The following is a 230,129-nucleotide window of genomic DNA, read 5'->3' as shown; positions in this document are numbered from 1 at the left end:
ACTCCAGATAAATGTAGGGTTCATTTGAAGGATTTGAAGACCTTGTTCCTTTCTTTTGTTAATTGCTCTCCAAGGCCTTGAACACATGTTTATGTGCCACAATTGGAGTGTGTATGTGGCATCAGCAGAAATCCAGGCACACTATAACCTGCCCCACTATCATGAGATGGTCATTGTCCACATAACATACCTAATCCTTCTTTCAACACAATTTTCTCTGACCTTAGGGTGCACATAGATTGGTCCTTTGCCAGAAACCTGTCCTATTGCCTTTTGCTAACAAGTTTCCAATTGCCCATGTATCCGCAGTCCAACACATTCTTTCTGTTTCTGACTCATGCATGTAGGGCCTCCAGTTACACATTTCATAGCACACTCACTGCCTGGGTGTTACAGGGCCCATTTCCCTACATTTGTGTCCTTTGTTCCTTTTTTTCTTGTGTTACAAGCTCCATGAAAACAGAATTGCTTTCCCCCATGCCTGATGGACTAGAGACTGTCCCACAGGCATTTGTTGCTCTTTTGATGATTGTATCATGGATAGGGAGGTCTTGGTGGGTTGAATGAGAATGGTCCCCATAGGCCCAGTTAGTAGAACTGCTTGGGAGGAATTAGGAGGTGCTGGCTTATTGGAGAAGGTGTGTCACTGGGGATGGGCTGTGGAGTTTTAAAAGCCCATGCCAGGCCCAGTGTGTCTCTCTGCCTGCAGTTTGTGGATCAGATGTGAGCTCTCAGCTACTGTGACAGCACCATGCCTGCCTGCTTGCCACCATGCTCCTCATCATGACGGCCATGGACAAACACTCTGAAACTGTAAGCAAGCTCTAATTAAATACTTTCCGCTATAAGTTACCTTGTTTCCTCATAGCATTAGAACAGGAACTACGACAGGGGTGATTCCTTCAAGCCATTGATAAGAGAATAGGTAGATACAGATAGAAGCAGAAAATAATTCCACAAAAATGCATTGTCATCTACTCTGCTCATATTGTTTTGTTTCAAATATTCATGTTTTGAGCAGTTTTTCTGTCCAGCTCAAAAGACCCATGAGCAGCCCTAACTTTATGAGGGGCTTTCCATGACAGGGACACGAAGCGATGCTTCAAAATAAATTCTTTTTATAAAATTAAACACAAAGCCGGTTGGTGGTGGTGCATGACTTTAATCCCAGCACATGGTAGGCAGAGCCAGGTGGATCTCTATGAGTTCGAGACCAGCCTGGTCTACAGAGCAAGATCCAGAACAGGCACCAAAACTACACAGAGAAACCCTGTCTCAAAAAAAAAAAAAAAATTAAACACAGAGTAACTTGAAATATCTTTTGGCAACATCTGTCTGTGTGTGTATCTGTGTGTGTTTATTCATTATGTGGGTAGGGTATATGAATGCCATGGGATGGATGGATGTGACAGTCAGAGGACACCCTCCTTATCTGTCCTCATCGTCCACCTTGGTTGAGCCAGAGTTTCTTGTTCAAGCATACATAAACAGGTTAGCTGGACTGCAAGGTTCTAAGGATTCTCTTGCCTCTGCATCTCATCTCACTGTAGTGACCCAAGGATTACAGGTGGGACCACACCCCTGCAGCTGGCCTTATGCAGGTTTGGGGTACCCAGACCCCAGTCACCATGCTGTGTAGCAAGTACTTTACTCCCTGGATCATCTCCCAACTGTCCTGGCAGGTTTGATACCATCCTCCAAAAATCTATTTAATTATACCCTGATCATATATAGTTAAAGCCATCTTCTGCTCTGGAACTATTACACGACTTAAAAGAAATGGTGGCCTAAGAATACATGGTACGTTATTCCCCACTGTTCAAAGCTGTACGCTTCCCTGAAGTTGAGAAATGCATACAAATGCATTATACACCTAGAGAGTTCTCATAAACCATCCTAAATAAGAGAGCGACACAGTAACAGGCACTGAGATACGTTTTATTTCCTTTGAAAATCAGAAACATCTTGGGATCTGGACTTCAGATATGGTAGAGTGATACTGAGTTTCCATAATTTCCACCAGAAACCAGCATCTAGCACAGGGCTTGGTCCATGGACGTTGTCGAATAAATGTTTATTTAATAAAACAACAAAAATAACCGTAACCAAAAATTAAAACAAATGTTGTTATAATATACAAACTTTATTTTTAATCCAAAAACATAACTTTCTTTTAAAAAAAAAAAAGCTTAGAAACCAAATTTTAGCCTTTGTTTAATAAAATGAGGCTTTCCCTGGGCAGAAAATCCGGTTATCCAGCACAGTTCTTACAGCGCTGAAGACCATTCTCGTTACAAGCTGTACACTTCAGGGCTTTGAAAGCATCCGTAAAGCAATTTCGAAACACTGACATCTTGCTTCCATGGCACACGGAGCATGGAAGGAAGCCAAAGCCTCCACAGGAAGGACATTCGTGTGGATGCTGTACTCTCTATATAGGGCGGTGAGAAACAGGAGAGAACAGAATATATGTTAGTGAAAGCAATTCAGTCAGTATTGTGAGATGCTGTAAAACAACATTAGTATGAGATCATTGTGGCTGTGCACTTGACAATATCAGCCATTAATATCCATGGGACCTAGGAGAAGGAGAAGTGCAGAATTCTTTTACTGCCTTCCTTGATGGCCATCTACAACACAGGCTTGGTTTATAAAGTCTAGTAAATTTTAGGCTAAGTGTGTTGGATGGCACATACTTTCAAGAGTTTTGTCATATGAAAACATTTTGCCAACTAAACATAACAAAAGATTATTGTTTTCATGAGAAGAAAATACTTCTAGCTTTCTCTTTTGAATCTCTTAACACTTTTCTGTCTTCTAGAATAATACATCCAATAAAGAATTTGAAAAATCAGAAAACTATGAGCCAAAGTTTAAAGGATCCACTATCAACCAAAGAGCCATCATTACATTGCCAAATTGAATAATTCTTTAATCATTGCAAACACTTTCATTACATGCTATTTCTTCCCTCTACCCTACCCCTCCACATAGAGACATTGTCTCCAAGAGAGACACAATGCAAGCATCATTATCCTAATTTGATACTTTAAAAAAACAGACACAGATATCTTGAGACATTTACGCACATCATAAACCTTTCTTAATAGCTGTCAGCCTCTCTACCTTTAGCAAAAATAAAGCATCTCAAATATAGAATAAATACAACCAGTTTCTGTGTGGAAGACAGTATTTAATAAAACATTCACACTCATTCCAATGTGCTTCTTTGCCCATGTAAGCTTTCTCAGAATCCATTGCTGGAACTCACCATGCCCCAGGTGATTAGAAGCCATCACAGAATGAACACAAACAAAATTGATGCTAAGTTCCTGACTTGCAATACAGGAATTGGCAGCAATGTTTGAAAGCCTGGCTTTGTGCAAGGTTAGAAAATGTAGGCAGCACACACACACACACACACACACACACACACCTGCAAAATGACAAACTCAGACAAATGTATTTGACCCACACAGATACATACAGTTTTGCAATGGAGAGTCAAAATTACACATTAAAAACTCAGTTGAAAAAAAGAAACCTGAACTAGCTGAATCTACTCTTCAATTCCCTACTATATACAACTAAGAATCTAAAAAACAAATAAGTAAATGTAATTTTATCCTCATAAGTAATTTCAGAATGTAATTGGGAAAGTAAGCATCAGAATATAATCAACTGCATGTATACATCCTCAGATCTCTTTTCATGTATATATTTTCTCTAAGACCCACTTACTGCTACCCTTTAATTTAGCTGTTATAGTAAGACACAAAACATATGTAATGTTTCTTTTTTTTTTTTCATTTTTAACAGCACAGAATTATTTTGATGGAAAGTAGGTGTTGCCAGTCTCAATGACACAAATTGGAAACTGGAAATGCTATAAAGATTGAAGAGATTCAAAGATCTCCCAAACAGATAGATGGAATGAAAGTGGTAATTGGATGATTTTGTAATTGTTCTGTGCAAGAATTGATCCCTATAAAGAAGGTTGGACTTGATTTTCTTTTTGTAATGTTAAAATGTCTTTGTAAAGACATTTCAGAAGAAAAGAATATTCTTTAAAAGATAAATATAAGGAAATTCTCAAATAATGACATCATTGAATTTCAGAAATATAATGATCATGTCAATACATGCTTGACATCACTATAATTGTGAAAGGATACATTCAAAACTATCAAGTTGGTCTTGTTAGCACACACTTGTAAACCCAGAACTTCAGAAGTAGCAGGAAGATAAAAAGTTTAAGATAATCTTTGTCTGTATAGTGAGTTTGAGGCAAACTTAGGAGATGCTAGATAGATGACACAAAGGTAGATAGATAGATAGATAGATAGATAGATAGATGATAGATGGATAGCATGTCTTATATAAGAATTACAGCAACTGGACAAAATAGATATTAATCCAACCTATAGCTTAGATAAAGAGAGCAACAGCAGCATCTGGAATCCAGGACTCTATTACTGCTGGGTTGTAAGTAGTTTTAGCTTCATAGTAGAACAAGATGGCCACATATTGCAACTAAAAATAAATAATATTCAGTTAAATTTGAATTTCAAATAGATCACAGAAAAAAATTATATAAACATATATATTTCCCTGAAAATAAACTACAAAACATTCATAGTTTACGTGACATTAAAATGTAAGTGGGAATCAAGCTTCTTTGGCAGACTAACAGGGCAGGTGCTGTCAAGCAGCAGGAGGAATGTTTGGAAAGCAGCTGTTTATCAACCAATGTAAATTATTTGGTAGTTTTTAAAAATGTGCCTCAGCATTTCAGCAACAAATATAAAAAAACATTAGGTAGACTTTATCTGAAACCAACTCCCACTGTGTCCTGGGACACTTGTGAATGATGAAATATTAAAATAGCATATGGTTTTCCCAAAGAATGTATTTATGATGACAAAGATGAGCAAAGCCGAAATAAAGCATGCACCTCATCTCATTCTCTCCTGTCACTCACTCACCCTGAACATCGGGCTGTCAGTACATAGACCTCAAAACTGCAATGCAACAGTATTAGAATTTATTTTACATCACTGATCTGAAATAGAGCCTACAAAATTACTTTTGATGAATCAAAACATCAAACGTTAGTTAAATCCACTAGTACCAGAAGTCTACTCTAACTTCATAATGTATCTGAACATCACAACCAATGAGTTTTCTAAGAGAAAATTAACATATCAACACTGAAACCTACATTCTCATGTTGACAGGGTCACTGGTATATCACTGGCAATCAAGGCCATCCTAAAAGCCTGTCTTCAGAATCCTTGAATTGTAAGATGAGATCTTTGATTACTCAGTTATTGACAGGATTCAGTGAACTAATCCACGTAGGACAAAGAGAAGGCTGGCTGTCAAACAGTGAGATTAGATGTTGTAAGCCATTATTTTATTAATAAACCACTACCTTAAGTCATATGCACCAGCTGCTGTCTCCAGATAAATTGTTCATAGGCACATGACTCAACCTTATCCTATTATGCTGAGTTATTTGATTTAAATGAATCAGTATTAGTTTTCTGGTCTAAGAGCTTGCCCCTGTAAGTAAATATGCCTTTAATTCATTTGTTAATTTTGATGGTTATGGCATAATGGTGAAACTATTCTTTTTTTTTTTTTTTGGGGGGGGGGGTTTTCGAGACAGGGTTTCTCTGTGTAGCTTTGCGCCTTTCCTGGAGCTCACTTGGTAGCCCAGGCTGGCCTCGAACTCACAGAGATCCGCCTGGCTCTGCCTCCCGAGTGCTGGGATTAAAGGCGTGCGCCACCAACGCCCGGCTTTGGTGAAACTATTCTAAGACCGCTTCTATTCTCATTTTTTAAAATAGCTATTTCAATGACAAATGAGAGGCAAGACATGGCTTTTGTGTCATGTAAATCTGGTCCACTTGGCCTGTTGCTCGTGTGCAGGGACACAGACAGTCTCCATCAATACATCCCAGCCACTCAGCTTGCCAGAGAAATGTTCACTTGAACAGTAGACATGGTAGCTAGCATTCTTGAACCAGAAAATGTAAAATTGTTTGCTTATTTCCTTCTCTTGGCCCCATACAGCCCCTAAGCCTTGTTCCTCACCTTCACTTAGGATAACTGCTAAGCCTTGAACTTGGACTGTGAAGACCAAGAGAAGCTGTATGACTAGCATGTGGTACCCAGTAATACAAATCAGAACTGAATAACCTGTCTAATGTCTTACTATAGAATAAACAGTTGTCCATCTTCTAGAATGTTCCATGAGAAACAGACCATAGTGTTAGAACAGCTTATTCCCTGCACCTAATACACTAGATAAATTTCTCAACCAGTCTTGTGTCTTGTCATGATAAAGTCATATGTCCCACTTACCTATATGTCATTTGAATTGAGAGTCACAGGAGCATAGCTTTATGATTAATATCCTGGCTTTAGAGTCGGGCTGATCAGATTCAGGAATGAAACATTTTCTGTAACATCTTGAGCAAGTGATTTAGTCTCTTTCTGTACCAATCCCTTAATGGCATCATGGGAATAATAATATAACCTATTTCAATCACTCAGTATATATAAAACACCAAGCATATTACTTGCTACACAATCAGGATTTAAATGTTTCCAGCCCTGTGAATATTTAACTCCTACCAAAGCTAACCAGAGTACTGGATGTTCATATTTGAACCTTGCATCCTCATCCATTTTGGTTGATCATCTAATGCTTCTCTAGGACCTGTCTCTTTATCTAAGTTGACTTCTGTTAAACCCTAGTTCCCTCATAGGCAGGATTTCCTAGATGACTACAATTCTCTACCAGTTTTACCCTTCAGACAAGAAGTCCAACCAAACTGTAGCACCTTACAATGTCTATAACAGTAGAAGCCAGTAGCACACCACCCTTTTCAAAACTAGAAATAATCTTACTATTTGCATTTTAATTGTACTGATTGTAAAATTGAGATAAACTTTAAAAAAGATAAAAATGTTTTTCCAAAGCCCTGTAAGCTGAAAGAGAAAGAGCGTTTACATTAATCTAGTAGGTAGATATTAAGTGACAGAGTAAAAGAATCATGGATAAAAGGGGATAAATGTTCAGAGCATCTAAGTCAGTTATACATCTGTACAAAGGAAACTAAGGAGATTCATTCATCCTATAAGATTCTAAAAGATGATACTAAAGTATGGAATTGAAATACTTGTCTTAGTTGGGTTTTCTATTGCAGTGAAAAAACATCATGTCCAAAAAGCAAGTTGCAGGGAAAGGGTTTATTTTGCTTAAACTTTGGCGTTGCTGTTCATCATTAAGACAGGGACTCAAGCAGGGCAGGAACATGGAGGCAGAAGCTGATGCAGAGACTATGGCAAGATGTTGCTTACTGGCATGCTCACCATGGCTTGCACAGCCTACTTTCTTATAGAACCCAGGACCACCAGCCCAGAGACGGCACCATACACAATGGGCTGGATCCTCCCCCATTGATTACTAATTAAGAAAACACCCTACAGCTGTATCTTATGCAGGTATTTGCTCAACTGAGGCTCCTTTGTCTCTGATGACTCTAGCTTGTGTCAAGTTGACATAAAACCAACTAATAAAATGCTATCTACATAAGGCTATTTATATTTAAATATTTGTCAAAAATTATATAAAATTTAAAAATCCATTTCCTTGGGAGATATAAGCAAGAGAATCAGGAGCTCAAGGTCATCCTCAGCTATGTAGTGAGTTGGAAGCCAGCCTGAGCTAAACAAGACCCTATCTCAAACAAAAGGAAAAATCAGTTCCTCAGTCATACAGCCTTATGTTACATGATCAATAGCCACAGGCAGGTAGTGGCAACTGTCTTGGACATTTAAGGCAGAAATTGGTTCCATTGTGGATACAAGAGCTACTAGAAAAGGCTGTCTTGGAGAGGTATGCAGCTGCTAAACTAAATGCCTTCAATGGTCACATATCAATAGAAAATCAAATCAGGTGTATTCTATGATACGATTTGCATAATATTAAAATGTATTCAGAAAACTACATAATAGTTAAATAATATACACTATGCAATTTTTATGGGTTAAATAAAAGATACACATTAACCTAAATTAATGACTTTATGGAATTGAAGTGGGCTATAGGAGCAAAAAGAAAGAAAGAAATCTACCTATGCAAATATTTTTATCTGAATGGAATTTTAGACAGGCAAGTGCATACTCTCATTTGATGCCTTAAGATATCAGGACTCCAAGGAGTGAAGCTACATGTCCAAAGTCATATGACCATCAGGGGAGCTGGACTGCCAGTTAAAATTCTCAAATTTTCAAACCATAATACTTCAGAAATTACAAATTGTGTATGCTAAGGAAAATTAGGAAATCAGATCTTACCATATTTTCTTCCTACATCCCCAGAACACTCCCTGTTCAGAAGCACTTTCTCTATCTGCCACCTTTATTGGACCACTGTGTATAAATGTAATGCAACTGTTATTATTATGACAGAAAATTAGCTCAGAACTTTTGTGAGTTACTGCTGTATGCAAGCAAATCTTTGAGCAGACATGGTTGTCCCCCAAAGGACGGTGCTCGGAAACCATAACTACTCAAAAAAAAAATATCAAATGAGAGAACACATCTTGTTTTCCTTCTGAGAAAGACTAAATATCAATTTTAAAAAAAACTGTTAAAATCAAGGAGTGTATAGCTCATTTGGGATGTAAATCAAATACCCCAAAGAAAATGATAAAAGGAATCCTTTGGCAACCATACAATATGAAGAGTCATGGAAATAAGAAGGCAGGAAAGACTAGAGAGTTATTTTTTTTTTTTTTTAGATTTATTTATTTATCATGTATACAGTGTTCTGTCTGCATATGTCCCTGCAGGCCAGAAGAGGGCACCAGATCTCATTACAGGTGGTTGTGAGCCACCATGTGGTTGCTGGGAATTGAACTCAGGACCTCTGGGAGAGCAGTCGGTGCTCTTAACCACTGAGCCATCTCTCCAGCCCTAGAGAGTTATTTTTAAAACTAGTTTTATAGATAGAGACTACAGACCTTCCAGGTAGTGGAATGAAATGAGGAACTGGAACAATAGCAATCTCGGTAGACAGAACTCACATAAGTGAGTGGTTCTAAGGGAGCGGAGAGGCCACAGAGCTCTTACTTTTGACTGATATAGAGGTAGGTGTGGGAGAGAATCAAAATTACAGTAGAACAAGAAGGGACAGTAGAGGCATGTGGATGCTGGCCTGCCTTGTTCACCTGGGAAAGCTCTGGGTAATTATGAATATATAATTTTCACTCTTAAGACCATTTACATCTGGATGATAAACCATATGGTCTCCCTATGTGCAGGAAGAAACAGGCTGATACAATCATTTACCAGGAAAATGCTGAAAGTTTCCTGATTGCACAGTAATTTGATACACTATATATTTGAATAATTGTGTCTCTCATGCTATAATTGTAAAAGGTAGGAACAAAAATTAAAAAGTGTGTCTTACAGAAATCATTTTCCCTTTACCTTCATCAATGATGAATAAGTCCATGGGAATAAGTGTGTTTTAAGACAATTGTCCAGCTTAATACTTCATCAACACCTCTATTATAGAGAATTAGTCTCAGACAAAGCCAACTAAAAAGTTCAGTTAATAGGATGAGGTTGTTAGAAGCAGATATTAGATCACCCTAGATAGAGCAAATGCAATGGCAGGTGGTACCCAATTAAAACTGTCCCACACACACCATTATGTATTTGTATGAACGTGGCATAAAAATTCAACTAGGAAACCAATTACAACCAGAATGTGCTTAACATTTTGATTACTAAAAATAAGTTGTCCGAAGCACAATTACCTCAATTTTGGTTAAGAGGTCTTGCAGTTCTCCTGATTCGTTCATTGACAAAATCTTCTCAGCACCCTATAAATCAGAGGGGTAGGGACAAAAGAAAATGGGTTGCGTTAGTATTTGAAAAGCCAAAGTCATAGCCAGGAAAGGTTAACTCACGAAATAATGAACACAGCCTTCCCCCTCAGCTCCAAGCACACTTAGGACCCAAGGCCAAAAGGTTTTGCTGGCATGTACCCACTCCTGTGTCAAGGGCCGGTGTGGGCACGCTCTGGGAAGTACTAGCTGTCACATCAGGTCCCGACCGGCATGCATACAGCACGCCCATGGACCTAGCGCCAGGCCTTCTCCCTGGGAAAAGGAGCTTTGAGCCAATCCACAGCCTGGATTGCCTCTGCCCTCTCCTAGTCTTCCTGGACATGGCCCTCCTTACAGTCATGCATGTACCGATGACAGCTAAGAAAATCACCGTCACTAAACCAGCGCCGTTGTCAGAGAGCAATCACCACCTCCTTTGACACAGTAGACTCCACTAGTAGTCAAAATTGACCCTTAGTAAAATTAAATAACAATCGCAAGGTCTCCTAGAGAGAAAGCATAAAAGCAGTCAGAACACAGGCACGGAAACTGCTCCAGAGCTGACGTTACTGCAAAAGTAAGAATAGGAGCCATGTAGGCACTTTCCCGCACGTTTGTCGTGGCTCTTGGAACTATCCCAGCTGTCTCTCTTTTCTATTTTTCTTAGCACTCTCCTATTCCACTTCTCAAAGCACAGGGAGGGGAGGAGCAAAGTTTGGGTAATTGTTACTAATAAAAGCCTGAGCCCACCTCTACCGTGCTCACATTGGCTCTGCACTGCTTAGAATAGGAGTCTAATCCACCTGGTCTTAACGACCAGGTCAGGGAGGAAGAGTAAACCACATTTTTATATTCCTATTTATGGTAAGCATGGCAGATACTCTTGTAAAAAAATAATAAGATCTTAGCTCCTTCCCATGGGAATCAAAGCGTACTTTCTGTGAATACATATAAAAGAATGATCAATTTGCACAATGAAAAAATTAACGCCAAAAGAATGATATGTTGGGAAATCGCAGCATGGGCTACAGATCTGCTTGCTAAGGCTGCAGAATGCCTTCTTGGGTTAGGGGCATTTGGTCATTTGATGACTTGTTCAGGTCAGGAAGAATGTGTGACTTATCTAAGGAGAGGCAGGTTAGTTCCCTGTGTTGCCTAGGAACCGCTCTCCCTTGTTTCATTTTAGTTTAGTCTACCTTCTAACACATATCAACATCAGAAACGTCAAGTCACTATATTAAAATCCACTACAGATGAATGCACAGGGAGACAGAAAATGCACGGAGCCTAGGAGGTAGATGATATTCATTTATTTGTTGATGGTTTCACCAGGCACACAGGCAGACGTGACAGTCAACATGACATGGATGACAGAAGCCCATCGCCAAAACATTAAAGGCAGAAACTTGGAAAGAGCCGGTAATATTTTAGTTTTGTAGCTTTCCATTTCTTTTCCTGAGTTAACCAGGCTAAAATGGGAAAATCCTCCGGGGAATCTGGCACAAGAGCTAAGGCAGCGAGGAGAATATACACCTCATTTTTCTCAAATGAAAGAAAACGCACCCCAATGACGGCAAACAAAATGAATGCCCCATAAAAAGCTATGGCCAGTCGGCTTCCCAGCTCTTTTCTAAGCAATGCATTTTTACCTCCATCCGTTGTTGCTCTGAGAATGGATCTAGTTCATTGCCTTTAAATGCATGGAATGTTCTTTTCATTGACCAAATAATTTCCAGAACATAGATTCTATCTCACAGAAGATGGCCAAGCTTTGCTGATATCAAGGTCTGTGCAAAAAAAGGCATGATCTCGATCGGCAAGATAACTGGATGTCTAGTGGACAGGTGATGTACCAAGTGCTCAAGATTTTTTTTTTTCAAGACAGGGTTTCTCTGTGTAGCTTTGGAGCCTGTCCTGGAACTCACTCTGTAGCCCAGGCTGGCCTCAAACTCACAGAGATCCGCCTGGCTCTACCTCCCGAGTGCTGGAATTAGAGGCGTGTGCCACCACCGCCTGTCTTTTGAATGGTTTCCCAGTTTCAGGGAGTAGACAGCTGAATACCTGCGGCCCTCCATCACCTGCTGCAGCCCAAGGGTCTCCACAATTCCTTACTCAGCTGGTGTTCAGATCTGTGCCGGGAAGTCAGATTTCTAGTCTGTATACCACAGGCTGAGCCACAATAGTAACCACATTCTCCGGCTCCCTACTGGGCTCCACATCTCTGGCTTTGACCCCTGTAAAGTGCAAGATCTTGGAGTTGGGGTGGCCAAGAGCAGTCTAGGATCCCTCTGTCTGATCCAAAGAGCAGCAGCCAGAATGAAGAACTCAATCTAACTGGGTCATTTCCTTCCGTGCTGAGGTTCAGAGCCCTTATGATGGAGGACTCTCACTGCTCCGTTCTTCACTGCCTTTGAGTATTCCAAAGGTCTCATCCACTCCTTTTTTTCAGTCAAACTATTAACTGGCTTACCAAAGATACCCATGTGTCCACAACAGAGAGTGTACCACCTTAAACACTGATGCTCTTGATAAATAACATTTTTCTGGTTTGTATTTGGCTATAAGAATAACAGGGTTTGATGCTTTCCATATATAACTCTGCCATTTAATCATAAGCTACCAGAAATTAACCATACAGTTTGCTGTGGATATTGCTCTATATAAATAAAACACTGATGGCCAGTGACCAGGCAGGAAGTAGGTTGCCAGGCAGGAAGTAGGTGGGACAAGGAGAGAGGAGAATTCGGGGAAGCGGAAGGCTGAGGAGAGAGACACTGCAGCCACTGCCAGGACAAGCAACATGTAAAGAAAGACTCTGGTAAGCCACCAGCCACGTGGCAAGGTATAGATTTATAAAAATGGGTTAATTTAAGATAAAAGAACAGTTAGCAAGAAGCCTGCCACGGCCATACAGTTTATAAGTAATATAAGCGTCTGAGTGATTATTTTATAAGTGGATTGTGGGACTGCGGGGCTTGGGGAACCTGGAGAGAAGCCCTCCAGCAACAACAGTTATGTGATCCAGTTTACCAAAACGTCCAGAATAACTTTATCAGTAATTGTTCTATATTTTTCATTGATTTGGAATCATTTTTTCTTAAAATAAATATAATTCTGGAAAGGATGATAACAGGATAGTAGTCGTGGTCATTGCTGCAGAGTAATCAGAATTATCACAAACTTCAAAAGAAAAGGAACTAAAGATTGAAGAGAAGCAAGAGTATGCACTGAGACAGAGGAAGAGAGAGGGAGGGAAGAAGAAGGAAAAAAGAGAGACAGACAGACAGACAGAGAGAGAGACTGCTGTTTCCTTCGGCACTAAAGGCTTGCTGACCACTGAGAAAACAATACCCAAAACTCTGAGTCTGAGAACTGTGAGAGGTGGGTGTGGTTAGGATTTGATGTTCACTGAATTCCCAGGAAGGTCAAGTGAGTGAATGGCACTTTGCACTGCAAAGACCCCACATCCGCCGTGAGCATGCCAGAGAAACTGAAGAGAACTACTTTAGATTTGTTCATTTTCAGTGTCGTGTTTTATCCAGTTATTACCCTGCACTGTGTGGGCCAGGATAGGTTCTGTCTCACAAATATTAATGAATATATACACATATTCATTGTATAACACATAAATGCCTATATTGTTTGGGTTTTGTTCATATTTACGTATTTATACCACTTCATCTTACTAAGAACACAACTTAAGTAACAGATCTATATCACAGCATAATAATAATAAAAAAAACATTGAATAAGATTTCAAGAAAAAAAATACATGCCCAAATGACAGCTATGATTAAGGCTTGCAATGGACCCTCAATTAGATCCTCAGGAGAAACAAAGTCCGTCTTAGCACGGGAGTCTAGACACCAACCCGAAGAAGAGGTGAAATGACTCGTACAAGTAATATCCTTGCTTTTTACTGACCATAAAGAATTTTTGCTTTTAGTACATGCTATTAGAGAAATTGCTCTTGAAACCAACCAGTAAAACTTTTAGCCTCCTGCTAGCTTTAAAGAGGATTCTTTTATTTCTCACTTAATTGACTCCCTGCCACGTAGTCTCCGTTTTGTTGCATATTCCACACAGCTCCTTAAACAGCCTTCCCATGACTGGCATAAAGCCCATACCCTTGGCATGGCCCACAATGGCAGCACTGTTGCTTGACCAATCCTCCCAGGGCTGTCTCTCCCTACTTCAAGCTCCTGAATATTTCCCCTCCTCCCTTCCTTGAATTTTACACACAAGATACATCCATTGCCTCAACTTCCTTCTGTCCTTCTCCTCACTCACCACTAGGAAAACTGCAGTAAGTTCTTCAAACCCCATTAAAATGCTAAGTCTAAATAAAGCATCCTTGAGATGCCTAGGAAAATCAGTCATCCTCAGACCACACTTGTTGCACCGCACAGCGAGCTGTGACAATATCCTTAGGTACACAATGTTCTATGTACCGTCAACAACTCATGAATATTTACTGTATTATTTATCTTCAAAACTGTGCAGTAAGCACAGCATTTCATTTTAAGCAGATCTTTCTTATAATCAACACTATCTCAACAAAGGTAAGCAACTCAGGAAAATGCCCATGGTATATTGTGAGATGCAAGAGCTCATGCTAATGTGGCTTCTTGGAAGAATGTCATCTGAACAGAAAAACAAGTGGATGAACGCAGTGGAGCCACTCCCAGGTCACTCTCTGGAGAGGACCGGGAGGCCAGGACTCAGAGATCCTGCCTGGTAAGTAATCCTTCTGCTGTGTAATCAGGAGAGCAGATGGCACGTTTGGCACTGAAAAAGCCCAGCTAGAACCAAGTGCCATGCCTGCCAAAGGATGTGCTCAATTAGTGTCTGTTGCTGTGATTGCCGTGCCCACCGGAAATGGGAGTTCACATCCACTCTGCTTGGAAAGGGGCCACATGATCCTTGCTGATGAAGTGAGTATTTCCTCTAGGACTCAGCTCTGGATCTTCTCCAGTGTGTGCCAAGCTCCACAGCATCTCTGGAGTTCTGCATTAAACACTCAGACCTGGAAACTGTACAAAACAGGTGTAGCAATATCCCACCAGTGTCAAAAAAACATAGCAAAGGCTCCTGTGGGTATTCTAATAATAAAACAAACAAACAAACAAAACCATGGTTTTCCTATGTCCCAGCAGGAACACTTAGCAGCAGAATTAACTAAAATAATTGACTTATTGAGCAATTATGTAACACAGACCCCTGGGAGGGTGGTCAGAAAATTGCTGCCAAAGACAATGTCTTTAGTTTTAGTCAATTAGTGTTGATCCACTCTTTTCAGTGCAGTTGAAAAGTACAGTTTTCCAGGGAGGCCAATCCTGACTTTTCAAAGCAAAATTACACCATCAAAATGTCGGATCATGGGAGTAGTTATTTCCTCCTTCTCTGAAAGCCACCTTTCCTCAAGTTAAATGAACTTGATGCTATTGTAAGTCAGTTTTTTTTTTCAAGTGAAAATATTGATGATTAAGTTAGCAAAAGCCTGAAGATTGTTCTCCATAATAGATTCAAGATTTTTGCTTGTTGCTTGCCCAAATTCTCTTTGCATAAACTGATTTTTTTAATGCAGTAGTTAAGATCACTCAGGTACCACAGATTTAAATTCTAATGCCTCCACTTACAAGTTAACTTCCACAGTTAACTGATGTGCTCTAAGATTCAATGCACTCATCAATAAAATAAGTACAATAATGACAACGAAGTTGCAGGGACACCATGAGATGATAGATAAGAGTATAGAATTGTACATCATACTTGATTGGGAATTCAAAGACTGGCCATCAAGTGCCACTCACGGAAGTAAATTCCTTAAGAATTAATGTCAAGCACACAAAGGTCAGTCCACAAACAAATAATGAAAGATTTGTAGAGGCCAGAAAGTGTTTTCCATTAACTTAGATGATGTTACTATAAGTTGAAATATAACATAATGTATTTTTTAAGGGGAAAACTGGTTAAGCTTAATATGTGTTTATTCCTCATGATAGATACTGAAAAGAAAGACCTAAGTTTGTGGTTTATTCAAAGCAAAAGTGATGGGACGGGAAAGATTGTTCCATGGTTAAAAGTCCCTTTCAGAGAACTTAGCTCTCAGAACCCCTAACGTTGATCACAATCACCTCTAACTCTAGTTTCAGGGGAGCTAACACCTTCTTCTGGCTTCCACAGACTTCTGGAAGCAAATGGTACACATATACCCACATAGACACACACACACCAATCAATAAATCTTTAGTAAAAAAAAAAAGTGACATGAATTTTTTGAGGATTCTTTGCCAGGCTGTGAAAGTTTTCAGCTCAGTTGTAAGATGACCAAAGTGTTGCTCATTATGGGAGATTTATCGAGCTTTTAGTTAGGGTTCCCTGAAGAGTCAAAAACAAATAAAAACCTAAGAATAATTAGTTAACAACATTGCTGAAAACTGAAAATTGAGTTGATTGCTTTTCTGGAACAGTATGGATGTTTAATCAGTCAGCAGAAAAAATATTTGAGGAAGATTCACATTGCGACAGTAATTGAGAAATATAATTAGATGATCAAAATGTCAATTAAAATTCCATTCATTGGAAGGAATTCCAACTTGAATGGGCTCTCTTCCCATGTGAGAACTGAGGATATTTGAACATGGATTGGTTACTGAAGACAGAGCACTGCAGAGCTTACATTCAACAGACTTCTTGCATTATTCATATTACTCACAGTAAAATGATCAAAGCCCCGAACAACAAACACACCATACCCAGCTGCCACCACAGAGGACTTTCTCGTGGTGCATTTAATGGCCCAAAATAAAATAGTATCACATTTTAAAGGTTTTGCAACAGTAAAGAAGCATAGATCGTCTAATGAGAGTTCTTTTTAAATTCACGATGAAAACACAACCTAGCCTCTAAGATCCTAGCAGGCAACTAATGGCATGCACACACACACAAAAAAAAGATATTATTAAAAAACTTTCAGTAGAGGTCCACAGTTCAGAAATGTAGACTTGGGTGATGCACAAAACACCTGTCAGTGTTGGAAAATGGTTATCCAAAGCTGGGGAGCTCACTGAGAAGCTATGCTGCTGTCCACCCTGTAAGAGAAGGAACTTCAAGGAACAAGCTACGAATAGTTCAGTAGCTGTCCAAACATCATCACTGCATGGAAGAAATATTTGAATCAACCATCTCAACTGGCTAGCTTTATATCAACTTGGAACAAGTTAATAGTCATTTGAGAGGAGGGAGCCTCAATTGAAAAAGTGCCTCCATATGATCTAGCTGTAGGTAAGCCTATGGGGCATTTTCTTAATTAGTGATCAATGGCACGGGGCCCAGCCCATGATGGGTTGATGCCAACCCTAAGACTGGTAATCCTGGGTTCTATAAGAAAGCAGGCTGAGCAAGCCATGAGGAACAAGCCAGTAAGCAGCACTCCTCTATGGCCTCTGCATCAACTGACTCCAGGTTCCTGCCCTACATGATTTCCTGTTCTAACTTTCTTCGGCGATGGACCATGATATGGAAGTGTAAGCTAAATAAACCCTTTCCTTCCCAAACTGCTTTCAGCATGATGTTTCATCACAGCAACACTAATCTCACTAGGACAAAAACTGGTACCGGGATCATGGAGTATTACGATGATAGACCAGACCACGTGTTTTGGGAAGGATTGTGGAAGGACTTTGGATCTTTGGGCTGGAAAACCCACTGAATGTTCCAACCTTGGTGAACTAACTGCTCTGTGGGAGGATGAAAGACAAGAATGTTCAGAGAAATGCAGAGGATGGAGGCCTGGCTTGTAAAGTTCCAGAGGGAAGTTTGAGAATCACATAAAGAGTCTTTCAGGGCCATTCACTATTTTGGGATGGGAATCTGTACTTTTGGTTAGCTGAGGCTGAAGAATCATCTTGTGATTGGCAAGAAATGAGAACCACTGAAGTAAAACCCTTGCTTTACTGAGACAATTGATGCTGTGTGGAAGGAGCTAAGGAATTAGCAGTGATTAAAAAGAGACCAGCATCAGGGCTGGAGAAATGACTCAGAGGTTAAGAGTACTGACTGCTCTTCCAGAGGTCCTGAGTTCAATTCCCAGCAACCACATGGTGGCTCACAACCATCTGTAATGAGATCTAGTGCCCTCTTCTGGTCTGCAGTCATACATGCAAGCAGAATGCTATATACATAATAAATAAGTAAATCTTTAAGAGAGAGAGAGAGAGAGAGAGAGAGAGAGAGAGAGAGAGAGAGAGAGAGAGAGAGAGAGCATCATCATTAAGGTGAAATTTATTTTCTGGGAAATGTTTCCTCAAGGTCAGATTACAGATGCTGTTTCAGAGGTGGCCAAGGTTGTACCCTTTGCCAGTTGCCTAACTTGATTATATGTAAGAGTCACTCAGGTGGTACTAATTTTGAAAGCATGAAGGGGGTGATGGAAAGCAGTTGAGGCTTGTCACCATGAAAAGAGCCCAGCTATTACTGAAAGTGTAGCCCAGTTCTAGCAGAGAGCCCAGCATTTTGGAGATGCCAGTACCATGAGATGACCAAGGACAGCAGGAAGTATGAAGTAGAGGCAGATGGAGCCTAGTAGACAAACTGTGTGTGCTTCATAGAGCAGATCCAGCGAAGTGACCCAAGCCCTTTGGAAGAGCCCAGAATATCATAAATGAATCCCAGATAGTAAACATTGAGTTATTTACACTGTTAGAATTTGGTTTTGCTTTAAACTGGTGGTAAATGTGCCCTAGTTCTTCCTCTTGAAGTAAAAAAGTATTCAATTTAATTTTGATTTTACAGGAGTACACATTAAGTTTTTTTTTTTTTGGTTTTTCGAGACAGGGTTTCTCTGTGTAGCTTTGCGCCTTTCCTGGAACTCACTTGGTAGCCCAGGCTGGCCTCGAACTCACAGAGATCCCCCTGCCTCTCCCTCCCGAGTGCTGGGATTAAAGGCATGCGCCACCACCGCCTGGCTAAAAAGTTCAATTTCTTTAAAATTCAAAATCTCTTTTAAAAGTTCAAACTTGCCGGGCGTTGGTGGCGCACGCCTTTAATCCCAGCACTCGGGAGGCAGAGCCAGGCGGATCGCTGTGAGTTCAAGGCCAGCCTGGGCTACCAAGTGAGCTCCAGGAAAGGTGCAAAGCTACACAGAGAAACCCTGTCTCGAAAAAAAATTGAACTTTTAATGTGTTTGAATTTGTAAAGACTGTGGGTCTTTCAAAGTTATTTATGTTTTATATTGTGATAGTAACAGTAACATGCCATCTTGGGGGTAAATAAGAAAGGAAAGATTTTACTTAAGAGGGGTGTGCTTGTGTGTCAAGTTGACAAGGGGTCAGTTGTGTTAGCTAGTTTTATGTCAACTTGACACAAGCTATGGTCATCTGAGAGGCAAGAGCTTCAACTGAGAAAAGGCCTCTTTAAGATCCGGCTATAGGCAAACCTGTAGGGTATTTTATCAAATAGTGCTTGAATTGGGAAGACCCGGCCACTTGTGGGTGGGTGAGGTCACCCCTGGGCTGATGGTCATGGGTTCTATAAGACAGCAGGCTGACCAAGCCATGAGGAGCAAGCCAGTGAGCAGCACCCCTCCATGGCTTCTGCATCAGCATCCTGCCTTGTTTGAGTTCTTACCCTCACTGCATTTGATAATGAACTGTTAATATGGAATTGTGAGTGAAATAAACCCTATCCTCCCCCAAGTTGTTTTTGGTCACGGTGTTTCATCACAGCAACAGTAGCCCAAACGAAGACCTCGACCCGCTATCTTGCCTCGTCAGACATCCTTCCCCTTCTACCTGAGCCTAGCACAAAGTCCTCAAAAACAGAAAGCAACAAGCAAAAGTAGCAATAAATCAAATGAATTCATTCTTTGGAGTCCACTCCTGAGTGGGTTTGTTTATTCCATATTTTAAAATAGAGGGAATACCTATGTGAGAATCTCCCCGTAGTCCTGAAATGGAGAAAGGGAGGTGAGATGTGTTGGGAACACTCTAACACTGAAATTGCAGTTGTAGCCTCAGCCACACAGTGAATCCTGTTTCCTCTGATAATTAGCTTTGTCAACTTGGACAAATGACTTAATTCCTTAAAACTTGAATTTTCAATTGGAAAAAAAATGTTTCCAGTGTATAGAGGTTTGAGAAACAAGTGAGGCAATGTATGATAAGTGCTTAGCATGCTGCCTGCCCCACATAGATACTTTGTAACAAAAATACTTTTTTATTGTTTTCATAAGCTTAGTATTTATGAACTATCTGCTGAGTCTAAATCCAAAATGATTTCTGAAATTTTACATAAACTTGCTTTTATTTATCAATAGTAAGGATCTACTCAAGAATCTCATCTTACAGGTGCTAGGCACATACTCTGCCACTGAACTATGTACACAATCCACTTTTCATTTAATTTTCAAACTCTAAGACAGAGTCTCACTGATAGTGCAAAGCAATCCTTGCACTACAAGCCCCCTGATTTAGCCTATCCAAATAATTACAAGCATATAACATCAGGCTCAGCTGACTTCCTACTTTTTAAATTAACTGTAGCGATCTTTTCTCCATCCCAATCCCCCCCCCCCGCCCCATTGTCCATCCTTCCTTTAGGTGAGAACATCTCCTGAAAGCCACTGGAAATGGTGTCCAATGAAGGACTAAGTTTCCCAGCCTCTGGGATGTTTGAGTGTATCCACTTCCCTGGAGTAAGTCCTTGACATTGAAACATGGGCAGAAGTAATGCATGCCATGTCTAGGCCATTCTCTTCAAGACAGTCTCCTCATCCTTTTCTTCCTATTCTTAAAGTCCAACAATCTAAAATTGTGTTAATATGATAGAGTTAAAACATCTTTAACTATAAAGGTGGGCTCCTCCAAAGGGAGTTACAACAAAAGAACCACTCATAGGTAGAGAAATCTGTATCCATGGGAGCCCCACCCAGCACTGCAGGCTTATTAGAGAGACAAATCAATCTCTCACGTGGGCCAAAGTTTCTGACTCATAATGATAGATACATAGCAATATAAATAGATAATAAGACAAATACATATGAGTACATAGATACATTTATATGAAGAGAGGAAAGCAGTGTAGCTTGGATGCTTGCCCCACACACAAAATAATTCATCCATTGAAATCTCAATGCCAGTGTTTTTGCTTTAGGAGGTAGAATCTTTGGGAGATGATTAGGTCATGAGGGCACAGGCTTAATGAATAATACCATTAGTGTCCCTTTAAAAGAGAACCCAAAAAGCAGCCTTGCCTTGTACACCATGCTAAGTTGGGGGAGCAAAAGATTATGACCTAAGAGAATGTCTTTCAGCAGACAACGTATTTGTGCCTTGATTTGGACCTCTCAGCCTCCAGCCTACAGATCTACAGGGAATACATTTGTGTTGTTTGTAAGCTACCAAGCATTCACTTGGACTAAGACAAGTGTCTATATGTGTGCATATATGACTCCTTCTGTATAAGTGGAAATAAAGGAGTAGTCAAGATAGAGACAGAGATGTTCAGAGAGAACAGAATCTGGCACAAACTCCTGGATACCACCAAAATGTAATAATTTATTTTAACTTCAGAGTTAAGAAATAAAATGTGATAATAGTAATAACCTTTACAGAAAGGTGTGTGTGTGTGTGTGTGTGTGTGTGTGTGTGTGTGTGTGTGTGTGTTTCTGTTCATCCCTCCAAGAACTCTACCTGCCAGATGGTATTTTGTTTGAAAATAAAGAAGTTATAATCCACAGAGGATGGAAGCACCCAGCCCCTAGTAGCAAATCCTGGCAATCCTTTGCCATCTCCCTCTGTTTTGGCCTCCACAGTCTCCAAAGAAGGGGAGTTTGGGATTATCTCTAAAGCACAGAACTCTGTGATCTGGCTCCCTAGGATTTCCTGTGTCTGGATGGTTTGAATAGTGCCAGGAGGATTTCTTAAGGGTGGGACAGAAGGGAGATTGATCAGCGCCACAGGAGCCGACAGACCCTCAGAAAAAAAAAACCCTTGATGTTCTCCAAGCACCATTTATTTAGTCTCCATTGCATCCTGCAAGAGTCTTTCAAAATCTTAGGTCCTAAAACTACTGAAACTGGGATATAAAGATACCGTGAAAAATCAAGAGTTACAAAAGCATGTATTCAAGATGACCGAGCTACCAGGCAGCAAGGCCAGAGCTGAACTATAGGTGTGCCTTGCAGCAAGCTCAGACCTGTGTTCATTTGGGTTCACGTTTTCATTTGCAGATGTGTTTAAAATAATGTCTACCTTTGAGTATATGAGAAGAACGTACTATATTAGCACATATCAAGGCATAGTTTAATAAATAATATCTATTACTGTTGAATATTAGTGCTGTCATTTTTACTTTTACTGTAGCCACACACTAAGATAGTACAATATTATAAATTATATATACTATGATGTCTGGCAATAGAAAACAGGCATTAGATTCTGTTATTTCTTGGGCCTTACTAATTTTTCACATTCTGTTTAAGTCACCAGTAATGGGTGGGAATATAAGCTACTTATTAAATAGCATAGTTATGTCTGTATCAGATCCATCCAGAGGGGAAATATGAAGTTCCTTTGTTTAGAAGATGAACTAGCTAAAAAGGCACTCATCTCATTAGATGGGTTCTTACCCATCTAATTACCACTGACCTTAGAACCCATTTCATAACTTAAAGCATATCTAGAGGTAAAAATCAATATTATCAAACCACAACAATAGATAAAATTCGAGAAGAAGGGGAAAATATATTGGTGATAGTAAGGATTAAATTAAAAAGAAAAACCTGGAGAAAAGATATCAGTGATATAAAGTGTTATGACCAAAACCATAGAAGAGTAGGAACATGAAGATAAAGAGAGCCCTAGAAACATTTTCAAATGAAAAGAAAGTGAATAAAATATTTAAAAATATAAAAATAACCAGTAAGATATTATGAGGCAGGTAAATAAAAGCCAAAAGATTTTATGATAATATATAAATCAGGGAAGTGATCTGAGCTCCAGAAGTGAACACTCACGTTGTCTAAACTGTGACTGTACCGTCAGATACTCAGGTGTTCACATCAGCATCCCAGGGGGGCACCCAGCCTCCTTTCACCGCTCTGCACTCAACCCATCACTAAGTCTGTTGATTGGCATGCAATGGGTGTTTCTCATGAATCCAAGGAACAGATGCAGAATGGTTGGCCTCCCTGCCTTCCACTAGGCCTGACATCTCACCCCATGTCTTACCTGTCATTGTTAGGGTAGCCCTGAAGAACAAGGCAGGAATCTGTAGGCTGGCATCTTGACAATTCTGTTACAGACTCCCCTCCTACAGTAGCACCGTTTTATTCAACACCATAAGGTTGAACAATATGGAATTGTCACAGATGATTGAACATCAATAATTGTAACAGTTAACATTTAATAATTCTGAATTAGACAACCAGAAAGCAATCATATAACTAAAACGAAAGGCTACACTTCAAATACTGAGACATACCCAATCAATGTTTCGAAGGCCAACACAACCTCTGCGTATATTTAGAAATTAAAGATCCTGGAAAAGACCCTGAAAATTAAAATCTCATTCAATATAGACCACACATTTCAGTAGCTACTTTTTCTGTGTGTCTGGAATTATTTTGTTTGTTTGTTTCTGGGATTATAGCCTATATCCATAGTGATTTGCGGTAGAAAAAAGCATAACACTGGTACATCTAATTCAGCATCCACAGCATTCAACTAAAAGTGCAAGGCAGATAACGCAAGTGCCTGGAAATTATAAGCAAGCTATTTGAAAGTTGCCAGTAAAATATGTATACCATTAAGGAGAACACCCCCCCCCTCAAGCCCACCGAATACCTCTCTGTCAATATTGACCAAATCCAGGACTTGAGCATGCTAGATAACCATGCTGCCACTGAGGTATGCCTTCAGACCTTTTGTTTTTAAGACAGGGTCTTAATATGCAATGCAACCTGGCTTCAAGTTCAAGATGTTTCTGTGTCAGCCTGCAGAGCACCTGGGATTATAGGCATGGGCTACCATGCCTGGTAAGGATTTGCATTTTTAAGAGCACAGACAAAAAAAAAGAAAAAAAGAAAGAAAGAAAAGAAAAGAAAAAGACAATTACTAGTTTTAAATACTTTACATTATTACCAACTATTAGGATATAAAGAAATGAAAGTTAGTAGTTAGACATTACAATAGAAATTGTAGTCATATTAGATATGTTTTAAAAATTGAGCAGATGTATTTTAGACAGGTCATCTTCAAACCCTTCAGAGATCTACAGAATATGGCATTTAAAATGTTTTAATAACTTAGAAATTTTTCTTTTTTGAGACATGTCGGCTCCTGGCAGTACCAATCTACTTCAGAGAAAATATGGGCATTGAAGAAACTGCATATGGAGTTAATTTTCATTGTGGCAAAAGTTAGCCACTGGACAACAAAGTATCCTCGTATCAACAGGACAAAATGGACAGACAGAACACGAAACAAAGGACTACCGATTCCTGCCAAAACAAGTGTGGTTATGGCTTTATCAAAAGGCATCTTCTGAGGCCAGGACAATATGGCACCATCCCTGAAGTCGCCTTCACAATCTGGAAAAGGTACAGTACCCTTTTCTTAGAAGGCAGCTGAACAGGCAGTGGGCCGATGGCTTCTGTTGTGCAATGGAACAGCAACTGAAAGCTCACGCCTCTCAATAGTAGACTGGCATTTAATAGAGGGATGTGGAGAAGGGCATGCTTAGATGAAGCCATATATACACAGCCAAGAAGAATGGACAGCTGAATTCAAAAACCATCAACAATTTCCAGAAATTAAAATCCTGAATCATGACATGACACTAGTGGAACTCAGGTGTTTCTGGTACATGGACTGCTCTCACCCAATGTGAGGTTGAACTGTTGACCTTGTGTACAACCTACTTCACAAATGAGTCTGTCAGATACCATAAGCCTATAGGCTGAAGATGATGCCCCAACACTGTGGAGAAACCTCAGGTGACTGTCCAGGCAGCTGGCTGTTTCTGTCAACTCACAAAATTTTTGGAAGTTGCTTTTGTGCACTTCCTGTTTTTATTTTTGTTAGCTAATATTATTTCCTTCTTGGGTCTCTGAGGGAGTTGAAGATTAGTTAGTTATAGTTGAAGATTAATTAGGATAGAAAGTGAATTAGATACATTTTGGACTTACTAAAATAGGATAGATAAGGGAATTATTTTCTCTGATTTGTCAAATACAAATGGACTAGACATCGTTTAGGTATTTGTTACTTGTATATATTGTATATAGTTATTGTACTTTTGTATATAGTTTTTCTTTTGTTAGTTATAACCTTTTGCCTTTTTTCCTTCTATTAAAATAGAAAAGGGGAAATGTGGTGATATTTTATTTGTACTGAAATGTTATTTTAATTTTATGTTAATAAATAAAGTTGCCCTGGGGTCAGAGCTATTAGAGCCATAGTAAGAGCGTGGTGGTTAGAAGAGCTAGGTAGATTTCTGTGTGTTCAGGGATACAGCCAGTATTGGAGACATACGCCTTTAAGACCTGGAGGGCGGTACTTACAGGCAGTGATGAGGCAGTCATGTGGTTGGGTTTACAACCAATGAGAAGGCAGAACAGAAAGATTATTTAAACAGGGACACAGGAAGTACCTCCCTCTCTCGGGGAAGCTAGGAGCACTGCAGGAGGTAAGATTTTATCTCTGAGCTCTGACCTCTCGGCTTTCTTTTTTACATTGGCTCTGTGTTTCTTATTTTAATAATACGATTGGTTACATCTACATCTGGGATTATAGGCATGGGCTACCATGCCTGGTAAGGATTTGCATTTTTAAGAGCACAGACAAAAACAGTTATCCTTCAAGAAAATAGCACATAATTCAGGCATCACCATGTAAAGTTTTGTCATTGATACCCAAATTCAGCATTTTAAGCTGGATCCTTTACAACAGTAAAACATCTCAAATTACAGCCAGTTTTGCTGGGTGACTAGGCACATGCTGTAGTCCCAGCACTCAAGACATGGAGGCAGGAAGATCATCCTGAGTGACATCGCAAGTTCAAGTCCAGTCTGGGATACATTAGACTCTGTCTCAAGAAAAGAAATCTCACACACACACACACACACACACACACACACACACACACAGAGTGTATTGAGGAAGAAAGAAACTTACAAGCTTTGTAAAGTTTATGATCATACTCTATGCTGTTACTATTCACTGAGATGTGCTAAACTTTACCCCCAATTACATTAAAGAAGGAGGAGGAGGAGGAGGAGAAGGAGAAGAAGGGGTAGGGGAAGGGGTAGAGGTAGAGGAAGAGGTAAAGGAAGGGGAAGGGGAAGAAGAAGGGAACAAAGAGAGCCATATTTAAAAAGAAAGAAAGTAGAAATTTATTGTGGGTACTCTTTACTGCAGGTACAGTTAACTGGCCTCCAGAGAAAGGCAATGTGGCTGCGGTAGAAAGGCATCCAGTTGCCTTTGAGGAGGGAGGAGTTGAAGCAAAGGATGAAATTGCATACAGTCCATGTATATGGCACAAAAAGTTATGACTTGGGAATAGAGCTCTTACTGGCTCTCTATGTGCTTTGGTACTAGTACAATCACAGTAAGCATGCATTAATGCCTGTGTATATGTGTGTGGTTGTATGTAAGTATGTGTATATGTCTGTGCATGTCTCTGTGCAGGGATGTGAAACGGTACACTAAAGAAACAAATGAATGCAAGGGTAAAGAAACCTGCAGAAAAATACGTCCTTGATCAAGCCATGGTTCTTGCAAGTTGTCTTTGATTGCAAGTCTCTCCTCTAACTCTCTTCAGCTGTCCCCCACCCCCCTGATCTTGAATCAAATCTATGCAATCATACATACCACAAAGGCAATCATGCACAGAGAACAGCAGCATAAAGATGAAATATACCCAAGGTACGAGCAATCATAAGAATGCAAAGCCCTCTACCCTCAGCCCCCTTCCCTCTCAGGAATCCATGAGGATCTTGAGGACTTCGAGCTAAGGATGACGCCTTTCATCTCTACTCACCAGGAACTACTTGGCATCTGGATTGTTCCTCCCTTAAGTCATTTGTTTCTATGTTCTGTTGATTCAAAATATTTTATGACAACTTAGAGAGGTCTAATATAGACAAATCAATAGGATAAACTATATTTCCTGGCAAGAAACCTAAATATGTTAATTTTCATCAACTTTATATTTTTATAAGTCAGCTCTCAAAATTTAACTTGTAAAATACAAAATTCTAACCAATAACTATAACCAAGAATCAAAACATTAAAAACACATCTTCTGTTTAAACTTAGATTTCAAAGACTTTTTTTTTTTTTGTTGTTTTTTTTTTTTTTGTTTTGTTTTGTTTTTCGAGACGGGGTTTCTTTGCGTAGCTTTGCGCCTTTCCTGGAGCTCACTTGGTAGCCCAGGCTGGCCTCGAACTCACAGAGATCCGCCCGGCTCTGCCTCCCGAGTGCTGGGATTAAAGGCGTGCGCCACCACCGCCCGGCTCAAAGACATTTTTTTAAACAAGACCTTCTGAATTAGGAAGAACTCAGAACCCAGGAAACATTGAGAACACAGATGTTTCTCTCTCAGGAAAAGCCTCACAAGTGAAAGTCTAAGCACACCAGTCCAGAGATAAATCCTGAGCCTTTACAGTCAGATCAATAATGACTTTAATCATTTTCCCCTTTGCGTCTTCATTTTGTTCTTTTTCCATTTTCGAGTGTGTGTGTGTGTGTGTGTGTGTGTGTGTGTGTGTGCACATGCATGTATGTCTATGCATGCTTGCATGTGTGTGGCACAAGTCTGTGTACATGCATGTGAAGGCCTGAGTGTAATGTCAGTAATCTTCTTCAATTGTTCGTCCACCCCATTCATTAAAGCACGGTCTCTCAGTCAAACCCAGAGCTCACCAGCATAATTAATCTTGCTGCCAGCTTGCTCTAGAGATCCCCTTCTGAGACTGCATCTACAGGCAGGTTGCCATGCCGACCCAGCATTTATGTGGTGTTCTAGTTTCGTCCTGTTACTATGACAAATGTGACTTCATCTTGAAGGTCCATCATTGAATGAACTCGGAGCAACAGTTCAGTCAGGAACTGGAAGGCAGGCCTGCATGCTATTCCATACAGCGTTACCTCTGACAAAGGAATTCACAACAAAAGAGGTACACCAGAAGCCATGGAAAATGCTGCTTACTAACTGGTACTCAGGTCAGGTCATATGCAACTAGCTTTTTATATAGTTCAGGATAACCTGCCTAGGGATGGTGCTGCCCACAGTGGGCTGGATCCTCTTATAACAGTTAGCAACCAAGGCATTCCCCACAGATATGCCAACCAACCAAACTGAATTAGGCAATTCTTGAACTGAGGCTATCCTTTCAGATGACTCTGGGCTATATCAAGTTGACAGCTAATCACTAAGCAGTACAGGTGAATTCTAGGAATCTAAACTCTGATTGTCAATCTTGTACATCAGGCACTTAACCACTGAGAAATCTTGCCAACCCTCTCGTTTTCCTTTGCAAATCTTGGCCATTTTGATGACTTTGTATCATTGAAATATTTTAACTTGACATTCATCAATATGTTTGTGATAATGGTCTTTAAGAATCATAATTTCCATATCTGCCTTTTTCAGACACACTTAAGTAGTCTTCATGCTCCACTGAGTTACATGTCCATAAAGCACATTGTTATGCAAATAAAAATGTAAAGACTGACAGAGTGGAAGTTCCAGAACAAGTTTACTTCTATGTTAAGAACAGAATCTCCTCACAGATGGAAAGGCCATGAGGAAATGAGCGAGACATTTGCTAGCTTAATGTTGCTATCAGATTTTTTTGTTTTGTTTTGGCTTTTGCTTTTTTTTTTAGCAAAACACACCAAGTGAAAAAAAAGTTATGTAATATAATATTAATTTAAGATGTATTATATTTGTTTATGCTGTGGAACATTTGTTTTAATGATGCAAAGATGTGATGCATTCTTTTATGTTGCATTTTTTTAACTCTGGGAAGCTGTGTTACTTTGTCTAAAACATCTGATTGGTCTAATAAAGAGATGAATGGTCAATAGTGAGGAAAATAGAAAGAATAGGTGGGGCTGGCAGGGAGAGGGGATAAATAGAAGGGAAAATGTGGGAAGAAAAGGATCTAGGAGCAAGAGAAGGAGGAGGACTCCAGGGGCCAGCCACACAGCCACACAGTCAGCCACAGAGTAAGAGTAAAAGTAAGAATTAAGGAAAAGGCCCAGAGGAAAAAGGTAGATGGGATAATTTAAGGAAAGCTGGCAAGAAATAAGCCAAGCTAAGGCCAGGTATTTTTAAGTAAGAAGAAGATTTTGTGTGTGTGTGTGTGTGTGTGTGTGTGTGTGTGTGTGTGTGTGTGTGTGTGTGTGATTTACTTGGAAGCAGGGTGGCAGGCCCAAAAAAAAAGAGCCATAAGAGCTAAAAGAGTAAAAGAAAAAAACCAACAATAAAAAGAAGCACAGGTTGCCGGGCGGTGGTGGCGCACGCCTTTAATCCCAGCACTCGGGAGGCAGAGCCAGGCGGATCTCTGTGAGTTCGAGGCCAGCCTGGGCTACCAAGTGAGCTCCAGGAAAGGCGCAAAGCTAAGCAGAGAAACCCTGTCTCGAAAAACCAAAAAAAAAAAAAAAAAGAAGCACAGGTGAGCAGCTCTGGGGCTATGACTGACTATAGACTCTGGTTAAGAAGATCTTATTCACAATGTTGTTCCTCCACTTGCCATCCAGACTGTTGAGTAGGTTCTTTGAGCCTTCAAATCAAATGTTAAGTCTTCTCTACTTATAAGATCCAAAAAGCAAACCAAAATACCCTTCCATCAAAATTTAACCCCAGGCAGTGGTGGTGCAAACCTTTAATCCCAGCACCCAGGAGGCAGAGGCAGGGGGATCTCTGTGAGTTCGAACCCAGCCTGGGTGAGGGCAGAGTGAATTCCAGGAAAGGTGCAAAGCTACAGAGAGAAACCCTATCTCAGGGGAAAAAAAGAAAGGAAGGAAGGAAGGGAGGGAGGGAGGGAGGGAGGGAGGGAGGGAGGAAGGAAGGAAGGAAGGAAGGAAGGAAGGAAGGAAGGAAGGAAGGAAGGAAGGAAGGAAGGAAGGAAGGAAGGAAGGAAAGAAAGAAAAGAAATTTACCCTGGGGTCCAATGAGATTATTGGACTTACTTAAAGAATTACGAATAAGGAATTATGGCCAAGAGTGTTGGTGATCCCGATGCAGCTTCACGAGGAAATCTTCACCCAGCATGAATGATGGTTTCCCCACCCATAACACTGGATCCCCTTCTGCCACCCTTCCTCAGACTATATACTCCATTCCCTCCCAAGACTGCTGTCCATGTGCCTTGGGCCATAATTGCATATAGATGGCTGGGAAAAGGGACCAGAAACTCACAGAAGGGTCCGTGGACCCATCCTTTGAAGTTTCTCATAGGGGAGAAAGACAGAGAATAAATATAATTCAAGTCTATTACAAGACATTCCATAAAAGGCACTAGACCTATGGGCAGTCATTTCTTTTTCACATAGAATGTTTGTACATACATATCACTTAAAATATAAATGGCATACAAGAAAGTTTGACCCAAAGAATGTCAAAGTGGCTACTAGCTACACACAATAAGAGGGTGAGCTAATACAGCTGGAATTAAGGAAAAGAAAGAAGTAAACGACATTCGGGAAGATGTAAAGTACTTAGTCTTTAAGAGATTGTGACCAAAGGTTTTACTATTACGGTGAGGCAGAGATGCAAGCCTATATATCCACATTGTAATCTACTGACATTTCCTTAATGCACTGACTTAAAATCTGTGGTATTTATTGACGATTATACTTTCATACAAGCAGTATATTATTTTGGCAACTTCCGTAATTGCAATTTTGAGCATATATCACAGAGTCATCTTCATAACATCATAATTAAGGATGCTAGCTCTCTACAATAAATCTACACTCAGTATTTCTGAGCTTGCTATATAAATTCACAAGGAAGTGACTACTTCACTACAATTTGGGGGACAAAAAAATAAAACTTGGTCACAAAAAAAAATCTATAGGCTTACTGGAATTACGCAGTGCATCTTCCAAATCACAGAATATTTATATGTCAAGATTTCTTCCCACACATTAAAAACACAAGTTAGAAAATACAGGATGATTTATTCTCCAAGCAACTTTAGGTCAAAGTTAAAGATGACTTATTAGGGTCATAAAATCACACTGGATGTTGGAATTTATGGCTTTGCTTTGTTCTCTGTCATTTTGTAACCAAAGCTCTTTCTACCCTGCCATAATGTATACTTTTAATCAGACAGGATTAGCCACAGCAGAGCAGACCACAAGTCACAAGGACAGAGGGCTATAACTCTATTTATGTTGGAGATGGGTTTCTGTGGCACTACATCTAGAACAGGATTTATTCACCAAATTAAATTTCCACTTCGCTTACTTAGTAGTTTTTCTTCTAAGAAAGTCATTTTGACCCCTAAATTTTATCCTTAAAAACATAATTTAAAATGTGTGATTTTCCTGCATGCTTCTAATGTAACAAACAGTAGGCTAACAAAAAAATGTGTGCTTCTAATTTATAAAAAAAAAAATATATATATCTTTGAGTGGATTGGGAGGTGAGAACAGAGGAGGAGATAGGGGAGGGGATGAAAGAAGGGTGGGCATGGGAAGTGGGGGGACTGTAGCTGGGGTATAAAATAAATAAAATAAAATTGAACATTCAAAAGAAAATTATCTTTGATAAAGTAGTATGATGAAGAAATCTAAAGGGCTGAGCATTTTTTATATCTGAGGTGTCCTCTCAGAAGCCTGCGGTAACAGTTTAAGTCTTGTCTGTGTCAGTACCGAGTACCAAGTTTGGTTTGAAGCACCTCGGAGTCCTCAGAGTCAATCACACCTTGTCATTATCTAGCTGTAAAATTCTTGATCTTACAATCCCAGGAACAACTCTTCTAATTCTTCAAAGATGATGCTGTTTAGTTGATTAAACTATCCAGGCATGTGACATGTGGTCCTTTCCTTAGAAGGGTAAAATGCTCATCAAACATTTGAAATGTCACTGCCTGATTTACTAAAATTCGTTTTACTAATGCGGTGACTAGCATACACATACTATGAATTCTCCAACGCACTCTGGATTTAACAAGACTCACATCACCTGTGGCTTTTCCTCAATCCTACCACTCAGCTGTCGGCCCCTTTGCATGGGTTTGTAAGTTTTCCCGAGCAGCTATGGGAACTTAGCGCCTCCTAGTGGCCCGTGGTAAATAGTGCAGATAACTATTTCCAGTGAAGTCTAAAACAATAGGAAAACATTACAGGGCACACTGCGTCTTTCCTCTCTAAACAGAAGAGTTATCCTCACGAGGAGAACTTTAAATGGATCATCTCTGCACTTGAAAAGCATATATGTAAAATGTGTTTAAAATTATAACAACGGTATCTTGTGTAAATTGTCCAAAGCAGAGACTCTGAAATAGATCGTTGAACACACTTCGTGTACATACGTTGTATTGTTCTGAGAACACAGTCCCACAGCAGCAATAGTTCACATCCAGCATATGTGATGGCAAACCTCTCTGTGAAGCAAACCTCTCTGCTGGAAATACTCATGCCTAACAACAAGGAAATATTTTCGGCTGTATCATCGTGATGAGACATTTGATGTTATTAAAGTACTTCCTTTTTGCTTTGTGTGAAGAAAACTGATGCTGAGGAGAAGGAAGGACAAAAATAGTCTTTCTATGTATATGCCACAGATGTCCATAGAGTTCACACGAGGAGGTGATGATGAGTGGCAGACTGAGAAATCACTTGGACGGCACAAAGGCAAGGGAAGACTTCTGCACAAAAAAGCAAGAACAACGGCAAGAACAGCACTGAGGAACCATGAACCATGACCCAAGAGGCTTGCTGTGATGCCCTCACAGGCCATCTCCTTGGATGACTCCTTAAACTGCAAAGAAGCAGAGATAAGGTGTGTGTGTGTGTGTGTGTGTGTGTGTGTGTGTGTGTGTGTGTGTGTAGTAGATACAAACATATATATGCCTAGCAAAAAAAAATAAATAAAATATATGAAAACCTGAATAACACACTGTAAAATATAATGGCACCAACAGTACAGGAGAGAGAGGTTGAAAGAAAGAAATCAAGGTGGACAATTTCTAAGGAATGACATCCAACATTGACATTTTGCCTCCACATGTACACATTACTATAGCATTAATATATCTGTAAGCACAGGCACACACGTGAGCACACACGTGCGCGCACACACACACACACACACACGCGAGTGCACATACACGTACTCATTCACTCACAGATGAAATGATAACGATAAAGATAAAATTTTTGTTTAAGACAGTAAATTTAAGTGGTTAAACTCCCTTGCTGAAACATAAATGCTTACAAACTGTGTCAGTAATATGAAATACAAGATTGTTTTTGTTCATAAGCCAGACTATTGAATCCCAGCTATAAGGAAAGTAATACAAGACTAACTAAACAGAACCTGTAAGTTAAATGTATTAATGTGAAGCAAGGACAAGTTCAAGCCAAAAGCCATTGATTAACTAAAGCTGACTATATTATAGTGGTAAAATATTATATTACAGTCACAGAACATTCAAGAAAAAGGACAAGGGACTAACAGCAAACACATCAGCACACATTAAAACATTTGAATCTCAACTGATAAAATCACACCACTGCGCTTGATAAAGACATATCGTGAAAGCAAGAACGAAGTATGTGAGTGATGCAGCTATAAGATCTAACTGAAAGCAAGATGTGGTGGTGCGTGTCTGTCCTCCCAACACTCAGGAGGAGCAGCAGGAGGATCGGAAGTTCAAGGCTACTCTTGGCTATGTAGCAAGGATGAGGCCAGCCTGGGCTACATGAACATGTCTTAAGAAAAAAGTAAAATAAAGGCACAACTTGAAAACTGTGTGGTATTTATGTTCATACATGTACATACAAATGTAAAAAAGAAAAGTATTCTTTTCAAAAGACTATGAAACTCCTATGAAAACCTTACCATAGTTTAGACTGCAAAGAAAATACCAGTAAATTCCAAATAATAAGCACCCAGTGGGTCATATTGTCTGACCACAATGCAATAAAATTATAAATAATAACTATAAAACAAAACCCATTCACTTTCTTGGAAATTAATAAGTTCTCTGAGAAACTTTTATGTAAAGGGGCAAAAAAATATTAAAATTTCTATCAACCCTAATTATAATGAAAATTAAGATGTGACAGATCAAATTCATTTGTATCATGAAAGTTATTTTTAGGAGATAATTTCACATCAATGAGTTTTCATATCTTTGACAAAAAAAGAACTAATAATTCAAGAAACTGCACAGTGAACATCAGAAGTATCCTAGCAAGACAAAAGGCAGAAAATAACAAAGGCTGGAATAGAATCAATTAATTACAAAGCCAAAACTTACCTTAGAACTAGTCTGTACTGGGCTCCCCTGAAAGCTATTTAAGTTTTCAAACAATTATTTCCTTCGATTACTAACTCAAAGCTGTGTACATACCAAAGCACTTAGGAATCATTAATACAAATATGGAGAAGCATGGTATATCTATACCTGGTGTCAGAATTTCTTTTAGAAAGTGTCCTATACATTGCAAGAAAAAAAATAGTGTAAGTGCTTGCAGGTGGGAGATAAGTGTTTTAAGAAAATTAGGAATTAGAGGGATGGTCTAAGACAGCTGTTCTCAACCTGTGGGTGCATCCCCTTTGGGTGTCACATGCTAGGTCTCCTGCATCTCAGATATTTACATTGCGATTCATAACAGCAGCAAAATGACAGTTATGAAGTAGCAATAAAATAATTTTATGGTTGGGGGTCACCCCAACATGAGACACTGTATTAAAGGGTCACAGCATTAGGAAGTTTGAGAACCGCTGCTCTAAGAACAGAGGAAGCACTTACTTGTTCGCATGGAGGGAAAAGGTAGAAAGATCAAAAAGAGGTCAGCAAGACGACTCAGCTGGTAAAGCCACTTGCTGCCAAGCCCAAGAATCTGAGTTCAATCCATGGTGGCAACCCAATGGTGGAAGGAATGAACCAACTCTAGCCAATTGTCCTCTGACCCTTATACACCCGTATCAACATGTTTCACCACACACACTGAATAGATCCATCTATCAATCAATGTCTACTGTGGTGATAAAAACTTTAAGAGATGGAAACTAGTAGAAGGTCATGGGGGCTTCCTGAGCACATTGATGCTGCCTCGTGGGAGTGGATCTGGTCTGTTAGATTAGTTCCCCAAGAATTGGGTTATTATAAAAAGAGAGAGCCCACCCTCTCCCAAAGCTCTTGCTTTTTAATGTTGACATGTAACCCTTCCCCATGTGTCTCTGACACACCCATGTCTCCACCAGACATCTCTTCGCCAGAGCTGAGCTGGCTGATGTGTGCTCTTGAACTTCCAGAACTGTAAGCTGAATAGACTTCTTTTCTTCATGAGGTTCCCAGCATTAAGCATGTCATACATATGGAGTGGGACAGATTATATTTGAAGACAGAGCTCGCTCTCTCTCTCTCTCTCTCTCTCTCTCTCTCTCTCTCTCTCTCTCTCTCTCTCTCTCTCGGTATGTGTTATGCACATATGTATGTGGGTGCATAAGCCTACGCATGCGGAAGCCAGAGGAAGACATTAGGAGAAAGTGTCTCTCACCAAACCTGGAGCTGAGCTGGCAGCCAGTAAGTCCCAGTGACCCTCCTGTTTCTACTGCTCTCCTTCCCAGCATGGTCTGTAACCCCACACAGTGTTATGGGGCATGTGAGCACTCCTGAATTTTATGTGGGAACTCAGCTTAAATCCTCTCACCCACCCAGTCATCTCTCCAGCTGCTGAAGACAGGATTTGTAAGGAGATAACTGGGCTAAATTGGTTCATAACTTGGAAATTAACTCAATAACATTAGTGTCTTTGTAAGAGGAGAGAAAGACACAGGAAAATCACATAAGATACCACAAGAAGGCAGCCATCTGTAAGCCAAGCACAGAGGCCCTGGGAGATACCAACTTGATGAAGTCTTGACCTGGGACTTTGACTCCCCAGATCTATGGTTAAAGCCACTCAGCCTGTGGCATTGTGTTCTGATGTCCCTAGGTCACTAAATCATATAAGGAGGGTGAAGTTGGTCATGCAGAGACCAGTAACAGTGTTACCCTGATTATTCTAGAATAATCCAGGCAAAATATTTTTTAAATAAATATCTTTAAAAATTATAAAGTCACTTTTGAAATGTGTTATAACACAGACACTTTAAGATCCTTCCAAGGCTATTCACTGCTGGTGGGAACTAAGGGCATATATGTCCTGGTGTTATTTTCTAACAGAGTCCGGAGCTATTTCACACAAACAAGGCCTACCAGCTTCATGTAACAGAGATAGCTCATAATTGTCCCTGTTGTAGACGTGAACACTGAACAAAGAGTAATGCGGTCACGTGGCTGAAGCCATCCCTCTGGAAAGCTCCCTCTGTCTGCAGAGAAATGGGTTAAGAAAGAGTGACTGGATTTCTACTCTGTTAGTCACTTGTCCATAGCTCTGACCAAGTTCTTGACAAAGGAAACCTCAGAGAAGGAAGTTTTCTTTTGGTACCCAGTTTCAGACAGTTTCAGTCCATCGTAACAAGGATGAACAATGGTAGAAGTGGGTCAGCCACGGAGTGTGAGAACGGTACTGCAGCTGTTCATGTGACAGCACACAGACCTGTCAGCCAATGAGGGTGGGAACAACGGTACTGCAACTGTTCACGTGACAGACCAGCCCTCCAAATATCATCCTGTGGGAGAGGCTCCAGATTCCAGTCTAATGTGCCCAGAGGACTTTCCTACAACTCTCTCATTCATTGCTCCCTCCTCTGGTCATAACTCGATCATATTCTGATAAACATTAAGTTGCATGTTGACATTACACTGATCTTTTTAATCTCGCTGCAGACTTCTGGTAAGTGAAAACCACACACCTTATGTGACTTCCAAATTCTCCTAAGGGCCCATTCAGTGTGATAGGGTTTCATGTACATATTAGTTAGTTACTTCACAAAACATCAAGTTATTCAATGGCGAAGAGAAGTGTAACTAACTGGACATCTTATTCTGTGTTTATAGTAAGGTAATAATTTTAATGGAACAAGCTGTAGTATATTTTTAAGTTACCTTGAATGACTATGGTGAAGAACTGCTGTTAAACCTGAGTCTTAGTGTCCCTAGAATGACTGAATGTGGCAATCTTCGGGACAGACCTTATTTCCATTTTTATTGCCCCCCTTGTCTAAGACAGTGGTTCTCAACCTATGGGTTGCAACACCTTTGGGTGTTGAATAACCCTTTCACAGGGGTCACCTAAGACCATCAGTACATCAGATATTTACATTATGATTCATAATAGCAGTAAAATAATAGTTATGGAGTAGCAATGAAGATAATTTTATGGTTGGGGGGTCACCCGAGCATAAGGAACTGTACCAAAGGGTTGCAGCATTAGGAAGGCTGACAACCACTGGTCCAGGAAATGACTAGGATTCTGTGTTGTTCTGCATCAGTGCCTTCAGTCAGTCAGAGAAAAGAATTGATTTATTTCTTATTTTGACTCGTAAAAAGTCATAGAATGTAGGTCTTGTCCTATGTGACCCAGTGACAGAGCTCAATAGACAGTGGGAGACTTCTCAGAGACTATCTTGCTACTTAGAGGACTCCACCTCCCCCAGGTTCTCGGGTGCCTGCCTCACCCACTCTCTGGAATCACTTAAAGGAAAACTTGAGGACTGTCATTCAAGCCCGGCTCTTTTCAAGCTCTAGAGCCCAGCACACTCCAATGATGGTGAGATATATCAGGATCCCAATGATGGGGGAGAAAGGGACTCTGATGCCTTTGGTCTTTTGATTTCACAGCCCCAGTGGAAGGTTAGATACAATAGTGAGTGATTATCATCATCTGCGCTGTGTCAGGAAAACCCAACAAAAAATTTTTTTAAACTTCAATACTGATGTGTTCCTAGAGATTTGTGTTGTTCAGAAGTCCTTCAGAAAAAAATTCACAAAATTGCTTGGAATTTTCGATCTTAGGTTTCATCACATAGCTCTAAGTGGAAGTACACTTCCTTCGAGGGAATTAAGGATCATTACTAACCAGGCACAGTGACCATTATTCTCTCCTGAAACCTTGTGATTAGGGAAACCAGTGGTGTAGAACCAGGAACACATCCCCATCCACTCATTGCAATCTTATATATGTCCCCAAGCACAGCTCAAAGTCTACCTCCTTCTTGGAATTTTCCTTAATGTTCCTAGTTAAAGTATGTTTCCCTCCTTCTCTCTCAATAGCATATCCCTATTGTGAATTGAGCCCTTACAACAGACAGTCCAGCATGGAGAGAGGCAGCATGCGTTGATCATCCCCGGCACCACACACCTCTTTCGTTTTCAGCTTGGATGGGAAGAACTGTGTGTTTGAGTCATCGGACTCTCTGTCACATTTCACAGTGCCACGTACACAAAGAGTGCTCGTGACTTGCTCAGCAGCTGGACAGCTTGTTCACTCAAGGTTTTCAAGGTGACTGATTTTAAGGTACAGAGAAAAACGAAAATGTTCTACTGAATTCAGATGCCACTCCACACAGAAGGCTAGTGCTATGGCCCAAGTACCATAGAAACTCAAATGACGTAAGATTGCCAGAAAGAGGTCCGGACATTTGGTTTAGTGTTTCTCCAAGTTACTCCACTGAACCTTTTTGTTTATTTTAAGTCTTTCGAGGGGATACATATGTAGCACACAATAAAGTGTATAGAATGGAAGATGCCATTTGCATTTGGAAGAGAGTTTGAAATCCCTCTCACTTCCATCCGAGCCCCCAAAGGAAAGGAGGGAGGAGCTATTAGGGCACCGTAGAGATTAATTTGAAAAGCAAAAGTCCTCATCCAGCCTTCCTAATGCCTCAGATGGGCAATATGAATCAGAGAGAAGAGCTGAAATCAAAACAAAGGGATCCACTCACTGGCCCCTGGAGACCATGAATACCAGCCCCTGTTAGTTTCCTAGTCAAATCCAAAGAGGAAGCCCACAAGGAGCCTGTGGACCACTCACTTCTATGCTTGCTGTTGGCCAGATGGCATGCTCCATTTTCCTCATTACAGCCCATCTTCTCATCTGACACCATCAGGATGAAACATATGGCTGGGTCTTTAGCTTAATTTTTTTGTTGTTTTGTTTTTGGAGGGAGAGGTATCTTGGGCTGAGCTCAATCAAACTGGGAGCCCCAGGTGTGATTATAAACAAAACAAAACCATAACACAGAGCGAGCTGATCCTACCTGGGCAGACGGAAGCCTGCAACTGGACCCAGGGGCTGTAGTTTGTTAATCCCCTGGGTAAGGTGCTCACTCAATTGTAATCATATATGATAGAATATCCCAGTAACAAACTGTCTGTTTACAGAAAATGAGTGCTAAAAGCCAGACACTCTCAGAGACAACACACACACACACACACACACACACACACACACACACACACACACACCTCCAGTTTGTCAGTCAAAAGATAAGTGAGCAGGATAAAAGTTTAACCCAGAATTAAGCCCAGGGTTACAAAATAGTTACCATTTTTTTAAAGATTTTGAGTCATTAGTTAAAATTGTTTTCCTAGTCTGATTCTTTTCTGAAAAGAAATGTAGATTTGAAAGTTGAATTGTACTTCATATATTTGAAGATATTTATTTTTATTCACATCTAAAGAAAGATGTATTACAAATGATCTATCCGATTTCTGTTTTCTTATATATTTAATATAGTTCTTATGTGAGAGAGCCCTCTGGTGGCCGAGAGACACTAAATCTTGGCTCATTGGAGCTTCTAACCAACCAATCAACACTTTTTTTTTTTCTGGCATATTTTGGATGCAACTTTAAATCTAAGAAAACACTGATAACATGAGAGTTAACATTTCCTGTCCAATAATATTGAGAATAATTAATAACTAATATCTAAAGTAAGAAGCACATGGTATGGTTCCTTTGGAGCTCTAGTACATGGTGTGACCTGTGCCCTCATTAATTTGCAGCCCAGTTTCAAAGAGGCACAACTGTATCAGATTTTTATTGTGGACAAGTCCAGCACACCAGCCTGAGACTTTCACAATGGGCCACCAGGCACTTCACCAGCCATGCAGAGAATCACAGCAGTGAGAGAGAACAAAGTCCTGTGCTAATGTGACAATGTGTTTCTGTGTGTAAAATGATTAAAAATTAGAACATACACTGAAGAGACACTGTGGAGGATGCTGTTCCTTGTTGTGTAATTTAGACAACAGTGTCTGCCTGTCTCAAAACTACTTCCTCCAATTGACAGTATATGTCAGGAGAAAATAACTGCATTGTGCCTTAACAGGTTTCAAAGATCTTACTCTCTGACTTTTCAAAACATTGAGTTGACTGCAGCAGCATGGGAGATAAACTACCATCAGAACTTTGGCATTGGCTACAGAGATACCTCAGTTGGTAAAGTGTTTGCTGTAGGTCATGGTTTGAATGGCTCCCAAAGGTTCAGATATTTGAAATCCTAGTCACCATGGAGTAGAACTGTATGATAGGATTGAAAGAATTTGGAGGTGTGGCCTTGTTAGAGGAAGTGTATCACTGGGGGTGGGCTTTTAGGTTTCTAAAGCCTGTTGCTCTCAGCTACTTCTCCAGCACCATGCCTGCCATGCCTGTGGCCTTGCATGCTCCCTGCCATGATGATAATGAACTAGGCCTCTGGAATTGTAAGCAAGCCCCCCAATTAAATGCTTTCTCTTGCAAGAATTGCCACAGTCATGGTGTCTCTTCACAGCAACAGAGGGGGTGACTAAGACACCATGCAAGCATGAGAAGTTGAGTTTGGTCCTCAGAACCCACGTTCTGACGGGGTGGACTTGGAAACACCAGCATTGAGAAGCACAAGCAAATACCTGGAGCTCACTGGCCAGCCAGCCTGGCTGTGTTTCCAGACAGTGAGAGACTCTCTGTCACGAAAAACAAGGTGGGCAGCAGTCCTGAAGAACAGACACCACAGGTTGCCCTCAGTCTTCCACACACATCTGCAAACATGTGCACTTGCACACCAATGAATACACACAAGAGAGACACTGAAAACAGGGGAAAGGAAATGTTTGCATTTCTTCTATAAGAATAAGACCAGAGAGAAAGGGTAACAAGCAGAAAAAAAAATGTAGGGCTAGAAGGGAAGATTTGGCCAAGGCTACAGCAGGATGCTGCTGGTAACATTATAGAACTGAAAAAAAATTAAAAAAAAAAGTGGTAAGTTGACTGTGTGGTTGTGAAAATTTGAGAAAATGTAGTACTTCAATTTACATTCACAAAGCTGGGTTTTCTGTAGCAAACACAAACACCATTCATGGGCATATGAGGGTTAGGGCATTTTTAATAGCTTTGCTCAAACAAAAGTACCTAGTCCCTCAATCTGAAAATCCAGGACAACAGTGGGCATATTTGAGCAAAATTCAGGCAAAAGCCTGGAATTAATAGAGCAAAGTCCTAATTTGTTGCAGGCATGACCGCACATGGGCACATTATTTATTGTGTGCTCTGAGACAGCATAATATAGGCACAGACAGTCCTCCCAAAAGGAGGTACAGTCCGTTTCCATTTGCAGTCTGGACTTGATTATAGGTTCTATTCAAGCCAGTGACATAAAAGCCCACGTGACATGAAGAGGGCTCAGAGGTCTTTGCTCACTGGGGCTGGCCCCTTTCTCTGCTGGAAAAGCCCTTGCAGTATTTGGCACACATGAGCTGGTTACTGGAGAAGCTTGTGAAGGAAATCTCGAGATCTGCCACAAAATCTGAAAACAGAACTGCCGTATGACCCAGCTCTACCACTCGTGGGCATGTACCCAGGGGACTCTGCATGCCACTAGCACGCTCAGGTTTGTGCTGCTCTGTTCACAATAGCAAAGAAATGGACTCACTCTCAATGTCCATCAACAGATCACTGGATCGTGGAAATGACGTACATGTATTCAATGGAACTCAGCCATAAAGGAAAACAAAATCAGGAAATTTTCAAGAACATGGAAAGAACTAAAAACATTTCAAGAGGTAACCCAATCTCAGAAAGACAAATACTGTTTATCTTCTCACTCATGTGAATCCTAGCCTCAAACTGGTAAAGACATGTGTTCAAGTAGGAATAAATAATACATAATAAATGTAATAAGAGTAAAGAGGCCATCAGTTTGAGAGGGAGTGAAGAGGGAATAGAGGAAGTTAGAAGGGAACAAGGAAGAGGAGAAGTGATGGAATTATATCTTAATTTAAAAACTTTTAAGGAATGGAACATTTGGGTGCTTTGCTCTTCTCCGTTAAGTCTTTAATCTTTACTAATAACTAGAATGTATATGATTTTAAAGTTTCTTTTTCCAATAGTACTATACTTATCATGGATGGAGCTTGCTGGACCAGCCCCTGTTCTGGAAAATTCAGCCTGTGAATAGTGAGGAGAGTGGGAAGGCCTAGGATCCCTTGCACATTACTGTACATACACTTCACACTTAGTCTACCCTGAACTCCAAACAAAATTCTGTGTTCATTATAAACTAACTTTAGACCACTGTAACTCATTTTTTCTTTTATAAAAGTATTTTTAAACTTGTTAACTCCTTTGTAAATACAACTTAAGACATAAACAAATTGCACAGCTCTACCAGAATAATTTCTTTATAATCTTATTTGCTGCATTTCAAGAGTAATCCTTAGAAATGTCTAGAACTGTTCCTGAAGTCTCTATTCCTAGGCTGAAAAGCTATGCTCAATAGTAAATGCCTTCATTCTTAAATGGGGCAATGCCATACTTTAAGTAAATACAGAGTTAGAGCTGTGAGATGTCACCATCAACTACTTAAAGAGGACTCTGTAGATCAATGGCTGTTTGCTATGATGCCATTTATGATCGTTTTTGTTTGTAGCCTCATTGCAATGTGAACTTTGTAGGTTTCCACTGTAGATTTGAGGGTTGATCCAAACAAATCATGATTTTTAGCTCATTTCTTAGTGGAATGACTAAGGTATTAGAACATAACGTTTTTGTGGGGGGGGGACTATGTTCTAATGCCAAAACACCAGAAGAATTGCCGAGACCAGTTCTAAGCTGAATATACCCCCACTGCCCCAACCCTAGAAAGCATCCCCGGGCACTGAAAATTTATTTACTAAAGTAATTTTTTTCTCAAGTGTTTCTTTGCTTCCATATTCAGTTTTTAGTTTTGTTGGAGTTGGGAACCATAGGAAAAAATATTCTTGTTGATTCTTCCATTCCTGCTTGTTGAGCTCACTGGCTTCTCTCAGAAGAACACAATGAATTCAGTCAGTATCACCCACCTCAGTTTTGATAATGATGGTAAATCAGCAAAGAAGCTACCAAACACTGCCCTGCTGTGGTGACATATTATGCCCCCCAATATAGTGTGCACTTTAATAAACTTATCTGAGGTCAGAAGACAGAACAGCCACTAGATAGACATAGAGGCCAGAAAATGGTGGCACACACACCTTTAATCCTAGCATTCTGGAGAGAGAGATCAGATCTCTGTGAGTTCAAAGCCACACTGGAAACAGACAGACATGGTGACACACGCCTTTAATCCCAGAAAGTGATGGCAGGAAGCAAAAAGGTACATAAGGTGTGAGGACCAGGAACTAGAGCCTGGCTAAGCTTTCAGGCTTTTAGCAGCAGTTCAGCTGAGATTCACTCCAGATGAGGACTCAGAGGCTTCCAGTTTGAGGAAACAGGATCGGCTATGAAGTTGGCAAGGTGAGGTTAGCTGTGGCCTGTTCTGTCTCTCTGATCTTCCAGCGTTCACCCCAATACCTGGCTCCAGGTTTGTTTTTATTAATAAGATCTTCTAAGATTCCTGCTATACCCTGCTCTCCCTGCCCCGTCTCCTTGTCTGAGGTCTGTCTCCATCTACCCTGCCTCTGTTTCTGCCTCTCTCTTCCTCTGGCTGTTCTATTTCTCTCTCTTTAAAGAAAGTTGTGCTGTATAGATGATCCCCATACCCCGATCACTCTCACTCACGTAATTTATGGCTTTCCTGTGACTGTTTAAAACACCATAGATGATAGGGAAAGTCACCACCAGCAGCAGCCAAATTTTCCTCCCTAAAAACAATGTTTCATAATCTGCCAAAACCCAGCAGAGGGCATCCTTCCATTTCAGATCCGTGGATCGTGCAGAGGGAACTCATCAGAGCGGCACGCAGTTCCACGGATGGTTCTGCATCTAGATCCAAACAAGGGCTGGCTGGGGTTGGAGGAGAATTGTTATACACGTTATTCAGGACCCAGCCATTTTGAATTGTAGGATTAGAAATCACTCTCCCTTTCTGAGAAGGAAGACGAAGGTGCTTCTGTTTCCTGACTCCCTCCAGGTGCACAGCAGTCATTTCAAATGACAGAAGCAGCAGAGTGACTCCCGCAGCCTCTCTCTCCTCAGTGCTGAGTGTGCACATAAAGAGGTCAGAGGGAAGACACTGTTGAGAAAGAGCCAGGACCATGACCTCATTTGTAACAATTGCCTCTATCCCTCCAGCTGAAAGACAAATGGCAGGCCAGGTATCAGGGCCTGGGACATTGCCTCAGAAGCATACAGAAATCGCTATGGATTCTGGGTGGCAACAGAAGGGGACAGGAAAAGCATATGAGTGGGGCCAACTTTCTACCTGAGAATGCTGGCTGCTGTGAAATGTTAGTTACAGATACATTACATAATTTTATGCTATGGAGCATTTGTTTAGTGATGCAAAGATGTGTTGCATTCTTTTATGTTGCATTTGTTTAACTCCACGAAGCTGTGTTATTTTGCCTGTCTAAAATACCTGATTGGTCTAATCATGTATTTATGGATACATGATTAGGATAATTTTGTTAAGAAAAGCTGGCTAGAAACAAGCCAAGCTAAGGTTGGGCATCATAAGTAAGAAAAAGTCTCCATTTATCTCGATTTATTTATTTGGGAGCTGAGTGGCAGGCCCCCAAAGTGCAAAGAGAAAAAAGAAAAGAAAGAAAACTACACTGGCAGTTGTCCATTTAATTTTAATCATACAGTTTCACTGAAATTGAACTTACACGGTGTGGTGGTTGGAACAAAAATGACTCCCATAGGCACATAGGGAATGGCACTATTAGGAGGTTTGGCCTGTGGGAGTAGTATGGTGATATTTTATTTGTACTGAAATGTGATTTTATTTGTATGTTAATAAATAAAATTGCCTGGGGGTCAGAGCTAATAGCAAGCCATAGCAAAGCAGGGCATTGGTGGCGCACGCCTTTAATCCCAGCTCTTGGGAGGCAGAGCTAGGCAGATCTCTGTGTGTTCAAGATACAGCCAGCATGGAGACACATGCTTTTAATCTCAATACCAACCATAGAAGACCTGGAGGTCTGTACAGACAGGCAGTGATGAAGCAGTCATGTGGTTGGGTTTACACCCAATGAGAAGGCAGAATAGAAAGTCTTTATAAAGACAAACATATAGGAAGTAGTTCTCTTGGCTGAAGAAGACAGCTGCAGAGTGAAGGGTAAGACTCTTAGCTCTGACCTCTTGGGCTTTCATCTTTGCATTGGCTCTGTGTTTCTTATTGAATAAGACAGCTACTTCTACAGAGATGATCTTGTTGGAGGAAATGCATCAGTGGAGGTGGAGGTTTCAGAACCTCAACACAGGCCCAGGGGCTCACTGTCTCTTCCTGATGCCTGTGGATCCAGAGGGAGAACTCCCAGCTACCTCTTCAGCACCATGCCTGCCTGAACACTCACATGTTTCCCGCCATGATAATAATGAACTAAACCTCTGAACTATAAGCCAGCCCCAATTAAATGCTTTCCTTCATAAGAATTGCCATAGTCATGGCAACTCTACACAGCAATGGAACCCTAACTAAGATACATAGTAAAAAAATATTTTACATTATCAGAATGCCTCCCTAGTTAAAAGGCAAATGTCTCCATCTATCTTTTGTGGCCTGCTTGTTTTTTGTTGTTGTGTTTTAAGATGGGGTTTTATAAATCCCAGACTCACCTCAAACTCACCGTGTAACTGAGTGCCTTGAACTTCTGAATCCTCCTGCTTCACCTCCTAAGAATACATGCTAGAATTACAGGCGCATGTCACTACACCCCGATTATGCAGTATTGGGGTTAACCCAGGGGATCTGTGCATACTAGGAAAGCACTCTACCAACTGAGCTACATGCTCGGCAACAGTCTACAATCCTCCTAAGTTACATTCCCCTGGTGCGTGAAAATATCATATCCCTTGTTCATCCAGGAAGTCAGGGAGAGAAGAAATGAATGAGAAGAAGCTGCATAGCCATGTCATGTACCCAGTCAATCTAAGATCATTGGAACAGCTACATCATGCCAAGCCCTATTCTAAGTGCCAACACTACATAGTAAAGACCCTTTCCTCAAAGGGATCTTTCACAAAGCAAGGGGTTGGAATGTCAGGCAGAGATAACCTAGACTGCCATCCATTACACCTTGGTTAGCTATGTTACTTGGAGCAAAGGCTTTTATTCCTTTGGGAAAGAAGAAATTCTTAGTATTTCTTGAACAAACTACACTGTTCCTCCCATCAAATTCTTACAAGCAGCCTATGAGGTCAGCCTTATTATCATTCTAGTGTCACACAATGAGTATCAGAGCAGGAATTTAAAACAATGCTGCCTGGAGTCCATCATTTGCTTCATATCCAATGACCATGGGGAGGGCTGAGAGTTGAGTATCCTGAGTCAGACATATGCCTCACAGAAGGCTGAGAAGGCAATGTAAGATATCACTATCACTGTCCTTGTTTTTAACGCTGCTGTCAAAGCCACTGTTTTCTGAGACCTAAGAGTATATGCTGAAACACACTGGATAAGAGGATCAATACTTCAAGTCAAAATTTCTTTATTTCAAAAGGCAGTGCTTTTCCAGTTCTGACTAAAATAAAATTGCATGTCACCATGGCTATGTAATCATGGATTCTTGGCATTTACCTTTCCCTTAGATAACAGGCTATTGTATTTTAAAAGTGGCACCTGCAGCCTTGGCCGGTTTGAGTCAAGGTGCCCCATGACGAATGAGGGAGACATGCCATGCAGACACGGTGGGCAGCAACCAAGGGGGCAGGGTGGAAAGTCACTCATACCATGTGATAGCTCTCACGTGGAGAGTTTTATCATTAAAGGGGGAAGAGATCAAGGGGGGTAGAGAGAGAGAGGAAAAGAGAGAAAAAAAGAGAGGGAGAGAGAGAAAGCAGAGATGCATGCAATTGTGTGGCAACACACAGAGAGAGAGAGAGAGAGAGAGAGAGAGAGAGAGAGAGAGAGAGAGAGAGAGAGAGAGAAGAAGGAGGAGGAGGAGGAGGAGGAGGAGGAGGAGGAGGAGGGGTTCTTTCTTTTTTCTTTCTTTTTTTATTGAGAAAATTTTTTCATTCATTTTACACACCAATCAAAGATCCCCCTTTTCCCTCCTCCTACCCCCCAGCCTCCCCCTCTCAACCTATCCCCCTCTACCCCCCCCCAAGAAGGCAAGGCCTCCCATGAGGAGGTGCATTTAGTAGAGGCAGGTCCAAGCCCTTCCCCCTGCCTCAAGGCTGTACAAGGTGTCCCATCATAGGTAGTGGGCTCCCAAAAGCCCCTTATGCACCAGGGATAAATTCTGATTCTACTACCAGAGGGCTCCCCAAGCAGCTCAAGCTACACAACTGTCTCCCCAAAACCTGTGTTAGGTAAGTTGCCAGGAATCCCCAAGGGTTTTTTCTTAAAGGGGACTTTACATAGGATGACCTTGTTGGGGCAGGTCTGAACGCTAATATAGGCTGTCTCTAGTAACAATGGCTGTAGTCTCTATAATAGACTTAAGTTCCCTGAAACCAAGCAGGAATCCCTCTCAATATGGATTTTTCTCTATCCCTCAAAGTTAAAAGTTAAGCTCAGATGCTGAGCATGACCAAGATCCAAGTATCCTTCTAAGGTTTGAAGCCTTTGATCTCTGATAAGGGATCATCTGGTCGGCAGGGATCATCTGGTTGCAACACCACTCGGTGGATGGTATCCCCCTAGGCTCTCGGTTCTCATCCTCTGAAGAGCCTCGTCCTGGGGTGTTTTCCCTAAGTGTGTTCATAGATCAAAGGGAGTTAACAACACTAGCAGTGTTAATCAAAGGGCAAGAAGGAGGCACATCTGTTGTTCTTCTGTAAGCAGGGTTCTCTCTGCATATCTGCAAGCCTGAATCTGTGTCACGCTGCCATATTACCAAACTCAAAAGCGATATTAAACAACACGCAGATAAAATTCTGGCTCCAGACCTCATTAGAGGGCCGTCCTTTTTGCTTCATTAGGTAAGAAACTGAGTATTTGATTCTAGAGAGTTAAGAAAGTTTACAAATGTTCCACTTATAAATGTTCTATTTTTCTTGTTTACACTAAAAATGTAGTTTTATCTTTGGTCAGTTTTTAGACGTCAGAGTTAACTGAGCACTTCAGGGAAAGTATTGCTATTCAACAAAGCAATTTCACGCTGATTTCATCTCACTCCGCTTCTGAGGGATGATGAGTGACATAGCCCCACATTGTTTGGAATAGAAATAAAACTCCAAGCCCTCTGGTCTGAGCTCCTCCAAATAACAAATGTCTGGGTGGACATGTCGCAAGTCATCTTTTCGTACGGTTTCTGGGTAGGACGTGTGACAAAGGCAGTTTTCCTCTGCGGTATACTTACCCCAAGATAATGGCCGTCAATGAACACCACAGGGAGGGAAGGCACTTCGGAGACCCGCCTGCATCGCTCATCCAACTCTTTCCCGTAGTCACTGTTCAGAGCGATGTTCTTCTCTTCGAATTTTACCCGATGGTTTTGGAAGATCTTTCTAACCAGTTCACATCTCTCGAAGGTTGTTCTCACCACGCGAAGGCAGGTTGTATAAATCACCACCCGGTCAAATTCCAGGTCGGCTGACGGCTGCTGGAAGGGAAGCAAGGCGGTGTAAATAGACTTGCTTTGACTCTCTTAGATCTTACACTGTGTGCCCAGTTTGAATTAACAGCGTTGGGTAATACATTTGCCTTATACATTAAAGACACTCACAAAAGTTCAATGAACAATTTGTAAATTCAGAGTCACAGGTTTTTGTTGTTGTTATTGTTTTATGCTTTGGGTTTTGTTTTTTTTTCTTCTTTTTTTTCCCCAGAGGGTTGTTTTTTTCAAGACAGGGTCTCTTCATGTCTGGAACTCGCTCTGTAGAACAGGCTGGCCTGGCATTCACAGAGATCCACCTGCCTCTGCCTCCTGAGTGCTAAGATTAAAGGCATGCACCACCACCATCACCACCACCACCTGGCAAGAGTCACGTATTCATTAGTAAGAGAATGGATGAAGCTGGAAGTTTTTTGTCATATGCAGAATCTAGACTTATTATGTATGTGTGTTTATTTATTATATATAAAGAGCAAAGGAAATGATAGACAGGGAAGATGGAATATATGTGACATAAAGCCATAAAGGACTATTTAGGTGGAAAGGAGACAGAGGACGGTGTATGACCAGGATAAATACAAATAAAGTATAATCCTGCTGATTAGATGGCTCATCAGGGCTTACGACCATCCCCCATGGCCTAAGCTCCATCTCAGGGACCAGGGACCCACATGGTATGGAAAACCACAAATTGTCTTCTAACCTCCATATTTAAAAAGAAGTGTGAAATGTGCATGTGTGCGTGTGGGTGTGGATGTGGGTGTGTAAATGAAACAGCACATGAAGTGACATATTTTGTGTGGTAACTTTAAAATAACTAGTAAACCAGTAAATAAATAAATAAATTGAATTTAAAAAAACCTGAGACATATTGCAATTTAGAATTTAGCAAGAAATAACACAATTTTTAAGTGATGTGTGTTGGCTAGTTGTCCTTTCATAATAGCAAGTCAAGTGAGTTTACTATTGATGACAAGACACAAGGGGTACCCTGTGGTAAACTAATGAACAGCCGAATTTTCATTATGGACATATTGTTCAATGTCTGCCTCTGTCTCTTCAATCCACAAGGGAGAAAGCTGAGTGTTTGATAATGAGATACCACTACAAATAGCAGAGGTTAGCATTTAACCAGTTGGAAATTCTTAGCCTTTAGAGCCACAGTATCCTGTGAGTAAAAAACCCTGAACCGCAGGATGATTCCCAAAGCTGAAACAGCACAGCATTTGTGGACGTGCTTTATGAGTGACAGGCTTCCAATGTGCAGCAGAAAGGCCCTATCACAAGGAGTAAGGATTGAGTGGGGCAGGGTAGGAGTATACAGAAGACAGCACAAATGGGAACTGAGAATAGAATAAGTATTGGGACACACAGGGATTGAGGCAAGCAATACCCCAAGACAGGGTGACAATTGCTTCATCTAAGAATCTTTTTTTATGCTTTCTGATAAATCGGGTGCCTGAAGCCACTTGCCTGAGAACCCTGCCCCAGCAGTGAGAGAGTGAACCAACATGAGCTCTTGTCTTTCTTACATTGTGACAATTGTGGGAACCCACAAGGACTCCAGTTTTGCAGCTCAATTTCCAGCCTGACTCAAGGTCAAAGAGTCCAAGCTTGTCTTTACTCTTTAAGGCTGGATAATAGGATGTTTGGCCAAAGGCGTGGCTATTTGATGTCTTATTTTTTTTTTTTTAATGTCTTACTCTTCAAGGCTCAATAGCAGGATGTTTTGCCGAAGGCATGGTTGCCAGGTGTCTTGAGAATTAAGAAGGTGTTTGCACTTGTTTGTACCTTGAACTATGGTGTCCTTGAGGGGGGGGTTGCCCCCACCCTGCTTTGGGTATAAAAAGGCTCTGAGAAATAAACTCGGGACTACTGTGGTATTGACTCAGAGCCCTCCCAAAGCTATCCAGTGTCTCTCTCTTTCTTTTTATGCCTATGTCTATTTTTTCCTATCTGTTATTTCTCAATCCTTGCTCTCCGATTCAGGACTGTTTGACAGGTCAGGTGGGACCCGACAGACAATGGAATAAAACTTCTGAAACCATGACCTGAAATAAATGTTTGCTCTCATTAAGTTGATTATTGTAAACATTTTACCATACTGATATGTAAAAACAACTAACACAATAGGGCTAGGGTTGTTTAAAACAATAACACAACTCTTAAAACTCCCATGAAGCCAAAAATTAAACTAGAACCCATTCCAGAACAACTAAATGCTAAAACCAGTCACCCAGACCTTCACTACTTTGTATTTAAAAAGTCAGATAAATCTTCTAAGGTACAAATGGAAAAATAGTGAAGAAATACAAAGTCATAAGGATATCAATACAATGGATTCCCCTCATAGGAAGAGAGGACTTTTCCCTGATGACAAATTTCTATAAAGATATAGGAATGACCTATTAAATGCAGTTATTGTTCCCCTCGTGTGCATGACAGTGGGACCATCCACTGGAGTATGGGAAACATATGGTGGCCACATCCTCAAAAAAAGAATGATTCTTCTGAAATTGGGAATAGCTCACATTGGGGGAAATATGTGGGAACTTGGAAGAGGCATGATCATTTTTTTCATTGTGTATACATATGAAGTTATCAAAGATTAAAAAAATAAAAATATAGGGCTGACTTATTTCTCCAACAGAGTATAGCAATTGAGCTAAAAACCCAGAAGCCTGGGAGGAACAGAAGATTTTTCACAACTGTAAAGGCAGGAGGGAAAAAAAGACAGTAAGAATATACAGGGAGAGTGACATCTAAAAGATTAAATGGTTCAGGAAGTTGTTGAGTTGTAGGCATGTGACCCTGGTGTTGTAAAACTAACTGTCTTGTACATAAGCTTAAAAGTCTGAATTTAGGAGATTATCTGACTTGTAAGTGGTTTTACCTAACTAAGACATCTTTGAAAGAACCTTATATGGACCAATGCATCTGAAAGCTGAATATGGCTTATGTTCAATTTCTGTGACTATAGCAAATGCCAGAGGAAATGAACTTATCGAGAGAAAGGGTTTTTTTTTTCTTTTTAAAAAATTATTATTTATTTTTATCTTATTTATATTCTTTTTAGCTTTCCTTTAGGAAGAAACTACAAGAGTGAAGGATGGATACAGAGGAACTGAGAGATGAGTGAGATTGCGGTGCATGATATGAAATTCCCAAAGAATCAATAAAAGTCAACAATTAGATTAAAATTTTTAAAAAGCGACATGGAGGTAAAAGAGCCACTGTTTGCAGTACAGCCTTTGGAGGATGACCAAATCTCTCCTTCCTCTGATCATGGAAGGATCATTTCGTTTCTTCCTTTAGAAGTAGGCTCCTTTGTCTCTCCTCATTCTTTTTGTTTTATGTTTGTTGTTTGTTGTTTGTTTGTTTGTTTGTTTTTTGAGACAGGGTTTCTCTGTGTAGCCCAGACTGTCCTGGAACTCACTCTGTAGACCAGGTTGGCTGGAACTCACAGAGATCTGCCTGCATCTGCCTCCCAAATACTGGAATCAAAGGCATGTGCCACCATGCCTGGCTCTCCCTTTATTCTTATCTGATCACTTTGGCTAGTAGTTCTAGCATTTTATTAAGTAGAGATGGCAAGAACAGACAATTTCACCATGTACAAGACCTTACTGAGAGAAAAAAACACTTGGGTTTTGTTTTGTTTTGTTTTGTTTTGTTTTGTTTTGTTTTGTTTTCATTGACTGCATTGTTAGCTATGAATTTCTCAGGAATAGCCTTGGCTAGATATTGCCTTCTTACTATGTTTTTTTTAGAAGGTTTGTCATGAAAGGGTGCTGAACTGGATGATTATTAGATTGGAAAGGATATGTTGTAACCACCTGCTCCTCCCAACAAAGAACTTGGGCTTATAGCCTTTTAAAGTAACTGTTTGTCTTCCTTTTAGTCTCTAGAACAACTGATCCGCTGAACAGGGTGCTAGGCAAAAGGTCTGCATCATACATGCAATCAGTACAAGTCCTTAGCAATATGGAACTTACAGTCTAAAACAATAAAAGACCACAAGTATACATAAGTAAATAATGGCATTACAACTTGCTAGGTACTGTAATGTAAATACACAAGAAGCTAGGAGAATATTGTACAGAGTACCTTCTCTACTTGCTGTAGAGGTCCATTTCTGACATTTGTGTTGAGAGTAAGAGGATACGGATAGGTAAAAATCCAGGGGAAAATACTACATGCAAGTGCAAAGATGGGATGAACAGGGATGCTTAGAACACCTCAAATGCCCTTTCTTAAAGCATAAAGAAGGGGAAATTAAAGATTGTTAAACTCTTCTAGATATGTTTGAAGGGTTCATATCACCTTGCATTTTATGGCCATTTTAAATCTTAAGAGCCTTTAACCTAAGAGAAATATGATATTCATAAAGGAAGTTACAAGTTTCACTGAATCATATTTTTACATTTCAAAACCATGAATGGAGCAGGGCCAGTGACACCATTGCACAAGAGGAGTGCCGCACAGATTTAGCCAGCGCTGATGGAAGCATAATCTAGATAAATGCTTTGCCCAGAGTAGTGTTGTCCACACTCTGAATAATTATAGTCAGTCTCACTGCCAACTCCTTAAGTCTAAGAACAGAGATGAATGAACATGGGCTAGTCTAGAGTCAGGGACTATGGTTACATATTAGAGTAGGGTGTTGGGTCTAGCTTAGAAATACACCTGCCTAGGGGTAGGAATATTTGGGGTGAGTTTTGAAGATACTTTCCAGTTTTATAATATGAATTCTAAATGATAATTTCTTTGACCAAAAAAAATTGTCTATATTTGATTCATTTTCCTATCCCTCAACAGATTTGTCAAAGCATCTGGCCTGGAATCTAAAAATAGCTTCTCAGTGGCACACTATCCCTTCTCTCCCTCCCAGAGGGTTACCATGGGAATATCATGAAGATAGAAGGGATGGAAGTCTCTGGGACAGCAGAGATAAGCTGCTGTTGTGCAGCCTGCAGATTCCCAGGGAGACCCAGAGAGTAACAAAGCCAAATCACCCTTCCAATGTCTGAGAACTCCCCAGCTCCCCACTCAGCACCACTGTACCCCAGAACCTCTATTGTGTCCTTTTTCTCTTTATACCAAAGTTGCTACTAACTCACATTCTGTTGTTAGACAGACTCCATTGCCCATGAGGTAGACTATAACTTAAAATCTTTGCCTCCTTACCAAGTTATATCCCACCATTAGTAGTAAGTTACATCACACCAGGGACATTTTCAGGTGTGTGTGTGTGTGTGTGTGTGTGTGTGTGTGTGTGTGTGTGTGTTGCCATTCATCTTTTTAAAGGATTCCTTTGAGATAAGTAATGTATGCTCTCTTTTGTCTTCCTCCTGAGAGCAAGCAGGCAAAGAGATTGGCTCTGTGTTATACAGCATGTCAGAAGGCGACCTGGGACCAGACCCAGATTTCTTGATGACATGACAACAAGCCAGTCTGGAGATTTTAATCAGCAGATGGGTAGCAGAGCAGAGCTGTAGCACAGACTTAATCTGCCTGGTGTCTGCTTCCCCTCTCTATGAGACCCTGCAAACTCTTGTAGTCCAATGTGTGTTAGGAAATGCATCTTAACATCATCGTGTTAAGTGGGTAAGTTCACCCCCACCCTGATTCTCATTCTCATCGGGTGACAGGACTTGAAAGCCCACTGTCCATCTGCACCAGGTTCCCGTGTCCGCCAAGACCCTCGATCTGCTTCCCGTGTAACCATTCCCCCTACACGGGTCCAAAGAGATGATGACTTTCTACCCTGCATTCATTCCCCTTGCTGCACAAATTGTTACGTGATTGATGGTGAAGGTGTAGAGCTCTGAAGTTCCTGTGCATCACTGTTGTAAGTGATGAGGATAATGACCCAGATTGAACAGATGAGGAAGTCTAGGCTTGTTAATAAGCTTAAGGAGCCCAGGTAACCAACTCAGAGGAAAAGGAGCAAAGTCAGATCTGAGTGTGTCCCTGTCTTAGTCAGGGTTTCTATTGCTGTGAAGAGACACCATGACCACGACAACTCTTATAAAGGAAAACATTTCATTGGGGGCTCCCTTACAGTTCAGAGGTTCATCCATTATCATCAGGACAAGGCGCATGGCAGCATGCAGGCAGACATGGTGCTGCATACCTCTTGATCAGAAGGCAACAAGAAATGGTCTGAGTGTCACACTGAGGGAATCTTGAGCAAAAGAGATCTCAGAGCCCACAGTGACACACTTCCTCCAACAAGGCCACACCTCCTAATGGTACCACTCTCTTTGGGGGCCATTTTCTTCCAAACCACGACAGCTCCCTTTCCAGAGGATGATGCTATATGAGCCTGCAAATAATAAATGACCAAAGAGAGACAGTGTTCTAGAACTGAATGGCAAGTTATACCAGGCTGTGACTGTCCCAAGGACAATCCTGGAAACACCTGCTTCTCCCTCCATTTTCAATCCTTGGTTAAATGTCACCACCCACAGGCAGACATTCTTCATTACATCATGGGCAAAAGCTGCTCTGCCCTCTTACCTAATCTTACACACTTCAATGGCAGGCTTTTACACTGATATGCAATGATTACAAACCAAACCTCCTACTGAGGCCAACTGTTACCTATATTTGTTTTAGGCACATGGAAACAGTCAACATATCAGATGTCACAAAATCCTTCTCTAAGCTCAGCGCGGTGCTTTGTGACAAGCAGGAACAAGCAAGCACATTCTACAGGTGAATATTCTTAGAAACGGAGCCTTCTGTTTTGTTAATTTTCCAAGACTGTACAATAAAAATGTCAATGAATTCCCAAGAAATTGTCTGTTTGTTCAGATCAATTGCTGAACCAGCCTCGACAGTAAATGAGAAGTCAATACAATCCTACACACCAAAAATAAAATGACTATTCAAAGAAAGCCCTCCTGAAACAGGGCTGCTCTTGTAGCACTCTGACTTTGTGTGAATGAAGAATGAAAGTTGGTGTGGGTGGGGCGGGCATTGGAGGTCTACCATTCAACAGTAAGCCAGCCCAAGGTTTCAGGAGAAAACCTGTACTTTAACATTTTCAAAAGAAAAAAAAGAATAGGGCAGCAGGAATGACTTGTTTCCTGACCCAGAGGTAACTGAAGCTTGACCCAGCCACCCCATTAGCCAGTGCTTGTCTCCTCATACCACATTCCATTTTATTCGTCTGCATCTAGACAATTGCACTTGCTGGCGTTGCTCACAACACACTTTAGATTTGTGTTCACATGTGATGTCAAGGTGATCCCATGCACACTATCACATCTGAGAAAACCCAGACCTACACAGTTGCATTATTTGAAACAAACAGGTTGGTTTGCTTTTGAGGCAAGGCCTCACTCTGCAGTTCCTCCTGCTTCAGACTCTCACATGCTGGCTATGGGTGTGGTGATAGATTGTGTACCTAACAGATTTGCCTGAAGATCAGAGAACAGAACACAGATTAACACAGATTAAACACAAAGGTCAGGCAGTGGTGGCACACACCTTTAATCCTAGCACTCAGGAGGCACAGATCCATCTGGATTTCTGTGAGTTCAAAGCCGCCCTAGACTACATGAGATTGACTCAGTCTAGAAGAGAAACAGAGCCAGGCAGTGGTGGCACACGCCTTTAATCCCAGTACTTGGGAGTCACACGCCTTTAATCCCAGCGCTAGGAAAGTTGAGACAGGAAATGATTCGGGTGGGCAGAGAAAGGTATATAAGGCACGAGGGGATGGGAACTAAAGTCTTTCGGCTGAGGAAAGCTTTTCAGGCTGAAGAGTCCTAGAGATGAGAGGTGGCTTGTTCCTTTGTCTCTCTGATCTTTCAGCATTTACCCCAATATCAGGCTCCAGATTTTTTATTAAAAGACCATTTAACATTCGAGCTGCATATGGGCATGAGCCAGCATGCCTTGTTTCAGAAACAAGTGCTGTGCACTGGGATGAAACCCACCTCCACTATGGCTTGGGCATTTAGCTATGATCATAGTGTCATTGTCCAAGGGATACCCAGAAACCTGATAGATCAAGTTCTGTTCCTGGGTTTGTATATCAGGATGTTTCTAGAGGAGATGTGCATTTGAATTTTAAAATGTAATCAGAATAAAACAATGTAGTCAGACACCACGAAGTCTGGGGAGGTCCTGAGCAGGCCAGAAAGATAGAGCAAGGCAGGACACATGCTCTCTACCCCGCTACTTGACACCCACCCTCCCCTTCCCTTGTGGTTTTTGTTCTCAGGATTAGGGACTTGACTCTCAGGTTTTCAACTGTATTGAGGTTTTCCTGGATCCCCAATTTGCAAACATCAGATAATAAGACTTTATAACCTCCATAATCCCAAGGCTAACACCATATGAAAATCCCTTGCTAGACATAAATACCTTTCTGTACAGATAGGTAATGGCTGGGTCTTACTTAGGTTTCTATTGCTGTGATAAAATACCATGAGTAAAAAGCAATTTGGGGAAGAAAGGTTTTACTTCATCTTGTAGCTTGTATTCCGTCATAGAGATGAAGACAGGGCAGGAGCTTGAGGCACGAACAACTGATGCAGAGGCCATGCAAGAGTGCGGCCCACTGGCTTGCTCCTTGTGGCTTGCTCAGCATGTTTTCTAGTGGAGGCATTTTCTAAGCTGACGTTTCCACTTCCCAAAAGACTCTAGCTTGTGTCAAATTGACACAACAGTAGCAAGCATGAACAGATGTACTCTTTCTTGGTCCTGTTTCTCTAGAGAACTCTAATGGAGCAACCACATGAACTCAGAAGACAGTTGACTTTTCTAGGACTAGGGTTTCTCTTTCATAATCTGGGAGTCATAATAATCTAGCCATAAGGGAATTGTAATGCCCAATGTAGAATGTACCTACACATACATTGTTAATTATATAATATTATGAGTGTGCCAGTGTCAGTATTGCTCAATCCTATGACCAGGGAAGAGACTACTACCTGAATCTGCAATCTCTCCTGGAAACAATGTCCCAACAAAAGCCTCTCATCTTTTATGAATAAGCTTCCCTCTGTCAGGGTATTTGCAAACACTATTGATTGGTGGTTAATATTTTCTCATCTCCACAGATAAAACCTGCATCAAGGAGAATGCCAAGAGAATGATGTTCAATAGCATCCAGTGCCCAAACAATAGCCAGTCAGTAAATCAGTCAGGGGCATCCTGCTAACAGAGAAAAGTTTTCAAGTCTATTGTTTGGAAATATGCCATTTTCAAATCCAGGAGAAAACACTGAACAATGACATCAGAATAGGTGACTAGAAAGTGGCATGCTAACCATCTAACCATCTTCATAACTAAACCTTCATCTTACTTGACAAGACCCTGGTACTTTTACTGAAAATCAAAGGAGTCCTGTTTTTCCACCTCCCCCCAAATAATCAATGATCAATGATGATGTCTTCAACTTTCCCAATCGAAGAAAATTATTGAATAATCAGGTAAATGTAACCAAATCCCTTCAGTGGATTTGGATGTGAAGAGTCTAGGGGCTGGAATGCCTGTACCCCAATTTCAGCTCATGCTTTTATAAATTCCAGTGTGGTGAAGGGAAGTGATCACAGCCTCCATGGAATTCCCAGAATAGACCGAGAATGGAAAACAACAAAGCCAGTGAAAATTCGCAAGTTCAGAAAACTGAACCTAGCCTCAGGCAAATTCTTTGTCCCTGGCTCCTTAGCCTTCTGTATTGAACACTTCTGTCCTTTGGACTGAGTGACGAAAATGGGCCCAACTCATTCTAGGATTTGAATATTGCACATGAAATAAGTAATTACTGAAGAATGGTATGGAAAATTAGATGTGTAAGAAGTGTGTGTTTTAGGAGCTGGCTGTAAGACAAGAACTCTTAATATCTTAAGTTCACAAGAGAAAGCACTGAGTTACAGAGAAGTAGTGTGTCCTGCCTAAAGCCAGACAGCTAGAAAAATAACGAAGCTGGCATTTAATCCAAATAACAGAACTCATGACTTTATATAAGCTTATTAACTGTTTATTGGCTGTGACTATTTTTTATATCCCATTTTATTTGGTAAAGGGTAAGAGATTAGAGGGACCAATACAGGATTTATGAATCATAAACTTTCATGGATAGAAATTTTAAATAGAATGTTCATTCATTTCATTGTTGCAAATAACTACAAGCTTAATGTCCTAGAAAAACAAACATTGCTTTACAAGGCTGGTGTCAAAAGTCTCCCATGAACAAACATCAAGGTGTCAGCAGTGCCACACATCCTTCAGAGCCTTGCCCTGGTCCTTGAGGGGACCCTATTCCCTGAATCGCGCTCCCTTCCCCCATCGTCAAAGCATGTGACCCCAAGCTGTGTTTCCTCTTTGGTTCTGAACCTCCCACTTCCCTTTCATAACCACCTTGTGATTAGAATAGGCTTGTCCAATAATCTAGGCCACTTTTCTTATTTTAAGATCCCTAGTTTCAGTATATCTTGGAAATATTTTGACTGAGAGGTAAGAAGTCATGGTTTCTGGTGATTGCGAGACAGATAACTTTTGGAAGAAGGTAGATAACTATCATCCAGCTCCCTTCCACAAGCAGATAGAAAAATTTATAGATGATAGATACAGATAAAAGATGATAGAGAGATGATAGATAGGTAGGTAGATAGATGATAGATAGACACATAGATAGGTAGATAGAAAGATAGATGGATGGATAGATAGATAGATAGATAGATAGATAGATAGATAGATAGATAGATAGATAGATAGATAGACAGATAAATAGACACGTAGACATTAATTTTAAAGACCTAGTCACACAATGTCAAAGCCAAAAAAAGAAATCTGAAGTTAATCCGGTTCAGCTCAAGCAAATGTACATCAGTGTCAAGAACATTCAAACCCATGGTTGCTGACCTAGGCCACCTTCCTTGTTAAACATGCATCTACATATTTTAAAACTACAACCTGAGTGCAAGTATGGTAGGTAAGCACGAAACCTCTTGTTCTTCTAAATCTAAAACCTTCGTAAATTCATCCATGAGTAAGACTCTTTTCCAAGCTGCTACTTAAAAAACCAGAAGGACACAGACACAAAGCAAGTGCCCTAAAGAGACGAGATGGCTTGTTCTTGTCATTCGGGCGTGACTCACCCCTTCTGCACTCTTTTCTGTCTCTTGACTTGCTTGCGATAGGCTTTGCTCCTAATTGTCAGAAAAGCCTGGGACCTTGCTATCGAAGTCAGATACAGAGCGTGACTGGGTGTGGGAGATCCTTTTCATGGCAAAGGAGAACACAAGTGAAAATGTCTGCATTAGGCCAGAAGTTGAGACTACCTCAGTACTGCATAAGGATTCCAGATAACAGTGTAGCTCAGCTTCAAAAGGAACAAACCAATAACCATAAGACTTCAAAAGTAGAAAAATGTTGCCTTTCCATCTCCTCCAAAATTTCCCTAAATTAAATGACATCCATAAAAACACCTAAGCTGTGGGGCACATGAAGGCTATGGGAGCGTTAGGCAGACCAATGCACAAATCATTAAAGGTCTTTCTTCCCACATATATGCTCTAGTATTCAGAATGATTGACAGAACTGTAAGAGAAGTTAGTGTTCATTACTGTAGCTTCAAATGAGAAAGGAACACAGGTGTTTTTTAAACAAGAATGATCATATCACAGTGTCATTATCAGAAGGATGAAAACAATTATTTCCAGAAATTCCCTGCATAAGATTCTGCCTAGTTTTTTAGTAGAAGCCCATATAAAAGCTGATAATAGATGCCAGAGAGTTAGCCATGAAAGGGGGGATCTAACTAAATTACTAAATAAACCAGTTAAGTCTCATTAAGTGGTAGATTTCATTGTGAACAATTTAACCAACAATCCATTCAACATGAATGGGATAAAAAACATGGCCATTGAATGAATCCTATATTCCAAGAATATCAACTGAATGTATTTCTTGTTACCAGTTTCACAATGCACTATATAATAGTTTTATTATTCCTTTTCATTGACAAGGAAAATGCAATACTAGGATACAGCTAGTTTTCTCATGGTCACAAAATCAACAAACTTTTCTCATTGGTATATAGACTGTCTGTCTTTAATAGTATTCTCTGGCGTGTCTATCTGTTCCTTCTCCATGTTTGGAATAATTATTCTTTTTTTTTTTCTTAGCATCCTGGCTTCAGTGAGCTCTTGAATATACCCACTGGCTGCCTTCTCTCTCTCTCTCTCTCTCTCTCTCTCTCTCTCTCTCTCTCTCTCTCTCTCTCTCTCTCTCTTAGCCTGGTACAGAATTTCATCAGCTAACTAAAGGTGGGAGAACCTCAAATGTATAATATCAGCTCATGGTTTTCTCCTGCAAAGATCTGAAGTCCAGCTATAACATCTTCATCTGGAAATACTCTCAGGAGATTGAGTTCAGACTGTCCAAAGCTAGCAGCTCTTTGTCACTAAACCCATGCAGGTAAATGCTTGCCACAGGGTGATCATCCAGAGTTGCTTGCTGTAAATCCTATATCTAATGTGGTAGCTTGAAATGAAAATGGCCCTCATAGGCTCATAGGGAGTGGCACTATTAGGAGGTGTGGTCTTATTGGAGTACTTGTGGCCTTGTTGACAGAAGCATGTCACTCCAAGTGGGCTTTGAGGTTTCAGAAGCTCAACCTAGGCCCAGTGGCTCATTCTTCCTTCCTGCTGCCTGTGGATCCAGATGTAGAACTTGCAGTTCCTTCTCTAGCACCACATCTACCTGCATGCCTCCATGCTTCCTGTCATGATGATAATGGACTAAGGCTCTGAACTGTAAGCCACTCAATTAAATGTTTTCCTTTATAAGAGTTGCTGTGGGCATGGTTCCTTCTTACTTCCTCACAGCAAAGTGCCCAACTAAGACATCTGGTAATCAATATGTCCTATCAGTTCTACATTATATTTTATCTTTTTCTCCCCTGATTTGATAACATAACTCAGGCACCTGGTTTTCTCACCTGCATTGCAAAAACCTCTTAACTGGACTCCCTACTCCCAGATAATCCCTTTCTAATCCATTCTCTGTGGTGGTAATCTAATTGTACTGAATTATTATTTTGATTGTATGTTAATAAATAAAGTTGTCCAGGGGTCAGAGCTAGTAGAGCCATAGCAAGAGTGTGGCGGTGGTGGCACACGCCTTTAATCCCATAGATATCTGTGTGTTCAGGGTCAGAGCTATTAGAGCCATAGCAAGAGTGTGGCGGTGGTGGCACACGCCTTTAATCCCATAAGATCTCTGTGTGTTCAGGGATACAGTCAGCATTGGAGACATATGCCTTTAAGACCTAGGGGGCTGTACATTCAGACAGTGACGAGGCAGTCATGTGTTTGGGTTTACAACCAATGAGAAGGCAGAACAACATACTATAAAAAAACGAACCGACAGGAAGTAGGTCTCTTTTGGCGAAGCTGGGACAGCAGGAGGAAGGGTGAGATTTTAGCTCTGAGCTCTGACTTCTCGGCTCTCTCTTTTACATTGTTTCTGTGTTTCTTATTTAATAAGACGGTTGGTTACATCTACATCTGGCGCCCAACGTGACAAGAATCCATTAAAAACTGCTTGGCTTGGCGGCAGGTCCGCTTTCCCGCAAGGGCGGCAGGTGGCCTGCAGCGGCAGCGGCGGCGGCAGCGGCACGCGGCGGCCGGCGGCAATCGGATTCTTAGTCCGAGCAGCGGCTTCTTAGCCTGGGTCTAGTTCTGCTTGACCTCAGGCTGGACTATCGGTGAGCTGCTTGCTTAAATCCTGCTTGCTTAAAGCCGGTGCTACAAACAACTCAGACCTGCCCTGCCGAACAGGGCCCTGCCTGTAAAGCCAACGCACGTGGTCAGAGCTTAAGGAAGTCAGACCCAAGCCTTGACTCGGCACAAGAGGGAACACGTGGCTGCATTTAAACTTTAGCCAGCTACGCTTTCTTGTTCTCTCTCTCTCTCTCTCTCTCTCTCTCTCTCTCTCTCTCTCTTTCTCTTTGGATTTACACCTGGGACACTAGGTGGCTGCTTTGAAAATCCCCTCGAATTTCTACTGTTCTACGCAGATTTGGTAAGTCATAATATATCAGATATTTTAAAGGAAACTATCTAAAAGAGAATTTTTTTCCACATTAAAAAACAAATGGGTTTTATGTGTACATTGGAAGAAAATTGGTTTTTGTTCGAAATTTTAGGCAGTCTGGCAATGGAACAACTATATAATATTAGTATTGGTGGAATTATGCACCTTATCACTATAATAATCCACATTTTAATATTTAAAAAGATAGTCAATTTAAGTGCCAGGATAACAGCTTTAGAAGAACTTGTTAAACCTGTAAAAATTCAGACAGAAGAAATTAACAGTGAAGTTGTTTCAATTCGGGATCATAAGGTTGCAGAAAGAAAGCCTGTTTTTACACAGTCACCCTTAATTTATCCTGTAACCGTACAGCAGATGCCTGATCAAATGGCTACACAAAATACTTGGGCTCCAATTGAAATGTTGGATTTAAAAAGGTTTAAGGAGGCAATAGTATCTTATGGCATGCATTCCCCATATGTAAAGCAAATGTTAAACACTTGGTCAACATATAATAGGATAGTACCACAGGACTGGCGGGACCTTGCACAAGGTGTTCTGGAACCCAGCCAGAGACTTCAATTTCTGACTTGGTTTAAGGAGGAGGCTAAAAACATAGAAAAACAATGGAGGGATAAAGGAATACAAGTTTGCCAGGATCAGCTTATGGGCGAAGGCCAATATGCTTCAGCACAAACACAATGTTTATATGATGTCCAAACCCTAATTTTATGTCGAACGGCAGCCTTGAATGCATGGGACAGAGTTGAGGAACCAGGAAAAAAATCTGAGTCATTTACAAAGGTGATGCGAGGCCCAAAAGAGTCTTTTACAGATTTTTTACAAAGACTGCCTTCAGCAGTAAAGAGAATGGTCTCGGATTCAGAAGCTAGTAAGGCAATAATTGAATCTTTGGCCTTTGAGAATGCGAATGCAGCATGCAAAAGAATAATCAGGCCATTAAGGGCAAGATCTGCACCTATGGAAGATTGGATTAGAGAAACAATTAATGTTGAAGCTGATGAGCATGATGATACATGGGTAGGAGAAGTAATTTCAAAAGGTTTGAGGAGTGTTAGATGTTTTGGATGTGGAAAGCAAGGACATTTGAAAAGGGACTGTAGACAGGTCATTCCCAGAAACAATGTTTCTTCAAGGAACAATGGCAACAGAATGCCCCTTCCTTCTGGAGTATGCAGAAGGTGTGGTAAGGGAAAACACTGGACCAACGAATGTAGATCAACAAAGGACAGACAGGGTAATCCTTTGCCTCAGTCTTCGGGAAACTCCCAGAGGGGCCTCAGGCAGGCCCCCAGTGCAAATCCAGTTCAAACCTTTCCTGCAGCCATAGAGGAAATGCCTGCACTGGAGAGCGATTAAATAACCAAATGCCTATTGGAATAAATCATGCTGGTCAGGATGATGAAACAGAGAGAATAGAAAATTCAGGAGAAAACATAAAGAAAATTTTTTGGCAAACTTCTATTAATGAACAAAGACCAAAATTAACAATAAAAATAAATGGTGTTTTGTTGTCTGGTCTGGTAGACACAGGTGCGGACGTTACCATAATTGCACCAGAATTTTGGCATCCAGCTTGGCCTCTTCAGGAGGTAAACGTTCAACTGTTAGGAATTGGGACATAATCTCAGGTGAAACAGAGTGTAAGATGGCTCGAATGTATAGGTCCAGAAGGACAGAGAGGAAAATTAAAACCATATGTGGCTAACATAACTATGAACCTGTGGGGTCGAGACTTGTTGCAACAATGGAATACTCAGATTAACATCCCTCCAATCTCAGAAACAAATCATAAACTAGCACATGTTACTGAGAGAAATATTAGAAGATATTGTTCTAATGAGTGGTCACCAGCCATCCATATTATACAAGAACAGGGCACAATAACTGATGATCTTCCAAAGACACCAACAGCTCTACCATTAAAATGGTTAACAGACAAGCCTGTATGGGTCCAGCAATGGCCTTTAACAACAGAGAAACTCCAGGCTTTAGAAGAGCTGGTAGAAGAACAGTTAAATGCTCAGCATATTGAAGAATCAACCAGCCCTTGGAATTCTCCTGTATTTGTTATTAAAAAGAAATCTGGTAAATGGAGAATGGTAACAGACCTTAGGGCAATTAACAAAGTAATTCAGCCAATGGGCTCTCTACAATCTGGGATGCCTTTGCCTACTCTGTTACCAAAAGGATGGCCTCTCATAGTTATTGATTTAAAAGACTGTTTCTTTTCAATACCCTTACAAGAAAAAGACAGAGAAAGATTTGCTTTTACAGTGCCTACTTATAATAATTCTCAACCGGTTAAAAGATTTCAATGGAGGGTCCTCCCACAGGGAATGTTGAATAGCCCAACTCTGTGCCAATATTTTGTATAGCAACCATTGGAAGTGATACGTAAAAAATTTCCTAAATCTATAATTTATCATTATATGGATGATATTTTACTAGCTGACTCAAATGCAGATACTTTAGAAATAATATTTGAAGAAGTAAAGAAAATTTTGCCTCGCTGGGGATTACAAATTGCTCCTGAAAAGATACAAAGAGGAGATTCTATTAATTATTTAGGATATAAAATAGAGCTACAAAAAATTAGACCCCAAAAGGTGCAAATTCGGAGAGATAGACTACAGACTCTTAATGACTTTCAAAGATTATTTGGAGATATTTCTCATCTACGAACTATTGTTGGGGTAAAAAATGATGAACTGACTAATTTGTTCAAAACCTTAGAAGGTGACAAGGACTTAAATAGTCCTAGAGAATTATCACCTGAAGCTGAGAAAGAATTAGCCTTGGTAGAAAAGAAAGTGCATGAAGGACACGTGGATCGTATTGATCCAAAGCTGGATTGCATTTTGGTTATTTTACCTTCTAGGCGTTCTCCTACTGGAATATTAATGCAGAGGGAAGATATTATATTGGAATGGATATTTTTACCAAATAAACCAAATAAAAAATTAAAAACTTATGTGGAAAAAATCTCTGACTTGATTTACAAAGGAAAACTGAGACTTCGTCAATTAGCAGGCATAGACCCAGCAGAAATTGTCATACCATTAACTAAGGAGGACATTGAAAAATTATGGACAGAAAGTGAACCTTGGCAAAGAGCTTGCAGTAATTTTTTGGGAGAAATTAACAGCAAATATCCCAAAAGCAATAGAATTGATCTTATAAAGAGAGCTGATTGGATCTTGCCTCGAATTGTACGGCAAAAACCCATATCTGGAGTTCGTACATTTTATACAGATGCCAACAAAGAAGGAAAGGCAGGTTACAAATCAGAAAATTTAAGTAAAGTGGTTCAAAGTCCGTATAATTCAGTTCAAAAATCAGAATTGTATGCTATTCTGTTGGTATTAATGGATTTTTCAGAACCTCTCAACATAGTAACTGACTCTCAGTATGCTGAAAGAGTGGTGTTACATATTGAGACTGCAGAATTTATCCCTGATGCTTCAGAATTAACTTCACTATTTATTCAATTACAAGATACAATCAGGAAAAGGAATCATCCTTTATATGTAACTCACATTCGATCCCATACTGGTCTGCCAGGCCCTCTAGCACAAGGCAATGATGAGATTGATAAATTATTGATAGGAAATGTGCTGGAGGCCTCAGAATTTCATAAAAAACATCACATCAATAGTAAAGGTTTAAAAAAGGATTTTTCCATAACCTGGCAACAAGCCAAAGAAATAGTAAAGAAATGTTCTACTTGTTCCTTCTACAATCAGATGCCATTACCAGCAGGATGTAACCCAAAGGGTACTCAGAGAAATGAGATCTGGCAGATGGACGTGTTTCACTTTGCAGAATTTAGAAAATTGAAATATGTACACCACACTATCAATACTTATTCAGGATTTCAATGGGCAACTGCTTTGAGTTCTGAAAAAGCTGATTCTGTAATCACTCATTTGCTAGAAGTTATAGCCATCATGGGTATACCTGCACAAATCAAAACTGACAATGCTCCATCATATGTCTCTGTTAAAATGAAACAGTTTTTTGCTTATTACAAAATAAAGCATATTACAGGCATACCACATAATCCTACAGGTCAAGCAGTTATAGAAAGATCAAACAGAACTCTAAAGGATATGCTAAATAAACAGAAATGGGTAACAAAAACCCCCAGAAATAGACTGCATAATGCTCTTCTAACTTTGAATTTTCTGAATGCCAATGAGAAAGGAACAACAGCTGCAGAGAGACATTGGATAATAGAAAAAACTACAGAATTAAATCAGCCTATATACTTTAAGGATGTGCTGACCTCAGAATGGAAACCAGGGTATGTATTACATTGGGGACGAGGTTTTGCTTTTGTTTCTACAGGAGAAGATAAGCTGTGGGTACCATCAAAATTGATAAAGGTTCGATTTGAACAAGAGAGACCTCTTAATTAGAGGAGGTGATAGTTCATCAACCAGCATGAACATCCAATTTAAACTAACTTGTATCAATAACACATGCGTTTTCATTTAATCAGATAATAACTTGTCAAAAGGAAACATCCCCAAAATTAGTCTTGGGGAAAGGTTTTTGTTTTTGTCTTGTAGGAGAATGAAGGTTAAGGAATCTGAAGAACACTGGACAAATGGGACACCTGAAGAAAAGGGACAAATCATCTATCCCAAGAAACAGAATGAAACGGTGTATGGGTATATATTATCTAAAAAAAATTTATGTCTTCCTAAATGTTTGTTTCTGCTTTTCTCTAAAGATTTAACACTATTGGTTTTCTAATAGTCCCAGTTCAATTAAAATTTAAAGCTGACTTTGGAGTTGGAGGATGGCTCTCTCCTTCTTTAAACTCAAGCATGTTGCTAAAAGGAAAATGCAAACTCCCTGTATCATGCCAGAATAAGAGCCATCTTCTGCTATGGTACAGGACAAAAGCAAAATTAATTAAGGGACTATTCTATTACTAATCTCAACTCTTTGATTCTATTCTGATTCTTTAAACTTTTCTCAAAGTATAAATTTTATATCAAAATTTACAAGATTAATATATATATACATTTTAAACTTTGTTAAGATATGTATGGTCACATAGAGTACTAACTAATTCTAGAAAAAAGGCTAGCTGCACATATATGTTTTTGTGTTCGAGTCTCTTATCAGTTTTCTGCAGGAAATCATGGCCAGGCCTAACATCAACTGAAGTCTCCAGAAAGAAGATGGGGCCCCACAACAACAACAATTCCATGTGGACAATAATAATATCATTAAGCTGACAAACATCATCCATAGATCAGCTTTGAACTACAAGGTGCTCAGAGCAAATTTGAGATGACTAGCTGAGATGATCCAGTCTCAAAGACTACTTGAATAAGGACTTGAGATAAACCCTGAACTTTGGCATTATACACAGACTGGATAATGAAGGATATAGTTACCTCTCCTAGAATTTGACAATTAACCTAAAATTTTTCTTTCAGGATAAAGAAAACTTCGCCCATACCCAGCAGGAAGCAATTTTAAGAATACGACGCCCACATTCCCAAAGAGGTGGTGTGGGGCGGGTGGTTTTTTGGTCCTTTTAATGGGTTTTGGGTCTGGGATAATTTTCAGTATTTAGAGGGGTTGGTTACAAGTTATTGTCAAGGGTTAGGAAAAAGGCTAAGCAAAGGAGATTAGATTTAAGGTTCTTGTTTAAAAAAAAAAGAGAAAGAAAGAAAAGAAAAAGACAATTACTAGTTTTAAATACTTTACATTGGATTGAATTGTTTTATATTGTACACAAATTTGAAACTGATATTGTTAGAAAATGCTATATGTATATTTCTAATTGTATTTATTCCATCCATTTAATAATGTAATGCAAATTTCTGATCCTTGAATGTTATTATTATCAACTATTAGGATATAAAGAAATGAAAGCTAGTAGTTAGACATTATCATAGAACTTGTAGTCATATTAGATATGTTTTAAAAATTGAGCAGAGATGTTTTAGACAAGTCATCTTCAAACCCTTCAGAGATCTACAGAATATGGCATTTAAAATGTTTTAATAACTTAGAAAATTTTTCTTTTTTGAGACATGTCGGCTCCTGGCAGTACCAATCTACTTTAGAGAAAATATGGGCATTGAAGAAACTGCATATGGAGTCAACTTTCATTCTGGCAAAAGTTAGCCACTGGACAACAAAGTATCCTCGAATCAACAGGACAAAATGGACAGACAGATCACGAAACAAGGGACTACTGATTCTTGCCAAAACAAGTGTGGTTATGGCTTTATCAAAAGGCATCTTCTGAGGCCAGGACAATATGGCCCCATCCCTGAAGTGGCCTTCGCATCTGGAAAAGGTACAGTGCCCTTTTCTTCGAAGGCAGCTTAACAGGCAGAGGGCCGATGGATTCTGTTGTACAATGGAACAGCAGCTGAAAGCTCATGCCTCTCAAAAGTAGACTGGCATTTAATAGAGGGATGTGGAGAAGAAGGGGATGCTGAGATGAAGCCATATATACACAGCCAAGAAGAATGGACAGCTGAATTAAAAAACTGTCAAAAATTTCTAGAATTTAAAATCCTGAATCATGACAGGACACTAGTGGAATTCAGGTGTTTCTGGTACGTGGACTGCTCTCACCCAGTGTGAGGTTGAACTGTTGACCTTGTGTACATCCTACTTCACAAATGAGTCTGTCAGATACACTAAGCCTATAGGCTGACGATGATGCCCCAACACTGCGGAGAAACCTCAGGTGACTGCCCAGGCAGCTGGCTGTTTCTGTCAACTCACAAATTTTTTGGAAGTTGCTTGCATGCACTTCCTGTTTTTTATTTTTGTTAGCTAATATTATTTCCTTCTTGGGTCTCTGAGGGAGTTGAAGATTAATTAGTTATGGTTGAAGATTAGTTAGTTATAGTTGAAAATTAATTAGGATAGAAAGTACATTAGATACATCTTGGAATTACCAAAATAGGATAGATAATGGAATTATTTTCTCTGATTTGTCAAATACCTGTTTAGGTATTTATTACTTGTATATATTGTATATAGTTATTGTACTTTTGTATATAGTTTTTCTTTTGTTAGTTATAACCTTTTGCTTTCTTTTTCTTTTTATTAAAATAGAAAAGGGGAAATGTGGTGGTAATCTAATTGTACTGAATTATTATTTTGATTGTATGTTAATAAATAAAGTTGTCCAGGGGTCAGAGCTAGTAGAGCCATAGCAAGAGTGTGGCGGTGGTGGCACACGCCTTTAATCCCATAGATATCTGTGTGTTCAGGGTCAGAGCTATTAGAGCCATAGCAAGAGTGTGGCGGTGGTGGCACACGCCTTTAATCCCATAAGATCTCTGTGTGTTCAGGGATATAGTCAGCATTGGAGACATATGCCTTTAAGACCTAGGGGGCTGTACATTCAGACAGTGACGAGGCAGTCATGTGTTTGGGTTTACAACCAATGAGAAGGCAGAACAACATACTATAAAAAAACGAACCGACAGGAAGTAGGTCTCTTTTGGCGAAGCTGGGACAGCAGGAGGAAGGGTGAGATTTTAGCTCTGAGCTCTGACTTCTCGGCTCTCTCTTTTACATTGTTTCTGTGTTTCTTATTTAATAAGACGGTTGGTTACATCTACAATTCTCCACAATTCTTTTACAAGTGTCATTTTCTTTAATTTTGTAAAGATTTTGTGTGTGTGTGTGTGTGTGTGTGTGTGTGTGTGTGTGTGTGTGTGTACGCTACATATGAGCAAATTCTGTGGAGGCCAGCAAATGGGTATGAGCTCCCCTAGAGAAAGAATTACAGGCAGTTATGAGCCACCCAAACATCAGTGCTGGGAACCCAACTCCAGCCCTCTAGAAGAACAAGAAGTGCTCTTAAACACTGAGCTCTCTCTTCAGCCCCACAAGTTTTTTGCTAGTTTGTTTTTGTTTTTGTTTTTTTTTTTTTTTTGGTTTTTCGAGACAGGGTTTCTCTGTGTAGCTTTGCGCCTTTCCTGGAGCTCACTTGGTAGCCCAGGCTGGCCTCGAACTCACAGAGATCTGCCTGGCTCTGCCTCCCGAGTGCTGGGATTAAAGGCGTGCGCCACCACCGCCCAGCTTGTTTTTGTTTTTTAAGACAAAGATGAGCATGTAATGCCTTGGCATAAAAGAATTGCTTCCTTTAGCTTTGAGAATGATATTCAAACACTTACTCATAAGACTTCTTTATTCTGGGTCCTCCTTTTTCCTTCCTCTGGGTTCTTATAACTCTCTTTCACACATTCATTATTTATTTGATAAATATTTATGCAGTTACATGATCTAATATTTATCAGTTCTATATGCAAAATTCCCCAGACCAACAAAACTACTGTCATTCTCCAAAGTGTGCCAAATCCGTTAGTGGCTTGACTTCCCCTGGGCAGCTCCGAAGGCTGGAACACACTTGCCTCCATTGCTCACTTGACATCTTGTCCTCACAGTGAACAAGTTCAGGTCAAGTAGCACCAGTTCCAAGACTCCCCCAGCCTTCCATTCAATGGGATGTGATCCAGTCATCTCCTACATTCCCAGCACTTCTTCTGTATACTATGGCCTTCCTAGAAAAGAGGTCCATGCTATTTAGTTTTACATCCCCTAGACTTAATGAAATGTCTGGCACATGATCACAGAAACTGCAATGTTCTGCATGTTACTGTCCCTCAAAATTCACATGTTAAAGCCTGGTCTTTTGTAATTGGGTTTGGGGTCTTAGGAGACAATGGGATTAGGATTTTCATAAAAGAGGAGGGACAGGAAGCTGGTTTGTACCCATTAACAATTTCATCTCTATGTGATTTGTTCTGTCATTTTTAATATAGCAGTTTTATTAATTATTTGAGAATTCCATACATTTGTACAATGTACTTTGGTCAAATGCATCCTTTAGTCTTCCAAATAAACCCAAATTCCAAAATCATCCAAGATCCAACCCTACCCTCCTCATCCCTTCCCAACTTCACATCCTTTATTTTTTTTTAATAACCCATCAACTTCAGCTTGTGCTACCTATATAGGAACAGGTGTGAGGCCATCCACTGGATGGTTGACCTACCAGGGATGATGCTCCTAAAGAAAACTGACTTTTCCTTCCCCCAGCAGCCTCATTTGTTCCTCACCCAGAGGCTTAGGAATTCCTCCCCATCCCTGATGTAAAGTTTTCTGGCTTTATCTTGTGTACATCTTACAAAGGCAACCACAGATACTATGATTGCATAAGTGCAACCATATTTTTAGGTCTAGAAGTCATTGTTAGGCATGTGGTACTCTCTGACCTCTGGCTCTTTCAATCTTTCTGTCCCTTCTTCCACAGTGGTCTGTGAGCCTTGCAGAGGGCTGTGATTCAGATGTCTCAATTATGGCTAAGCACTCTACTAACATTTGTTAGCTGTATTTTGACCAGTTGTGAGTTTTTACATTAGCTACCATCCACTGAGGGGGAAAGCTTTTCTAATGAGGTTTGAGAGTTACACTAATTCATGGACAGAGAGATAGAAATTTAGAGAGTGGTTTAATATGATATCCATTTAGCAGAATAACAGTATTAAGTTCACCACTGACATTTATGAGTTCCTGAGATATGGGACCACAGTCACATTTACAGTCCAGGCTTATATTTCCTCCTATGAACCAGGTCTTAAATCCAATCAGAAAGTTGGTTACCCCCATGACATTCCTTCCGGTATTGCACTCATGGTATGTCTTGCCAGGATGACCTTTATTGTAACTCACAGGGTTTCCCACTGAGTAATACTGCTGATGACTACTCCCACATACCAGCAGCTTGCATAACACCTACAGAACTGTGAAATCTAGCTAGCAGAGTGGGAGCTTCCCAGTCAGTACCAGTTTGATTTACCTGCGTCCTGTGACCAAACTGTATGGAATAATGGGGAAGGAGGTATAAATAGAACATTATGAGGGAATACAGCAGAATACAGAGGAGGGTAAGTGATAACTAAGACTAAAAATATTTGAAAAAAAAAGCCACATGGAAACTTACTATTTTATAACTTTCATATATTATAAATATTATATGTTTTGTTATATATATATATATGTGTTGGAATATATATATTTGGAGTTCTACTACACAAAAGATAATGCTCCCCACAGAAGCCATAGGTTGCCAAATAAATAACCTAGTGCTAAGTATAGGATACCTTCCCTTGAATTGTTGGTCAGGTATGTCATAGAAACCCCCAAGACAACACAGGCTATTGCCACTGCTCTTAGTTGCCCACCTTGGTGGTAAGATCCTAATGCTGCTATGTCATCTTTATTTGGGTTTCTTTTTATTATTTTTAGTGTTTCTATAATAAGAAATTTGTGTTTGTCCATTTAGATCACTGTATTTAATGTATTATAGTCTGAGTGGCTTTACAAACAGCATGTATTTGCTTTTTCAAAGCTCTAACTGCTGGAAAGTCCAAGATCAGTCGCCCATAGACCCTGTGTCTAGTGAAGGCCCAGGCTTCAGAGACAGTATCTTCTCCCTGTGTCCTAACAAGGCTCTGGGGGCAGAAGAGCTATCCCCACCGCCTCTACAGAGAAAGACACTCACTAATCCCACCCCGAAAGTGAAGCAGAGTGAACCCAGCTCCTTCCAAGGGCCCCACCTCTTACTACCACCATTCTGAGGGTTTAGTTCCAACCAATGAAATTTGAGGAGACACCAAGTTCAGATAACAGAGCTGGGGCAATAGCTCAGGCAGTGAAGTACAGAGCCTAGCCTAGCTGATGAGGCCCAGACGAGTGGGTCTGAAGAAAAGCAGGGGGAGCTGCAGTAAGGAATGACAGATGAAGTTGTTTTCTAGCATCCCTGTCACATGTGCCAGGGCATGTGTACCTGCACACGCATGTGCACTCACACATACATGAAGGTGCATGTGCACGTGCACATGCACACACACACACGCACACGCACGCACACACACACGCACACACACATTCACATGCACACACACACACACAGGTTCAGATCTCATAACTAACCAAGACACTGATACGATACCCAAAATTCTACCAGAGTGAATAAATCTTATATATTGGTTTTGTTCTTCATAACTAAAACAAAAAACAAACAAACAAAACCTAAAACAACTCTTCAGTAACTGCAGTTTTTAAGGGAAAGATAGCCACAGCAGTTTCCACATCCTAGGGACATCAATGTGTCTCTACACTCACATGTCACAAGGCCTTGGATACAATGAGTGCAGACTTCAGGACTATTAGTTTAATGGACTCTCTCTTAACTTCTGATACTCATGATATCAAAAACTCTGAATTTAGCCAGGCAGTGGTGGCGCATGCCTTTAATTCCAGCACTCAGGAGGAGGCAGAGCCAGGCGGATCTCTGTGAGTTCAAGGCCAGCCTGGGCAACGGAGTGAGTTCCAGGAAAGGTGCAAAGCTACACAGAGAAATCCTGTCTAAAAAAACAGACAACCAAAAAAGAAATAATTCTGAATTTAGAGGTAGAAAGCCCCAATGTGAATCCTACTTTTAGTTTTCTCCAGTAATATGACCATAACCAGTTGATTCCACATTTACAAAGTAAGTAAATTCTGCCTACATGTCCACCTCATCCGCCACCTACGAGGATTAAATACAGTGGCGTCACTTTGTGCAAAGGTACCCAAGTGGTCATTGCCATCACTGGCACTTCTTTGTAGCTTGCTGCTTCAATCTTTGATACTTTTCCCATGACCCCTCTCACAAATGGTTCATAAATTAATTATCTGATACCATCACCTTTCTCCTCCTGATTCCCAAGCTAATCATTCTTCTCCTTTCTTTAAGTCCATTTGCAGTCTAATGGATGTTTATCTTTTAAAATTTTAAATTATCTTGATAGAACCTCAAACTTAGCAACTCTGAAACCAAGCTTTTACAAAATTCCATATTCCCTATGATCTTCCTTGTCTTACTTTGGACTGTTTATCTTCTATTCAGTCAGACTCCCATCCGGTCTACTGTGGAACCTAACTCACATCCACAACCACTGGAATATGAATTATGAATGTTCTTTCCTGCTCCTGTGCCTTCCCCTTGTCACCACATGCAGCTCTCAGCTCTCATAGCTCCTATGGCCTCTTGACTATAGTACTGTGTTGCATTTGCCTTGTCTAATTCAAGTTCTTCCCAGGACATTATCTCCTTCCTACCAATATCAGTATAATTTTCAAAAATCCCTTCTAAAAAATTCAAATATGTCACATGTGTCTATGTATTATATATTATTATATTATATATATGTATACATTGTATACATATGTCACATGTGTGTACATATAAGTGGAAGTGAAGTTTTTCCTAACTCATCAATACATTTGTTATAATTTTGCTTTTATCAATACCTTATTAGTGAAAACATATTAGTGACCCCTATTCCCTGCCACGTAAAATCCAAACTTCTCAGCTTGGCTCATAAACTTCTTATAACCTTCCTCAAACTTCTTAATTTTCTCTTACCTTTATCACTCCAGATATGCTCTTACCAGAAAAGTAAAATAATAATAAAAGGGTTTTTGGCCTTACCACTATGGACACTATGAACCAGATAATAATTTGGGGGAGTCCGGGGACTGTCTTGTACATGGTTAGGTGTTCAGCGCATCACTGGCTACATAATACAAGCCAATAGCAATACCCTTCTGGTGAAAGACAGAATGGCTCCAGATGCTGGAAAATGCCTTCCAGAAGCAGATCTCCAGCAGTTGAGAACCACTGACCTGAAGCAATGTGTGGAAATATGGGTGTTGAAAGAATATATTGGGAAGGAATGTGTGGACATGCCATACCTGTAACGAGGCTCTTGCTCTTGTTCTCCACAAATGTTTTTCTTCTTTCACTTTTCCATGGCTTGGGCCATGTTGTTCCCCAAGTCATCACATGGGTGCTTACCAAGCTAAGTGTCCCAGACCTGCAGTGGAGATTCTCACTCAGCAGCTTTAGAACCAAGCCCAGGGCCCTTTCTCTATCTCAAATCCTTCCTGCAACAGTGTGTCTTTTTGAAGTTTGGAAATGAAACCCAAACTTGAAGTCAAAACACCAGAATTCCTTTCTGAAGACCAGAATAACTGATTGATAGTGGGGAACTGAACCTCCAAGACTTCATTTCCAACACATTTTTTTTTTATTTCTCTATATAACTCTCCTTTTGAGTATAAGAACAGTAGCCATTTATGAAGCAACTCTGAACATCATAAATCACTGTGCAAGTAATTTCCTGTGTTATCACAATTCTGTGATGTGGTTTCAGTTTTTGAAAAGATGTAAAAGTTGAGAGTAAAAGGCATAAAATAATTTCCCTGAATCATATCGCTAACATGGAAAAAGAGAACTGAACTTAGGTACCTTTATCCCCCAACCTAATAATGGAATGCTATACACACCCTTGTCCAATCTCAGCCTTTCTGTTAAAAACACTGTAGCTTCTTGCTTCCAAAGACCATCTCACAACTTCCCCTTCAATCTCTGTTGGTCTTATATGGTTTGATTATTATACAATGCTGGGGCTCATATCCAGGGCCTTATGCATGCTAGGCAGGTACTCCACCCCTAAGATACATAGCCAGCTGCTATGCCCTTTATTAATGCATTTATTAATGTACTGAGCAGATTGTGCTGAGTCAATTTGTCCATGTATTTTGAGTTTTTGTTATTATTACTATTTATTACATATGATTTCACTCCTAAAATAAAGCTGAGAATGGAGGGAAGAGTGGTTAAATATCCCTCTAAAACTCCTGTAAGATGCAAGATGCATTCCTGTAGCTTCTGAAAAGCGTGGTCCATGGATCACAGACAGCATCAGCAGTCCTGGAGTGTCTGTCCCAGGCTCCATTAGCACTGGATCTGATGCAGTACTTCCACCTCAGTAAGAGGTGTTTCAAACGCTGAGTGCAGACTGCTAGTAATGAATTCTGAAGTTTCTTAGTTGTTCTCGAAATATAGCTGAACTTTAAAACAGCACATTCTGTTGTTACCCCACTGAAAATAGATAAACATTCTATGGGAAATTTGCCTAATTTTATGACTGTCAGGGAATGAGACTTGTCACATTTCCCCCTCACTTTCTCCTCTTTTCTGAAGGAGACTTCCTAACTCAAACCTCCCACAGAGGTGACTGTGAGTCAGGTTCAGGTACTCGCACTCTCCTTTCTTGATTTTGTAATTTAAAAAAAAATGTGAAGCGACATAACATGAGACCTCACACCAAAAATACAATTCACTTCACAACATTAATATTATTGGAACTAGACCTCAGAATGCTCAACATTTCCAGCTGAATGTGAACAATGTTGTATCAAGTTTACCAGATATAGGATACTAAAATCATCTTCTTTTGCTGCTGGCTATAACTGATGAGTGATTTCATTGTTGTTAGCACACCAGCTACCAGAATAGCTCTCTGTGAAGTGCTGGAGTCCCACACAAGTAACGTTAGCTTTCCTCCCTCTTCGGAAGGCAGAAGGAGGGCAAGCTGAGAATGGAAGCCTCTTTTGAAGACTGAGAAAGTGTGTTCACAGATCACTCTTGGCAGTGGGCACATGGCAAATTCCTCAGACAAAGGCCTCACTCGCTTGAAAGTTCCTAGGCTGAGCCCACCCCAATCTAAAAGAAAAATGAGGAGGGTGATGAGTGTGTTATCACCTACCTTTCAAATGGTGCTTTAGTTTTGTTGTGGTTTGGGCTTTCAATAGTGAAGATACTTTTATCCTTGCTAAATTTTCCATCCTCTCCCCCCTGTTGTGTATGTTGATATGACAGGTTGATTTTAAGCCCTTCACCCACTGTCACTAAAGAGAAATTTGGCTGAAGCAACCCCAGGAAGCCACACTCTCTCATGTGGGGACAGTGTTGGGCTGGGAATCAGAAGTGCCCGGTACCAGTTTGGTGGCATCTTGGGGGATTTTGTGTAGGCCATCATTCGCCTTGATACTAAAGAAGAGCATGTTAAGTCATGGGGTCACAAATTCAAAGGTATTCCTGGAGCCCAGCAGGTAAATCAAATTGGAATCAAGTGAGTTTACTAAAGACCAGTGGACACTCTGAGGGACTAGATTTATCTGTGCCCTCAAAAGATATTTGGTCTCTGAACGTCAGATTCGGTCTTCAGACTAGCTATGATTACAATATGTGATAGTTTTTCACATGTCTTCCAGCTTTAACAATACACAGTATTAGCTTCATTATCACCAAAGCAAATAATAGCAATTGTTACAGAATAATGTTGAAACTTATTTAGTGCTTCCTATATGCCAGGCTCTTATTTACAGACTATGCTTACAGGGACTCACTGTGGTCCTCACAACAGCCCAGGAAGGTAGGATCATTGTAAAAAAAAAAAAATCCTCTTTTCAATAAGAAAAAGCTGAGGCACCGAGAATGAGGACCTTTCCAGAGAGAAGCCACTGACATTTTTTATATGTGTAACAATTACCATTCTCCACAAAACAGAGTAGACCAAGGAATAAATCTCACAACTGGCTATTCATATTACCACCTTTAATAAAGATATTTAATGAAGGGTAAAAGTAATCTTCAAGAGTTAATCCTCCCCCCATACCATGTAGGACCTGGAAATTGAACTTAGTTCATCAGGCTCAGAAACAAGTACCTCTACACATTGTCTAGAATCACCCCATTGTTCTACAGAACATCCAAACGTATTCCTTTCGTTTGACTGTATTTTGGCTACTCATTCATTATCCAACTTCCCTCTTCTCTACAGCTTACTGCCTTCTACCAACCCCGTACTCTCTTCCTGCAGGATGCAACTTTTTCTCATTTGCAAATAAAGACAAGATTAAGATGGGGTAGAATCATAAATAGTTATATTTTTTTCATCGCTCTGTTCATCAAACCCTCTCCTTCCTTACATTAGGAAGACACGACAGAGCAATTGCTCTAACTGGTCCTTCTCCTTCTCACAGAGTGAGAAGGTAGTCTGTGGAGAAATACATCCTCTCAGCAAACCTTGGGAGCTGGATTCCCAGCTGTATGATATCATGGGCACTTAATTCCAGTTATATTTAACCTTGGCTGTGGTTGCAATTTACTACAAAAAAGAAGAAATCTTCTTTCATCAAACAACACACAACCACCAGCACATGTGGCTCATGTTCTTCTGAGACCTTCCGTACTCTGGTGCCTGATCTAGATGCCATTTTAAAATTCATAACTCACTGAATCTCCATCCTGCTCTGAGGATACTGACAGTGCAGAACAATCCTTCCTCCTGTGATGATTCTCAATGATGACGATCAATGAACTGTCCCAGGCTTTACAAGCCAGAGAGACATTTTTTTAATCCATATTGAAAATTGCCTTGTGAATTCTGATATGCCTTTTAATATTCCCAGTTTTTGCAAATGACACTGAGTAAGAAGGATGTTGATCGCCTCTCTTCCATCTTAGGGGCTAATTTTTCAAGAAGAGTGCAGAGTTAAAGGAATGAGCTAGTACCCCAGGAACTAGCTAAGTTCCAAAATGGCTCCTGACCCAGAGGCCGCACTCTGACAGCCCGGCAGAATAGCCGGATAGGATGGTATCATCTGGCATGGTAACAACTCAAGGACTTCCTGGCCATTGTTTTCACCATTGGGCATTTGACAGGATGCCGACCTGGGACTGTTTCTGTCCAAGGTTTTGTTGTGACCTAAAGGAGGGAATAAGTGAACAGATGCCAAATGACCCCTTATCCCAAAGGCTGTCCTGAGAAGTGAGCAATGAGTGTGGTGTGCATGAAGCTTCAATAAGAGCACCATCCAGGAGCTTGTTAGAAATGCAGACCCTTAGTCCAGGCTTCTAACCAGACCTTGCACGTCAGCAGCATCTCCAAGGTGTTCCAATGCTAAGGACATGCTAAGGAATGAAGCTACATCTTCACTAACTTCTCTTATCTAAACTGGATAAAAAGGTGGAAGCCTGAAAAGGAGGAACACAATGGTTTCCTTAGAATGTGCTGTTGGAGGGCACAGTATCTTTCTGTTCTTTACCTAGCTGGAGTCAGAAAGGGAGCTTGAAAAGAAACACTCAGAATTTGGCTGACCTCTTTCTCTTTTAATTGATTAAAAAGTCAGCAGGCAAGAGGCTGGCTAAGTGGCCATGGCTGTGTAATAAAGCTGTGGTGGTAGAAAGAAATCTGCACTCAAATCAATTCCGAGGGTTAATGTGTTTTTCTTTGTAGATTAAATGTGAGCCCGGAAACAGGGAGCATCCTGGAGCTGTGTGAATCCTGCCCAAGAGAGACACCACAATGAAGATACATTCAGAGATAGTATATAAGGAACCAGATAGCAACGGCCAAAGGAAGAATCAGTGCAGACCCCTCGGGTATTAACATTAGCAAAAGGATGGCAATTGAGATTATGGTCCAAGGACATGGAATTTCATTTGGCACAGGAATAAGTTCAAGTTATTTATTTTACAACATAGTAACTATAATTAATAACCATGTTTAAAGCACATACTTCAGTCCTAGGACATGAAAAAAATCAAACTGGTTCAGACATGGAAGCTTCCTCCATCATGGATAGCTTTTATTAAGCTTGAAGATGCTATGGAAATGAGAAAATTAATCAATAATTATACTCGGCTGTGAACCCTGTGAACTACAAAAATTAATGACCTGGTAAGTCATGTCCCCTGGTGCAATCGTGGCATGAACATCACGGGAGTCACCAGCCACTTTCTGCCTGGATTTAAGTCTCACTCCACAAGATGAAATCCATACCTGACACAATTATCAAGCTAAGATTTAAGAACTAGAGAGCCGGGCGGTGGTGGCGCACGTCGCCGGGCGGTGGTGGCGCACGCCTTTAATCCCAGCACTCGGGAGGCAGAGCCAGGCGGATCTCTGTGAGTTCGAGGCCAGCCTGGGCTACCAAGTGAGTCCCAGGAAAGCCGCAAAGCTACACAGAGAAACCCTGTCTCGAAAAACCAAAAAAAAAAAAAAAAAAAAAAAAAAAAAGAACTAGAGAGGTCACAGGTCCTAGGGTAGAACCTACTATTATCATACTGCAAAATGGACATAATATTAAACCAATCCATAATGACTTATCATACCCATAGAATAATACCCACCTTTCAACCTTCACGAAAAAAAAGCTATAAACGCTTTTTTGAAGTAGATGGTAATTAACACAGAGATCCATAACTGCCCAAGGTACAGAGAATAAGAGATTGAAAAAATGCTTAGCTGTAAAGGGAAACTATATACCATACACCTTCTCTCAAAGCTCAGGAATAGCTGTAGAAGAGGAGGCAGAAATGTATAAGAGCCAGCTAGAGGCAGCGGATAGCTACAAGGGAACATTGTCTCCTAGACACAGCAGGTCAGCTGCACATATGAACACACAGTGGTTAGTACAGTATTTATAAGCCTGTGCAATCCCAAGCCAGATCAAACCTCAGCATGGAAAGGGAAGTTGGACACAGAATCCCACCCCTACCCACGGAGCTATTGGCATTTCTTAGCTTCTGAGAGCAGGAGAGACATTTTGGTCTAAGAGTATAGCCCCAGGTCAACCACTCTGCAATGAAAGGCCACACATCAAAAGTCTGTCTAAGTGCTTTAGGAGGAGACTCAGCTATGATGCATGCTGCCTGAAAGTCATCCAGTGGTTCATGGGGAATCACCCATACATTAGAGAGAGAGCGGAGAAAACAGTGGAGATGTTTTTTAGCTTACATTATGACATATGCAGCTCATTTCATGAGTTCGTTTTCCATTAAAGAGAAGGGACCAGAGAGGCTCTTATTCTGACTAGTGCTGAACTGCTGTCCCCAAACCTTAGCTCTGCCTGGAACAGAGCATGAAATTCACAGAATGGGGCTCTCCTGCTGTCCCCTCGGCCTGTCAGATATCCAAGATCACTGTAAAAGAAGCAATCTACACAGAGACCCATTTTCTTAAAACATTGTTGGCAAAGTCATGATTGTGTTAAAGTCTCCATCTGCATCCTGAAAGGTGGTAGGATTATTACAGGTCCTCTTTTGTCAGTGATGTTCCAAAGTCACTTTGCTGTTACAGATTCTCAAGTGTTCAAGGTACTGGGAGACAATGAGGTGATGAACCTCTCAATCCAGCTAAACAACTTGACACCATCTCTGTCAAAGAAACTTGCATTGTTTTCAATGAAAAATAAGATAAGAGCATCAGGATTCAAAAACCATTCTTGGGGGGAAATTCAAAAAGTGTTTATCTTTCAATAGGCTAGAGTAACAGGGCAATATTAATATTTCACATGTTCCATGGCACACTCAAATATACCACTTGTTACTAAGACTGGTAGCTGCTCATTCTAGATCTTCTGCTTGACTTAATTCACTTCTTTCATCTTTAAGTGGATTTACTGGCTTCACCAACCTCTGATGACTCTGGTAGCTAAAGAAAAGAATGGAAGAAATTCATGTTCCTCTGGGCACAGGCCATGCTAGGTCTTTCTATTTTTATTAAATTTTAAAAGGGCATAGAGAGGAATATTAGATCAATTGTCCACTTATATTTTAAATTTATTGTACATCTATTATATTCCAAGAACTACCCATTCTGGTGTTACAGAAGCAAACAAACCAGACAAAGCAAACTAAAAACAAAAAAAAAAAATCTTTTTCTCATAAGAAGGTAGCCGTCTAATAGATATTTGGAGTATGTTACCCAGCTTGTTCAATAATAACAATGAAAAAACAACATCCATTGAGCAATTTCAAGTAGGAAGAATCATAGGGAAAGAAATGTCTTCTCTTCCGGAAACTAGAAATGCTCATGTAAAACAACTGATCTCTTGGCGGTATTTACAGATGCTGTTAGTGAGTCACAGTGCTATGAACTTCTTCAAGTCCATGCTTCTACACTGTAGTCCTGCCTCATCAGCCTTCCAGAAGTATCCACCTCCACTTCCAAGTCTGGCTTTAGGGGTAAAGCTGGTCATGAGGTTGACTTAATCTGCTGCTTCAGTACCAAGCCTGCCTCTTGGTATTTAGATCCTACCAAAACAAGTTTTCTCTCCATCTCACTCCAGATTTCCAATTAAGTCTCCAGCAAAGAAAAGGGGGAGGGGTGGGTACAAGTCCAAGTGATTCTGTCTCATCTGTTAGTGTGAAGAAGGAGATGGACAGCAAGTTTTTATCTATACAGATTTGGAAACTTTTTTTAAAAAAATGTTAGTTATACCCAAGAATGTCATTTTGAAATGATCATTAAGGAAAATGCTAAAAAAAATACATTTTAATCATAATCAAATGGTTGGAAAAAACAAGTCTGTTGAAATCAGTGAAATTTAATTATCTGTAATAATTTATCCTTAGATGAACCACTAATTCAAGGTCCTGATGTAGTCTATAAAATGCCTCCCTTTTAATTTGCTTCTATGGTTGAATAACTCTAAAGTTTTTGTAGTACTGTGTAAAATGAGAGTGGAACTTATTTTATTTTCAGATATCTGGTTTTCATATTCTGGTCCATTAGCAACATGCCCTCACTAACCCCCTCTAAAATTCCACCCTAACATCTCCTTTTCATCTAATTGCTTTTCCCTTGCAGAACACATGATGTTGGTCCTAGTTAATGGGGTGTTCAACTAAAACATATGATCTATGTACCTTGTCACTTGTACAAAATGTGAAATGTCTCTTAAATGTATTCAGACACGTTATGCTTTTGGAAATATCTCACAAGCTCTTTTTTTTTTACTTTGTAGGGAAGGTCAGAGAAAATGCATTCATTGCCACATATAAAAGAAATACTAAAAGCTTTGAATAAATTATAGAAAATAGCTAAAAGTTTCTGTTAATGAGAGTATTTTGCTTACAGAGCAATAGTACAATTTAGGGAATTCAATAAAGCTGCAGATGGCTTGGAAATGACATCAAATAATACAGGACAATAAATTAGGGTCCCTCTCAAGAGTCAAATCCTCTCCCTTCATTAGAGAAGTCTGCTGTTTATGGCTTGTTTTACTTTATCTCATCCAGGTAATTAGTGACAACACTAGCATTACAAGTAATTCTACAGCTTTCAGAGGGTAGTTTATTATGAAGTAGCTTATCTTTTAATATAGGTAGAGAAAACTCAAGGCCATCACCCATAATGATTTCATGCTCACTTTTTAGTACTCTGAAATGTTCTCTTAATGAGTGGGGCATGGACTTCAGTGGTATCCAGGGCATGACACTGGTAAGTGAATAGTGTCTACCACATATGTCTATAAAGAAGGGGAGAGAAAAGAAGAGAGACAGAAAGTCATGAGAGGAGAGAAGGGAAAGAGAAAGGAAAAAACAAGGGAGAAGAAGGGGAAAGGCAGACAGGACAGCAACACTGTACACATAAACTCACAGGGGCTGTATTTTCAGGCACAAGAACCTTGCAAGATCAAGCCAGCCAAAGTCCCAGCATGGACGCCGGAGGGAGTCAGGAAGTTCCACCCTTGTCTGAAGAGCTATTGGCAATCGGTGGCTAGTGGGAGTGTCATTTTTCTTCAGGGATTTGTGCCCTGAGGGGCTACCCATGCTTCAGAAGATTGCCCCACACCTACACACATACAGGCAGCACTAAGTAGACTGAGTGGGTTTGGGGGGTGGGGGAGAATGTGATCTTAGGAAGAAAAGTGGGGGGTAGGGAACAGAAGAAAGACTGGAGAGATGGGAGTGGGAGTGGTTTGATCTAAACACATTATATCTGTGAAATTCTCAAAACAGAAAAAGAAATGAAGAGAAAGAGAACAAGGATGGACCCACCCTGGTTCTCCTATAGTCGTGACTTTCTCCATCTGGGCAAAGAAAGGCATTTGCCTGTATAAAACCTGCCCCTTGGAAGAGGTGGGGATGGGGGGTGGGTTGAGGGGGAGAGGCTGGGGGAGCTGGAAGAGGGGGGAATCTGTGGTTGGTATGTAAAGTGAAAAGAAAATTTCTTAATAATAAAAAAGAAAAACTTAAAAAAATAAATAATAAAATCTGCACCCTCTTTTAGCTCACATTCTGACTGCGTGCGCAATGTTCCAGAATTCTCCTTCCCTGCCAATCCTGCTTCCACAGCCTACAGAGACTCCTTTCTTGAGTCTGTCCTCCGCAGGAGCACAACTTTTCATCTAAGAGTTTGCCGTCTGGAGCCCATAAGAAGAGGTGAAATAAAGCTTGAACATTCTGCTGGGGTGGTTACACACAGGAGTCAGAAGCATCTGATCCTGGGAGACGGACACAAGACAGGAAAGGTAAGGACACTAGACCTTGGGCTCAGAATGGAGAATGAGGTAGGGGAAGGGACTACTCATCTTATGTCGTCATATTAGCAGACAAAATTCCAAGCACCTGAGGAACTAGAGAACCCAAGCTGGCTTTACAGGTCAGTAAATCATATCAATGCCAAGATAAAGGCAAAGAGCACACTGGATTGAACAGTTTGTTGCCTCAATAAATTATTCTTTAATGTATTTAGATATAAATCTATGACTTCATTTTTTTCCTTCCTCTCTACACTCAACAGATGTCAGGAATGGACACAAGAGAGGCATCTGTGGCAGTCAAGCAGAGCTGGCCAAGAAGTAAGGGGAAAACATTAACACTTTCCTTCCATCTTCTTTCCAGCAACCCAAGCATAGGAACCCAGGAAAAGGAGGGAGTGAGAGGCAGGAAGCCAGTGTGCTTCAGAGGCAGGCCACCACACATTTGTCTCAGTCTGCCTAGCCTTTCATAGAGAAGCAAATCAACGTTTCAATAGGAGAAAAGTGTGGAGTCATGGTGGTATTTGTTTGAAATCTTAATGAAATAATAGAAACACCATTAGATAAAATGTGTAGAAAGGCAGAGGTTTGAGAAAGTCAAACTCAAGAAACAGAGCAGTGTACCAGAGGCAGATGTTGAGGAAGGAGTCAAGTGGGAAGAGTGTTGGTCAAAGGATACAAAACTTCAAAAAAAATGTAGGCATAAATTTGAGATATTATAACCCTTAGTGACTACAATTAACATTCATATACCTGAAAATATAAAATACATTAAAATTGTTGAGACTTGATTTTAAGTATTTTAGCACTCACAAAAAATGGTCAGTACATGAGGTGATATACTCGTCACTGGTTTTATTTAGACACTCCATAATATACATTAATAGACATATATATGTATATACATACACACATGTACCAAAACATAAGGTTCCATACTTGAGAAACATAACCATAAATATATACATATTACCAATCAAAATGAAATTTTTAAGCATTTGAAAAATAAAGTCATTTATTTGTGTTTCACCAAATCACAGTATTCAGTAAGCGGTTTAGAGGTAAACTCTGTGTGTGTGTGTGTGTGTGTGTGTGTGTGTGTGTGTGTGTGTGTGTGTACACACGTGTGGCGTGTGTAGTGCCCCCTATATATGAGTGCCAAATTCTTGGTAGACAATTCCTTATAGCATTTTCTGCAATGAAATTTTCAGTTACCAGAAACCTGATACAATCCTGGATCTGCAAATTTGAAAACCCTAAGAGAGAGAAAAAAAAAAAGAAGTCTAAAATGAGGGTACAAATGGATTCTTTATAAGAAACTCACTGGCATTCATTTTCTGGAATAGAGGTTAGAAAGGAAATTAGTGCCGATCTGAATGACACATAACCCTACTTCAAAGTAGACTGGGAACGATTTATCAGTCTCTACTTGCTGAAAAGATCAAAGGAGGGGGAGGAAGCCAGGGGGAAGAATTATCAGAGGCAATGATTAGAGATAATAAGGGTCCAACCAGGACTAAGGAGATGGCTTAGGGTAAGATGTAAGAGAAGAGTAAAACTCATGAGTTCCCAAAAAAAAAATTTTCATGAAATTCTATCAAATAATGAATATATACATATATATATATATAATGTATAAATTATTGTAAAACTAAATTAGAAGGGAGAGGGACAGAGAGAGTGAAAATCTCAACCCTGTGGGATTTCTCTAGTTTGATGGGAGAGGAGGACCCCAGCTTGTGCCACATGGAAGTGGATCTACAGTAGTCTGTACTCCCTGTTAAGTGGCTGTCTGCCAGCCCCATGTGATGTTTCTAAGCTCTGTCTTCTCTGTCATGTTTACCACACATTAGACTGCCATCTGCTATTTTCATGTGACACCTTGTCTCAACATACACATCATAATTCCACACTTGGCTCTGTATATCATTCTTCCCTATGTGTGCTGGGCGTGATGGCAGTGGCAGTAAATCAATGCTCACATTACATCATCATGAGCCGTGAAACAAAAGCCTTCCTGGGTGAATGACTAACCATGTCACCAGAAGTATTAGGAACCCTCTTTGCTGAGCTGACTGTGTGGTCCAGACTGGCTGCCTTTGCGCCATGCTCACCTCTTGCCCCTCCCCCCTCAGCTTGCAAATTGCTGACTTCAGGGAACGAAGGCAGTGTGGGAGTTCCTTCATTGCTGCGCCTGTTGCCTTACAATAAACTCTCAACCAGTGATGCTGAGGAAGCAGATCATGGGGAAATCCTGCTAATTTATGACCAGCGGTGTCAACACCCTACCCTCTCACCACACAGCAGCAAGACCTTTGCCTACTCTCTCAGAGGACCCAGAGCTGCTACCATATGGCACAAAGGCCAAGGTCCTTTGTAAAGGGCAAAGCCCCACAGGCATACTGAAAGCATAGATGATAACTATGCAAATGCCACATCTCCTATCATTCACAGCATTTTGACTTCCAAGTTATCCAACCGACTTTCAAGTTATGTAGTATAAATGGACATGAGCAATTATAAAAATCAACCTCTACTAATGTGCAGTTTCAGTCTCTAGATACATAATAAAGCATGAGTTCTAAGAACTGACTTCTTTTCCCAAGCTTGTGGTATATTCTTGGATATGGCCATGTACCTGCTGACCCAAAAAAGACACTGTATTCTAAGAGATGTGATGGCCTCTGTGCCATCCAAAGGCAGCCTTTTCACATCATGAGCTCTCCACTCAAGGCCGTGTTCTAAAGGGCACCAATCTTTCTGTGTCTAGAACCACAATGTCCCTTTTCTTAACAGGAAAATAATTAAATTTCATAGCACACCATAAAAGGATGAGCAGAAACAAGCTGAATGCTTTTTAAACACCATATCTGAGAAGCTGTACCATACCCTCAAACTCAAGTGCCCATGGGAGATAAGCAAGCACTTTGATGTTTCTACATGAGCTAGGTTCAGGAAACAACAGGGACAGGGGCGAAATCCTGGGACCCTCGGACTTGCAGCTTGGGAAATGATAAAGAGTAAAAGTGGGCCGGCCTCAACCCAGCTCCAGCTGGTACCAAATGAGGACATTCTGGCAGCCTTATTTTGTCATGTCCCATTTTTTTCAAGAGATGAGACTAGTCCAGATTCTACGTAAGCTCTTTTGACTTAAAAATATTGGGTGTAGATGAATTTCTAAACAGTCTTATTAAATAAGAAACACAGAGTCAAATACAGAGTTAAAAGCCCAAGGGATCAGAGCACTAGCGAAGAGCCAAGACTACCTTTAGCTTACCACTCGGTGCCATCACTTCCCCTGAGAGATCTCAGCTGAGAAGCTGGTGAGGTGAGGTTAGCTGTGGCCTGTTCTGTTTCTCTGACTTTTCAGCATTCACCCCAATATCTGGTTCCTGAGTTTTTTTTTTTAATTAATAAGAAGACCATTTAGAGATTCGTGCTACAATTGGGAACTATATAAGTTGTTTTTAGCCCAAATATTTTCAAATGGCTGTTGGAGGTTATTAAAATGGCATCTTAATGAGCTCTCAAGTTGAGCCTAAAATAGATTCATCCTAGTATGTAGTGTGTGTAGAGGGCGGCAGGAAGAACGATCTTCTAGGACTTTCGTCGCATGAGCGAAATGGAACACCTGCTGAGAAGGAACTGGTGTGCCCACATGAAAAGGTTGAAAATGAGAATTATCGCAAAAATAATAAGAAACAGCAGGAGTCAGGACAAACACCTTAGTGTAATTTTTCCTGTCAATGTGAAACACAAATAGCTTTAGCACAGGTGGCATGGCTGTTCTCAGGGCAATGTCTGACCATCAAAAGTAGTGATTTAGCATGGGTAAGTCTTTGCCACAGTGAGAGAAGGAAGTGAAGTTAGGACAGAGAGGAGAAAATGGTCATGAAGCCCAATGCTACAGACTGAACGTCCCCTAAAGACTTCATTGTTCGAAGCACAATAATGAAGCAGTATTGAGAGATGTCACAAGGGCTCTCTGCTCACAAATGAACTAATGCCACAGGGGAGAATGGCTTTCAGAAATGTTTATTCCTTTAACATCTTCTGCCATGTAAGGAAGGATGTTCCTCCCCTGTGACAGATGCAGAATTCAAGGTACCATCTTGAAAGTGGAAGTTCACAAACTGCCAACCTTGGACCTCTCTGTTTCCAGAATTGTAAGTGATAATCATCCTCCACTCTTTTTTTTTTTTTTTCTGAGACAGGGTTTCTCTGTGTAGCTTTGCACCTTTCCTGGAACTCGCTTTGGAGACCAGGCTGGCCTCGAACTCACAGAGATCCACCTGCCTCTGCCTCCCGAGTGCTGGGATTAAAGGCGTGCGCCACCACTGCCCGGTTCATCCTCCACTCTTTATAAACTTCCAAGTCTTATATTTTGTTATAGTAGATTAAAATGGGCAAAGTTACCTATGGAGACAGTTTATACTCTCAGGCATTGCTTCTCAAGGTTTTATTTCTGTAAAGACCTTGCCTGAGCATCTTGTCACAAATATACTCTGACATAATAGGTCTGAGTGATGCCAGGAGATCCACATTCGTAACACCTCTCGGGTGGTGCTGATGCTGTTCCCCTCAGCTGATTGGCTAAGAAGGTAGGCCCTGTATTTTCCCAGGAATGTTAGTGCTTTGAAGCTAAAAGTAAAATGATTAGAACTAGAATTGATGTGTAGTTTGATAGAAAGCAAAGCTTACGCTCTACATAAAGACAATCATAGTCTTTGCCCTTCAGAGTTAGAATGGCAAGGACAATGGCCACCAGGTAAGTCTTGGAGAAATGTTGTGTACATATAATGATGGATCCAAAGCAACCTACGTGCAGATGTCGATATGGGCTGGCTGTCCTAGACTCTGAAAATGCCCACTCTCCAACTAAGTTCAATTTTAGGTCCTAGAATAAAGAATAACTAAACATTAGTGTGACTATTTTGTGTCTTTTGTTCTTTTCAATTGTCCAAATATTTTCTTGTTTCCCTACTGCAGAATTTGGCTTGGGCCTAGTAAAACCCAGATGATCTTACTCTACCCAGAAATAGCAAAGTCATTTTTTTAATATTTTAACTCCATTTATTGTGTGTGCATGTGTGTGTACACATTGGTCAAAGGACAACCTGTGGGAGTCAGTCCCTGGGATCTAAGGGACTTGGTGGCAGTCACTTTTCCTCACTGAGTGCTTGATCCAAAGTCTCTTTGCTTCTAAGGAAGTTTTTTTTTTTTTTACAGTGCATTCATTCACCCTGAGAAACTCTTAGCTGAGAAACCTGTTAACCTTCATCCTGACTAGCCACCTGTTTTTGGACACTGTTTAATTAACACAAGTGTCCCTGGCTTCATTTGTCACTGTCCCCCATGGAAAGGAGAATAACCATAATGTCTGGAATTACTGCCAGTAAAATTCTCGCCCGTGTGTCTCAGCTGAGCAGCAGACATACAACATTTTCATTGGCAATTCCTCCAGCCCTTCAGTGGGGATTAATTACTCTGCAGGAGCTGTCTGCCTCATGTGACAAAACAATTTTCATTCATCATCTGCGGGTGTGAGATTAATGGAAGCCACAATCTCACTGGAAGGAGGTACTAAGCTCTCATTTGTGCTGTCAACATTGGAGAAAGTGGGACACAGTCTTTTTTCTCTCCATACTGCTTTTAGCAGTAAACCAGTTCAGATTCTCATAAAAGCCAAGTACAGTACTTTTAGATAATATGCATATTTGTGATAAATATATGTGTGTATGTGTGTGTGTGTGTGTACATTTAAGGTGTATTTATACCATATGTAATACAGATGTTCCATAAATATAACACATATATAACATACATACAACACAATATATGTATACAATATATTGTATAGATAATATATACCATGTATATGGTATATATTACATGTATTGCGAAGACATTAGCAGCCTCCACAGGCAGGGAATAAATTCAAATTGCAGAAGCCAGCCTTACATAAGTCCTATTTTTAAAAGGTGAATTGTGTTGGCCCACAGAGGATCCCTGGTAAGGTCAGAAAGTCTGAGTTTACTTTGCCCATCAGGGCTGCATAATGGGATGATTATGGACAAGGACATGGTTACCAGGTGTTTTGAAGGGTCTTCACTTGTTGATACTTTATACCTTGACCTTGAAAGGGGGAGGTCTTTTGCCCCTCCCCTTGATGATGTATAAAAAGCCCATTGTGAATAAAGTCGTGGTGACTGGGTATTGACCCAGGGCCCTCCCAAAGCTATCCCCTGTCTCTGTCTTTCCCGTTGTCTCTGTCTATATTTCTAATATTTCTTCATTCCTCACTCCTCCCCCCAAGAACCCTTCGACAGGTCAGAGCTTGGCCTCCAACAGTAAATTATTGTTACATAAAATTATCTTCTTTGTCCTTGAAGCAACTACATTAGGGTAAAATGTTACAGGAAGTGATACCACATATCTCTCATCAGCATGCCCACTTATGTATTGAAAGTCTCCATTTAAACTTTAATTATCTGGAAAAAAAAACCTTTAATTATCTGAAAGACAGAAGAGGCTTGGATAAGGACCACCTGGACAGATTTGGGATCTTAGATCGAGCCAGTGATCAGATAATGGAAATTTGGTGGCTCTGAGTCACTTTATCTACCAAATGATGAGGTCAGCAGCAGCAAAAACAAAAGTGCCCATGACCTTCTTCACAGAGTAGGAAAGAGAAAGCAGCATGAACCACAGACAACAGCAGTAATGAGCAAGCCTATCACCCAGGTTTGGGTGTCTAATACCATTCCACACTGAGCATAATTGACTGAGTCATGGACTAAGCAGGAAAAACAACAAATAAATCTGTAATAAGATTCTGTCCCAAAGTGTGAAAGTGCTCAGAAAATTGATGGGGACATGTTGAAATTACACCTGGGTTTTTAAATATTTATTTATTTCATATTCTGACATCAATTTCCCCTCCCTTCTCTCCTCCTAGTCCCTCCCCCCACCTCTCCTCTGCTCCCCCATCCACTCCTCCTTTTTTTCTATTCAGAAAAGCGCAGGCCTCCCATGGATGTCAACAAAATTTGGCATATCACATTGCAGTAAGACTAAGCACTTTGCCATGTATTAAGGCTGGGCAAGGCAACCCAGTATGGGGAGTAGGGTCCCCAAAGCCAGTAAAAGTCAGAGACAGCCTCTGTTCCCACTCTTAGGGGTCCCATAAGAAGATCAAGCTACACAACTGTCACATATGTGCAGAGGGCCTAGGTCATTCCCATGTAGGTTCCCTGGTTGTCTGGCCAAATCTGTTTTCAGAGGTTTCCACCTAGCAAACCTGGAACATTTAGAAAATTAAATAAGGACAATGGTAGGTTACAACCCAGTGAATAAGAACCCACGAGTACATATATTGATAATAAATAGTGGATAAATGAAACTGTGGGGGAAAGGGTGAATACCATTCCTTATAGAAAACACAGGCTAATATCTGTAACTTTTAAAGAAAAATCATCATTTTGAATAGCTTTGAACCCACTTGTAGTCCAGGCTACCTTCAAACTTGCAGCAATCCTGTTTCAGCCTCCAGAGTAGCTTGGATTACAGACCTGTGCCACTAGGTCTGTCAGGTTGCAAATAAAATTCTAAAAGGTGACTTAGGTAAGACTCATCAGTTACTATTTTTAACCTTGTATATAGAAATTTGATGAGGATATTTACACACACATATATATATATATATATATATATATATATATATATGCTTAAAGTATCTCCAAAAATTAACTACAATGGGAAAAACTTACTATACACTAGAGAAATAATAAAACACCATGATAAAATGATTAAAATTAACCTCATTAACTGAGGTAAAGTAGAAACCATGTGTCTTCAGATATATTCTATGCAGGATGTGATATCCTAGTACTCTAGTCAAAACTGTGTACCCTAATTCTGACTATAAGGAAATGTCAGAAAAATTCAAATAGAGTAACAGTCTATAAAGTCCTCTGAAGGTCAACAATATTAAAGAAAGCAGAAGGCTGGAGAACAATCATCTCAAGGACACTCATCTGCCTCACACTTGAATTATGAGTTCTTTACTGGCATATGCAGTGTTACTTGGCAGTTTTTATTTACTGTGCTTTCTCTTGTTTAAGAAGTTTTTACATCACAGGTGGTCCTCTTGGTGTCTGAAGATCTCTCCACCACCCTTTTGCCTATCAACCCAATCTAGTCCTCATGCTTGGCGCTTGCCTCTGAGGATCTCCTGTGACTACTCTGGAGTTAAACACAGTGTTTTGTGAATTCTAAATCATCTGATCTCCTAGGTTATATATTTCATATTTCACATTCTAAGGTGATGGGATCTCTGTTTCATGGCACGAGTATCTACTCTTTAGTTCCCCTATGCACTATTGTGTGTATCAGATGATGATGGCGAAGTACAGAAGAGCGTGGAGCGTGTTGCTCAGACACTGCAGGTATAGTCACTGTCCCAGGTAGAGTGCAGAGGAGCAGAGCACTGAACCCCACTTCTGAAAACATTTCAGGGCTGTCGCTTGAATATAAAGTTAAGTAGTATAGTCACTGTCCCAGGTAGAGTGCGGAGGAACAGAGCTCCGAACCCCACTTCTGAAAACATTTCAGGGCTGTCGCTTGAGTATAAAGTTAAACACACCCCAAACCAGGGAGCTGTGTACTTTAGTGACAATGAGTTCTAACTTTGTAGTGTTGACTTTGTTTCACAAATTAAATTTGCGGCCAGGAAGGGGTAATACATGCCTTTAATCCTAACACATGGGAGGCAGAGGCAGGTGGATCTCTGTGAGTTCGAGGTCAGCCTGGTCTACAGAGTGAAATTCAGGACAGTCACCAAAAGAACATAGAGAAACCCTGTCTCAAAAAAGAAAAGAAAAGAAAGAAGAAAGGAAGGAAGGAAGGAGAGAGAGAGAGAGAGAGAGAGAGAGAGAGAGAGAGAGAGAGAAAGAAAGAAAGAAAGAAAGAAAGAAAGAAAGAAAGAAAGAAAGAAAGAAAGAAAGAAAGAAAGAAAGAAAGAAAGAAAGAAAGTCAAATTTGCTTATTCACTTGGACATTTTGAATTATAGTGAGAGAATATTCCAGTCCACCAATTTGTAAAATGAAGAATGGATTCTGTCGGTTTATCTACATTCTTTTGATTACAAGTTTCCTCCCAACCTGTAAAGTATTCCTTCCCCCAAAGCATCTTACACACACCCTAATGCTAGAACACCTCTTCAGATCCCTGGGAATTCTACTTAAATACACCTCCATTGTCCATATCTTTAGTCTGAACAGGATGCTAAGATAGTTGTTCTGATAATTATACCAGAACAATCACCAAACACTAATCATTCAGGAAAACTAGGCACACAGTCCCATTGTTGGCTCTGTCTGACCCTTGAGATCCTCACTATGAATCCAAACAGCTTTCCAGTTTAATCTCCCATTTCCCGAACAAAATCTGCTTCACATAAACCAGTCCTTCACTACCACCTAAACATACCCCATTTCTCTGCCCTAGACTAGCTTTAGGAAAGATAAAATAGGTCACAGGAAACCTAAATGCTATGCCAGACACTGTTCTAACCCCTATAGAAGTAGTAATTAACTTGACCCTCCCTATAACCACATGGATTGAATATAATTACTAACTCCAACTTGTAGATGACATAACTAAAATTTGCCTATGATTAAACAAAGACTGAGTAGGATGTGGCCTGAGTTTCGAACCAGTCACTATGGCACAGCACTATACAAACGGTCAAACTCAAACCTCCTTATCCTTATACCCCCCCAAAGACCCTTTCAGTTACCATAGCCAATGTATTTTCTACTTATGTCCATAATCACCCATACCATCTTGTACCATTTTAGCTTTCTGAGTGTCTGCCCCTCTTTTGTGATCATTATTTGTCATTTATACATTTGTGTCTTATCTTCAATTCTTAGGAGCAGGAGTCTGTTATACTGGTTTATGACTGGATTTTCCTTTAATTATGCTGTCTTTGCTTGGTTGATTCTGTACATCAGAGGCCTATTTAGATACCTGGCAGTTTTTAAAAACATATCCACTCGATTGTTTTGAAAGTGCTTATATCAGACTGGTTTCTAATTTTTTGGCTCTTGGGTTTAGCTGTCTGCCAGCAGCAATACCAATATCACTCTTTCATGTGGTGCACAATGATTCACAGGACATTCATTATATACCTAAGGATGTATCCTAGCCACTGAGAATATGAAACAAAAAGGTACAATCCCTCCCAGATGACAGCCAGGCAGGGCAGCAAACAAGTTTCTGTGTTGGAGCTCTAGATAATGAAGTAAGAACAATGATAGAAGTTACAAAAGCTGCAGAGGAACCAAGGCTCATGGAAGCTTTTCTGAGGGTTAATTTGATAGACTGAACCAGAGAAAGTAAAAAAGTGTCAACATTTCAATAAAAGATATCACCATGCACCAAGACAAAACTTAGGCTCTACTAATGAGAACAGGGGATAAGAACTAGGCAGGTAGGACAGGGCCCAAAAGCAGCAGTTGGGTTCTGAGAATGTCATTGCTGGAGGCCAGAAATGCTAGAAATGAGTTCTGGTTCCTTGTCATCCATCTCTCACCCTTGCCTGCAAGCTATATACGAGGACATGACAAGGAGGAGGCACTAGACACCTTGTGGTTGGACCATATGGACTGACTAGCTCATCCCAATCCCCATCAGGTCATGCCCCAGTTTCTGCCCTAACTTCTTCCAAAAGGCTCCAGACTATTGGCCTGATGATGCTCTATTTCCTGAGGCCTGTTCACACTGTACAGGAGCTCTGCCCCAGACCCTTCTCCTAAGCTCCTACCTATGAGTCTACATTAAATTTCTCCTGAAACTCACCCTCCTTGGTCCATGAATTTCATTCTTTGAATTCACAAGTTAGGACCACCAAAGCCACTTGGAGTGGGGTGGCTTTGGTGTCCACCAAGTTTTCCAAGATAAGCCTCCCAAGATAAGCCTAACCTCCCAAGTTTTCCAAGATAAGCCTCCCAAGTCTCCCAAGATAAGCCTACCTGAGTCAAAAGGCCTCCCTCAAACTCAAAGACAGCCCACATTTTCTCTTATCAATATGAAATGGCAGGGTGTGGTTAGGAAATCCTGTGTGGAGGCTGTAAGCATGTCCAGAGTAAGACTGGAGGGGTTAGAATAGGAAATCACAAGAGCTTCATATTATCTCCTTCTCTTTATCTCTTTCTCTCTTCCTCCCTTCCCTCTCCCTCCCTTCCTCTCTATCTCTCTTTCTTTTTCTCTCTATTTCTCTGTCTGTCTTGCTGTCTCTGTGTCTGTCTCTCTCTGTCTCTGTGTGTCTTGTTCTGTCTCTCTCTGTGTCTCTCTCTGTGTCTCTCTCTTTCTCTCCCTGTTAGCCACATCTTCTGTTCCACCTCACACACCACACACCCTCTACATTCTATGTCATATTCCACAACTTCAATAAACAGTTTAATATAAACATAAAATCAATTTGTACAACCAGAAACTCAGCAGGAGCTTGTGTGCTGCATGTCACTGCTTTCTGCCATGAGTTTTTTTCCATCTCCCAGCAGGGAGCTATAACAGAAGCCCAGTGAGTGTGTAAGCCCAGAAACTTAGAAAGATTTAGTCTCTTGCAGCAACCCTGAATAACATTGGAGAGGAAGTTCATAAATGCCTCTCCCTTTTCCCTGGCGGCATCGATTCTGAACGGCATTTAGACCATCCTCAGAATGTCCCAAAGGTCCCAGTTCAAAGCCCAGATGCCTCTGCAGTAATGCATGTACCCTTGTCTTCTGTTTTCCATCCTTTCCCACACCCCCTACCTCTTGCTCCAGGATTACCACCTCAATAAACTACCTGGATGCAAGTCCATATTTCACACTCTGCCTTTGAGAGAAACCCGGGCACCTCCATCAAATAGAGACATTAGATTGAAATGTCAGTGCTGCAGAGAGCCAACAGTCTGTCTTCAGCAGAGGAGAACCATGATTAGACTGTGCAATCATCTGAACCCAGGGCAAGACTGGAGACTGAATAAGAAATGAGAGCTTATTTCTATGTACTGCAAGGTAGACAGAGAGCTACTAATCAAACCCGGGAGGCAGATGACTTTTTTAATGAGAAAATAACAATAATGACTCTAAAAATTGACTAACCAGATGGCACTTTCTGATTGCATTTTAGGAAAGGAGAAAATGCTGGCACCAGCCCTCGCTGGAGAAATTATTCAGTATGTACAGCATGTTTGTGAATTGGGGTATTTTGTTTTGTTTTGGGGGTTAAGGTAAGGGCACTATTGTTCTTCACCTTTTCCTGTTTTGACAAGCTCTTTAGCATTCTCACTTCCAGAGTTCTGGTAGCATTGGCCAGTTAGCTACACATTGGGAGGCTTGAAGGATGCTAAGAGTGGACTCCTCTCCTATAACCAACAGCCTGTAAAAGCAACCACTGGAAACTGCAGAGCTCTACTTACTGACCAGAGGAATGGAACATAAGTCATGTCTCCAGCCCTGAAAGCAGCTGTGACATATTAGGCTGTTCAAAAGGTCATTTAATGGATAGCCATTTAAACCTGGTTCCAAGAGCCTTATAACAGAAGAGAAAGACGTTGTTTGGTGTAGAACAATCACACACCATTGCACGCTCTTCTAAGAGTCAACCTCAACAGGCCTGTCAATCACCTGAACAGGAAAATGTCCCTTGGGTAAGCTGTGTATTCCAAAGACTTTATAAATAGTATAAAGGCTTCCTACATTTCGGTTGGCACAAGGGTCCCCTCAGCCATTGCCCACTCTCACTCTTGAGAGTGTTCTCTGCAGTGAATGCTTTGGCCATGGCTCACTCGACTCTCTTGAAGATACCTCCCTTACTCTGTCTACTTATCTTCTACTCTTCACTCTCTGTGTCCCTTCAGAATTCTTTTGATGGAGATCACAAGATTGTGGGAGCCAAGCTGAGGAAAGTGGAGGATCCTGTGACAATAGTAAATTGCTTCCAGCAGACAAAGATCCCTATAATTTGTAGCATCTCCTGATTTCTGTGGCGTGAAACTGCTGCCATGGCCAACGGAAACCACCATGGATCTAACAACTGACTTCCGAGTTTATGAAGGACCAATTCTCCCTTTTCTTTTCTGCCACTCGCTGCTTTCCAAGGCAGTGTGTCAGTTAGAGATCCAAGTATCCTGAATTTTCACCTGTTCTCTGCTCCCCAGAACGCATCTTTGTTTCTAGGGGATGTAACTTTACAATGACAGTGTGTAGTGTCTCCTGGTTTCTGTTCTCCATTCACCAAGCTATGGAACCACCCCCAGCTGTTTTCAGCTGCCCCTCTCTCCAGACAGAGAAGGATTTCCTCGGGTGATTGGGGAAATTTCACGCAGAAGATCTGTGTGAGAAAGATCAGCCAATAGCATAAGCCACAGAACTCACACTGGCCCTTTAGCAGCAGTAACATCATTGTAATAAGAAGACCTGAGGAGCAAGAAACCCCAAGGTTCTGGATGATTTGATAAGAAAGTGTGTTCTCCAGAGCCTGAGGTAGACCCAACATAGTTCCCAACAAAAAGCCAATAACTTTTAACTCCTACTGAAGGATTTGGGAGTCTAGTGACATGGGGTATGCTGGCGCTATTGCACAAAAGCAAAAGACCAGTTATTCGATTTTTCCGTTTCCAGTTCTAACAAAGAAGCACAGTCGATGGTGGGGTGTTTGGGGTTTCAGAATCCCTCTGTCCAATGGACAGAAAGCTACTGGTTCTGGTGTAAGATCCAAAAGGGATTCTGATAGCTCAAACTGAGGTATAAGGAGCCCTGAAGCTTAGTTCACACAGCCCAGGAGATCTTATGATACTAGAATTATCTGTAGTAGAGAAGGTCACCATTTGGAGTCTCCCTCTGGTCTGCCTCAATAAGAAAGCCATAGCGGCAACCCTAGGGCTCTGGAGCATGAGCATATCATAAACAGGAGGACATTCACAACATTTGCGCAAAAGCTACTGGCATGGCCTGAGCCCTGGGAAATGTGAACAGCTACCATATCCAGCCATCAGAATTCCCCTTCACATCAGCACCCTTCACATGTGCATGGGCACACTTAAACTCACAAGGCCAGGCAGGCGTTGTAGCAATTCATCATAAAGTGAGAGGTGTTCATCTAAGACCAAGCTTATGCAGATTCAAAGATTCAAGCTATATGCGCAGGAAGGGACATTGCCCTGACGTGTACCACACCACTCAGGCCTGCAACCAAACAGGTTCAAAGCAACACCATGAAGGGGTAGCAAGCTGCTGTGTCTGCTTGGAGAAGCTATCTGGGGGAAAGGAGCAGAGTTCTCCTCCTGCTTGACACTTATATCTGATCAGCTTCCATCCATCATACAACACTGTGTTGTCAACAGCTATAACACCATTCATGAGACCAGAAACCATAGGAGATATGCACAGAGCCCATTCCCCATCACTCGCAGCCACCCACCTGAGAAATTCTGCTTTACAGCCCTGCAAAGGCAGGGTAGCCTAAGTCCTTGATCCCAGAAGGAAACTCTTCTTCCAGATGACAAGTTAGAGGTTCAGTAAACTGTAAACTCCGGCAGGCATCCTGTCACCCAGAGCACATCATGACATTGATCCAGCTGGGATAACAAGAAGTTGCCCAGGGCTGTAGAGATGGTTCAGCTATTAAGAACTCTTAATGCTCTTCCCGGGGACCTAAATTTTGGTTCCCAGGACTCACATGTATAACTCCAGTTTCAGGGGATTCAATGTCCTCTTTTGGCCTCTACAGCCATACATACATACATACATACATACATACACACACACACACACACACACACACACACCACCACCACCACCACCACAACCACCACCAGTTTCAGGAGATTCTATGTCCTCTTTTGGCCTCTATAGTCATACATACACCACCACCACCATCACTAACAACAACAATAGAAAATCTTTTAAAATAAATAAAATAAAAAAGGAGTTTCCATAATAGCAAAGGTAATTGACCCTGACTGTCACAAAAAGGTAGAACTACTCCATGTAAGGGGCAGGGGAACATATATTTGACACTTAGTTGCCTCTCTTGGAACTCAGAGGGATTTAAATAAAAATGAGGAAGTACCACTGCAAGATGAGGGTACAGTGTTGAGAGCTCAGAAACTGCAGGCATCGACGAGACAGGCTTTCCAAGCAGGTAAGCCACCAAGATAAGCAGAAGTCCTAGCTCAGAGCAGGGAGCTAGTAAATGAAGTGCATGGTAAGAGGGGGAACTAAATGCAAGTTTTCACTCCAAGACCAACAGCACCTTAGCGACTCTAATCTATCCCACTAACTGTAGCAAGGCTGTACCTCAATGGAAGAAAGTATTAAGGAAGCAAATGAACCAAAAGGTGGGCTGTGGTGATGTGTTCTGAGCTGACCAACCTACTTCTAAACTGCCATGAACATTGGCTGCTAAAGCTCACAGCTGGGAGCCAAAGACTGATGAGAGCAGATGTAACAGCAGCCTGGATCTCCAGGCAAGTTGAGTTTGTATTCTACATAATCCAGAGTGTATGAACTGGTGCTGGAGTCTGCTCACTCCTTGTTCAGCCTCCTGGCTGCACTAGCTGCTTCCTGTACATCCTTTCTTCTCGAGAGTGTCCCCTATAACTTACTTTTCACAAGCATCTTACCTCCAGATGTGTTTCTTAGGAACTCAAGACAAAGAAAATCTCTGGAACAAAGAAATGGGGGAAGCAACAGGAAGAATTTCAGGTGGCAGATCAAAAGGAAGATGGGAACACTTGAGGTGAGATGCTTTCATTGTCCTTTTAATTATCTGAGCTACGTTTTCATCTCATATGGTGTAAATTAAAGGGTTTAAAAATCCAACTCATGCCGAGATGGTAGCACACACCTTTAGTCCCAGCACTTTCAAGGCAGAGGCAGGGAGATCTCTATGAGTTCAAGGCCAACCAAGGCTATATAGAAAAACCCTGTCTCAAAAACCAAGTAATAATAATATATAATATATAATAATAATAATAATAGATACTTATTGTCAAGGCTATAGGTTGCTCTTCACAAATCAATAGTAAGGCTTCATTACTGAAGACTACACTTATACAACTCACTGAACATGCAGAAGTTGAGCTGATGCCTAGCTAGAGCCTTCACCCCCATGTTCCAGCTTTTTTGGTATAGGAAGGTACTCAGCACACTACCAAAAGAGAAATGTGAACAGCCAGCCAGCCATTTGATCTGTAATGATGTCCTGCCTGCAAGATTCACTAGGGCAATGATGGCACAAAGCTTATGGGAGCCAACCAGTATCTGATTTGACTTAAGACCCACTCCACAAGATGGAACCCATACATAACACTGCTTGAGTGACCAAGAACCAGCGACTAGATAGCCCAAAGACCTGAGGTAAAACCAAACACTGCTGGTCTGAAAATGACTCCTAATGGCATTCTGCTATACTCATAGATCTATGCCTTATTCAGCCATCATCAAAGAAGCTTCCTTCTTCAGCAGATGGGAACAAATACAGAGACCCACAGCCAGACATTACCCAGAGAGAGAGACATTGAAACATGCAGCTCTAAATGGGATGTCTCCGTCAAATCCCTCCCCTCAAAGCTCAGGAAACCCCACCAAAGAAGAAGCAAAGTCTAACCCAAGGGGATGGAGGACGCCAGAAAAAGGTCCTCTAAATCAACTGAGCAAAGCTCATGTGAATTCACTGAAGCGGTATTCACAGGGCCTACATGGGTCTGCACCAGGTCCTCTGCATATATATTATGGCTTTCAGTTTAGTATTTTAATGGGATTCCTGAATGATTTTTGTTCCTGAATGAAAAAAAAAAAAGAAAAGAAATAAGAAAGGAAGGCCATGACTGCTCCTAGATATGGTGAAGGAGAAAATTTATTAGAGATATGGGGAGAGAGTACAGCCAGAGGCAGAGACATCTGAGAGAGCCCAGAGTGAGCATGACCCTGAGCAAGGTCATATGAGGAGAGGGGAATGGGGAGATGGGAGAGCCAGGAGAATAGAGGATAGACAAAAAGGTCAAGTAATCAAAATGCCTGGATTATAAAGGAAAGGGCAGCTGGGGGAAGGGAAGCCCAGACCCTGGACTGTAGAAGTGTAGGGTAGAGGGCAGGTATGCCAGCCATGTCCTGTAACAGGTGGGGACTGAGGAATGTTGGGAGAACCTGGAAGCCCTGTCCACTTTGATATGTTAAATAGGTACCTCAGTTAGCCATTTGTCCCAGATTTTAGACCTAACAGTGTCTCCTCTTGGGCTCTTGTAGCTAAAAGTTTTCCTGGTCCTGCCTGGCTCTCAGTCAGGACAAATCTCTCTCACCCTCCAGTCCCGCAGTGGCTCGGACCCAAATAAACACACACACAGGCTAATATTAATTAAAACTGCATGGCCATTAGCTCAGATTTCCTACTGATGAGCTCTTACACTTAAACTCAGCCCGTTTCTGTTAATCTATATGTCACCACTTGTTCTGTGGCTTTACCTGTGTGCCGTTACATGCTGCTCTTTTCCTTCAGTTTGCCTTGTCCAAGTCCAATGTGTTTTTATATTATTTTATTTTGTTTATTATTATCCCTTGCAAAACTGTTTTATAATGAGAGACAGAAAGGGAGCAGATCCAGATGGGAGGAGAGGTGGGGAGGAACTGGGAGGAGTAGAGGGAGGGAAGACCATAATCTGAATATATTATGTGAGAAAAAAATCTATTTTCAATAAATGGGAAAAATGGATACTTTCTAATACATACAGGCATTCAGTAAAAGGTTTTTCTCTTATTCCCGATACCGTAGCATGCTTTCAAGTAATTCAAAAGTAAAAAATAAGCTTGTTTGTGACTAGCAGAAGGAGACAAGCTAAGGCGAGTTTTCTCAAAGCCTCTCTGAGAATGTGTCTGCCTGGCCCTGCATGCAGAGAGCTTTCTAGCATTGTTCTCGCTTGTGAAATGACTTCCAGCCCAGTGCTTGCAGAGCCCCTGAGGGGACCGGCTTCTAAGATGAGGGGGAAAGAAGGAGCTGTGAGAATGGACGCAGCTGTTGTGTCTTATTTTTGATCTGCTGGAGGTAAGCATCAGGAAGAAATAAAGCCATGTGCATCGTGGTGTGGAAGCCGCTTCCTTCTTTTGAGTGCTCCAGCCAGGTCAACGGCAGCACGCACCTTTTCCTTTCTTAATTTCTTCATTTTAATTAATTTTTAAATTTTGTGTATGTGAACTGTATCTGTGTCTTTCCCCCATCTCTCTTCCCTACAAATGCTCCTGCATCCCCCACCACTCCCCCACAAATTGATGGCCTCTTTTTCTTGAATTATTATTGTTACACACACACACACACACACACACACACACACACACACACAAACAATACATGCCCAATAGTTTAGTGTTGCTCATATGTATGTTCTTTAGATGTGATCGCTTGATATTGAATAACCCATCAGGGGGTTCATCTCTGTGAGAGACCTGTTCTTCTCCTTGTACCAGTCATTAATTGCCTGTAACTCTGCATCTAGAAGGGGGACTTTCTGAGATTTTTCTCAGTCAGCCTTGGCATGTCAACTGCTCCATTTTCCTTTTATGCATTTATCTGTGATAGCAGTGGTGATTAGACTTGGGGGCTTCAAATGTACTCAGCAAGTATTTCCCTTGCCTAAATGTATGTTTTTTAAAAAGTACACAACTGGCACCTAGCTGTAGGTAGATCACAGGAGTAGTATAGACAACCAGAGATAACACAGATGACAAATACACTAATACTTCACAGTCATTAATATAAAATTGTTTTCCGGTTTTATTGTCATTTTACTATCATTTGAAGTTACTGCAATTATAGTATTAGATATATGAACATGTCAGTTAAAAACTCTGGACCTGGAGATGGAAAGAGACAGATGATGATAGATGGATAGATAGAGGGGGGATGGATAGATAGATAGATAGATAGATACATACATACATACATACATACATACATACATACATACATAGATGCTGTAAAAGAAGAACACTAAAAAAGTAGTTTGTAATTCAAGTGGTATGGTGGCATTATCTAACATGGGACAAACGACAACATAAAAATTAAGTCTGTAAAAGTTCTCGCACAATGGTGAGGCAGCCATGGCTGCTTACCAACGGGTGATTCCCAAGCCAATCTTCCTGCACCACCATCTACCATTACAGCAAAGGCAGCACCAGGTTCATCCTTAGCTGCTTCTAATAGCCATGAAGAGTGAAAGAGAAGTAACTGTAAGACGGTATACCTAGGATGCTTCTAGACCTTTCTTTTCCTGATAAAACCATAAGCCCTGGGCAGATTATTCTTATTTGCCACCTCTTCCCTTCTGTTTCTTATCTTGTCTGGGCTTTCACATCTCTAAGGGGGTGCCATAGGTAGCCTAAGGACCACAGAGTGTGATATAGTATCAAAAAAAGGCCCATTAAGGAAAAATCTCTGGTCAGGAGAATAGAGTCTCTCCCCTGTTTAAGACCTAACATTTCAGCTGGACTGGTTCTGTTACTCAGACTAAGAGATCATCCCTGGAAGGTGGGCTCACCTCACACCCTGCTAAAGAGGTGGGTAGAATAATTAGTCCCTAATGACTGTATGTTTCATTCCCACAATCCCCACATCTAGTGCAGTAGATGTTTGTGATAGATAGATAGATAGATAGATAGATAGATAGATAGATAGATAGATAGATAGATAGATAGATGATAGATAGATAGATAGATAGATAGATAGATAGATAGATAGATAGATAGATAGATAGATAGATAGATAGATCTAGCAGTAGTGCTTATGAGGTCTGTCCACTTATACAAATTATTTGGAAAATTGTAAGTTCCCCTTTTTCTCTTTCTCTTTCCTAAGAATGCCTTCCTTGACACCTTGGGACTTTCCCCTAACCCCTTAGGCCTCCTTCCTCTTTCTCTAAACTGCTCCCCTGTCCCCTGATCCCCCAATGTGGCTGCTTGTCTCCAGGCATCTGACCTCCATGCCAGTTTAAATGGCATGAGTTTTTTTCCTCTTCCCCCTCCATTCCCCTCTGCCAGGAAGCAGCTTCAGTGGACAGTTTGCCTGCCCTGGCGTTTTCTTTTAAAGTCTAATAAAACCATCCTTGAGCCTCCATTTGAGCTCATTCTTAATTTGGTTTAATAATGAGGCCAAGAACTCCAAGAGGGAGATGCCAATTCCCATTTCCCTTGTTCGCCTGTTGCTGTGGGATGGTCTGTATGTCAAATTGCTCTGATTGGTCAATAAATAAAACACTGATTGGCCAGTGGCCAGGCAGGAAGTAGGTGGGACAAGGAGAGAGGAGAATTATGTGAAGCGGAAGGCTGAGGAGGGGAGACACTGCCAGCCACCACCATGACCAGCAGCATGTGAAGACGCCGGTAAGCCACCAGCCACGTGGCAAGGTATAGATTTGTGGAAATGGATTAATTTAAGCTATAAGAACAGTTAGCAAGAAGCCTGCCACGGCCATACAGTTTATAAGTAATATAAGCGTCTGAGTGATTATTTTATACGTGGATTGTGGGACTGCGGGGCTTGGTGGAACCTAGAGAGAAGCCCTCCAGCTACAAATGGTGCCCAACGAGTTGGCAAGAGTTTCCACCCAAAACCTGAGAAAAGATTCTAAAACAGAACTGAAAACAGCTTCCTAATTGTCTCTCTCAAATGAGCAGCACCTGCCGGTTTGAGTTCCTGGCGGGTTCCTGGCGTGTGTGCTTGACCTGCAGTATGGCGGGAATGAGGCCTCTGCAAGTGGCACATTAAGCTTCATGGTGGATTTAGCCTTTGCTAGTACAAAACAAAAAGAGGTTTCTGGGCTACAAGCTGCTTTGATAAGAAGCATAGACCCACTATTTCTGAGAATTGATGGCTCCCAAAGCTGGCAGAAAACGTATCACCACCATGTTGGGAAACTGAAGTGGGCTGAGCCAGCAGCCACAGCGCATTTTTAGTCTTAGAATGCTGCAATTTAAAGCAATAGGCTCAAGGTAATATAAAAAATTAGCCACATAAAGATGGCTACCACACAGAGAATCTGGATTGTGTTCTCTTTGATATGCATAACTGAAGAAAAACATTTGATTGCAAAGTTGTTGAGTTATGCCAAAATGTATATTTTAAAGGTACCTTGACTTCAAAATTTGGCTATAAGGCTATGTTGCTTTGGAAAAGAGGCTCTGCTTTTGTTTCTACAGAAAGCCAGAGGCTATGGATTTGTTCCAGATTAAGATACATCAGGTTTGACCAGCTAAGACCCCCTGAAAGGTCTCAGATGACACCATGGCCCAGATGATCCAACATCCAGAATCGTTTCAAGGCAACTGGCTCAGACGATACAGTCTCACGGACTACTCCATGATCCTAAAATTTTCTTTGTGTCCCCATAAGATACAGCGCCCCCCTCCAGCAGGAAGTAGTAAGAGAAGCTACGCCCAAATTCCCAAATATACCAAGCTAGCTTTGAAGCTGTATAAAAGTTAAAACCTTCCTTTTTTTAAAAAAAATGGGAAGTGCTGTGGGATGGTCTGTAGGTCAAATTGTTCTGATTGGTCAATAAATAAAACACTGATTGGCCAGTGGCCAGGCAGGAAGTAGGTGGGACAAGGAGAGAGGAGAATTCTGGGAAGCGGAAGGCTGAGGAGAGAGACACTGCCAACCGAAGCCATGACAAGCAGCATGTGAAGATGCCGGTGAGCCACCAGCCACGTGGCAAGGTATAGATCTATGGAAATGGGTTAATTTAAGGTATAAGAACAGTTAGCAAGAAGCCTGCCATGGCCATACAGTTTGTAAGCAATATAAGTCTCTGTGTTTACTTGGTTGGGTCTGAGGGGCTGTGGGGCTGGCGGGTGACAGAGATTTGTCCTGACTGTGGGCAAGGCAGGAAAACTCTAGCTACACCCTGTATCAGCTGGAACCTCAGGACAAGTGTGGGTCTTTATCACATTATCAATCCACCAAAACAGACTCAGCAGCTGCTGCTCTTAAATTCTTACGTCATATACCAAATTCTGCGTATGTTAAGCCCTGTCTAATAGTGTCCTCGGTGACTTATAGCTAAGAACATTCCCTAGAGACAAAATAAGTCTGGGTTGGTGTAAAAAAAAGCATGAGAGAGCAACCCAGAAGAGATTGCATTTGCTGCTATCCAGAAAGTGCAGGCTGGGCTTTGGGGGGGTGACAGGTGTCAGGGAGGAAAGCAGAGACACAAGGCGTGTGGGTGGCTGGCTACACGGGTGAACACTTGGCCAGGCAGACAAGGAAGGGGAACCATGCCACCCACAGCCAAGGCAGAGGCCAGAGCCAAGGCAGGGCGTCAACAAGAGGAACTGGCCTCAGGCAAACAGGTTCTTGTGGCAGAAGCTGAGCCAAATTTAGAGGCGGTAGCTGAGACTCCCCAAAGAGAAGTGAGTTCTGGCAAGAGAGTGTCCAGTGGTAGACTGCTTCCCACGCAGCCTTATGTTTAAAAGACACTATCTGGGGCCAACAAGATCTCACTAACGCAATTGGGTCAGATGTCCTGCCTCCGTCCCCTAGAAATGCTCCTGAGCTCTTATTATAGTTTGCATTGACAATGCGTGATATTTTTCAGAAGGATAAAACAAGATTCTCTCAGGATAGGAAATGTGTGTTATTAATCTTTACACCCTCATTGTTTAACAGGACTCTTCCTCCCCTCCCCCAATAATACTAATTTTATTTTCAAAACAGGAAAATATATTAGTAGTAAACATTTGGTGAACCACTGATTAATGTTTTAGAGAACATGATATAATTTCATATTTTCTGTCTTCCTTTTCCTCCCTCCAAACCCTGCCATACACCCTCCCTGCTCTCTTTCAAATTCATGTCCTATTTTTCCCTTAATTTTTGTTATATATATACATATATATGTATATGAATATGTATTATATATGCATATATATTCCTAAATACATCCTGCTCGGTCTGAATATTACTTGTATGCTTGTGTATTCAGGGCTGATCATTTGATATTGGATAATCAGTTGGTGTGCTCTTCCCTGGGAAACCCTATTTCTCCTGCTCTCTGTGTTTTAGTAGTACCTTGCCTATAATTTTTGAGACACATTATGTAAATAATAACAGTGTTTACTGAGCACTGTTTAATTAGCCAAACATTTGGCAAAATGCTTGTTTTAAAGAAGCTTATTAATACCATAGAAAACAATGACTACCACAACTCTCTCTTTACCGATAAAGAAACCGAGATGTATAGAAGTGTATTTCTCCAGAATACACGGCTAAGAAGAGACTCTCCATCTGATACAGGCCATCTCCCTCCAGAGTAGACTGCTGCTACTTACTAAGGGAGGAGAAGTAAGCACATTAATCATTTAAGATACTACTAGAGAGGAATCTTTTTTTCCATCCTTTGTCTCACAAGGAAAAATGGACCTTTGGTGTCTAAACCCCTGAGTCTCCTCTTGCTTCTAAATAACTGGCAGAACCATGTTTTCAAAACCCTGGGAAGGGAGGCAATGAAATTGGAGAGTTCTAAGAGTTAAAATAATCCATGGTGGAAGAACTTCACGGGCTGCCTACAGCACCAGGAACACATCACAGGGTTAAGGACAGTGATGGAGATAAATGCATCAGGACCCAGAGGCCAGGACTATTTTGTCCACCTTCTGGACCCTTATTGTGTTGTTTATCACTGAGTAGGGAAAGTACCCGAAAGATGATGAACAGAACAGTCCACTCTGAAAAATAGAAACTAAGCTCCACTTTAAACCTGACACAGAAAAATCAAGTCAATAATATTCCATTCAGCCGCTGGTGTCTCACCAATGACTAACAGCAGGAAGGAGAAAGTGAGAGAAAAGTGCTCATTCAGAAAGTGTAACAGTTTCCCAGTTTATCCCAGTGTGTGTCTAATTCAGTTCTCATTAGCATCCACCATCAAGCCTATTCCCTGGGGGTCACTATTCCATCCCCGGAAGTCCTTTATACAATATAAAAGATCCTCCTTGAGGAGATCAACTTATAACTGAGGTAGGGAACACTGGCTTTTCATGATAATTAAGTAGAAACCTAGGAAATAAAGGAAAGGGATAGATAGACAGACAGACAGACAGACAGACAGACAGATGATGATAGATGTAGTTGGGGTTAACCCTCCCCTCAGAGCTCAGGGAGACATGCAGAAAAGGAGTTCGGAAAGATTGCAAGACCCAGAGGGGATGGATGACTACAGGAAAAGAGTGTCTTCAGGACACTACAGGATTGCCACACATATGAACTCACAAAGACTGTGGCAGCACACCCAGGTTTGAGCCTGATGGGATCCCAGTGCTGAGATAAGTGGACACAAGCCCCTATTCCTAACCAAGAAGCGATCTCTAAGAGTCAGTCACTCACAAGTGAAAAATTAGTTTTCTCCAATGGGGCATCACACTTATGGGCAGGACTGGTGCCCAGCAGTAGACGGACAGCACAAAATGAACTCCATGGTATTTTTGGAGGCTTTGGGTTTTGTGTTTGTTTGTTTGATGTTTGTTTTTTGTTTGTTTGTTTGTTTGTTTGTGGAGGGTGGGGCTTGGGTTTTGTTGTTGTTTGGTTTGGTTTGCTTTTGGTTTTGTCTCATAATGCTTTTGTTTGGGCTTTTCCCCCTTACTTCATAGTTTCAGATTTTATGTTTGAACGAATTTTGTTTGTGTGAATGTGTGTGTGTCTCTATGTGTATACATGTGTTTCTTTTGTTTTTGTTTTTTTTCTTTGTTGTTTTTCTCTGCTTTGTTTTATTCTGGCTTATTTGTTTGGGGGATTTTTTTTTTTTTTTGCCTTTTTGTTTTCTAAAGAGAGAGAAAAGGGAGGTGAAGTTGGATGGATGAGGAGGTGGGAAGGATCTGGGAAGAGATTGGGAGGGGAAGCTATAACCAGAATATATTGTGTGAAAAAAAATATTTTCAACAAAAATAGAAAAGTTGGAGTTAATTAAGATAATCTATAAAATTGTGTCCCAAATTTCCATTTTTTAACTTTTCAGTGTAATTAGGAAGGGATGTGGAATCCCTAGTGAAGGAAGGTTTGTTTACATAAGGTAGCCTCATTGTAAATTTTGAATTTTTTTTAATTGGAAAGTAATGCATGACTGGATTACTAGGCCTGACAGAAATTCAAGGAGGTGAACCTTCAGCCTGCGGGATCCTACTACTTCCTTTGGGTTGCAAATGAAGCTGCTTGAGTTACAGGGCCCCACTAACAGTGCTGGAGCTGGCTATTACCTCAATTGACCCAACAGTCTTTTTGTCAAGAAAACAACCTATGTGCTTCCTAGAGACCATAGTTAACATCCTTAGACTACAGAATTAGGATTCTCTTACTCTACATTATTTAACTATTCAGAACACCTGGAACCGAGTAATTTATAACAGGGAGAAATTTGTTTGAGCCTATGGCTCTAGAAAGCTAAGAATGGGCAATTGAATCTAATAAGAGTTTTATGGTGCTTCATAATATGGGAGAAAACAGAAGGAGAAAGAACGAATGAGCTTGAGGAGAAATAAAGCCAAACTACTGTAATGGCTGACTACTACCACAAGGAAATGACTAATTCATTATGAAGTGCGGTGGGATGGTCTGTATGTCAAATCTGTTGCTCTGATTGGTCAATAAATAAAACACTGATTGGCCAGTGGCCAGGCAGGAAGTATAGGTGGGACTAACAGAGAGGAGAATTGAGAGAACAGGAAGGTGGGAGGAGAGATTGCCAGCTGCCACCATGACAAGCAGCATGTGAAGATGCCGGTAAGCCACCAGCCACGTGGCAAGGTGTAGATTTATGGAAATGGATTAATTTAAGCTATAAGAACAGTTAGCAAGAAGCCTGCCATGGCCATACAGTTTGTAAGCAATATAAGTCTCTGTGTTTACTTGGTTGGGTCTGAGTGGCTGTGGGACTGGCAGGTGACAGAGATTTGTCCTGACTGTGGGCAAGACAGGAAAACTCTAGCTGCAGTGAAGATGCCACCTCCATGACCAAACCAGGCCCCCTAGCATGCATCTTTCAATACTGTCATCCTGAAGAATTAATAACCCAACATATGAAGATTTTAGGTAGCATGCTAATACCATAGTATCTCCCCTGCTTCCAAAATGAATATATTTCTACAACATAAAATACCATTCCTCCTTCCTGATAATCTCTTAGTCTTAATTCATCCAGGAGTGAGCTCAAAAGTCCAAAGTTCTACTTAAGACTACAGGAAAACAACTTCCTTTTATAAGCCTGTGAAATCAAAACAAGTCATCTACCACCGAAATGCAATGAGGAGACAGGAAACAGATACTACCATCCCAAAGTGGGAGATGGGAAATCTGGAAGAAGAGAATGAACAGGAGGGGAAAGAGGAAGAGGAGGAGGAAAAAGAGACCCTCAAAAAAAAAAAAAAAAAAAAAAACAAGTAAAAACAATCCCAAGAAAGTTCAAACATGAAGAAGGCAGATGTTAGCTCTCAGAGCTGGAACATAGTTAGTCTTTTGTTCCATGTGATACCTCCTAGGGGAACATGGAGCCTCCCTGCTCCTGTGACTCCACAGTCAGTCAGTGATTCAGATGTCTTAGGCTTGCCTTTCACCCCAGTGCCTGCAGCTTTCCCAAGAGGGCCTTAAACAATGGAGAATCTACAGTTTGGGTTTCTCTCTGACAAGGCTCTGCTCATGTTTCCAGCAGCCCTTGCCCCTATGGATTCCCAATGATATCTCTGCCCCCCTGGCAGAATACATTGGCTACCTGTGCTATGGCCAGGGCTATGGAGTGCTGCACCAGATTATAGGAAGTAGAGTCTTGAGGTGAACTGGGTGGAGAGTCTATAGACAGTTCTCTAAAAATCATTCTGTCCCCCAAAATCACTAGAGGGTGCTGGAAGAGGCAACCTGTAAGATCTCTGAAATGATTCCACTAACACGTACCTTTCTGCTCACACTGATGTCTTCAGTAACTTATTTTTTGTGCAATACCCTTGTTTTGCTTTCTGAACACTTTTTTCCATCCTTTATATGGACAGGCTGTAAAATTTCCAAATGTTTGCTCTGTTTTTATTTTAATCATAAATAATGCTTTTAAATAACTCCTTTACTCTCTTAGCTCCCTGTAGTCAGAAGAAATCAAACGCACAGTTCAATGAGGATTTACCACCTAGCGGTATTTCTTCTGCTGGATGTCTTAGCTCATCATTCTCAAGTTCTGTGTCCATAGAGACCTCAGGAATGTCACAGTGCAGGAAGCTCCTTGATGCTTCATACAATGACATGGCCCCTATTTCCATCTGAGACATCATGAGAATGGCTATAACTGCCCCTCATTCTATTAGTGCCCTGATCACAGCCACTTTAGTAATCTCAGAAAAGTCCCAGACTTTCCCAAGCATTTTTATTCTTCTAAGCCTTCACCCAAATGGCCCTTAAAGCTCTGACTACTTATTCCAACATGTATTTTAAATAGTTCTAGCCCTTACCTCTTACCTAATTACAAAACTATTTCACATTTTCAGATATCTAAAAAAAAAAAAAAAAAAAAAAAAAAAGCTGATGTTCTCAGGACAAATTTTCTCTCTTATTCCACCACCTGCTGCTATTGTGAATTATTGAAACTGAGTAATTTGCAAAAGAAGGAATTTTATTCTTAGGTTCATGTTTCTGGAAAGTTCAAATTAAGTGGCTATATCTGTTGCAAACCTCAGCACAGCATAACTTGGTGGAAGTTGGAAGGAAAGACTACATGTGTATAAAAGAAGAAATTAGGGCAAACTCTTGTGATAGTTAACCAATTTCTATGATAAAAGAATTTATCCGCCGGGCGGTGGTGGCACACGCCTTTAATCCCAGCACTCGGGAGGCAGAGCCAGGCGGATCTCTGTGAGTTCGAGGCCAGCCTGGGCTGCCAAGTAAGTTCCAGGAAAGGCGCAAAGCTACACAGAGAAACCCTGTCTCGAAAAACCAAAAAAAAAAAAAAAAAAAAAAAAAAAAAAAAAAAAAAAAAAAAAAAAGAATTTATCCATTTATGAAGGCTCCATCCCATGACTCAAACAACCCTTAATAGGCCCAGCCCATCTTCCAACACTACCACATGGAGAAACTGCATTTCTGACCCATGACATTTAGCTTAGTGATAGCAGTGACACATAATCCTTCAAGGACTGGTGACTCTTACTCTGAACAAAATTTCTGCCACAGCAAGAGTAATGTGTAAGAGTCATTTTCAAATAGCTTGATAAGGGTACTGTGGAATTCCCTGAGCCTAATGTGGACTTTGTCAAAGCTACTGTTACATCATCTGTCCCTCTCCTCCTTTCACATTTTTCTCTTCTTACCCAAATACCATTAATTTAACTCATGAGTCTGAAGATTACTGGGAGTCTGGCTGACCAAGGCTGAGCACTACAGGGTTGGCTTCATGCTATTAGTTGGATCTAGGTCTTTGTCTCTCTTGAGGTCATGCTTCTGGGACAACTGAGTTTTCCAAACATGTTCTTATCATGGTAGTGGAAGCAACATAGAAAGTATGAGTGTAATCATGCATGTTTACTTTGAGCCTCCAAGTATACCATATCTGTTACTACCTTATCAGCCAACAACCTATATCAAAAGGTTAGAATTGGATTCTGTTCTCAAGTAGCCCTGATACATATATGGCAATATAATATCTCTATATAGAAACAAAATAGCATGATCTATTACACAACCTTAATATCCTCTGGACAAAATTACTTTAATATCAGAAAGAGTAGGCAGAATAATAAGTGACAAAATACCCATATCATAACCTGTAAGTATATTCTTTTATATGACAAAAGGATTTTGTAGACACTAAAAATCCAGACATGTTGGTGTAGTAACTCCAGAGAAAAACAGCTTATAGGAGAAAGGCTAGGTCTATTTTGGCTCATGGTTTCTGTCATCATTACTTATGTTAGCTGCTTCTGGATTCCTGTTGAAGACAACATCATAGGAAGGAACATGTGGCAGTGCAAAATGGCTTAACTCATGGCAGGACAATGAAGGGGAAGACAAGAATGGAGAGGGACAAAATGTATACAAAAGTCAAACCCCCATTGACCTATTCCTCCAAGTATTGGATTTCTTTCTAAAAAAAAAAAAAAAAAGTCAAACCCCCATTGACCTATTCCTCCAAGTACTGGATTTCTTTCTCATAGTACTAACCTATTCATCAACCACACCTTCCTCAACTCCAACTTATGCATTTCTTGTCTTGACAAACTTTAAGTATCTCAAATATTTCTATTCTGCCCTTTTATCATTCTCACTGTAAATCAGACTCTGTGCAGCCAACCATAATCATGACATTACCTGAATGCACTGACATTTTCTCCACCAGACTAGGTAGTCAGTTACCTTTAAATATGACTGGACACAAAGTCTCTGGGCCTGGCCTAAATATAGAATGTTCCTTTACAATGTAGCATGAATGTTCTAGTCCAGTTCCCAGTAGAGCCTCTGTTCCCATCTGAACATTCTTTACTATTTGTATTCCTACCAGCACGTTGGTCTTCTGAGCTCACCGGTCTTCCATTAAGCTGCACTCACATCATTTGTGGGCTTCTCTCCTCCACATTTCCAAAATTCTCCAAGCTCTTTCTCCAAAGCAACTCCAGTGCTGCTGAACCACCTCACTGAGGATGGTCACAGCGATGACTCTACTTAGCAGTGCTAGTTTATCTGTAAAGGAAGCTTTCTGATGCTGAGGTAAATAATCGCGGGGAAAGACAACTCAAGGAGGAAAAGTTTAATTTGCCTCACGTTTTCAGAGGTTCAGTCCACAGTCAGTTGGCTTTGTTGCTTCTCATCCGGTGGTGAGATGAAGCATCATGTCAGGGAGAGTGCAGCAGAGCAGAGTAACTCACCTCATGATGAACAGAGAATAGAAGAAAAGAGCATAGAGGTGTTGGACAAACAATAAAGCTGTAAAGCATTCCCCATGACCTACTTCCATAAGGTCCCAGGTCCTTTTGTTTCTACCACTTCCCGGTTCCACCACCAGCTGGGAACCACGTCTTGAACATATGAGTTTTGGGGAATTATCCCAGATCCAAATAATAATGATAGGTTGTCTTAGATTATCTCAGTGAACCCAGAGCAATCACAAATGCTTATATGGGGTAAAGAAGAAAAGTCAGAGAAGGTATACTAATGGAGGCAAAAGTGAGACTTGTCCCGGGCTAAGAGCCAAGAAATGTGGGCAGGCTGTGGAAGCTGAAAAATAATAGTAATATATTCTTATATCTTCAGAGGGATTGTTGTGCCAAAACCTTGATTTAATACTGTAACACTCAGTCTTTTGATGACCATAATTATAAAGTAATATGCCTGCATTGTTTTAAGCCTCAAAACTAATGGCAATCCATTTCAGCAGCAACAGAAGACTAACATATTAAAGTGAGTAGTAATCATGATCCACCCTGTATGAAGCATAGATGCCATAAGCCTCAATTCTTACTTAATGAGCTTGTTTGATCTGAGTGGCAATGTTACAGCTTCTATGGAGGAGGGGTCATGAGTCTTGGATCAATGTAAACATACACGAATAATTGGAACAGGTTGGAAGGAATCCAGAAAAACCTTCATTACAGGGGAGGTAATCACTTCTTCCAGATGCTGTTCAAGCACAGTGCTGATAGCTGTCTAAGGAAAGTACTCCCTAGACGCCCATGAGGGCAAATGAACCTGGTTCCATTCTATCAGTGGTATGCAAATAAGATCGGATGCTTGCTGTCATGGTCTGGTACTGGGACTCTCCATGCTGCTGTAGCTTTAACCCATGAGGTCACTCCTGTCAATCTCTGGACCCCTCAACTTCCCCTGCAACTGCAGCCCATCTTGATCTTCTCCCTGTTCTACCTAAGATGACCATCATTTGTTCCCACCAGTCTGGTGCTCAGACTCTCTAGCTGCCCCTTCTCTTTTCCCAGAAATTATCCAGGGCAAATCCAGACACTGACTTTCACTGTTCTATTCCTCTTGTGGACCAATAAACTTCTATAGGCTTTCCATGTAGAGAAATTAAAGACTTGCTGGGCGGTGGTGGCGTATGCCTTTAATCCCAGGACTCAGGAGTCAGAGGCAGGAGGATCTCTGGGTTCCAGGCCAGCCTGGTCTATAGAGTGAGTTCCAGAATAGCCAGAGATGCACAGAGAAACCCTGTATTGAAGCAAAAAAAAAAAAGAAAAGAAAGAAAGAAGAGAGACAGAGAGAGAGGGAGAAAGAAAGAAAGAAAGAAAGAAAGAAAGAAAGAAAGAAAGAAAGAAAGAAGGAAGGAAGGAAGGAAGGAAGGAAGGAAGGAAGGAAGGAAGGAAGGAAGGAAGGAAGGAAGGAAGGAAGAGTTACAGCCCATGAATTTTATAAAGAGGAAAAGATCAACTTAACTTTTTCACAATTCCAACTTCTTGCTTAGAAATTGATAAGATACTGAATACTGCTATTGTTTATTAAATTTGCAGGAAAGTTACAAGAAAAATTATAATCTATTTCTCTCCCAAGGAAATGTTATAAGGCAAATTTGTCAGAAGTCAGGTAAAATAATGATTATTGGGAAAATAAACTTGAGAAAAGAGACCTCAAATTACTAGTGTGTTTGTGCACATGAATAAACTTCTCTTAAAATTTTCTGTATGATATTTTATTTAGTTCACAATTTTGTAAATGTCCTCTAGGCAATAATGACTCAGGCATTGGCATATTTATATAAGTACATAATTTTATAGACTAAAATGCTTATATTGCTGTTGTACACATTTGAAATATATCAGAAACTCCGTCAGCATGAGCAAGCCACCAAAGAGAGGCTGTCTGGCTCTGCTGTTCCAATTAAAGTCTAGAATCATATGTCCAGTCTTCCAGCTCACTGATTCTTCCTTCAGCCTTATCAAGTCTTCTATTGAAACCTGTTGTTGAATGCGCCAGTTCACTTATTGTATGCTTCATCTCTAGAATTTTTATTTTGAAATGATTAACTTTTATTTCTCTGTCAAACATATCATGTTGTTCATGAATGATTTCCCGAATTTCACTTAGTTTTTTGTCTGTATTTTCTTGTAATTCTCTCAACTTCTTTAAAAGAATAATTCTGAATTCTTTGTCCGTCATTTCATAGATTTCCTTTTCATCTTGGTCCATTTCTAGAGCTTTCTTGGTGTCTTTCGACGGCGCTGTGTTTCTCTGGTTTTTCATCATCCGGGTGTCCTTATGTTGATGCCTGCATATCTGATGAGACAATGGCCTCTTTGAACCTTTGTTGGCGTTCTTTGGTGGCACTACATCTTTACTAATTCTAGTCTGGGATTCTGGATGGGCCGGCTGGTGGCAACCCAGACATTGAAATTTTCCAATCAGAGGAGAAAAAGAAAAAAAGAATGAAAAGGAATGAAAGCTTAAATGATTTGTAGTAAAGCATCTAAAGAGCAAAAGGACAAGTCGTTAGCTTCAAAAGGGATGAGAGACAGGAACAGAAAGTTTACTTATAGAAATAACAGCATGAAATTTTCCAAACCTGCAGAAAGATATGAATACCAGAGCTCAAAAAAGTCAAAAGGCATCAGTCACATTTGATCAAAATAAAATCACCAGAAGCATATTCCGATCAAACTATCAATGTTCAGAATCAAGAGAGGATTCTGAAAGCAGCAACATAAAGAAGAAAATCCTGTACAAGGAACTGCCTATGAATCAAACATCTCAGCAGAAACATTACAGGGCATGAGGGGTGGGACTACACACTCAAAGTTCTGAATGGAGGCCTGCCAACCAAGAGCACTATGGTCAGAAACGACGCCATTCAGATATAAATGAGGAACAAAGACTTTCTCAGACACACAACTGAGGGAGCTCGTTGCTGCGTTTGCCTTGTAAAGAATGCTAGGGACAGTAGTAAATGTAAACATTGAGTCAAACTTAGAATGCTCTAATCTGTATACTAATATGAAATTTAAAAAGCAAAATTATTAAAGAAAAGGGGGGTCACACAAGCATGAGGATGTATGTCCCACCCCAGCACCTATTCAATGGGTCGGTCATGGTGGTTTACACTTTTAATGCCCCAACTGGAGGGGCAAAGGCAGGTGGATCTCTGGACCTCATGGCCAGCCCGAATAGCCAAATAAGTGAAGCCCTGGTCCTGGTGAGAGGTTCTGTCTCAATATAAACAAGATGGACAGCACCTGAGGGAATACCTTGGCCCCCACATGGCATACATGAGCACCTGCAAATATGTGCACATGCACACACATACCCAAAAAAGAAAAAAATTGTAACTACAATGATTCATTAAGGAATATATAATATAAAGAGTTACATATTATACATAATATCAAAAACTTAATGGGGAAGAAGCAGGAGAATGAAAGTGTGGAATGTTGTTATGACCACAGTTAAGTTGCTATCAGATTAAAATGTCTGTTGTAATTACAGAGTTTTGTAAATACCATAGTAATCACAAGGTAAAAACCTATAATGATACACTAAAAACAGAAAGGCAATAAATAAAAACATACTACTCAAGGAAAAACCATGTAACCACAAAGAAAGCATAAACCAAGTCAGAATAGTGACCAAAATGATAGTGGTATTTTTTGTCTGTCAATAATTACTTTGGATATAAATGGGTTAAATTCTGCAATTAAAAGACATACAATTGTGGATTAAAAAACAAAAACCAAGACTCAGCCAATTGGAATGTAAATGAAACATATTTTTCCTGTAAAAAAAAAATATGTGTCATCACACCAGGTGGTGGTGGTGCATGCCTTTAATCCCAGCACTCGGGACACAGAGCCAGGTGGATCTCTGTGAGTTCGAAGCCAGCCTGGTCTACAGAGCGAGATCCAGGACAGGCACCAAAACTACACAGAGAAACCCTGTTTCAGGGGAAAAAATGTCATCTGAAAGTAAGAGGATGAAAAAAATATTCCGTGCAAATGAAGACCAATAGACAGCATGAGGAGCTATATTTTCATCAGATAAAGTAGACTTTATGCCACCAAGAACTGTAAAAAGATATCACCAAAGTTACTGCACCCAGAGGTCAGCTTAACAAGATAACAACTATAAATGCATATACACCCCAAACCTGAGACCTGGAAGCATACAGCAAGTGCTAATGTATATGAAGGAAGAGTTAGGCCACATTAAATGGCAGTAGGAAACTTCACTATCTCATCTTCTATGATGGACAGATTACAGATTGTCCAGACAAAAAAAAATTATCAAGGAAACATACTTAAACTATACACTTGACAAAACAGACCTGATAGACATTTACAGAGCATTCTATTCAATAGCTATAGAATACACACCCTCAACTACATGCACATAAAACATACCCCAGGCAAAGAGTTATCTACACACCTATTTTATTACAGCACTAGTCAACTAGTCGCAAGAGCTAAAACATGTAATCAACCTAAGTCACCATTAGTGAATAAATAAATATGAAAATGTGGCATAAAGATAACAGAATACTATTCCACCCTAAAAAGTGGAAATTTACAACAATGTTGATAGCCTTTCAGGTTACTTGAAATTAAGCTAAATATGCATATAAATACATGATCTCATATATAGCATATAGAATGCTGACCTTCCAGAGAGCAGAATAGTGGTTATCAGACATTTGAGTGACTAGCAAGAACTGAGGAATGTGGAGCTGTTGGCCAATGAATGCATAACTACAATTACATAAGAGGAATATGCTTAAATGGAAATAGTGGGCAGGTAACTAGAAAGTGGACAAGTAATTTCCTACAGCACTGGAAAATTTGGAGAAAGGAAACGCAGGAGGGAGGGGAGAGAAATGAAGATCAATGCTTACATATTTTCTGTTTGGATGATGAAAACTCATTCTTAAATAGTCCATAAATGACAAATGCTCCTGTGGGACCATTATGGAGTTAGGGAGAAACCTGGTGCTGGGGAAATTCCCAGGAACCCATAAGGATGACCCCAGCTAAGACTCCAAGTAATAGTGGAGAGGGTCCCTGAACTGGCCTTCTCCTGTAACCAGGTGAATGACTACCCTAATTCTCATCATAGAGCTTTCATCCAGTGACTGGTGGAAGCAGGTGCAGAGATCCAGAGCTAAGCACTAGGTGCAGTTCCCAGAGTCCAGTAGAAGAGCGGGGGAAGGGATTATATGAGCAAAGCGGTCATGATCATGATGGGGAAACCCACAGAGAGCTGACATGAGCTAGTTGGAGCTCACTGACTCTGGACTGACAGCAGGAGAACCTGCATGGGACTGAACTAGGCCCTCTGAATGTGGGTGACAGCTGTGTGGCTTGGGCAGTTTGTGAGGCCCCTGGCAGTGGAACCAAGATTTATCCCTAGTACATGAACTGTTTTTTTTAGAGCCCATTCCCTATGGAGAGATACCTTGCTCAGCCTCAATACAGGGAGGATGGGCTTGGTCCTGCCTCATCTTGATATGCCAGACTTTGTTGACTCCCCATGGAAGGCTTTACCCCCTCTGAAGAATGGATGATAAAGAGGTGGGGAGAAAGGAAGGGAAGCAGAACTGTGGTTGGTATGTAAAATGGAAAAAAAAAACTTTTAAATAAAAAAATTAAAAATAAAACAAAAAATAACAAATGTACAGTTTAGTAAATTCACTAAAAACATCTGATGGTACACTTTAAATGGGTAAATAAAATAACATGATTTCAATAAAGATTATTACAAAAAATATGATTTGAGAAGACATGAGCTAGTTTCCTTAATTACGTGGTTACTTTGTGTGCTATTTGTAAGAGCTTATTGATGGTTACAAGTCATCTTGCTGAGGATGTGCTCTCTCAGGATATTGTTCTGGAGTCTGACTTCAGACAGATTCCTAAGGTTGAGGTCATGTAACCAAAATCAAAGTTACAAAGTTAAAATGTCATAACAATAGAAGAGTCTCACAAAGCGAGGAGAGTGGGCGATATCAATAGAGCTAAAAATTTCGACAAAATATATAGAAATTGGAAAAATAAGTGCTAATTATCTGAAGATGTGTAGGATCAGAATTAAAAGTCCTAGGTTACACAGATTAACCTACAGTCCTTAGTCTAAAAAGTCAGAGCTAAACTAGAAAGAAAAAGAAAAAAAAAACACAAGAGAAAGGAAGACCAAATGGAATGATGATCTACTAACAGAAAATTAAAGGGAGAATAATATATTCAAGAAACTAAGAATGAGTACAGAAAATATTATGTCAAAAAAAAAACCCACAGAGAATCCTTTGGAGAAGGGAAGCAAAATCAAATTCATAGGTAATTCTTTCAGAACCTGCTTTGGACCATCATCTACAATACTGACTACTCAGGGCAGGCCCTCTGCTTCTTGATAAGTATGCAATGGGTGCCTACATTAGTGAAGAGAACCATGACAGAAAGAAGAGATAGAGCAAGCTAGCAACAGCCCTATGTGCAGACTCCAGCTCCACCCTAGACAGGAAACCTCCAAATGAGATGGAACAGAGGGGAACAACCATTAAGTGGATTTTACTTAATTCACTAACATTTTTCAAAAGGTATGTGTGTGTGTGAGAGAGAGAGAGAGAGAGAGAGAGATAATAATTCTTAAAAATTATTCTCAAGAGAGATGCAACAATGATAATTCTCTTGTTTCTTTCACAGAATTTCAATTACAACTAAGAATAATTAAGATGCTTACTGAGGTTCTGCCCAGTGTCTAATGTTATCAAGAGTAAAGAAATGTTAATCATGGGACTATAAGGTCTATCAGCCTGTAATTCTTTAATTAATATATCAGCAGTGCCAACTCATTTTGGAAGCTCTGTTTTTCCTGGTTTGGGGACAATAAATCAAGAGTGTTCTTAGTGAAGTTGTCTACAATATTTGAGATCGTATCAGATGTCTTAAGGTTCATGCCTCATTCCTGATAACTAGAAAGGCAGTACATCCTCACAAATTGTAACAATTTTTCTGAACAAATGACATTTTAAATTCTACAAATTAATTTTTTTCTCATACAGAATAAAAGAGTTCTATAATAACTAATTTATAAATACCAATGCTATTTTTTAAGATTCCTGTGAGGAATAAATATGTCAGTACATACAAGTAATATGAGTACTGCCCAGTGTTGAGGAGTTAATCAGTGTTAAGTATGATTGCTGTTGCTTTTACTGAATGATTCAAGTAAGCCACCAAGGCCACAGCCTCATCAAGAGTATGCCATGGAACAATAGTGTATTACCAGATCTATATTCCATGAACCAGAGATGAATAAAAGTACTTCCAAAAAGTCCTGTGACTGTCATCCATTCTAATTCAGTGGACAGGTCTGAGAATCAAGCTTTCTTAAGGCAAATCTTTGCATTCTTGTGTCAACTTAATCAATTAGAAATGATGGCTTTCGGCTTTTTGGAACCTAGTGCCTATGGTGAGACACTTTGCACAGCCTTGGTGCAGAAAGGGGGGGCTTGGACCTGCCTCAGCTGAATGTACCAGGCTCTGCTGACTCCCCATGGGAGACCTTGCCTTGGAAGAGGTGGGGATGGGGGTAAGTTGCGGGGAAGACTGGGGGACGGGAGGAGGGAGGATAGAGGAATCTGTGGTTGATATGTAAAATGAATAGGAACTCTCTTAATAAAAAAAATTATTTAAAAAAATTAACTCGTGGTTTTCAAGAATAAAAAATAAGAAACGATGGCTTTGGTCAGTTTTAAGATACTGTTAAAACTGAGTAAATGCTGTCTATTTCTTCAGACCTTCCCTAGATGAAAACCAAACATTAAACAAATAATAAGATCTAAAACCTCACAAATAAATGATGAAATTTTAAAAGATTAGATTATATCATAACATGATATATTTAGTCTTATAAATTATATATAATGTGTATATTTGTATTCATCAGTATTCAATTTTAAAAGGTAAATTTAGGTATTTTTATATTGATATTATACTTTCAAAAGAAGAAAAATGTAGCCGGGCGGTGGTGGCGCACGCCTTTAATCCCAGCACTCGGGAGGCAGAGGCAGGCGGATCTCTGTGAGTTCGAGGCCAGCCTGGGCTACCAAGTGAGTTCCAGGAAAAAGGCGCAAAGCTACACAGAGAAACCCTGTCTCGAAAAACCAAAAAAAAAAAAAAAAAAGAAGAAAAATGTAAGAACTCATGTATTATTAGCTTTGAACCATGTACTTGATCTACAACACTAAAAATATGCATTATCAAAAAGTATGGATTACATGCATTGTAATAATAATTTTTAAAAGTTATTATTAAAAAGTAAAAATGATTTTTCTAATTATTACAGGGGATATAACAATAATTTCCTTGCTTCTTTCATCAGATTTTTCAGTAAAAATAATACACAAGAAAGCTCTGTGCATGATACAAATTACTATGCCAACACATTACCTTTCATCTTGCTTTAAAACATTAAAATTCTTCTACATACAGCTACAATAACAAGAGATATGCATGTGTACATACAGACAGAATCTATGTATTCAAGGTCCTTCTTTGAACTCATTTTTCTTTGATAATCTTAAACTTGGACAAGAGGAAATTAAAACTATGGAAACTGAAATGGTGTATTCTACAAGAGTATCCTAACATAGTTGGAGGATAAGGTCAAGGAATGATAACCATCTAAAATATAGACCCATAACCATATATTGGCAAGTCTAAACAACTGTGACTATCTGCATCATGGATCCACACTAAGACACTTTATTTACTGTTGCTGCTAAGAACAAAGAGTACCTCCGTTTCATCCTGTAAACCGGGCCGTAAGAGCAGTGCACCATTCAGCACCCTTACAATGTGTTTTGCTCATGATAGCTGACTGGCGTAGGGGGGGGAAGGGAGGGGGAGGGCAGGAGAGAAGAGGAAAAAGAAGTGGTGTGGGTATTGTAAAATTTTCCAATAATCAGGATTAAATTCACATTACTAGAGAGAAAACTATCCTTAGAGTAGAATTGCTAGTGCTATAGAGGTTACCCACCTCAGACTGCATTGGTAACACCTGTGGGCCTGTCTCATGTTAACTAATTGATGAGCTTAGACTTGACTAGGAAACATGGCTCATCTTCAGCTCCAGGAGATCTTCCCAGTAACCCAACCTGATCAGAATCTCACCTCGACGCACGTCTCCTTCATTTTTTTCCATTAAATATTGACAGCAGAGGCAATGGGACAGCCTCTTATTTTACCCCAGGGACCCAGGTAAATTTACCTTTTGAACAGCTGCTGAGTTATTTCTAGACTTTGACATCTGTAAGAATAAACTAAAAAGCTTCTAACAGAAGCAAATTCCAAGCTTTAGTTTGAGAGTTTCTGACCAATGCACATTTCCAGGCAAAAAACTAGATTTTAGGTTTCCGGATTTCCACATTAGCCTCTCTTAAGCATTGTCTTCTTGAGATCTGTGGCAGGGGTCAAACAAAAAACAGCCTCTGCATTTGAAGACCTATAATCCAGACCAACCGGAGATCCTTGAATGATCCATCTGAGCCCTACTCCCCTGCCAAGCCCACCTGGGCACCAGGTGACTGATCACAGTCTCTTCACTTCCTGTCGCTACTACCCATCACCTCGATAAACATTGTGCATCCTCCATTATCTGGTATTCTGTGCTGTCAATTAACAAACACAATAGAAACAAGTTCAGATATGCACTTGAGAGTCAAGTTTCTAAACAAGTACCACCAAGAAGTAAAAATGTTTTAAAGGATTTCATCAACTCCTCTCTGTACAGCTGAAACCTGCGGGAAGTGGAGCCCATGCTTTAGGCCAGAGGAGTAACCACACAAGGAAGTAACAGAGAGGAAGCCAAGCATCTCACGTGGACTCTGTATGGTTTTCTCTTTATTTATCACTTCCCCTCGAGTTTCAAATTGAGTGCTTTGAGATTTTATAACCTAAAACAGGAAGAAAGGTCTGTTTCTTCAATCATGGCTCCTCATTCACTAAGATGGGCTTTATATCAACCAGATATGATATTAACCAGATGTCGGAGAAACTGGTCACTCACTTTTTCCTCCCTGAAATAAATCACTAAATTATGGCGACACCCAGGCAAGTTTGCTGCGTAGCTTGCAGAAGTTATGGAAAACGCAGAGCCAAGAAGTCGCACCTGGTAGTGGGGATGGGTGTGATGGAATGATTAGCTTCCACGGTCGGCCTCTATGTGTCTCTGCTGCCTTCTCTACTACTGGGAGAGACCTATGGAAACCTGTTCATCGCAGTCATCCCAGGACAAGACATAGGGTGCCCTTTAAGTTGTGCACGTTCTTTATCAAGCAGCAAGGAGACAAATCTGTTCTCTACACAATGCCCCCTAGGTCTTTTTTGCTCATATTACACAGAGCTACTGTTCTTACAAGGAAGTGAATAGCAGCCCTTTGAGTAGAGCAAATGGCAGCCTCGGTCCAAAGCCACGGCTCCTTTTACCTGTCTTTCTCCCTGTAGAGATCAAATAACATTCATTTTATGGTAATGATGATTATGATAAAACTACAGATAACGCCAAAACTTCATAATTACAAATGCTGGTTATTTTAAAGTTAGGGGTAGATGAGATTATCAAAAAAAAAAAAAGTTTTGCCGGATTTGTTCTCATAAAGTTGTATACCAAGTTATGCATAGAAAACTAGGCAAGTAAATATTTAAGGTAATCTAGTGGTAAAATTTCGACTTTGAAGTTTCCTTTGTTTCTCGATTATGCATTTGTAGCATTATTGGGATTAAAACAGAGGAAGGAAGCTAGAGCTTCCCTTGTAGGTTTTGGAGTTTATGGTATTTATTTGTAAGTGACAGTGTTCTGCAAATCAAAGTACTAAAACTAAAATAGAAGTTTCACGAACAAACCTTCAACCATAAAGCATTTCAAATACTAAGAAGCTGAGTTAACCACAGGGAAGGCACACATTGCAGAACCAGTTGTCATGCAGAAGCTTGGTCTACAGCTTGACAATAATAATGTTCATAATGAGCAAAACTCATTCCTAGAAGGTGTTCTTTAACCCGGCAGCCATATCTCTGCAAATTTATGCAAGAACACTCCCTATCTCGTAAAGCATGATTATCAGTTTCTGATTTTGACTCCCATCCATAATATATTAAATCATTCATGACTAAGTTCTACATATGTAAATAACCACTACTCTTAGCTACTCTTTTTCTTTGGTTAAGATCTAAATTTATTTCTTTAAATTCTCATGACTTGATCTTTTCACAAACTTCCTTTGAAGTAAAATACATTGGAGTGACATTTGGGTTGAAATCTTTTCTCTCTGTCATCCCTGCTTCCTTATAGAATGTAGAAGAATTGAATAGTTTATTGTGAGAGTTCATTTTATTTAAATATTAAAAAATAATAGAAAATATAATTACAATGAAAACGAGTTGCTACCTTAAGCATAGTGATTATAAATACTATTCCTGGGCTGATATTTTTAACAATAACAACAAAACTAATTCTACTAATACCTCCAGGAAATCTGAAACACTTTCCTGAATGTTAGATCATTGTCAAAGGCATCAGATCTATAACACATACCTATGTTCATGTGCAGAACCTAATACATCTTAAGCTTGTTTACTATGAAGTCTGAATCTCTTTGTATTTTTATAGCTTTTCCAAATACTGCTCTAAAGGTATTATGAACAAATTAATGGAGAAATGGACTGAAAAAAAGTATACCATCCTTGAAAATGGGAGGAAGTCCCATTGGTCTTTATAACTGTACCGATGAACCCATTTATTCCAAATGTGAGCACTCAGCTTTTCTGGTGTAGCTATCAATATATGTAGCAAAGGATGCTGATTTAACAATGATAGACCAGAAAGAAATTGACTTATATGTTTTGAAGAAATGCTTTAAACACTCTAGTCTACCATCTTCTTTCTTAAGAAACAGGGATCCTGGGCTAGTCATCACACATCAGAGAAGATCACTTACATGTCAGAAATCTGGTTATGAGAAGGCAATTTAGTTTGCCAAGAACAATGAGCCTATTTTTAATGGGTGGCTATGCACACAGTGTCTTAGATTCCATGAAGTCTGAGGAATAAGATGCTGAATCTACCCTGGAGAACTGAGAGGTAGAGATTGTAAGTGAGGAGCAAAGCTCAGAGCAGGGAAGTGTAATGACTTACCTGTAACACTTTGGTCAAATTGTTAAACAGAGCTTGGCCAGCACTCACTTTGTATTTGACGCCTCTGACTGTACCATTTTTGCTTAAAATGTTGACTCTTCTTGTTCCAAAAGCCTTCTCACTGGCTGTCCTGGCTAATACCAGCAAGCTATCCTGCTCTTTCTCATGTTCGTGGTCTTCTGGTCCAATATGGCCGTTCTGCTGCCCCTCAGAGTCTCTTAGTCCATCTATTCCACAGACACTGGCACATTCAGAATCCAGAGAGCCCGGTGGTTGTCCATCTTCGTAGACTTCTTTCAGAACTCTCCCACTGTGAGACGAGGCAATCCGAAACCGGACTTTCCGTGGCCTGTCACTTTCTGCCTTTGTCTCTCTTTTTAGCATGGTCACCTCCACCCACATGAACAGTTTACACCATTATGGACTGCTGTCAGTTCATCCCTTTGCCACAGCAACAGCAGCGCTGAATCCCAGGGACAGTAGCCCTCTGGTGATACTAAGAGTGAAAGAAAAAAGGATGCCCAAGGACATGCAATGGGCCTTGGCTATCAATAATGGATGTGCATGCGTACTATGGTTACCATTAAACTAAAACCTGCAAAACGATCCCAGCCTTTAAATATTAAACATTCATGGTGGACTCTGACAGAACAAGTGCAAGAAAGTGGCCTGAGATGAGACAGACAGTGAGTATGTGGCAAGGACATAAAAGGCTTGAATGTCGAAGTAGATGATAGGTGTTGAAATGATCTTAGCAAAAACAACGTTTCAGTTTACTGTCTAGAGTAGAGGTCCAAAATAAAACATAAAATCAAATGTGTAAGACACAGGTGCCCCAGTCATCTCTAAGTGCTAGTTACTTCTCCCCCCTCTCTCCAGGCAATCTTTCAAAGAGACAGTGAGCATGCTTCATGCCTGCATACAACCTGTGATGTTCATTCTAATTAAGTAGCTGAGCAGTCTGCAGCACCACTGTGTAAGGCACGTTTTCAGCAGACATCTTCATACTCTTGGTACTCCACTGAAGGCAAGCTTTTACGCTGTGAAAGAAAGAACTTTGGGCTGGATGAACTTCTGCTAGGAGGAAGTGTTCTCTTTAATACAGGGAGGGGTTTGGAAGGAGATGTGGAACAACTAAGGAAGAATGGAAAATCCTCCAAGCCAGCCAGATCAGCAACAGCAATCCAGGTGATGGGCACTGATAGTCTCTCAGGTATAGAGAAGGTCCTCTGCACCTGCTTGGTGTGTTTTCTATCTCTCTGGCAAGCACCCAAGAAGATTTTTAAGCTATAAGATTGTGTTGAAATGTTGCTAGTGAGTATGGTGAGCTACCTGAACACCTAGAAAAGAGGAGAATCAACTAACCCATAGTACATTTTATGGTCAATGTGTAGATGTAGTTCTGAATGGTTTTATTAAACAAGAAACACAGAGCCAAATGCAGAGTTAAAAGCCCAAGAAGTCAGAGCAGCAGCCAAGAGCTAAGACCAAGATGTCTCCTTATCTATTTCCTATGTGTCTGTCTTTTTATTGACTTTCTGTTCTGCCTTCTCATTGATTGTAAACCCAACCACATGACCTTCTCGTCACTGCCTGTCCATACAGACCTCCAGGTCTCTATGGTTGGTATTGAGATTAAAGGCATGCGTCTCCATGCTGGTGGTGTCCTTGAACACACAGAGATCTGCCTATCATGTGATCAGGATAAAGGGCATGTGCTACCACTGCCAAACTTCTGCTAAATGTTTTATTAGCTCTGACCCCCAGTCACTTTTATTTATTAACATACAAATAAAATCATATTTCAGCACAAATAAAATATCACCATATCAATGTTTATGTTTTAATCTAAGATCTTTGTTTGTATATGATTTTTCAAGATTCAGAAAATACTCAATAATTGAAGACAAAAGTCTCACTAGACACATTAAAATTTTTCACCTATTCCAGTGTGTAGAGTATAGGTGGTCCAATACTTACAAAACTGGATTTCTTGGCCTTTTGCTTTTAAAGACAAAAGTAACAAAGTGCCAGCTTTGGTCAATTAGAAATGAGTAAAAGTGATTAACCTCTTATGGACCAAAGCAATTAAGACAGAGAGTCTTCTGTCTGTAACCTCTGAGAAATCTTAGAACATATACCCTCTTCCCATATGGGCTTGGTCACGTACAGGTTGTGTCCAGGCAACAACAGCTACTGTGAGTTCATGAGTCCAGCAGTCCTGCCATGTCCAAAAAAATGTTGCTTTGCTCCAGGCCTCCCCAACCTCTAGTTTCTATATTGTTTCTTCTCTTTTTTCTACAAAGGTTCCTGAGCCTTTCAGAGGGCAGGTGGAATAGATTACCATTTGTGGCTAAGAACTCCACAGTCATTTCCTCTTTGATGAGCTGTGAGTTTCTGCATTCACTACCATCCACTACACACATACACACACACACACACACACACACACACACACACACACACACACAGAAACTTCTCTGATGAGGTCTGAGAGCTGTAATAACCTATGAGAAGAGTGGTATGAAATTATAGGGTGGTTTCATATGTCCATTTATCAAAATAACAGTTGCTGGGTTTATCCTTGGGGCCTGTGAGTGCCCCAACCTTGGGTTTTTGACCAGATTTGCAGTACCACTAACTGAGGTGCCATGGGCAGTTGATGCCTTCTGGTGAAGGGCAATGCAATTGCCTTTAAGGGTGTGGCTCCTGGTAGGTCACCCATCCTGCATTTGGATGACCCCACACTCAGAAGTACATGGACAGCACGAATTGAAGTCAATGAGCTATTAAGTTAAAAACACACACCAAAAAAGTGGGCATGAAGTTGGAGGGGTATCAAAGTGGGAGTGGATCTGGGAGGAATTAAGGCAAAGAGTTGGTAAACATGATCAAAACGCATTGTACAGAAGTGTCAGAGAATTAACAAATTAGCCAGCGGTGGTGGAGCATGCCTTTAATCCCAGCACTCATGAGGCTGACAAGTGAATCTCTGTGAATTCAAGTCCAGCCTAGTCTACGGAGTGAGTTCCAGGACAGGCTCTAAAAGCTGCAGAGAAACCACATCACAGAAAAAAATCACTTATTAAAAAACTAAAAATCATACAGTGAGCCTGTCAGAATCAAAGAGAACTTCACAATCACCACTACTCTGTATGTGTTGAGAAATTATATCATGCATGTATAATATAATGTGTGATTATAATATATAATGACATATATATACATACACATTAGTTCACAGAGTCAAATATGAACTCATACTATATTTACTAACTGTCTTACTCTTTTATTTAACAACATTCAGTATCTTCCTCTACCATTATCTCTGAGAAATTTGATTTAATTATGCTAATATCCATACCTTCCCCATTTGCTACTGTATAGTCTAAAAACCTGGACACTGAGATGTAACAGGCCTGTTCTTTGTATCACAGTAAGTATTCCCTCACTAAATTACCTGCTATGGAAGGCTAGCTCTGAGTCTACTGGCCTTTAGTTCATCCTGAAAGGGACGTGACACCCTTAAAATATTCAATAAACCACTAAACATACATGTGCATCTATGTGCACATAACACACACTTTTGCATGTATGTTTAAAATATCCTAAAATTTTTATTCTAATGAAGCATCTCTATCCTTCACATAGGCTTCTCATACTAGCAGAAACATCTCTAGCATGATAAACTATATGCTTGACATGTAACACACCCTTAATTATTATAATTCGTACCTGTCTTAAGCTAAAATGAAATTAGGTTATTGTGTTCAGAAGATAAATCTTTGCATTTCTTCATTCAATCAATAAATATTCCATAAGTATCTTAAAGATTGCTCAAATATAAAACCTAGAATAGAGGTAGTAAATATAAATATGTAAAAAATGGCATTTTTCTTAGTTTAAAAAACATCTCTAGTCAACACAGAGTATTTTGTGTGTATATGAACACCTTTCCTTTGAAATAATTGTGCTTCCTGTTTTTCAATATCTTTCTCTATACTCTGCAACTTCATTCTGTTTACAATTGGCTCCTGTCCACTATGTGTCAGTAAAGTAACTGCCCATTGTCCACTATGTGTCAGGAAAATAACCGCCCACTGTCTCAATCACCACTCATTTTCAAGGCTCTGTTTATTGTTCATCACATTTCAATCCTTTTACAGCCTTGTATGCTCTGTCCACATGAATTTCTTTTATTTCCTTCATATATGCATTTGTAGTTACTCATTTAAGCAATATTTATTGAATACCTACCATATCAGAATTTCTGGCTCTAGTCTACATGGGTGAATAAAATAGACATGATACCTGTTTTATGGCAAACTAATATAGAAATAAAAACAGAATAAAAAATGTGAGAAGAATTACAAAGAATACAAAAGCAGATTCAATTAAAAATGACATAGTAAAGAATTCTCCTGTAGATCAAGTAGAAATTTAAGAGGCAGAGACAGAGGTACCTTCAAAGCTGTGGAAATATATGTAAATGTCCTTGAGGAGAAAACCAATAAGCTTGTTCAGAAAATTAAAGACCATCACAGTGGCCGAAAACAATTACAACTTCAGTTTTACAAAACTCTTCTTAAAACAGGACTCTCTCCTCTCAGCCTAGTCTTTAATTTCCTTTTCAAAACATGAAACCATGGACCAAGTCATATTACCAACCCAGGAACATGTCAAGTGTTGGTATGCTTAATACCAGTGGACACATATTTGCTTAAAGTAGTAGCTTATAAACTATAGAAGCTCCACAGAGAGGAGAAAGTTATATCCATCAAACAAGGACGGCTGTGAAAAGTACTATTATTCATAAGTCCAATTTCTAAATATCCTTTCTTTACTTACTAGCAGAAGCACAACCTAGGAGCTCAATCTAAGTCTGGACATTGCTTGTTTGTGTCAGTTTTGTTACTGGAATATCCAACCGTGTCATAATTATAAAGAAGACAGAGCATTAGAATGTAATTGTTAAACTTATCCTGCCTCCAAAGCCTTGCCGCTCACCACTCTTCTGTGTCTGGTTACGGTTTTGGACAGTGGGAAGTCATTTTAACCCTGTCTCTGGATTTGGAACATAATTCTTTCCAATGCCCTGAAACACAGGAAATGTGGCACCCCTCCATGTGCTGCTGACTTTTAGGCGTCAGATTTACTATTCTGATTTTTACTCTTGGGAAACACTGACCGTGAACCAATCATGAGCTAGAACCTCCAAAGCTGTGAGCCACACAAACCTTTGCTCTTCATGATTATCACCAGTATTTATTATGATAACTGGAAGCTAACATACAAACAAAAAGCAGTTGCCAAAACAGGTTCCAAGCAAATTCGAGTACGGAATGTGGGAGCTTGGGAGACCAACTCCTTAGGGTGTCATTTCATTTTCTGTGCTTAGAATGGCCACAGAGGAAGTATAGAATTTTCAAACCTTTGAGGTAAAACAAGAATACCCTTAGAGAGTATCCTATTAATAAACTCACATAACAGAAATCTCTAACTTAATACAGACTTCTTATGTTATTTTTTATGGCTGATTTTTTTTTAAATCACTAAAATTTTAACATTCATAACCTTATACCAGTAAATGACATAAATCTAAAAAGAATAGCTACCAGACCCTAGGTTATTACAAATCAGATCTTACAATTGCATTGTTTTCTTTTGTTCCAGGAACATGATGCTAGAATGGTGCCCTGAGACATTCTAATTCTATTAGCCTATCGTTGTTGCCAAGGTAACAGGGACTGTTGATACTGCTGTCTGAGAAGAAGGTTAAAACTGGCAATGAGAGGCAGAGCAGAGCGGCAGCAAGCCAGAGAAAGCCTTTGCTCATTTAGGGAACTGAAGATGCTTTTGCTCTTCCGTTGGGATTGGAGTTTGGACTCCACAAATAAATGGGAAGGGTTTATTTATTTTATTATTTTAAGAACAGAGGAGTGAGAGGTACCCGAGAGGTCAGTAAGAACAAAGTTCCTCTAAAGAGAAAGCATGATGGAATATAAATTACAGGTTTTCTGGTTGAGAAAGACATACCACTCCGGAAGAATGTGCTGTCCATTCAACTGTCCCAAAAATGCTCGTTGTTACATAAGCAACCAAGGGGGCGGGCCCGCAAAGCACTAAGACCTATTTTTGTGACCCATGGGAGCTTATCAAATAAGTCAACACACATTCCAAAGTCTTTGTACATGTAGATCTAGAACTCAACTATAATTTGACTTAATTGGTTTAAGTCTTCTCTTTTTGCATTTGAAATCTTTCCAGAATGATTCTGCCAGTCATACTATAGACAGTAACAACCATTGACCATTTATGTTGACTACCACAATATGAAAATATTCACAAAGTGTATTTGAGAAAATGCTCACAGTCAGGTAATTGAGAGTCCTACATTCATTACAGAGAAAGGTTATGTTTACTAATTAAGAGAAGTTCATTACCATTGCATCAAACCAGCACATTAGGACGTGGGCCCTTGTACCTTTAGTGCTTATTTACTCTGCATAAATTAAAATGCACAGGGGTCACTACTGGTTTGTAGACAGAAGATGTTTCAGTGAGCAGACAGCAGGGGCTATATCATACATTATTTTTCACTGTGAGAGATTAAGAATTCTGCTGAGAGATTCCAGGACATTTCAGAAATGTTATCATGAAAACTATCTCTCTTTTAAAAGTTCAGCTGGTTTGAAGCCCAAAGGCAGTAGGTATAACAGCCAAAGTTGGGGCAACTCAATGAATTCTAGAAATAAGCCTTGTTGCTTTAGAAGCCGGAGAATAAAATGTGGCAAGGAGAGGACCATTGCTGCCATCTCTTCATGAAAACCACATCTGTGAAATTTGCAATTGTGGGAACATTAGAAGACCACCCCCTCTCGGCATAGACATTACAGCTTCACCGAGAGTGGGGTAACAGCGGACATCTGGGCAACTCCAATAGGCACAAGTCAATGAGGAGAATCCAGGAGATTGCTGGGTAATTTTCATACAAGATTAACTGAATCCTCTTTCCTGAAATGATCATTGAGATTTTGGAGTGGAGGGACCTAAGGTCCTGCCATCCATCAGATGAAGGTCCACAGCCCCTATAATTTGGCAATCATGTTCTCCCAGGCCATGAAATTCTGAAACATGTGGCCTTTGGTACATGTATGTGAAAATCTCCAACTCGTATGCAGTCCACGAAGGACAGCCCTTGGGATCTCAGGATTGAAGAGAATTCCTAGTGTGTCTCATCAATTCAAATGCTTGAATGGTTTTTCACATTTAACATCTCTGAGACTACTGCACATCGGGGCCTTGGATCAATCAGTGACAATCACGACATAGTTGTTGGTCACTGCTATACACGGGCCTCAAAACTCACAGGGCATCACTGGCTCAGGAGGAAATTCTGGCGATAATAGCAAAGTGCATTTGTAAAAAGTGATATATTGATGCTAATGCTCTCGACTGCAGGAAGGACTGAGTTCACCATCTGGAAGAAGCACACACACCAATGCTGCTTAGCAGAGACACAGTTCAGAGGACTGTAACTTTAGGTGGGAACAAAGGGTCATTGTCTTAGTTAGGGTTACTATTGCTGTGATGAAACACCACGACCAAAGCAACCAGGGGAGGAAGAGATTTATTCAGCTTGCGCTTCCACATCACTGTTCACTATGAAAGGAAGTCAGGACAGGAATTCAAGGAAGCCAGGAACCTTGGAGGCAGGAGCTGAAGCAGAGGCCATGGAGGAGTGCTGCTTACTGGCTTGCTCTTCATGTCTTGCTCAGCCTGCTTTCTAGAACCCAGGACTACCAGCCCAGGATGATACAACCCACAATGGGCTGGGCCCTTCCCCTTAGTCATTAATTAAGAAAATGCCTTACAGATGAATCTTGTGGAGGCATTTTCTCAACTGAGGGTCTCTCCTTTCAAGTGACTGTAGCTTGTGTCAATTTTACATAAAACTAGGTAGGAGAGTCACAGAATCCACTCATTTCACATGTATTGGACCTCATATGTATGCTCAAGAGCAACACATGGGAGGAACCTGTGTATAGACATCCAAATGTCTTCTATTTGTTTAAAATGAAATTTTCAAATGGCAAAACATTTCGGATGACTATAAAATCTATGCCACAGTTAAGTTAGCAACACTTTGATTTTTTGATTTACTATCATTCATAAGACAAGGATGCATCTTCCAGACTATACTTTAGATGTTATTGGTACTGGGGTTATTGGCATCTTTAGGTTCAGAAAAAAAATTGGGAATGTATCACAATGGCCCCCAGCATTTAGAGGGACCAACAAGAAAGAATTTGTTGATCAGAACAGAACCCTTTCTATCATTCTGTCAGGAACTCACTGGCGTCCAGAGAACCAGCATCCATTTCTTTTCTTTGCTCTCTCCTTGGGCCCTACTGTGCTACCTAATGAAGTGGGTCCTCTGAAAAGGATCCAGAATTTTCTTCTCTCTTTTCACTTCCTCCACTAACTCATCCTTCTCTGCCCTCACTCATCCTTCCAGGGCCCCAGCTCTATTTGTGACTCTGTGATAAAAGTCATAAAACTTGATTCCTTATTCCTCCAGAGGAACCAACTCAGGTCTTATAGACATTTTAGGATAATTATCTCAGAAACTACCAAGACACACCCTGGGCAGTACTGATGGCATCTTATAGTATAAATGCAATGGCTTATGAAGGAGTTCTCTCTGGCCAGGATGAGGATGGGAAGGGATGAATTATAAAAAAAAAAAATTAAAAAAAACCACTAAAGAATGCTTCCTGCTGCTTTATTTCAACTTAAATTATTCATGAGACTTTGAGATTATGAAGCACCCATTTTACAGATTGGAAAACTTGAGCTAAGTGATTGAATTTCATGCTGGTTTTAACATGGACTGATAGATAGAATGAAGAACTTAAGGAATATATTAGTTTAGCTTTCATTGGAGGAAATAAGGTACTCTTAGTAATGATCCCTTGTAGTGGATAGCTGTTCTGTCTATGACCTTGAAGTACAAGCCCCTGGTGAACCTTAAGACCTGAGATGCACAAGGCACACTCTCTTCAATCCCTCTGGGACTTGGATGCTGAGACAGTCTCAGGCATGGAAGAACAGTGTGGCACCTTGCCCCACATTTTTCAGGACTCTGTGACAATTCCTCTGTTCTGTCTTGTGAGTTTTCTTTCTTAATAAATCTTTTTGCCCTTTAAGCAGACTCCATGGATTTCTCACTATAGTCCTTCACAAGTTTACAAGTGTTTATGAGGCTTATGAAGGCTATTTACAGAGGAATCTGATTTGATTTTAAACAAAATAGTATTGCTACTTATGAGTATATTTATCTGAATATTTATATTTATATATACTCAATTCTAATAAGATATAAAGAAGGCTACAAAGACACATATGGATAGGTTATATTATAACATAAATTATATCATCTAAAACAATCATCGAAAAGGTATAGCAAAGTAAATCTAGGCAATAAATATCAAAACATTTACTTTCCAAGTTGTAATGAGATAAAATTAATTTTATTTATTGTCTCTCCCATTTTAGCATATGTTATCCTAAGAAACATTAAAATCAAAGTTCCATGTCAATCAGAAAGTCCTAGTATCTGGCTCTTTGTCCTTTTAATTTCCTTACTACAAAGCCCTGCTCTTCATTTCTTGGATCATTGGTTATTGAATCAACACTTTTCAAGCATATTTCATGCAGATGAATTTCTAAATAGTCTTATTAAATAAGAAACACAGAGCTAAATACAGGGGTAATAGCCAAAGAGATCAGAGAACTAGTAAATAGCCATGACTAGCCTTACCACCTCGCTAATGATTCCCCAGAGAGAGCTTCTTCCTGTCTAAACTGCACTTTTATTGCCTTCCTGTTCTGCCTTCTCATTGGCTTTAAACCCAGCCACATCACTTCCTGTCTATACAGACCTCCAGGTCTCTATGGTCAGTACTGGGATTAAAGGCTCATGTCACCACACTTGGCTGTGGTCTTGACCACACAGAGACTCTACTTGCCATGTGATCAGATTAAGGGCATGTGCTACCACCACCTGACTTCTGTTTTATGGCTTGCTGTGACTTCTGATCTCCAGGCATACTTTATTTATTAACATACAAATAAAGTATTACATTTCAGCACAAATAAAGTATCACCACATTTTCATGCATCTAACAGGGCCTCAGGCAGACTCAACACACAGAGGAACAAGCCCAGTGCTCACCCAATGCAGCAAGTGCCCGATCTACCTCTCCCTTTTCAAGCCCGTCCAGGTTAAATACCAGCACAGGGCTATTCAGATGTATTTAACCTCCATGAGCTCCCAGGATACCCATAGTCATTCATGTTTTTTAAAAAGGATGCTGCCTGGAGGTAGTGGCACATGCCAACACCCCAGCAGCTGGAAGTCAGTGGCAGCAGATCTCTGTGAGTTCAGGGCAAGGTCTACAGTGTGAGTTCCAGGACAGCCAGGGCTACACAGAGAAATCCCATTTCAAAAAATATAAAACTACTTCCCACCTACAAAAAAAAATGTGTTTGTCTGTAATATAATTCTTTGTTCTTGTATTACACAGGAGAAAAAAAGATCAGGCATTTCCTAGTTCATAGTCTGTTTGAAACATCTTGTTAAACAATGTATTTGTCCTTCATAAATAAATTATACTATCCACACACAGAACACAGTGTGTTGAGGAAAAAAAAAAAAAGCCTATTATCAAACAAATATTTCTACAGAAAGTTATTCCATCTTTTTCATAATTTCCCATTCCCTATAAAAGTCAATGTTTCAGATAAGTACAAAATAGCATTTCAAAAGAAGGGAGGGAGGGAGGGAGGGAGGGAGGGAGGGAAGGATGAAGAAAGGGAATTAGTCAGCTACTTAGCTTCCTTTCCTTAAAATACGGAGTTGTGAGTCTGTTTTATATTTATACCCTTGTACTCTACACAGAAAACACTGACTGTAAAGATTCAAAGAACGGAAGTCTGTGTATTCGTTTAACTTTGTGTGAAGATGAATCATTCTTCATCTCAGGTATCTTGAACAGTATGTCAGTGATAAGTTCTCCAGAGCTAGTTTTTAGAAGACCATTGGTCTAAAAGAATTACCCTGGCACTGGAAGAATTGTCTCAGAGATGGTGTGAGAAAACAGAGGAGTACTTGATAGGTTCATCAAGCAGCTGAAAATATTGAATCAATATAGAATGAATATAAATATTGGGTTAATTTTCCAAAACTTCATGAGGAAAACTACAAAAATGCTTGACATATGTAAGCAAAATCTATTACTAAAATCAGGACTTTTTTAAATTACATTTTTAAAATTACATTAATTTTTTGAGCTTTTTTTTCCTGTATATTTTCAAATAAGCAGTCTATTTTTGTAGCTAATAAATAAAGCATCTGTATTTCTTAGAACTTTTTTCCCATCACATCTACAGAGGTATAATTTACAAACATTAAAATACACCCTTGTAATACTGCATACTGATGAATTTTAACAAAAGTTAGATTTTTAAGTGACTGACTACTACCAGCTCTCTGCACAAAACCTGGAGAGTTTTTTTCCCATTACATCAAAAGAGTTTTAAACATTTTGCAAGAACTTTCACTCACTTCAGTTTGTGTCTTATTAATACACCATTCCATTTGGAGTCTTGAAAATTAATTGCTTCAATAAATGCTTCCATAGCTACAAGTAGGAGGACATTCTTTGTTTTTGCATGGAAAGAAAATATAACATTGGCAGTGAATGAGCAGAAGACCTAACTCATTTTCTTCAGTGAGTTTTAATTTCTAGACCTTTTTTCTGGGTACCGTTTGATCCATCTTGATTTAATAGTCTGTCAATACTTCATGTATTTAAAATTATGCCATTCTAACGAGATGGACAACTTCTAATTCATTCATGATTTTCTTTGTTCTATTTGCCATGGTAGTTTCAAGGATCCAGGGAAGCTTTAGGAGAAATTGGGAGCAGAGACAAACAGCTACTACATAGGCACATGGCATCCAAGTAAGGCTGAAGGGTAAGAAAAAGGAGCCATTGGGTGTCCAGCTGACACAATACAGTTACTGTGGACATGGGATGATGGGTGTGATATGAGGTCACCCACCCAGACAATGCATGATAGTCCCATAGCTGCTGGGATATTGTCCCCAACTACACTGGCAACAGCTTGTAGTCAAGCATAGACATCAGATATCCCTACCCAAAATAAATTAATGAATACACACTCCTTTGAATGAGAGTCCTGTCTGCCTGCCCAACTTCTGTCAAAAGTATCCTTCTTCCCTCACCCTTGTGTCTGCTCTGAACTCATCAGTGGAGCCCCAGAGCTGCCGAGCAGGCAGCTCCTGGTGTTTAGTTCACTTCCGTCCCATCGGGAGATTGCAATCAACCCTTAATGACATTCTGTAGCCTGTGGAGACATTAGCTGTCCCTGAAGCCCTGCTTAGTTGTCGTGCCAGACATCTGTTAAAAAAAAAAAAATGGATCGAAGGCTGCCGGGTTCATCCTGCAACCATGCACACTCCAAAGGAATTTCAGCTAATGGCCTCAGAAAGTGAACCATCATCTGTAGCCCCGTCCATCACTGGGTTTCTTACACCTGGTAGATATTTGCAAAGACCTTCAGTAACGCGCTGTAATCTAGAAGATAACCAAGAGCGGTTGAAAATATCATCATGAGAAGAATTTTTTGCTTGGTTGGTTTTGTTTGGTTTTGTTCTTAGTTTTGTCTTTTGATAGCATACTGAGTCCAGTTAGTGCTGTCCATATGTACATGGGTGTGGGGGCATCCACTGAAGCATGGGAAACCTACCAGTGGCCACATTCTCCCCTTCCCAAGCAGCTACCACCTCCCAGTAGCTCCAAAGTGAAGGATGGGACCTGGAGATTACTGTTACTTTGAGGACATGTTTACTTTCCTTTCTGTCCTGTAATCTGGGACTCTAGGCTTTCCAGGAGACATAAGCCATCATTATAAAGTGATGGTGATACATTTTGCATTCTTCTCCTGCTGTCATTTCTAAGAGGCTAGAACAGGTTGTGTCTCATACACCAACCTAATGCTACATCTGCATAATAACTCCCATGCCTACAGCTTGGGTTCATTGCAGAAGAGGGGATGGAAAGGTTGTAACAGTCAGAAGATACAGGCGTTTGCTGTGAGATTGTGTCTTCTGGCAATGTCAGTAGCTACACCCCCAAAACTTTCACCAACATGACTGTCTAAACATGAGCTGAACAAGATAATAGAACTACAGGTAACTAAGGAATGCTGGGAGTGGGAGACAGTGTTATCCAAGGAAGAGTGTACCAACTGGTTATCCAATACCAAATTATCAGCCCTGGAAACGTAGACATACAAGTAACATTGCACAGTCTGAGCAGGGTGTGCTTGTGTCTTTAGGAATATGTATGTATATAAGTATACATATAATTAATGAATGAATGAAAAAGGAGGCCATGAATCTGAAAGAGAGCAAGGAGGGGTATACGGGAAGGTTTGGAGGGAGGAAAGGGAAAGGGAAATGATAGAATTCTATTATAATCTCAAAAAAAAATGAAAGAAATAACTGGGGGATGATGTTCAGCTTCCAGCAAGCTCTTGTATGGTGTCCAGATCACACACGTCAAGGTCCTCCCAGATCCTCTCATCAGATTCCCTCTCAGCTCTCTAGCTTATGCATTCCCTGACTTACTTTGGGACCTCACAGTGTCTTGTTAGTGTTTGTGAGCTGAGGACTTCACTCTCTGTCCCCCATTTCTCACCACTAGCTCAGTGTTTTATAGATTGTCCCATCTCCTGTAATCTACTAATCCTTTGCATCCCTGTATTCTAGCCAGAATTCCCTCCAAATAAAGGACCAATTGGTGTATAGTACTTTAAATGGCATCCAACAGTCAGTGAGCACAAGAGAAGGACACAGACTCAGGAATCAACAATCTTCCATTCAAATGCTGGCTGAGTCAAAGCATGTGTTTTTTTCAAGTTTTATCCTGAATATAGTTTTTGTGACAGGGTGTTTTGTTTTGTTCTAAACATTGTGTCTAACCACAAGAAATTATCATTCCTGCATGTCAAAACAATTAGAGTATAAATAACCTCACACAGATCTACCTAACAGCATTGTGCCTCTCTCATAAGTGAGCAAGAAGAGTGATGGTGTTAAACAATTAGTAAAGGTGTTCCCAGTGAATAATGCTCAGGAATTTTGATGAATTGTTACTGTTGCTACTTAACAGTCTTTGTGCCCACAGCTACTTCATTATGAGGAAGAAGACGACTTAAGGAGACAGAACAGGCACAAGCTACCTGTTATAGTTTGGGTAGGAAATACCACAAAAAAGGCTCTTCTAGTAAAGATGTTCACTCCAATTAGTAGCACTACTAAGAGGTGAGTAGATATTGAGAATATGGACCTTGTCAATGAATTAATCCATCCACACATTCATGGCAGAATTAACTTTTAGAAGGTAAGATCAAGTTGAAAGAAATACATCATTAGAACATCACTAAAGGTATGCCTCTGGAGTATATATTGTATCTGTCCCTATCTTTTCTATCTATCTATCTATCTATCTATCTATCTATCTATCTATCTTTCTATCATCTATCTATCATCTATGATTTCTATTATACCAGATACACTCATTCCTATTCTTCCACCAAGGAGGCAGAGTTGCCATGGACTGAAGCCTCAGAAATGGTTAGCCAAAATAAATCTTTTCTCCAATAAAAGTTTCTCTCAGGTATTTTTTCACAGTGCTGAAACCTCCCCAGGCCTCTAACCTGATAGTATTTTTCTAGGCAAAGTATGGTGGAACAGGACACATAGAGGACAGGTGACTGACCACATGACAGGAAATACAGGTGCATCACAAACTGAACTTTGACACCCAGCAGTGGCGGTGAGAGCAACCCAAGCTCTATGAGGACACTCAGAAGCAGAGGTACATAGATGAGACAAGAAGCAAACTCAGAACAGGTAAAGCAACACACACACACACACACACACACACACACACACACACACACACACACACACACCTTGGTAGATGTTATCAGGTGTGAGATGAGCCAAATCACTATTGCTTCTCTAAGTGGAGCCCCAATTGAGTCCAGTCTTTCACAGAGCAGCACAGCCTCACTGAGTGAGCCCCTTTCCTGTGCCCACAGTTTGCAAAGGGCTTCCCACTGACCAGTGATGCTCCCCTTCCACACATGGTCACCCGTGGGAGTGGTCAGGCTCTGACAGGGCAGGCTAGCCAGTGTTCCTAGGAGTGACATTCCTAGGAGAGGCAAAAACCATAATGGTGTCTTTCTGTTTTGTAACTTCTAAAATCCAAAAGACACTAACTATATAGTGATGTGCGAGGTGTCTCAGGGACCAACAGTATGTGTCCTGCAAGCCTGTGTATACACAGAACCCACTGAAAAGCCAGACACAGTAGCATGAATCTGCAACCAAAATGCATTACAACAGAGAAATGAAAGATGGAGACAGGGTAATCTCTAGAAGCTTTTGAGCCAGATAATATGGCTTACAGAGGTGAAGCGAGCCAGTCTAAAATAAGATGGAAAGGTGAAGATCAACACCTAGAGTTTTCCCTCTGGCCTCTGCACGTGTGGACGTGTGCAGTGATTCATACACACTCTCACATAAGAGCAAGCACAGGTATCCTCTCACCAATGTGCTTTTGACAGCATGTTCAGTGGAGGACTTCATCTGCAACATTCAGCAAGTATGTTTAGAGGGTGCTTGCCTGAACGACCATTCTCCTCTGAGTCTGCCTAACAGCTTGAGTGACTGACAATGGGGATACAACCTTGAACCCTAAGTGGTCCAATCAGATTAGTGAGAATTAAGAGCATAACAATTCTGGGCTCTTCAAAGACAGACAAAGATGGAGAAAATAGTTGCCTTGATTCTTGGCTCTTCTCAAGACTTGGCATTATGGCCTGTCTTATGTAGCTCCAGTTTACCCCCCTGTTTACGTAAACTGGTTTGAAGCTTCCTATGTCTTCCAACCTCTGAGTTGTCAGGGAAAACCTATCAAAGGGGTTATTTCTTATTATTACCAAAAAGGGAACCAAATTCCAATGCAAATGTGCTGCCTGTCTGTAGCTGGCAAGTGTTGCGAACTGAATTTAGGTAAATGAAGCATTTGAAGGGAAAGATATTGACAATTTAAACTACTTCCCGAGTTTTCTTGTTTGTATGTGGTGAGTGGCCATTCCTGATCAAGGGGATCCTGTGCTCCCCCTTCCCATCGTCCTCACTGCCACTACCTCAGGCTCTCTCCACAAGGCTACCAACTCCACAGCATCGCCCGTGCCTCCTTGTAAATATCATTGCTGTGTCTTTTTTCTTCATTCAGAGTCCCCACTTCAACCCAACTTCTTTGTGTGAAAACTGCACTCTGAATTACTAGATCCAGGCTTATTGCAAACCTATAAACTGGCTTTGACTTCTGTGTTTAGGTTTAAAAATTAGTTTAGAGAATTTGGATGGATAAGTGTAGACTCAGTGAGTCCACCTAAAATTTTTGAAGGATTAATGATCATTTCTTATACAGCAAATTAGCTGTTTACTACAGTTCCATGGTTAGTTCTATCCCCATCAAAGTGTTTCCATATGAATATTCCTCCTCCTCCTCCTCCTTCTTCCTCTATCATCTATCTATCTATCTATCTATCTATCTATCTATCTATCTATCTATCTATCTATCTATCTCTCCATTTACCTTTTTCCTTACTCCCATTTCCTCTGTTTGTGAAATATTTTGTTCCATCTTTTGCCACTCTGGATTTTTTATGCTCTGGTACCTAGTGAGCACGTGAACACACTCTAATTTAGAAGGAGGTACAGCTGGCCTTTTATGGGAAATGGATAAGGACAAAGTCTCTGATGATCTGAGACCTCATCTATCTCATTAAACTCATCTTTATGATGCATTGTGTAAAGGACTAAAAAACATTTTCATATCAACAGAGCACCTGAGGCCCTGAGAGCAATCCCTTGTTATAAAAGCAGGTGGAGTTGAATAACCTTAATTGTACATTTCAATATGTTATGAATGGACTGTAATCTCTGAGAGCCATTTTATACACCAAGCCTAGATTTTAACCCAGTCAGTGATTTCCAGAATATGGTTATTTAAAAGTCTTTTTGTTGTTGTTGTTGTTGTTGTTGTCGTTGTTGTTGTTTTTCAAAACAGGGTTTCTCTGTGTAACAGCTCTAGCTGTCCTGGAACGAACTCTGCAGACCAGACTAGCCTCAAACTCACAGAGCTCCACCTGCCTCTGCCTCCCAAGGGCTGGGATTAAAGGTGTGTGCCACCACTTTCTGGCCTTAAACTATGCCAACTGTATCACAGCCTAAACTCCCTTTTGAAACAATTATTTTATACTCCCTTTACTATTCTGAAAGAAAATATATAACTATAGATTATAAAATCCACCCCCATAGAGTTGGTCCATTCATCTTAGAGTTTCTTCTCCACAACTCTTAAACAAAAAGTCAAGTTCTGGAAACTGACAGTGTTGATGTATGTTAACAAAACTCACACTGCAGCACCTGGCCCAGACTGAGGAGTGTGACCTATATCATATATATGTCACACACACACACACACACACACACACACACACACACACATATGGACATATATCATACCTACTTATGAAAACTTGTTACAGTAAAATCAATGTTTGATTATAATATATCCTTATATTTTACAGAAGTTGTACGTTAAAATCAGATGTGTGTATTTTATAACCTACTCAAAATGTGAAAGAGGCTAAAAATGCTTCTAACTAAGAGATTTAGGAAAGCAATTTGATACCTATATAACCTACCTTCACACAAAAACATGATGTAAAACTAACTCTACAATGAAGAAGAGACAAATTAAAATCATACACATAAATGAGAAGCCATGCATTCTGGGCTGAATTTTGTTTCCCTAAAATTCTGATGCAAAAGCCTTCATCTTCAGTACCTAAGAATTCTAGTGGCGTTGCAAATAAGGACTCTAAAGAGATAGTTCAACTACAGTGGAGTCTTTCATATGGGCCTTTAACTAATATTCGGGGGTCTTTATAAAACCACATTAGGGTTTAGTCATGGATGTCAGACTCCTTCACGGTCAGAGACAGCCATGCCAAGGGACAGTGAGAAGGTGGCCACCTATAAGCCAAGGAAAGAAGTATAAAGAGAAATCAACCTTTCCTGCACCTTGAGCTTGGACTTTTAGCCTCCAAATCTGTGAGAAAATAACCCCTAGTCGGGTAAGGCACCCAGTATGTAGCATTTTATTACAATATCTCTGGCAAAGTGCTACATTGTACGTACATATGTAGTTCTGGAAGCTCTGGAATCTAACACACAGTAAATGCACTCCGGTGGGCTGTGCACCTGGCTAACTACAACTAGATACAACAAGAAAATAGTCCAGGTTTATAAACCTATGTGAACAGGCCAAGACGTCATCAAAAACATTACGACGTAGGGTATCGAGTGCTCTTTAGGGCTGTCCCAGAAGTGACAAGACATCTAAAACCCCTAGACAGGGCTTTCCTAAATGCCATTGCCCTCAGCCACCTACCCAATTATCTAAGCAAAAATATGCCACAGTTCCCAGAATGCCCCCCAGGGGGCAGTGCTTCCTTTACTGAGAGGCACTTACATAATAAATCTTCAGTTAACTCTCGATCATATCAACTTACTCCAGATTTGAGAAGTAGTTCACATTAGACTTAAATCTTTCTGGAGCTTTGGGATTCCCACATGCTTCCCTTTCCTGTAAATCTCATAGGTACGATCAGCATTCCCTCTGGGTGTATTCACTTTTCCTCCCCTAGAACACTGGTTTTACTCATTGTTTCTACGGTTCATTGGACTCAATGTGTAGTATAAAGCCCATGTCCTTCTAAGCAGTGGAGAGTCAAAATCCCTTAAGCTCATGCCATCAAGGAACCACTAGCACAGAGAGAATAGAGATGAATGAAATGGGAATATAGAAATGGATAGATGTGGTAATGTGTTTCATAAATATACAAGGACATGTGTGTATACACACACACACACACACACACACACACACACACACACACACACAACTGTTGATATATTTCCCAAGAATGAAAAAGAGCAGGCAGTATCCATCAAAAGCAATTATAAATATCACTCACACAGTTAAAGGACGACATTGGAAAGAAAACTGGCTCACAAACCATTCATTGAAAGCCATGGTTATTAGAAGAGCTATACACCAAACTCTCTTAAATTCGTACATCATATAATTCTGTCATTAATTTCATGCCTTGACCCACCCCTCCATAGACTCTAGATTAATTAGGATGTTGAGTCCCATTTATGTTGTTCTAACGAGTTTTTAATATTTCGTGTCTGCCATCTGGTATTTCCTCACTTTCTTTAGAGAAAGGATATGCTTTTATAACTATGGCATAGAGCAGAGATCCAAAGGACTTTGCCTTCAAAACTACATCATTATCATTCCCACTGATTATGCATTCTGGCTATATGGGCGAGAAGGGAAATAGGCTGGCTGATGATGTCACTGCTCAGTAAATAGGTTTCGTTCTCCAAATGAAAATGGTTCCTAGAATTTCGTTTTGTTGATGTTGTTGTTGTTTCACCAATGATATCACTGCTGGAGCATACAACTGAGAAGTTGCTTTTCATCCTGGGAAGACAGTCAAGGAGAGCCCATTTTCATGGCCTATTTAGATGGTTTAAATGTTTGATGTTTTGAAAGCTTAAATGTTTTCTTTTGTCTGTAAAGTTTTAATCTTTCAGAGGCCAAGACTTATAATATCCAATTGTGAAACTGTATTTCAAGACAAGAATTTGGCTATGTGTAAGTTATTTGGAGTGAGACATTACTCCATTCTATTTAGGCTACTTCCATTTTGGATGCTTTATAAATAATAGTGGTGATGATTTTTTTTTTACTATTTACCAAAAAGTGTTCCATATGTTACTTCTTTCAGCCCTTAAAATAAACTTGTATAATATAAAATATGTCCCCATTTTGCACATGACAAGCTGAGGTCCAGAAACATTTAAAGGTGTTGCTGTTCAAAGTCATCAAAGCAGAGAAAGATTCAGATGCAAATCTAATTCCTGTAGTCTAGCTTTTAAAAAGTTGGGATATCAGAAATGGAAAACCAGTTCCTCAATACTGCTTTCTCTCACATCTCTCGCTGAATGAAACCCCTTGTTCTATTTCTGGAAAATATGAAAGGCCTCTTATCTTCTGTGCCTCTGTGTGTGGTGAACTATGCTCCCTCAGCCCTGTGGAGAGGAACGCTTTCACTTCAACATCTCTTACAAACCTATTGGAACACATGGGATCAAATAAAATTCCTCAGAGTGGAAAAGCAGCAAGATTTACTTGACAGTGGCATTTCCTGTAATTTCTAGGTTATTTGTATTCCTTTAAGGGTCTAGAAACAGCAGTTGGTTGAATCCATAATGTTGCTGGGCCAGTTGTCAGAATGAGCCATGGGCAATGCTCAGAGAAAGGAAGAGAAGGACGCTTTAGAAATGAAACTCCATTGTTTCCATTCTCAAAGAAGAAAATCAAGGAAGCCATATGGATCATTAGGGACACTTTGCAAATTAAAACTGACTTTCAATGGACGCATTTTCCCCTTACCACTGCTCCATGCTACCATGACTCACTAATACCTATGATATCATATTTACTCTCTTCAATTAAATCTTAAATTCACATTATTTATTAACATGCTCTGTACATTGTTGAATATATGGCCTACTGATGTCATCAGTATTATTGGGGGTTCTCTTTTCCATTATTCTCTCCTGATAAGAGCTGGGCACCTGCTTCTCCATTATTCTCCCTTCCGTAGCACACCTGCCGGTCGCTAGAGCATCTGGCTTGACAAATTTACCTATGCATCTGCCTTCCCCTCTCTAATTACAGTTCAAAGCCTCTGCTTTATTTAGAATGGAAAGACTAAAACAAAGCTCAATCAAGATAAAGGAAATGATGGAGTCCTAAAATGAGAGCCATATATTCAGGCTGGAAGAAAGGCGTGTAATTATTAAGAAAATGAGGTGAGTGGGGGATAGACAAGAAGAAGAGAGCCAGGGACAAAGGCATCAGGGTCAGGGAGCAGTGTGACAAATTCAAACATGACTTTCAAATAAGCACCAATGTTCAAGGAGGGGTGAAGTAGATGAGGCCCTGCAGCAGAGAGGTCAACACAAGGCTAAATTGAGGTAAGGGACAGGTCTGAGCCAGGATTTCCAAATACCACTCTTCAGGAAGAGACTCTATTAGGTGCCCATCATGAGGTAAAGAGAGATGTAGAAAAAGCTGGACAATGAGTAGCAGTTTCTGAGATTGTGGGAGCCCACAGAGGTTTCCTAGTGAGAGCTGAGCTTGTTTTACCAGCAGGGCTGCATAAGGGGATGATTGGACCATAGGCCTGAGTACCAGGTGTTTGTTTGGTTGTATCTTTTGCCTTGCCCCATGGCATTGTTATAAAAAGCCCTTTGAATAAAGTTCTGGGCCAGTAGATAAGGATCCAGGCTCTCCTGAGGCTATCCTGTGTTTCTATCTTTTTCTCTCCCCTCTATCTTTCTATCTAAATCTCTTATCCCTCTCTCCTCAAGAGTACCCAGGTAAAGGTGGGGGCTGGTCCCCAACATGAGACAAAGTAGAGTATGTAAATGTCCAGGGTTAAGACCCAGGAACAGCAAGGATTGACACAATGAACTTACCCAGTTGCCTAGACATAGTCAACAACACAGAGATTGGGTTGAGGATGCTGGTCAGAGCTCATTGGGAAATTAAAGTTTTGTCTTTGGCTCTCTGATAAAATAGGCTCACTCATTTGCACTGTATTATAGCCGTTAGTCTCTGAAAATGGTATAAGTTCAAGAAAACTGAAGGTCAGCTTAAGAAAACTGAAGCTACGCAGATCACATGTAGCATGCAGACCAAAGTAACAAGAACTAAAGAAAATGATGATAAAGGAAAACATGACAGCTGAATGAGTATCACAGCATCCATACGGAAGCAGACCTGTAGCCCCAACCTCAATTTCCTATCCAAAACAAAAACAAAAACTTCATTTTGAACTGAAACAACCCAGTTTTGAGAAATTTTTATACACTTCTCCATGAAAATAAGACGTCAAAATTCAGCTTCCTAGAATCTAACCAGAGAGTTTATATAAACTTACAATCTAAAGTTTTAGATTCTTTGCTGTTGTTCCTGGGATTCTAATCAATAAATTATTAATTAGGAATGTCCCTAATTATTTATGATTTGTACCTTAAAAGTCTTCCCCAAAGTCAAGTGTCCTTACCTGGTGACACTAATAGGAAAGGAGGAGAGAAATGGGAGGGGGAATTAGAGCAAGAGAGGGTGTAAGTGTGATGAAAATGCACCGTGAATATGTGGACCTGACAACAAAACCCCTCATGTAAAATTCAAATACACAATAAAACAGGAATTATTGTAGCACTGTTCTGAGAGTCTTGAATCTTTAGGAGGTGGGCTACAGGAAGGAAGTTAGATTATAGGGAGCCCATCTTTGAAGGGCATATTGCAACAATGGCCTCTTCTTGTAGCAGGAATCTTAAAAAGTTCTTATTAATAAAATCAAACCTGAGGCCAGTTATTGGGGTGAATGCTGGAAGATGAGAGAAGCAGAACAAGCCACAGCTACCTCACCTCACCAGTTCCTCAGCTGATCTTGTTTCCTCAGACTGGAAGCTTCTGAGTCCTCATCCAAATGGATCTCAGCTGAACTGTGCTGCTCAAAGCCTAAAAGCTTAACCAGTCAAATGCTGCTAGTTCCTGGTCTTCATGCCTTATATACCTTTCTGCTATCTGCCATCACTCCCTAGGATTAAAGGCTCACTTCTTGGGACTAAAGGCGTGTGTCACCATGCCTGGCTATTTCCAGTATGGCCTTGAACTCACAGAGATCCATGCCTCCAGAAGGCTAGAATTAAAGGTGTGAGTGCCACCATTTTCTAGCCTCTGTATTTAGTGGCTGTCTGTTCTCTGACGCCAGATAAGTTTATTAGGGTGCATAATATTTTGGGGAACACAATACCACCACATCTTCTTCTCTCTCTCTCTCTTATCCTTTCACTCCCTAGCCAACACGTTACTTCCACCACACATTTCCACCATGATGTTGTCATAGGCCCAGAGCTGTAGGGCCAAGTGACCATGGGCTGAACCCTCTTACTCTATTAGCTCAAATAAAGCTTTTCTATTTGTTTTTTTTTTTTTTTTTTTTTTTTTTTTTTTTTGGTTTTTCGAGACAGGGTTTCTCTGTGTAGCTTTGCGCCTTTCCTGGAACTCACTTGGTAGACCAGGCTGGCCTCGAACTCACAGAGATCCGCCTGGCTCTGCCTCCCGAGTGCTGGGATTAAAGGCGTGCGCCACCACCGCCCGGCAAGCTTTTCTATTTGTAAATTGATGTCCTTGGGTATCTTGTTTTGATGATGGAAAGCTAAGAGTGTTTTGAAGAAAGGAAATGTAGTCAAGGGGAATGGTTATACAATATTAGTCAGTCAAGTATAGTAAGGTAAGTCAGAAATAAATCAGTGAGATCCGTTTCTCAATTTTGGCCTAACAAAATTCTTCAAAATCAATTGACCCAAAACAGTAGGATTTCACTGTGACACTCTTCCATACATATATCAAAGTCCATCTTGGGCTTACTGACATAAGGTCTAGGTTTGAGTGGAGGGCCAGAATTAAACAGTCATGGTCAAGGCATGGCCCCACCCATCACTATCTGGGCTTCATTCTCCCCTGCAAAGTAATCTAACAAGTTGTCAGAATTGTGGAATCTCTTCCCATGAGAGAAGTTTCTCCTCTGGCTCAAAATAGTTTTCAACTTCCTCTCCCAGCATGAGATTCAAGGGGAAAGAAGTTCGGTTTCTTGTAGACCATTTCTCAAGAGCTGTCTCTCTGGCCCCCAGACTTTTTTGAAATGACACTAAATACATTTTTATTGTTCTTAAAAATGTTTTCAACACAGGATTTTCCTACAGCTGGTCTAGTCGCACTGAAACTTGTGATCAAAGTATGTACTATGTGGGTCAGTGATCTCAGATTGAGTACCCAGCACCACCAGCCCTCAGACATGGCAGTCAGGCCTGCCTGGCTCTTCTGATGCTAATATGTAAGTCTTTGTTATGGTTCATCTTTATTTTTGCAAAGTACTCCTTAAATCATTATCTCCCCTCTCTGATTCTTTTTCTCTGTGTGGAGTCTCCTCCATCCTCATTTTAGGACCTCTGATGCTGCCCACCCCACCCCTTATTTTTTTCATCATGGTGTCATTGTCTGTGTGTTTTTGCTCTACTTTTAAATGTGTCTTCAACTTGACCTCCAGGCTCCAGTTCTCACCTCATAGGGACTAATCTCTCTTTAATTCCCCTTCTCATTTTTAAACTTAAAACTTCAAAGCCTTAAGTCTTCAGGAATCTCTTCAAAACTATAATGGAATTTCCTTGAGCAGTGTGATTTCTCTGGCTTCCTTCTTCCTCTTGTTCTCCTTTCTTTCTTTCCTCTTTCATCCCCTTTCAATTATTTCAAAGGGGTCACAGTGTCCCCTTGGGTTGTCTTCTCTTTCGCGTACTTAGGATTCTGTTCCCTTGCTGTCAGTAGGGAGGGAACAGAGCCATAGCTCCACACTGTCACCTCATTGGTTGAGATGTTCCCCTAGACTTTTTGGGATCTCAGCTCAAGCCAAACTAGGATTCACGGTTGTTACACCAAACACAGTATTGTGAATGGCTAGCATAATGAAGCAGGGGAGGAAATATTTTCAAAAAAAAAAATGTTTTAATATAAGCATTACCCAGGGTTAAGAGAAAGAGAGGCACTTAAAAGAAGGTAAGACACACCTAAGTGTGAGTGTTAGTTTCTCAGGAGAGTCACACAAAGTAAATGTACTCAAGTGTGGGTACAGGTTTGTCCAAGAGAAAGTAGGTAGTGAACTGTCTTGTCATTAACCATATACACTGTTTTGATGGCTCTCAAAACATTGCTAAGAAACCTCCCCCTCCCCGCCCCATCTTTTCAAAGAGATATGTCAGGTGGCTTCTGGCGTGCCTTGGATGGAGTCATAACCTATAAAGAAAAGTTGGAAGCCATTAGGTTTTGACAAGGGGTCCAGCGGGTGTGCTTTCCTTTCCTGTGAGATGATTCCTAGAGAAACACAGGTTTACGGCTAGGAAGGAAGAGCGGCCTCAAACAGCTGCTGATTTTGGTGGGATGGTGCTCTGCTGCTGGCAAAGGCTTTGATTACATTGCCTTTACTGAACTCTCTTTCCATCTCATCCCCCAAATTTCCCATGCCTTTCAATCCTGCCTCCTTGCCAGATTAATAGCACAGTAGGAGAGGTGGAAACACTCCCACAGGAGGCGGGGCTGCTGCTCACAGGCAGAGATGAAAAGTCTCAAAAGTCTCCAGTCTTGTCCATGAGTATCCAGAGAAGCCTGGTTCATGCTCTTAAAAGCAAACAAAGAGACCCGAAGGTCAGACTTCCTCCTATAATCACTTGCTTGGGTGAACATGGTTTTTCCTCTGGGGGATTCACGGATCCCAGAATTATAGTCTCTCTCCCTGAACTGAGTCCAGATCCTCAGTCCAAGTCAACTGCAGCACCCAGAACTAAAATCATCCCAAGCTCATGTCTTGGCAGTGGGTCAGGGCACCAATCCCCAGTCACAGTATCATCTGTTCTTTACAGGAGACAGAGTTGGGACTGGGTGTCAAAGGAAACAGGGCCATGTATTGAGGCTACATCTTGTCTGAATTCTAGTGACAGATGGAAAAGATAACAACTAAAGCAGGAGACAAGCTACACTGAAACAGCCAATATTGTTTGTTTTATGCCTTATCACTTTTCACAAAAGATTTAATATGATTGAAGACATTTTATAAGACATTTAATAAGACAGCAAAACACAAAGAGGTTAAAAAATCAGAGCTAGACAATCTAGAAAGAAAAGATGCAGGTGAGGAAATAGGAAAATGATCATTTTCATAGAGAGTTTAGCTAGCAGGCAAACAAGCCATGTAGTTTCTTGGGACTCTGCTTTCTAGTAGGTCATAAAGAGACTTGGGATAGGGTCACTCATAGAGTAAAGAAAGTCTAATTAAAGTACTGAGCATCACTTACTGTTCTACTCCACCTGCAGAGAGTCCAATGCCAACAGCCAGCAAAAGTGCTAAAGCTGAATAAAGCTAGTCACCATCTGCATATGAGTTTAAAATCAAACTATGGCTTCTAAAGTTTCCGGAATATTGTGATCCTATAATATCTGTTCACTGTAGAACTGTAAATGAAGGAACAAAAAGAGCTGAAGAAAACAGAAAATAGTTTGACAAATATTTTGCATATTGAATATTGTGCTAATGAATAAATACATGATTCTGGATCTGTTATTAATTTCTTAGGAAAAATTTATCTCACCTCTACTACATAAAATCTTCTACCTTTCTTAAATTTCAACTTTATTTTTTCTTGAGGCAGGATTTTTCTCAATTTTTACTTGTGTATGTGCATATATGAATGTGTGTGTGCATGCATGTGCATGCATGTGTCTGTGTGTGTCTGTGTGTATATTTGTGTGTGTGTGTGTGTGTGTGTGTGTGTGTGTGTGTGTGTACACATTACTTGTATGTGTGTGGATGCCAGAGATCAGCCTCTAGTGACTTCCTCTATCATACTCTACAATCCTCTTAGAAACAAATCTCTCACTGATCTGGAGCTCACCAGCTGGCCAGACTGCCTGGCTAGCAAGCTCTGGGAGTCTTCCTGTCTCTGTTCCCACAGCACTAGAGTTACAGACATAATCCATCATGCCAAGCTTTTACCTGGATGCTAGTTGCAAATTCAGATCCTCATGCTGCTGCTTGAGCGACAGGTACTTTCCCAATTGAACCATCTCTCAAGGTCCTATGTTTCAGCGTTAAAGATATCATGGCATTGACCCTGATCATCAGTTTGCTTCTGTGTGTTACATGTTTTACAAAAGGCTCAACGACAAGGCTCATGTGTTAAAGACGAAAAAACAACTGTAAAAATGATATATAAATCTAACTTGTTATTCTGATATCACCTATAAGATCCTTCTCAGTGAAGAATGAATAATTCTTTTACACATGTGGGCCAAAAGAATAGACTCTGTCCTAGTCCAATTTCATTAATCTCCTTCAAATTTTGAATAGTAGATCTATATTTGTTCACTGTAATGGCTTATATGGATTGCCAATCTGACCAACTCTAGAATTATCCAGGGTACAAATGCATGGGGGGGGGGCATGTCTAGATTATGTTAATTCAGGGAAGAAAACCCTGTGAATTGAGTTCTAGAGTACATAAGAAGAAAAGAGAAATCTGAGCATAAGCATTTATATTTCTCTACTTCTTGATTTCACACACAATGTGACCAGCTACCTCCTTCTCTGCCTGACGTGCCGTCCCTGCCATAATGGAACGTATCCCCTCAAACTGTAAGCCAAAAACAGAGCCTTCTATCCTTAAACTGCTGCCAGTCAGGTATTTGGTCATTGCAACAAGGGAGGTAACCAACAAACTCATACATATTAGAATTTGCTTCCTTAGTCTTACAAAACCCTAGAAGTTGGGACGAGTTTTTGATCCCCTCCCTCTTCAGTGGGACTGGTCCTCATTCGTGATTCTGCAAGATCATCAGCTTCATAGAAAATCCATCTCAAGGACAGACCAGGCCAGGCAGTGCTAGGGAGGCAGTCCAATCATATTCTTCCACTTTTGTTCTGGAGAAACATGTTTGGAATTCTCATGCTATTCGAAAAGATAATGCTATAGTTTAGATACAAGATGTGCCCCCACAAGGCTCATGCATTAAACATTTTGTCCTCAGTGCAAAGTTCAGAGTGGATTTTGGGGGAAGTGACGAAATTATGAGGGCCTTGACCTCATCCACCAATGGAATTATAGTTTAGTAGACTGTTGTGAGATCAGGGAGGGGCATTGTGAAAGGTGAAGCTGAGTTGGAGGAGATGGGTCATAGCAATGAAAAGCTAACACAGAGGTTGAGTATTCCTTGTAAACCAGACTCTTTGGTTAAAAAAAAAAAAAAAAAAAAAAAAAAAACACAGAAGCACCTGAGCAAAGACAAGCAAAGAATTTGCTGCTGGGAGGGAAAACACAAGCCCATTTAGTGGCTTCTTTCATGACATTTTGACATGTAAGATACTTTTAATGCCTGAGCCAGGACTCCAACTTTAATTTGCTCCCGTTGTGCTAATATTTCAAATTCCCTTTAATGCTGCAAACATCAAGCTAAAAGGCTGCTGCAGCAGCTAGCCGCATATTAAAGTCTCCTGACTTGTTTCCATTCCACCATGGCTCTCCGAGCAGCCACTGAGCTAATCCAATTTTCAGGCCCATTAATCTGGAACTTCAAATCAAAAGAGAGACCACGCATCTCCCTGATGGGTTTTTAAAGCAGTAACAAATGTAGCGGAAGTATCCTTCCAAAGTTCCATCACTGCCTGCAGATCAGTGAGTGCACCATCTCCCAGTGCTCCTGATCCACATATGGATGGCTTCTTAGGATGGCTGGCAGAAAGGAAAGGCAGAGGGCATGGAGAGTGGTACTTATCTCCTCAGCTTGCCATTAAGATCAGCACAATTCTACCTTTCAATAGTGTAGACCGGAAAGTGCCTGTTGCTAGAATCCTCCCCGGGTGTCCCACTGAGATCTTCTTGGTGCTGAGTGACTCACTTTCCTCCACCCCTTTATTAGCATGCCATTCAGGAAGATGTTCGATTTAAAAGAAAGCAAAACCAAATGCCCACTTGGTTATCTCAGGTCCAGATGAACACAGTATGGTGTCTTCCGTAGTCTAGACATGATTTAAGTGGTCCCCCGCCCACAGCAAACTCATCACCTAGAAACTTAGTTCTCATTAAATATTGCTGGAATGTGGTGGTTCAGGCTTTAAGAGGAGGGGCCTAGCAGGTGGTGGTTGGTTCATGAACACCCTTGGGAAGGCAGTGATACTAGCATCACAGAGTGGTTATATCTCTCAAGAGTGGACTAGTTTCTGTGAGTAGTGGCTATGAAACAGTAAGTTTATTGCCCCCTCCTTTGCCATGGAGCTGCCTCGCCTGGGCCATTGTTGCATGAGGTAACCACCATGTAGTGTCATCGCCAAGCTGTAAGGTAGCCAGGGAACCACTAGTATCACAAGCCAAATAAACCTCTTCCTTGTACAAAACTTTATGCCAGGACTGTTAGCCCAAAGACACCGTCCTCTCACAAGGTTTATCAGCATTGCCTGAATTATAATCACTGGAGAATATTTTTACAGTTACTAATACTTGATTTCCGACCCAGGCAAAGAGAAGCTGGTGTTCTGGGGTTAGAACCCAAGCATGATATTTTTGCTAATTGTTTCCCAAGTGAACTCCAATTTGTTATTTGATACGCATGGGGGAAGCTAAGCAGTTAAAAAGTTGTGTCTCCCATTTATAGAATTTCAAACAACAGAAAGCAAAGGGGGGTATTTTGGGGACCCAGTTGAAGAGGACTTTTCTAGAATTCTTAAAGTTCCTTAAGCATCCAATTTACTTTTCACTTTTATAGGTGGAGCTCTGAAAACATTTCACCTATGCCAATCAAATCAAAACTAAGCTAAGGGGCAATGTCTCATGTCAGTTCTGACTCAGAATATCTGTTTAAAAAAAAAACCACAACAGCTTCCATATTTCAGCTATAGATTCCACCAACATTGCATGTGTCACTAGTAGTGACAGCAGATGTCATTGTAGGACAGAATTTTATATTTCTCTGTCAATGTGGCTTATTAACAAGCACTGTGTGAGCATTCACTGCAGATAGCATGTACTAGGAAACATAAGGGGGTTAAGAAATAATCACGACCCTCTTTATCTACAGCATCCCACAGGTATGGTGCAAATCTCTCCTAAATGATGAATACATTCAAAGACATTTTATGACATGGGATTCTGGATAGAATCAGAGGTCATGTGATTTCCCAATCTCTCTACTCGCTGGTTTGCCGATAAATCCTCATTGCCTCTACATGAGTCAAGAAAAGGTTCACAGACTTGACTTGGAAAGGACGACACATTTACCAGTTGGTGGCACCTACCAAAAAACACTGTCCGCTAAATCACCTAGAACAAGTTTCCCGAGGTTTAGGACTCAGACCAGGAAAGTTGTATCGGAGAAGATGAAACAAGGAACTAGGCAGGTGATTGATGCACTAAGGGATTTGGCGGGTGGGAGTGATGCAAACTGGTGAGAATGTAGAAAGACATTCATTGGCGATACCCACAAGGATACGTCAGCTGGCATGGTCATTATGCAAGTCTTGTTGAGGAAACCATATTCTTGAGGTTCTGTGGGTACAGCATCCCTGTCACATCAGGAAGACACTATCTAGCAGCAGGGGTACTGGTTCTCTGGTTCTTAAGCCTTTCTGGGGGGATGGAAATGGTACAAACACAGTACTCATGCATGAAACTCTCAAAAAACCCTCAAATTTAATTTAAAAAATAATAATTGACATAGCACGTTAGAACTGGTGAATTTACCAATTCTACATGTCATACACTATGCCTTTGGGTTTACTGTACTTTGATAAACAGGTATGAAAAATACTCTTTCTCACATAGATGGCAAATATAAAAAAAAAAATAAAGTCATATAAACCATGACTTACTCCCAATTTCACCATTTGCAAATGGGATAAGTAGGCAAAATAGAGGGGAAACTCAGCCTACTGCCCTGTTTTACAAATGTATGTTCTTGTAAAATACCACCTGTCTATTTTTATTTTTAACGTATTTTTATTAATTCTTTGAGATTTTCTTATGATGTATTTTGAACAAATTAACCTCCCTCCCTAACTCTTCCCATTAACATCTACTTTCCCATCCCTTCCCACCCAACTTTGAGATTTCTCCTTCTCCCTCTTCCTCTCCCTTTTCTCCTTCTCCTCCTTCTCCTCTTCCTTCCCCTCCTCTTTCTCCTCCTCCTTCTTTTCTTCTTTTTTCTTCTTCTTTGCCTTCTCCTCTCCCTCCTCCTCCTCACCCTCCTTCTTCTGTGTGTGTACCTATGAAGCCTAGTATGTATTAACAAACTAGTCTTTGGAGTGGGGTCTGTGTACAGTCAGCCTACCGGGGGTTACATCATTACAGAACACTGACTCTCCTTCTCACAGAAGCTACCAAATGCCAATAATTTCTCAGCCAGTGTGAGAATTCATATCCACTTTTCCCCCTCTGTGTTGAGATTTTTATCTGGATGGCACTTGCTCAGATCTCATGCATGGTTTCATAATCACTGGAAGTTCACATGTGCCTCTGCCCTTCTGTATCTAGAAAGCATCGTATGTACTAAAGGGAGTACATTCTCTAGACGCTTGTCTACTTGCCAGCCTGTTCCTCTTCCCAAAATCTCTCTCCCTCCACTCTATGCTAGAATTTTTCACTGGCTTGATCTTGTGTAGGTAACCACAGCTTCTGTGAGTTCATGTGTACAACAAAAATATCATGTCCACATGACAGCATCTAACATCCTATTACCTTATTTCTACCTCCTTTTTCCAAAATGTTCTCTTAGCCCTGGAGTGGTGGGGCTAATATAGGTCTCACCTATGGCTGTACACTCAGTCATTTTGAATAACTATGAGTCTCTACATTAACCACCACTCCCTGAAAAAAAGTAAAATCCTTCTCTGTTCAAGGTTAAGAACAGCACAGATCTATAGTTTTGAACATAAATATTTAGAAGACAGTTTGACATGATCATTCAGCAGATCAACTTAATTAGATTCTACTACTAGGCCTCTGACTTTCCCAGCAATGGGTTTTGACTATGTTTACAGTACCAGGCATGATAGTCTTTCCTGTGGAGAAGACTTCAGATCCAATCAGAAGAGTTAGTTACACCGATAAACAGCCCTGCCCCTGTTTTATATAGAGATATTGTAGCATGCAAGGTCAAGCCCTGGTTAAGACCACTGATGTCTTTTATTCTCCAGCAGCCCACACAGCACCTTCAAACACTATGAAAGCTAACCAACAGGGAGAGAGACTCCTTGTCAATCCAAAATTGACTTTTCTAGTCATGTTATCAATGTGTGTGTGTGATCTCTTTAGCAACAGGGTCTTACCACCCAATCATGGTGGGTAGCTAAAAGCAAGAGCAATAACCTGTTTTGGTGCTTCTGGGGCCTCTCTGAACAATAATTCAGAAGGAGATATCTCATCCCTGGCACTGAGATTTTCATTTAATAACTACATCATCTGGACACATTATTCTCCCATGTGGGGTACCCCTATTCCAACTTCTTTTAAAGATAAAACTCTAGTTTAAATTAGCTGACAAACTAGTGGGGTTTGTCATATGGCTCCTTCTCCCATTCTTAGGTCTGGTTGACCTAGCCTCATTCTCCTCCATGCCTTCAGTGCCATCACCACTTGAACCTGTTCTTAAACTTCACATGCATTCGGTTGCCCCCTCTTATTGTATTTCACTTGCATTGCAAGATTATAGGTTGGTAGCCTTACTAGGCAAACAAATGTAGATTAAGATACGATTCTGGAGCTGTAGTTCAGCAGGGCAGTTTAAGATGGCAATGCATGGCATATGCTTTAAACTTAAAAGACATGAAAATGCAGATCACTAGTGGAGAGAATATAGACAGAGTAAAGAATATGGGATCTCCAGAATTCTAACATGGATGTGTTCATTGGAGGAAGAGAAACTTTAAAAAAAATATTTAACAAGGAACTATTTGTGTAAGATGAAAATTGGGGACCGTGTGATTGAAGCCAATTTGAAAAAAAGCTGTGTCAAAGAGGAATGAGCACATTCCTAAAATACTGCTGAAGTGCCAGTAACTGACCACGGAAATTAGTGATGAGTAGACGATTTTATCCCAGAGTCCATGAGGCCAAAGCCTGATTGGTTTGAGTTACAAAAACAGAGAGCTATGTTGGAGATTGCTAAGAGGAAAGTTACTCTCAAAGAAGGAAAAAAGCAGCCAGAGGACAGATGGGCAAAGCAAGCTCTTTTCCTACACATGGAAGTATGTAAGGTGACTGAGTTCAGTTTGTAGTATAGGTCTTAGTCTAAACAGTTTAATCACATCTATGTGAGAGAAAGCATGATGTCTGGTGCATATACTGATCTTCAGTGTTTGGAGAAGTCTTTGGCTGGTCCTATCTATTTGAACACTGAAATTAAAATTTCTGGGTCAGGTAGGCTTTGCACTGCTGTGATAAAATACACGTCTCACAACCTGGGGAGAAGACAATTTATTTCTGCTTACAATTCCACATCACTGAGGGAAGTTAGGACAGGAACCTAAGTAGAGTCTGGAAATAGGAACTAGAGCATAGGCCACAGAGGAGCGATGCTAACTGGCTTGCTTTCTAGGGTTTGTTCACCCTGCTTCCTTATACCATTCAGAGTCCTCGTCCCAGGGGTAGTTCCATCCGCAATGGCCTGGGTCCTCTCACATCAATCAGTAATTTAGAAAACATCCCATAGGCTTGCCTCAGCTGTGGCTCCCTCTTCTCAGATAACTCTAGTTTGTGTCCAAAAAAAGGGGGGCGGGGCAACCAGGAAAATTGGGAGAAGGATAGACGAATAGGCAAAGCAAACCAATGAGCAGTAAAACTGTTCTACGTGATATAATAAAAATACCATAGACCTGAGTGGGATAAATAATAAATAGGTTTCCTACAGTTCTGGAAGCTAGGAAGCACAAGAGCAACCTGCCTGTAGATGTGGGGTCTACTTTGGCTTGAACACAGTAAGTTTCTGTGTAATCACATGACCAATATAGAGGAAGAAGGAAAGGGGGAGAAAGAGAAGAGACAGAGATGGGGTGATATATCCCATGTTTCTTTTAAGGATACGAATCCAGTTCATGAGTTCCCCACTTCACTTTCTGAAAGTTCTACCTCCAAACACTGTGCCTTTGAGAGCAGGGATCCCAAGAAAGGGTCTGATAAGGACACCTTCATTACACAGTAATTAACTGATTAATCCTGACACTAGATGTGGAGAGGCTGTAATGCTCTTTAGAGAGCTCGCGGCATAGGGGAGAGCTGTTTCCTGTAGCCTGTGACTGCCTTAGGCAGATACTCCCACAAGTCTAAGCAGGTAGTGTACAGTAGAAGAGACAATTGTCACTTTGTCAAAGATGACATATGCTTATGACACATTTACAAGGGTGATTGAGATGATTTGGAAAGGTGTATCTTACTCATGTCATACCACCGAAGATTTTGAGGTATCTTTAAAAAAGACTGATTTAGAAACTGTTGTGGATAGGGCCGTGGGAGGAGAAATTGCATTGGATTCTAATACACATGCCATGAAAGGCAAGATGCTACTACCTTTTGGTTTTCCTGAAACTGTTCAATGCACTGAACGTTCATCTAATGCATACCTCTATGGCTGAAGTGTGTGGGCATGACTCGTGTGTGTGTGTGTGTGTGTGTGTGTGTGTGTGTGTGTGTATGCATGCGCACGTGCATGCGTGTGCATGTTTTATCTGTACTTGAGAACATTTCATGCTGGAGGTGCTGGAGGGAAGGGTAGGGACTGCTAAAGACAGTATTAACTTATTCATAGATGTTGTTCAGAAATGGCTCGATATTGGTAGAACCCTGGCCAGAGGAGTAACCCAGAAGCAGAATGAGAACGTAAAAGTCCCCAAACTGCACCAGAATTATTCATGCTCCTGTCAGAGAAAAAAAAAAAAAAAAAAACACTGAAGAAGTTGGGAGAACAATAATAAGGCAGTGGATTGGTAACTAGTCAGACGACCCCTGCAGGCCAAGGCTAGAATTCTGCACCAGAAACATCATAGCAGATTAGCATTTGAGCAAATGACCAAGTCAAGTCAAACTCTAGTTTCTTCACACACAAAGCAGAGAAGATAACGTCATAATGAAATGCTATGAAACTCATACAGACTGTTCAGAAAGTGCCTAGTAATGGATCTGGAGTTTCCTAGGTAATTACTAAATGCTATTTATCATTATTCCTATCTTTTCAGTCTCTTTGGATGAACTATAGGTTCCATGAGTGGAAGAAATATATGCATCAAATTTCCAGTTAGATTAGTGGCATGTGATATAGGACATGGCATGTATTAAAGCTCCGGAGCTATTCTGAGATGGAATGAATGAATGAGACAGAAGTGGGCAATGGCAAACAGCAATGGGCTTAGGAGAGGCTGTGACAGCATCTGTAAGTGGGTGATAACCAGGGCTTTGGAAAGGTATACGACTCTGAATATCAGCTAGGCCGCCCACTGTCTGCAAGCTGCTGTGGGAATCATAACCCTCCTTTTCCAGTGGGTTATTGGAAGAAATGTGCAATTAATTGAATGGCCAGTGCACACACACCAGCATCCACCATACACTAGTAACACTGCTAATAGCCTAGGTTAATGAATGCATTCCAGTCCTTGGGTTTCGTGTACTCACTGTAATCCCAGTGTGTTTGTTTGTGCCCCACACATCCAGGAAGAACAAGAATTTGATGAGCTGGCTAGCTTTTGTGTGCACTTTGTAGACCTACAATCTTTCCCTCTTTTCTGCTTTAAATATTTTGTCTCTAGGCTCCCATTAATTCTACTGATTGCTTTAAAGTCTCAACTAATATTCTTTAACTCAGTGAAGATGCTTAGCACTTCAACATGCTGGGAATAAAGCTTCACAGTGCAATTATCAAAGGGTACTATTTTCATCCAAATATAAATGACTCACACTTTATTCTACTTCTCCCCAGCCCTTGACAAGTATGCTTATTTGATTTAATTTTATTTTTGTTCTCTGTAATGGCTTGTCTCTATTAATTATATACTAAGTGCATCCCACTCCTGCAAACCATTAACCAGCTATAGAATTTTCCTATTTTTCTCACATAATGTCAAATTCATTATTGATTCTATAATTCAAAGAAATGGTCTATGCACAGTCCTATGAACTATATAATGAAATATATTTATTGTATTTCTTATTGCACCCAAGCTTGACTTTTCTATTATCTTTCTTTTAAATTACAAAGACAGTATGAGCTCTAGTCTTCACAGTGATTGCTGAAGCAAGAAGAACCATTGTTGAGGAGCTGAGTGTTGTATTTCTTAGATGCACTCTATAGATTTTTAGAGCTTCAGTCAAAGGCTGACTCTGATTCAGTCAATGTCCAGTCTCTTTTGTTTCCTCAATAAACAGAAAATATTGCAGTACTGTCTTAAAAGAATGGTGCAGAGATTTTTTTCATCAATAAAATCCTTGAAATAAGCACTCGAACAAAATATTTTCAAAAGAAAGATACAAATATCCAACAAACCCGATGAACAAATAACCTTAATAGCAAATAAATAATTATGTATCTGGCATCTGCCTAAGACTTTCCACTTAATTACTTGGGAAGAAATCAGACCAAGCCAACTCAACTGCCCTGGCTTCTAATATGAGCAAACTGAACTGCAGCTCCACTAGCAAGACTCCTAACCAAGCAGAAACATCAGCTGATTCCTCACTGAGGACCTTGTGATCGAATGAGCCAAATAAGGCCAACTCTCCACCCAAACCATTCACATATTTTCTGTCTTACTGCATGCTCTTCTTGTAAGAGGATGTACTGCATGCTCCTTTAGCAAGCTCCAAACCACCTAATTCACAGTCGCTGCTCAGATGAACACCTCCCAGTTTTAATGCACCTTATTTGCCTTTCAACACTACACACAAGGACTATTCTAAGTGACTTGCATATACTGACTCATTTTATTCTCACAACCATCCTATAATTATGGATCCAAACACAACTAAACTAGAGCCCATATTGAAGTTGAAAACAGTGCAATCAGAAGAAACAAAAGTAAAGTATAATGAAACACTACATTTTACTTTCAAATTGATCAAAAGGTTTTGTTTGTGAAATTAATTGATAAAGGAGCCTCCAAAATAATACAAACTCTTGCCACTCCTCTTGGTTGCCAATCAGAAAGAGATGATAATAAACTATTGATGAAGATACCACAACCCTTGGTTGTAAGATACAGAGAAATCAAGTTGGAGATGAGTTGGAAGCTGGGAGTTTCCTTCCTGCTGACTAGCTTTCATAAAGCCAGATGGTACTATGTAGGCTTCTGGGGAATAAAAGGCATCAGCAGTCTTATCCAGCTGTAAAGCTTATGATCTACAATGCCAACCCATCAGATAAGATGTGCCTACTTGTGTAATAGTGGCACAACTATTACAGAGGTAACCAACTGTCTAATTAGATCTGAAGCCTGCTCTTACAGGAAGGAATTCATGTTGGTACTGTAAACCCAGGCAAACCCCCATGGCTTAGGGTGTGGAAAACTGGCTCAGTTAGGAGTATGTACTGTTTTTGCAGAAGACCAGAATTCAATTCCCAGTACCAGCGTCAGGCAGCTGACTAACTCCAGCTCTAGGGGAACTGAGATTCTGGATTTCACTGGTACCTGCATTCATGTGTACATTCTCTCACACAGGCATATACATATATACAAAATTAAAATACTTTTTAATACCATTAAAATTTCTAAAGTGGCCAGAGAGATCATGTGACCAGGAATTAATTTATTACTGTTGTTTAGCTAAATTGACTTGGCATTAAATTGCCTTCTAAACATCTATGTGTATACCCATCGACAAAAGCTACTCTCCGTCTTGGTATAAAATTGTCGTATTGCAATGAATGATAGTGAATTCAGGGTCTCTTGGATGCTCAAAATGCTGAAAGTAAGGATAGCTGAGTGCTCTGCCCTAAATGGAATATTAATACCACCCACTTCTAAGGCTCAGATAATATAATGCAAGACAGGGTGGAAAGAATGTGGGAGCTCGAAGATGGGCTGCCAAATACTACTCCTGAGCATGACACAGCCATTGCAACCATAAACTCACAACAGATGCAGTTGACTGCACTGAGCCTGTCAACAGCCAGTCATGGGTGTTGAGGAGACCCTTGTGGCCCTACTTCTCTTTGCTGAACTATTAACTAATGATTCATTATCTTTAGATGTTTACCCCCCTAGTGAGGACACCAGGTTTCACTGGATAGTCCCATACCCATGCTAACCCAGATGGCCCTAGTTAAAAATCAGCAGGCTACAAAACAGGGTCATTCACATGCCAAAGGGACCTACCTGTAAGGGGATTGATTATAGGGTGACAGGGATGAGAGGAAAACAGTGGTGGATTAGAAGCAAGATTAATCAGAATGCACTGTACAAATATATGAAGTGGTCAGAAAAAAACCCACCAATTTAATTAATATAAAATGTAAAACAAGCTTCTCTATAATGTGATATGAGTGAAGCTTGACACGTGTTTGTAAATAAATTTTAAAAAAATCTTAGGAACTAAATACTTTTTAGCCCATTAATTAATTCTAGAACTATTTCTTTAATAAATGTCTAAGAAAGGAACAGCTACTCTGCAGCAGCTCTGGGATAGAGTCAGACTAATTGTGTTGGATCCCTCCACCAGCTAGCTGCCTAGGTCTTGTTGAAGTTCACTAACTTCTCTGGGTCTCAGTCTCCTCATAAGGAAATGTGACAGTAGTACCTTTCAGGGAGCTTAGCCAATCAGGTACATCAGACAAAGCCAACTTTCAGATTCCCTGTTGACCACTTCCCTTGAGAACAATTTCATCACAAAGATGTGCAGAGGTAGAAAGGGAAGCATTCCTCACTATGAGGCTCAGGGGGCCATTTTGATTTGTACTACAAGCTCAAAAACAGAAGAAAAATAATTAGTGCTGTAACCAAAGTTAGCAATATATTGGTAAAGAAAAATGAGCAATGTGTTAGGAAGCATAAATTTAGCAATATTTATGTGTTTTAATGTTTAATAAAGTAGAGTGACATGAGAAGGTAGATGTCAGTGAATGACAGTGTTGCTTATTAAACATCCACTGCATAGCTCATAATTCAGGACATGTCACAGAATTTTAGTGCCTTCCCATACCACAATTAATCACTTGAATTTAACAGTATTGTCTCATTTCTTATCACAGGGATTGGTAGCTCTTTGCAAAGGCTTTTCAATTTCAACCCAGTCTCCTGTGTTTTACAATATTACTCATATCATTCTGTAAATATCATTCAAAGCTTTGTATGAAAAGGCAGAATGCAAATCTTGAAAGGTGTGGAAACCTAGAAAATATAACTAGGCTGCCAGGAAACAAAGAATTTGTTGGCAACACATACAGGAAATTCGTTTTGCAATCTCTCTGGGTCTTATCAAGTTTCTGTTTGCTCTGCAAACACTGATCAAGTAGAAACCTAAGAGGTGACTGGGGCTGTTTACTAAGCGATTATCCAGTGTTCTCCATCTAATATGCGGCACTAGCTGGAGTTAATAGACAAAGTACTCCAACATGATGAAATATGAATTCATAACTTCACCTGTTTGATGTGCCAATCAATCCAACACTAGATAAATTGCTAGCGGAGCAATTGGTTTCTGTTGTCATCAGGAAAAATTTTAAGAACAGGGAGGAAAGAGCACATGCAAGAGAAAAGCAAGCTGTCTATTTGTCCTCTCCTCTTACACCACTAGCAACACAGAAGATCTCTGTAATCCTAAAAGATGGTGGGTTTTACCTATGCACCACCAAGAAGGCTGTTAATTCTGCTGTAGGTACTGGCTGGATGCCCTCTAGTTCAGTTCTGACACTGATACCTGGGTAGTACTAGATTCCGCAGGGAGGAGGTACAATTTTCATGACTATGCTTATCACCTTGGAGGCCAGTTGCAAACCTTGGCTTGTTTTAGCTGGACTTAGACTCACCTTATATAAGCCATAGGTCTCTAGAGTCCCATCCTTGGGTTTGATTAATTTGATTGAGTCAGTTATTGAATTTAAGGAAATGCTATGACCTACAAATGGCAGGATATGATTATATAGCTTTTCTAACTCACCTTGATGAAGAGAAATCATAGTTTTGATGTCCTGCCTTAGAGATAGCTATGAGTCATGAAATAAACAAAAAACAAAAGTCTATATAAAGCATGATATCACAGCAGGAAACATCTGTTTACTTAGTCTTTACATTGAGACAGAAAGAAGTGCTCAAAATTCATGAAACTCTTACATGCATGAGTATCTCCTTACCTAGAGCCACAGTGAATGTCCTAAGGGAAACATAAAAGAAGCAATAACTGTACCATTACCTGAGGGATTTGAGCTAAAGTGGTGTTGAATTACCCTGATAAGTTTATCTAGCACCTAAGGCTCAAAATCTAATCTTTTCAAATGATGTAAGTTTTTCTTTTATTTACAGTAAAATATTAAAGAGAAAAATATAACTGTAATCCTCAAATACATATAAAAACTATGATTTCTCTTGTCTACTTCATGTCTCTCTATATACTCTTTTATAGAAAGCATGCTCATCTTCATAGGCTAGGTAGTTTCCAGCTTGATGCCTAAGTTTCTTTAAGATAAAATATATTCATGTGACATGAATATATTAGCATGACCTCATGATCTTTAGAATGAGTTGAGCAATACATAGCAATCTAGTTATTTGAAGTAAAATACAATACTCCATGATTTAACCTCAACTGTAAAATTCAGAATATGGTAGTATCTTATAGATTGTGCTTGATAGTTTTATGTCGACTTGACACAAGCTAAAAATCATCTGAGAGGAGGGAATCTTAAATAAGAAAAATGCCTCTATAACATCGTGTTGTAGGCATGCCTGTAAGGCATTTTCTTAATTAGTGATTGACAGGGAAGAGCCCAGCCCATTATGAGTGATGTCATCCCTAGGCTGGTGATTGTAGGTTCTATAAGAAAGCAGGCTGAACAAGCCATGAGGAACAAGCCAGGAAGCAGCACCCCTCCATGGCCTCTGCATCAGCTCCTGCCTCCAGGTTCCTGCCCCACTTGAGTTCCTGTCCTAACTTCCTTTGACAATGAACTGTGATGTGGAAGCATGAGCCAAACAAATCCTGTCCTCTCCAACTTACTTTTTGTTGTTTCATTGCAGCAATAGAAACCCTAACTAAGACATAGATCGAAATTCAGTGTGGAGAACTGGTCTTGGTTGCCCAAGATTTTAATTCCAGCACTTGTGAGGCAGAGGAAAGTAGACCTCTGTGAGTTCTAGGCCAGTCTGGTCTACATAGTGAGTTTCTGGCAAGCCAAGGTTGCATAGAGAGATTCTGCCTCAAAACAAACAAACAACAAACAAATAATTCACTGTGAATTTGGTGAAGCAGTGTCCTTAAGCACTGCATACAAGGTAGATCAGATGTTAAATGTTGGATTTGAAATCATTGTAGCCTCATATGCATGTTAACATTGACATCATACACAACTTGAATGTTATTTGAACCAAGATAGTGTGCACAAGCCTAGATTCTAGTATTTTCAGGCAAGGACATTGTCACTCAACATGCACACTAAGAACTACTCACACATATCACTTCAATATTCCAGGGCAAGGAGTAGACAAAAGGAAGTTCAGCTCCAAATCAGTCATTGTCATAAAACCAACCCATTATCTTAAATTTGTAATTAAAATAAATATACAATCATCATAGAAACACCATACATAATATAACTTAAGGAAAATTGTTAGCATCATAGTAAAATATTTGGTTTTGAAAACTCCCCCATAGCTGTACCTCCTTACACAAATGCATAAGATTATTGGGTCTCAGTCTACTCATCCACAAAACACAAAACCTCAGAACAATGCCTGGCACTTCATAGTTTGTAATAATATCAAAATAGAGGGCCTGACACACACTGGTTTGAAATTTATGTCTTAATATTCCAGTAAGACAGAGAGAGATCTTGGTCTATAGAGAGGGTTTTCCATATTTGAAATTTATCAAACACAGCCTGTCAATGTTAGTTCCCCTCAGTAGTATACAGATAAATATGTTCAGCAATTACAGGTTTCCCAACAGACATATTAACAGGCAGTGAAAGAGAACAGTGCTTCTGTTCCCTTTTGTTAGCCTAGGAATATCCTTTTGTTAACAAAGAAACCCTCTCCATTTGCTTTTAAAGATCCCACTGCATGGTGCCCCTCACCCATACCCCAAGTAGTCATTGCCAAGAGATGAAGGAACACCAGGAGTGACAAAGACTTATCTCCAGGGATGGGACAAGGACATACACATTTAAGGGAGGCAAAGAACTGGCCTAGAAAAAGAGTTACATTACAGAAGGAGGCCAGAAAACTAGCTGACACAGGAAACCCACAAAATCTGCCACTAAATTAGACTCTATGTGTAATAGCTACCATATATTAAATACCTAAGGTATCTCAGACACTTGTGTGGTTTCTAATTCCCAGAACATTCCAACCTTGCTTTTGTCCTCAGACAACAGTGTGCTTGGAAGTTGCCTTGTTTGTGTCACTCTGTAAAATCTGAAGTCTGTGTCTCCATTCTCATTCTTACTTTTCAGCAGCAGCAATGTAACCCCTCCCTAAACATATCAACATTTCCTGTGTGTTTTGCCTGATCCTAGCAACACTTTTCCCAGCTCTTCACCAGAATGGTTCTTTTCAATGTGTTGTTTAAATGTTGGAGTCCACTGAATATGGCCCTGCATTCTCTCCTATTTTCTATGCATTATTTTTGCCTGAATCGTCTTTTACAGTTGAATGGTTCTAAATATCAGCAAGTATTTCCAAATTTATATCTATAGCCAAGAGACCCAGCTGCAGCTTATATGCTCTATTTGGCTTCCCATCCCTAAACATTTATTTGAAATCCCTGCTTTGACCCAAGTAAAACTTGACATAGTTCGAATGGAGCTCTTCATCTCTTTGCCCCAAATAGTTTCTCCCCAAGCGTTCCCCTACTGACTGAATCTTCTTGTCAAACTGAGAGCCAAGGATCTATTCAAAATTCCTTCCGTTCTGACTGCTGTCACATCTAACCCCTCAGCCAGTCTTGATTTGTCTACCTCCAGAACCCCTAACCCATTGATATCTGCAGTGGTTGGAGTTGGAAATGTCCCTCACCAGCTCACATATTTAAACACTGGGTCCCCCGGTGATGTCACTCTTTGGGGAAGTTACGGAACCTTTAGGAGCAGGAGTCTTGCTGGAAGAAGCATGTCACTGGGGACTGGCATTGAGGGTTTATAGCCTCATCTCACTTCTGGTTAGCTCTCTGCATTCTGTGTGAGGTTAGAGAAGTGACCTGTCAGCTTTCTGCTCTGGCCACCTGTTCCTCCCACCATTATGGATTCTTCCTTTGGAACCATGGACTAGAATAAACTTTTTCTTCCCAAAGTTATTTTTGGTCATGGTGCTTTATCACAGGGGGGAAAAAGGTAACCAAAAGTAAGTATAGTCTTCACCCCACCTCAAGGAAACTTCTCCTAACAATGGACAGAGAGCACTACAGAAAATCACAATCAAAATGCAGTGTGGAGCCCAGTTTCAAGGGATATATCTATGTGGTGGGTTAAAGAAGATTGGCCCTCAAGCCGGGCGGTGGTGGCGCACGCCTTTAATCCCAGCACTCGGGAGGCAGAGCCAGGAGGATCTCTGTGAGTTCGAGGCCAGCCTGGACTACCAAGTGAGTCCCAGGAAAGGCGCAAAGCTACACAGAGAAACCCTGTCTCGAAAAAACCAAAAAAAAAAAAAAAAAAAAAAAGAAGATTGGCCCTCATAGGCTCATATATGTGAATGCTTAGGGAGTGGCATTAGGAGGTGCGGCCTTGTTGGAATGAGTGTGGCCATGTTGGAGGAAGTGTGTCAATGAGGAGGGCTTGGAGGTTTCAAATGCTCAAACCAGGAGCTTTTTCACGCTTTTCCTGCTGCCTGCCAATCTGGATGTAGGAATCTCAGCTACCTCTCTAGCACCATCTCTGCCTGCATGCTGCCCTGCTTCTGTCATGATGATAATAGACTAAACCTCTGAACCATAAGCCAGTCTCAATTAATTGTTTCCTTTATAAGAGTTGCCATAGTCATGATGTCTCTTCAAAACAATAGAAACCCTTACAAAGACGATCTACCAAACAACCCTGCACCTAAGATTCAGGAAACATTGTGGAAGAAGGCAAAGAAAACCTGTAAGAGCCAGAGGATCAGGAACTTTGCTGTGTGTCTCCTAGTAACATCAGAAGCTGTACCCATGTCTCACCAACATGAATGTCCAAATATGAGCCAAAGGAGATGACCCCAATGAAGATGCCTCTAATTGGATGGGGAGAAGCCCAAAGGCTTGAGTCCTACACAAAGAACTGCAGGCAACTGAATAAGCTGGAAACAAGAGAGGTGGTCCTCCCCAGAGAAGAGCACACCAATTGTTTGCCCAGTGCCAAATAGTCAGCTCTGAGAGCATACATACAAGTAACCTTATATGGAGTCAACAGGTTATATTTAGGAATAAATATGCACATACAAATACATATATACTTGTCATAACTAATGAAATTCAATAATTAATGAAAAAAGGAGGCCATGAATTTGAAGGAGCGCTGGGAAGAATATATAGGAGGCCTTAGGGAAAAGGAAGGGAAAGGAGAAATATTGTAAATATTATAATTAAATTACAATGTCAAACAACAACAACAAAAACTAACTAACCTAATATCCATCTCCAATGTGTCTAGTCATAGGAGAACCATCTCTTACTTTGAATATAGTCAGCTTCTACCTCCTGATTGTTTTTCCACAAAATTAGCCTTTTCATAAGCAAATCAACATGTCTCTAAAGGCTCCAGCTATTCCCATTACATTCCTCATATCCAAATCTTCCCTGTGTTTCAGATGTACTCTGTGATCTGGCCTCTGTCTTCCCCTAGCACCAGGATTCTTTCTATCCTTGCAGCATTCCAAGCTCGTTCATACTCCAGTGTCCCTGTACTTGCTACTCCTTCTGTATGGAACATGTTGTCCTGATCCCTTATAAGGCCAGTGTTAGTTTACCACTCAGATAACATCCGTCACTCAACCCTGTTCACTTAACTCCCCGATGCTTGTCAGGTTAGTGCCATGTAATCACACTTAGTATCCTTTCTACATCTGATTTAAAACTATTGGAACTGGAACTTACTGCCTGTATCTGCTCAGCTAGAGAATGAGATCTGCAAGTGTTGGGATTTGAATATGAAACCTTCCCCATAGGATCTTGTATTTGAGCACTTAGTCCCAGTGGCTGGAACTGTTTTTGGAAGGTCGTGGAACCTTTAAATGGTGGAGTCTCACAGTAGGGAGTAGGGTCACTGTGGGTGAGCCTTGAAGTTTTATAGACTGGTCCTTGCTCCTTGCTTTTGGCTCTCTGACTGCAAATGTGCTGTGATCAGGTACCTCACATTCTTGTTCCTGTGCCCTTCCCAACATGATGGTCTGTACCCTTATTAAACAGTGAATTAATACCAAGCTTTTCTTCCCTGAGCTGTCTCTTTCAGGTATTTTTTTTTTACACAAACAAGGGAAAGTAACTAATCTAATGAGGATAGGGTGGTTTGTCTACTTTACTCTGCAATATATCCCAACATGTAAAACAGTGCAGAGCATACAGTAACTATTCATTATATAATTCTTGAGTTAAAAATGATATAATAGAAAGCAACTATTTTATCCCTGACACAAAGACATTAAAATTGAGAATGACAAAGGTCAAAGATTTTGCTGAAGGTCGGCTAGTTTATTGCAGGAAATTTGTTACCACTTGGGAATATTTAACATCTAACACCAAAGCTCTTTCTACTTCAGCACTGAAAATATGAACAACTTGTTCAGAACCAAGGCAAACATTCTTTTCTAACTGTTTTGCTTTTTAATGTGACAGAGCTTTCCTCTTGCTGCATTGGTATCAACAGTTAGCTGTAAGAACAAGTGAGACTTGGAACCTGGAGCATTGACGTCAATGAAGCCTCTGAGACAAGAGTCCAGACTTGAGCCGTCAGCCAACTCTTATCAGGAAGCAGAGATTAAACAGAGTGGCACTGTCTGTTGTGGTTTAGATAGACAGATAGATATAGATACATGAAAACTGCAAAAAAAAAAAATCTATAAATTGCGTAAAATGTCAAGCTTCTTAAACCAAAGATCTCAATTTGAACTGAAATTATTACAATCTTTTTTCTCTTAAAATTTTTATTATTTGAGAATTTCATAGTTCCATACGATGTATTTTGATACTATCTATCCCTCACATCCCTCCTACTTCTCCTAGACCCCTCCTTACCACATCCCTCTCCCAATTCCAAACCTTATTTTATCTTTTTAATAACTCATTGAGTTCAGTTAGTATATGACTGTCCCTTGAAACGTGAGCAACTTATCACAGGTCAGACCTCTAAAGAAAAGTGACCCCTCATGCCACATAAGGCATCAACTGCCCATAACTCATCAGCTACAAGCCCCTTTACCCTCCATGCTAGAATGTTGACTGGTTAAGCCTTATTCAAGCAACCACAGTTATTGTGAATTCATACATACAATAGCCCTGTTGTGTCCAGAAGATACTGTTTGTATCACCCCTCCCTGTTCTTAAGCTTCTAACAGTTCCCCATTCCCTCTTCCATTATATTCTATAAACACTGGGAAAGAGCATGATATAGATGTGAGCATTCCACTGGTCACTTATTCCCTGCACTCTGACCAGTTATGAGTCTCTGAGTTTACCAATTGTATCTCATATATTCTTTGTTTCCTCAAGTCTGTAAGCATTCATTTTGTTCCTTCCAGATTGGAGGACTAGTCAAAAAAATCTACCAGTAGTGTCTAGCCTATGGCCCATAGGCCACGTGAGTCCCAGAATAGTTATTTAATACAGTATAACACCTGTAGATGACAATGTCATCCACTATACAGGCTTCAAATATACTTCCCATTTTTACCAGACTTCTAGTCTCTTAGAGTTGCCTTCAAGGAACTCAGGACAAATATCACAACTACAGTTGGCCCATTATTGGTGTTAGGACTACTAAAAAGCTAGGATTTATCAAAAGGGTAAGTTCTAAAGGATGTTGGGGACTCACACTTGTGCATCCTAAGCAATCAAGCCACACTTGTTATTTATGAGTCTGCTCTAAAGCATGCTTTCTTTTTTTAATTCCTCCTGTCTTTTCTTCTTCCTTGGTTGTTGTGTTGGTTCATTGTTTTGGATTTTTTTTTCTTCTTTCATTTTGTTGGCATTAAAGGAATGTGTGTGTATGTGGACACAAACTGCACATCACAGCTCTGATTTTCTTGCCCTCTCTCTGGATTCCTCCCTGTCTCCTCCTCACTCACCTTGACATAAGAACTCTTATTCTTGACCCAAGGGGCAGCCAAGCCAGATAGAAGGAAAACTTATGGGTGTGCAATCATCCTGAAAACTAAAGAAAGGAATCAAATTATTTGAGGTACAACTGTGAGATGAAAAGACAGTACAATAAATCTGCCTGCCTAGACCAAACACAACTTCCAATAATTCTTTATTTCTTCCTTCTATTCTCATCAGAAAATGCCAGCCTCTTCCCCCCTGCCTCCCTGCCTCCTCTCTGTTTAAACAGACATGGCTGTCATGAGTTGATGGATACAACAGCCCTATAAGATCCAGGAGACATCATTTTACAGCATTCCTCCCTGTCCTCTGGCTCACAGTCTTTCTAGCTTCTCTCCCATGATGCTCCTCTCTGAGACAGAAATGTAGGTGTTGGGAGACTGCTAACAAAATGATTAAAAAGCAAACACTTCAGTAGGTCAGGTTGTGGTGTGTGTGATGTTGCTACCATGGTCAGAAACTGCCTGCTGGTTCAAACAGAGCCACCATGATAGTTTAGAATAGAGTTCTAACTATAAACAGAAAGACCAAGGCCAGGCAAGCCAGTGATTTTGTTTGTTTGCTTGTTTGCTTGTTTTTTTCCTCTATTAATCAGCAGCCTTTATTGAGACTCTACCTTTAGCTCCTGAAAACTAACAACGGTTGGTTTGGAAAGGAAGACCAGGGCTCAGATTAGGTAACACATTTCTAGATTCCTTCAGATCTAGAAAACATCACTTAAGGAGAAAATCCAGTTCAAATTTAGGCATCCCTAGCTGCTCAATCCAACCCAAAGGTCAGCCCATACTATCCGAACCAGACCAGCTGCCTGGGGTCTATAATCTATAAAATTTCCCCAAAATTATAAATAGATAATCAATAAAAGAACCAAAGATGAAGGAAAAGCAGTCATCAGTTCAGGATAAGCAAGGACATGGAACCGTGGAATGTTCCACCGCTTGAGGTCACTTCCATTACAATCAAGCCAGACCTGAACCTTTAACACAATAGCAAGGAGTTCTTTGGGGGCCTCATTAAACAATTCCCCTTTCTATTTATGTACTCAGTTTAGGAGCTGTGTAAGACTTCTCAGTGGGAATTCTGGAGTGAGTTCTGTTGCTCGAAACTCTTCCACTTGAATTCATCTATCCCGCTTTTCTCATATCTCCACGGGGAATAATAAGGGAAGGAGAACAAGAGCCCAGGATTAATTAGAAGTCAGACTATTATTCAGGCACAGCAGGGAAATCAATGGAGGGTGTTATGCTGATGGATGGTAGGGATCCAGTGAGGAGGTTAAATAGGATAAGCCATTTGAGAGGCTTGGCACACAGTGACTTCAGTAAATGCTAGCTGTCATCAGTACCATCATCAATAATATTAGTAGTATGTATTGCAGTAAGGAAAATGTCATTCTCTCTAGTAACAGCCAAAACGCTATATACACCAGAGCCCTTAGGGGAATGTGGTATTCCATCCTCTTTGTCGTCAAACTTTTTCCGTTGGTGTTTCATTTTCTAGCCGCATTTAACAGTAGTACTTTCTTATCTGCCTTCTCTTACAAAGGCACCTCTGATTTCACATCTTCTAGCTAATTGTCTTTTCCCTCTTTAGTTGATAAAAAAAAAAATCTTCTAATAATTTTCCACATGGCTGGTTTTCCAATTCCCACTCCTATTTCAATCCACTCCATGATGACTTCAGTCTCTACAGCTTCCATTCAAAGTTCCTGCCCCCAGCCAAGCATTAGTTCCTCCAACTTTGCCCATACTGCTGAATACTTTTGCGTGTTCTCTCTTGTATGTCAAAAACTTTAGGCACATTTAATTTCACTTAGAGCCCTCTTCTTGAAACTTGTCGTGCTTACTCCACCCCCCCAGACCCCACCCTACTTTTCCACAACATGTTCCCCTTGCTTTGAGAAGACTAGACTCCACTGTATACAGTCCCAGGCCTCCTCTGCTCTCATTTCCACTCTTTCCACCAATGATCACAGTCAGAAATTGAACTGACTCTTCCGTTTATTTCTTCCCATCAGAAAATGGCCAACACCCACCTCCCCTGTTCAAGAAGCCAGAGCCATCACAAGTTCCTGGGTAGAAAAGCCCTGTCAGGTCCGGAAGGCATTATGTTACAGCACTCTTCCATAGCCTCTGGCTCTTACAATCTTTCCATCTTCTATTCTAAGATGACCCTCTGAGAGAGGGAGACAGACAGACAGACAGACAGAGGACAAAATGATTACTTGCCTTTCTTTTGGATCTGTGACTAGCTTGTTCTGGTAGTCTCTGGCTTTAAAACAAAACACAGACAGAACTCTTCCTTTAAACTGGCATGCCTTTTACAGAAGCCATCTCCTAAGATTTCTCTATGGAACTAACCTCTCTTTCTCAATGAGCATCTTTTCCTCTACTCCCTTTGGTCAAGGTAAATACTGTTTTTCATCTTGTCAAGGCCAAGAGTTACTTTGGGGCCTTTATTTATATAACTTCTCAGAAGTTTTGCATGGCCAACTACTGCCTTCTTAAAATGCTTTCCTCTTTGACATCCAGTCAGAATTCTTCTGATTTATCTCCCTTCCTGGGATTTTTCTTTCTGTTTCTTCTCTTCAAATTCTTTTAGATTCCCCTCATCTTTCTGCTTCTTAGGGTTTGGTGCCAGCCTTCTGCAACTTGTCTACTGTATCCTCTTAGACCATACAATCCATTCATATTGATTTAAATAGGATATGTATTAAATAGGATATGTTTCAACTCAGTGAGTCCAGATTTATGTATCCATAACTTCCCTGACACCTTCATTTGCATATTTAACACACATCACATATCACATTTCTTCGCTTACTCCCGTCTTTCTTACCTCGGTCTGGTCCCTTCATTCCTCTACTTGGTCCACAACCTCGAAGTCACCCTCCCTTCCTCCTCCCTTCATGTCTTTCTTTACTTTCTTTTCTCATATCCAATGCAGTAGGAGTTACGTGGACTGACCACTCAGAATGTCCCTCAATTGTGTCTGTTTGTCAGCACTGTGGCCAACACCACAGCCCCATTCACGTTCTCCTTTGGCCGTAACAGTCTCTAGATGAGATCTCAGTTTCTCCGCTCACAATCTAGTCTGTACATCTCTGTCAGCATCCTAAGTGGTTTTTGTTTGTTTGTTGTTTTGTTTGTTTGTTTTGATCTCATCATTTTCCTGTTTCTAGAAATGACCAGCAGAAAGAATAGTAATTTCTTGAGATGGGTCTTTGAGAAAGAAAAGTGTTGGTGTTACAGTGAAAAAAAATAAGGATCATATTTTAAGTTTATTTTTAAAGGGTAGATGATAAGACTGATGTTCTGGGGTGGGGGGTGTTTCTCATAGCCTCTTTACCAAGCTCCTTGCTGTGTCCACGGGTGCTGACAGAGCCGGCTCCAGCCTACTTGGCACATAGTTCATGCCACTTTCCATTTTCATCACCTTGTTCAGTGACCATGTTTCTCTCCGCAACTGACTATGACTTTAGTCTCATTCCTCCATCTGCCTGGAACAGTCTGCTTCCAGCTGGAATTCTGGTACCACCTTAAATGTCATTTTTACAACATGAATTTTTCTTAATTATTTAAGCTAAAATCCCTCCCAGTCACTTCTCCACCACCAATCCTATTTTATTATTTTATTATCCTTCAAAAGTTATTATAACTTAATACTTTACTCATTTTAGCCTACTCTTTAATAATGAGATAACTTTATCTTCTTTATTATAGTATTCCTTAAGCCCAGAAAACATATCAAATTCTCAGTAAGCCTTGATGTATTATTAAATCAGTACAATTAGGAGAATATTCTAATGTCCTCTTTGTTGAAGAACCATATTGGCTATTCTTTTGATATCTGGTGAGGTTTTTCACTGATAACCATAGTCAATTAGTTATTGTGTTAAGCTACCCATTATGGTATCTATATGTCATTGAGACTTTATTAACACTATTCTGAACTGCCTCAGTTTCTCTGAATGTATGAATGGACACACCCTCTTACAGCTATGATCCCTTCTAAACATGGAGTATAGCTTGCCACACTTGAAGAATGGTAGTGACATGAAAGAGAAGGCCCCAATATTTGCGACTGAGCGTGATTAGGACAGGTGAAGCAAACATATTTTACATGCCATTTTACCCTTCCATACATACCTCAAGATCTACTACCCTCTAAGATAATGTATTGAATTCATTTGACAACTGCCCATGGTCATTCTGGCCAATATTTTATATTCCTCATGCCTAGATGAAACAAAGCAGAATAACAACCTTCAGACAGATATTTTCATGTAGTTTAATGGCTGATTACTGTAATATTTACTTATATAATTGATATTATAATACACAGTAGCTTACTGGATATATTTGAGTCAGGCCAAAGAATTACTAGGTTCAACTTCTAAGAATGGCAAAAGTCTTTGAAGTGTCAGCCTTTTTTTTTTTTTTTTTTCATCAAAATGTGGTGGGAGCCCTGGACAACCCAAAACACTTTGGATCCTCTCTCAAGTAAAAGTACCAACATATCCCACTTCCTAATGCAGCATGAAAATATCCTTTCCTTTTAATATTCCATTTGGCAAGAGTTAACCATAAGACCAGCCCCCCATCAAATCCCAGCAGAACAATGAACATCGGGAAGGTGGCAGACCCAGGAAGTCCTCCTCTGGGTCTAACTCTCCCAGAGCATAGCTTTACCACTGAGCCAAGTCAGCATTTTCCAAAACAGACAGCAGCACAGTGACAGTCTCCCAGCTCCAGAGCAGATGGTGAAACAGTACAGGCTGCAGCATTCCTTGACCTAGTCCTAGAAGAATACAGAAGAGGAGGAGGGTATGGGTTTCAGGGCCAAACAAACACAAGACAAAGAGTCGGGAAAATCCCAAGGTCCCAAAACTCTAGCTGGATTGGGAGGGGCAGGGTGGATGATTGATTACTGCAAGAGAGAGGGGAAATTTAAGTGACTCTCATCTCTGTCCCACATTGTTCTGAGATAATCAGAACCTGGTCCGTTACTGTTGTAATAGGCACATCTGGTCAAGTATCCCTGCTGAGAAGAAAGTAAATGAACCCAGGACTTTACACACATGAGAAAAAAGAAAAAAAAAAAAAGGCTATCTGGCCAAACTGGGAAGCCAGAATCTCTGATTTCTTTCCCTCATGTCTCTGAACTGGTGGTTTACAACCTAAAATATTGTTTTCCTGATATCTCTTTCTCTTTACTACCTTAAAAGTGTCACCATGCCTGGTGACATGAAAGTAAATAAACAGTAGCAGTACCTGGAGATGATATCTCATTCTTTCATCAAACACCAAGATGGCCATGAATTCAGTCCCCAGTCTTTGGTCCCTCCATACACACTATGGAGAGTGCATATATAAGCAGTGCAGTGTCATCCTAACGTCTTTCCAAAAAAATCGTGTGCACCTATGAAGAGTAGTATTTGGTGACCAAATGAATACAGAAAGATATTGAGTCTAGGCTAGCATTAAGAGAAAAAGAAGCCTTAGAAAAAGCCATCACAACTGGGCAGTGAATGAAAGCTACAACTGCCTTTCCCACTCCATCCTTCTACCATAACCAAGTAAAAGCAAGAAACTAGAGAAAGCCTAGTTGCTGAGGAAGATGCACATCTACATCATGTCACTTGCTCCAAGCAGAGCCAAAGTCAAGTCTGTGCCATAAAGGGAAATCTTGGAAGGAATTGTCATTATAATCCTTATTCTTTATGGACTACAATGGAAAAAGGTAACCAGGGCCAGACAAAATGGCCCACCAGAAGCTATCAGTGGAAATTTGTTCTCTACTTAGAACTCACTATATTGCAAACTTTAAGCCAAAGGCTAATTAGTGGGAAGTTTTCTTCTGACAAATATTTCCTATGACTCCTCCCACCATGCAACCTGAAACTATCACCGAGCAGAGGGTACTGAGTCCTTTCACAGGGAGTCACGATTTAAGGATGCAGCCCAGAAATAGAACATCCACCAAGTGTCTAGAAGGCTCCAGTACCCAAAGAAAAGCAAAAGCAAAGAAGCATAAGATGTATTTGTGGTGGTATTGTGCTTCCCAAAATATTGTGCACCCTAATAAACTTATCTGGGGTCAGAGAACAGAACAGCCACTAGATATATAGGCCAGAAAATGGTGGCACACACACCTTTAATCCTAGCATTCCAAAGGCAGAGATCCATCCAGATCTCTGTGAGTTCAGAGCCACACTGGAAACAGCCAAACATGGTGACACACGCCTTTAATCCCAGGAAGTGATGGCAGAAAGCAGAAAGGTATTTAAGGTGTGAAAACCAGGAACTAGAGCTGGTTAAGCTTTCAGGCTTTTGAGCAGCAGTTCAGATGAGATCCATTTGGATGAGGACACAGAGGCTTCCAGTCTGAGGAAACAGGATCAGCTGAGGAATTGGCGAGGTGAGGAAGCTGTGGCTTGTTCTGCTTCTCTGATCTTCCAGCATTCACCCCAATACCCAGCTCCAGGTTTGTTTTTATTAATAAGAACTTTTAAGATTCGTGCTCCATGTATTCTGAGCTGATCATGGTGTACATGGCTGTAATCCCAGCACTCAAGAGGCCAAGGCAGGATTTTGTCACATATAGTGAACTCCAGGCCATCCAAGACTACCTAGTGAGTTCTTATCTAAAACAACAACAAGGGCCAGGGTGACAGTAGTTTTGAGGTTGCAGTGATAGAGTACTTGCTCAGCATGGGCAAAGTCCTGGGCTCAGTCTGTGGTTATGTGTACAGACTATATTCAATCCTGGGTTTTATATATGTGAGATATATATATATATATATATATATATATATATATATATATAAAATTTTCTATGTGTGTACAATCTCAGCAGATACAGAAAAAGAGAAGGGAAACCTTTTAATCAGATAGTATGACATCTGCTTCCTGTCACACCTGGGTCACAGATGTCTCAAAATGACTATGAAGAAGAAGAGAACAACCCATAATGCTCCAAAGTCCCAGAATGTCTGCCACTTGGTGGCCTGGGAATGACACTATGATTGGGCTGCAGATATTGACATGAAAATCAGTGGTTTAAAGGTTATTTGGGGTGTTGGGTAAATCAGAATCCACAAGGAAAAAAACTTATAAAAATGTTCATTTTTATCATCTGTATCTGTGGGCACAAAGTTGAATCAGTTATGAGCAAAATGGGGCCAGTCTTATTTCTAAAGACTTATTTTAATCATTTGTGAAAAGCCATAAGTTACTGCATTCAAGTTTCAAAAAAAAAAGCATCATGACTAAATTTCCACATAACTGAGCACAATATATATTTCAATTCTAACATGCTCTTTATTGTAGAGACGAGCCCATGATTTAATTGTAATTATTTGGTCTAACACTAACTAAATTTCACTTCCTAGTTCCTTGATCTTGTTTCTGATGTTCAAGTTTTTGCTATCCTTCCGAGTTGATGATTAATGTAGTTATTATTACTGAGAATAATTAAAATCCCTAAAACTTTACATATTAAATATACCATGAAGTAAGACAAATACATCCAAGTATAATTTGGGTCAGAGACTTTAAACAAAGTAGGGAAGCAAGGAAGAGATGTTCCTGGCATAGACAGATCATCTGCCCCCAACACAGTTACTCCTCCCATGAATAATTGAGGTTAACGACGTAACATCAAATACCCACCATTTCACCCCTTTGCCTTCCTAAAGGAAAAATTGCATGTAACAGCCAAAACACCAAAAAAGAGAGGCAGGATATGAAAATCTGTTTCACTCCTTATTTTTACTAAGTCAGTTGCCATTTTATTTATTACTTTGGTTCACAATTTTATATTAGCAAAAGAAAAGGACATTGAAGAAAATAAGTAAGCTCAAAGCATCTTCTCACACTTGATGTTTTTCAATGTCTAAGTATAAATAAAAATGTCTGTCAAAGCCCCTTTCCACATTTTTCTAAGATCATAATTACACACATATTTAGTAACCCCATTAGGCAGAATGTGCTTTAGAAAACATTGAAGACTTAGCTCATTATGATTAGCATAATAATTAGGTCATTCATCAAGAAATACTATGAATAATTCATTCTAATTAAGTAACTGATAGAATAGTGAATCAATCATCAGTGCCAGAACTCAGCAAGTTATAGACTGCAATCAATTCTGGAATACTTCACTTCCAGTTATAACTGGATAAATTAAAATGTGACTAAATGCTTGCCCCAGAACTAGATACTCAGTAGATTCAACCATATGGACAGGTGACTCTGCTGCTGTGTTTCTTGAAGAATAAAAGAAGAGAGTTGAGAAATTAGAGACGTAAGAAGAAAATGTATCTACTGCCTTGACAGCCACTCTCTACACATTCTAGTACTTTCCCCTAGCTTAGCTGGATGAGGAACCTTAGCAATAGCTGTTGGATATTATATATTATATAGGAGAAAATATTATTGGGGGAAAAAACAGATAGCAGAAACCAAATCCCCAATTGTTAATCTCTGTTAATGTCAGAGAAAATGATTCTGAGAATGAAATATCTCGTTCCACATCTGTCTGCCCATGTGAGAGCTTCCTTACAAGGCCTGTTGGGATGCTGAGCTTCAGAACAATCTATTATTAAGTATCCTACTGTTCTTTCTGGCTTAGCCTGAAGGAAAACATCTCAAGAGCTATGGTTATTTCCCTAGAGAAATAATAAAATGATAAAAGATCATTTTAAGATTTTAATGAAGGATTGATGCTAAGAGCCAGGATACTGGCACACAAATTCCTACCTAGCTGAGAAAATGATTTATTTAAAGTTGACTCAAACTGTGTCTCTTATTATTCTTGGTCAAGTAGGCTCTAGACTTTGGAAAGACCAAATGGAACCTCATTTCAATGGGAGAGTAACTAACACCAAAGCATTAAGAGCTGTGAATAACTTAATTGAACCAGGCCATGTTTCTTGCATAGACAGGAGAACATATGGGATCAATAAGCATTTTGCTCCGATGCAGACTGCCTGACCCACTCCTCAGTTAACGTGCTAGCCAAAGGCCTCGCCTCATATTGCTACTACTTTAATATTCAGTGCTATTTAGAGCAGTGATGATCTCTGACTCTTACACTTATCTAAGTAGCATTGAAGTAGGAAGTCTGCACCAACCTGCTCCATTCCATTTATATATGTATAAATATATACTTATGTATAAGATTTTATTATATGTAAGTTATATATGTTCAATTTAGAGCAATTTAAAATTATGATAGAGCAAGAGAAGTTCTACTTAACCTACAATCCAGCAAATTTGATGCATCTTTTCTCCTAGTTTCTTGTTATTCATAATGCTAGCTATTAACTATACTGAATTTTGCCCCTTTGCCTTATGGTAGAAGAGCCTCATCTTCCCAGGTAAGCTCAGAGATGGAACCTGAAGAAGAAGAAATATTTAATACTGAGGGCAGAGCATAGATAGACTACCTGGAGTTGCTAGTCTTTGTGGACTTAATGGAGATGATGTTACTTTTCTTAGTAGTAAAAATCAAGAGCTATGGTAACTTGTGTTCTTTACACTTTGAGCCTTCTTGTAGCAATGAAAACAGATTTATCATTTATTCACTAATAAATACCCACTTAAAAGGTACCAACCATAGTCAAGAAGAGAAGAAGAAAGAGGAAGAGGAAGAAGAGGGAGAACAAGAGGAAGATGACGAGGAGGACTACAAGGATAAGGATAAGAAAGAGAACTCAGGACAAGAAGGATGAGGATAAGGAGGAGGAGGAGGGGGAGGAAGAGAAACTTTGAGCCAAAGTCCTCAGAAACTAAAGCTTAACTCTCTCTACACTACCATGAACAAAATTATTCCAGGCTATCTAGTTCCCCAAAAGGAATACAGCAAACTACAGTAGCGGCTTCAAAAACAAGTACCAAAATTGAGACATTTGTCCATTTAGATCTTTGGGATAAAGACCTACATGTGCAACTATAACCATTCTCTCCCTAATGGGTACATCACTAATGTACCTACAAATAAAAATTATGGGCTAGGCCTAGAAACATATACATGCAGGCAAAACTAAACATACTCAGCAGGTTGTATTTATATGTCAATTTATTTACATGTACTTGTTTACATGTAACATGTATTGTTACATACAATATATACATATATGCACATTTATATAAACAATGGTTAAGGCACAGAAGGCTGTGAATTTTGGGGGATATTGAAGATGGGAAAGATTGGAGAAGAGGAATTATGTAATTATATTTTAATTAAATTTTAAAATTATGAGGCTGGAGAGATGGCCCAGCAGTTAGGAGCACTTACTGCTCTTGAAGAGGATCTAGGTTTGATTCCCAGCATTAATACTATGTCTCACAACTGCCTAAAATGCCAGTTCCAAAGTATTCTACATACTTTTCTGGCTTCAGCAGGTTCCTACACACATGGTGCATATACATATCTTCAGGTACAAACCCATACATATAAATTTTTTAAAAAAATCTTAACACTTAGAAGTAGTCAGCCAATATACATTGTATTCCACATTTTGAGGTGTGTGTGTGTGTGTGTGTGTGTGTGTGTGTGTGTGTGTGCGTGTGCGTGTGCGCGCGCTTTTTTCTTTTGTTTTTAAGAGAGAGAAAGAACATGAAGTTGGTGGTTAGAGGGAGAAATGATCTGGAAAGATTTGGTGTTGAAAAAGATATTTTAAAATACAAAACTTTATTAAGTTTTAAAGATTCATAAAATTAAAAGATGAATCTTTTAAAAAATCATTAATGACTATAATTTATTTTAATTAATGGAAGGAGGCGAGCAAATGAAACAAGACTGGCCATGAGCTTTATTATTCTGAAGTCAAGTACATGAAAGTTTATTATAATATTCCCTCCATTTTATTTGTTTCTATTTAATTGTTTTTTATCTAATTTTGTGATTAAAAAATCAAAAAAACTTTTAAAACCAGAAGGCACATGCAAGATTTCAAAGAAGAAAGGCTAACAGCAGTCTTGCCCAGCTATGACGTGTACAAACCATACCAATATCCAGTATGTTATGATACTCCTAAGGCTGCTCTAGTAGTATACATAATTTGGCAGTTACCAATAGCTCCCTAAGGGGCCTAGAACCCACTCAACAAAGGAACCCATGCCTGGTACAGGAAACCTAGAGAGCCACCCATGGCTAGTGAAGTCATTGTTACTTAAGGAGAATCTACAACTTCTAATTTACTAAACTAGTATAATCCCTAACAACAATCTGTAAGTCTGTATACACAGATAAGTGTAATCTTTACCCCTCATCAACAAAACTTCTCTTTGACAGAGACCACTACAGAAGACCACAACCAATCAAAACCCAGAGATTTGGAGCCCAATTCCAATGGATACTTCTCCAAACTCCCACACCTTAAGTTCAGGAAACATTCCAGAAGAGGAGGCAGAAAGACTATAAGAGCCAGAGGATCAGGGAATTTGCTGTGAGATTGTGTATCCTAGTAATATCGAAACTACACCCATAAAGTCTCACCAACTTGACTGGCCAAGCATAAGCTAAACAAGGATGACACCAATGAACATACCAAATTGAATGGATAAGAAACCACAAGGTCTCAACCCAACACAGAGCTCTATAGGCACCCGAGGAAAGCTGAAGGCAGAAGAGATGTTTCCCCAGGGAAGAGCATGTCCACTCACTGGTTGTCCAGTACCAGTGGTTAACCCTGGAAATGTGCACACAAGTAACACTGTATGAACTGAGCAAGTTATATTTAGGTATATATGTATATATATATATACATGTGGGCATGCAATAACAATTCATGAAAAAAGGTATGAATTTGAGGGAGAGTGGAAAGGGGAATATGGGAAGGTTTGTAGAGAGAAAATGGAAAGGGATAAATCTTATAATTATATTATAATCTCTAAAATAAAATAGCAAAAAATACATTAATTTTAAAAATCATCTGTAGCACAAATCTTAAAAGGTCTTATTAATAAAAACAAACCCAGAAGCCGGGCGGTGGTGGCGCACACCTTTAATCCCAGCACTCGGGAGGCAGAGCCAGGCAGATCTTTGTGAGTTCGAGGCCAGCCTGGGCTACCAAGTGAGTTCTAGGAAAGGCGCAAAGCTACACAGAGAAACCCTGCCTCAAAAAAAAACAAAAAAACAAAAAAAAAAAAAAAACAAAAAAAAAAAAAAAAACCCAGAGCCAGGTATTGGGGTGAACGGTGAAAGATAGAACATGCCAAAGTTAACCTCACCTTGCCAATTCCTCAGCTGATCCTGTTTCCTCAGACTGGAAGCCTCTGTGCCCTCATCCAAATGGATCTCAGCTGAACTGTGCTGCTCAAAAGCCTGAAAGCTTAACCAGCTCTAGTTCCTGGTTTTCACACCTTAAATACCTTTTTGCTTTCTGCCATCACTTCCTGGGATTAAAGGCGTGTGACACCATGTCTGGCTGTTTCCAGTGTGGCCTTGAACTCACAGAGCTCCAGATGGCTCTCTGCCTCCAGAATGCTAGGATTAAAGGTGCGTGTGCCACCATTTTCTGGCCTCTATGTCTATCTAGTGGCTGTTCTGTCATCTGACCGCAGATAAGTTTATTAAAGTGCACAATATATTGGGAAACACAATATCACTATAATCATCTATTCCTATAATTTGCTTTAAAGTAATACAATAGAGAAGGAGACAAACAAATGAAACTGGATTGGCCATGAGTGTGATTATTTTTAAGTTAAGTACATAAAAGTTCTCTATAACATTCTCTCCATTTCATTTGTTTCTTTCATTCTATTATTTAAAAAAAAAAAACTCTTAAAATAGAATCTCTATAGCCTGTTAATACCATTTGGTCATACAAAGGGGAAAACCACTAAACGTCATGCCCAGGGTGTTTCATACCTTCTTAGGAGACTTTGCTGAGAGCTTCCCTAAGTCCTCTGCTCTTAGCACTTAAAATCATTTCCTCCCTCAGCCCACATCTACCTGATCCACAACTGCTGTGAATTTCCCAAGGTTGGCTTGGTTGATGCATACTCCTTGGAAAGCCTTATCCTAGCGTCTTCCTCCTTCCCAAGGAAGGCCCATGTCTCCATTAAACACTACCATAGAATTCCACACTTATCCCTGTCATACTGAATTGTAGATATCCGCCTACCTGTCTGTCTCCCGTCTTTCACTAAAATCTGTAATAAAATTCAAAATATTTCGGTTAGAATATATATCTTATTTCTGTTGAGAAAACACCATAGACCACACCCTTTCAGTTTTCTTCAGACCATGCTATTTATCCATCACTGCTTTGGATTTGATATTTGCTCTATAACTTTTCTAATTTTGATGGTTGTTTGTCAGGTAGAGAGGCTTGAAATAAAAAATGTTTATATCAAATCCAGAAAAGTCTTCATCCTATGTGTTTCTTCTAAACTATGCTCAAAATTGAAAGTGTCTCTTTTCATCTACTTGTGTTTGGTAGTAGGCAACAAGGCAAACATATTCTCCCTGGAAACATCCTAAGTTCAATCAATAGATTCATTGGATCCATTTTCTATTTTCCATATTGCAATATGAAACAATGTTGCTTAAATTTCTCATACGATGTAGTAGGAATCTTTTCTTCCAGCTTCCAGTCATGCTTTCCTTAATCTTTCTTAATCCCTCATCAATATCCTACTTTAGAATCTTGACTTCTGCTAACCTGGTCTTCAAGAACTTTTAAATTTATATTAAACGGGGGCTAGAGACATGACCCAGTGGGTAGGAACTCTTTTTGCTGCGTTAAAACCTAAGTTCAAGTTCCAGCACATAAAAAGTTAAGTATGGCTTTGTATGCCAGTAACCCACCGCACTGCGGGATCTGAGACAGGAGGGTCACTAGGGCAGGCTCCCAGCATGCTTGCTTCAGGTTTGGTAAGTTATGCCAAAGGCATAGAACCATACAGCAGAATATCTGCTGTTCTCTGGCCTCTGAGAGAATGTGTGTCCAGGTGAATGCAACTTTACCCACATGTGCACATATATAAACAGCACACAAACATATTCATTCATTATCAGGTAATGAATCAAGTAATTCATTAATTGATTAATTAGCTAAGCTTCTATACACCATCTGGTCCACATGTTGTACAACTCTTCTTACAGTAGCAGTTCAAGTCTACAGACCAAATTACATGTTTCTTCTTCTCTGTTACTTCATAACTACATGTGATAAAACTAGTGGCTTAAAGCAGCAATAATGGAATGCTAATATTGGTGTTGGCTGAGGTATTGTGAGCAAGCGATACAATATATACACACCCAGAATACACATCAATCCCATCAGGCTATGATATTTCCCTTCCTAGAGTGGAAGGACTTAATGTAATCAGCCAGGTATTATGTGTAACTAGAGTTTTCCTGCCTTGCCCACAGTCAGGACAAATCTTTGTCACTCGCCAGTCCCACAGCTGCTCAGACCCAACCAAGTAAACACAGAGACTTATATTGCTTACAAACTATATGGCCATGACAGGCTTCTTGCTAACTGTTCTTATAGCTTAAATTAATCCATTTCCATAAATCTATACCTTGCCATGTGGCTCATGGCTTACCGGCATCTTCACATGCTGCTTGTCATGGCTGGCAGTGACTCCCTCTGTCTTCCTGTTCCCTCCTTTCTCCTCTCTGTTAGTCCCGCCTATACTTCCTGCCTGGCCACTGGCCAATCAGTGTTTTATTTATTGACCAATCAGAGCAATTTGACATACAGACCATCCCACAGCAATTATGTGTCTGGTTGGCCACTGTGCTGCCTAATTTTATGTCAACTTGACACACAAACTAGAGTTGTCTGAAAGGATGGAACCTCAACTGAGAAAATGCCTCCCTAAGATCTGGCTGTAAAGCATTTTCTTAATTAGTGATTGATGAAAGAGGGCCTAGCCCTTTGTGGGTAGGACCACCCCTGGGCCAGTGGTCCTAAGTTCTATAAGAGCAGGCTGAGCAAACCAGAAGAAACAAGCCAGTAAGAAGCACCTCTCCATGGCCTCTGTATCAGCTCCTGCCTCCAGGTTAGCCCTATGTGAGTTCCTGTCTGGACTTTCTTCAGTGATGAACAGCAATATGGAAGTGTAAGCCAAATAAACCCTTTTCTCCCTGACTTGCTTTTCCGTCATGGTGTTTCATTACAGCAGTAGAAACCCTAAGACCTAGAATGAATCCATACTTAGAGGCTCATCACTGGTGACAGTTTGAACATTCAGCAAGAAATACAGTCTGTGCAGCTAGACTCATGCTTAAGGTCTATTTTTGCCACTATAGCTGTTTGTTTCATGTTTCCATCATTCCGACCCAAGAAGAATTAAGGACAGAGGGCAGTTAACATCTCCACACCAAGCTGTCTTGTTCCTTTAGTGATTCAGAGGCTCTTTTGCAGTTAATGCTTTCTGATGAACATTAGCACTGAACATGAAGATCCTCCCTCATTTGGCGCTCATTAGCATAGGGCCATCCCTCTGTCTCTGTCCTGTACCCTTCGTCCCTGACTGGCTAGTGGCCCTCTTTTTATTGCTGTATGAAATTACCTCAGGGGCTGGAGAGATGGCTCAGCGGTGAAGAGCACTGGCTGCTCTTCCAGAGGACCCAGGTTCAGTTCATAGGAACCACATAGTAGCTCACAACTATCTGTAACTCACATTCTAGTGGATTTGACATCTTCATACAGATAGATATATATGCAGGCAAAACACTGATGCACATAAAAAATGTTTTAAGGAAGAAAATAACTTGAGCCAGGGGGTGGTGGCACATGCCTTCAATCCCAGCACTTGGGAGGCAGAGGCAAGTAGATCTCTGTGAGTCTGAGGCCAGCCTGGTCTACAGTGAGAGTTCCAGGACAGGTTCCAAAGCTACACAGAGGAAACCGTGTCTCAAAAAACCAAAACCAAAATAAACAAACAAACAAAAACAAACTATTTCTTAAGTAGTTTTCTCCCTTCTCATTCTCTCAATCACTCCTGCTCTAAATGAGGGCATCATGGCACTTGAGGTTTCTAGGTTTCAACAGCATTATAGACAATGTATTTAGCAGTTCCCATATGTAGCATCTAAACTGGTCTTTAAAAGATGGGGTAATCTTTATTCCCAAATTCCAGTCACCTAGAGAAACAATGGTAAACTTTGAGAGAAAGAACTGGGGGAATCATTGCTATATATAGTTTCTATGCTATGGAAAGTCCTTTCCTAGTGAGAATTTTGTCTCTTCTCCATCCATTGATGAAGTCTACATGTGAAAACTAGACCCAGCCTTATCAACTCTTAGTAAGAAAGGTGTCTGGCTAAGAGTCAGAACTTCTTCAGGCAGACAGTGGAACCACAGTGAAGATTGGTTCATTAATTCTTTCATAGTGCTCTTGGGTTCCTGCATCAATATGTAAGTTGTTTGTCAGCAAATACCTACATATATTTGCACTCAATCTTTACTTCTGTTTGCATGTTTACACAAGTGTTCTGTTTCTTATCAGCTCCTTTTAGCCCTGGGCTGTCCCCACCACCACCCCATACACCCACTCTTCCGTGAGTGTAGCACTGCTTTGAAACTGAGTCCTATTCCATTGAATCCATGTCTCTCCTAATGACAAATAAGCAGTTTGCCTCACTTCATCATTACCAGAAACAATGGCACAATTCATATTTTTTGGATGTGAGAATTTCAGTGGCTTGTGTAATCAAGAGCATTTTGGGGGGGCTACATGGAAGAAATCCACTTAGTTTTATTAAATATTACGATCTCCAAACCAAATACACTCTAGCTACACTCCAATCAGGGCCTGAGGATTCCCTAATCCCCCACATTCCTACCCACAATTACCATTATCCAGATAGCTTAGAGTGATAATTACAACAGAGAAGTCTCATTTCTCTTTGAGCTTCTAATTATCAGTTGCTGGAATATTCTGACATATGACTCGTTACCTTTTAGAATTTTTTCCTCTCTAAATTATACCTTTAAACTCTTTGAATGTTTTCCCAAATTTCAGTGAAAATGGCACATCCCCAGAGTTCAACTTTCTCTTAGCTGGACTCTGAATATGTTCATGATTGCTCCAATACCAGAAGATAAGTGGGCCACAGTGGGTGGAGTCAGAGTCATCAGAGCTAATGGTCTTAGATTATTGCATCAAATATAGCTTACTCTTGCAAAAGTCCACAAAATGCACAATAATTGGCGGGGGGGGGGGGGGGAGCCTGGGAGGAAGAGCCCAAGTTTTCTTTACTCCACAGTAAATTCACTGCTGGTTCTTATACACATGAATCCAACTTGGGCTCACTATTTGGCTCCTCCAGACTATCGATCTGTTCTTGTACCTCAGCAGAGCCACACCAGGTTTATGGCCATGTTAGTGCTCTTGAACTTAGCAATAAGATTATATTCACTTATTTTTACGTAATTTTCCAAGCACCACTGAAAAATTGTTTCCAAATCTTCAATAACATTTTATATTTTATATTCAATTTAAATGCTATGGACTGCCCCCTTGTTTTTCCTACCAGAGAATGAGTTCCCCTGACCAATTAGTGGCATGCCCACCACACTGGCTGCCTAAGAGCATGCAATCCTTAAATACTGCACAAAAACCAATTGAAAGGACTTCTTGAACATGAATGTTGAGTTTTAACCATCATAAGCACAACAGCATGAACCCTGTAGCTAACAATACAGCCTGCTGGTCCAAGAGGAGAAAGAGCCTTTCACAAATTCCTACTCTAAAAGTCAGCCCTATTACTTAATTAAAAATTGGAAATTGGCTCAAGTCTGATGACCAGAGTTCGATTTCTGGAACCCATATAGTGGAAGGAGAAAGTTAGACTCCCTCAAGTTGTCCTCTGACTGTCATATGCACACCACAGAATGTGATGTCATGTATGTGCGCACCCACAAAAATAAAATCAATGAATGTAATATAATTAACCAATGGTTGCTGGGAGAGGGAAAGTCAGTTTTCATCAGGGATTTGGCCTCTGAGAGTTATCCATACTCCAGTAGGTGATCCTACACCCATGAACATTCAGGGAGCACTAAGGGGACTCAATGCATTTTCTCTTTGAAGGGCATGAAGTCAGTAGATAAAAATGATAGGAAGGAAGTAATTAAAAGGGAAGGGATGAGAGAATGGTTGCTTAAAACATATTATACCCATGTGCAAAATTCTCAAACAAAAAATAAAGCAATATAAATACCAGTAACTTTATTGTACATGTATCACATTAATAGCTACTGATTGTTCCTTTGTAATATCACAATTCATGAGTTGAGGGAAGGGTGTTTAACATCACATTTTATATTTAAGATGGGATGGTTTTTATGGTGTGCATGGTGTGTGTGTGTGTGTGTGTGTGTGTGTGTGTGTGTGTGTGTGTGTGTACACATTGCTGAAATTTGAGTGTTTTTCTTCCAATTTCCATGGCTAATGTGGTGGTATTAAAAGTGAATGAACTAGATGAGGTGGAGATGGTGAGGTTTAAGGACCTGGCTTCATGATTATGAAGCTTATGATAACCATAAAAAAACCTGAGCTTAATGTGAGGTGACCTCCTTTCTCCTTACCAACAATCTCTTATTTCAATTTTCTGAGTTGAGCAGATAGATACTGAAACTATCAACTTCATGCATCTTTAGAGTCTCCATGACTTCTAAGATTCCAAGGCTCCTATAGAGTGTGCAGGGGCAGACAGGAAGAAGGGCCAGTGAAGAGTGTTCCCCAAATAATGATTACCTATCTCATGTTCATTTTTATGCTTTATTGACTCTGTTGCTGTGGAGTGCAGAGTCACTTGTTACACATGCATACATCCTGCATGGAGAGAGGGGAAGGTCTTCTTGAGACACATAGTCCATTCAGTGAGTTGAGAACGGAGCAGAACCCCATATTCTGCTTCATGCCTGGAAGACTCCCTGGTGATGCCAGTGTTGTTGGTCACAGAATTCACTTTGAGAAACCCTGAAGAATACAAACAAAGCAGATCTGATTTCTAGCTTCTCTGGAGTCCACAGTCTTGCAGCTGACACACACTTAGATGCTAATGACTCATATTCAAGGCATCAGTAAGTGAGTACAGGAGAGGAGGCTGGAGGCGCAGGCTGCCCTGAGGTCTCAACGGACGATTAGTCATGTGAGTCATTGCCAGCATTTCACTTCGGATACTTTAAGAAGGATATATAAAAATCAGAAGGCTGGGCAAGACACCAGTCAATAAGTCACAAAATAAATTAAATTGTGCATTCTCAACTCCCGGGCTCTTCTCTTGCCTGTTTTTGCCCCACAGTTGGAGAACAATGTTGGCAACAAGCAGACATCTGTTTCTTGGTTGCAGAGAAAGCAGTAAAGAAACATGTCCTTCATAGATAAGTGCTGTAGGATGTCTTTCTGTATGCTGTGTGGGTTCCACTGGATAATAAATAAAATTGTTTTGGCCTACGGCAAGAAATCATATAGTCAGGTGGGAAATCCAAGCAGAGAAGCAGAGAGAAGAAGGGGGAGTCGGGAGAGACACCAGCTCACCACCGAAGGAGCAACAAGATGCCAGCAGACCAGTAAAGCCATGACTATGTGGCAACATATAGATTAATAGAAATGGGTTAATTTAAGATGAAAGAGACAGCTAGCAAGAAGCTTAAGCCATAGGCCATACAGCTTGTAATTAATATAAGCCTCTGTGTAATTATTTTATAAGTGGCTGTGGGACCTCGGGTGGGAGAGATTCCTCCCAACTGTGGGGCCTGGTGGGACACAGAGAAACTTCCCTCTCCAGATAAGAAGACAAACAATGCTAGCTTCTTCCTGGTTTCTGCAAACATATTTTTACACTGCATGGCTGTTCACCATGGCAGGGATGTCTCCTCGCAGAAGTTAGTAAAACTATCAAGTCAGAACACTTTGGTTGTTGTCAGTCAGCCTGGTCTCTCTCATGTGTAGGTAGGTGTCTGGGTGTCAGCCTAGGGAAAAGACAAATGCAGGTCTGACCACACACTCAGCAGTGAATTGCTTTGGAAAAATCCTGGGCGTGTGGCAAGTTGTTTTTCCAGACTCTTAATAGATCAACAATGCCAATGTTATACCCTCAAAATGCCAGTTTAGGAACTTGGAAATCATTGCAACAAAACACTAAGTCACAGAAATGGACTGCAAGGTTGATGATTCTTACATGTTCTTCAGGACACAGGACATTTGCATTTACAAATGTTCACAACCTTGTTGATGAAGAAGTCTTCTCTGGGTTTAGCTTAGATCTATTTGCTTATCAGAAAGGAAATTCTCAGTCTCATCCCTTGTCTGCTTCTCAGAACCATTACAGTGGCAGTCTGCTCTACAGAGAGAATGGAGGTGAAGTAATCAGCAGGACATCAGGCTCAAGAATTTGGGTAACTTCTCTGAACAGTATGTTTTCACACATAAAGCACAGATAGTCAAAAAATGATTACAGTTATCTTCTAGGATATCATAATGATTTAAAGAAGCAATTGTATATCAAAGACCTGTGGAAGTTGTAACCTGACAATGGTGATAACCAATATTTATTGAACAATCTTATGTGCCTGGAATTTTCCACTACTAATTCAGCACTCAAAATAATTCAATGAAATAGGATCATCATATTATAATAAGAAAACTTGAGCTAGGAAGGTTGAATACTTTGCCAGTGACCATTCTGTAATTAACAAGCCAAGCTAATATTTTGTTTGGGGGGAGGGGTGCGTGCTAGTGTGCACATGCAAGGACATGTGTGTTAGGTCAGAGGACACCTCTCTGGAGAGTTGGTTCTCTTCTGCCATCTTGAGGATCCAGAGGTCAACCTCACATCATCAGGTATATTTAGTAGTTCCTCTACTTTCTGAGAAATCTCAACAGTCCTGTTGTTAATTTTTGAGTTTCAACATCCACTGTCCATTTCTTGAACAAAAATCCATCTTTAAAATAACATTCATTTTAACTGATAGATAAAAAAAATCTCAAAACTGTAAGTGGCATATCTATATGACTATAGGTTAGAGTTAGGGTTAAGAGCTCACTTAGTACATCTATATGATGTTTTAACTTACACACAATATGTATTTAAGCTAGACATAACTGTTTCCTCAATTATTTATCACTTTTATAGAGAATAAAAATTCTAATTCCTTTCTTTCAGCTCTCTGAAACATAAAGAATGTGATCGGTATTTATAGCAACCTTACTATGCAATAGCACTCTAGAACTTTTGACTCTTAACTACAACTTAATATCTATCACCCTTTGGCTATCTCTACCACCACCAACTCTTCCCAGCCTCTGGGAATCATTCTTCTATTCTAAGTTTCTATGAAATAAATTTCTTTAGGGTCCACAGGTGAGTGAGAGTCTATACAATGCTCATCTTTCTGCATCTGATTTATTTCATTTAGTATAATGATCTTCATTGACATCCTTGCTCTCACAGAGGGTAGGATTTCCTTTTGTGTCTGAATAATATTCTTAGTGGGTAGCTGTTTGAGCCATGCCCTGAAGCACCACCCCTAGTGAGGCAGCTGTAACTGTTACACCTGCCTATGACCTTGAGGTACCAGCCTCTGGGGCATGGCCACTGGGGACCCTTAAGACCTGAGATGCACATACACCTCTTCTTGGCTACCTCGTGGTCCTGTATGCTGAGATCTTGGACCAAGCCATTCAGCATGGGACATAGTTCAGCTTTCCTGGACCCTATGATAAAACTCCTGTGGTTGTGAGTTTACCTCCAAATAAATTACTTTGATCATTAAACAGCCTTCGTGGATTTATTCCATTATCTGGCACCCAATGTAGGGCAAACTCCAAAGGCCCAGGCAGCCTCCACCCTCAGCCTCTGTGGCTACAGTGGTGCACTTCCCATATTTCCCTGTCTCTTTTAAAATTCCCGCCCCTCCTGCCCCAGAGTCGCAGAGTCTGCTCCCCGCTGCCCCACAGCTAAGCTGTTTTATCTTGTTCACTGCTGAGGGGGTTAACGTGAGTGCCGCCCACGTGGCCTGCAGCTTCCTCTTGCTCGCGGCCCACACTGTGCCGTGGACCAATGACACCAACAATATTCTACTGTAGGCATATAAGCCACATTTTCTTTATCAATTAATCAGCTGATGGACAGTTAGGTAGTTTCCAATTCTTGACTATTGTCAATAGTGCTGCACTGAACATGGACATGCAGACATCACTTCAGCAGACTGATTTCATTTCCTCTTGATACTGCTTACTCAGAAGTGGAGTTGCTAGGTCATATTAATGGTTCCATTTTTTTTCTTTCTTTTTTTTTTTTTTTAGGAAATTCAATAATGTTTTCTATAATCACAGTGTTCAAGGGTTTCCTTGTCTCCACATCCTTTTTGGCATTTGTCTTCTGCATTTTTGACAAAAGCTCTTTTCATTCAAGTATGGTGAGGTGGCATTGTGGGTTTGATTTGCTTTTCTCAGATTAGTGACACAGGAGTTTTTCCTACCTTACTGGGTCACCTGTGTGTCTTGTAAGAAATATCTATACATATATGTTGCCTATCTTTCATTGTATTTGTGTTTGTTGTTTATTCTGCAATTGTATTTTGGAGTTCACTTTCATATACTGTGTATCATTTCATATTGTCAACATTAGCCTCTTGCTAGATCTATAATTTGAAAATATTTACCCCATTCTTTAAATTCTTCTTCACTCTGTCGATAGTTAACTTTGCTGTCCAGAAACTTGGTTATTTAATGTAGTCTTTTAGTCCATTTTTGCCCATTCCAGGGTATGAAGCATCTGCCCCGCATTTTCTTCTAATAGGTTTATAGTTCCAGCCTTACCTTAATCTCTTTTGAAGTGTAACAGGTAAGAAGTAGTGATCTAGCTCCTATATCTGCATGTGTATACCTAATTTTGCCACATCACGTATTGAAAAGGCTATCCCTAAAGCTCCCCCAATTTCCTCTTGAGGATTCACATCTAATTAGTTGATAATAGTCATAATAGAGTGTCAAAATAGACTATGGGTATAATGTCAGAGTGTCTTCAGAGCATACACAAAGTCCTGGGCTCAATACCCAGCACTTGAAAAAGAAATGAATAAGTAAACAAATACATAAGGGGAGGGGGAAGGAGAGAGAGGTTAAACAGGTAGCATTTATAGGAGTTCAAAGATCAGACTTCATTCCACTCAGCTGACATTGCAGGGGGTCATAATTACCAGAGTTGGAGGAAAAGCTGTAACTCTTCAAAAAGAAACCACTCTCCATTCATTTGAGAGTCTCACTTTCATCTGATCATTCCTCCCTTGAGATATTTCATTCTGTTTCTGTTTTCTTGTCTCATGCATCTCTTTCTGTTTCAAGACATGGTTTCCCCAACCTTCAAATTGTTAAATCTTCACAAGTTGCTGATAAATGTCCTTTCTGCTTGTTAGCCAATACTTATTTCTGTGTGATTAAAGACATAGCCCCCAATCCAAAGCTCTCACACCAAACCAGTAAATCCCACTGGATCCTAAAAGGTCATACACTGTAAATACTAATATGTATACTGTGTCTCTTCACCAACCTGCAATGATATTAATCCGTGATGCCCTTTGAGTTCCTACTACTTCTGCCTTCTAAAAATAAATGTAAAAATTATTTCTCAAGTGGTAATTCAAAAATCCCTACAAAAGTCATGGATTTAAAGTAAACTAGTCCCTTGGAAAATTAAATTACAGAACTCATTGGCATCTTTGAAATCACTTTCACCCTAACTTTGCATAAATAAGAGTGTTATAAATATTTGAGGAAAGTTTCACCTACAAGACTTACACTGTACACTTTCCTCTTCTTTTGATACATGAATCAACACTGTGGAGATACAGTGCCTTGTGGTCAATTCCTATGAAATATAAACTGCAAATGAGACACTAGAGACAAAATTTATCTTTCTGAATTCTGCTGTTTCAAAGTTTAAAAAAAAAAAACAAAAAAAAAAAAAAAAACACCCATACTCTGCTAGGGAGGCATGGTGGTCTATGAGCATCCTGAACTTCAAGGAGTGAGAAGTTCTCCAGAAAGGCATGGCTCCAGAACAGTTTTTATTTCTTCTCATTTCCAAAAAAAAAAAAAAAAAGCATTCATCTGCTGCCTGAGAACGTGACTTTCTCACTCCCTCTTGACACTTTTCTATTTATGAAAATGAAAATGAGAAAGAACAAAGTGCTCTGAGTACTGAAAGCCATGCTTTAGCTTTAGGAAAAGAGGTTGCAAGAGGTACATGATCTGTATGGGAGAAGGGCAGGAAGCCAGAGTGGGCCAGGCTTTTGTTAAAACCACTGCCATTCACCCTAGGCATGGCTAGAAAAAAAGAGACAAAATGCAATAAACACAGAACACAGGTGTAGCTAGAGTTTTCCTGCCTGGCCCACAGTCAGGACAAATCTTTCATCTGCCTGTCCCACAGCTGCTCAGACCCAACAAAGTAAACACAGAGACTTATATTGCTTACAAACTGTATGGCCATGGCAGGCTTCTTGCTAACTGTTTTTATAGCTTAAATTAATCCATTTCTATAAATCTATACCTTGCCATGTGGCTGGTGGCTTACTGGCATCTTCATATGCTGCTTGTCCTGGCAGCGGCTGGCAGTGTCTCCCTCACTCAGCCTTCCACTTCCCAGAATTCTCCTCTCTCCTTGTCCTGGCTACTTCCTGCCTGGCCATTGGCCAATCAGTGTTTTATTTATTGACCAATCAGGGCAATTTGACATACAGACCATCCCACGGCACAGGGGAAATATACTCAGGGCTAACAACATTTTATTTTACTTCCCTGCGCATGAAAACAAAGATGGTCTAGAGATGTGCCTCTAGTAGTAGTTAAGCCCTTAGCTAGTCAGACCAAATGTGTACATGAGGAACACTCCTGGAGCTAAAGTATGCCTTCATTCTATCGGTTTGCAGTTTGAGGCTTGGAGGTTTGTGGCTTGATTTATTTTATTTCTGTTTCGTTGTTGTTGGTGGTGGTGGTTTGTTTGTTTGTTTTGTTTTGGTCTGAGGTTTGTTGTTGTTTTGTTGTTAATTTGTTAGTCTGTCTTAAATATTTTGGCAGAGTACATTAAGTACATACTGAGTTTAAATCATTATTTTGTTACAAGCTGGAAGACCACCTTATAATACATCACAGGGTTCTGTGAGTGATATTAGTACGCTAATCTTGTCAATATGCTCAAACAAAAGCATAAAACACCATATTTTAGTACAGATAAGACACTATCAAAAATACTCTTTATATGTTAAATTCTGATAAAGTGCATAAAGGTAATTTGGTCAAATAATTTGAGGACTAATTGATGAACTACAAGTTTCCCTTAAATTAGAAGTTTTATGTAGCTAGAGTTTTCCGCCTTGCCCACAGTCAGGACAAATCTTTGTCACCCGCCAGTCCCACAGCCGCTCAGACCCAACCAAGTAAACACAGAGGCTTATATTGCTTACAAACTGTATGGCCGTGGCAGGCTTCTTGCTAACTGTGCTTATAGCTTAAATTAACCCATTTCCATAAATCTATACCTTGCCACGTGGCTGGTGGCTTACCGGCATCTTCACATGCTGCTGGTCATGGCGGCGGCTGCAGTGTCTCTCCGCCTCAGCCTTCCGCTTCCCAGAATTCTCCTCTCTCCTTGTCCCACCTACTTCCTGCCTGGCCACTGGCCAACCAGTGTTTTATTTATTGACCAATCAGAGCAATTTGACATACAGACCGTCCCACAGCACTTCCCCTTTCTTTTTTTTAAAAGGAAGGTTTTAACTTTTACACATCTCCAAAGTCAGCTTGGTATATTTGGGAATTTGGGCGTAGCTTCTCTTACTACTTCCTGCTGGAGGCGGGCGCTGTATCTTATGGGGACACAAAGAAAATTTTAGGATCATGGAGTAGTCCGTGAGACCGTATTGTCTGAGCCAGTTGCCTTGAAACGATTCTGGATGTTGAATCATCTGGGTCATGGTGTCATCAGAGATCTTTCAGGTGGTCTTGGCTGGTCAAACCTGATGTATCTTAATCTGGAACAAATCCATAGCCTCTGGCTTTCTGTGGAAACAAAACCAGAGCCTCTTTTCCAAAGCAACATATCCTTATAGCCAAATTTTGAAGTCAAGGTACCTTTAAAATACACATTTTGGCATAACTCAACAGCTTTTGCAATCAAATGTTTTTCTTCAGTTACAAATATCAAAGAGAACATAATCCAGATTCTCTGTGTGGTAGCCATCTTTACATGGCTTATTTTTTATATTACCTTGAGCCTATTGCTTAAACTGCAGCCTTTTAAGCCTGAAACGGCGCTGCGGCTGCTGGCTCCGCCCACTTCAGCTTCCCAACATGGCGATGGTACCTTTTCCGCCAGCTCTGGGAGCCATCCTGGGTCTATGCTTTTATCCAAGCAGTGTGTAGCCCAGAAACCTCTTTTTGTTTTGTACTAGCAAAAGTTAAATCCACCATGCAGCTTAATGTGCCACTTGCAGAGGCCTCATTCCCGCCATACTGCAGATCAAGCTCGCACGCTAGGAACCCGCCAGTAGCTCAAACCGGCAGGCTGCCGCTCCTTTGAGAGAGACAATTAGGAAGCTGTTTTTAGCTCCATTTTAGAATCTTTTCTCAGGTTTTAGGTAGAAACTCTTGCCAACACGTTGGGCGCCATTTGTAGCTAGAGTTTTCAGCCTTGCCCACAGTCAGGACAAATCTTTGTCACCCGCCAGTCCCACAGCCGCTCAGACCCAACCAAGTAAACACAGAGGCTTATATTGCTTACAAACTGTATGGCCGTGGCAGGCTTCTTGCTAACTGTGCTTATAGCTTAAATTAACCCATTTCCATAAATCTATACCTTGCCACGTGGCTGGTGGCTTACCGGCATCTTCACATGCTGCTGGTCATGGCGGCGGCTGCAGTGTCTCTCCGCCTCAGCCTTCCGCTTCCCAGAATTCTCCTCTCTCCTTGTCCCACCTACTTCCTGCCTGGCCACTGGCCAACCAGTGTTTTATTTATTGACCAATCAGAGCAATTTGACATACAGACCGTCCCACAGCAGTTTTAAACCATCATTTTCTAAAAATAGGAGAATGAAAAGGGAGACATAAAATGTCCTCTGCTTTTCTTAGAAACATTCAGATAGAAGTGCTTCTGAAGTGTGTCTGTGGGGGGGGGGGGAGAGAGAGAGAGAGAGAGAGAGAGAGAGAGAGAGAGAGAGAGAGAGAGAGAATTGAAACTTGGGAACATCATTTTTCACTGAAGAAGTTAGCCTGGGTATACTGTCATTTATAAGAATGAAAACAAGCCCCATTTTCTTTTACAAATAATGGCTTCTTCTAGGCTCTGCTGTTTTAATCAAATGCAATTTTGACTTTCTTTCTGATGCTCAGATCGTCATAGCTTGGCCAGAGGGAGCTCTTTTTAAGTTGGCTCCTGAGACCTGTCAACACCACATCAGAACATTTCAAACTGTACTTATTTTTTTGGCAACAAAAGTTTCTACCCAGATCTTGAAATATCTTTTCCCCAAGACAGAGAATAAATCCTTCCTAAACATTCTGACATTTTCAACGAGATTTTACTGTTTCCTTATGAACTTTCTATTGAGGTTATAGCCCGTCACAAAATGATAACTAAAGCTCTTTTTCATATGCTCATTTGATTTTTAAAAATTTCATACATTAAAATGAGTATAGAAGATAGAATATTCTGAATGATTTATGATATTTTTACTCTGTCTAATTTTATACACATTTTACCCAATCCCGAGATCCTATTTTAGATCAAGGTTTCTAACTATTCCCAAGAAACCTCAGAACCAGCCTAGTTTTTATAAATCTGTATTCCTAGGAGTTTCTCTTATCTTTAATCAGTTTTATAATTGCTTTTCACTTAAAGTAAGATAAAAAATATTTACAGACAGCTACTTGGCAAATTCTAAGAAATATGCTTTGTCCCTCTATGCATATAGACAAAAATGTCAGTCTTTTGGAGTTAATTTTTAAAATTAAATAGTAACATATGTGCAAATAATAAAACCAATTAAAATTGTAAAGCAGCTAGATGAGGTGCTGTGCACCTATAACTTCATAACTAAAGAAGCTGAAGCAGGAATTTCATGAGTTTGAGGCTGTGCTGGACTACATGAGACTGTCTAAAATATAGTGAGTGAATGAGTTAATATATCTGGAAGTATTTTTAAGTCGTTTGTTCTTAGAAACCAAGAAGAGTATATTTTTAAAAAAACAACATTTAAGTTCAATCTCTAAGGCCTCATAAAAGAAGCATCTTTTATCTCTTTGACAATGTGCTTAATGGGACCCTACGGAGCTAGATTAATTGAAACTAGTACTTTCATTTGCATGATTGTTTACATATAGTAGAAAGGCCCCCTATAGATGCAGTAGCAATACTCAGTTAGAGGCACCTATTGTTACAGAAAATTATACTGATTATCTTGCCAGAGAACCTCAAGTTAATTGTGCAAAAGAATTCTCTACCATTTAAGACTGTATTATGTGGTTCATGGAAGTCAATACCCAAGCCATCTAAACACAGGACTTTTCCAAAGTAATTGAGCAGTAGGTTTCTTTCTCCCTGGCTGGAGCCCATTTAAGAGATATGAAAACAATAACTTGAAGAACAAACATATGCTTCCAGATACTTGAATGATGACAGCCTGTGTCTAGCTTTGCCAAAACTGAGCTGCACTTGTAATAAAAACTTTTTCACTATTCAGTTTTGACTAGTTAGGAAATAATAATTTGTCCCAAACTATTGATGCTGGTTCCTATGTTTTTGATCCTGGGGATACACGGTGAAGAAACGAGATCTACATTAAAAAGTAGACTTGACATCTAAGCTAGAGCAATAAGGCAAGAGGAGATAAAATGGATACAAATAAGACAGGAAGGGTATCCTGATTTGCAAGATGTGAGTCTACACATTAAAGATCATAAAGACTCCACCAGAAAACTTACATGGCTAATAAATGCTTACAGAAAATTGTACATATAAAAATATTAACATGCGAAAAGTCAGTAACCTTCTTATATACCAATAACAGACTGAGAAAGAAATCAGGGAAACAATCTCATTCACAATACCTCAAAAATGATACCTTGGAATAAACCTAGGCAAGGTAGTAAGGAGCTATAAAATAAAATACTTAAAATACTGAAGAAAGAAATTGAGGAAAATATCAGAAGAAAGAAAGATCTTTCATGTTCATGGATTGGTAGGATGAATATTATAAAAATAGTCATTATACCAAACACAGTCCACACATTCAATGCAATCCCATCAAAATTCCAACACAACTGTTCACAGAAATGGTTCACTGTATTTTTTAACTTTCTTTCACTGTGTAAGCTATTTTTGCTATTGTTCATCAATCTGTCCAGTTATTTTGGTGTCACACAAAAAGATAAAAGTCTGCTAAGAGAAATATTTTTGGTGATCCATACATAAATATTAAACTTCTCACCTATTGAAGTATATTGACAATTATTTTGTGTTCTATACCCATGGAATGCAACTATTATTTTTCTTTTTTAAGCATTTATTTTTATTTGTGTTTATGTGTGTTTATCTGTTATGTGTGTCTATCTGCAGGAGTGTGTTCCACATGTATACAGACGTCTGAGAAAGCCAGAAGAGGGCACTAGACCCTCTGCAGGTGGAGTTAAAAGGGGCTGTGAGCCACTTAACCTGGATACAGGAATGAGCAACAAGCAATCTTAACTGCTGAGTCATCTCTCCTGACTATGTATTTCAAAGTTTTATAGCTCTACATTGAACTTGAACAAGTCACTGTCTCTGAAATTTTGACACCAAGAACTTAGAAGAGAGTCTAGAACTACTACCCACCTGCAGAGAAAGAACGAATGACCTCGGGAACTCACTCACTCACTCACTATGTTGTGTTTCTTTGAAACTCTCCTGAAATAACCGAATGTGGCAGCTATAACCTGAGTGAGCAGACACAAAGACCTACACAATGAAATCTTTATCTCAAAGAAGCTTCCTCCTCCCTTCTTTTCTTCAAGACCTCAGGGGCTATGCACACCTCCTGACTGTCTCTTCCACCACCACAGACTCCTTTTAAACATAGTCTGCCATGACCCTCACCGACCCAGCTTTGTCTCAATCAGTGAAGACTTCTTACAGTTGTGTACTGCAAAGACAAACTTAGGGAAGCTTAGCTAAGGAGAAGGATCTTAGACTTTCAGGAAAGCCCCAGTTGAGCCGAACCCTGAAGACCATCAAGGAAAACACGGCTAACCCCTCAACTCCCACTCTGTTCAGTATCTCTTTGGTTCTGGTGAGGCCACACTTCACCTGGCAGCAGAAGATACATTTCGTTCCTAGGGCTGGTGATTCTGACAAAAATAATCAGAATTGCTTGTGTACTGTTTGCCTACATTTTCCTTCTTAGGGAGCAATAATGAAGCCCATAGTTCTTTTCACGTGAAAGTTTCTGAATGAGTATGTTGAATGAATGAAGTAATGACAAGTCCAAGTCACGGAATCACTGAGTGGAAAGAAGTAAGTTTCCACTACATTCCATGGAAGAAAGAGCTGTGTCTATTTTTCATTTTTTAATTCAAGAAAATGAATTATAATGCCCTTGGCTATTGCCAGATCAAGAGATACCATATTTTTCCTTTGAGCTTCACCAAGGAAAGAGAAAAAGAGGGGAGGGAAGAGGAAGGAATGGAAAGTTCACAGAGGTAACCTGAAATACTGGTGAAGAACCTGTTTTTCTGATAGAAAATTATAAAGCATGGCAATTTTGGAACAAGGTAGGATTAAAACCTATAATTCAAAATAGTTTACTCATCCTTTTCAGTTATATTAAGAAACTATAAATACATATATGTGTGAGAGAGTGTATAGTTTGTGTGTGAGGATAAGTGTGTTTGTGAGTGTGTGTGTGTGTGTGTGTGTGTGTGTGTTCAGTGACTTCAATAAACACAGTCTTTTTCTAGGTTAGAAATGCAAGAAATAAGACTATGGGCAGAGAGAGGGAAAGAGACATCTGAGATTCTTGAGATAGGAGAGGAGAAATAATAGAGAAAAATGCACAGCAAGAAATTCAAAGAGGACAGAGTCCCTCATTTAAAAGGATTTGAAGTCATTGATGCTGCAGACATTCAACCTTGTTTTCTGGTATTGTCCTGGGGGATTAACAGGAATGTTTGTGTAAGAGTACATTAATTTAAAAAAAGTCAAATGCAAGCTCTAAGCTAAACGTTTCTCATAATTTAAAGGCCTCAACAGAAATGTTATATGCATTTAGAAAGAGCGGTCTATACTTCTTGCTCTGTCTGTCATTTATGAGTTTAGGAGTAAGTAAGAAAATATGATTAATTATATTAGGAATTGATGTCTTTTTATACAAGTTTATGTCAGCTCTAGTATCCCGGCCAGGTAGACCTTCCTCTCCTCACTCCTGCCATTTCATGATTTCTAATACTCTCTCCACTTGCAGTGCTCAGACGGGAGAACAGGAATCAGGAAGGAAATCTCTTCATACCAGGGATTTCTGGGAAGCCTTATTCAACAACCTTGTGCTTACATCTTATTGGCCAACACCACCCACACTTAGCAGAGAAGGGACTGTCCATGGGCACTGAGTGGGCAAACCGTGGCGGGAAGTGATTAAGTAGGAATGGGGCAATTCCATAAATGTCTTTAGATATTTGAGCTGCTTCTGTTGAGAATTCTCTATTTAGCTCTATAGCCCTTTTTTTTTAAATTGGACTGTTAGGTATTTTGATGTCTAGTTTCTTGAGTTCTTTATATATTCTGAATATCAGCCCTCTGTCAGATGTGGAGTTGGTGAAGATCTTTTCCCATTATGTAGGCTGTCATTTTGTCTTATTGACCTACAAACATCTTATTTGATGTTTTGCCCTACAAAAGCTTCACAGTTTCAAGAGGTCCCATTTATTGATTGTTGCTCTCAGTATCTGTGCTACTGCTGTTATATTTAGGAAGTGATCTCCGGTGCCAAAGTGTTCAAGACTACTTCCTACTTTCTCTTCTATCAAGTTCAGGGTAACTGGATTTATTTGGAGGTCTTTGATACACTTGGACTTAAGATTTGTGCACAGTAACAGATATGGATCTATTTGCAGCCTTCTACATGTTGACATCCAGTTATGCCAGCACCATTTGTTGAAGATGCTTTCTTTTTTCCATTGTACAGTTTTGGCTTCTTTGTCAAAAATTAGGTGTTCATATGTGTGCAGATTAATGTCTGGGTCTTCAATTTGATTCCATTGGTCTACATGTCGGTTTTCATGACAGTACCAAGCTGTTTTTATTACTGTAGCTCTATGGTACAGCTTGAAGTCAAGGATCATGATGCCTTAAGAGGCTGTTTTATTGTACAGGATTCTTTTAGCCATCCTGGAAAAATGGAGGTGCTAGGAAGGAAAGGTGAGATAAAATCTAAAGAAGGGGTGCAGGAAAATGTCATATATAAACTTACAACTCTGTAAACCATGAGTTAGGAGGGTGATAGCCTGCATGAATGAATAAGGCTGAACCAAATAGCCCAGTGTCAGGAGTTGGCTGCTTGCTTAAAGGCACCTGGCTAAAGAGGTCCCAGAGACTTCCAAAACAACAGAGGTTCTGGCCTTTCCTCTTCTAAGCCCACGAGAACTAATATTTTGAAGGTCTCGGATTCACCTGGAGTCGTACTTTCATGAGGAAGACAGCAACTGTCTCTCCATTGGCAATCATGTTCCTCAATGGTTAACGAGCAAAGGAGAAATTTTCCTATGCAAATAAACTTGGTCTTACTACCATCCTCATTCATTCAAGTTTACATTTCAATTTACATGAGTTGCTTATCGTAAAACTTCGGAATTACAAACATAAGTGCAATACATGAAGATTTGCCCATATTTTAAAATCAGATTGAAGTTTAAGAAACCAAATTGCTGGCACTAAATGAAATTGATTCCTCGTGAATCTGTCATTTGAGTCTCACAACAGAGATAAAATAGAAGAGTTTGCCTGGGTTTATATTCGGTGATTGTGAGTGAACATGAATATTCCTTTTATATTATGAAGATCCAGAGAAACACAGATGGTTTGTTAAGCAAATTATGGATTCTCTTTCCAGATTCTTTCAACAATAAAGTGTGAGTCAATTTAGAATCCTTGGTAATTAGCTTTATTTATAATATCTATAAATTATCATAGAGAATGCCTTATGGGAGACAAATACTAATGAGCATACTGCACAGCATATATTCTAATATATGTATGTATTATGTATAAATATAGTATATATATATATATATATATACTATATTGTACATGTGTAGGGAATATTAGTCTAAGGGGATATGTGCCAAATGTAATAACCTCTTAATAGAAATGTTTTCTGGATAGTAAAATGATAATATTTATGTTTAGATTTGTGTGGCCATTTATATACACTGGGCACTTTGGTTATATTTTCATTTTCTCAAAATTACTATATTATTTTATTTCAAATGTTTTCATGGTTCTCTGGTATTAATTATATGTTACACAAGTATCTTGTTTTCAATTTCTCTACACCAATAGAGCATAGAGCTTGGGAATCACTGAGTACTTATTGTTTTCAAAATGGATTAGTGGAAAGATGGGTATGGTTAGATCTTATCACACAGACCAATGTCCAGCCATTCTTCAGATGTTCTAACCAAAAGGAGACAATTTCATACATGCTTGCTGTATTTTTAACAATGTAATAAATGTGTTCATGTATTTTTTAATAAAGGAAACAAATTAATCACTCAGTAAGCTTTGGAAGCGGCTGATGATAGAATGACTTTGCATGTATAACAAGACCCTATGTTAGAAATATGAAGATTTATGAAGAAGAAATATTGACCCTGGATGCTGACCCATCACTATTGTGAAATTCCACCAAAGTGAATTTCAAAGTAATGCTACCAGACACCATTATTTTAATTTCCTGTCCAGGGGAAAGTGGCATTTTTATCAACATTTCTTACAGTTATTTGGAAGCATAAAAAGTACTTCAGAAACATAAAACTATGAGGTCTTCATTTGACTTACAAGCTAATATATTTCTCTGTTGTTTTCCCCTGAAAATTATCCAAAAAGAAAATTCTTAAGCCAGAAACAAAAGGTTTATGACTCATGGTACAGTGATCATCAGAAGCATCAGCAAATTTGCAGTAGATCCTCTATAGGGGAATGTGGAGGGGTTAAGGTGGGTGATACACATATTGAGGATTTGCATCCCAGCTGGCACACAGACCAAACAACCCTCCAGTTTATATATGAGAAAACTTGTTTGTCTGGGCAAAGAATAGACATCACAACATCTTTCAAGGTTATCAACTGCATAAGCAGTCCTAAAAAATGGTCCCAAGGACTGGGGAGATGGCTTATCAATCATGTGCTTCATGTGTTAGCTTAAGAACCTGAGTTCTATTCCCAGTCCACAAACTGACATGTACTTGTCATGCCAGAACTCAGGAAGCAGAGACAGGCAGATCCCTTGTTAAAAAACCATCTAAAAACAAAGAAAGATCTTAAGAAATGACACCCCAAGTCGTCCTTTGACATCAACACCCACACTCACAGACATGCTCTTATACACAAGCGTGCACATACTCATGCACACATATACAGACTGGTTTCCATGAAAAGCTATGGGATGAGGGGGTCCTTTGCAGCAAGACATGCAGTCCACTAGTATGCTGCAAGGGACCCCCTCATCCCACATAAACTATTACTATGTAACTTCAGATTATCAACTGACTTTTCAGTAATTTTTATCACTTTGTCCTCTTTGGTTGTTAGCCTTGCACAAAGCAAGGAACATATAGCAAGTCTGTTTCTAAGAAGACCAACATTTGTATCTAACTTCATCTCTATCCTCCAACATCTATCATGGGAGTAAAGAGACTAGTGATTGAATTATCAAGAGATGCAGCTACAGCTGAAGGGAAGGTTGGTAGATAAAGGGCTTCATCTACTGTGTTATGGATTCAAAACTTAGACAAAGAAACTCAGAGGGATTAATAGGTATAAAGTGAGATAACTAGATTTTTATTTTAGAAAAGTAGGAAAGTAAAGGCAAGTAGACTGATGAGAGGGCAAATTAATTGAGGTACAACCCAAAAAGTAGGAGTTAGGTTACAGACAAGAATTGATGTAAGAAACAAAGTAAGTTAGAATTGCCAAAGTTAGAGTTCAATTGAATATAAGAGATGAGGTAGTAGAATCCAAGAACAGTAGGCTCTGGCTTTAGCAAACCACTAACAATGGTGCTACCTAATCGAGAAAGCAAATTCCACAGTGTTGAAGAGCCTAGTGTTTCCAAACTGTGGTTGAACATCCAAGATCTCCAACAGCAGTTGGTTATGCATCTCCGGTGCTTTGGAAGTAGAACTGGGCATGTTCCCCAGAACTAAGTGGTAACTGAAGTCATGCAAAAGAACACAATCAGAAGTAGAGTATGTGGAGAATAAGAACGGGGAAAGGGTTCGCGTGAGAACCCACTTTCAGTCCAACACCTTTAAAGACAGCCAAAACGTTTACAGTCATAGGAAGAAAATCGAGACTGTGGGATACCAAGAGAGTTAGAAGAAAAAGAACATTGTAAGAAAAGAGTCATCAGAGGCCAATGCTGAGGTTAAGCAAAATGGTTCAGAACTTAAGGTTACTTAAGGTTTTTATTAAACTGAATATGGGAGGCCTTATTCCTTCCACATAAGCAGTTTCTTTGGCATCGAGGAGGCAAGAAAGATGACAGTAGGAAATTTACAGTGTGTCTACACCCAGGTTTCTCTTCCTGTAAGTTTAATGTATAAATGGAAACAAAAGAGACTTGAGCTTTATTGTGGCTTGGGGGTAATTTTTTTAAAATATGTGAGATCTTTATGCTCAAATAAATATGAAAAGATACCAATAAATAAGGAAACATTGAAGCTATGGGAATGAAACAAGAAAGATAATTTTAAAAGATATTAAGCAGAATATTCAAAGAGGTAAAGACCATGGTTCTTGGGCAAATGTTACATGAACATGCATCAAAAGGTGTTATTTAATTCATTAATTAATGACATAGACAGGAAAATGTTCACAATAGCTGATTTACTTACAGTAATTTAATAAGTGAGTATAAAGATAAGGTTGATGTGCTAGTATTAAATTTACAGTCTGCAAATCACAAAACAAACCTTTGGAGTTATTTTTCTGTGGAAAAATCCTTGATGGAAGGTATTCATCACTAAAACGCTTAAATTACCATACAATTTCACTAAGCCTTAGATTTTATCAGTAACTGTGAGCAAAATACATCTCCTCTGACAATCCTTTTGTAGGCAAATACTACAATAGCCCCATACAACAATAAAGAAAAGTTCTGTTTACCTTTGGCCTTATTGCTAAGTTTTGTACAATTTTTTTGACAGTCATTGATGAAAAGTAGGGGAAAATATATCATCAAGGTCAAGTCAAATGACATCAACTCAAAACAAACTGTAACTGATATGAGTCGATGGACAATCTGTTTACAAAATTATAGAGAAGGTTAAGAGAAAGGAAATGGATATGGTGCTCACACATGTCATCCCAGCCCTCAGGAGGGAGATGGTTATGAATCTGAAGTCAGTCCAGGCTACATAGTAAAACCCTATTTCAAGTAAAACAAGACCAAAGTTGGGAAACTTCTCTTGAGATCAGCAACCAGTGGGCTGATGAGGAAGGAAATGGTTTCCAAGACCCTTTGAGATCCACAGCTACAGCAGCCAACTTCTCAAGTCCTCATGTAAGAACATGGCCCCTCCCTACCTGACTGAAAAAAAATGATGGAGGAGTAAATATCATGGTATCATCCTTCTCCTGCTCTCTAACCAAAGCATGGTGACTGCCGTTGGCTAAATCCAACCTGATTTCAGAAGTCAAAGATCCATGGCAGAATAAATGGATACCAGGAGAACACGAGGCAATTATCCAGCCTACAGAAGATGTAGAGAACAGAGGATGTGCCTTAGAGAAGAGAAAGAGTTTTTTATTGTAATTCAAGGAGACAAGAGTGGGTGAGTTAGCTACAGATTAGTGTGTATGTTAGAAAGAACTTTTGGGAGTCCCTATTTAATGAATTAAGATTTCTCTAGTATCTTTCAAGTATTCATCGAATGACATTTAGTAGAAATGAAGAGTGGGTAAAAATGAAGTTTGTGGGTTGGTGTTTTGATAAAAGAGAAACAGTTTTATAAGTAGGTACCAATAAGTCAACATGAGTGTACTTGGTGGTGGGAATGGGCAAAACTGAAGTGGAAAGACCAGAAATCCACATGGAAGCCGTCATCGAGGTTGTTTGGATTCTTCCTCTGCATCTTTTGATAAAATACATGTTGCTACCCTGTCTTACCTATGTCACTTCCTGAGAGTGGTTGTATACTTAATAAGGCTATTGTTATAGGTCAGGAAATTACAAGTCACCCTAGGGGAAGTGGCTTTCTTGACAATGACCTCTGACTTCCTGAAGCATGCTGTAGAAACATGCCCAGTAACACATATCATACAACCCAGATTAGGTTTCCTCAGCACCATGTGCCCAGGTCAACTCTCTAACAGAGATGCTCTCCCTCTTCTTAGCTAAGCCCATGTCTCCTCCAGGCTCAGCCATCATCTTACTTTCTTTGTGACATCCTAGCACACTGGGCAGCACTGTGAGTGGTGTGCTCTGTACCTGAGTGTGATCACATAGCCCACTCTAGGCCACAAGTGACAGGTCTGAAGCTTCTGTAATCAGCTACTGCCAACACTCTGGATCTCCTTGACAGTTTTTAATCAACGTACCACAAGACTGACAGAAACTGTATCCGGACAACAAATGCCTTCTATTTGAATTCTCTAAATTTTCCAAACATGAATACATCCCCTTAGTTTTTCTTATACTGTCATTGAAATACTAACAAGAATCTGTTGAGATAGATAAAAGAGCATCATTTGTTGTGAAGCCACTGTGTGCAGTTAGAATTTTGGAAATCACTGAGACCACTCTCTGCAGCTCACTGAAAGTAGTTCTTTCTTTCTAACAAATGCATTCATTCATGACCTCTCTCTACCCCTCTGATGCAAATTCTTCATGTGCTGATTCTAACTTGCTCACAACTAATTATCCTTGGGAAACATCATAAGACTAGCACCCATAAGTATTTGGTAACTACTGGATGGATATATGAATGGATGGATGGGTGGATAGATGGATGACAAAAGAAAATTAAAGGATCTATCAAATAATATTTTAAAAGTAATTATCTATTTGCCAATTGAAATCCAGAACCAAAATATGCTTTTGCTAATTGTGTTATCAGAAATATCAGATGGAAAAGATACATATAACACCTATGTCATAAATTAATAAGAAATATAAATGGTAACTATCATCAAATTTGACAACATAGAACATAAACTCAGGTGTTTTTGTGGATGAAGATAAAGTAATTAATTTGTTTATAAATCCTTCTACAAGCATCCTGATAGCAGCATTATGCACACTACCAACCAACACACTGAAAAATAAAATATTGTGGAATATTATTTGATAATATAAAAAGAAATAAAATATCCATACATGGCACAGCATGAATGAGATTTAAAAACCATTGTAGCAGATGAAGGAAGCAGGCATAAAAAAAAAAAAAAAAAACCTATTTCATGTACAGATCCATTTTTAAAGAACTGTCCAGAACAGAGAAATCTATAGAAACAGTATGTTCCTATTTCAGAGACTGAAGAGATAAGGAATGAGTTTCCTATCAGAGGGATGAGACACATAAAATTATATGGTGGTAGTTCTGTGCAATTCAATTAATACACTACAATTTTAATTATATTGTAAATAGTTGAACGTTGTGGGGAATGGATGATATTACAGCAAAGCTATATTTTAAGAGTAAAGTGATTGTTTTTCTACATTATGCAAGCAGTTGGTGAAGCCAGAACTGGGATCCATCATTCCCCCGCTGGCACGGTTGCTATCTCCTCTGTTGCTGCTGGCTTTTCAAGCCCTCTACTTTATGTACATCTCCGATGCTACATCCGCGCTTGAGTGTTTGTATTGAGTTCTCTTTTTCCCTTGTCATTTCCCAACCTCCTCCAGAGCCCCTGCTGTCCATGTCCAGCTGTTAAATGGCCTACATTTGAATGTTCACTATTCCACTCTGTTTCATATTTCATATTTCGTCGCCCTGCGGTGACTTCTGTTGATCTACTCTGTCATATAACAAGACACTGTGTAAAGCATGGTCAGCAAGACTTTGGGGAAAAGATGATTTCAGCAGTGTGTGAGCAACTTCTGGGAAACCAGGGCATGATGGTCTGATTCTATTACAGGACTCCTCTTATTAAAGTCGCAGAAAGGAGAACTGAGCAAGGGATGCTGAACCTGATACTCTTACCTGAGAGGATGACTTACAGCCAGTGTGTGAGGAACGCCATTTTCCAGATGACTTCCTCTCCAGTTACAGTCTGGCTCTGGCTCCCTGCAAAGTGCTGGAGATTCTCCATGTTCAGTGTTTGAGAAACTTGTCTTTCCCTCTGATGGATTTCTCCACTGTTTTTTAAGCTTCCTGTTGTAGGAGGATAAATTATCTCCTTTGAGCTCTATGTCTTTTGAAAACTATGTGTAGACATTGAGATGCTTCCAATCAAGACAGAGTGTGTAAGGTGAATGGCAGTTGATACTATTAAAGAAAGTCTGAAGGCAATACATGTTCTCTCTCCACACAGTATAATTGTGTTGACTTGCTCCTATTTTAGAAATAAAGGTGGACATTTCCATATTGTCAACCTCTAAGAGCAGGATGAAATGTTTTGGGGGAGGGGGGTAGTTCTTTTCTTTTTTTCCAGATGAAGATGTGAAATGGCTGTTTTCATCAGTTGAATTTGTAAATTAGAGATACTTTTATAATACTGTTCAAAACTTGCTTTCATGACTTTAAGTGGGTTTAGTACAACCCAGAGTTATTAATTTTCCATAAACTCCAAACTATTGGTCAAATTTGAAACTGTTGTAAGAAAACTATAAATATTGGTAAGCTCATGTCATTAGCTTGCTGTGAAGCAGTGGCTAGTTTCGTAGTAGGGCTTGCCCAGATCCGCTGGGTGGTGATGGAGAGATGTCACGAGAAGCGGAGCGAAGGTTAATTAAGAAGAGTAGGAAGAAGAAAGGGAGAAGCAAGGGGGTTCCCTGGGGCACAGCCATAGATAGAGACCTCCGAGGCAGAACTGCTCTCAGACTTCATTTCACATAGTAGTTAGCAGGGAAGAATCTCAATTAGCAGACATTCGTCACCAACCCCTCACCCAGTCTCTGCCTTTCTTCTTGCTAACAGAAGGCCACTTGGGTTGTGTGCCCAATCCAAGTGCCTAAATCCTGATTAGCCTCACCAATCATGATTTAGCGTTACTTTTTTACATTTCTTTTATTTTTTAATATTATAATTACCTCATTCCCCACTCCCACCCACTCCCAAACCCTGTTCTACGTCACTTGCTCTCTTTCAAATTCATGGCCACTTGGCCACCGTGACTCCTCAAGTTCATGGCTACTTCTTCCATTAATCTCACACACACACACACACACACACACACACACACACACACACACAGTTATTTACATAGATAGATAGATAGATAGATAGATAGATAGATAGATAGATAGATAGATAGATAGATATGATAGAGAGATAGGTAGATTCATAGATAGACAGATTCATAGATAGATAGATAGATAGATAGATAGATAGATAGATAGATAGATAGATAGATAGATAGATAGATAGATGAGATAGACAGACAGACAAACAGATAGATGCATGCATACATACATATATATTCCTAAATAAAAATAAGAACTACCTGCTATGTCTGTACAGTTCTACTCGCTTGTATGTTTCCAGGGCTGACCATCTGGTATTGAATAACCAGTTGGTGTACCCTTTGATCCCATTCCACTTGAAATGACAGTGTTACAATGTGCTTAGACTATTAGCAGTCATCTTGCCACTCCAATGCACTAAACACTGAATGTGCTAAGAGATATAAAAGTAACATAGAATTGGGTTTTTGATGACATTACTGAGTTAAACCAAACTAAGTGCTTCTTCCCAGTGCTTTATACTATAGAATTAATTGTAATTAGTCGCAATTGAATTGCTTCTGTTTAGCGTTTACCTCAGACCTTTCTTACCTCACTATAACTAAGACAGCATCAAAGCACTTTATTACCATCAAAAACATGTATGACATTATCAGTTGCAAAACAATTTTTGCCTTTGACATATTAGACAATTAGATAAGCTCTTCACCAAGCTCTGTAACAGGATGTTAAGGATACCTCTTCCCTCTTCAACAACCCTCTAGACAAGATAATATGTCTGGAGTGAAAGACACTGTTACCAGAACAAAAGTGTGTTTCTGTGTGGGTCCTTCTCTAGGTTTTCAGATATAATTTACAGGAAACATTCCTTTACAAAATGCAAGATAATTGTTTTAGGGGACCGTCTCTCAAGGAGATGCACCATTAGAACCCTGTTGCTTCCCCTGGAACGGGAGTTACAGATAGTTGTAAATTGACATGTGGGTGCTGGGAATTGTATGCTGACTTCCCTTCCTACTTGACCTGCTGACTTTACTGCATTTGTAGCTGAACAATGCCATCTCCATTCCTTACTGCCCAGTGACGTCATAATCATTGCAACACCAGAGGGGAGAACATGACCAGATCAGTGATTATCCTGGCATACACAAACTGGGCTGCCAGCTACACAAAACTAGACGATACATTTTTGCGCAGTCCTTAAGAATGAGAAACCATGCTGCTGCTGTTCTATGATTTACTATGTTAAATTTTTATCTTAGATAATACTTCTATTTATTTGAGTAAAATAAGCTTGCTGCTGTGCTGGCAACAAGCACATACAGTTGAGGTTTACCTCATCTCATGATGTCATCATTTTCACTCATTCTTTATGTAATCCCCAAGTGTTTTGTCCGTGGAGGAGTCACAGCAATAGGCTGTGTAATATACTGCATATGAACTGCATGGCCTAAGTGTGTCGTAGCCTACACCATCTGGATTTTTTTTTAATGCTTCACAATATCCACATAATTATGGAATTCCCTACTGACACATTTCTCACATTATATCCTTGCTCTTAAGCAACGTGTGATTATACACATATCTTTTACTGTTACTACACAGGAGAGATACCCTTATGTCTCTTAAAAGGATTGGAAATCTTTCCCATGTCAAAAACAAATCCTGCTCAAAGGATATGTAGCCACACTAAGTAGTAGGGATCCTATTTCCTCCACCTAGCCTCTCGCACACCTTCTGTGTAGTGGGTGGCTATTCCAGCTTGGATCTGGAAGTTCCAACTCCCATTGAGACTCTGGCAACTGTCACGCCTATGAGACAGGGCCAAGGGAGGCACCTGGAGACCAAAGACCTGGATAGGCCAGCGCTCTCTGTGCCGGGACGCTGAACGGTGGAGATAGACTGTGCAGAGCTCCAGAGAACACAGCTGGACTGCGATACACCTTCCCCAGACCCTGCAACCTACCTATTACTTAATTTGTGAATTACGCCATTAAATAAATATCCTTTTAACTATGTGGAGTGGCCAAAATAATTTCACCAATACTTCTGCTACACATTTTCATTCAATAATGAAAGCAAATGCTATAAAGTGTGCCAAACACAAAATACCACTTTCATACTTATTTACATTTCCTACATAAACAGAAGGTTTACCAAGTAAATGTAATTATTATGGCCTCCTAACATTTATTTCTAACTATTTGATATGTAGGGTTTTCTGGAACAGAAGTGTGAACTAAGAGTATATTTAATGCAATAACATTAAGCCAACAATCATTTAGGCAGGTAGCATCTAAACTTATCAGAGATTGTATTGTGCACTAGACATGGAGGTGGAGGCAGAAACCTAGCTGGGTGCCTAGCAAGTCGCATCACAGAATGGCTGAGTGTCTCAGCAATGGCATGGCCACTTCAAAACTCAGGCATTTCTGTGAGGGCTTTAGGAGGAAGAAGACTTTAATTGGATCTTGAAGGACTGATTGGGGTTTTGTAAATGAAGAATGTAGGGATACTAAGCAACAGGGGATGCTGGTGGTGCAGACTCTAAGATAATATTGATGTTGATGATTGATTATGGTGGGTGTGAGGGACCCAGGTGAGGAAAGGCAGAGACTTTCAGGCTGTGCTGGGAAACTTGACATCCAAAAGAAGGAAGAAGATAATGAAGGATCTCAGGCAAAGAAATAAAAGTTTGTTAGGGCAGTTTATGGTGGGGCCAGCTGAGGTGGAGAGAGCTTAACAATAAACATCTACAATAAATGTTATATATATATATATAATGCTATACTATAAATATAATATAATATATGTATGTATTACAGTGGCAATAATTGAAATACCCTAACAGGGTAGCACTGGAAGGTTTAGCAATCTGTTGAACATGAGGCTAATGGCATCTGGGGAGCCTTGAAAATAACTCAAGTGGCATGGACAGCTACATCTTCTTAGCATAGAAATGGAAAAGACTCGAGTTTTGTGTGTGTCGGAGAATAAGACAACAGATGTTTTTCACAGAAGCAAGTGTAGGTGCTCATGGTTTATTTAAGCAAAGCTGTCCAAAATATCTATGATTCCCAACCTTTCAGGCTTCACATGTCAACAAGATTTCCAGACAAATTCAAGAAATGAATTTAAAACTGAAAACTTTTCATTCGGCTAAGTCAGGCTATGTTTCTTTTAAATCTTCTACTCCTAAAAACACTTTACTTTTACATGAGACTATTTCCACACCAAAACTTAAAAGGTGATACTTAATATAAAAGGCAATTTGTCAAGTTGGATAAATTTGCTGTCTTATGGCAACTCAGCTAGTGCCTCAATCTACTTCACTTCCTCCTCCTGCCCGACCATTAATCCCATCATAGAATGAAAATATAAAAGCCACAAATTGGCATTTTGGGAAACCACTTGAAATGAACTGACACTCAGAGGTGTGGAGGGAACTGAGAAGGATTAGCCGAATACAGAGACCTGTAGTCAGATATTTGAAGGTGAGGAAATGAAAAGCCATAAGTACTGTTTATAGAACACTCTGTGTGCCAATTGCTGTAATAAAGACTTGTGTAATATTTCATTTCAACATCACAGTCATCCTAGGAGTTGAGAAGGACAGCCCATTTTATTTTATGAGCATAAGAAATGTATTGTTATGGGCCATTTTTAAAATGAGGTGTGCTTAAAGTTCATGGAATTCCAGATAAGCCGGAGGTGCCAGGAGACATTTTGTCTCTGTTTGACTCAGAACTGTGAGAGTTAGAAAGTTATAGGTCTGCCATGGAACTGGGCCCGGGATCAGAAAGGGGCATAGCAGGACAGGATCTTCTCAAGATGAGGCCATATTAAAGACCAGTGTCTGGGCCAAGTCAGCAAGTCAGCCATTTTTGCTGTTTCTCTAGGCTGGCTTTCCATTCTGCACAACTGTGTACTTAAAACTGCTTTTTTTCCACTAGTCTCTTAAACTCATTATTATCTTATTTTCAAGACAGATAAGAAAACCTAGACTGCAGACGTTAAGGTACCCAACACCATCAATAGGGGGTGAGAGATGATATTCAGTATTTCATGAACTTGCAGTTCTATGCTTTTTGGTGCCGGATTATCCTGCCACCCTGGAAGAATATAATGAATGAGAAAGAGCAGTGAATGGAACTCTGAGGAATACTGACACTTAGAAAGGTGCTCCAAGAGAAAACAGTCCAGAAGGGAAAACAAGCAAGGTCATGCAAGACAAAAAAGGCTGAGGCAGGAATACTGTGAATTCAAAACCAGGTTTCCTACTACAGTCAGATCCTGTCTCAGAGGGAACAGAAGGGAGGGAACCACATTGGGGAGGGCTTATTTTGATTTTCTGTTTAAGATGCTATCCAGTCCACAATGACAGAAAGGCACAGTAGTGGCACACAGAAGCCTGAGGTGGCTGGTCACATTGTGTCTGTAGTCAGGAAGCAGAGAGAAGCATGCTGATGTTTATCTGCTCATCTCTCTCCTTGTCTTCAGTATGGACACATAGCCCATGTTTAAGGTTGGTCTTCCTTCCATGCATCAATTTAAAATTCTTTAAAAAATATTCTCATGAACCCACTCAGATGTGTGTCTCCTGGGTAATTCTCAACCTAGTGAAGTGTAAAAAAAGATTAATCATCATACTAATGTGTCAATGGGCTTTTTGCCTACATGTATGTCTGTGTACCATGTACATGCAGCACTCACAGAGGCCAGAAAAAAAGGCGTCCAAACCCTTGGAACTAGAGTTACAGTTGTGAGCCCCATGAATGTGCTGGGAACCACATCCAAGTCCTCAGGAGCAGCCAGTGCTCTTAACCACTGAGCCATTTGTACAGTCCTATAATTTTTTAAACGTTCTTTTTCTAATTACTTTGTTATATCTTTCTCCTGATTTGATCCAGACTAATAAACTTTATTTCCACTTACCTTCATTAAAACAATTAAACTAATAAGTTAAGTTTCAATAGAAGTAACTGTCTACAAAATACAAAGAAAACATCACAACTTTGAAAGAAAACAACAATACCACTAATACCTGTCTCAACTGGTACCTTTACAGAGCTCCTATCCATGCTTTAGTTCAGCTCTCATGAGAACCACAAGAGAATATCCCAAACTCCATCATTCCAAATGTGTCAGTGGAATACCCTGAGACTGAGAGAGAGGAATAACTCATCAAAGCTCACATCCCTGGGAACTGGTTCAAAGCCAGGTGGCCTGATCCCAGACTCCATGCACTTCCCAGAGCCTGCTTCCCAGTACGGTTCTCCGTTGATGTTTTTGTGCTCTTTGCTCTTAACTGCTCCTTTTCTCAGCTTGCCTCTGAAGATCAGTAAGCAAGAAACAGCTACCTAGTACTCAGCTCCCACTGAGAGCACACAAAAGAAAAAAGCTTTTCATGCGTCTTTCTCCTCAACCCAAAAGAAATATTTTTCTGTCGTGAAAGCAGTAAAATTGAACCTTGCCTTTTTTTCCTTTTCAAACTAAGCTGGCTTTTGAGGCTCCAGTCACACAAATAAACATTAGTCCTGGGGAATTTATTTCTCTTAGTATATTCAGGATTGTTGGTTAATATCATATAATTATATATATTTACTATGTTGTTCACCTGAGAGATAAAAAACAAGACAAAACATGTCAAACCCAACCAAATTCCATATCCTGCAAAAAATGTCTTCACTTGTGAAGTTTAACAAGGATACCTGCAATATCTAAATGAAGTGGGCCTATTATTGCAAGTCTATAATCCCAGCTAGGCAGGTGAAACTGAGGCAGAGAAACCACAAGTGACAGCACAGAGTGGGCCTCTTAGTCCGACAATGTCTTCAATTAAAAACTTTACAAGATGTTTCAGAGGTAGAGGGCTCACTGAGCACACAGAAGGCCCTGGTTTCAATGCCTAGGACTACAGGCTGCTTTTGGAAAGAACAGTGCTTTGTCTGATGGGGGACAGATTCCAGGGACAACTTTGCCATTTCTGCCCTATGCTTCCCAGTCAGCACTGGAGGGAGCCCAGGGATGACAGAAAATCACCAATTTCACATAATGTCACCCTGAGGCCAGGTATCCTTAGACAGCAACCGTGGCCATGTGGCCACACCGTCTGCTGCTCCTACCACACACTGCGCCATCTAAGCTCTAAGCCCACAGAACATTGAAACGGCCCCTTGAACAGAACCCACCTTTTAGCAAGTGGAATTGAACCGAATCCAATGCACTAGCCCTGTGCCATAACATAGAGAATAATCAGACCACCAGACAGAGGAGAGAGGTAAAAATCAGCCCCCTCTCCATTTCACTCAAAGACATAATTGGAAAAACTAGAATGTGCCCCACCCCGATTTTTGGTAATGCTGTTACCTATTCACTTTGATACCTGTACACATGTAAGTGTCAAGCAAATAAAAAGGGCTACTATATTAGCAGAGATCATGGAGTATGATTCTTACAGGGAAGTATGATGGCTGGGATAGATAAGGGACAGGGAAGAACATGATAAGCTTTCAGGTGCCAGTCTAACCGGGCATAAAGCAACCCGGGGCCTAATGAAGACTCAGATCCTTCAGAGATAATGTGGGGCCTGAGCCACCATTCTAGAAAACCTACTCAGCCTAGTAGAAGTGCTAACCAATTGGGACAGGAAGTTGGAATGGATTATGAGGCAAGAAGTGATGAGTACTAGTTATGGCCCTGGGATAAGTAAAGGGCAGCTGCTAAAGTTCATCCCAGTCACCCTGTTGACATCACTCAGAATCCTGGATCGTGTGTGTCGAAGCTCAAAGGGTGCACCATGAGAACCCTGCTGGGACTGTCCCACCCACGCTGGAAACATGGCAGAAGCAACCCTTTTCCTAGCTACTCTATCAGCTGTTAACAACAGCTGGCTACTTTTATCATAAAAACAACAGCAAACAGAGCAATGTCCCCTGGGAGGCTGGACACTGCCATCAAACCTTCCTCAGGGGAGATGCTGCTGATAACTCATTTCCTCACTACTTGGGCTGGAAGTGAGGCTGTCAGGCTGGTCTCGACAGCATCCCTCTGAGATCAAACTACAGGCAAAACCACATTGGTTGTGTTTCCTTGATGAAGTGTCCATTCGCGCTCTCTAGTGCTCTCTAGTTCTCTCTCCCTCCCTCCCTCTCCCTCTCTCTCCCTGCCTCTCTCTTTCTCTCCCTCCTTCCCTCCACCCCTCCTGTCTTCTCCCTTCCTCCATTTCTCCCTCTGTCTCCCTCTCTTTCCCCCTCCCTCCACTCTCTCCCCCTCTCCCCGCCCCCTGCTCTCTTCCCTGTCCTGTCTACTTTGGTTCCTTTTCCCCTGAAGTTCATAACTAACCAATTAAATTAAGAGCTTCTATGGCACACTTAACTTTCAGAAAATTGATCAAGGACACGTGACCTTAAAACTATGCTCAGCTACATGTGGTGACAGGAGGGTAGGAATTTAAAAAGCTAAATCAGGATTAACATGAAAGAAGCCAATTTGCAGAAGAAGTCTGGAAGCCCGGTGAGCAGACCACACACTAAACCAAACAGGAAATACAAACAACCTATCATGGCAGGATGCCTTTGGGCGGCTCCTGCTTCAACCTGGTAGCCCACATTCATTCTTGGTAGTGTTATTTCCTTTCCTGGTGTTCTATTTCTATTCTATACCTAACTTAGAAGTCATGACTTTTTCTCCATCTCTCCTGTAGGCTGCTGGGGCTTTCCCTTAACCTGTGCTGCAATTTTTTCCTTAAGTGTTAAGAAAAATGTCCATGAGCTTCCTTTTGAGTCCATTTCTAACTTGATCTACTAATGAGACTAGATACTGTCTTAGGGTTTCTCTTGCTGTACTGAAACAACGTGAGGAAGTTGGGGAGGAAAGAGTTTATTTTACTTACACTTAGACATTGCTGTTGACCACTGAAGGAAGTCAGGACAGGAACGCAAACAGGTCTGAATCCTGGAATCAGGAGCTAGTGTGGAGACCATGGAAGGGAGCTGCTTACTGGCTTGCTCAGCCTGCTTTCTCAGGACTACAGCACTCAGGACCACCAGCCCAGAGACAGCCACCACCCACCATGCCCTGAGCCCTCCCTCATTGATCACTAATTGAGAAAATGTCTTACAGCAGGATCTAATGGAGGCATTTCCTCAACTGAGGCTCCTTTCTCTCTATGGCTCTAGCTTGTGTCAAATTGACATAAAAAACCAGCCAGTACAGATGCCCAAAAGGGTATCTTAATTTCCCTGGCAACATACATGACTTATAAAATTTGATTGATTTTTATTAAATCTGAAACCTAAACAAAGGAGTGGATTGGATCAAACACCATTGTGTACATATATAGGAAAGTCATAATAAAACCCCTTGTTTGGGACTATTAAGATATGCTAATAAAATTTAAAAATCCGAGGCTTGAAAGGAAATTATTAAGTTTGCAATTAATGCAAACTATATGGCACTTTACACTTAGTGTCCCTCCACTTAGGAAACTAGATTTCATGGTAAATGTAATGGAACACTGCTTATGAGATGAGGCAGTCAGATCTCTGCTGCACTGACAGTGTCTTTGCAAAATCATTACTCTTCAGGCAGGAAAGGTGCAATCACACAGAAAGCCTGCTGATTAGTTGTGTTGTACATCCCTCCCAAATTGCAACAGAAAACACCTGCAAATGAGAGAACTGACTTTCAAAACAATTTTTCCTGTTCTATGAAATTATTCTGCTTCTTATTAATCACTGCTCGGGCAGTTATTCACAAAACCTACAGTATTGCAAAACAGATCACAGCCCAGCACTGTGCTAGATCAAAATTGTTCTAGAATAATAAAAAAGAGGACAAGAAGCTGGATGGTTAGGGAGGTTGGGTAGCTCTGGATGAGTAAGCAGATGAGTTGCAGTGATTATGATCAAAATACTTTATTTGAAATTCTCAAAGAATTAATAATATTTTTAATTATGATAACTCAATTATTTAGGAAGTGAAATTTCAGACAACTAAAAGTCAATGTCTTGGCTTAAAAACAGCTTTGCATTGATTTCTATGGTTCTCCTTAGGCTACAATCCATCTTCTCCATTGGCCATTTTCTGCCATTTTATATTTCAGCAGAATTTTTGCTGTCTTATTTAATGGAGTTCTACAGATGGAAGAATCATTTCAATAAAAAAAAATAATGAATTAAATGTAGAAACCAAATCATTAACAAAATTCTAAGCTTGTCTTAAGACTCCTAAGAATGTACTGTGTTAGCATGGTTTGAACACACTCATTAGAATATGTTCATTCATTCATCTATGGACTTTACATATAAATTTATTGAATGCTTTCTGTGCATCAATTGAAATTATTATACTTTTCTATTAATACGGTGAGTTCTATTGATAAACTGTCTTACATTGAAACTTCAATGTGCTCATGCATAAATTTAATCTAAAATGAGTTATTCTTTAGTAACCAAATGTTCAATTAGCTAGTATTTCACCTAATATTAGCATGTGTGTTCAAGCAAAATTGGATTATAAATTTCTTCTATTGTCTATATCTGACATTAGAATCAAGATTGCGTTCATCTCATCAATTCAGTTTGAATTATAAGTATTCTCCTTTTCTGAGAAAAAAAAATGATTATTTTTTCCTGGAAAATTTAGTAGAAATTTCCTATGAAAGACTAGATACTGCAAAAGTCTGGTGGCAAGTGGGGTCTATTTGGAAATGTGAAATAAATTCTTCACTTTGAGCACTTAGGTATTTCTAAACATTTTATAGCTTCATAAAGGTTCCCAAATATATGTATCCATGTATGTATGCAAGCATTGTATGTATAATATATGTATTTATGCATATACATATGTATGTATACATGTATGTATATATATTTGTGATATTTTTGCTTGCAATCTATTTTATCTACAGTTTTTATTTTCTTTTTCACAGTGTGGTTTTTCTCAGAAGACTTTTTCTCTTTTGCTTGCCACATTTTGTTAGAGACAGAGTTTCTTGTGGTTTTACAGTTTTACTTCCATATTTTATTGATTTCTCTTTCATTATTATTAATGTCTCATTTCTTGTTTTCCTCACACTGTTTCTTTGAGTTTGCTCCATTGCATCATCAGCTCCTTGAACTTGATGTGTATGTTGTTCCTTTTCAAGTCCTCTGCTTCCTGATGGATTCATTTTACATTTCTATTGAGAGCCCTTTTTCAGCTCTTGAATGCCATGTGAGGATTTGTAAATCCTAAAATTCAACAATTCCCTTTATGATCACTTTTTTAAACTGAGGGATTTTTTTTTGCATAAAACACAGCTGTTAGGGTGTCATAAACTTTTAAAAATGTATAGCATGAGTGGATTATGGTCACAGAACACAATCCATATATCATTGGTTCCTTGGGATTTATTGAGGCTTCCTTTACAGTCTGGTAAGTTTTCCACATGAGATAATAAATAATTTGTGTGAGAATGTGAAAGCTCGGTTGTTTTAGTACTGTGTTTGCAAGCATATCCCTGTAGCTGAGTGTTTTACATATCCTTTAAGGGATACAATACACCATGGAGAAGGATCCTTGTGGGTGTGATTAATATAGAGATCTCAACGTGTGGATAGTATCTTGGATTATCCAACGACTCAAAGCCATCACCAGGGTCTCCTAGGAAGGAAGGATGAGGTCAGAATGGAGGAAACTTAAGACTACTGGCTTTGATGAAAGAAATGAGTGACATGCCATGTCTGTCAGGAGCCACCAGACCCTGGGAAAGGCAAGGAAGCTTCTCTCAAAAGACCCCCGAAGGAACTTGCTACCACTGCCTTGGTTTTTGTGCCAAAAGATTCACATCTCACTTCTGGCTTCCAATGTTGTAAGGTAAGTACGTTCACTAAGTGTCTGGTCACTTTTAGTAGCATTGAGAAACACACACAACTCCTTATCACCTCACCGATCTCTGTGATAACTCTTTTAAATTCCTGACTCCCGTGTTCCCATAGTTCAAACCAGGATGTTAAACTGCACCACTGCCTATTTTGTAGGAACTCTTTCCTAATCTAGTCTAATCGTTCAGTTTGTGAGCTGGTGTTCTTCTGGGGCTGTTGGCGGATGTGCCCAGCAATGTATGCTGAAAATTAAAAGGAGTAGGCTCCCCACATCTGTCCAACTCCAGGTTGAGTTTTAAAGAGGGCAAGGGTGCTCACTCACAGCTGGAGGGTCAGGGCCGCAGAGACTCTGCAAGCTCTCCCCCGGGAAGTTCTGTTCCAGGATGAGGACTTAAAATAAAGCAATACCGAGAAGAGAGTCTTATGACTGGGATCTGAGACTTTCGTCCTGCGGATGGAGGGAAGAATGCAGGGGAGTGAAGGCCCAAGGCTCATTGGGAGTCCACATGGGCTTGAGTCAGCTCGCCCAGTGCTTGCTGATGGGAACCAGTCACTCCAGGAAGTTCCAAGTTGTTCCTGCAAGTCTCTGTGTCAAATAATGATATACAGAGGTCACTCCTCCACAGCCTGTCTCTACTGTCTGATTACTGTAGATAATAATCAAGTCAAACTCTTGATATTGCCTTAAAATTTTCCTTTGCTTCCTTCTTTTTTTCTGTAGATTTTTAGTGAGAAGAATTTTTCCTCATACAAGATATTCTGATCATAGTTTCCCTTCCCTTGTCTAGCTCCACGCCTTCTTTCTCTTTAAGAAACAAACAGGTGAATAGACACCTGTCTGTATAATACATTAGTGCGATACTGGCGCAAACATTGTGGAAGTAACAGACCTTTATCCTCTATAGACAGAAAGACTCAAGGGTCCTTGTGAGGTGGCCATGATGTCAACTTTCTTTTCTACTATATCCCATAAACCTAGACTAAAAACTAAGGCTTTTTGGAAATATGAGAGTGGAGCCCAATGTTCTTGTACAAGGCACTGGAAGAAATAGGGTTGTGTGTCTAAGTGCACAGCACCTTATTGACGATGACATGGCCACAAATACATCTCAAGTACAAATTCTTTGCACTCTTAAACTTAGAGTATACAGAAACATTCATACAGATAACAAGAAAGAACTGAAGAGCTAGATTTCCAGGAAGGAAGATAAAGACATGTTAGCAACCAACTTTTCTGTTTTTCCCAGAATAACTGTGGAGAAAATACTAGGAATTTCAAAGACCTAGGCTTCATACACACTTCCAAAAATAATAATAATAATACTAGAATTTTTTGTTTTACATAAAATTTAAAATTATTCTTTAAACACTTAACCTTAAGAGTCATCAATACTTAGTACCCAGTTCTTTGGGGGATATATGCCACATTTGGCTTTAATCTCCTAAAACCCACAGCAGTTAGAAAATGGCTCTGTAATCAAATGTCTCAGATGAAACAAAGATAAACTATAGAGACCTACATTTTAACAAAATGAATCTGTCTCCCTTTGCTTAAGTAATTTTAAATGATTGTATCAGCTTTTCAAAGCTGTCATAGCACTGTACCTTGTTAAGTGGCTTAAACAACAGAAATATTGCCTCAAGGTCCTCAAGACTGGAAGCCTGGTGGAGCAAGGGGCCAATGCTCTGAACTCTGGTGGTTTGCTGGCCATATGTGGCATTTTTTCATTTGGAGAAGATCACCCTCATCTCTGCCTTCATTGGCACTTGGTGTTTTCTTTGTGCATGTGGTTTTCTCCAAATTTTCCCTCTTTGTAAGAACACAATTCGTACTTAATTACAGACCCACCAACTCCAATGGGGCATCATCTTAGTTACATCTGCAATGGTCCCACCTCCAAAGGTCATATCCCATGGTACAACAGGTTAGGGTTTCAAAGTAGAAATTTTGGAGATAAATAACTCAATGCATAATAGGAATTGAAAGAATTGGCTCCAGTAATGCGTATAACAAATCATCTAGAAATAACAGGCAAGCAAACATTTATCAAATAGAATAAAGAAATTGCACATATTGAAGTAATTTCAATAATTCATTTAAACATGCATCTTAGAAATTTAAGAATTATGCTAACAATGTAAAGACTCAATAGAGATACAAGGGTGCATTAAATGTGCCATTAAGTCATATTTTAGTCATATTTTGTGGGTAAAGATTAAAGGACACTAAGAGGAACCTCTTAAAATATCCATTTGGTGGCCCAGTGTAGACAGAGATAAACAGCAAGTGAACAGTATCACTCTTCTAGTGGTGCCAGGAATTATTTATGGAACTATGACTTGATAAATATCCTATGAGATTTAACTACTTTATTAATTGGGTCCCCAGGAATCTCTTTGATTAAGCTAAACCCCTTTTGCATGTTAATAATGACCACATAAATCAGGGAATCTCAGTGGATCAAGACCCTGGACCCGTTTTCCGTATTTTCACTCATGCCCCAGGGTGTGTGTGTGTGTGTGTGTGTGTGTGTGTGTGTGTGTGTGTGTGTACCTCCCAGAGCTGAGCATGAAGTTATGTTGGTGCAGCTGAAGAGCCTGGCAGACCAGTCTGATAGAAGGCAAGGAGGGCTTTGGAGGACTGTCAGTAACAGATCTCCTGACACTCCATGAATGAGTGCCTGACCGGCTGGTAGTACCCAGGAAGAATTCAGACCACAGGCAGTCTTTAGATTTCCTGGGTTCTTACTACAGGGAGGATTCCTTAAGGGATTAAAGATAGTTTGCCCTACAATCCCTTTTGGAAGAGGAAAACAATTAAACTTGTTTAGAAGAATAAGGATGACATTTTTAACCTCTGAAGATAATGATAATGGACCATATTCATAACCTGGCCCTATTGAATGTCTCTTGTTATTTTTTTCAGTTTTTTTAATCTTTTTTTTTTTTAATTTTATATGTGTTGGTGTTTTGCCATGGGTGTCTGGTCCTCTGGAACTGAAGTTACAGACAGTTGTGAGCTGCCATGTAGGTGCAGGGAATTGAACCCAGGTCCTCTGGAAGAGCAGTCAGTAGTCTTAACCACTGAGCCATCTCTCCAGCCCTGTCTGTTATTAATTTAAAGTATACTCTCTTGAACATAAAATATTCCCCATTGCTGTCATATAATTTAGGATATGTACATGATACTGGTGTAACCAGAAACCCAAGTTATACAGTAAGACAATGTCACTGAGTATGATATTATATTGAAAATTCTATTGCTCCAAAATTAGTGAAAGCAAGGGGAGTCTCAATAAAGGCGTAGTGGCATGAATGAAGTTGCTATAAATTTGCAAATTCGTTATTGTATCTGTTCATCACATACATACATATTAAATATACATACATTCTGCATATACATTTTGGATGTTGAATGTTTCTCCTCTCTAAATTTCACATAAAAATTCATTTGCCATGGTAACAGTATCATATTGTAATTAAGAAGGAAAATTTCACAAGGTTATTGAATCCCGAGGGCTCCACCTTTATGAAATAACTAATATCCCTATTGTGGGAGTGGTTTCTTCATGAAAAGAACAGGTCAACCCCCCTTTTCCCTCTCCTTGTCTCTCTGTCCCTCCCCCATGGATGACACAGCAGGAAGTCTACACTAGATGACAGCATGTTCATCTTGGATTTCCCATCCTACAAAACTGCAAGAGAATAAATTTGTTCTCTATAAATT

The 230,129-nt window shown here is 40.1% G+C and overlaps 1 protein-coding gene across 1 annotated transcript; it reads right to left on the bottom strand.

Moving 5' to 3' along the window:
* Positions 1-2,240: 2,240 nt before the first annotated feature.
* Grxcr1 (glutaredoxin and cysteine rich domain containing 1) lies at positions 2,241-127,882 on the bottom strand. The gene is made up of 4 exons (XM_006974637.3): positions 127,499-127,882; positions 48,754-48,996; positions 9,840-9,905; positions 2,241-2,431 (listed from the first exon to the last, which is right to left on the bottom strand). The coding sequence occupies exons 1-4, from the start codon at positions 127,880-127,882 to the stop codon at positions 2,252-2,254; spliced, it is 873 nt and encodes a 290-aa protein (XP_006974699.2). The 3' UTR covers positions 2,241-2,251.
* Between the last annotated feature and the right edge of the window lie 102,247 nt (positions 127,883-230,129).

This window comes from Peromyscus maniculatus, chromosome 10 (assembly GCF_049852395.1).
Source record: "Peromyscus maniculatus bairdii isolate BWxNUB_F1_BW_parent chromosome 10, HU_Pman_BW_mat_3.1, whole genome shotgun sequence".
Classification (NCBI taxonomy): domain Eukaryota; kingdom Metazoa; phylum Chordata; class Mammalia; order Rodentia; family Cricetidae; genus Peromyscus; species Peromyscus maniculatus.
Note: the sequence above shows the minus strand (reverse complement) of the source record. Positions and strands in the feature narration are given on the sequence as shown.

Coding starts and splice junctions, on each gene's coding strand:
- Grxcr1 (XM_006974637.3), bottom strand. CDS start 127,882: ATGCTAAAAAGAGAGACAAAGGCAGAAAGTGACAGGCCACGGAAAGTC. Junction 48,997..127,498: donor ATTTGACCAAAGTGTTACAG/GTAAGTCATTAC, acceptor CTTCCCTTCCAG/CAGCCGTCAGCCGACCTGGA. Junction 2,432..9,839: donor ACCTCTTAACCAAAATTGAG/GTAATTGTGCTT, acceptor CGCCCTATATAG/AGAGTACAGCATCCACACGA.